This window comes from Trichosurus vulpecula, chromosome 4 (genome assembly GCF_011100635.1).
Source record: "Trichosurus vulpecula isolate mTriVul1 chromosome 4, mTriVul1.pri, whole genome shotgun sequence".
Classification (NCBI taxonomy): domain Eukaryota; kingdom Metazoa; phylum Chordata; class Mammalia; order Diprotodontia; family Phalangeridae; genus Trichosurus; species Trichosurus vulpecula.
Genome location: NC_050576.1, coordinates 431,025,948 through 431,269,740, shown reverse-complemented (window position 1 = coordinate 431,269,740; position 243,793 = coordinate 431,025,948). Strand labels below are relative to the sequence as shown.

Below are 243,793 nucleotides of genomic sequence, written 5' to 3'. Positions count from 1 at the left end.
TTGCGTGACCCCAGTTGGGGTTTTCTCAGCAGAGACACTGCAGTGGTTTGCCATTTCCTTCTCCAGCTCATTTTACAGATGAGGAAACTGGGGCAAACTGGGTTAAGTGGCTTGCCTAGGGTTACACAACTGGTAAGTGTCTAAAGCTGAATTTGAACTCAGGAAATTGAATCTTCCTGCCTCCAAGCCTGGCATTCCTAGCTACCCTTGTACCTATTACCTCCCTTTATTTGATTTGCTCTGACATCAACAGCAAAAGGAAAGACCTTGAATTATTCCTCTACAGAAAGGCTTATCACTTTCATACAAAGGAGCTAAAAACATGAAGGGCTAGTTTTGAACGAACACACATGATATAAGTAGTTACTAAGAGGCCACCTTCCTCCATCAATACCCTTGAAAACATCTTCTACTCCTACGTCTGTGTTCACCACCACACCTCGAACCCTTCCCCAATGTGACTTCTGTGGCCATGAATGAGGTCCTCTGGGAAGAATGGCCAAATAGCTCCTTGTGGCCAGATTCAACAGTTTCATCTCACCGCTCATCCTCGACGTCTCTCTGGCAATGGGCACTGCCGAGGCTTCCCTTCCTTTCCTCGACACTGAATTCTTCAGGTTCCCCTCTACCTCCTTCGGCTACTCAGGGTAGTCCTGAGGATCAGGCATTTGTAAAGTGCTCAGAGCAACAGCCACGCCTGTGGTTCTGGGTCTTCTCTAGTCACTGAGGGAACCCTGCTGTCTCATCCACTCCCTCACATGGTTTTAATGATTATACCTCTGAGCAATGTCTCCCGAGTCTCTCTCAAGTCCGGACTTCATTTTTGAAGCTCCCCCAGAGCTCAAATTCAACCCGTCCAACCCACTTGTTCTCCCCTTAATACCTGCCCCTTGTTCTGGCTCTGCTGGGTCCATGTGACTTGGGGATGCAACCTTGAAGCCCCAAGCGTGATCTTGGATTCTCCTCTTTACATTCCACAACTAGAGGGAAGGAGGCACTTCCTGCCAATGTCCGCTCTGCCAAACTTCCGGAATTGTTCCCACCTACATGACCCCAGTCATTATGTCTGTCCACAACACGTATCTGATAAATTGACTAAAAAGCTCTATCTGTATAAAGATATCAACAGCATCAACAGGGAAAAGCTTATCTATGCGCCCAACAATTGTGGCCTCTGGATGCACAAGAATTATTATAGCACCTCCTGTAATCAATGAATGTGACAATTTCTGTAATACTAAGAATTAAAAAGTACTCCAGGAAGAATGTGTGTGACATGATGCGAGACTGAGATGTTGCACACAACGCAGGGAAGCACGTGAAGGAAGACAGTGCCAGAAGCCAGCTGGATTCAGCTAGCACAGTGGCAATGTTGGCACGATGTCACTCACTTTCATACGCACACACCCTTCCTTTCTTTAAACACGTGCTGTTACGTGGTTGTAAGCTGGCCATGTGGCCAGATGGAGCCCCTCTTTCTGGCAACTTCATTTAACTGTTCTGGAGAAATGAACTGAGTTTGTCTGCTCTGTGAGGCCAAAATTCATCAACACCATCGAGCTCTACATGAAGGCAGAACCTGGACCTTTAAAAAAAATCTATCAGCCACAGCCCTAAATGGGTCTGAACACACATTGGTAGTAAGATGAGTTTAAGGCTTAGAAATTGTATTACAAAAACATTACCCCACGACCACCGGGGTTTATTTTTGTCTCTGTGTCCTCCGTGCCTCCCACTTCTGATCCTCACAACCACCTTGGGAGGGAGGCGCTGTTGTGATTCCCACTTTATTGATGAGAAAGCTGAGGCAGGATCCAAACTCAGGTCTTCCTGACTCGTGTCCAACACTATCCACTGTGACACCCAGACGCTGGGTTGTGCAACAAACCAAAATTAACGTTTTGAAGTTATTGTGCAGGTATGTCAAAATAGCCAGTTTTACCAAAAAGCCTTTATCTTCCTTGTAAGAGCTAGCAATTAGAATGACTCACAGAATAACTAAACCAGAATTATTTATTGATAAAATGCTCAAGGGATACAAAGCCACCATGTAAAACAAGAGTTCTCAACATTCACCTCCAGAGGCAGAGGCCGACTGTGTCTTAGTCAAAGGACACACTGAGATCTCATGGGATAACAAACCAAATTGCAGTCATATAAAAAGAATTTAATACGTTTTTCAGTTTAGTATTTTAAGTGATAGCTCCCCCTGAGCAGTATTTTTACTTAAATGTATATAGGACTTAGCTTATGTTTCTCATTTTGCATATATCATTTTTTTTAGTTTGTTCTAATATAGGTTATAAAAACTAGTGTAATTCAAATAACTGACCTTGAATATAAAACATGAAATGTCATGGAAAAGTTGATAAAAAATGTACATAATATAATTCTAGATTAAGTACTAAAAAAAATACTTTTCTTACATCTGTTAATACATTGCATGTGACCACTTAAACTCTACCAATCGTACTACAGATCAAATATCTAGAGTGAACACTGGCATGTTTGGAAGGATTATGCCACCATCAAAAGTTTGCAATAAATATTTCTTCACCTGTTCCTTGAGGCTTCCTGCCTTCGGCCAAACAGCAGCCTCTCTCTCACACTGCTTTGTACTGCTTTGTTTCATGCCTGCCCCCATGCCCACCCCCACCCCTACTGTGGATCCTCCTTGGGTGGGCCTCTCTGGGACCAGCCTCCCCTTTCAGCTTCAGACACTAAGAGGGAAGAGAAGGGAGGCCCTAGGCTGGCACATATGAGAGAGAGAGCAAAGGGGTGGTCTGAGCTTAGCCTTTAGGAACTGGAGGGAAACTGAAATGACTTGTAGACCAAGCACTGTTTGTAAACCAATGAAATGAAGGTGAAGAATCAGATGACACCATACACAACATACCGCCCCCCACAGCTGCCAGAGAACAAAGTGGGACACGGGGAAAAGGGAGGCTTGTTCTCTTTACCAGAGCGCAGATGCATGAGGACAAGGTTGGTGTCACAGCCAACACAAAACCTGTTTGTTCAGGTTGGTCTTCAAAATAGCTGTTATAAAATAATGAGAAAAATGGATCCAAAATAACTGGCACCTGCATCTAAGAGATTCCGGAATATTTTGTCTGAAGAGAAAAGGAGTGCTCCTTTCTTGCTAAGCCACTGAAGCAGAGTCCTGTGGACTCTGCCGTTCTCTGACAATCTCCCCTCATTCACGATGGAAATGCTGCTTTCAGTTTCTGTGGGACAGCATAAGCAATGATGTCACCCTATTTCAAAAAGGATGTGCTTTTTGGACCTTACTAGAAAAAATCGTGTTTATAAAATAGGTTTTTTTAAAATAACAGGGTTACTGTTTTCCCTTGTCATTAGAACCTTAGAAATTACTGCTTATAAAAGGTTATATTTTAACATGAATTATTTAAAGGTATGTGTTCCTCTTTGTTCTCCCAAGCCAGTAATGTGAGTAACCAGAATGTGTAAATAAATGCAGCCTGGTGGGCAGCAGCAAAACCGGGTTTCAGGTGTTACACCCAATAGCTTATATACCAAACAAGAACTCTTGACTCCCTCGTCTTCCCCCAGGGACTGTGGTGAGGGTCACCATTAGACCAGGCAGACAGAGGGCCCTGCTCTGGCACTTTCACTTGGGGATTTAAAGAAGACTTCGCTCCCATGTGTGACTCCACAGTGCTCTTCAATGACAGAGATGCCCAACCAGTCAAGCCAATGGAAGCTATACAAATCCAGAACAAATTCATAGTTTAGTTCTAGAAAACCAATTCCACCTAACAGTAGTTATGTAGGAAGCAACACGAAAACAGACATGTTATGGAAAAAGTATAAAATATCAATAAAATACATGTTACAAGGTACATATTACAAAAGGTACCACAACCGATCCTTAAGTAAAAATGGAGAGTAACAATTCACAGACCATGGGTAAAAATGATGAGTAACAGTTTGCAGGCTGCAGGTATTGCAGAAGAATTCCTTTCAGCGACTTCATGAAAAAACACATTGGAATGTTCTTTTTCATCTCTAAGTGAAATCTGTAAAAACAAAGAAAGTCATCTGAAATTAACCTTAGAAACACCAGCACAACATTCCTTTTTGCATGAGTAATTACCTAGGACAAGCACAGATTTGGCTCCTTACATGACTGTAAGGGACAAAAGAACGTACAACGGGTGGAGCTCTTGCTTTCATCTTTCTGCTCCCCTATGGAATCACAGTCTCACTTTCTTTTCCCCACCCCTCCTGCTGCCTCCACCCCAATGCCAGCCATAAAACCCAAGCAGGACATCCCTGCCTTGACTAACTCTCAGAGGCAAGAGTACCTCTCATGCTCAGGGCAGCAGAAGGGGGAACATTTAATTCTGGCATCTCTGATGGGAGGGCTCCTTCACTTGGTATTGCTTGGAATGTGTTCTCCTATAGCTTTATTTCTCCTCTGATTCCTGTCTGGCTATGACTGGGATCAATGGCCTTCTTTGCTATTTGCAATGTACAATCATTGCGGAGCTGGCATTTGGTGGGAAAGGGGCCAAGCCTTGGATAGAGAGCTTGGGGTCACCCCCAAATAATAACAAGAAAGCAATCGGAAGTTAGATTAAGGGAGCACATAGAAGTCTAGTCTGACACCGCCCCCTAGGTGAGCAGAGTGGCCCCCGATCCCAAACCCCTGCTCCCCTTGTGGCAGAAGAAAAGTCTCTCTTGGAGAAGAGGCTGTAGATGTCACACAAAGACAGGCTTCACTAATCATACGTGGAGCTTTTCCTACATGTCACTAAAGAAGGCCAAAGATTTCACTTAAAAACAGAGGACTTCAGTGAACTCAAAGATCATAAACAGGACTTCAGTGAACTCAAAGACTATGTCTGCGCACAGCTTCCTGAAGGCTTTTTTTGTACATAATATGACCTCTTTGGATCCTCACAACAATCTGGAGGTAGGTGCTGTTGCTAGGCCAGCACAAGAGCCACAAATTACCCAGGGTCCCGGCTAGTTAGTGTCTTCTAGTGCCCTGCGGCGCCCCCTAGCTGTGTACTTAAGCCAGTACCTAAATGCCCAGGAAGGACCTGTCATGGTGCCACACACAGAGGATAGTGGAGCCACACTGGAAGCCGGTAGTGTTACTGATGCCCCACTTCTTCCTCAGTAACACAATGATACCGTGTCAGGCAAGCCTCCCCACACGTCTGAAAACGGGCCTTCATCTCATGCCCCTTTCTGTGTGGAGATGTTCTCTGAGAAAGCTGCACTTCCCTCTGGAGTCGATTTCCACTCACAAGGACCTTACCAGTCAGCGTTTAACCCACACAAACCCTCAAGAATCATGCAGCGCTTTCCTGGGAAGCTATCTGCTAATGAAACCAATCGCCCTGATGTGCACATTTCCCATCTCCTGGCACTTACAATCCTAAGGTCTGGAAAACGATTCTAATTATCAAATGTTAAAATCAGCAGCCAAACTTTAAATGTCATACCATAACAACTAACATTAGCCAGATAAGTGACACCCACATTCATTAGGAAGAAGTCATGAAACCCTCCCCTATGGCCTGGCTATGAGGACCGTTAGTGGGGGTAGTCATGGGAGGGGCATCATCCCCATCCATCATCCTTCAATCTGATAAGTCGAAAAGGGCAACAAGAAGTAAGGAGACTGTGTGAGCTACGTGTTGTGTCACTGAATGTGGTGCCACGCTGAAGAAGCTTACTCTTAAGCCTGGTGTCCGTGCATGACGATATCCCCGTCTCCTCCCTGCATCTGCATTTGCATCTGTGCCTGCATTCTTGCAATCATCTCCTGCATACGACGAAGCTGCAACAAGAGGAGAATATGGACCTGCTGTCTTAGGATCCTCCCACTCCCATGCCTCTAAAAGGTGTTTCTTAGGAAATAGTTCTTTGAAAAATCTGTCTGAAATAGGTAATTTATGCCCTCATCAAGAAGCCAAGTTGAATGGGCAGAGTGGGGATCTTTCAGCAGGGCTGAGAGGGCAGGCCCCGGGCTCATCTGCCTGAGAGAGGGGGGCTTCACATCGGCAGCTGCTTTCTAAGCAGCAGCTCTGTTGGTGAGCAAAGTGGAATCCATGCTTTTACAGACTATCACACCTGAACAATTCAATAATAATTTCCCAAGGTCAGTATGTAACTCGTGGCTCATAATTTTACAAGGTACAAAGAGGCCTCCTCTGTGCTTTGAGCACCTCAAGTCCCACACAGGATGAAGATTCTGCGGAAGAGCATTGGCACCTAACTTGAACCCCACAAGCCACACAGCCATGGCTGGGCCTCTGGATGGATCCATGTCCTTGGTGAAACAAGACCCATCATCCAAGAGGAGACCAAGCTCAGGGGACTTGAGAAGCAGCACTGAGGAAGGCTGGGGGTCGGGGAACAGCCAATGCCCAGCACATGCATCTGCTTATTGGGAATGAGAACTCAAAGACTGACAAGATTTCAATGGCTTAAAACCTAGTTAAGATTGAGGGTAGGAGTCCTGCACATCAAGTGCCATCTGTGACCTTTTTAGAATGACCCCAGACACACACATACCAGGCCCACTCTGAGACGCCCTTTAAGGAAATTACAGTTGTGGGGGTTTTTCAGTTCTGCTTACTCACCTGATATATAGATTGAAATGGTCATAAAGTAAGACTATTTTATGCATCGGCAACTTGAATGGGATTTGAACTGATGACACCATTAGATTTCATTACTAATTCCCGAAGTTAACCATTTTTGATGTTAAAAAATTTAAAGTCTCAAAGAAAACCAATCCAAATAAAAAGTATCCTTTCAAATCTTCCCTCCAAGTTCAGATAAGACAATGCAATACAGAATTTAGAAATATAATTCCCGTTATGACAGTTTCCATTCATTTCACATAAAGCAAGGTACCGGGTGAGCCCTTGGCACTGTTGCAATGCCATTCTCTCAAATTTTTTTCTGTTTGTAATTTTGAAAGGAAAAATTATGTGGGAAATTTCACAGTTCACAATGTGGGCCATGCTGTCATTCTAAGATAAAGTATATTTGATAACAAAAAGCAAGAAAGATTTTGCGACAACTACACACAAAAACAATACAGAGGTATGCAGAATCCTATCATAACCATCTGTGGGAGATCGTGAGACACAGATACAGACACAAGACACACGGAAACAATGCTGCCTTACTTCTGCTTCCTTTTCCAGCAGGATCTGGTCTCTATTCACTTCCTCGTTTTCCACTTTCCTAAAACAAAAAGCAGTCAATTATTATCTGCTAACATGCAGAGGCTTCTATTTGCACCACTGATGACAGCTGGTTCATCTATCTACAAGCCCTGAGAACATCTCCTTTGGGACTCCTGAGTCTTTCTATTTTTAAAAAACAGGCTGCTTTTAGAAAAGTCTTTCCCCCCCAGATTCATGAATAAAAAGGGAAAGTAAATGATGGAAGATGGAAAAAGACAACAAGAAAAGGATGAATGGCAACTCTGACAGCATCTCCCCTGCCCTCATTCATCTCCGGAGGCCTTATTTCCAGAGCCAAATGGGTGACAGTCCACAAGCGCTTACACCAAGTGCCTGGATTCTGCTCACCATCACCTAATTACATTTCTCAGAAGGGCTGCAAGTGCCTGAGTGCCTTCCTCTTAAATAGCCCTGGCACCATTTTCCAAAACCACACCACAGGGGTAGGTCCAACTTAAAAAAGGAGCAGGATCTGAAATACCTAAGTGACCTAAGCAAAGGGAACAGAGGCGTACTGGCAGAAAGATACTAAGCATACACGTGAAATGGGCACGGTCAGGTATGTCAGAACTTCTTTTCAGAGCAGAACGAGGGTCCGACTTCTCTTTTAACGACCGGTCCTGCCATCCCTCCCAGGCAGTGGGTCATCTCCCTCTGCAGCTGCACTGGGCTGTGGCTGCGCTTTCTCCTGGAGGAGCAGCATGGCACTGCATGCCTAATGAGATGCCTTTGTAATGATAAAAATTTAACTTTACTTACATAATGCTGATCAAGCGCTTGAAAACGCAGTTTAATATACATTTTGGGGGACAGGATTTATGGCTGGAAACCACAGAGAATATAGCAGATTTATTACAAAACTGCTAAAGCAAAATCCTATTGCCTGTACCTAGAGATACATCTGATTTCAAGAACAATTGCTCTGGAGAACGCAAACATAACAGGCACTTCCTTCCCAAGAGCTATTCTTTTCAAGTTACTAACACTTTCCCTCCTTCCCTACTGTTGCTGACTTTCTTGTGGACTGAAAAACAAGGGTGAGTGGCTTAATGGCTTTAAACCTTAAGGACCAACAGTTTGAGTGGGTTTTGGCCAACTAAGTCATGCTGCAGTGGGGTGAGATGACGCAGAGATGAAGGACGCAGAGAAAGCACAGGATGTAGAGGAGAGAGAAGGGGAAAGGGAGACAGAGGGGAAGAAAGGATGGACTAAGGTAACCAGAGGATGACAACCTGCCGCCTCTCTTCAGTCTCTCAGAGCGGAAGTTCTCATAGTGAAGGTCCTGGGTCACCTCCTGGAGATCCTGCATGTGAGTACTGGAAAATAAAGGAGTTTGGTGTGAAGCTGGGGGGCAGGCCCATGGAGAAGAGCTTCTTCTAAGTGATGCACTTCATGCTGCTATGCTACTGGGAAAGATGAGAGAGCCCTCAGCTCTCAGATGTACAAGCAGCCCTGGGACTCTGTGGACATCCCATTTCCCATCTGTGGTGTCTGTTGCTCCTCCTTCTCCTACCTCCCATTGCCCACTGCCCCCAGGGGTGCAGCAATGACTCCCAAGAGAAGCCCCCACTCTGACGTGATCTTACTATACATTCCCCTTCCAAGTTCCTTGACAGCGGGAAAGGAATTCTATATAAAAACACCTTCTGTGAGAATATTCATTCTCATAGAAGCAGACAACAGGGACCCCTGAGTTCAACGAGCACATTTTAGAGCGAGGAGCAGAAACTGAGGTTCTCATAGATCCACAGATAGACAGGCTCCAGTCCAAGCTCCTGCAGGTAGCAGGTCAGAGTTGGGAGGGCTGGGAGCAGAAGAGCAGTAGGAGATGGCCAATGGGGACCAAGGTTTGTGTCCCAACTGCCCCATCACAGAATAACACCCCTCCCCCAATTCCCACGCATACCTCCTGGGAAGAAATGGAGCAGGATACTTATGCAATAATTCAATTATGATGTTGAAAAGGCCTTTCATTCTCTTAAAAACCCCATTAGGACATGACTGCTTTAGAGAGTAGTACAATGTCCTGCTAGGCAGTAGCAAAAGAACCTTGGAATGGCTTACATCAGCATTGTTCTCAGTTTTAGAAAGTCATTATGTTCTGGATTCTCCACTTCCACAACTCCCCAAGGATAGAGACGACCTCTAACCTTTTTGCCTTTGGCTTCAATCAACTGATTGGATCCTACTACTGAAAATGGAATACTAGCCTGTGAACAAACAAGAAAAATTACAAGGAAAAAAATCTTTACAACAAAAAAGGTTCACAACTCTAGAAAAAATCTAGGTACACAATATATTACTTAGACAAATTTCCCATAAATCAAATCCTGTTATACCAAATAACAAAACAATTTAAGGACAAAGATTTCTAAGCCATCGTTGACAGCTCGGCCTTACTTCCAAATATAGTTGAAACACAAAATCCTACTACCATGAAACAATTTGTGCAACCCCTGCCAGCTCCACATCCTCTGATGTAACTGCTGATCATTCTTAATCTGACACAGACAAACACCAGGATCTGTTACCTTCAGAAGTCTAGTCTGTTCCTTAAAATCTTCATCTTCATCTGACTCAGCATCAGGTAAATGATAAATCTTGATACCATGCTCTTCAATTTCATCCAGAACCTGTAGAATGAAGAGAGCATGGGCAATTAGGGGAAGGGGCATACACACCTTCGAATTTGATTGGTGCAGAAAAACTCCCCTACTAATCAATCAAGCCTTTTATCCAGCATGTTCTCTGAATCCTGCACTGTGCTAAGTGATAGGAGATGCAGGTATGTGGGTACAGATGGCAGGGCTGGAGTATTGTGGGTGCAAAACATGTTAGGCAGGCAACTGTGGCTGTGCCACCAAGATATTCTTAACAAGACCGTCAAGGGAGGTAGGAAGAAGGGCGGCCTGGGAAGGCTTTAATTGTTGACAGGAATTTTTCTCTGGCCCAGCAGCTAGAGATCACAGGTGAGACATGTGCTTCAGGAGATCACCATGGCAGCTGGGGGGAGAATGCAGGGCAGGTCCCTGACTGGGATGGAGCGGTGGTTGTTCCAAAGTAGTTCCTTATGGGCTGGGGCCACTGGCCCTGACACTTCCAAGAACAGTGAATCTGTCTGGGTTGAGCCTCTTCATCTCCACTAGCCACACCTCCAAACAGTGACCCATCTCTGGCCACCCCTGTGCCTGAGCAAGAGGGAAATGTCTTTCTTCCTAAGGCCAGCCCCTCTTTTACCCTCCATCACCCCCTGCCCTGGTTGTTCCAGGAGCTCGCAGTATCCATCATACCTGTCCTCCATTACCTCCTTCCCCATTGCCCCTAGATACCAATAATAGGTCTACCCCTAACTGTAAAAGCCCTTCATCTCCCACTGCCCTGAATCTCTTTTCTCTTTCGCTGCCCAGCTCCTAGAAGGAGCCTTTTCTTCTTCACCACCTTCATCCCCTACCTATGGGACATCTTTCCCTCTATGTTCCACCAGCTTCTTGAACTCCGCACATACAAAGAACTACCCTCTTGTCTTTCCAAACCCACTGATTTCTCATCCTTCCTTGGTCCTGATGAGGGCCCTTGGATCTTACCAGCTGTCCCAGTTTTCTATCTCAGAGGGTCACATATGGTCACTCCCCGCTGCCCCCCCCCCCACATGGTCAGCTGCCCAGTCTTGCAGATTCGACTTCCCCTCTCTATTCACTTATGTGGCTACAGCCTTAGCTTAGACTTTCATGATTTCTCACCAGAACAATTTTAAAAGCTTTCTAATACATTTTACTACTTCCAGTCTTATTTTTACAGTTATTCAAAAGAATTTCTCCAAGGCACAGGTCTGACCATGACTCTCCCCGCTCAAGAGCCTTCAGGAGCCCTTCCCTCTTGACTAGAGGATAAGTCAATTGACTAACAAGCATTTATTAAGCTCCTAGTACAATGCAAGCAAGCCACTTCCAGACCAGATAAAAGACGGAAGGTGGTTTCATGAATAGAAATAGGAAAAGAAACGGGGAATTTTGTGGGGCTGGAATCAAGAAATGAAGAGTGGGTAGACAACAAATGGTAGCAATGAATGTGTGCTACTTTTCCAAGAAGAACAGTGGAAAAGGTAACTAAAAAAAGCTAAGCATATAAGAGCCAGTTGAAGAAACTGGCCTGTTTGTCCCTTCCCTGGGCATCCCTGGAGTGCAATCCCTCATGCACCTGTCGAATCCTTGTCTTCCTCTGAGGCTCTAGCCAGGGGTCCACTCCTGCTTAAGGGGTGGTCTCTTCCAATTATATGGTGAACTCCTGGAGAACAAGGACTGCCTTAATCATGCTATCCCAGCCTAACAGTGTTTGGCACATGTGAAGTGCCTGGCTCTACATGTCTGTCATGGGGGAAAGGGAGAGAAGGTGGAACTTCATTTAGAAAAATCACTTTTTGACCACTCTGTCTCAGGGACTTGGGCCCAACAGGCCTGGCTCTGCCCTTTCTCCGCCCTTTCTGGACAATGGTTCCCTTCCAGGTTGTCTCCTGGCTTCTGTCCTCTCTTGGGGGAACGAGGCCAAGAGCCTCCAGTGATTCTTCTTTTTGACGTGGTCTGAGCCTTCTCACCAAACACACCACATCACAGGCTGGCAAGGCTGCAAGTCCATGGGGGAACTAGATATTCTTAGTGAAACTTCAGACCAGCCAGGGCTTATTGTACTGAATTTACAGTTAACTCAAGTACACATGAACTGTCGAGCTAAGTCTCATCTGTCACCTTGTATTTCCATAACTGATTTTGACTTTAAGACGAGAATTTAATTATCCCTATTAAATTTTACTTTGTTCTCAAAGAGGCAATACAGCGTAATGGATACAGTGCTGGCCCTCAGAACAGAGGCATGGGTTCAATCAATCAATAAACAGATTAAACGTTTACCAGGTGCTAGGCTGGAGATACAAAGAAAGGCAAAGACTGTCCCTGCCCTCGAGGAGCTGCCAATCAAATGCTTCAGACAAGAAGCAAACAAGTAAATGCAAATAAGCTCTACACAAGTAGGAGAGCTTGGAAAAGGCTTCCTGCAGAAGGTGGGATGTTAGTTGCAACTTAAAGGAAGCCAAGGAGGTCAGTGGTCAGAGCAGAGGGAGTGTGTTCCAGGCCTGGGAGGCAGCCAGAGCTGAGAGGGAGGGTTCTGTCTGTGGAGCAGCCACAAGGCCGGGGGCACTGGATGGATGTGTACGTGTACGTGTTATAAGACTAGGAAGGTGAGAGAGAGAGAGAGAGAGAGAGAGAGAGAGAGAGAGAGAGAGAGAGAGTGTGTGTGAGTGTGTGTGTGTGTGTGTGTGTGTGTTCAAATGGCACCAGACATAGTTAGAGATAGACATAGATCAGAGTGTCTGATCATGGACATGTCACTGTCTTTCAGAGTCTATTCCTTATCTATAAGATGAGCCAATCTCCACTACCTACCTAACAGGGTTTTGGTTAGGTCTGTAAAACATTTAAATGCATTATGAACAGGAGTTGTTATTGTTCTTAAATTTCTGCTAATTATTTCGGTCTTCTGAAATATTTTCTGGGTCTTGATTTTAACATCTAATCCAGATGTCAGACTCCTGTGCCAAGAGAACTGCCCAATCAGATTAAAATACAATTGGGAAATATTCAACCTAACAAATAAAATACAACCCAGATCATGTTAATCTGTGGCTTTCTAAGTCAACATGGTCCATTTCTCTTTTGAGTATAGCTATCTGTTCACAATGACAGCGTTCTTTTTCATACATTACCCCCCCCCCCCCCGCCCCAACACCTCTGGGAGGTGAGCACCATCTACTCCACTTTACAGAAAAGGCAAACAAGGCTAAGGAGATGAACTGATCTGCCCAGGCTTCCACGGTGAGTCTGTGTCTGAGGCAGGATCTGAACTCAGGTCGCCTTCAAACGTGAGGAAGATGCTACCTACATTTTCACGCAGCACACAGCAGAGCAAAGACAAAGTCACCCCCAAACCCTTGGGCTCCAGCCTCTAGAGGGGTCTCTGCTGGCACTGTGACACTGTGCCAGGGGCATTCCCCTCATGTCTCAGTCTGTGACACAATCAAAAGAAGGAAGGAATGTTGGTTTCACCTGGTGTAGGAAGGGAAGAGGAGGCCACCAGGATCCATCTAGCCATCCTGAGTGATCCCAAACCATCTCTTCAAATGATTCTAGAAATCTGCCAAGGGCGAAAGTCAAGCTCCTCCAACGCTTTCTCCATCATTTCATCAACCCTGCTCATGCCCCTCTGCCTCCCCGGTCCTGGGCTTCCCACATATCCCCAGGGCCTCGCTTCTCCTCTTTCCAGTCTGCACAGCATTCTGCTGAAGGAGAGGACAAGCCAAGGAGGAGCCCACGTGCTCTCTTTTCCTTAGGATTTCTTTAAGCACACACAACAGAGTCCTTAGCATTCTTCACAAGTCCCCATCTATTCTTTAGTTGTCTTGCCAATACTCTCATGGCCCATGTCAGTTTTTGGGCAGCCTGTTAAAAGTATGAAAGGCCTTTTTCTATACAGAGCTGGCGCCTCCACCCCGAAAGTCTGCTTGTAAAAACAACAAAGCATGTTTCTGGCTGGACCTCGGTTCACAGTGAAGAATAAAGCAGCTGAGTGAGCGCAGACTCACCCTCTTCTTCAGCCGTTCCCGCTCCTTCAGGGTCAGAGTATCAGCTTTGGCGATCACGGGCACAATATTCACTTTATTGTGTATAGCTTTCATAAACTCTACATCTAAAGGTTTAAGTCTGAAAAAAGCACAAGGGTCAGAAGAGTTATTTTAAAGAACCCAGGCCCAGTGTTTTTCAAATTTATTGTGACTGTCAGGATAGAAGACACTCAGAGGAACTCCTTCCAAACCTAAAGGATCAGCATTTGGGCCACCTGATCCAAGCAGCACACTTAACACAGAGACTTAAAGAGCAAGAGGTACCTACCCATGTCCAAAAGGTGAGATAAAGTAGAAGCAGCAATGCACACGGTTATCTATAATGTGCCGTCGGTTCAAGCCACTTTCATCATGCAGGTATCGTTCAAACTGCTCATCAATGTAGGAGATGATCGTCTTGAAGCTAAGAACAACACAAGACTTAACAAATTGTGCTCCCCAGAAAAGGGCCTGTCCTCCACAGAACTTCCCCCTCTCAAACAAGCTCTGGGGCTTACAACTCACAGTGCACCTGTGCTTCAGAAAATGTGTAAATGAAGGTAGATTTTCCTAGAAAACCTGTAAAAATCTATTTAATTCAATGTAGCAGTAACAACTGAGTTGACTGCTTTATACCTTCTTTCTCTTCACAGCATTTCAGTAGCTTCTAGGTTAAGATAGGCTTCTAGAATAAGGCTAGACCGAAAATGGTGCTGTTGTTGGGAGACTAGGGAATGATGCCTGGGGAGAAGGGAAGGCTCCAGGGAGCCCAGATTCTCGGGGAACCCCATCACAGCGACAAAGGGAAGGGCAGGCACTTGTCCATCAAGAGACTTTCTATACATACTGGGAATGCCTCAGCAAGAGGAAACGTCTCTGAGAGGGTCATGCTGGGGCCCCCCTTGGCTCCATGAACAGCTGCTGGGCACACATGTGGCCCTAGGCTTATTATATTCTCAGAAAAAATGGATGGTATCATGAGATCCTTTCAAACAAATGTCCCTGTTTATTTAATATTGCTTGAGCCTCAAAGAGTTAAAATCCTTTAGCTTCCTAAATATAATCACCTCGGCATTTTGTGGAGTTACCTAAAGTCAGGAATCGCTCATTAATGATAATGAATGAACAAAAGTAATTTAGATTTTTATTTTCAGTCACTGGGCATCAGGCTGTCCTGTGGATCCTGTGAATGAGCATGGCAGGGCACTTGGCACAGGCCCAGGGAGCCCCGTGCCACAGCAGGCAGTCACGTACCAGTCACGGCAGTTAATTGCATCCCCGTAGCCTGGTGTGTCGACAACAGTAAGGCGCAGCTTGACCCCTCTCTCCTCAATCTCCACCGTGGATGCCTCAATCTGTACTGTCCTTTCTATTTTCTCTAGAAAATAACCCATTTCAGAAGGAGGATTAAATGATGATAAGCGCTCCTATAAACACCATTATGAGTGCAGGTGGACTGGGCACAAGGTGGCAGGATGGGTGCTTCTTGAGTTAGTGAAGGGACCAGTAAAAACTAGGACTGATCTGCTGTCTGTACCAACAACGTGAGAGTGTCCCTCTCACAGCGCTGTCCAGCACAGACTGAGCCAGAAGGCTGCTTAGAGGGCTGCCTCGCCACGTGAAAGCCCAGAGAGGCCCAGAAGGGGGGGGTGGGGCGGGCCCCATGCTGAGCACACTACGAGTCCCCTCACTGATCCTCACAACTCTGGGAGATAAGTGCTCATACTGCCCTCATTTTACAGATGAAGAAACCAAGGTAGACGGAAGTTAAGTGACTCGCCCAGTGTCACACAGCTAGTCAGTGCTGGATTGGAGTCTCCAGTCTTTCTTATTCCAGGCTCAGGCTCTATCCACTGCACTACCAGCTGCCTACAAGGTGGTAAACAGGAGCCCCAGGGTCTGAGGACACATCCAAAAATCCTTTTAGGGTCATGAGGCTACAGTCTACAGGGTAAGAAAGACTAGGAAATAGTGTGAAAATATTAATGAGCTTCCTCTGGGAGCAGCCAAACAAGCTGGTAAGGCACCTGTTCTTGGTCTTCAAAGTCAGTCCGATGGCTCCGACCGTGACAAGGCAAGAAGGGCGCAGTCATGGAGTATTAATCAAGCATTAGGTTCCAGCATCACCAGTCACAAAGACTCACATCTAAGACAGTGGAGGAACGTTTTTACCTGCTGCCCCGGGAATGACTCTTTCTGGGTACAAGTCAGTCAAGAACAGGCTATTGATGAGAGTAGATTTTCCCAATCCTGATTCCCCTAGAAAACAAGCACAGAACACTCAGGATTTCACATAGGAGACACAAGCCACCTCTTAGTAAGTACATGAAATGCCAGTCTTTGCTTATTTCTAGAACAGACCATAAACTGACATCTTCGTCAGCTCTGATCTTCAGGAAGACTTTAATGAAGTCCAGTGTAATGATGCCATCAGGATTCAAATGGTACAACAATAGTTTGGCAGAGCTGCCTAAGGCAACGAGAGCTTAGCAGTATGTGTCAGAGGCAGGATGAGCTCAGGCCTCTATCCACTACGCCAACACTGTTAGGGGATAGAATACCTATGAGAAGAGACCGAGGAAAGAGCCTTGGAACTCACAAGAAGGAGCAAGTGTGTGCACATGGGAGGGCATGGTGCAGAGGAACCATGAACTGGAGGGAGACAGAGAAACAGTCGTCACCATGGGAGAAGAGCCGGGACAGAATGTGACTGAAGCTTTAGGAAGGACCATGAATGGGCAGGGAGACTGAAGAGGCCAAGGTGGGAGAACTTCATAAGGTGAAGAGTGAAGTCACTGGGGAAAATGGCACTTTAGGGATGTGGAAATGCAAGGCCAAGTATGGGAGTCATGGTGCAGAGCAAGAATTTTCTAGAGGTCAGCAGGAGATAGCAACAAGAACAGGACAGAAGCTGACAAATAGATGAGATCAGTTTCAAAGAGGGAAAAGCTGAGTGATGGAGACTGAGCAAAGATGGGGAAGTGGCTGTATAAGAAATATGCTCATGTCTCCTCCTGGCCAAGAAAAGGAGTGGGAAGCAGGAGAGGAGCACCTGAAGGGGTGTGGCACACTCAGGAGAAAGAAAGGGTAGAGAATCCTGACACGGTAATACTTATATCTGTCTTAATGCCAAATCCAGGAGTCAGCTCTATTTGATTATGGGGAGGCGCCAGGGAATCATTACGTCCTGAATGTCACCAAGACCACCACTGGGCTAGTGTGACCAGCCATGTTCCTCCTGTCTTCTCCTTCAATTCTCTAGGGCTGTGAATCACAGTTCAAAGGCCAGGACGTGAAGCCAATTCCTCAGTGTCTCACACGGGCACTGCCAGCCCTGTTCTTGAGGCCCAGAGCAGAGCTCTCTCACCTACTAGACCACCACCACCAACTTAGCCTGGACCTGTCTGGGGCATTCATGACTCCCTTCAGAGTCTTAGGGCGAGGATAAACTTGGACTTTTTATCCCTTCTTGATCTAATCCTGGGGGCAAATTTAAGTTTAAGCAAATTCCTATGAAGGAGCACTGGGCAACAGAAGAAAACAAGGCTGTAGAGAGACTGTCACAGAAGTGCAGGACGCCACCTTCCCGTCTCTGCATGGTTCTCTCTCGTTCCCGTCTGCACCCCTTTCTCTTTGGGTGCACAGAGGCACTGCCTCCTTGCCTGCAGCTGGCCCGGAGGGGTTCATGCTCCTATCAACCCTCCCAAGGACAGAATGCTGACTGAGCTCACTAACAAAGACATCTTCCGTTCCAAAGGTTCCCACTAGATCCCAGGTTTACCCTGGAGCCTGCAGGCCCCTACGTTCAGGACAAGCAGGGGAACTCATCTTATGACCACAACCTCTAGAGATAGGATGCAAAGCCTTCTTCACTAAGTACAGATTACTGCACAGAGAAGAGAAAGCAGTTCCCAGCTACTTCAGGGCTAGAGTTTAAGCTTAATTCTTTACAGGGTCATATTAGCAACAGGCCAATTCTACCCCAGATGATTTACTGATATGTATTTTTGCAATTTCACCCTTGAGTTGACTGAGAACACATGTAGATGTGAACAGTGACAGTTACACCTATGGTGTAGAGATAATTTGGTCTAGAGCCTCATATACTTTTTAACTTAGGACCTAAGGACCATTAAAATGCAGTGATAACCTACCTAATATCCTGTATAGTAAAGAATAAAGCAAAGTTCATTTATTCCACTTGTTCTTTCCTTGTCTTTCTGAATCTCTTGTTTCAGGTTCATCAGAGCTGTTCCTACTAGACCTTCAGCTGACAATCTGCCTGACTTAAAGAATCTCGGGGCCCTGGGTGGGTGAACATCCCTTGCAAAATGCACCTCAAGCTTTCTGTGCTTACTTTCTACCTTGGCTCCGACAGCTCTTTCTTTTTCCTGGCCATGGTCATCAGGCCAGCTGGTTTTGGTTTTGTCCGTGGATCGTGAATCTGTACCTATTTTCCTGGTGTCATGAACAAGATGTGACATCTGTCTGGCATTTGGGAGGGTCACAAAGCTCTCTGCTTGGTATATGCCTGCCAGGTTCGGCAGGAATTACTTATTATCCTAGGGGATTCAGGGAAATGTCCTATTTAGGGTCATAGAGCGGTGACCATCTGAGGCACCACAGTGGCAGCCAGATTTCCTATGGCTACTATTAACTTGATCTACTAAAAGCGAAAAAATCTGTGTGGTTTTGCCTCCTGCACCAGGGATGCTGAATCTGGATTGAGAGTATTAAAGACAAATGTAATAAAAATCACTTCCATTTAGGAAGCAATCCTTTTATCGTACTATGATTATTCATTATCAACATGCTCCAAAATTTCTCCCAAAAATATTAGATCATTACTTTGAATTCTTGGGGGTGGGGGGGAGCACAGAGAAAGAAAATTAGAATGAGATTCTAGGTCTGCAGTAATGTCAGCTCAACAACGGATGAGACAATAGGTCTACTGTCATGCTTCATTTTAGCACACACAAAACTCACTGTAATTTACTCTTGCTGAAGTCCAATTGACCATACTGCTTAAATTAAAATAGAATGCCCATTACACTATGATTAGTTTCCTCCTTCTTCCCTCTCTAAAAGATAAAACAAAATCAGGAGCTAACATTTCTTCCCTTTCGAGATATGATTTCCATTTTTGATACAACAATTCTAAAAGAGAGAGACTGACACGAGAGGCCACAAATTGATTTCTTACCAACCACCATCAGTGTGAACTCAAAACCTTTTTTCACAGATTTTCGGTGGACTTGATTGGGAAGATTTGCGAATCCCACGTAGCCAGGAGTTTCTGGATTTGGAAACTGAGCGGGCTGTTGCTGAAACAAAATCCAAAGTATTATTAGTAATGTTTCATTGTTTCTATTAATGAAAAAAAAAACTGCATTAAGTACAAAATTATCAAACATAATTAAATGTTTTCCCCTTTCCTTTTAAAACTGTTATCTTTAAAAAAAACTCCTTTATGTAAATAAACTATTTATCAAAGCCAGCACAAGGGAAAAGCTAGGAAAAACCTTCCTGTAGTGGAGGGTATATAAATAATGAGGGATACTTTTTAATATTATTTAATTAGTGTATATATGCTAACAAATAGTATATATAATGTATATATAGCATGTTACATTATAGCAATATAACATAATAGCATATATAATTAATATGCTCATTAAGCCATTTATATATAGATATACGTGTATGTATTTTGAGGAGTTGGCTTTTATAATTATGTCTTTAGTGAACAGAAACATAGAGGCATGATTTCAAATCTTGCTTTGGGGGTCAAATGTGTTCTCCTGCTTCATCTCAGTTGTTTAGGGCGTAGGGCGAGGGAATGCTAGACTGACTGTCAGAGAACCTCCTGGATGTGAGTCTCTGAACAGCACTGGGTTCAGTTTCCTCACTTTTAACAAGAGGGGATTGGCCTAGATTGTCGCCAGGGTCTTTCAAGATCTAAATCTAAGATCTTATCCAACCTTACAATAACTGAGTAACTTCTACAGGCATGACTCTCATTTCACAGATGAAACCTAAGCTAGGGAGATTATAGGACTCACTGATTACGTGGCTACTCTGTGTCCCAGGGAGGAATCAAACCTAGCTCTGTTCATTACAAATGACGAATGACACCCAGGCTCTGCTGGAGAAAACTCAAGTTATTAGGCAGCAGCTCCCTCCACTTTCAGAAAATCCCAGCTGTTCTCATTTTTTCCTTACATCGAATTAAAATCTGCCCCTATAATTCCCATCCTGTTTCTATTTCCCTCTTCAACATATCAGGCCCCCTTCCCAATGTGTGTCAACTCTGAAACGAGCTACCTGTGCCTTTATTTAAACCACTGATAAGAATCAACTTCAGAAGGGGATTTCTTGAGCTGGCCATGGCAGCTTTGGGTCAAAGTTCTCCCAATTGAACTTCCTCAGCTCCCAGGAATGAAGAAGCTCTTCAGAGTAAGCCTGAGCTACATGGCCATAATCCCTCCTATTTCTTTTCCGTAAGAAAGCTAGAGGGGAATGAACCATTGCTACAGGGCAGCCCCATAGGAGACCTGAAAGTGTGTGGTGTAGGAACGAGAAGGAGGAACAGAGATGGGTGCAGTTATATTTAGGGAGCCAGCTTCCTGAATGAAAGGAACTCCGCTGCTTGTAGAAGACTTTCTCCCAGTTGCTGCCTGGGCCTGTGAATGTCAGAGAGATGCCTGCTTCCTGCTTTCCATTTGTGCTATAAACACATAATTAACTAAGAAACTAAACTGAATATTCTCTTCAAAAACAAAAACACCAAGCCAAACCCAATGTTCCCATGATCAAAATTTACGTGGAGAAGAGGCTTGAAAAGATAAAACATGGCCAACTTATAGTTAGATGCGTAAAAAGTATAGTCTCTTGGTGAAATTATCTGGTCTTTTGGGTTGGCTGAAGACTCAGAACTCATTTCTTGTGAATTCACATTACAGACATAGCAGCCTATTTTAAATTAATTAAATTTGAAATTAAATTAAACCATACTGAGGTGCACAAAAGCCCCTGAATAAATGACTGTATAGCCTCTTAATGAATGCCAATATGCTAATTAAAATCATTCTCTTTCCATCATCCACCAGTCTCTAGGTCAAAGCTTTGTAAAGCAAGTAATAAAACTGCAACTTAATTAAAAAATTTCAATTTCAGATGCGCTTTTCCCACAATTAGTTTGAATGCATGAGGTTTTCTCATCTATTCCCAAGCTGCTTCACCTCTTTTGTTGTTTTATTTCTGTGCCTCTTCCTAACTTATGACATGCTCAGGGGCCACCACTGTCCTTTCAATCATGCTGGCTAGAAACCCCAGTGTCCTCCTTGCCAACCCCTCCCTCTCAACTCCCCAGCCAATACGTGGCTAAGCCTTGTTTCCACCTTCACAGCATCTCTTGGACAGCACTTCCTTTATCTCAGCTCCCAGCCACTACCCTCATTACCTCCCCTAGATTACTGCAATAGCCTGCTTCAAGGCTCTCCCTATTCCAACCCATTCTCTTACATTCAACTGCAAAAGATACTTTTCTAAAGAAAAGGTCTGTTTTCATGGAAAGCAAAATCAAACAAAAATTCATCAATATTTTCTCCTCTGCAGATTTCTGATGGTTCATGGCCTTTAAAAACCTCATGTATGCTATCAGCGCATTAACATGCTTGGCATCAAGAAAGAGCTCACATAGCAACAACTGGGAGCTAATCACTTTAATGCAGATGCCAATGAGAACAAGTAACACTGAGTTGTAAGGCAGCAAAAGAATTTATTTTAAAAATCAGTCTTCTCCTGAAATCATCATTTCTTTCAGATCAGGCCTAATTTTACTTTAGGCCATGAGCACATGGCTCTGGGCAAATCTGCAAGGCTAATCAAACATAATTAAGGAGGAACCAGTAAATTTGTCATGAAATTTAAAATAAATAATGAGAAATTCAAATTGCTTTATGATTTATCTATCAGCGGTGATCTGGCTGCACCAGTCCTACTGGAATGTATGGAAATAAAACCCACCAGAAACCAAAGGATAAGAATCAGCCATTAAAGTAACCCAATTAAGCAAAAAGATAAAGTAACATTTAAAACACGTACACAAATATGCACAATGGGAAAACTAGGAATTTATTTGAACATTGTTTTCCCTCTTAAACCATAATGTATGTGAAGATAATCTCTTACCTTCGACATCTTCAGTGAAGTTCAGGTACCTGTAATAAGAGTTTTAATTTATTACCATTTGGATTACAAGGAAGGGCTACTAAGGCACGACTTTCCACATAGACTCTGGACTGAATTACGGCAGTGTAGTACTGCAGAAACACCACAGGCTTTGCAGAGGGGACACTTAGCAGAACTCAGTGATCCAAGGAAACTCAACCAACTTCTCTGAGGCTGTTTTCTCAGGTTCAGAAGAAACGGACAATTTTCACTCACCCACCTCAGAGAACTACGAAAACTGGTCTGGAACTAAATAAGTGAAGTATCAAGTACTTCTTAGTCTTTCTTAAAATTTTTTATTATTTATATTTTTTAACATACCTTCAAAATTTTTTTTGAGTTCCAAATTTTCTCCCTCCACCTCCTCCCAGAAGGCAAGAAACATATCAATTATACATGTAAAATCATGCAAAACACTTCACGTTAGCCATGCTTCAAAAATAAATACTAAATAAATGAAAGTTGGAAAAAAAAATTTACACTTCAATCTGTGCTCAGATTCAACAGTTCTCTCTCTGGATAACATTTTTCATCATGAACTCTTTGGAACTGTCTTGGACCATTGTTTTGATTAGGGTAGCTAATTTTTTTTAATCACTGTATAACGCTGCTATTATTACACAGAATGTTCCCCCGGTTCTGCCTACTTCACTTTGCATCAGTTCATATATCAGTTCCCAGGTTTTTCTGAAATCATCCTGCTTGTCATTTTTTATAGCACAACAGGATTCCATCACAATCATACAACTTGTTTAGCCATTCCCCAAGTGATGGGCCTCCCTCAATTTCCAATTTTTTGCCACCATGAAAAGAGCTACTATATTTTTGTATATATGGGTCCTTTTTTTCTTTCTTTGTTCTCTTTGGGATACAGACCCAATGGTGGTATTGCTGGGTGAACGGGTATTCACGGTTTTATAGCCGTGGGAATAGTTCCATATTGTTCTCCAGAATGGTTGGATCAGTTCACAATTCCACTGACAGTGCGTTATTGTCTCCCTATTTTCTCCACATTTCCCTCCGGCGTTTGTCCTTTTCCTTCTCTGTCATGTTCACCAATCGATATGAACGTGAGCTAGTACCTCAGAGCTGTTTGCATTTCTCTAATTATAAGTGATTTGGAGCATTTTTTCATGTGACTATCGATAGCTTTGATTTCTTCTGCTGTCTGTTCATATCATTTGACAATCTTCCTTTGGGGAATGGCTCCTTTTTTATGAACTTGATTCGCTTCCTTTATCTTTGAGAAATGAGGTCTTTATCAGGGAAACTTGCTGGACAAATTTCTGTCTATGGTATGTTTCAGCAAAATGTAGTTTCTCTGAGTATCTCTTTTAATTAAGTCTATTTTTGCTTTTGCTGTGTCTGAGATTATGATTGCTACCCCTGCTGAAACAGAAGAGATCCTGCTCCAGCCCCTTATTTTAACTCTGTCTTTCTGTTTCAAGTGTATTTCTTATAAACAACATATTGTTGGATTCTGGTTTCTAATCCATTCTGGTATCCGCTTCTATTTTTTGGGTGAGTTCATTCCATTCACAGCTATGATTACTGTGTATTTCCTTTCATCCTATTTTTTCTATTTATCCTTCTCTTTCTTTATCCTAGCTTTCTTCAAAAGTCTGTTTTACTTCTGCCCACTGCTTCCCTAGAGCCATTCTTCCTTTCATTACCCCACCCCTTTGTCCCCCAACTCTCCTTCCCTGTAAGATAGAGTTCTATACCCAAGTGAGGGTGTGTGTGTCTGTTCTTCACTTCTTAGTCTTTCATCGAAACAAAGCATTGCTTCAATCAGTTTCTATTATCTGTCTAATCTAATGTCCTTGCTAGGAACACCCCAGCCAATCAGTCAACAATCCTTTTTTAGTACCCACCATGTGCCAGGCACAGTGCTAGATGCTGGGGTACAAAGTACAAATTATGAAAAAAATCTTCACTAACAAAGAACTTACACTGACATAACTAAATATATCCTGCATAAAAACTAAGTGAGGGGCAACTAGGTGGCGTAGTGAGTAGAGCGCTGGCCCTGGAGTCAGGAGGACCTGAGTTCAAATCCGGCCTCAGACACCAGACACGCTTCCTAGCTATGTGACCTCGGGCAAGTCACTTAACCCCAGTTGCCCTGCCAAAAACAAAACAAACAAATTAAGTGAATAAATGCAAACAGTTTGGGAGGAAGGGTTCTAGCAGCTTGGGGAATCAGGAAAAAGGATGTAGAAGATGGTGCCTTAAAGGATAGATGGGTTCTCTGAGGTAGGAGGGCCAAGAGGGAATACATGCCAGACCTGTAGGCTGCCCACAGACAGAGAAAAGCTACTGTAGATGGCGGGAAGGTCCAATGAGGCTGGAAAGGTAGGCTGGGGTCAGGTTAAAAGCTAAACACAGGAGTTTATATTAGATCCCAGAGGCAACATAAAGCCTCTGAAGCTAAGGAGGGAGATGTCATGGTCAGATCTAAGCATACAAAAAACTACCCTGATGGCCTTGTAGAAGATAATCAGCATGGTGAGAGACTTGATGCAGGGAGGCCAATTAAGAGGCTAGTGCAGTAATTTAGGTGAGAGCTAATGAGGGTGGGGGCTACAGTTGTAGCCACATGGGTGGAGAGAAACAGAAAGATTTGGCAACTGACTGGCTATGTGGGGCGAGGGAGACTGAAGAGGCCAGGATAATGCTGAGCCTGGGAGACAAGCATAGTGGGGCCTTCGAGAGGGAAAGAAGGGTGAGTTCAGTTTTGGAACTGTTGAGTTTGAGATGCCTACAGAATATCGAGTCTGAAATAGCCCTTAGGGAGCTGAGACTGAAGTCTAGGGAGGAGGACTACAGACCTTCAGATCAGGAGTTAACAGCCATGGGAGCCCATGAAGTTACTACAGGAAACATTGCCATGCCATATGGTATCCAGATTCCAGGAGGGAACAAGAAAAGGACAGGCAACATTGTCACAATCTTTATCCACTCTTAGGTTTGTGGATCCTGCTCTAGGCACAAAAGATTAGAAACGGAAAGAACTGAAACTATTAGTGAAAAACCACGGTTTTAGACAATGATGCCTGGAATTCTGAATCGATGAGTGAGTCAGGAGCAAACAGTCCAGCTTCCACAGAAGGATCTAGGCCATTTCTTACTGGACCTGATCACCTGAGGTCACAAGACCAAGAGGTGTGATAAATCTTAGCACCCAGGCACCCACCCTTTATTCCCTCCTTTACAGGGAGACTGCCTGGGGAACCCGTTTTTTCACAGTGCCACTTTGGTGTTGGTGCACAATCAAATAAATCTACCTACACCCCCCAATCGAGGTCTGTGTACAGTATCTGTCGACCTCCTCAGTAGGCAGCTTGGTGGCATGGAGGATCCAGAGATGGACATTTCTGGAGACAGGAAGACCTGAGATCAAATCTTACCTCAGCAGTTTACTAAGCTGTGTGCCCTGGGCAAGTCACTTCTCTTCTCCCTAGGCATCTTTTCCTTATCCATAAAAGGAAGATAAGAACAGCATCTCCCTAATAGGCTTGTAGTGAGCTTAAAGAGCTACATAACTGTGAGCTCTTGTGGGGAGTAGAAGCAATGACGAAAATGAGAAACCCTTTAATTAAAGCAGCTCAGTGCTGGACCAGTGAAACAGCAGATACCAGGAGTAACAGCAGTTATGATAAGCCATCTAACTGCCCCCAAACGCTTACAAAACCAAGCCTGAAAGAAGTACAGACAGCACCGGTCACGGGTCACAGCCAACGAAGTGGAGGGAAATGGAGGCCAAAGGCAGCGGGGTTCACTGGGTGGGAATAGAAACTGACTTGTCAAATCTCAGGCAGGAGGACGGACAATGACGGGCCCTGCCATCTCGTAAGGCAGAAAGAAGCAGCAGAGTTTGAGAAAGAGTTTCAGGAAAGCCCCCCAAGGGGCCAGTTAAGCAAAATCATCCCAAGTGCACTGAAGGACAAACATGGAAAGGGGATGACCAATGGAAGAAAAATGTTAAAGAGCAACAAAACAAAAACGATTTTCATCAAGGCCAGTGGAGTCACTTCACTTGGACCCTCATGTCACGGTCCTGGATGTGTTCATGGAAAAAAGAAGAGAATGAGAGAAAGAGAGGGAAAAGCAGATGGACTGGACCAAGCACATGGAGAGCTGCACTCCAGCAAGTGGAATTATGAGAGTGCAGGAGGTCAGTATACAAGGTATCTGAAGGATGGGAAGAATGAAGGAAGAAGTAGTTCTCAAATAATTCTTGTGGGTCAAATACTGTACTTAGTGCTGGGTGATAAAAACACAAAACTCCCCTCAAGGAGCTTCCATTTTAATGAAGGGGATACTACATGCAGGGGAATGGTGGCCAGAGCTACTGGAGAGTAGACTGACTCACCCCTTTCAGGAGCAATGACAAACATTGATTTGATTTGCAGGGGAAGGAGAGGGGACCAAAAGTCAGAGAAAAAAAATCCTGGACCTTATTAGTAATAAAAGAGGGTAACTAAGAAAACAATAGCTACCAACTTATATGCCTTCCCACCCACCTGGACAAGATCCTCATGAGTCATCTACACACGATTCAAGGGCCTCCTTGACGCAGGACTATGGAGGTCAGGCTTGGGTATGTGATATGCAACAATAGACCACGCCTTTATCACTTTGCAATAACACACAGCTTGTTATGACAAAAGAGCTCTCCAATCCACAAATCAAAATCATCAAGAGTCCTTGAAAGACACAGGGACAATAAGCCTACTCCTCCATGACAACAAAGGTTCTCACCAACGACATGGAGGAGGCGCAGAGCCCAGTCCAAACCGAAGGGGATTTCTGTGCATGTGATGAGCTCTGCCAGATGCTTCTGTCTGCAGATGACATTGTGTTAGCTGAATCAAGCCTTGGAAGAGGTCTATCAGCACTCAAGAGTCTAGCCTAACCACCCTCTGGGAAAAGGTAAGTGTAAGTAGATAAATAATGTTTATCATCCAGATTATGACATGCGTTTGGATGGACAAATTGAACTCAGAGGTAAAAGGGAGGAAAGCATGTTGGGAAACCTTTGGGAAACTGTCTATTTCCTTTGATGACTCCAATCTGTCTATGGAAACAAAGCCCCATCTTTTTAATGCCAACATTCTGCTGCTGGTGTTTGGCATGACATACAACAGTCTCCAAAGAATTAACAAATGCATTGTGGACAACAGAACAGTACCGAGGAGGTATGAAGAGTCTTCAAAATCTAACCGAGAGGCTTCGAAGGCCAGTAATGAAAGCTCTCATCATGGAACTACACGACCATCTGTCATGTGCTGAGATGACAGGCAGACAACCAGACGGCTCTGTCCAGTGGCTTGGCAATGAGGAGAAAGTGAGGAACGTCTCTAGCACCTTGGGGTGGATCCCCTGTGACAAATTCGTGGGAGGATATGGACAAGAGTGGCTCAAGATGGTCAGGCATGGAAGGGAGCAAATATTTCTACAGCTATCTTTATGCCAAGGAGTGTGCCAAGCACTTTTTACAAATATTATCTTATTGATCTTCAAAACAGTCCTGCGAGGTAGGTGCTGTTACCAACTCCATTTTACAGTTGAGAAAATGAAGGCAAATGGAGCTTGTGACTTGCCCAGGGCCACACAGCTAGTGTCTGAGATCAGCTTTGAACTATCTTCCTCCAGGCTTCCTTCCAGCCCCAATCCTCCAAACCAGGGGGCAAAGTGGAACTAGGAAGAAGCCACCAGTCAGCTCCTGGAAGAAACAACAGTATGAAAACTCGCAGTTACTACTATAAAGGAAAAGCAAGGCTGGAAGAGTATATTCCAGAAGGCCCAAGGATATGAGCGTACAGCCAAAAGTAACTTACCCAACAAAACTAAATATATTGATACTGAGGAAAAAATGGACCTTTAACAAAACAGAGAACTTCCAAGTATTCCAGAAGAAAAGTCCAGAGCTGTGGAAAAACTTTGAAGTTCAAACATAGGAGAGTAAAGAGAAACATAAAAAGTAAACATGAATGAACAATGATAAAGGACTAGAGGATAAACTGCTACAATCAAATACGGGGAGATGGTGCCATCCCTCCATTTCTCTATTATTAGTGTCCATAGAGGAAGCCCAATCAGAAAAGGCCTGGAAGTGGTTCTATATGTCATGGTCTTAAGAGACGAACGGGGGGAGGAAGAGGAATACACTGGGGGGGGGGGGGGGAGGATTGAGGAGGGGAAAGGAAGGTTAGGGAAAATTGTCTCACATAATCAGGAAGCACAAGTAGACATCCATACAAACAAGGAGGAAGGGGGCATGTGGTTAACCCTTGAACCTCACTCTTACCTGAACTGGTTAAAAGAAGGCAGAATACACAAAGAGCTGGGCACAGAAATACATTTTACTTAACAGTGAAATCGAAGGGAAAGGGGAGAAGTGAGTGGGGAGAATTAAGAGTGTAGATTACAGGAGGATTACTTCTGAGCAAAACAAATTTTAAGGATCGACAAAAACATTTATAGAGCTTTTTGAGGTGGCAAAGAATGGGAATCTGATGGGGTGCCCATGAACTGGGGAATGGCTGAACAAGTTGTGGTACTGCACTCTTTTCAGTGGGAAAGACCAACCAGGATTCTAGAAGACCAATGATGAAACATGTTATTCACCTCCTGAGAGAGGTGAAGGATTCAGAATGGAGAATGAGAAAAATATTTCTAAGATAGACACAGTCAATGTGGAAATTTGATTGACTACGTGTGTGTAATGTGTGTGTGTGTGTGTGTGTGTGTGTGTGTGTTTTAGGAGGATAGCTTGGGTTCAAACAAGAAGGTGGATCCCAGCTGATTAAAACAACTATGAATATTTGGGAATTCTGATCAACACAATGACCAACCAAATACAACTCCTAAAGACTCACGAAGAAACCTGTGGCAATGTCCAGACAGAGAGGTGATAAGACTTACAGCATGCATAGACTGAGACATCACCCCCTCTCCCCATGGCCAATGTGGAAATCTGTTTTGCTTGACTATACGTGCTTATAAAGGGAGTTTTGTTTTTCTTGTTTTCTCAATGGGAGAGGAGGGAAGGAAGCGTGAGGGAGAGAAGGCTGATCTTTGTTTGAAAATAAAATAAAATTTAATTTAAAAACAAAACCCACCACACATTATTTCCAGAAGGGGTCCACAGGCCTCACTAAATCTCCAAAGGGGTCCATGGCCCATTTCCAGAGGTTGTGGGTTTCCTCCAATGAAAGTCTTTAAGCAAAGACTGGAGAAAGACTTGTTAGATGCTATAGAGGATTGTTGGATTGGATGGCTTTAAGGTCCCTTTCAATCTTGATATCCCCTTCCTTTTTGTTAGATTCAACATTTTAATCCTTTTTCTTATGAAAGCAACGGTAAAAAGAAGCTTATAACTGAACTGCTTGGCCCTTTCTCTTGTCTCCTACCAGTTCAAAATGCTCAGATGTCCATCTTTTTTGCTCTGGGGTTGGCCTCAAAACACCCAAGCCTCAGTACAATTTTCTCTGTGGTCTTAGGAAGGAAATTTGGCTTTGACCACCATGGTGGCTCTTCTGAGCATGGAGGAGAGGAGGAATCCTTGCCTTTCCTGTACTCTGTGTCACTTTTTGGAGGCTGGTCCTTCCTGCGTTTCTTGCAGCACGTTGGGAGTATTTGGGGGACAGCTGCGCTGTCAGCACAGGGAGAGGGCCAAGCTGATTTATGATCTCCATTTTCCTGACAGTGTCTTGTGTATTTTGGTTCCTCTTCCTTGATCAGTCTGATGCACTCCACATTTCATTTGCATACACTCCCCTTTGATCAGACCCTAGGATGCTGGGATGGTCTCATTCATCTTTTGACCTCCAGTGGTCCAGAGCACATACAATCATAGTGCATTTGTTCCCTAAACAAAGCTCAAAGAAAGGCTGCCCCTTTCAAGTACCCAGGATTCAAAGGCATCTCTACCACACTGCCTCTTTTCCACTCCAATTTCTTGCAGATTTCCTAGTGCTCTGCTCTCATCCCGGCAGCTCACTGAGTAACACTTAACACTGCCAGCATTTGCTCTTTTCCATCATTGGGCTCCATCTCCGACCACCCAGCCATCTTCACACCCTCCCCATTCTAGGCATACCACTAGTGACTGTGACCTAATACATGTCCTCTCCTCCTCTTCTTGTCTGTGCTGCCTCTCCGAGCTGGCAGGAGCTTCAGAGGCATCTAATCCAACTGGCGCTGGGAGAAGCCTTTCTAAAGCCTTCCTCACACCTGGCGATCCTACCTTTGTACTGCTGCTCTGAGGGCCCAGTAGACCAGGTCTGGGAGTCCTTCTAATAAGTGACCTTTCCACAGGTATACTTAGCCTCATCTGATCCATGAAGACTGTTCTCCTGCCCTCTCGAGGTTTTCTCATTCCCAGCTCCTCCAACAGACCCTCCCATGGCCTGTTAACCATTCCTCTCAACATGCTCCTCTGGCTGTAGTCCAGTCTGTTGGTGACTTTCGGAGAACATGGTGCTGAAGGAGTAGAGTATCACAGATGTGGTCGGTGCAGGGCAGAGCAGAGGCACCACAGCTCTCACGGTACATCAAGGATTGAATCAGGGGTTCTTTGGCAGTCATATCACACTGTGGAACCAGAGGGAGCTTGCCACAAATGAGACCTCTCTGAACTTTTTCACAAGCACTCTTGTCTCACCATGCTCACTCTGGATTTCTGAAGTCTTTCTTCATGATCATGTGTACAGCTCTACATTTCCCCTTGCTGAATTTAATCTCTTTCATTCCAACCCTTTTTTGGATGCAGTCACCAGAGCCGTTTGTCAGGCTTTCTGTCACCTGCAGATTGGACTAGGATGCAATCTAAATGTACAAATTCTGCAAAGCACAAGGTCACAGACCCATCACGAGGTCCCTCCTCCCTCCAAGAGGCTATAGCTCTAATGATGACAATCCTCAAATCCACTCATTCAATCAGTTCTCCCTCACCTCAGACAGAGCATCACCAATCCCTGTTTTATTCACAAATAGGAGACACTTTGTAAAAGACTTCACTGGATCTAAATGTGTGTGTGCTGCCCTTGCAGAGCCTTATCTCAATGGGTCACACAAGCAGCCCTGTCACAGCTGATCTAGTCTCCATGAAGCTGCACTAGACACACCAGACACCAGCTCTGCCTGGCAAGCCCTCCCTCCCTTCAAGCTTTGGGGCCAGCTGAAAAGGATTCTTCTGTTAACTGTTCATAGCACTCTGCGTATCTCCCTTTCATTTATCACAGTCTCTATTTCATATAGTTATGCATGTATGAATTTCAATTACCTTATAGACTATAATCTCATTGGACTCAAGAGCTTGGCTTGATTTCACCTTTGCACACCAGTCTCTTCCATACAATAGAGCCCTTAATACATGTTTGCTGAACTCAAATCAGTAATTACAGGGCAGTCTGGAATGATTTAACACAAGGGCAAACAGCTTATCACAAGCCAAGAAGGACCTCTCTGTATTACAGAACAAAACCAAAATGGTCTTGGAAAGCCCCAAGTTCCCACCTCACAGGACTGGTGAGAGGACCAAATGGGCTAATCTATGTCAAGCACTTTGCTGTATAACAGCTGGCTACTTTTATTACTCCTAGTAGGGATAAGAAGCACCCTTCCCAGCTATTCTCTCCATTTTAGGGCCAGTATATTCATCCCCAGGAGAATGAAACTTGAAGCGACTGGGCATCTCTACAGCCTCAGCTGTTAAATCTGCCTTAAAAAGGTCTGTCAGTCATCCCTTACCCTAACTTCCGATCCCAATGAGGCCCAGTACACACAGAACAGCACAGGACTCAAAGGGTTAGTATTCTATGCCATATACTTGAATATTAAATATTGGCATTCAGTACTCTACACTTGTATAAAAAAACCCAAATCTTTGACACCTGGTAATAGTAGCTGTTTCTTCTGTTCTCCACGTGAGCTGTGACAAGGGAAAAAAACCCTACCAACAAGTCAGACAGATTTGTTTTTTATAGTCAGAAATAATCTAGAGCTAGTTTCAATTACAGAAACCCTGAAAATTCTTAAAATCCAAAAATAAAAAAGCCTTGAAGTCATTTAAGGCTCATCAGTCTATAAGGAGATAACGGGTCTGATAACTTTTAACATAGGGAACTTAAGACAAATTTTAGTAAAATAGAAAAACAAAGGATACGGTACATTTCTTGATCCAAAAACTTGGTGGCTGTGTTGCTGTTTTCACTCAGCATTCCTACTTTGAGGCTCACCCCATCCATTTTTATAACTTCATATCCTGGTTGTTCCTTCCCCACCCCCAAGTTCATTAGCTGGTTCCCAGTACTCTTCAAACCACTCTTTGGCCTTATACTTGGGGACTTCAATAGATGTGGTGGTGTTCCTTTGAACCTCTGATCTCCCATTTCATCGTGACTTCTGCTACAACCACAGACAGTTATAACCTTGACCTGACCATCACCTATAATTATTCTGCCTTCATGTATTCAAAACTCTGAACACAAATTCCGGTCCTTTCATCCCTCCCCACTCCTAAACGTTCCTACTTACTATGCAATGCTGCCCCCTTTCCACCTCCTTTGGTTAAGCCAGGCCATTATCCCTACCCTCTGGCCTCACTTTCTGCCCCCCCCCCCAACTTAATTCGCTGATTGACCAATCAGATATCCTCAGACCCCCTGCTTCTTTGCCCTTTAGGGAGACATGTTTTTGCCAAATCTGATCCCTACATTATTCCTGTGATCCACCTATTCTGAGACTACTCATTGGCTGATGCAATTGGGGACGGTCCTGAAACAAAGCAAAACGGGTCCACCACAAACTTACATGTGATCCAATCTCAACTGAGACTTCACTGTGGCTGGCCATCCTTGTCCTTCTTTGACTAAGTGTCAATCACAATGGGACAATCTGACTTTTTTCTCTTAGACCTTCTACCCCTACCTCTGTATCCCTCCCACCCACTGCCTGATTTCATGGTCTCCAATTTATCTTCCTCCATTAGCCTGTGAGCTCGGTAAGAGCAGGGACTGTTTTTCCTGTCCAGCAGTGCTTGCCACACGTTAGGAACTTTATAAACGTTCCCTGCTTCATTTGGGAGGCTTCCTCTCTAGTTCACCTGCTGCCTGGACTAATGGAACAGCTTCCTCATTGATCTTCCTACTTGTTTCTCCCTTCTCCAATAGGCAGAGCTGCCAACAATGTTGCTAAAACTCAGCTCTAACCATGGATAATCAGGAAGTCATGGACGGCTCCTTCCTGTCCCAAAGACCAAATATAAACTTCCCTGGTTTGGTGGCTCCAGGCTACCTATGAAGCTTATTACATGACTTCAAGCTGGCCTACCACTGGAGACCCCTAGGTACTTCTTTGGTCTCTGTGACTGTATAGGCCGCCTCATCAAATCCATAGCTTTCTTCAAAATTTAGGTCGAGGACCAACTCCTACAGAAGGGAATGCAATCTCACCATTCTGGTTACTAGTTCTCCCCAGGTGTTCTCATTAGCTCCCCTGAATTCAATTATGACCTGTATGCAGACGGCACACCAATGTTACATAGCCAGCACTAATCTCGGCTCATTTCTAGTCCAGCAATAGCACCTTTTAAGCCGACATTCCCGCCTGGATGTCTCCTAACCATGTCAAACCTCACTCCGCTTCCAAACTTGCCCATTTCTGCTGAGGACTCACTCTGGTCACCCAGAATCACCACCCTGGGGTCACGGGGTTATAGAGGCGGCACTGAAAGGGTCCTTACCAGGCCCACTGGGCTGACCTCGGCCTTTCACAAAGGAAGTGTCCAGGCACCCTACCCTGAGGGTTTGACAGGTGAGCCTGGCTCCAGTCTGGCCTTCCCTGCCACCTTTTAAGGATTTAGAGGCTCAGAGGCCTTCAAGGCCAGGGAGTCCAAGCCCCTCCTTTTCCAGTAAAGAAACCTAGAAATTACACGTGGGTTAGAGCAGACAACTACCTCTACAGATGCGGCAGCCCTGTCTTCTGAGGCTTTTAAGACCCTCCTGCTACGGAGACCCCAGAAAACTAGTTCTTGCCACCCAAATCCTTGGTTCTGTGAAATGGGTCAATACCAGCAAAGCCAGGTGGTGCAGTGGGCAGAGCTCAGCCGGAGTAAGACTCCTCTTCCCATGTTCAAATCCATTCTGGGATGCTTCTCGGATGTGCGATCCTGGACAAGTCACTTCACCCCGTTTGCCTTTGTTTTCTCATCTATAAACCGAGGTGGAGAAGGAAATGGCCAACCCCGGGAGCGTCTCTGCCAAGAAAGCCCGCACGGGGTCAGGGAGGGCTGGACGCCGACCAGCAGCAGTCCCGGAACAGAGACTCCTTTATAAGGACGGACGACAACGTAGAAGGATTCGGGGCGCCCCGAACTAGCACCTCTACATACCCTCGGGGCCCAGGAGGCGCACAAAGAGAAATCGAGGCCCAAGGGCGCGGAGCAGCTGGGGCATACACGACGCGCCTAATGACTTCTGGCTCGGCTTCCCTCGAAGCATCTGGTGCTGGGGGGGGGCGGGGGCATGTTCTCCTCCGAGACCTGGGAAGCCCCAAAGCCCACGCGGGAGCAGCCCGAGGGAGTCCCGCTTCCCACAGGCCCTCGCCCCTACTGCCCCTTCTCCTTTCGGCCCAGAGCGGGGCCGGGGGACGACCCCCGGGACCCCTGCCCATTCGCGGGGGGAATCATTCACCCAGTCCTCGCCGGACTAAAGAAGAGAGGGGAGCGGCCGGAAGTGGCTCCCTGCTCGCCCTTCCCCCACCCTCCCCCCCCCCCCCGGGTCCGAGGCCCCCTCCTGGTCTCCCGGACTACTGGGCAGGGGCAGGCCGCTCCAGCCTCGGGCCGCGGCCCCTCCGGGGAGGGACCAAGAGCCGGTACGGACGGGCCCTCGGGTCTCACTTACCGCGCTGGACCAAGTGAAGGAACGGCCGACTGAGCTTCACACAGGGATGCCGACACGGCGATCTGACCCAGCCCTGCTGTGGGCGCGACCGCGCAGCCGCACGCACGTCCCGCGTACGCACGCACGCACCCAATCTCCGCCCATCGACTCCTCCTTTCTCTCCCTCCAACCCGCCTCGCCCTGTCCCTAACCCCTCCTTGGGTGAGCTAGATGGCCCAGTACGCAGGCGCGGCCCACGAGGTTTGCCTCCGCCTCTCCTCTCCCTCCCCCTCCCCTTGCGTCCCGCCCCACTGCGCAGGCGCTGTGTCCTTCCCGAGGTGGCTGGCCATATAGAGGCTAGGGGGGTCTGGCGTAGCCTCTTCTCCTTTACCAAGATGGCGGCTCGCTCCTGTTTCGACACAGCCCCCACCGTATGAGCTGGATCTCCCTGCGCTGAATGAGCAGAGAAGGTAACGTGTGGGGAGCGGAGGAGAGAGGAAAGCGGAGCCTCCGCTCGGGGATCCTTCAGACTGCTTTCTGGAGGGGAAGGAGGAGAAGAACGGACAGCTGCAGCGGGGCGCCCCGGCTGACTGCTGCCTCCTCCAGGAACATGGCGGCAGCAGCGAGCCGGCTGAGCGCTGGGAAGGGGGCGGTGCGGTGCCGGGTGCCTAGTGGGGCAGCTCTAGCCCCGGCGCTGGCGCTCTCTATGGCCGGCGGCCGGCCGCCATTGGCCCGGACCAGTCACGTGGGGGCGGCGGGGCCCGCTCCGGCACCATAGAGTCGGGCTGGGCTGGTCCCAGGGGACGCGGGGTGCACTCCCGGGCTGGTGATAGAGGCCCGAGGCCTGGGGCCCGGCCCGGCCGGGCCTGGCCTATTCTGTTGTCCTGCTGTCCTGCGCTGCCTCTCGCGGCCCGGCCCTGCCCTTCCCGGAGGCCGTGGGTGCTCGACCTTTCCTTGGCGAAGGCCTCCGGGCTCCGAGCCCTCAGCCCCTCCTGGCCTCAGTTTCCCCATCTGTGCATTGAGAGATTGGAGCTCGGCCAGGGCCCCTCGGGCTCCAGATGGGAAGACGGAGGCCGGAGCCGGGAGGGGCTGGGCCAAGGTCACGGGCCCATGTGAATATGTGAGCCTAGCCAAAGCCTGCACTTGTACTCGGGAGAGTCCTGGGTTCGGATTCCGCCTGTGGCACCGCGGGTGGGTACGGCACCCCAGCTTCAGTGACCTCATCCGGAAAAGGGGGAGGTGGCTGTTTGGCCTCGGGCAGCCGTGGGCCAGGCCGCAGGTTCTCCCCGGGTGCTTAGGGAGGCCCGGTTATTTGGGGAGGGGGCACCCGCACCGAGCCCCGGAGCACGCACGAGGTGGGGATCGTGCAGCGCCCAGCTAGGTAGCCCTGGGGGCCGATGGAGCGGCAAGGGGCGGGGGGGGGGGGGGGCCGCCAGTCTTTCCGGAGCCCTCCTTCTCACCGCAGTCTCTCCTTCCGTCCCGGAGGAGGAGGCGCTGTTCCTACAGAGCCCGTATTACAGCCGGGGAAACTGAGGCAAGCGGGCTAAGGCGCTTAGCGGGGCTCTGGACCTGTGTGGGGGTGGGGGAGATTGGAGGGATGTAAGAGACATTTCCACCCTGTGGGGGAAGCCTCCTGCACACCTGCAGGCTTTCACGACTGAGCAAAGAGCTTCTCTGCCCAGCCCTTCATACAGCCAAGCTGGACGTTTAATGAATATTCCCGTGGTGATGAGCTGTCTGCGGACCTTCAAGTCAAGCTCCGGCATCTCCCCTCCCCCCTTCTGTTTCCTCATTTAAAATGTTCAGTTAAGGGAACATTTATTAGCCGTCCCTCCGAGTCTCCCCCTTGTGATGAAAGGAAAAGAACCACTGAGCCCCTTCCCGACCGGCCCCCTCCTGCACCAGGAGCCCCTCACCTTTCTGCTAGGAGGGGAGCTGCCTTGGCCGTGGCCGAGCTCCCTTCACGCAGCGTCAAGTCCCACAAAGTGTCTTCTAGGCTTCTGTGAGTGAGCTGACCTTGTCCCACCGGTGCTTGACTGAAGCTCTGACCTGCTCTGGTCTGGTTTGCTTCTCTTAGGCAGCTGGGCACCCCGCCTTGGTGCCGGCCTTGCTTAGCTCACTACAGGCCAGCACCCTCAGACCTACAGATAGCTGGAGCCGCTGTGCCTTGCTTAGCTATTTTTTATGGCTTGTAAGATTGTAATATGAATGTGCATCACATAGTCAACTGTTCTTTACTTTGTGGGTGCCCTGTTTCCAGTCTTTTGCCCTTATAAAAAGAGCTCCTATAGATATTTTGGTAAATATGGGTCTATTTCCTCTGTATTTGGTATCTTTCAGGTGCTGACCTAGTAGTGGTCAGTTAGCAAGCATTTATTAAGCTCTTCCTGGGTGCTAGTCACGGTGTTCAACACGTTAGTGCCTACTGTGTACCAGGCACTGTGCTATATGCTAGGAACACAGAAAAGGCTGAAGACAGCCCTTATCCTCAAGGAGCTTATGGTCTAAGCGGGGAGAAAACATGCAAACAAACACATGTGAAGAAATCTCTGTTCAGGATAGCTAGGAAATGATGAACTGACCAGGGTACTAGGGTTAGGGATCTGGAAAGGCTTCCTGTAAAAGGTGAGATCTTAGGTGGTGTTTAAAGAAAGCCAAGGGGGTCCGTAGGCAGAACAGCCAGGAGTCCAGTGTCACCGTGGGGAGTAAGATGTGAGAAGACTGGAAAGGTAGGAGAGGGGCCAGGTTATATATGCCAAACTGAGTGCTTTCCGTTTGTTCCTGGAGGTCATATGGAGCCACAGGAGTTTACTGAGTAGGTGGTGACTGCTGGACTGGAGTGGGAAGAGACTCCAGGTAGGCAGACCCCTCCCCCAGGTGGGAGGTGCTGAGGGTCTGCCCCGAGGGGGTGGCAGTGTGAGAGGAGAGAAGGGGGCATGTTTGGGAGATGCTACTGAGGTGAAGTCAGGCCTTGCAGCAACTGAGGTACAGGGGAAGGGGATGAGAGTGAGGAGTCCAGGATACCCTCTATGATCATAGGGAAGGGAGGGGGAAAGAGAATGAAGTCTGTTTTGGACATGTTGAGTTTAAGATGTCTACTGGACATCCAGTTTGAGATGTCTTAGAAGGCAACTGGAGATGCAGGTTTGGAGGTCAGGCAGGATAAGTAGGTTTGAGAGTTGGCATAGAGCTGAAACTTGAATCCAGGGGAGCTGATGAGATCACCAAATGAACTGGTACAGAGAGGAGAGAAGAGGGTCCAGGAACCCCAGGGATGCTCGTGGTTAGAGGGTATGATCTGGAGGAAGATTCAGCAGAGGAGGAGCAGTCTGAAAGGGCAGAGGAGAACCAGGAGACAGAGTGCCCTGAAAACCAAGAGAGAGCAGAGTATCAAGAAAAGTATCAAGGGAAGAAGGAGCCACAGCATCAGAAGCTGTGGAGAGGTCAGGGAGATGAGGACAGAGAAAGGGCCAGTGGGTTTGGCAACTAAAGATCACTGAGGTTGGGGAGAATGATGAGATTCTTGGAGGGCCCCTCACTCACCACTCAGAGCTAGGCATTCCTGGCACCTTCCAGGAAGGAGAGGTTTCAAGAAGGATGATGATGGAGAGTCCAGAAATGCAGGCGATGCCTGGGTCTAAGGACCTGGACATGGTAGCAGTGTGGGTGGCAGAGTGAGACCTTTGATTTTGAATGATGGAGGTCTTGGCTTGCCTGAGGCCAGGACCAGATAACTCCCTGAGACAAGTCTGGTCTCTGATTTTCATTGAAAAGTCCTTCTGCCCCTCATCTGGGGCATGTTAGGTTTAGTTTGCTCCTGAATTAGACTATTCTTTTCAGTGTATGCTTTGGAGTTTGGGCCTCTGGTTGTATCATGTAACATCAGCTTACATGAAGGCCAGTGCTCTTGCCATGCTCTGACCTTTCCTCTCCTTCAAACAGGAAGGAGGGCATTTTACTGAGTTCTTCCGTCCCCCTTGAGGCCACCCCCTTCCCTCTGTTGATGTTTGTATGTTGTTCTCTCATGAGAATGGGAGCTCCCCGAGGGCAGGGACTGACTGGCACAGGGCCTGGCACATAGTAGGGTCCTACTAATGCTGTTTGACTGACTGGGTCGGTTTGGTCACATCTGAGGTGAGCAGACTCTTGTGCCTCATGCTTCTGATCATTGAATAGTTATTCTCCTTTAGCCAGTCATTACTTTTCTCCCATAAAATACAGTGGAACCCCAGATTGGTGTATTATTGCACAGTAACAAATCCAGGAGCCCTGTAATGGGGCCTTTCAGACATTTTGTTCCAGAGGCATTTTCACATAAAAGATACAGCTTACAAAGTGCTGCTCCAGGCACAGTTTTCCCCGCTGCCCTTTGCAGAATGTTTGCTGCAGAATCCTGCAGGCAAATTTGCCATCTTGTAGCAAATTCAATCGGTGCGCCCAGTTTTTGAGATTTATTTTTTTTACAGGGTTTAACAAGATCTTACACATCAAAGCCCTATCTAGTTTCAGACAGGCTGCCAAGTCTGTGTGTCCTCTTTCTTCTCCATTCCCACCCCCACCCCCCCAAACTCCTCTCCTCTGGGTCACTCTATCTTTTGTCTCTTTTCTCCTCTATCACCTTCCACCCCTCCCTCCCCCTTTCTCTCCCCCTTCTCTTTCTCTCCCTCCCTCCCACTTCCCTCCTCTCTTTTGCTTTGTCTCTTTCCTGCTTTCTCCATCACTATTCCCCCCACCCCAATACCATGTGATTAGGCTTACTAGAAGGGGCTTCTCTAAGACTATGACCCTCTATGTGATCTGCCATCTTTGCTTCTTTCCACTCTGACTAAGCACTTGGGGTTAGTTCTAAGATGGCTCTCATGCGTGCTCTTCTGCTCAAAGGACCAAGGGGAGTGCCAGGCTCAAACCACCACCTCCTGGTCACCTCTGAGTGTCCCTGCTCTTGAGGCCTCTCGTCTCCTGGCCAGGACCAGGCTCACGTGGGCCTGGTTTTCCTTTCTTCTGGCCATCCTTCTTGTGAACTCTGCTGTTCCTGTTGATGAACAGGCCTCCCGATTCTTTGACTTCTGGGGGGGTCAGCTGGGTTCTGGTGTAGCCATGGAAGCAGCCTCGCTGTCTTTGGATCTCTCTGCTTGTCCTTCCAGGCTCTGGGGCTCTCAGGACCCTTTGTCTTCATCTCTTGCCTTGTCCTGCAGTGATTTTAAAAGTCAGTGTCAGCACAGGGCCCAGGGAGCCTTTTCCTTCATTTATTTTGGATGTTCTTCTTTTCTCTCATTGCTTTGCTCTCCACAGAAGCCTTTCAGACAGAACCAAAGGATGCCCACCCATCGAGAAGCTACCCTCCTCCTTCTGGACCTGGTCACTGGGTTTATCGGAGCTCAGAAGTGTTGCAGAAGCACTTTATCACTTGTTCTCCCGCTTCTGTTCATCTCAGTCTTCATATGTGGCTTGTACATGGCCTCCCAAGTGTCTATGACTAACTCATTTGTCCTTCTTTCTGATTGCCCCTCATTCTCCAGACCTAGCCAGGGAATGTCCATCTTCCTCATTCTGACTTCATGTGTGTCCATACCTAATTGTGCCTGTTCTGCTGCCAGTGACTAACCTGGGGTCTCAAACCACCCCTTCCTCCAGCACCTCTGGGTTCGGTTTTCATCTCTAGGCAGATGACTTCCAGAGCCAACCCTGTACCCTCTCCTGAGCTGCACATCTTGAACTGTGTATCTCATAAGCATTTCAAACTCAACCTGCCTGAAACAGAACTTCCCCTCCTGGACTTCCTATCGACCAGATCTGTGACCTCCACGTTGTCCTGGCCTCCTTGCTCACAGTCAGCCACATAGCCAATCTGTTGCTGAGTCTGGTCATTTCCACTTGTACCACATCTCCCCTAGCCCCCCACGTCCCCTGGCGCAGGCCTTCACCACCTCCTACCTGGACCATTACCATAGGTGCTGGGGGGCGGGGTCTGCAGGCCATCCCATACTCACCTGCTCAAGTCCAAGCCTGTCACCTCTGGGATCAATGTAATATCCTCTGCTTGGCTTTTAAAGCCTCTTTCTATCCAGCCACCTTCCCTTCCCCACACTCTCCATTCCAGCAAGAACTGATCTCTCTGTTCTTCCTCACACAGGACACACCATCCCCTGGTCTTGTACTTTTCACTGACTACTCCTTGCCCCTACCTTCTGGTGTCCCTGGCTTCCTTCCAGACGCTACTGAGGTCCCTTCCTCCTTGGAGCGCTTGTTCTAGACCCTTCCCTGCTAGAGCCTCCCCTTTGAGATGACCCCCTATTAGCCCCCTGTAGATCCTCTGGGTGTCATGTATGTGCCTGGGTGCACTGAGGAGCTATGCTCTCCAGAGGCTGGTCAGGATGGAGTCCAAGTCCTCTGGAGGGCAGACACTGCCTTGCTTGTCTCTGTGTGCAGCACGTGGTACATGGGGAGTGAGCCGACCATCCATCCGTGTGTGCTCATGGACTGGCTGTTTGTGACAGTCATGATAGCTCTCAAGAATTGTTGTCGCTTCTGTGATGTTACTGAGGCCTTGCTGCAAAGCACCCTGAGATGAGTGGGGTGAGGCCACTCTTCTGAGATCTGGGAATGCCAGCTCTTGTCTTCCCACAGGCTCCCCAAGGGCAGGGATCCTGCCTGCCTCCTGGACCAGAACTGCCCCCAGGGGCAGAGATCCTGTTGCTTAGCCTCGTGCTATGGATGTTCACCATCTCTTACTGCTGTGAGAAGATCAGCAAGGATCCTTTTGGTTTGAAGGCTGCTTTTATTTATTTAGTGAAGCTAAATAAATTTAGGTTTAATAAGTAACTTCTTTTGGTATTAATGATTACTATATTTTGTTTCCTTATCTGAAGGCAAGAGCACATTATAGAGAGATCTCATTGAAAAGATCTGCCTGCCTCTTAACGTCACAAGAGGACTGCTTGTGCTGGACTGTGTCTTCCATTCGAGGAACAGCTTAGCCAGGTTTAAAGAGGTTTATCCTGAGTCTTGGCCCCAGGTGGGGGATTAATACTTCTGACCACAGCCGATCATGAACTTGCCTGCCACGATATTGAGGGGGTTGTAGTCTTTGTTAGTGGAGGGCCTGCCCATGAGCTGGAGGGGATGGCGACGCAGAATAGCTTTAGTAACGAGGCCAAGATCCCTTGTCCATCTGGTGAGTGGCGGAGGCCAGGTTGGAAGCCAGGAACTCTGGCCCCAGTCCAGCCCTCTTTCCAGAGTGCTGTGCCTGGGCAGGGCCCTTAACAAATGCAATGCCAGCTAACTCACTAGATCAGAGGAATGCCCCACAGAGACAGGTCTTTTGGCTTTGGTTTTTGCGACTGGATCTTCCTATCTTATTAAGGCCGAAGGACAGCTGCTCAAGTGGGCCCATCCCAGTGCTCACGGGCCCAGAAGCTCTAGGCTGCTTTTCCCCTCTAGTGATCCTTGTGGAGGGGCTCACCATTCTGCTGCTGGCCCTAGTATGGACACCCAGGCCCCTTTAGCCCTGCTGCTGCTCAGAACTCCCAAACTCAAGCAAGCCACCTGCCTTGGTTTCCCCCAGTATTGGAGCCCCCTGGCCTTGAGATCTGAGCTTTTATAATGTCCTGACCTTTTTCCACAGTCTGGTAAAGTCTATGGGACTCCTCAAAAAGCATTTTTTTTAAAAAATTTAATTTTAATTTTATTTTTCTCAATTACATGGAAAGAAAAATTTTTAGTATTTTTTTTAAAATTTAGAGCTCCAAATTCTCTCCCTCCCTCTTAGTACCCCTCACTGAGGAGGCAGGGAGTTGAATATAAGTTATACATTTGCAGTCATGTAAAACACATTTTCATATTAGTCATGTTATAAAAGAAAACAGAGCCAAAAAAAGGAAAATATAAAGTAAAAAATAGTCTGTTTTGATCTGCATTCAGACTCCAGCGGTTCTTTCTCAGGAGGCAGAGAGCATTTTTCATCAAGACTCCTTTGGGATTGTCTTGGATCATTGTGTATCTGGGAGTGCCTAAGTCACTGACATCACATCATCCATCGTGCACTATTGCTGTTGAATGTGCACAGTGTCCTGGTTCTGCTCACTTCACTCCGCGTCATTTCATGGAGTTCTTCCCAGGTTTTTCTGCAGGTCATTTCTGATAGCCCAGTAATATTCCATCACAGTCATACGCCATGACTTGATTAGTCATTCCCCATCGATGGGCCTCCTCTGTTTCTAATTCTTAGCCATCGCAAAAAGAGCCGCTGTCAATATTTTTGTACATATAATTTGAACCATGTTTTTAAATACATAGGATTATAACAGGCAAATTATACTGAAATACAGTTATGTGATGTATACAAAGTTGAAGAGGTAGAACTGTGTAATTAAGCATTTTATTAATCATGCTAGCATATATTTAATAAAAGGCATCCTTGACAATGTCGAAGACCCTTCATGGAACCCACTCAATGCTTTTATGTCCTGGGAAGGTTAGACGTTCTTGAGGGTGGCAGTTGACTCTGATTGGTTAACAAGTAATGAGAGGAAATGAATATTAGGTGGACCTACTTTGATGAGGGGCTGGGGAACCTGACTTGGATCATGTCATTTACTTCCAAATCACCCCTAGCCTTGGGCAATGTAATCAAAGAATTTAGTACCCCAAACCAGAGTAGAGGCCAGTGGGCTGTCAACAAGATTGATGAGAAAATTAATCCAATCTCACTCAGCAGGTGCTGGTAGGGCCTAGTTCAGAATAAGGTTTCAGAGAGGGATAAATCCCGAGTCCCCCCAATATTGACAGTTATTTAATAATCATTTCTCCCTATTATCAAAATGTTAGAAAATAACACCAGCACCACCAAACCCCCAAGTGCCTAGGCAGGCAGACCGTCAGGTTTCACAGAGACATTTGATAGCACCTTTCCATCTTTGAGGAAAGTTGGTGTGATGGGGCTGCTATTTCTAGTGCTTTCCATAGGTTATCCCTGGTGATCCTCACAACAGCCCTGGCAGGTGGTGCTATCATTACCTCATTTTATGGAGGAGGAGACTGAGACACAGGATCACCTAACTAAGGAACGTCTGAGGCTGGATTTGAACTCATGTCTCTGATCCCAAGCCCAGCATTCCCTCTACCATGCCATGTAGTTAAGAGTTTGTTCTTAAGTGGATTCATAACTTGAATGACCTGACTGGCCAATGGCAGTTATTGGGTACATGTTGTGCTGGGAGATGGCAGAGGACAGAGGGAGACCAGTACCTGTCCTGGCCCTCTTTGGGTGGGGCCTCCACAGGTGGTGCGGTGACAGTGGAATGCTGGGCTCCATCCAAGACTGTTACATTGAATAACAGATAAGGACCTGTGCAGGGTGCTGGGGGAGGCACAGCAGCCCCATACTCACCTGGGCCTGGAGGGGCCTGCAGGCTCCCCCGGGGCAGCACCATTGGGATGGGTGCCATCTTGGAAAGAAGCCCAGAGTCTGGCCGAGCTGCCCTGGAGCATGTGGACTAGGTGGGCGGTGGGGCTCCGGAGGGGGCTGGCCTTGGCTGGGCATCAGCTCCCTCCTCTGCAAGATCTGGCCCTAGACGGCAGCCGTGATAACCAGGCATGAGTATGGCTGATGGGGTAGGGCATCAGAGAGGTGGATGGCAGCTCCCGTTGTGGGGGTCAGCACTGTGGCAGTTTGTTGTGTCAGAGCTGCCTGTGGGCACCGAGAGTGTACTGAAGGTTTACAGACGACCCTGAGAGCTGGGGTGGCTGTTATCTCCATTTTAGAGCTGAGGAAACCAAGGCAGGAAGTGCTAAAGTGGCTTCCCAGGATGAGGATTTGAATTAGAGTCTTTTAAAATAGTACTGTGTTTTTTCCAATGTGAAGACAACTTTTAACACTGATTTTTCTTGCTGAATCCAGGCCTAGCACTCTACTCTGTCCCCCTCTCCTAGGCCTGCATTCTTAACTCGATTTTCTCAGAAATTCTCCAAAAAAGGTTAAATTCTCTTAAAGAGGCTGGAGGCCATCTTCATTTACTATTCACTTCAAGCATTTGTTGAACGCCTGCTGTGTACAAGGTTCTTGCCTCAGGGTGAAGAGGGCTGTCATTGTCTCTTCCTGGCCTCATGACCACCCCTCCTTTTCTCCTTCTCAATCCCTATTCTCAGAAAGGACTGCTTTAAATGCCATTTCTTATGTGTCTTATTTAAGCCTGCCTTGGGTCTTCCCCACTACCTTTGGGATTACTTGTAATTCTTCCAAGAGTGCGGTGTGAGGTGCTTGTGCCCATTGAGTGTTGGCTTTGGCCGGGCCTTTATGGGATCACTGATGCCATGATGACACCCTGTTTCCTCTTTCTGTCCCAGGTGAGGCTCCCTCCTTGTCCATTGAAGATGTGCGTCATGTTGGTAACATTCAGCAAGTCTGCCCGCCTGCCTGCAGCTCATCTTCCAGCTTGGATGTTACTGGAGTTTTTTTTGTAAAAATGAATTCTTACCGTTACTTTTGTGCATAATGTACATATCCCACTCTGTCCCTCCCCATCTCTCTTCCCAGGGAGCTGCCTCTTATAATAAAGAATAAAAAATGAGGAAGAGAGGAAAAAAAAGTTATGGAAAACCAACCTATCCATAAAAGTCTGATGTTTTATGCAGTATTCCACACCCGTGGATCCCCACTTCTGCAAAGGAGAGGGTGGGGGTCAGGGGTGTCTTTGCCTTTCTGTTCTCCAATTATTCCTTATAATCGGCAGCATCCTGTTCTTTCTGTTCAGACTGTGCAGTCGTTGTGTATGGTGTCTTCTGGTTTTATTTATCCTGTCTATAGCTTGTTGTTTGCAGGTTGTCTCCCTGATTACACTGGAGCTATTTTTGTATCAGCAGTTAGCCCTGCTCCTGCCGCACAGTAGGCACTTTAAGAAATGTTTATTGACTGGCATCAGTTCCTGTAAGTCTGTGCTTTTCTGTGTTCGTCGTATTCATCTTTTCTTTTCGTGCAGTGATAATGCTCCATCCCATTCTTGGGCATCTTCTTTGTTCCATCTCACTATTTTGGTGGCTCTGGGGCTTTTGTTTTTGCCATTCCCCTCCTTGCTTTGTCTCCCTCATCCCCGAATCCAGGGTCAGAGGCATGGATGCTGAGTTCCCTGCATAATCCTGTGGCTTCCAGAAAGGCCTGCCTGTTTTCATCTTTCGCCATCTCGGCACCTCTGCTAGGTGGGCAGGGACTTCTGATTGATGAGCTGCTTCTTCTGGTTTTGATCTGCATTTCTCATAGCCAACAATTGGCCATTGTTCTTCTGAGCGTGGCCCTTGAACATCCTCTGGCCACTTCTAGGTCATTGGTCATTAGCATTAGACCCTAGAGTGATTGTTCACCTTGTGATAAATTTCCTCAGGAAACTGTGTGTTCTAGGCTTTGGGTCCATTGATTCACTGGCATGGATGTGGCGGTTAGAGAACACACGTTCCTTCATCAAGCATTCATAAAACACCTACTGTGTGTGAGGCACTGTGCTATGTGTGGCGTATACAAAGACAAAAAAATAGTCCTTGCCTTCAGAGAGCTTCCATTCTATTGGAAGGATCAGCATGTACCCAAGATGGAAGACTGTGCTGCCCCCTCTAGGGCATCTTGGCCGTGCCCCCAGTCACTAAAAATGTAGGGTGGTGAGTGTGCCTGTGGTAGTTCACCGTCCAAACAATGGAGCTCAGCACCGGTTAGCTAGAAGACTTGGTGCTCACTTCACGAATGAAAACAACTAAACCTGTTTTCTGAGCCACAGATGGGGACGCAGTGACACCTTCCTGAACATCATGAAATGGTCTTTCTTTCTCTGCGAGAGGGGCCTTCCAGTGAGGATTTAGGAGGTGTGGTGACCTGAAGGCAGCCCCAGTACCATGCAAATGGCAAACACCTAGGAGAAGGTGGTATGGGTAGAGGGTTTCCCAAGGACGGTCGGGGAAACGTCGATAAGCAGAAGTGGGAGGAAGAGCTTCCGGATGTGGAGGAAGATGGGAAGGGGCCAGACGGGCTCAGTACTTCCTTAGCTGAGCTAGAGCCTGGCGCATGGGGCTGAGGCGCAGTGTGGAGGAGCTCCGGACAGGTTGGCAAAGGCCTGCCATGCCCTGCTGAGGGAGCTGCTTCTTCTGCTGAGGTGCAGCTGGGTGGTGTGGTGGGTAGCGACCTAGGCTCAGAGTAAGGAAGACCTGAGTTCAGATCCTAGCTGGATGGCCCTGAGGAAGGAGGCTGAGGTGTAATCGAAGCAGCCCTTAGGGAGATCCGTGAGGCAGGGTTCCTGCTTAGTGCCTCCCTTGTAACACTGGCTAAGTGTATCTGCCTGTGACTTGGAGCAGAGGTCAGCCCCCAGGAAATGGAGCAGGAGGAGGGATCTGTTCTTTAGAGCTGGTGACCTGAAGGGGATTTCCTGATGGTAACAGTACTGATCAGAGCCAGAGCGGGTGGGGGAGGGGGCCGAGGTTCCAAGCCTCCCTTGGTCACATCCTGGCTCTGTGGTCCTCTGAGATGAAGGGCTTTGTGTCTGTCGGGGAGTTCCACAAGCTCAGAAATCCCTGCTGGCCCAACTCTCCCAGACTTAGAGGGAAGCACCGGCAGTATGATGTGGTCGTTGGCAAGAAGCTGGTCTTTTTCTTGGGGCAGGCAATTTGATTGTGTGGCATTTACATGGGACTGGGAACAAGAAGAGACTTTGAGGGTCTGACCCAGACCTTTCCTCACCCCTGGAAGGAAGAGGACAGTGAGGTTGAGTGGTTTGCTCCAGGTTTCCTTCTACTTCCAAATCCTCTCATTTTCTCTGGGGATGGGCTTAAGCCTTGGCTTCTGGAGCCTTGTCAGAAAGACATTGCCCTTGCCTGGCTGCTCCTTTGACTGTTCTAGCCTGCACCCTTCCTCTCGTCCTGGCAGGCACCAGTGTCCATAACGCTTCACAGAGAATCCCGCTGTCATGGCTGGTCACCTGGCAGTGGTTCTAGGGACTTGGGTCTCTTTCCTCTGCTTGGTCAGGGCACTGCTTGCCTTGCAGATTCCTGTCTGATCTCTTCAGTGGGCTGGAGTGATTGGCTGGGGAAGGTCCTTGTCCAAAGGATTTTCTTGCCTTGGGGAATCTGGTGATTTCCATCGTGAGGACAGGGCTGCCAGGTTCACCCACCTCTGCTGACTAATTTTAACTGGAGCAGGGAGAGCCCTTTGTGGAGTACTAAGTGGACCTGGGCTTCGCAGACTTCATTTTGCATGTGCCTGTCCCATTGGGTCAGTGTTCTGAGGACAGGGGCTTTCTTCAGGCTCCTCATGTTCACAGGAAAGCTGGTGAGGGATCCCATTCAGCTCAATTAGCAAAGACTTGGGGTAGCAAGAGGTGGAGGAGGAGGTAGGAGCAGGAGCCAGGGATGCATGCCCTTGGCTGCCCAGGTCTCTGAGGCTTGGCTTGTGTTTGGAATGGGACTTCAGCCTTAGGAAAAGCCTTGGGGATTTCTAGTAGAAAGGGACCCTGGCAGTACACTTTGCCAGGTGCCCGTACCACTTCCTCCTCTTCCTCCTCCCCCCTCCTTTTCCTTCTCTTCCTCCATCCTTTCTCCTTCTCCCCTTCTCTCCCCTTCTCCTCTTTCTCCCCCTTTCCCCTCCTCCTCCTCCCCTCTCCTTCTGGGCTTTATTGTCCCTCCCCAAGGGGAGGCGGTTGAAGCTTGTCTCTTTATCCCCTTTGTGCCTTTACATGGTAAGTACTTGCTACATGGTGCCTGAGGAAGGGCCTAGGACCAGCTGCCCTTCACTGCCCAGACTTTGCTCCCTGCCCTGCCCCCCCCCCCAACCAGTTCCCTTTGATGTATTTTCTTCCCCCATTTGAATTCGAGCTCCTGGGGGTGGGCAGGAGGGGGCAGGGGCCGAGCCTCCCTCGCACAGTAGGTGCTGAATAAACATTTGTGGACTTGAATGGTTGTTTACCCACGAGAAAGCTTGCCCTTCCTTCTCTGGCTGTGGGAGCAGGCTGGGCCTTCAGAGTCCTGAGCCCAGGCAGTGATATGCAAACCCATTTCAGGGACCAGAGGGTGAGTCCTTTGAAGTCCTAATGAAGTGGTAGAAAGCTCTAGTGAACGACTTCTGAAGATTCCCTCCTGGTGTCTGGTCTTTTCTCTGGGGAGCTCATGTCGGGAACCATGTGGGCTGTTCATTGGCAGTCATGCTGAGGGTTGGTGCAGACAGCCCTGTGGACCGCTGCCCACGGTTGAGATTCTGTGATTCTAATTCTGGTCAGAGCTCAGTGTCTGCCAGATTGGGGTCCGTGGGGCCCATTCTGCCCTTCTGCCTGCAGGACACTGTGGTGGTGTGGGAAGCTCCCAGGGCTTGGCGTCAGTTCTTCACTCCCTGCCCCTTGCCACCTGGATGTGACAGCAGCGAGTTCCTTTACTGCTTTGGGCTTCCGGGGCCCTCATTTGTGAAATGAGGAGGTTGGCACAATTAGAGGATTGCAAAGATTCCTCCAAATTCTATGATCCTCCGATTCTGTGACTTTCCTTTGTCAGACTCTGTGTCTCAGTTTTTGGACAGGATGGTCACCCTACGTGGGGTCTGGCCATGCTAGGTGTGCATGTGGTTGGAGTGGGCTGGGGAGTGGCTATAGAGTTGGTAGAGGGCTAGGGGTCCTCGTAGAGATGGTAGGAAGGGTCTAGGAAGGCCCCGCTTGGCTATCTCAGGCACACTGGTTTCCGTATCACTGGTGTGGAAGCTGACATTGTTGCAGGCACCTGTGGGTATGTTGGACTGGCCCATATCCTTTGCCAGCCCAGAATCAGACACTGCCTGCCTTCCATTGTGGGCCCTAATGCTGGGGAGGAGTCTGCTTGGTCCTTGACACTGTAGGACGGTCATTAGGATCTGAATGGGGAGGGCTAAGGTGCCAGGACATGATGAAACTTCCCCAAGCCTAGTTTGGGGAATGAAATGAGAGGCATTGTCTGTGTCCAGGGTTACTTAGGCCCTGGGGTTGATGTACCAGGGGGCCACTTCCTACTCTGCGGCTAGCCTTGCCCCCTGAGAACCTGGCACAGAATTAATCACATGACCTTTGAGGTCCTCTTCTTCTCTGTGATAGCAGCTGTTCCAGGCACAGGGGTCTGGGATGGACACCACCATCTGTTGTCAGAGGCTGCTTTAGATCTGGGGACTGAGGAAGAATTAGAATGGGGTAGACATTTGTGAAAGGCAGAACTACGTGGCCGCCCAAGCACTGGGAAGAGCTCCCAGGGCTGTTTGGCTGGGCCCACAGAGTGCAGGCTGGAATGCCAGCTAGTCTGGGCCTGGTGATGGGCCGCATCTACTTCTTGAGGGACCAGCGTAACCAACTAACCAGGTACAGGTGGACTTGCCTTGATGCTCCTCAGGTCTGGCCATGCCTCAGGAGTGGGAGGGCCTGAATGGAGCCTGGAGAAGAGAGGCAGCAATGTGGAGCGCCTTGCCTGGCCTCCCCACTTGGTCCTCCTGGTGCAGGCCTCCTCTCTCCACGCCTTTGTCCCTCCTGTGCCTCATGCCAGGGTTGCACACCTCTGCTTCACCCGTCTGTTGTAAAAGTACCTGTTTTCTTCAAAGGTTAGCTAAGGAGCCATGTTCTACAGAGTCCTTTTCTTCTACCTCCACCTTCCCCCATTACCTTCTATTACTTGGCTTTCAAGGTGTCCTAAAAGTCTTAGTGCAGCTCCAGGCCTTGGGGAGCAGCTCAAAAGTGCACTAAGACTTTTGGGACACCCTGTCGGGCCGGTTTTTGCTTAGATATTTCTGTGTTGTTTCTGGACGTTGATATCAGGAAGATGCTTGAAGGCAGAGACCATTTCCATTTTTGTCTTTGTGCTCCCATGGCCTGGGCTGTGGCCTACACCCATGTTACACGGCTGAGATCCCATTGGGAGAAGCTTGTAGGGGCCTTCACCTCCTGCTCTAGCCTGGGACGGTGGGAGGCCTAGAAGATTGAGGAGGAGGGGAATGACCTAGGCTTGTGATTAGGAGACCACAGAGGTAGGCAAGGAGAGAAGGGGGGAGACCCCAGTGTGGGGAATGGCAGCATGGGGGCAGGGAGGGGACAGTAGATGGAGAGCCAAGAGGACTTGGCGGTTGCTTCCTGGGTCATGGCAGATGGTAGTGGGCCACAGAGGAGAAGCCCATTGGACTGGGGGAGGAGCTGGCTGATGCTCCCTTCACAGCTGTTTACACCATCTCCCCAATCTGCACAAACCTGGGCAGGCAGTTGGTGACTCTATGCCTTATTTTCCCCAACTCTTGAGCCTCTCTCAGCTTTATCTAGGGCCAGGAGCAGGTGTAAAGATGGGCTTGGAGCTTTCTGTTCCCAAGCTCTTGGGTGAACAGGTTTGGGCAAACTGTGGAGTTGGGGTCCTGACTCCCCGGAGATGGAAGGCTGTCTCCGCAGGCCCGCTGGTAGCAACCTTCTCCTTAGCAACTACTTCTGGCCTATGGGAGGGCAGCATCGGCAGCCCCCGAGAGCCCTGCACGATGTCAGGAAGGTTGCTACAACATGTGGCCTTCAGGGAGCTGGGGAAGAGAGTCTTTGGCCCAGAAGGAGCCAAAGGCAGACAAAAGAGGAGCCCAGTCCTGAAGGAGACTGCCGGTGATAGGCCTTTCTCAATGCTGCAGTGGACCCCCTGCACCCTTGAAGTTCAAAGAGTCAGGCCCAATGTTTCTCTTTGGTATTTTGGTAGGAATGCTGAGAGCATTTGTGGGCCCCTGAGAGAGCCCAGAATCAGGGAGGATTTTATTTCATGGAAGACCTTAATTATCTCTCCCCACCCCCCAACAACAAAATAAGTTAGTGAATTGTGCTCATATTTAAATATGTGACTTTGTCTCCCTTTGACCCCATGTAACAACTAAACTCTGGCATGTGTTTTACAATTAGCATCTCATCTAAATGGCTTTTCTTCCCATAATGGACCTCACCTCACTGCTAATGTCTTTGGCTCACCTTCTAGCTCCTCTTGATGGGGAGCTTGTGTGGATGTCAAGCTTGGTGTGTTGTCCCCTGGAACTTTTCTTTTGGCCTGTCCCTCCCCGCCAGGGCTTGGCACAGGATCTGGCACATAGTAGGCCCTTGAAATGGTGACTTGACTCGGCCTTCTTTCTGGTGTTGCGGTGGGGCTCACTGGTACCTACTGATAGTTTTAGGTTTTTAAAAAACATTTTTTTCAAGGCAGTATAGGCAAGCTTCTTCCCTTTCTCCCCTCCCCCCATTATTTAGAAGTGCACATAAAGTGGCCTCTGCCTGGGGAGCTTCTGGTCGATTGTCCCATCCTCAGACATTTTCAGTACTGGGAGCTTTGTTCTTTTGGCCATGAAGTACATACATGGTTGTCCCACAGTATATTTCATAAAAAGATTGGGGCTGAGATGGGAGATCTCTCAGAAATAAAAATCACTGCAATTCTGTTTATTTCAGCTTTTAGCTTTTATAACTAAATGGAATGAAGATTAGTAAGGCACTGGAGGTCTGGCTTAGCTTTTTGGCAAATAGAAGGTGAAACTGAGAGTGTTTGAAGAACGAAGTGTGTTTCTTGCTTTTGAAATGGGTTTTTTTTAATTCTCTTAATTGCTCTTGGAAGGGGTAGCCCTAGAGACCAGAGTTCTTTGTTCCCAGAGCAGACAGCATTTGGCCAAGGCTGGCAGAGCTCTCCTCTCTGCTCCCACGAACACCTAGCCCAGGAGGTGAGTGAACCCCTTCTTATCCTTCATCCTTAGCCCATCCCTTGTCACTTAGGGTGTGTCGAGTGGGGAAGGTAGCAGCAAGTGCCTGGTTTCCAAAGAGAATCCCTGGGAGGCAGACCTTGCCAGTACCTGGGAGCTTGGTGGGGGACACCAGAGGAGCTCTGTGTGCTTTGGAGTCTGGGACCCTTCCACAAGCTGCTGGTGTTTCATTGACCCTTCTTCACTTGCCTCTGCTAGATAGTCACACTTTGGAATGGGTGTTTAAAGAGGTGTTCTGGTGGTTACAAAAAAAGATGCTTGCTAGTTCTGAGGCTTCTGCAGTAATGTTGCATCTGAGGATACTGTTTAATCAACCCACTGGGTGTTACTGTTACCTTCAGATTAGGAATCTTGGTCTGCTGTGAGAGAAGGCCTTGGAAGGCTGTTAGATCCCTAAGTCATAATTTCTGGGGGTTCTCCTCTTCCTATAACCTAAACCAGTGCCAGAAAGTTGGCATTGGAGTAGTTTGACATTTGGACCGTGACTGGTTTTACTACCTCGAGATGAAGCAGAAGTGCTCATTAATGAGGCGTCATAAATGTTCCATTCCATTCTAGTTAGTCCCAAACCAGTTTGACCATGGAGCACTTTGGGCTTGGAAGATACTGACAAAAGCTGGTTGGGAGGCAGGGGCATGGAGTCTGGATTATGGAATTCCCCTGAGACAAAGGGTGGGGAATTGGGACTATTGAGAGCAAAGAAGAAAGGAAACTTTTTTAGAGTCAAAAAGGGTCACTCCTCCTCAGCGTTTTGGATATAGAAAGAATATTTTCAGTTACCTTGAAAGTCTTGCTTCTTTTACAGATGGGGTCACAAATGTAGCACATGGCAGAGTGAGGGTATTTGAACCTGCAGCCTCTGACCCCAAGTCCCTGGCTCCTTCCCTGGCACACGGCTGCCTTTACAGTGTCAGCAGTGTCAGCATTTTTCATAGAACGCTTATTCACGTTGCTTGGAACCCTGAGTTTGGGGGGAAATAGCTTAGCAAGTGCCAGTGTAGGCAATTCTGTGATTGTATGCTCAGTCTTGCTCTCCTTCCCCACCGAGGTGGATGGCATTTGAAAGGTGGCATAGTGAGTAGAGCACTGGCCCTGGAGTCAGAAGGACCCGAGTTCAAATGTGGCCTCAGACACTTGACACACTTACTAGCTGTGTGACCTTGGGTAAGTCGCATAATGCCAATTGCCTTGCCTTCCCCCCTCAAAAAAAAAAAAAAAGAAAAAGCAAGTGATTTGGGTACTTCCCTATGTCCCCCCCTCCTCCATCCATTTGGCTTTTTCAAGCATAGATTGTTCTGTCTGACTTCTTGGACTGCAAGTCCATGTAATCCCAGGTCTACCTTGGCCAAGTGACTCAACCTCCAGGAGTCTCGGTCTTCTTGTTTGTCAAACAAGGGGCTTGTCCTGGATGACCCTGGAGTCTCCTTGTCCTTGATCACAGCATGGTTGGCAGTGCTTTGGTGTCCTTGAGTCTGTGATTTTACCGGTTAGGCCGTGGTAATCTTGTTTTATTCAACACGGCTTATCTGGAATGTGGAGAGGATTCATGTCCTAGCACCACAGGCTGGGCTCGGAGCTGCTAGGGGGTTGCTTTTGTGGTATGCAGTATGGACAGCAGTGTTTCTCTAGATGCCTGGGTCACCTGGGAGGCTTGGTCTTGTAATGAGCAGAGTCTTACCAGCGTGGGTGGAAGTAGCATGATTGCTAGCAGTCTGTTACTGTGACCTGCTCTCTCGGTGGAAGAACCCAGAAGGCTCCCTTCTGCAGAGTCTGCAGATTACAGTGAGGACCTCCATTTTCCTGGCAGAAGGACGTTTGGTTAGTGGGAGGCAGCTGTCGTGGATTGGGGTGCTACTTCCTTACCGTATGACCTGGGGCGAGTCATTGAACTTCCCTTCCTCTAACGTAATCTTCAGTTTCCTCACCTGTAAAATGGGGAATCGTGGAACCTCAAGTTTGGAACGGGCTTCAGAAATCACCAGTGCCATGCACAACTGGGCAGAAATGTCCTTATCAAACCCATCCAGCTGCTGCTTGCATATCTCCAGGAGACAGTTCTCCCAAGGCAACTCGCTCATTTTCCTTGTGGAAAGAAGCTTCCCCTCTCTTCAAGCCGGAATCTGCTTCTTCCATTGAAGGAGAGAATATTTGTAAAATGCTTAGCACAGTACTTGGCACGTAGTAGGCCACAGAAATGCTTATTCCTTTCCCTCCTTCTGCAACTTCCTTCTCCCCATCTGAGGTTCTGCCTTCTGGGGTGGAGGGAAATGAGTCTTATTTTGTCTCCGGCGTGGCAGGTCTCCTGTTTGCTTCTTCTCCAGGTTCATCTCTAAATACCGCCTACGTACTCCACGGGGTTCTTGTGGGGCTCGATGGAGGTTAGGCTTCAGAGCTTCAGTAACATGTATCCTCACCACTCTCATCTTGCTGGAAGTCTTCTGATTATTTAAATCGCAGTCTTGTGACTGAGGAAACCCAGTGGGCTTGAAGGATCTTAAAGTTGGCTGCCAACAGTAATTGGAGGGGTCTAAAAGGAGACAATGGAAAAGATAGGCAAAGGTGTTTCTCTTCAGCATTTTTAAATTTATTATTTATTTATGTTTAGCATTCTTTTCTTTTAAATTTTTGAGTTCCAAATTCTCTCCCTCCCTCCACCTACTTACAAGGCAAGCAATATGGTATCAATTGTATGTGCGAAATCATGCAAAACATTTCTAGATTAGTGAAGTGAAGACATTCTACAGTTTATGCCCAGAGTTCATTGGTTTTCTCTTTGGAGGTGGAAGGTGTGTTTGCATCGTGAATCATCTGGAATTGTCTTGGATCACTGCGTCACTCAGAGTGGCCAGGCCACGGCTGATCATCACTACGTCACTCAGAGTGGCTAGGCCACGGCTGATCATCACTACGTCACTCAGAGTGGCCAGGTCACGGCTGATCATCATTACATCATTGTGGTCACTGAGCACAGCGATCTCCCGGTTCTTCTCACTTCACTTTGCGTCAGTTCATAGAGGTTTGGCCAGGCTTTTCTGACACGATTCCCTTGTCATTTCTCATGGCACAGTAGTATTCCATCACAATCACATACCACAACTGGTTCTGCCATTTCTCAATTGATGGGCATTCCCTCACTTTCTAATTCTTTGCCACCGCAAAAAGAGGGGTGTGTGTGTATGTGCGTGTTTGCGTATGTATGTATACACATACATATTTTAGCACCTCTTCCTTTGATCTCTTTGGGATACAGACCTAGTCGGGGCATTGCTGGGTCAAAGGGTCCGCACAGTTTTACAGCCCTTTGGGCAAAGTTCCAAATTGTTCTCCAGGATGCCTGGGCCAGTTCCCTGCTCCACTAACAGTGCACTAACGCCTCTATTTTTCCACATCCCTTCCTTGGCTGCCTCTTTTATGTGACAGAACTTTCTCCGTTCTATTTCTCCCTTCTGCCACCTCCCAGGGCATCCCACTTTCTCACCCATCCTTTTTTTTTAAAGATTATTCCCACATAATCTATGCACATTCATACCCTCTTATCTATGTAAACTCCTTTTAATTGGCCTTTGTTGGTGTTGTTCAGTCGTGCCCAAATCTTCGGGGCCCCACTGGGGATTTTCTTGGCAAAGGTGCTGGAGAGATTTGCCATTTCCTTTTCCAGCTTGTTTTACAGATGAGGAAACTGAGGTAAATATGGTGAAATGATTTGCTCAGGGTCACACAGCCAGTAAGTATCAGGCCAGATTTTAACTTGGGAAGATGAGTCTTCCTGACTGGAGGCCCAGCACTCTATCTACTGCACCACCTCGCTGCCCTAATAATGATAAAAGTTCTTAGGAGTGAAGCTGCATCAACCATGTAAGCGCTGCTTCCTGCCGCCGTTGCCGGTTGCTGCCGCTGTCTCCTGCACCCCCTCGGTGCTGCGTTACTGCCCGCCCCCCCCCCCCCCCCCCCCCCCGCGTTAAATTGAGGGACTGGGGGGGAGTGGTGGTCTGACAGGCATGGGGGAGGGGAGGCGCAGACACATGAAATGGCCACAGATGACAAGACATCACCAACATTGGACTCTTCTAATGATTTGCCTCGATCTCCTACTAGTCCCTCTCATCTCATTTAAAAGATCAGCCTGTAGCTCTTTTGTAAATCTTTTTGAGTTAGTAAAGAGAGACTGGAAGGTGGACAGGGAGATCAGCACTTTCTGAGTGGAAATTGGGCTAGTCCTCAACACTCTTCAAGGACACAACCTGTGAGATCCCCTGTAGCCTATAAAAAGCAGCTTAATGAGGAGCTACATCGTCGATCTTCTACCGTATCAGACACCAGAAGGAAAGCAGAAGCTGTCGTAGGAGGCCATGATCCTAGAACAGCTGTCCAGCTTTGAAGTCTCAGCACAGTATTAAAGTGTCTCAAGGAAATCATGGAGGGGAAAAGCCAGGATAGTGACCTGAAGCAGTACTGGATGGCAGATAGCCAATGTAAAGAATGTTAAGACTGTAGTGAGAAGTTTACCACCTTTAGGCGTAGACACCATTGCCGGCTGTGTGGTCAGATCTTCTGTAGTTGATGTTGTAATGAGGAAATCCCTGGAAAATTTATGGGCTATACAGGGGATCTTCGAGCTTGCACTTATTGTCGAAAAATAGCTTTAAGTTATGCTCATTCCACAGATAGTAATTCCATTGGGGAGGATTTGAATACTGTCTCAGATTCTGCCTCCTCTGATCCCATTGAACCACGAACACCTGTTGGTAGTAGAAAAGCAAGCTGCAACATATTTCTAGAGGAGGATTTAGCTTGGCAAAGTTTGATTCATCCAGATTCCTCAAGTAACACTCTCTCAACAAGACTTGGATCTGTTCAAGAGGATGCTGGAAAATCTCCTGCTCAAAACAGATAATGTTGTGATAGATAACCAGTCTATGAAAATCTCCCTTAGAGACTCTAGGATCACAGGAAGGATTTTAGAGGCCATCAGAGCGAAAACCCTCATGTTAGAGATGAAGAAACTGAGGTATAGACCAGTTAAATGTCTTAGTCCAGTGGGATAGCTAGGTGGCGCAGTGGAAAAGAGGGCCTGGAGTCAGGAAGACCCATTGTCTTGAGTTTGAATTTGGCTTCAGACACTTACTAGCTGTGTGATCCTGGGCAAGTCAGTTAACCTTGTTTTGCCTCAGTTTTTTATCTGTAAAATGAGCTGGAGAAGGAAATGGCAAACCATTCCTGTAAGTTTGCTAAGAAAATCCCAATTGGAGTCACAAAGAGTTGGGTACTACTGAAACAACTGAACAAACCAGGTCCTATCCACTGCATCATGGCTCTACATAGACATTTTGGCCTTTCTTTCATAGTACTAATCTGCTTCTGCTTATGGAAATGCTTCTTTCCCAGGGAATATTAGAGCTATTAATAAACATCCCCAGTTAAGAGTGAAAAAAAAAAGTTCTTAGGAGTTACATGTATCATCTTCTCATATAGGAAACAGTTTTACTTTATTGTGACCCTTATGATTACTCTTTCATGTTTACCTTTTTCTGCTTCTCTCGAGTTTTGTGTTTAATTGTCAGACTTTTATTTAGCTTTGGTCTTTTCATCAGGAATGCTGAAATTGCTCCATTTTATTAAATATCCATTGTTACCCCCTGAAGGATTATACTCAGTTTTGCTGGGTGGATTATTCTTGGTTGTAATCCTAGCTTCTTTGCCTTCCAGAATACCATGTTTCAAGGCTTCTGTTCCTTTAACACACGTGTAAGCCACTAAATCTTGTGTGATCCTGACTGTGGTTCTATAGTGTTTTCATTCTTTCTTTCTGGCTGCTGGAAGGAGCTTCTCTCTGACTTGGGAGCTCTAGAACTTGACTATAATATTTCTGGGAGTTTTCATTTTGGGATTTCTTTCAGGAAGTGGTTGGTGGGTTCTTTTGATTTCTATTTTACCCGCTGGATCTGAGCTATCAGGGCAGTTTTCCTTGATAATTTCTTGAAATATGATGACTCGGCTCTTTCTTTGATCATGGCTTTCAGGTAGTCCAGTAATTTTTAAATGATCTCTCCTGGACCTATTTTCCAGGTCAGTTGTTTTTCCAATGAGATATTTCACATTTTCATCTATTTTCCCCATTCTTTTGACTTTGTTTTATTGTATCTCAATGTCTTCTGGAGTTGTTAGATTCCACTTGCCTGATTCTAATTTTTAAGGAATTATTTTCTTCAGTGAGCTTTTGTACCTCTTTCCATTTGACCTGTTCTGTTTTTTAAGATGTTGTTTTCTTCGGTTTTTTTTCCTGCTTGCCTCTTTTACCAGGCTGCTAATTCCCTTTTCATAATTTTCTTGCATCACTCTCATTTCTTTTCCCAATTTTTCCTCTGCCACTCTTAGCTCTTTCTTGAACTCTTACCAGAATTCTTGTTGGGCTTGGGTCCATTAGCATTTTTCTTTGAGGCTTTAGTTATTAATCTGTTTACACATTATTGTCTTCTAAATTGATGTCTTGCTCTTTCCTGCCACCTGAGTAGCTTTTTATGACCAAATTCTGTGTTTGTTGTTTGCTCATCTTTCCAGCCTATTCCTTCACTTTGAACAACTTTATGTTAAAGTTGGGCTCTGTCCCAAGCTTTAGGCTTTTTCATGCTGCTGTTTTCAGAGGTAATTCTGGGGGTTTGCAAATTTTTGGTGCTTCCAAAGTAGTGTGAGCCTGGGAGAGGTGTGGTCACTGCTCTCCTGGTCTGTGCTCTGGTCTTTACCCAGGAAGGCCCCTGGTCCCCTGCAGCCACAAGTGCTAGTGTTCCCTTTATCTTGGAACTGTGACCAGGGCCCCTTGTCCCTTGTAACCAACCCCCAGAACTTCATGTGGGTAATAGAGTTGCCATTCAGAACCAGCTGTGCTCAATGCCAGCAAAAGGTCCCCTGTAATTGCTTTCTGACCCATTGTCCAACCTCCTTCCTCACTCCTGAGGCTGTTGCTGTTGCCATGTGTGTGGGTTCCAGACAAGCCTCCATCGTAGTATCACAGACTTCTCCTGCTCATCTCCTAAGTTTTCTTAGACCAGAAAAATGTCTCACCCTGACCTTGTGTTGGCTCTGCTGTTCCAGTTTGATTTGAAGTTTCATTTTAAGGTTGCTGGGACAGGAATGTTGGGAGACTTCAGCTGGGTGGCTGCCCCAGTCTACCGTCTTCCAAAGATGTTTTTAACAAGTTCTTTCACCATTGTCCGCCCGAGTACTTGATGTCACAGTGCCCAATGTACTTTAGAGGGTGTTGAAAGGGCATGGAGGAAACAAAGATGACTGAACCAACTGGATTAGAGCCAGTGGACCCAGAAGAGATGAGATGGATGTTGGAGGCCACACCATCACAGAGGTGGTCAGGGGGCCAGCCCATCAATAAGATTTGTATGGTAAGGGGATCTATATCTGTCTGTGTGTGTGTGTGTATACACACATACACATATACACCCACTTCTCTCTATATTTATAAGAGGATCATCTATGCATAGTCAACATGTCCTTGGTAGGCTTTCTTTCCCAAGTGATATTGTGGAGCAGTCAGTCAGGAAACATTAATTAGGTGCCTCCTTTGTGCCAGGCACTGAGCTAAGAACTGGGGATACAAAAAAAAGGCAAGTGCCCAGTGTCCTGGGGAAGACCACATGCAAACAGTTACATCCCCAGGACAGAGTGCAGTCATCCAGAGAGGAAGGCACCAGTATTAAGGGGGATGGGGAAGGCTCCTTGTAGAAGGTGGGATGTGAGCTGGGACCTGCAGGAAGCCAGGAGGTGGAGATGAGGGAGAGCGCTCCAGGTCTAGGGCCCAGCCGGGGACAGTGCCTGTGCTGAGAGATGGAGCAGCCAGGAGACCAGTGTCACTGGGCTCAAGGTAGAATATATCTTTACTGTCACATAATTGACTTAACAATATAGAAAATGAACCATCCTGCCCCCATGTGTTGATTTAATTTGGGTTGTCTCCTCTCATCCTCATAAAAAAAAAAGTTAAAGGTTCCTTTAAAAATAGGCCAGAGAGCTTCATTTGGCCTATCATAATTTTGAGCCATGTTTCATAAAATGGGCATGTATGCTCCCCACCATGATGGAGGAGGGACTGCCTGCGGAGGCTGTGAGAGGTGTTCCAGTCAATCACTGGTGTTAGGAGATGTCATTGTGCTCATGGCATCAAGCCCTGGAGCACAGGCGAATTTGCTAGAAAAGATCCATAATCCCTCTAGTCCAGTGGCTTCTTTCTGTTAATTATTCCCAATTATTATTTTCCTATCCGTAATTTGTTTGAACATATTCATTTGTTTATTCTTAGATCGTGAGCCCCTTGAGGGCAGAGACTGGCTTTTGCCTTTCTTTGTATCCCTAGCATTTTGCACACTGTCTGGCACATAGTAGACACCTCATAAATGTTTGTTGACTGACTGGGTGGGTGAGGTATATGTGATGAAGGGAGTCCCTGTGAAAATATGTCACCCCCACAGTACAGCTTGGAATGCCTTCCTTTATACAACCCAGTAGTCATAGAGACTCATTTGGATTTGAATTTGGTTTGCATCCAATAAGGAACAATTTTTATCATCGTTTCTTTGATTGACAGGATCCTCCTGTCCCCGCTTCCCATCAGTGCTTGGAAGCATTTGTGGAGAGATACTGGAAAGGGTCCTTTTCATCCTCTGTTGAGCCACTGACGTTGGGCCCTGTCAGAGTTCAGAGGAGGAGGAGGGTGTTCAGCCCCAAGTTCTCTCTTTCACTGTCCAGTAAATGCTTGTCCAGGACATCATCTTGCTTCTTACCCTAGTTGGAAAGTATGGGAGAGCCTGGGTTCATCTTCCCTGTGACTTGTCATACTTGGTTTGGACGCCCATTCCCACCCCACGTCCTCCTCCCAGTCTCGTGCTAGCTTGGATCAAGCAGTGTGTGACAGAGAGAAGTCCCCGAGTCAGTTGAGAAGTCACAAGTAAGTGGAGCTGCTCTCTGAAGTTTGAAGTGATGGGGCCCGACCAGTCTGTGTGGCTGGATGGGGGGGAGCTCCAAGGAGTCAGACAGGGAAAGGCTCCATGACTTAGATGCCCGGGCTTATGCAGCTGCTATGTTGAAGAGACAGAATTGGAGCCCACGTCTTCCTTCCTCTCCAAGTAAAATGGTGCCTGCAGGTATGGGAGCTTCCTAAGGATCAAAGCAGTGAGAGAGACCATTGACAGGAGGATGGCGGAATCACTGAATTTCAGTGGGTGGGATCTGAGGGAGCCAGCCTTAAGCCCCTCATTTTTACAGATGAGAAAACTCCATTCCTTGTAGTTCTGAAATACATGGCTTTGAGGTTAAACAATTGCCCTGGGTCTTGTCTTGCTTGGCTATCCCCCATGGAATGCCCTCCTTCCTTGAATACCTTGACAAGCCTGCCCCCCCCTCCCGCCCTGGGCTTCCCTCGGTTGGTTAAAATTCCACCTTTTGGTTGCTTTTCCCTCCTTGTGTATCTTGGCATGTACCTGGTTATTTACATGTTGTTCCCCCCTTTAGAATATAAGCTTCTTGGGGGCAGGAACTATTGACAGCTTCCTTTGTATCTTAAATACTTAACCCCTGTAAATGCTTAATAAATGCTTGTTGGCTGCCTGTCTGCTTGATAGAGCTACAGATATGGAGATATGCAGGATTATCTGGACTTTGGGAGGGTTTTGTTTTCTGGTCTGTGGAAAAGCATAAAATCCTCATTTGGATGGGTGGCAGGCAGGAGCCTTGGGATTAGTCTTTCAAATTCTTAAGTATTTCCACCCAAGCTTTAGTAGCTTTGTATCCATAGCAAAGGTCTTTGCTTGTAAACATGAACTAAGGTAACTTTTGCTTATGGAAAATTATTCTGCGTTAGTTGGAGGACCCTCCCCCCGCCAAACACACACACACATTTCTGTCACATATAGGGGTGCCTTCCTTCATCACATGTGGAAATGGTTTGTAATAACTTTCCAAGATTGTAGTGGGTGGATTTTTAATTAGCGAACCCAGGTCCAGGAGGGGAGTGCTTGTGAGAAGTGCTTCTGGCCTCCTCTTCCCTTTCCATTCTGGTTCTTGGATTTGCCTCCCCTTGGGTGGAATCTTGGCATTGAAATGGAGACTTGCCTTGTATTTGGGGGCTATTCTCCCCAGCTGCTTCTCAGCTTCAGCTGCCAGTTTGCCTCTGCCTTGTCCTCATGTGTCCATACACACACACACACACATAAACATAGCTGTTATAGGTATAGCCAAGATTGATTGGTCCCATGTTATCTCAATATCATCAGTTTCTTTAAAATAATTATTGAAAGGGGGCTTGAAGGGTTTGGTTTGCACTTCCTTCCTTCAGATAATGCCAGTGCAGGGTATATTTCCTTTCTAGGGGGCTGTCCCCAAAGCCTCGGAAGGATTCTGTAGTCCCTTGGAAGCTCACCCCTTCAGTTCTGTTGACTGTGGCTTCGGGGCTCCTGGGTTCAGGGGATAATAGAAGAGCAGAAATGGGTGTGGTATTTCATCCCCAAAAGGGGGTAGGGGAGGACATGGGAGTGAATACTGCCCAGTGGCTGATCAGGTGACTCCTTCCTTTGCCACAGTGCTCTGGCATTTTCATTAATATTTGATTTGCCTTCTTTCTAAGGATAACGATTCGATCACTGACTGGAATTAAACTTCTCATTTATAAGTCTAAAATAGGTGGTTTTCATTTCTTTACAGAGCAAAGGGAGCTGCTGGTTTTTGCCAAGAACATGTTTGCCTTATTTTTAATTCCTTTTGTAAGACTGCTCTTTTAATATGGGTTCTGGGAACCGTAGGGTTTGGAGTTATTGAAGGCAAGGGAGAATTTGTCTTCCTAAATGCAGGCTTGGCTCAGCCTGCTATTGATGGCCTTTCCTGGAATTCCTGGGCCTAACAGGACCTGGTTCTCTAGGCCTGTGTTTGAATTGGACCAGGAATGATGTTTCTGCATATTCTGAGCACTTTAAAGGGGTGGGGAGCTTGTGGCCTGGGCCACTGTTTCCCTCTAGGTCAGTTTTGAGCCCTCAGATTCCCCACCCGTTGTATCATGTATCTTCTATGAAGGTCATTCTTGTGTGTTTCTGAATTTTCTCCAGGATTTTTTTTAAAGATTTATTTATTAATGAGTTACAAATTTCTTTCCCATCTCTCCCCTCCCCCCGCCCCAAGATGACATGCATTCTGATTAGCCCTTCCCCAAGTCTGCCCTTCCTTCTGTCCACGGCACCCTGCCCTCCTCGCCCCATCCCCTTCTCCCTTACTTTCTTGTAGGGCAAGATAGATTTCTATACCCCATTGCCTATATATCTTATTTCCCAGTTGCATGTGAAAACAATTTCTGACATTTGCTACGACTTTTCTTTCTGTTTCTTTGATAAAGCTCACATTTGGGTGCTTATACAGAACTCTCCTCCTCCTGGTTTTTTAGAATTTATTTTGAGTAGCAAACTTCTCCTGCTATATGCTCCTCAAGCAGATTCCAAACCCTCCTTGCTGCGCTCTGTGAGAGTCCTTTTCTGGTGGCTCATGGCTCTGGCCACTAAATGAAGGCCTCATGTCACTGCCACCCCTGATGCCAGCTCAGATCTGGGAGACTTTATCCCTAGGTTGTCTAAAGAGTGATAAGTTGTTGGGTTTTTCTTTTAACCTCAGCAGTTCCTGAAGACGGTCTACCAAGTAGTAAAAGAGTGATGTAATGCCAGAAAGCTCTAGGTTTGGATCTGGGCCTTAGTAGCTGGGTGACACTAGGCAGATTATTTAATCTCTGTGTGCTGTAGTTTCTTGATCTGTAAAATGGAGCTGACCATCCCTGTAGCACTGAGGCCCAGATATCAAAGTGCTTTCTAAGCTGTAAAGCTCTTTCTGTAGAAGCTGGCTGTGCTATCATTACTGTCTATGTCAGCATTCAAGCCAATGGGACCATTGAGACTTCAGGAAAGTGCCTTTGTGTGTACCTGTGTGCTGTGGGTGTCTGCATGTGGTAGCTGTACGGCTATAGCCATGAGTGTGCACATCTGTGTGTCTGCACGCTGGAAGCCACAAGCTATCCATACGCTAGCTCCCGTCTCTGTAGACTCTCACTCAGTGACCCCATCAGTCCCCGTGGGTTCAACCCTTGTCTCGGGATGGATGACTCCCATATCTGTCCATCTAGCTTCAGTCTTCCTCTTGAGCCAACTAGCAACCAGATCTCTCCCGTAATCACCAACGACTTATGTCAGGCAAAGTCTCCTCTCTTCCTGATGACCCCAATTTCTGCCGAGGGCATGGCCCTCGTCCTGGTCACATAGTTTTGCAGCCTCAGTCTTCTTTTCCTTCTGCCCCTTCCCCATTTCCAGTCAGTCTCCATGGCCTATGAATTTGCTCCCCAAACATTTCTAGCTGCTGTTCCCCTTGGGAGTGGAAGTGGGGTCCACTGTAAACCAAGAGCATTGCTCTGGAGTCAGATGTCATCTGGAACATTAACTAACTCCCCAGGCTGCTCCTCTGTAAGATGAGGCACCTTCCCTCTAAGTCGGCACCTTTTCTCTCCTCACCTCTCCCTTAGGCTGCTGCAGTGACCTCCTAATTGGTTCTCCCGTCTGTGGCTCTGATGTCTCCAGTCAGTCCTTCATATAACTGCAAAATCAGTGTTACTGTGTCTCTTCCCTGCTCAACAAACAAACAAAACCCAGCAGGGTGGGACATGGATTAGGATGAGGATGAGGGAGGTCAAAGACTGGGAGGCCACAGGGAAGCCATGAACACAGCACTGGGCAAGGTGAGCCTCACATATCTCCTTCCCTCCCCCTCTCTCTGATTACATTCTAACAAAGAGGAATGACTCATTACTGATGTGGAAGTATGATCAGACTGCCAGCTTGTTAAAAAGCCAAGATCAGAATTACTAGAAAGCTATAAGAAAGAATATAAATGGGAGAAAAATAGAGGGTACAACGAAAACAACTCCATCTTGCCTCCTGATAGAAAAGAGGGTATGGACAGAAGAAAGGTTGTAGGTGACTGATATTTCACACTGAAGTCTAAGTGACCTAGCCCAGCTGCCATAAGAGACCAAAGGCACCTAAGAAGCACCTCTGCCAGAAAACACTATTGACTTACCAAGCTAAGGGCCAAGCTGGCTTAGAAAATAATCTAATGTGTAAATTCTTACAAAGAAGGAGATGCTCAGTGGAGCAAGGCTGCCTCAAAAACAGAGATGGTGAAAAGGATTTAAAGAAAGTTTGGTGATAGACCCAACCAGAATCATCCCGAGGGCACTTAGAAGAGAAGAATGGAGGGACCTCAACAAAAAGGGCCAGCTGAGCCCCTACCCCGGTCATCCTGGATTTGCTTGTCAAGGATGAAGAAAAGACAGTCAAAAAGAACTGGCTGAGAGGAATGGTGTGATTAGAGCAGAGGGACCAAGAGAGACCCTTGGTGGAGGGGACCCGATTATGAGTCATTGTGGGATCTATTCACAAGGAGTACGAAGGAGAACCTCTCAGAGGTGTGGAAATCAGTATCAAAGAGAAGGGACTGAGACTCTTAACAACTAATCACTGCTATGCCTACTTTACCATTGCTGTATGATTTTTATGAGAATCATCTGTGCAGAGCAGGGACATCCTTGATGATCGTAGGATCATAAAGTTAGAATGGGAAGAATTTTGGAGGCCATTGAGGCCAATCCCCCATTTTACAGATGAGAATACAAAGGACTAGAGAACTTAGGTCACTTACCCAAGGTCACACAGCTGTCTGAAGCAGGATTTGAACCTAGCTCTTCTTACTTTCCACTACGCCTTGCTGCCTCTCAAAGCAAGTTGGAGTGTTGGGGAGCAGCCAGTCTTTAGCAAGCGATATTCCACAGTAGACACTTGTTTTTCATCTTACAACGGACAGAAAAATTTAGAGAATACAAGATTCCATTGCTTGGGTTTATTGTTTGGTTATAAGAATGTGTATGTTTTAGTAGGACAAAATGGTACCTCCTTCCTCTTAAAGTTGTTTCCTATCTATATATCAAAATTATTCAAGATTCCTTGAAAGATAGAACAGAGGGAACCTTGTTCACACTCTTGGTAATTAGTATCAGGGAAGTGTAAAATGGGTCTATAAATGTTTCCAGAGGTATTTGTGGAAGAGTTCTGTTGATAGAGCTTCTCTTTGGAGATCCCATTGTGTGCAAGTAATCCATAGCCATTTGACTATTTGGTTTGACCATCCACAAAGGAAAAACCAAGTGGATGAAAAATGTAGTTAGACATACATCCTCCAGAGCCTGTCTTTTTTGGATAAGAACAGTACCTGTGGATGAGCCGGGGTGGGGAACCTGCAGTTTCAAGGCCACATGTGGCCCTCTAGGTCCTTGAGTGTGGCCCTTTGACTGAATGCAAACTTTACAGAACAAATCGCCTTAATAAAAGGATTTGTTCTGTAAAACTTTGTCTAGCCACTGGACAAAGGAAAGTGGCCTGGACTAATAGCCTCAAACTTCCCCTGGAAATGTAGGTCTATCTTTTTAACATCAAAATTCTGAGAATGTTATGTGACTGTAAGCTGTGGTATCGTGGTCTCCTATGGCCCTGTTGACTTGCACAACGTTGGGGGGAGCAGACAGCAATAGAAAACAAGTAAGGAATACAGCTGGAGAACCAGGGTCAAGCGTGTTCTCAGAGAAATGTGCCCTTTAGATAGCAGATGGGCTTCTCGAGCGGCCTGAGCCTGGGGACCTCTGGTGCAGTGTGTGGGTAGGCACAGATGGGCTGCAATCTGCTTCCTGGAAGGGATGTCCATGGCAGTGGGCTCTGCCAGCTGGAGTGTATGTTTACATATGTGTGTACCTGTTCCCTTCTTTCCTCCCTCCCCACATGGAAGGTAAGCTCCTGGAGGGCAGGGACTCTTGGAGTTTCTTTCTTTACCTAAAGGTGTCTAAGTAGGGCCAGAGTACACAAGGTGCTGGGCCAGGAGTCAAAAGAACTGAATCTAAATCCTGCCGCAGGGACTTCCGGCTGAGTGACCCTGGGCAAGCCACTTAGCTTCTACTTGCCTTGGTTTCCTCAACTGCAAAAAGAGGGTAATCACAGCACCCACCTCCCAGGTTGTTGTGAAGATACGGTGAGACATTTGTGAAGCGCTTATTAGCAGTATCTGGCACACAGTAGATGCTTCATAAATGATTGTTTCCTTCCTTTCTGTCCACGATATCCGCTTATGCTGTAGTGAATGTCCTTTTGAATTCAAGCGAACAATTCATGAAGCGGTCTCTTAAGGCCTAGCAGGGTTTCATGCGCTGGGGCAAAGGGAGGCCCGTGCTGACTGGATGCATCCTTCAAGACTCTTAAACTTCCTGTCATTAATCATCTTGTGTTTGCTTTTTAGTTTGTTTACAATCAGATTATTCTGACATGTGTTACTGGTGGCTAACCGGGAGATGGGCCCATTGTCTTCGCATTGACCAGAGGTGGTCCGTGGTCTCTGGGGGAGTTTGAGTTCTCTCTCTTGTTGTCTAAGAAAGACCACCTAGATCTGAGCCATGTTCATGGCATTGGGAAAGGCCTAGCTAAAGAAGGCTGGCAAACTCATTTCCTGTCAGAGATGGGGAGAGTGAGGGTAGCGCCGGGCCTGGTTGCCAGGGGGACTCGAGAGTGACAGCTGTCCTGGGAGCATTCCAGAACAAGTGCTTCTTCATGTGGCATGCTGGGAGTTTGGCTCTGTGCCTGACATTCCTTCTCGTGGAACTGGTCCCTCCTAACTCCAGCTGATGTTGGGTGGCATGGGATGCCAAGGGAAGAGGGGTTACCGGGGTCCATCCTTCCTTACAGGAGGAAGAGGAGGAGAGATGGTTTGGGGTCTTCCTTGGCTCACCTGGTTGTGCCTGGCTTTTCCCGCATCCTTTTGTGTCATGGAATGCTGGACCTGTGGTGTGTTCACATGGACATGGAAACTGGGTCCTGGGTTTGGGGGCTCATCCCTATACACTTAAGGGAGTTGAGGCACAGTGACCATTGTGCCATCTCCTGGGTCAAACAGATGCCAGGCTTAGGGCCCATCAGGCTGGATGTTGTCCTTCATTTCTTTCTTGTCATTTCCCTCATTGAAAAAATAAAAAGTTTTATTGGTGGTCTTTTTTTTTATACCACTTCCATTTCTTGATATTCCCCCTTTCTCCTCAACCAGCAAGCCTTCCCTTATAACAAAGATTAAGAAACATAAAAGCAACACCTGAGTAAAACCAGCCAGCATTTTAGCAGTATTTGACAGCATATTCAATGTTCCATACCCCTTGATCACCACCCCTTGAAAGGATGTGCCAGTATCTTCATCCTGCCACTCTGGGGTCTGTTTGCCCCCAGTACTGCTTAGCTACAAACCAGTTTGGCCTTGACCTCCTAGATGGGAGTACCATCCATCTGTCCTTGTGTTGAGTCTAGTTAGGGGTCAGCGTGCAATGGGGCCTCTTCCTTGGGTGAGGGGGCATCTCTTGCTTTCTTGTCAGTTGTGTAAGTGTATAGATTTTTAATGAAGGTCTTAGCTCAAGAAGAAATGCACCGTGCTAAGCCTGTGAGCCCTCAAGTTGAATCATGGAGCCTACGTGATTAGAAGACAAAAGACACCCCAGAATGCTGAGGATTTACCCTGAACCTGAGGTATAAAGATGGCAGGATCTGTGAAGTGGAGGTGTCCCCTTCCCCTGCTGGTATCTGAGGAATCCAAAACCGGGTACAGGTCAACACAATAGATGTTTACCAAATGTCTGCACTGTGAAAGATCAAAAGATAGCCAGGCCCCGGATGCTCAAAGTGCTGATGATCTAGAAATAATAGAAATATCTTCCAACAGTGTTGGGAGAAAAGTGGTCCTGATCCTGTTTTTTTACATCCTCCTCCTCATCCATAGTATTCTTTCTCATACCCCTCTCAGAGAGCCATCCTATATGACAAAAGAGTATTTTTTAGAGAGGGGAAAAAAATCACTCATGGATATGTTGAAAACCGGTATCCTGTATAACCTCCTCAGAGGGGTGACATGGGGATGTCTTCTCTTCTTAAATTTGGGTCTTGCTTGGTCTTTGGTGTGGGGTTGTTCTGTCCATCTCCGTTGTCTCTCATTTTCTTGGCTCTCCTGGCTTTGTTTTGCATCAGTTCATGGACATCTTTCCAGACTTCTTTGAGTTCATCCTGTTCATCGTTTCCTCCATCACAGTCATATCATGTTATGTTCATGTACTATCATTCGTATGGCCATTTCCCCAATTGATGGGCATTGACTTTGTTTCCTGTTTTTTGCTGTCACAGAAAGCTCTGCTCTAAATATTTTGGAGCACAGAGGGACTTTGTTCTGATTGAGGACTCTCGTCTTAGTGTACGGGTGTATTCATTCCTAGCCCCAGAGAGACTGAGACCTGTCCAGGGTCATAGCTAGTGTCACCAGTGGGGTTTGAACCCAGATCTCTCTGAAGGCCAGTGATTGTTCTTTGTGAAGCAACATGCTGCCCTAGGGAAATATGACTCTATTAACTTCTGCAAAGTTCTCTTGGAACTCAGAGGAGGAGGAGGAGCAGGAATCGCAGAGAGCTTGTTGGTGGAGATGGTGTATCTGAGAAGAATAATTCAGGACAATTACAGGCATACCTCCAGACCATCGCAATAAAGCAAATATCACATTAAAGTGAGTCACATGAATTTTTGTGTTTCCCGGTGCATATAAAAGTTATGTTTACACTATAGTCTATTAAGTGTCCAATAGTATTATGTCTAAAATATGTATACATACCTTAGTTTAAAAATACTTTATTGCTAAAAAATGCTAATTATCATCTGAGGCTTCAGTGAGTCCTCATCTTTTTGCTGACTAAGGGTCTTCCCTCCATGCTGGTGGATGCTGATCAGGGTGGTGGTTGTTGAAGGCTAAGGTGGCTGTGGCAATTTCCTGCAATAAAATAACAATGAATTTTGTTGTATTGATTGACTCTACCTTTCACTTGAACGTTGTAGAGTTATTAATTGGCCCAATTTCAATCTTGTTATGTCTCAGAGAATAGGGAGGCCCGAGGAGAGGGAGCAAGATGGGGGACTGCTTGGAACATTTGGAACACCCACAACACACCAACGTTTCCGTTAAGCTCACTGTCCTATGGGCTTGGTTCATGGCACCCTGAAACAATTCCAGTAGTAACATCAGAGATCCCTGATAACAGATGTGATAATGAAAAAGTTTGAAATACTGTGAGAATGACCACAGTGTGACATGGAGGTGTGAAGTGAGCACGTGCTGGGGGAAAATGGTGCCTATAGACTTGTTGGATGCAGGGTTGCCACAAACCTTCAGTTTGAAAAAAACAAAACCAAACAGTATCTGCAAAGCACAACGAAATGAGTTCTGCTTGTACGTGTCTGAACCACCTGGTGTGCCTGTGATCTTACTTAATAATGTGATAGTTTTGAAAGTGAATAGATGACGATGAGGGAACTGTAGAAACAAAGGCCTGGCTGTTGGAAAGCACAGGATGGGTGCCTTCTACCTGGTGTTTACTAGAGTAGAAGGTTCCCAACCTCCTAGGTTCCGCCCCTTTAAAATGTTAATCATTTACTTGGAGTGTGGCTGAGACTGGTGTGTGATCAGAGGCCATTTTTCCAGACTCTGTATCAGTAAAAACTGTCTTTGAATTTCTAAACCCAGAGGTAAGGGTTGTCATTTGCATCTTTCCATAGGACATGCCACAACTCCTCACACATAGTAAGTAGGTGCTTATCCTTATTAGGGGGTTAGGTGGTATGGTTGCTAAGAGTTCTGGACTTGAATTCAGGAAGACTTGAATTTAAATTTCCCCTCAGACACTTGCTAGTTATGTGAACCCTGGACAAGTAACTTAAACTGCCTCAGTTTCCCTTCTATGAAACTGGAGTAATAATCGCACCCATCTCCCAGGGTTTCCTAAAACATTAAATGTGATAATGTGTGAAGTGCTATGTAAACCTAAAGTGCTGTATAAATGCTAGCTATTATCATTACTATTATTTGTTGATGGATTATAGGTGAGTTTGACAGCTTACTGCATTTGTTTCTGAGCAGTTCAAGATTACACAGACATAACTGAAAACAGGGAGTGTCTTCAAAGGGTCCTTACCTTTATTTACTCATTCCCACAGTGGGATCTCTATTACCTTCCTCTGCCAAACAAAGACATTTTATCGAAGCCTGTCTCAACCTTGTAGTACAGCTTGAATCTTGTTATCAATCTGGGTGGGAGAAGGGGACCCCAGGCTCCCCTGATTGGAGTAGAAGATCAAGAATTGGTTTCCTGTGCCAAAGGGATGAGCTCCTAGCTAGAAAGGATTTTAGGACCACCCAGGAGGCAGGGGATAGAAGGGGGAGTGAGGCCAATGTCCAGATAAAAGAATCAAATAGAAAGATGGAGAATAGCACTGATTCATTGACAAGGGTGAGTAAGGCTCTTCCTGTCACTGAAGGCCACTGTATGGGTTATCACCAGAGGGAACTTGGAATTGGCAGCAGTGGAGAAGGCATCCCTGGCTTGAGTAGGACTTAGGCTAGGTGAGCCCAAGCCCCTTCAGCTTCAGATGGATCCACATCTGTTAGTTAGCCACACTCATTGTCCTGCCGATGTTGACTTTGATCTGAAACTTGAGGCCGCTTGGGCTTTGCATAGGCTGAGGTGGTGTCCATCAGGACTGGACAGTGGTGCAGAGAATAAAGGCTGTTTTCACTCACTGAGAATGCAGTTGGTCTTCCTTTGGACTGGAAGAGCATGTGATAGACTGGCATTTCACTTTCTCATGCAGCAAGGAATGAGTCACCTGTGTTTAACTAGGCATGAGAGTTTGGGCAGTCACTTTACCATCTGTAAAATAACTGTATGAGAGGATCCTTGAAGTTTCTTTCAGTCCTGAAAAATCTGAGAATGACTTGTTGGTGTGTAAGATTGTTGAGAGAGATCACTCCCAAGATGCACAAGACAACAAGACAGGAGAGTTGGTGGCTTTTCCCATGATGCTTTCTCTTACGCTCATTTTAAACACTGCTTTTATCATCATTTAATTAGTGAGTTAATGATGATGATGCTGAATACAACCCTGGTTGGTTGTTTTGTCTGTCACCTCAAATTGAATCATAGCGACTTTGGGCTTGCCTTTCCCCATAAACTCCAGAAGTCTTTCACATAAACTGCTGTCTGAGCATACTTCCCCCATCCTGAACTTTGAGGTTAACTTTTTTTAACCCAACTATAGGACTAGGCATTTCTTTCCTCTTCTATTTCAGCTTTTATGATTCAGCCCCTACTTTGGCTGGCTAGGGCCAGTTTCATTGGCCCTGGAGTCGGCCATGAGAGTTGGCTCTTCCACCCTTGTATTATTGGCAAATTTAATAGATGTGCCCCCCCTGCCTTCATCCAAGCCATCAAAAAAATGGGCCCCTGAAAACCTCCCTTCATGCTGACCTTGATCACTTTTTGCAGTCTAGTCATTCTTCTCACTTGACATTTCATGCTCTTCCTGCCCCCTTGTCTGGGTGGGCCTCATGAAAGACACAGGATACCTGAACTTCTTCAAGCTCTTTCACAGTGTCTGAAGTATGTTCACAATTTTCCAACCTAGTGGCCCTGAACAAAAAGGAAAGTGAGTTAAATTGGGCGTGATCTGCCTGCCATTAGCCTCTGCCGAGTCTTAGTGAACATTCTTTCCTAAGTATTTACAAAGGATTCCTTTAATGCTCCAATTCGTGGAAGGATGTGGCTCTTGAGGCAAGATAATGAATTTGAGGAAATCAGGGATTCACTGAGGCAAGAATGGGGGCGGGGTGACAACTTGGGCAAAGTGTCCAAGAAAGGACTTGAAATGACCCAAGTAATAAGGCGTTCACTTTGACTGGAACACAGACATGAAGAAGAAGAATTTTTAATGAGGCTACAAAGGTGAGCTCTTCAGGAGCAGAGATCAGAGTTTGGTTTGGGTGGTTGGTTGGTTTCTGCCTTTTTTTTTTTGTAAGCCCAGGGTTTAACCCACTGCCTGGAACATTAAGTGCTAAATAAATGCTTATAGATTGGACTTGATCAGGTTGTGAGGGACAAAGTTTGTATTTCATGTTACAGACAATGACCCATGGCAGTTGGGTGGAAGATGGCATAGAGAGAGTAAAGACTAGAAGCTGGGCACCTAGCAGGAAGGCTATGATTGCAGGGAAGATGTAATGAGGCCTGAATGAGTCAATATGATAAGCATTTATTAAGTAAGTGCCTGCTATATACCAGACGCTGGAGATACAAAGAAGAAAAAGACAGTCCTTGCCCTCAGGGAACTTACAATCTAGTGGGACAAGCTGAAAAGGAGGCATGATGATGTCAGTGGAGTTGAAACCAAGCAGAGCAACTGGTACCTGGGCATTTGAGCCTTCTTTCTATAAAAGGAGGCCATGGGAGGAGGTTTTTGCTCCTTCCTCAGGCCCTCCAAGTAGAGGGGCAGGGGCAGCTGAGGGCACTGAGCAGGTGTGAGGACCAAAGGTGATGCCATGTCATGATGATGAGTTTCCTGGTGATGAACTTATCTTGGGGGAGGGGGTCAGGGGAGGGAGGTATCATAGTGATGGTGGAGTCAAAACCAAGCAGAGCAGTGGGTGGCAAATGAGAGGACAGAGAGGCGGTGAGCGAAGAGGAGGCCAATCTGCAAGCCATGATGACTGATTGGATTGAGGAGATGTGAGGGGCCAGAGACCAGAAGAATGAAGGCAGAAATAGAGGAGCTGGGAAGAGAGGGTGAATGGGGGGTGGGGGGAGGTGAAGAGGGATACTTAATGTGAGAAATGGGTAAAAGTTAGGGAAAGTTAGGGTTCCACAGAATGATTAATGAAGTGTCGGCTTGAACAAAGGAGGAATAAAAATTAACCAGGATGAGGGTCCCCAGCCAATGGGAATAGAGTTTGTGGTTCTGCAGAAACCACAGATCCAGGATGTTAGGAAAACTGGTCTAAACTAGCCAGATAATGGTCAGGGTTGAAGTGAAAACTGGGTCAAATGGCTACCACACATGCTAATTGAATATTGCCTTACACACCCACAGGGAGGAGTTTTCCTCCATTTTGAACATGGGATGTATGATGAATGAGTCATGTTTGTACATAATCAAGGAGAGAACATGCCAGGGGCATGTAGGGAAGATTGTGACCTAGAAGAGAGTGCACCAGTCCATTCTCTGAAGGGAGGTACTAAACCAACGGTGCATCAATCTGTGTCAGTCTGACAGAACAAAGTTGGTCTCATCCCTGTACTCTCCACTCCCTCTTCCTAAAGAAGGGTTGAGCCCGCTCCTGGCCAGGAACGTTTACCAATTCCTTTGAGTTCCTCAATAATAATAAGTTGCCCTTGAGACCTGAATTTCAGTGTCAGGTGTATTTCTAACACTTCATGTCCTCTTTTGTTTTCATTGGGTGCTGTTCTTTGGTATTTTGGAAAAAAAAATTGTTACATTCATGGATCATGTTGCTTTAGCCATAGCCTAATCAACGGCAGAGCAGCATTTTGGTGCCTTTGTAGACTTTTTCGTCTTTTCCGTGGCTTCCTTGGGTTAGAAATCTGGAGTGGTGCTCTGGGTCAAAAGCACTGGGCATGTAAGTCACTTTCATTCCTTCTCACTTTACACAATCTGAACCTACTTTTAAAGGAAGGGCATGGAGGTAGTCAGTGAAGGCAGAGGGACAGAAGATGGAGCCTTGAGTGAGGTGAGGCAAGGAGGGCTGGATGGCAGAGTGTACGAGGGGACAATGGTGAAGAAAGCTTGGAGGAAACAGGCAGGGCAAGATTGGCAAGTCCAAGCAGGAGTTTGTTACTATTTGATTCCGAGCTGTATGAAATAGGGAGCTGTTGGAGTTTATTGAGTGGAGTTAGACATGTTTAGGTCTGTCCTTGAGAAAAGTCTCTTGGGCATCACTTTGGTTGGTCTGGAGAAGATTAATAGTGGATGATAGACTTGTTCAGCCATTCCCCAGTTGATGGGAAGCCCACATTGTTCCCCGTTCTTTGCTTCCACTAAAGGTGGTGCTATAAATGCTTTTAGACATGAGTCCCTTCCCTTCTGTCTTTGACTTCATTAGGGTATAGGCCTAATAATACTATTGCTGGGTCAAAGGGTATGCAGTCTAATGAGTTTTGAAGTATGGATATAGTTTCATGTTGCTTTCAAGAATGTTTGGATTAATTAATAGGAGGCAGCTGGTAGAGTTCTGAAGCTGGAATCAGGAAGAGAAGACCTGAAATCATACTCTGCCTCAGGTATATTTCTGTTTGTCTTGGTAAGGGGACTCTCAAGGTATTTATCATCTGTGTGACCCTTGGCCAGGTTACCAAATCTGCCTGCCTTGTTTCTTCATCTGCAAAATGGGTGATAACAGCACCTCCTTCCTAAGGTTGTTCTGAAGGTAAAATGAGCTGTTAGTAAAGCATTTTGGAAACCTTAAAGTGCTACATAGATGCAAGTTATTATTAATTCCCAGTTCTTTTTGCCATCCATTAATGTTCTTCTCCCACAGTCCTGCTGACCATTTTTATTGTCCTTTTTGGTTATCTCTGTCCCTCCAAGTGTGAGGCAAAACCTGGAGAGGAGTTTTATTTAATTGGCATATGTTTTAATATTGGGAACATTTTTTCATATGTCTGTTTATAGGCTTGGATTTCTCCCTTTGAGAACCACCTCCTCCTGTGACCATTTACATTTGGGGGAATGGCTTTGGTTCGTTGTTTTTGGACCTTTATCAGAAATTTGCTGCAATGCCTTTTTCCACAGCTATTTTTCTTCAATTTTATATAACCCAAATGATCCCCTTTTATCCTATCCCATCTCTCTCCCTTGTTTTGTTAATAACTGCTCCCCTGACCCATAGTTGTGAAAAGTTATCTCCTTCCCCTCTTTACTTATGGTCTGATATCTTCTATCTGCCTCTATCCATTTGATGCTTATTGTGGTATCGAGTGTGGGGTGTGATTCTAAACCTGATTTTGTTCATCCTGCCTTCCAGCTTTCCCAGCAGACTTTGTCCAAGAGTGGAGGCCTTGGGGTGGTTGGAACACCGTGCACCTACATCTTCTGCACCTAATCTGGGCCTTTGATCACACTGTCTGGTTTACCCTGGTTATTTCTGCTTTGTGGCACAGGGCGTCTCTAGAGCTGTCATCCATTTTTAGATACTGCGCTAAGACTCTGGGGACCCCTGTGTTGTTTGAGATCTGGTACTTCTAGGGGCCCGCTTCAGTTGCCCTCTTCATTAGTTCTCTTGACCAGACTTTGTTCTGTCATTCCTTGTATAGTTTAGTACGCCACTGAATCTTCAGATCAAGTATATGATATTGTCACTGTTATTCTTGTAGTGTGCCTCAACTGTGGGAAATTATCTCTACTGTCATTTATTCTTCTAGTGTCTTGTAGTTGTATTCATGTCATCTCTGTTTGTCTTGGTAAGGGGACTCTCAGATATTTTGTACATGTTGGAGTTATTTTGAATTGAATTTTTTTCTGTCTTTTGCTTTTGGATTTTGTTGGGAACATTCTAAAAGATACTTCTTTGGATTTATTTTATAATGTTATTTTATTGAGGTTATTAAGTATTTGTTAATTTTAATTGTATAGCTGGGGTTCCTTAGGTAAAACATCGTATCATCTGCAAGAAGGAATAATTTTGTTACTTCTTCACTCATGTTTATTCCCTCAATGTTTTTTTCTTATCTTATTGCTTTATCTAACATTTCTGGGACAATACTGTATCAGACAGCAGTGGTGATGGTTGATCTTTCCTACCTCGCGATTTTATTGGAAAGGCCTTTGGTTTTTTTTTAAAGATAATGTTAGATATTGGTTTTAGAAACTGCTTACCATATTAAGAAAAGGTTCTGGGAGGAACTCACCAGTGGGAGGAGGGGGTTGAAGGTCCAGGAGCTTCCAGGGGAGGAGGTGGCCGTGGTGCAAGTCCAGGTGAGAGGTGCGAAGGGCCTTGGAGCGCCTGTCAGCTGGGTGTGTGCTGGGGGCGGGGCTGGGGTGGTGGTGGACAGCTGGTGCTGGGAGAACCGAGGGAGGAAACCACCTGATGCCAGATACTGTCTGGCACTTCTCTTGAAAACAATGTATCCCCCAGGGACTGGGGAGGTGTCTTGCCCGCTGCTGCTGTTGCTGCCTTTCAGTTGGCCTGGCATTAGTTGATAGAACGCAGCAATCTGCATGTTCTCTCCGGAGACGCAGGTTGCAGCCCCATCCTCGACATGCCTTAATTCTCCTCTCCCCGGGGGTGGGGGGGGGGGCTTCCTCCCAGCATGGCGGCTGCCCCCCACAGCCCGTCCTTTCCCTTGGTCATCCCTCGAGGCCTGTTGGGTATTGTGGGGCGGGGGGAGGAAGGCTCAAGTGGGGAAGCGCTGTGCCCGGCCCTGTAGACGCTTTTACATCACCGGACTCGAACCTTGGCCCCACGCACCCTGTGAAGGGAACGTGTTTGGGCTCCTCGCGGGGCTGATCTGGTGCACCTGGTGCCTGGTGGTTTGGGGATGGGGCAGGTGTTCAGCATCCTGGGAGGGCGGGGAGGGAGCCCTCGCACTACCGTGCACAACTGCCACGGCCTTGCTGCCTGGTTTAGGTCACGCCCTCCTTGGGCCTCGGTCTCTCCATCTGTAAAACGAGACCATCCAGCGGGGCTCTTAAAGCCCCTTTGGGCCGCCCCTGCCCCGCCCCAGCGGGGCTCTTTGGCAGCCCAGTTTTGGGCGTCTGGCTGGAATGTGAAGCCCGTGCGTTTCCATGAGCCGGTGTAGCCCCTTTGACCCCCGCGGGGCTCGGGGAGGGGGGCGCTTAATTAAAATGGAATTTCTTGTGAAGCCGCTAGATTAATTTATGTTACTAAGAACCAAGTGGGAAAGGGCCTGAGGACTAGAAAGGGAGAGGAGGAGCATGTATTAAGTACATGCTGTATGCACCGTGCTCTTCCCCACCACCCTGCGAGGTAGGTGCTTCATGTCACAGATAAGGAAACTGAGGCGTATTCGGGGTGCCCATTGGGGGGCGCTGTGGGGGCTCGCTCCGGGCTCGGAGCGCGCCTGCGCCTGCCCCTACGCCCTCAGCATGGGCTGGGCCTAGCTTCGGGGTTGGTACCGGTCTCCTTGAGATCGGACGCTGCCTCCGTCTGGCCGCCCGGCCGCCAGGGGGCGCGCGGTGCTTCTGGGGTCGCCGCCACGTGGCCGGTCACCGGGCCGCCTACTTAGGCGAAGTTGCCGGGCGGCGGAGACTGTCGGAAGGAGGCTCCGGGGCGGCCGGTGATTGGTTGGTGGGCCGAGCCGGGGGCGCGCGCAGTGCGGGGAGCGCGTCTCCGGGGGGCGCTGTGGGACGGCGCGCGCGCGGCCGCGGGAGGCCGGGCCGGGCTGGGCTGGGCCGCGGAGGCCGCGGGAGGCCGGGGCCGGGGCCGGGGCCGGGAGGCCGGGCCTCTGACGTGTCCGCCCGCCATTGGCGCCGCCGCCCGTATATACCGATGAGGAAGCGGAGCCGCCGCTTTCCCGAGCGCGTCCAGGCTCTTTCCCGGAGGCGGCGGCGGCAGAGCGCGCGGAGCTGCGGCCAAAGTAAGTACGGGCCTCGGCGCGGCGGGCGCTGCAGGCCCACGGCTCCCCGCGGGCCTCGGGCCTCGGCGGCCGCACAAAGTTTGGGGCTCGTCCCCCCGCCCTCTGGGCCGCGCTGCGCTGCCGACGTGGAGGCGGGGGGGAGGGGGGAGGGGGGGGGCACTACGTGTCACCAGTGCGCATGAGCGGGGCTGGGGCCGGGGGCTGGCTTGGGGGGGGCGCCGCGCTGCTGCCGCGTCATCGCTTCGCCCCCCCCCCCCCCGCCCGGACTGACCCAGTCGGGGGGAGGGGGACGGGGGGGTCCAGGGGCTGTGACCCAGAGGGTGGGGAAGGGGAGGGGGCGGGGGCCGCGGACGGCCCCTTCGGGGGCCTCCCGCAGAAAAGTTCCGGCGGGGCCCGCCCCTGCGGAGTGGCCCGGAGCTGGGGCCCCACGGGGGGCGTCCCCCCCCGGGGGGTCAGGGCAGGGCCCCCAAGGCCCGTGGGGCTCCCGTGGGCAGCGCGGGGTCACTGGCCCTTTAAGGACTCTCCCCGCCCCCAGCGCGGGGACGGCCGCTGGTGGAGCCAGTGCTGAGGTGGCATCTCGGAGAGGCCCCGTGGGCACGCGTGGGAGCGAGCACGGCGGGGGGGATGGGGTGGGGGCACCTGCCGGGGGAGAGGCGCGAGGTGGGGGGTGCCGGGAGCCCCCCGGGCCGGGTGACGGACTGCCGGGCCTGAGTCTCCGCTCCAGATCGGAGCCGCATCTGGCCTGAGCTGGCGGCCGGGCCCTGAGGGGAGGGGGGTGTCGGAGCCTGCCCCACCCCCCATCCCAGGGTCTCAGCTGAGCGGGCGCCGGCGGGCCTGAGGAGGCGCGTGGGTCCGGAGCCGGCCGGAAGAGCCCCCAGCTGGGACACCCAAAGAGAGCGAGCTGGCCACGGAGGAGAAAGTGAGGCCCGAGGGGCCCCGAGCCGCGTTCCGATGTGCCGAAATAACGCCCGAGAAAACCTGGGGAGAATCTGACGTGCTGCGGTTCAGTGCTCCGTGCCATCGAGGTGGCTCTGTGCTCCAAGCACGTTCCTCGGCACATAGCCCGCGTTTAATAAATGTTCATGACCTACCAGGGACCTGGCCCCGTAGCAACGCCCCTCTGCCATGTGGCACCAGGATGGGATCTTTGAAGATCTTACTCATTTTAATATTCTCTCCTTCCTCCCATCCTCGCTAGCACTGTGGGATCAGGTTTGTGTAGTGTTCATGTGTCTGTGTCTCACAGGAGAAACCGTGCTTAGGTGACCTGCATGTTTTGTTTGCTTTCTCCCCCCCCCCATCCAAGATTTATTTTCTGTGTGACCTTGGGGGGGTGCTCACCTTGATAGACCAGCTGCATACATCTTGGGGGTGGGCATGAGAATGGGCACTTTCAGTGCTATTGGAATGTTGTGCTGAGATTGCAGATTTTGGGGCTGCAGGTACCTTAAACATGCAGTCAGTTAAGGACTCGGCCATCAGAGTTTGCTTCCTTAGGGTTCCTACCCCACCCTTTAAAGATAAACCAGCAAGTCTTCAAATGCCCCAGGGACAGGGGAGCCCAGCTGTCCCTCACACTGTTGGGCCACATTCTGACCTGGTCCTGGTCTTGTGGGCAGGTTTTCTAGATGGCTGAGATGGCTTCTAGGATCCTGAAACTCCCAATTCACATTTGACATCTATGATAATAGATAAACCAAAGTCAGGTCTGCAGTCTTTTCTCGGGGAGAGCTTTTGCAGTTCCCAGAACAGCAGCCTTAGCCAGCTGGCCAGAACCAGGGAATAAAGGCCTCTGAGTGGCTGAAGTAAGTGCCCCTCTATTTTTGTCATCAGAAAGTTCCTTATGCCCTAATTCAGGACCTATTTATTCTTACTTTACAGATAGTTTGAACACACAGCGTGGTATAATGGAAAGAATTCTGGTTGTGAGTCAGGAGAGACCTGGGTTCAAATGTCATCTCTGAAATCTGATGTCTTTTCCAAGACTTAGTTGTTTGATTTGGGGGTTAGTACCTCATAGCCAAGTCAGCAAGCATTTGTTAATTGCCTGCTGTGTGCTTGACACTATGCATTATCACTAGAGATACAAAGAAAGGCAGAGAACGTTGTCTGCTCTGAACACGCAAACAGCCATGTATATACTCTTCAGCGAGAAGGTGCTAGTTTCAGGAAGGATCAAGGAAGGCTTCCTGTGGAAGCTGGGTTTGCATCAGAGACTAGAGGGAAACCTGAAAGTGGAGATGAGTTTTCAGGCATGGGGAGCAGCCAGTACAAATGGCCAGAAGCAGCACTTGATGTGGAGGGGCGAGGAGGCCAGTGCCACAGGATCACATCGTGTAGGGGAAAGGGGAAGGAGACCAGAAGAATGAAGTGGGGAAGCTTATGGAGGGCTGTAGATTTGGGATTCGATTTTGGAGGTAATGGGGAGCCATTGGGGTGTATTGAGTAGGGGAGCGTCCTGGTCAGATTTTGAGGGTATATGTAGAGCAGAGCTAGGACCATAACGGGCGATGCTCTTGATTGGGGTGGAAGGGCTCAGAAAACATGGTCACAGCACCTAGCGTTCATACAGTTTTTGCAGTTTGCGCTGCATTTGCTTTTTTATGCAGGTGTCTTTATCACCATTCACAGAGGGAAACCAAGGCTGAGAGGTTGTGCCTGCCCAGGGTCTGAAAGCTACTGTGCCTCCTGCTCGAGTCATTAAAACTCATTGAAGTAGTTGTTATTTAATATATAACATTAGCCATTGTGTTGCTATTTAATTTGAAACGTCTACTAAAATGTGATTTTAAGTTTGGAAAGGCCTTTGCCGACCTTAAACTGCTGTAGAATGTCAGTTACTTTGTTACACGTAGAGTATGGTCTAATACTAGGAATCAAAGCCAAGTTCTGAAACTGTTGGTGTGACCCTGGGCAAAAGCGACTCAGTTCAGCCAACAGTGAGCATCTAGTCTGTTACCGGGATACTAAGACAAAAAGCAGTCTCCACCCTCCAGGAGCTTACATTTTCCTGCAGAGAATGTGTTTGAAGTGTATTTGAGAAACCAATGCATGCCCTGCTTGGGGCCCAGCCTAGGCAAAGGTGTGGAGCAGGGAGATGGAATGTGCTGTCTGGGGACTAGCAGTCAGGCCAGTTGGGGTAGAATGTAGAATTCTTAGCAGTGTTCAATAGGCAGATTGTGAAGGGCTTTAGAAGCTAAACAGGAGTTTATTTGTACATGGTGTTCCAAAGTCTTAATGCAGTTTTAATCCATTAAAGCTATTTAAACTGCACAAAGACTTTTGGGACACTTTTATTCTAGGGCCAAGAGGAACCCACTGGAATGTATTGAGCAGGGCAGTGACAATGTCAGCCCTGTACTTTAGACAAGTAACTCGGAAGGGAGAGCCAGCATGCAGAGGGACCAGTTAAGAGGCAGAAGAGGAGGACTCTGACACTGTGGGCTGGAGTGGCATTCGAGGGCCAGGCGGTGCCCTCAGCTGCAATGAGGTCGTGGAGGGGGAGTGGCTCCAGGCTGTGGAGGGCTGGTGCTCTGCATTGGTGGGATGCTTGTACTCTTGTGGGTTGTTGTGAGGATGACACTTTGTTAACCCGGGGAGCTCGCTGTGTCCTTGGGAGACAGTAATCCTGTCAGCTGTCTTACTAAACTTTGGGGTCTCCAGGAGGCCATGTGGAAGGGGCAGAGCCGGACTGCTTCACACCCTCTCCCTGCTGTTAGCAAAGAGGGTTGTGTTTGCCCAAAGCAGGGTAGGTGGAGGTCATTTCATGCCAGGGCAGCCCCAGGAGAGCTGGGCCAGTCCTGAGGGCTCAGTGCAGCTGCTTCTTGGGCTCTCCCCGGGCACTGTTGGGAAAGAGTTTGAGGTCTTGTGTCACTCCTGAGGACAAGCTGGCCGAGGTCACAGAATCAGTGGGTTGGCAGTGTGTACTTAGGTGACAGCAGCTCCTGAAATGAAGTGGTCCATTAGGTTTGGGGTTGGTTGCCCCCAGTGTTGGCTCCCTGCTGGACCCAGGACATCCTCAGCCTGTTGGAATTACTGAGGCCTCAGGCCTGGGCTTTTCTTCTCCTTCTGGTCTCCCTTGGGTGGACTTTCTCAGGTGCCATAGCTATGTTTACATGGAGGGCTGCTGTGCTCTTGGAATGTGCCTTCTTGGACTCCTTGAGTGGCCTCTTCGTGGGGGAGATGTGAGGTGGGGAGGCATGTTCCACTTGAGATTTCCCTTGTGATGGACCATAGGATGCTTTGGGGTAGCTGAGGTTGGCCCTCCCTTGTGCCTTGGTTTGGCCTTGGTCAGGGAATAGGAAGATGTTCTGGAAAGTGGGTGTCTGAAGTTGCGCTGACAGTTCTGTGCACTGGCACGTGCGCCGCTGCCCCGCCCCTTCCCAAATGCTTCTTAGGAGGTCATGGGCCTTGTGGGTTTTAATCTTGCTGGTAACTTTTCTTCTTTTCCTCCTTTCCTCCAAGCTGGCAGGCTGACGGACAGGCAGCAACAGGACGGACTTTCTGGCTACTGACCATTTAGCTGGTGAGTGGATATGTCTTCTTGAAAGACCCTTTACTTAGTCTTGTCCTTCCTCTATAACATTGTTCCCGAAAACTTCGTGATGTCAGTTGGAGACATTTTTGGGAAACTCCATTCCTATCAAAACTCCAGCTGTTTGTCGTCATCTTCTGTGTTCATTTGCCATTGAAGTTGGTGTTAATTCTCAGTACTGCTTTTTTGGTGGGGGAGTTTGGATCAATTTTTATTTTCCTTCTTAGGTGTGGATTTAGTGTATTGTGGGCCTGCTGAGTTTGGAACTTAGCCATCTTGGGACTGTAGATTTTGTCCTTAGTAACTTGGAAAAACCTTTTAAAATGAGAGAATTGAATTTTCTTGGGTCCTCTTTCTGGCTCTTGCTGAGGGATGCAAGTATATAGCTATACTTGATTTCCTCTTTGGCCTTTGGAAGGGAAGGTTGGGCTGTCCAGGGGCTGGGGATTGGCTTCCTTGACTGGTTGGCTAACCTGTGCCCCTGTGGCATCCCAAGGATCTTTTCAGGCCATTTATTTTGAGGGGGTGCTGAGGAAGAGGGAGCTGTTTCTGCCTCTGTCTTCTTGTACAGACAGCTTGAGATCTACATGAACTAGAGGGAAAGGCCTCCAGGGCATTTCTTGGGGTGATTCTAAGGAGAAGGTGGAGCTGGGGATTCTTGGACATGATAGGGAAGGGAGTTTGGCAGCCTCTAGTCATACCTGACCCTCACCTCTCCCAAGTCAGTCCCTGCTTGGAATCTTTCAGGAAGGATCTGGAGAGGCCTTGGTGGCCATCCAGTCCAAGCTGTCCATGAGGAACTCCCTCTAGAACAAGGCCAACAAGCATTTATCAGCCCGTTCCTCATTGGGGCAGCTGTGGTTGTGACGAGTTTGTGCCTGGCTTCATTGGGCCTCTTTGTGATATCCAAGCCTTGCTCTCCTAGTTCTGCCCCCGGGGGCCTACCAGAACCAGACTCACCTTTCTTTCACTAATAGTGACACCACCCCATGCTCTTCTTCTCCCACCCTACTTCTTTTCTCCCAGTTCTTTCAGATGATCCTCATTTTCACATGGCCTCCAGGTCCTTCATTATCTGGCTTGTTCTTCTCTAAATGCTCTTAACCAATGCTCTTAAACTGTGAGGCACCCCCCCCCCCAAGCTAAACACTATCTCCGGATGAGGTCTGATTGGGAAAGAGCACAGCAGGACTGGCACCTCCTGTTCTTGGAAGCTGTGGAATTAGGGGCCAAGCAAGGGCAAAGTGGGCACTGAAGGCCATGCGCACCATTCTCCTCTGGACCACACTCAGTGTTAAGTGTTAAAAATATTGATAGACTAATGATGATCAGACAAATGTTTCAATATCTAAGGAACAAGGAAAGGACCATAGAAGAAACTTAACTTTGGTTATGTGTAGTTTTTTACAGTATATATTAAATTTAACAGGGTCCTAATAGGTATGATATTTTGTGTCCTTTTCTGTATTTTTTCCTATGAATTTAAGATGCTGTTGGATTATTTTTTTCTATCATAACAGTTAATTAATAAACATTTATTAAGCACTTACCATGTAAGCGCTAGGCATTAAGGTTACAAAGACAAAAGACAGTTCCTGTCCCCAGATCTCACAGTCTCTTGGGGGGGAGGGGGAACAACATACAAACAAATATAGACAAGATAAGGTATAGACAGGGTTAAGTAGGAAGTGATTAACAGAGGGAAGGCACTATATTTAAGAGGGATGGGGGAGACTTCTTGTAGAAGGTGGGATTTTAGTTGGCACTTAAAGGTTTAAGCTGGGGGGGTCAGTAGTGGGAGTGGAGCAGGGAGTGTTCTGGGCTTGGGGAACAGGCAGAGAAAATGCCTGGAGCTGAGAGATGGAGGCCAGTGACCCTGTGTGGTGGGGAGTAAGATGTGAGAAGACTGGAAAGGTAGGAGAGGGGCCAGGTTATGTATGCCAAACTGAGTGCTTTCCGTTTGTTCCTGGAGGTCATATGGAGCCACAGGAGTTTACTGAGTAGGTGGTGACTGCTGGACTGGAGTGGGAAGAGACTCTAGGCAGGCAGACCCCTCCCCCAGGTGGGAGGTGCTGAGGGTCTGCCCCGAGGGGGTGGCAGTGTGAGAGGAGAGAAGGGGGCGTGTTTGGGAGATGCTGCTGAGGTGAAGTCAGGCCTTGCAGCAACTGAGGTACAGGGGGAGGGGATGAGAGTGAGGAGTCCAGGATGCCCTCTATGGTCATAGGGAAGCGGGGGGGGGGGGGGGGGGGGGGGGGGGAGGCGAGTTGAGGGGGAAAGAGAATGAAGTCTGTTTTGGACATGTTGAGTTTAAGATGGCTACTGGACATCCAGTTTGAGATGTCTAAAAGGCAACTGGAGATGCAGGTTTGGAGGTCAGCAGAGAGGGTGGAGCAGGAGAGATAGGTTTGTGAATCATCATTAAATCCAGGGGAGCTGATGAAATCATCAAATGAAATAGTCTGGAGGTAGAAGAGAAGAGGCCCTAGAGTTAGCCAGAGTGAACTGGAAGAAGATCCAGTGGAGGAGGAGAGCCAGGAGAGAGCTTGAGGGGTGTCCTAAGCACCTCCAGGAGAGGAGAGGGCAAAGAGAAGGCATATGCAGGAAAGGCCAGCACATAATTTTACCCCCTTCCTGTCTTTATATTCTTAAGCAAAACTAATCAGACCAAACCATTGACTGTGTGTGACATTGCATTGTCCTTGGGCCCCTCCCTCCATTCTGTCACCTCTGCCACCTGGGGTGTCTCATTGGCTTCTTTGCTGCATTCTCCATCCCTCCTCATCCTGCCCCCTCTGGTGCCAAGCAGAGGACGAGATGCTCTCCTTTAGGTATTATTTCACATGCTCCTCCTTCCCCTAGGCTTTCTTTTCCAGAAGAAATGTGCCCAGTTCATATAGCTGATGCCATGAATGCAGGTTACTTCTCCCTCCTGGCTGCCCTTTTCTGGAGCTTCTCTCCAGCTTATCTTTGTCCCCCTTAAATGCTGGGGCCTGGAACTGAACACGGTCCTCTCCAGATGTGACCTGACTGCCACCTCCTTGTCCCTGGCAGCTGTGCCCCAGGCCACAGGATCGTGTGGCTGTCTCACTGTGCTTGGAGGCCCCTTGGATTCCTGGGTCCTTCTCTGGCCATGACTTCCACATTGTGGGCGTCTGACATCTCACATCCTTTGCCACCCCCATGCCCCTGATCATCAGAATCTCTTGGGATCTTGACTCTTCGATCCAGTGCTTTCATTATTCCGAATGCAAATTTGGTGAGGGGGCACCCATGCACTTACTCAGATCCTTGGGCAGCACATCTGAACAGCAGTGGAGTGCTGCCTTGCCTCCTGGGAGACCGCCTTCCACACTGACACGGAGCCATTAAGGACTGATGGCTACTCTGTGGGTCTGGCCTTTGAACCAGTTCCTAATGCCAGCTAATTGTGCTGGCACTTAGTGGGTTTTCTTCACAAGAGTAGATTGAAAGACTGTGAAAGGTTTTGTTAAATGGTTTTTTTTTTTTGGAGGGGAGAAGGGAAGGCAATTGGGGTTAAGTGACTTGCCCGAGGTCACGCAGCTAGTAAGCGTGTCAGGTGTCTGAGGTCGGATTTGAACTCAAGTCCTCCTGACTCCAGGGCCAGTGCTCTACTCACTGTGCCACCTAGCTGCCCCATGCTAAATGATTTTTAAAAAAAAAGTTTCCTAACTGAACAGCCGCCTTGTGGAGAATAGTAATTTCTTGCATTCCTAAAGCCCCTTAAAGTTTATTAGGCATTTTGCTCCTCTAGCTCCATTAAAGCTGTATTAATAATGAGCATGGTTAACATTGATCTTGTGCCTACCTGGGCACCGTGCTGAACTTTGCATTCATCTCGTTTGCTCCTCACAGCCTCCTCTGAGAGGTAGGTGTCATCATCATCATCTCCATTTTCTGGTTGAGAGACTTGCCCAGAGTCATGCAGCCTCTAAGGGTTTGAGGCTGGATTTGAATTCAGAAAGGTCCAGTGCCGGATGCACTGTTGATACTCATGAGTTGACAAGTATTACAAGTATAATCCACATTTTGCAGAGGGGAAAACGTATTCAGAAGTTGTGACCTGACTAGAGTTGGAATTTGATCCCACACCTGTTACTTCTGTGTCCTGTGTTCATTCCATTCCCTTTGGGTGACTCAGCAAGAGGGAGGCGGTAAAGGGACTGAGGATCAGAGAGTGACCTGAAGTTGGATTGGCATGGCGAGGTGGGCTCTTGGGGGTCTGCTGGGACAAGGCAAGCCTTCAGGGAGTGAAATAAGAACCCAGTCAGGGTTCCACAGTGAAAACCTGAGAATGAGTGACTCCAGTCGCCTTGCTCTGTGGGTCAGAGGTCTCCAGGCAGGGCTCCGTCTCAGACCTGATATCTTCACTTGGGTTAGTAGGCAGGCCCAGGTGAGAAGCTCTTGGACAGCTCCAGGGAAACGTGGAGACCTGCTGTCCTTGGGCCTCAAAAAGGTTCTTGTGGTTGGAGGAGGGTTGTGCTTCCATTAGAGAAGTAGGGCCTCAGGGCTTCTTTGTTAGAGGGAAAAAGAGAAATCTGCTTAGGAGAGGCATGTGATGATTGGCCCACCAGATGGGGAATAAACATAGGGAGACACTTTGCTGGGTGCACTATTTTCTGCAAGAAATTCTGTGATTCGTCTTGAAAGAACGGGAAAGATGCTCAGGGCTGACGCATGGGTTGTTAACTTCTTGGGTTACAATGAGTTTTTATGATGGGTTCCCCTCACTGCAGGGTACTGTGGCACCCTCCCCTTTTGTTTCCCTGCCTGGGGCTTAGGGAACATTGGCAGTACGTGACACTATAAAGGATGAGGAAGCTTACCTGGCTCATGATTGGCCCTGATGGCAGGCTTGGCCATGTCGATGAGATCACAGATCCATTGACCTATTGAGTTTAGTAGAGCTTTTGTTGAAAGTTCATCTAGGCCTGGACCACTCATCTTGGTCCTCTCCATTTCTGTTACTTCTGGAAGTTAAGCGGCCATGATGTGGGTTGTTTTGGCAGCCCTGGAATGATACCAACAGCAAATAGAGCCAGGGGCAAGCTGTTGTCTCGAGTTTGGAGACTCTGTGGACCTCGGTGTTGCTACTTAAATCTGAGAAGTTGAGTCTGCTCCATCCAGAGAACTTGACTTCTCCTTTCTTGCTTCTCCCCGCTCCTTCAGTGGCATACCCGGATTGTGTGTAGGTGGGACATCGACAATGAGCTCGGTTGCAGTTTTGACCCAGGAGAGCTTTGCAGAGCACCGCAGTGGGCTGACCCAGCAGCAGATTAAAGGTAGGGTGCCGTCACCCTGAGATCTCGGACATCTATTGCATCCATAGTTTTCTGGCCTTAAATGCCATCCATAAAGCCTTGTTGCATGTTCCATTGGGGTAGCGGGTAAGGACAGTGCCTTGGGTGCACGTATTCTGAGAGTAACTGTATATCAGGTTGGCGACTTGGCCTTGCAGAATCTGCGCTGCATTGAAATAGCCACAGGGCCTTCAAATACTAAGCTCATTATTACTGAGCTCCAGTTCTTAAAACATGTCCTGAGTTGGTTTTCCAGTATTTGTGCCAAATGTGTGTGGGTTTGGTCATATCTTCACTGTTTTACTTTACAAAGGAGACCTATTTTCTTTCTTTTTTTTCTCTTTTTTTTTTTTGGATGGGGGAAGGCAGGGCAACTGGTTTTATGTGACTTGCTCAAGGTCACACAGCTAGTAAGTGTGTCAAGTGTCTGAGGGCAGATTTGAACTCAGGTCCTCCTGACTCCAGGGCTGGTGCTCTATTCACTGTGCCACCTAGCAGCCCCAGGAGACCCATTTTCAAGATAAACATGTAATGGTTTGAGGTATGCTTTCTGTACTTGAAGCAGGCAAAACCAGCTTGCCCACGTAAGTATCCTTTGAGGTCAGGGACTAGAGCTTGATGTACTCAGGTTGGATTCAGTTGAGCTTAGCAGGCATATCAGTGTACCTCCAGCATCCCATAGGTGATGGGCTGTTATTAAGGGGAGAGAGATGGACCTGGGCATCAGGTCAAACAGGGTGATTTTAGCAGGCATTTCTTATAAATAGAGGTTTGTTGAACTTACTGTTTGGAGATATCTTGGGAAAAATCCAGACATCTTTTCAGTGTTTTCTTTTTCACCCCAAAGCCAAATTGTGAAAGAATGGGAACTTTGGGGTTTATTAGTGGTTATCACTCATTCTCTGCCTTTTTGTTTTGGGATTTAAGGTCTCATGTGCTGTTTTTCACTCTGTGTTTAGAACAATACTATAAGTCTTTGTCTTTTCTGCAGTTGCTGCTTTAAATTCGGAAGATGAAAGTGACCCTCCAACTTACAAAGATGCCTTCCCTCCACTTCCTGAGAAGTCTGCTTGTTTGGAAGCAGCTCAGGAGCCTGCTGGGGCTTGGGGCAACAAGATCCGACCCATTAAAGCCTCCATCATTACTCAGGTGGGAAACTCAAGAAGTATCTTGTGGAAATGGCTCTGACCCAAAGGAATGTACTTAGACATGGGACGGGCGTTTGAGCTGTAGAAAACATGGCGAGAGCTCCAAAGCCAGCTTAGGGAAGTCGCTGAAGAGAAGGTCCTCTAGATGGTTGTCAGAGAGTCAGTAGGGATCTGCCCTGTCTTCTGGCCCATTCTCTTGGAGCCCCAACAAGTGATCTGCAGTGATAGGGAGCTCACTACTTTAATTTAATTCTGGGGTGACATTAGTAAATGGCTTTTTTTCTTAAATTTAGTGGAAATATGCCTTCCTTCTCCCAAGGCTGAACTTGATTGATGCTGGGGTTATACAGATATTTTTTAGTGTAGTCAACCAAGGTCCAGAAGAGGCGCTCGAGCAACTTTCCTCAAATTGAGGCTGTGCCCACTTGCAGGTAACAGGTCCCTCAGGTTCAGCTGGGGACAGTGAGCTGTTGTCTGTTGGTCTTATACCTTTCCCTGTGCCATGGTCTGAGCAGGTGTTCCATGTGCCCCTGGAGGAGAGGAAGTACAAAGACATGAACCAGTTTGGGGAAGGGGAGCAAGCCAAGATTTGCCTCGAGATCATGCAGAGGACCGGTGCTCACCTGGAGTTATCCCTTGCCAAAGACCAAGGCCTCTCCATCATGGTCTCTGGAAAGCTGGAAGCGGTCATGAAGGCTCGGAAGGACATTGTTGCGAGGCTGCAGACACAGGTCAGTCTGAATTCTCTTTGGCCTGTCTGGGCCTGGGTGTGTACCAGTTCTGTGTATGCCGGGGACAGTAGGCAGCAGAAGACCAAAATGGCATTGGAATGCCAGCTCCCACAGGAGGGAGCTGGTTGTAAGCTCAGCTCCTCCTCTGGAAGAGAGGTGTGGGTGGGGGCTCTTTTTGGCTCTTAGCTGTTGATTTCATCTTTTGCTTGATGTTGTCTTTGCATTAACTAAATTCCAGTCAGTGGTTTACATCAGGGTTAATTCCTTTGGAAAGTGTGTAATGTTCCCTACCTGCAGCCCCACGCTTCCCTGTCATAAGCAAGAGGAGCATATGTCTCATGTCCTCAGGAGCCATAATGCACCATCCCTGTCTGTATTTTGGAAATGTCCTCTCTGTCGCTGACCTCAGTGACCGATGCCCAGCCCCAGGACAGTTGCTTCACAGGCTTGGAACAGTTTCCTAACTTGGCTCCCATAATTCCAAGTTGTTTTTCTGGGCAGTTTGACTTTTCACAGCTGCATCATGGAGGATTTAGTGTGACTGTCTTCTTGGATGAAATGAAGCCCCTTCAGCATGGGCTATCTTCATGGTTTGTCATTGTCACCAACTTGTTGCATGTGACATAAAAAGCTCCAAGTTCTTGTGCTTTGCATATTTCTTTATCAATTTGGAGCAGTCTTCATGTGGTTCATTGGAATGGTTTTTTGAGAACTGTTTATTCAGACATCAGTTCTCAAAGGAGAACTCGTAGGCTGCTTCCAAACAAGCAGACTTCTCAGCAACCATGTGAAGGATTGCTCCAAATCACTAATGAAGAGAGAAATGACATAGTTTGTTAGGAGGTCACTGACCAAGTCCCCAAAGCACAACACTGGCAGCAGACAAGCCATGGATGTTGTCTATGGATAGATGCCCACAGAGACGTGAGCTGCACCCCAGTGACCAGCATGGGGAGCGAGAGATGGAGAAGGGTGTAGAACTGATGGTCACTGGGCAGTGGGTGGCGCTCCTGTTGGTGCCAGTTCCTCTGAGTATCAGGAAGCTTGCGCAAGTAGTATGGGGCTCTCCCCCCCCCCCCATTTGACAGCTGAGCTTCTCTTCTCAAATAACCTGCACTGATTTTGTTTCTGGTAAGAGGTTTTTGAAAGTTCAATTCAACAGAATGCTTTCTCTTGTCTGTTGGATCATCTCTTCTTTGACTGTGAATTCTGTCTATCCAGAATTGTTGTCTTCTAGGATGGGGCCTTTCCCATTTGAGTTTCTCACCCTTCTGTAGCTTTATTGTGGTCTGTGGTCCTTTACACCCAGTGGCCAGTGTTGTCGAGGCAGGAGCCCTCCTGCTAGGAGAAAGTGTTTTTGTATTGGTCCAACCCCAGGGCACAGAGTGAAAACTGTGCCCTGGGCCAGTTCTGACTGATGTGGTGACTCTAAAGACATCCTTTTTCAGAAGTGGTGGCTTTTGTCATTCACGTTGAGCACTTATCTGTATTGTCTTGCAGCTGAGCTGCTTGTGTAGGGAAGGAGAGCATCCTGAGTTGTCCTTTATATCCTTTTTTTGGGGTGGTGGTGCTGCAGGCTTCAGCAACGGTGGCTATTCCCAAAGAACATCATCGCTTTGTCATTGGCAAGAATGGTGAGAAACTACAGGACCTAGAGCTCAAAACTGCAACCAAGATCCAGATTCCTCGTCCAGAGGATCCCAGCAACCAGATCAAGATCACTGGCACCAAGGAGGGCATCGAGAAAGCTCGGCATGAAGTCCTGCTGATCTCAGCTGAGCAGGTAAGGGAGAGGAGCCAGTAAGAGTGGTAGCTCTTTCCCTGAAATTTTGTGTGAAATGAGGTGATTTGCTAGCAGCATGTCCAGAGAGGTTGTGATCCCTCCTGCTACCGAGAGTGTGGTGTTGTTGGGAAATTTAATACTAACATTTTTCTTGTAATCTCAAATATTGAAACTGAAATGTTGATCCTTTTCCTCTTCTGCTTATCTTTCTGTTAGATTTCTCCAAAGCTGAGAGAGGAATGTTGAAGTCCCCTGTCACTGTCATTTACTCTCTGGCTTCTTGTAGCTCAGTGAATGTTTCCTTTATGAATTTGGATGCTCTGGTGTTTGGAGCATCAAAGTTTTATTTCTAATACTGGTTTGTTGTCAGTGGTTCCTTTCACCGTGAAGTAGTTTCCTTGTTTCTCCCTTTTTGTTTTTTGAATGTTTTCATTTTGTCAGATAGCATGGTGATGACTCCTGTTAAACGCACATCCTCAGAGTTTTATCTTGTGTACGTTTTTGTGTTTCTCATGAGCCACAGATTGTGGTGTTTTGTTTTCTTATCTAGTCTGTCAGTTTTTGTTTTTTTTGTTTCATTTTGTTGGATTGTTTAATCCATTCACATTTAAAGTGATGAGAGGCTAATATTTTCCTCCATTTGTCTGTAATCTTTTTTTTTTCAAGTTACAGTTTTTTTCTCTTTTCTACTATAAAATTTTGTCTCTTCAGTTACTTTGGCTTAAATCTTTTGTAAAGTGGCCATATTCCCACCAACTCTCTTCCTCTTATTGCTGATTCTTCCTGCCCTTTTGTTACCTCTTTCCCTTTAGAGTTTTGCTTATTGGTTCCTTTTCCTTTCCTGCTTTTATCTAGTTATTTAATTCTTCCCATCTTTTTTTCCCTCTCAGTTGATTCCCGTCTTCTGTCCTCTCCTTCAGTTAGTCCTGTTCTGTTTACCCTAGGCCCTCATCCTCTAGTTCATGACTTCTGTCATTTTCTGACATCTCTGTTTTCTCGGTATAGAATCAGAACTTCCAGGGCTTCCGTTCTGGGCTGCCCACTCTCGGCACATTCTGCCACACTGCTTTGTGGAGCTTGCCCTGCAGATTGCCCCTTTCTACTGTACCTCCCTCCCTGTACGATGCCAATTCCTTCAGGTGCCCTGTGCCAAGCCCGCTCTTCTCCCTCGCCCACCCCACTCTCATGTTCCTCATCTGTACCCTCCCTTTATTAGCTTCTTTCTCCACTTCAGAATCCCCTCCCTGGATCTTTTCCCTCCTGCTCCCCAAGTGCCTCTTGGCTCTCCAGGAGTTTCAGCTCCATTCTCCTCTCCCCGCCCCGCTCCATCCTAGAACCGGTGGTCTTGGATTTGGCGGTAGCTTGGTCGACATCCAGCACAAGGTCCCCATGTCTTTTCACAGAACATGTCTTTACCCATAGGAGTATTCCTGTGTAGCCCCCTCCCACCTCCACAGCAAGGCCTTCCTCTTCCCCTCCTCTCCAGCCCGTAAACCTTCTCTCCTTCTGACCCACTCATTGTAGGCACTTTGCTTTCTGAGACCACAGGGGTCACTGTCCCCTCATTACTACCCTTGGATTTGACCCAGGCACATGACACATGCCTCTCTTTCCTTCATGTGCCCTCCCATTTTGTAATGGAGTCTCACAAAAAACATCGATCGGCCTGTAGCCAAGGGGTTGCCAAGTTCTGTCTGCACTGCCCTGGTCCCATCTTGCCACTTTATTTCCACCTGATTGATGCCTTCCCTGCAAGAAGCCCCTTCCTGGTGTCCCTCTTCTGTCCCTCTGTTGCCACTGCATTCCTTCATCTCTCTGGCATTTCTTTTGTCCACAGTGTTAAAGAAGTGAATGACCTCTTTGGGACTACTTTTCTTTCTAAGAACATTTCAAATACCTCTTATTGAAATCCATCTATTTTTTCATTTATGGTTAAGCTCAGATTTGTAGGGTATCTCCTGGGGCTGCTCCCCGATGAGCTCCAGGGCTCTTCAGAACACCTCAATCCCTTCCCTTCTGTGGTTTTTGCTGGTGCAGAAGAATTTTGTGCTGTTTGAATTTCCTTTATATTGGAAGGCCTTTCTCTTGATGGCTTGCAGAATTCTGAACTGAATTGTTGAATTTAACCCCGTGTGAATTAGAGTTTGTTGCCTTTTTTTTTTCTGGAGGCAGTCTGAATTCTTTCCATTGGTATTTAATTTTCCACATTCAAAAGTTCTGCACAGTTTGCTTCTGTTACTTCCTGCATTATGTATGGGCCTGTCATGTTCCTCTGGAACCTTGGGTGGGACTTAGCTTGTCTCTGTGCATCCTCTCTTCAAGATCACTGTGTCTTGATTGGATGAAGAGCATGTTTTCTTTTAATAGTCTTGTTTTTTGCTCCTCTTTTTTTCTGGGTGATTCTGTCTATTTTGCCCGTTATTTTTGCTGCACAGGCCATAATGATCATTTCTGTTTCAAATCACTCAGGAACCACATGTCCCAGAGTGTCCTCTGTCTTGAGCATTGGGTCACTGCCCTTGTTTTGTAGTATTTTTTCATTTACCTGCATTCATTTGCTGGGTCTGGACCTTTGACTGTTAATGTTTTCCCTGTTGGTTTATCTGCTTATATTCTAGGTCCTTGAGTTTTCTTCTTCCTGGGATCTTTGGCCAATTTAATCTTTTTTTGCTCATTTTCTCCTCCTGCTTCCTTTCTGACTCCCCTTCTCAATCATGACCGTTTCCCTTGGGGCTGGATCTCAGAGCATCTCAGCCTTTTATACTGGGCAGTTCATGGCTTTTTGGGACCAGAACTGGCCAGAGCTGGATGTGATGCTCTTCCTTCAGGCTTGGTGGAGCGCTGCAGACTCTGGCATAGTGTGCTGTCATGCTGGTGTAACGGAGTTAGTCTGTGGCTTGGGTAACTGAAGTCTGGTGGCATGTGAGGTTGAGCTCTTTTTGAAGCCCAGACACGTGTCCTGCCCCTTTGCCTCTGTTCCTTCAACTCTCCTGCAGAGATCTTTTGCAGCACTGAATGATGCTGCAGTGGCCCTGGCAAGCTTCCAGAGTACAAGAAAGAGGGAGGAGGCCTGGGGCGGCCTCATTGCTAGAAATATGCTGCACCCTGGGTGACAAGGCTCACCATAGACATTGGTTCACAGCATTTGTTTTTGCTTCTTAATCTTCAGGGCATCATTTTTGTTCTTGACGGGGCATCGAGGTTGTGGGGATGGGAGAAAATGCTGTCCATGTACCATTGTGGTGGTCAGTGTCTAGGAGATCTAAGTGTTGGTGCTTTAGCACTGTTTGCAGCTGTGTGCGTGCTTGGGCACTTGTGAGTGTAGTGTGTGTACTTATGTGCACATGGGTGAGTGTGCTTGTGTGTGTGTGTGTGTGTGTGAGTGTGAGTGAACATGTATGCGTGTGAGTGTAAGAGCCACATGCACGGGCGTGCCTTGCCCATACCATGGTCTTCTCCCCAGGACAAGCGTGCAGTGGAGAGGCTTGACGTGGAGAAGGTCTTCCATCCATTCATCGCAGGGCCCTACAACAAGCTGGTGGGTGAGATTATGCAGGAGACGGGCACTCGCATCAACATTCCACCACCCAGTGTGAACCGCACTGAGATTGTCTTCACTGGAGAGAAGGAGCAGTTGGCGCAGGCCGTGGCCCGCATCAAGAAGATATATGAGGAGAAGGTGGGTCAAGGCCACACCGACTGGCCAGGGTGTGTGTGGGGGGGTGGTTCCCAAGCCCTCACTCTGCCCTCACCCTGAGTGCGTATTTGTGTCTGCTTTGCAAAGTTCTTGGCTCCTTGATGACATAAAGGGATGGGTGCATTTTAGGAAGTGAAGAACCTGTGTGGACTAGTTTCCGAGCAGTGGGATGACCTCTGCAAAGAGGGCAGGACATTGGGTCTGAGAATCTGGGCAGGGGAAGGGGCCTTTAGAGAACGCTTCCTGACATTGGAGCGAGAAGTTTCTCCTTCCTGCCGAGACCCTGGGGTCCAAGTCACCTAGAAAGGGGTCCCTGCAGCCCCAGAGAAACTTCAGAAACCACACCTTGACAGGCTTTACATGGGGTTAGATGGCCATTTATTTTGGTCGTTACTGTCTGTTTGAGACGAGCTCCCTAGCTCTTATTCCTTGTGTCTGGGGTCCAAGGCTCATTTCCCAACTTGGACCCCAGACTGGGAGCTCTCTTGGTCAGTGCCTCCCTCCTATCCCTTCTGCTCTTCTCCATGGATGCCATGTGGTCATGTCCCCTGACCCCCTGACCCCTGCCTGCCCTGCTTGTCCCCAGAAAAAGAAGACCACCACCATCGCAGTAGAGGTGAAGAAGTCTCAGCACAAGTACGTCATCGGGCCTAAGGGCAACTCCCTGCAGGAGATTCTGGAGAGAACGGGAGTGTCAGTCGAGATCCCCCCTACAGACAGCAGCTCAGAGACTGTGATCCTGCGTGGCGAGCCTGAGAAGTTAGGGCAGGCACTTACTGAAGTCTACGCCAAGGTGAGCCTGGGCCAGCACAGGCTTCTCCACTAGCCAGCCCCACAGAGGCTGGCAGTTGACACTTGACAGGCCTCTCTTTCCTTCTCCCCAGGCCAACAGTTTCACAGTCTCGTGTGTTTCTGCTCCATCTTGGCTTCACCGTTTCATCATAGGCAAGAAAGGGCAGAACCTGGCCAGAATCACTCAACAGATGCCTAAGGTAGGGATTCGTTTCTCCAGATGCTCCTGGGGGGGCCATGGGAGGGGCAAGTAGGCTCTCGGTGGGATCTAGCTCCTTTCAGCACATGAAGTTCCTGTGCCCTGGCTGTCCTGTGACAGGCAGTGCTGCATCTCACTGTGGAGTTTAGAGGTGCTGGACTTGGTGTGAAGGAAGGCTGGCAGACCACTTGGTAGGGCCGAGTCACAGACCTCATTAATACCTTTGAGAAGGCATTTCCTTGGACATAGTTCCCAGAGAGCCGGGTACACTAGAAGAACCATGTCATGGACCACGGGAGCTTTGTAGGGATTCAGGCCCAGGATTGGCTGGAGTGTCCTCTGCAGTCCTCACTCAAAGGGAGCTGCTTTGAGGATTTGGTTAGTTCTCTGTTACCTTTGTGGACAAGCGTCTAGGGAGAACAGCAGACCTGGAGCACTCAGACCGAGGCTGCCTTTCGGTGTGTTTTGAGCTGATTTTAGAAAATAGAGGTTTCTTTCTGGTCCTAGGGAGTCATAAGTCTGAGAATCCTTTTAATTTAGAATTTCCCAGGGGATGATATTTGTCTCTGTTTCTTGGCTGAGGCCCCTGCTTTATCACTGTTTCAGGGGTACCTTGGATTTCCTTCCCACCCTGTTTCTTGTGCTTGCTATTTGGCAGTTTTGTGCTGTGATCAAGCAGTTTTTAGGCAGTTTTTCCCACTCTAGTCTTCTCTTGGCAGGCTGGATCCCTACTGTGTGTCCCTGCTGTTCTGCACATCATCTGAGAGGATTGACTATCCTAAAGACACTGAGAAGTAGGCAGTGGCATTGGCTAAGAAAAGGGGCATCTGAGTGCCAGTCCCAGGTCTGCCCTTGTACTAGGGTTAACGTGGATGCTTTGCAGCTTCATACACGTGTATGAAGCACCTACTCTGTGCCAGGCACTGTGCTCAGTGCCAGGAAGACAAGTCAGAAAAGGACAGTGCCTACCCTCTAGGAGTTTGCGGTCTAATGGGGGCACCTATCCCTTCTTGCCATGGGGCTTACTGTCTTTATGTGGAAAAATTAGTGCCTTTACCTAGAGGAGGATCTCCCTGTTCCCTTTGTGCTGTGACACTCTGTAATTCATGGTTGTTTTCCCATGTGTCGTGGGAACGAATCTATGATTCAGTCTTAGTAGAAGTGAAGAGAACATTTGGGGCAGGTGCTCAGAAGAGTTTGCCCCCTGGCATACGCCCCTGTGGCACCTGGGCACCACAGCTCTTTGGAAGTTTGAGCTGATAACAGGATTGGATTTAGGTGGGTATTGCAGATTTGGCATTGGCTTTCCTCTCTTGGGGGGTTGCAGGTTCACATAGAATTTACTGAAGGAGAAGATAAGATCACACTGGAAGGACCCACTGAGGACGTGAATGTGGCTCAAGAACAGATCGAGGTCATGGTCAAGGATCTGGTAAGTCTGTGTAGAGTCTGAACTGCAGCGTCTGCGAGCAGAGGGCATCCTGATAATGAACAAGCAGAGAGGAGCCTTTCAGATTATTAACTTAACTGTCCCTGAAGCCCAGAGATTGAATAAAAATACAGCATCCAGCCCCAAGATCTTAGATAAAACTCTTTGCTTCGACAAGGTGGGAACAGATGCCTTCTTCAACAAGGAATCTCACTCCCCACCCCTGCAGTGCCTTCCCCAGGTTTGTCTCCGTGAAGCTGCTGCCTTTGGCTCTCACTTGTCCATTCTCTTTCCTTTTCTTCTTCCCTTCTTCCTCCTTTCCTGACTGGGCTGTGAACAGTCCGGGCTTTGCAGATGTTGCACCAGAGATATGGCTTCTCTCTCGTCATGCTCGTGTCATCACCAGGAATGGCTCTTTCAGCACCTACTTGAATAATTCTTTGTACAGCGTTTCCAGCTAGTGGTCGCCCAGCCTTTGCTTTAGACCCTCCAGAAGGGCTGACCCAGGATTCGTGAAGTCCTGCTTTTTGGATGGCTTTCCTTACTAGCAGCCAAAATTGTCCTGTTGGACACTTGAATCCAGTTCTGCCTGTGCCCTGCACAAGTCCAGTCCTTCAAAGGCACAAAGCCAGTTAGTCTTGCCCCTCCCCCAGTCATCTCTTCTCCACTCTGGATGGTGTGAAGTGGGAATGTTCCACCATTCTCCCATCTCCTTCTCAGGGCACCTCTCAGTATGTATTCTCCAGAACTAAACATGTGATCCCCATTGCTTTCTGGCCATTGCAGAGTACACCAGTGTTAATACCTCTCATCTGAACTGTTATTAGCTGTGCTTCCCTGTTTAAGGGGAGACTTGAGAAATTGAATTTTTGACTGGCTTGCCTTTCTCTTACTCCCTTCTATGAGAACAATACAGGATCTTAGACTTCGGTGCTTAGTTAAATCCCTTGATCTGTTCGTTTAGTAACCCTAAAGTCTAAAAAGGAAATGAGTCTTTGTCCTGTGGCTGATCAGATGCTCACTTTCTGTGCTGCTGCTTCCCTTTCTAAAGGCTCGTTACGCTTGCCTTTAATGCTGTGAACAGATTGTTCTGTAACTTTGCCCAAAAGTCACATGCACTGATCTGTAGTTGAGACTTTCTTCCCTTTCTTGAAAAAAAGCTACTGTGCTTGTTGGTTCTTTGAGAAGAATCTTTTATCATGACGCCACATGTGCTTCATATTGATTATTGTGTACAACTCTGTACATTGTGTATTTGGCTGAACTGCAGTTGTTGGGTGTCTGGATTTTTTTAAAAAATTTAATGTTTTTTCCCTAATTACATATAAAAGCAATTTTTAACAATTTTTAAAATTGTTGAGTTCCAAATTCTCTCCCTCTCTCTTTCTCCTCCCACCTTCATTAAGAAAGCAAGCAGTTTAGTATAGACTATACATATACAGTGATGCAGAACATTTTCATGTTAGTCATGTTGTGAAAGTAAAGAAAAAGTATACTTTATGCATTCAGACTCCATCAGTTCTTTCTCTGGAAATGGATAGCATTTTTCATCTTCAGAATTGTCTCGGATTATTATATTGCTGAGAATTGCTAAGTCATTCACAATAGATCATATCATACTGTTGTTACCGTATGCATGTTCTCCTGGTTTCTGCTCATTTTACTTTGAATCAATTCATGTAAGTCTTTCCAGGCTTTTCTGAGCATTCTGCTCATCATTTCTAGCACAATACTATTCTATCCCCATTTGTACACCACAGTTTGTTCAGCCATTCCCCAATTGATGGGCATTCCCTCAGTTTCCAATTCTTTGCCACCACTAAAAGAGCCACTGTAAAGATTTTTGTATATATAGGTCCTTTTTCTTTTTGTTTTTTTGTCTCTTTGGGATACAGAGCCAATAGCGTGTTGCTTGGTGAAAGGGTAAGCATGGTTTTATAGCCCGAACAGTGGTTGAATCAGGATACCACTTCACCAGCAGTATATTAGTGTCTCACTTTTGCTTTGTCCCTTCCACTGTTTATCATTTTCCTTTTCTGTCATGTTAGCCAGTCCGATAGATGTGTGGGGTGGTACCTCAGTCCCTAATCGGTGGCGATCGGGAGCATTTTTTCATATGATTATAGATAGCTTGATTGTCTTGTGGGGAAACTGCCTGTTCATATTTGACCATTTATTAATTGAGGGGTGGCTCTTTCTTATATAAATTTGTCTTTATTCTCTATATGTTTGAGCAATGAGGTCTTTATCAGAGAAATTTGCTGTAAAACTTTTCGCAATTACGATTGTTCTGTGTTGCCCATCTTCCTGTTTCCCCTTATATCACTCTCCTTTCACCCTTTCTAGCCTCAAAGGTGTTTTACTTCTGACTTTTACCTTCCCCAGTCCCCTTCCCCTTCTACTTCCCTGTAGGGTAAAATAGATTTCTCTTCCCAACTGAATGTGTATGTTATTCCCTGTGAGCCAGTTCCAAAGAGAGTAAGGTTTATACGCTCCCCCGTTCCCCCCTCTTCCCTCCACTGTCAAAGCTCTTTCACACCTCTTTTACATCAGATAATTTACCCCATTTTACCTCTCCCTTTCCAATTCTCCCAGTGAATTCCTCTTTCTCATTGCTTATTTATAATTTTTTTAGATAATCATCTTATATCCATGTAGTTTGTTAAAGTCAACATCTTTACCTCGTATTTAAACTCAGGTAGTGAAGGGAGTGAGGGATATGTCCTTAGAAAAGGTCTGAGGGACTGTAGCAGAGTAAGGGAGTTCTGGGGGATCTGATTTCAGCATGACTCAGAGAGCTCAGGATTGGGCAAGAAGATGGGGGCGGGGGTGTGGAGGGAGCCTGCCAGACCAGCATTTGCTGGGACCTGGATTTGAGTCCTGCTTTTGGTGTTCTTGGGGCCATGAGTTTTAATTTTGCATGCTTTCTCCCCACAGATTAACCGGATGGATTACGTCGAGATTAACATTGACCACAAGTTTCACAGACATCTGATTGGAAAGAATGGTGCCAACAGTGAGTTTGATGGACTGTTGTTTCTCTATCTCTTGGTTTTCTTTCAGATGCGGCAAGTACCCTGAAGCCTCCCTGAAGTGTGCAGGGCATCGAAATGGCTTCTCTTTTAGGAGTAACCTTAGAACAGTGTGAGCAGCCCAAACTTTGCTTTGGCTTTAGTGGGAAGGCAAGAAAATGGCAAGCCGTACCACCTGTGACATTCCTTTTTGTGGCTTCCGTGGTGGATGGCAGGGATCTGTTATTGAATGGGACTCACCTGACTTGCTAGTTCTGAAGGCCTGGGTGTTGCACCTATGGACAAGGGGAAAAGTCCCTTAAATTCTCCTGTCCTGATAGCCAGCTCATGCAGGCTGCAACCTCTTTTTTCTTGTCTGGGCTCCTGATTCTCTTGTAATTTTGGCTATAATTGAAGGAAATGTTGCTTCCCTGTGAAAAAGGCAATTGTTTTCTAGGTCGGGGGTCTTACCCCATTTTTGTGTCCTGGACCACTTGGCTAGTCAGTTGGGGGGTACTTATGGACTGCTTCTCAGTACAATAAAGTTCATAGGATTATAAAGGAAACCAATTATTTTCTCAATACGACTAGTAAAATATAAGTAAAACAAGTTCATGGACCCCAAGAAGCCCAGATCTAGAAGGAAGCTCTCCTCTCTCCCATTATCATGTTTTTTATGTGTGGTCAACCAGATGGCAAGGATGTATCCTGAACGCACAAGTGTGTGGTGTTAAATCCTGGAGCTGTTTATAATTGACAGTTGTGATCCTTCTTATTGACTGGCCATTCTACCAGGGCCCTTGTTGATCAGTACTTGGAATGGTCCAAGGGACAGCAAAGAGAGGGTTCTCCCAGAGAGAGAGATGTGCTGGACAATGAGCACTGTCACATTCTGGTCTTGGCTTTGTAGAAGCCACCTTCTCCCTGACCTGCTCCCCAACCCCAGGGTCACTGTGTTGACTGTCGTCCATTGCTGCTGGTTATTGCTACAGCAAGCAGCGGCTGGCACTGAAGGGGATGGCTCCTCAAGCTGTTCTGACTCAGGGTAGCTTATGCTTGTGGTTGGGCTACGTGAAGGCCTGAGTTGCTCTGATCAGTGAAAAAGACAACAAGAACGGCAAACCGCTGTGTTCTTGGGCAGTGCTGTAGAAGGAAGCTTGTTACCGGTGGAGGTGGTGGTGCTGCCTAATTATTGAAATGTCTTCCCCCAGCTCACGCATGTGTTTGTGAAATAGAATTGCTACCTTTTTGCAGCATGTATTTCAAGTGGGTATCATCGATTGGTGTTTGCACCGTACGTTTGTTTACTCCCAGGAAAGGAGAACAGGCACTTGACTGCATCTCTTTGGGCTTGGGCATGGTGGAATGCAGTTGCCTGGTGTTTTACCACAGAGATGGTGATAATTTCTTTTAGTGATGGGCTGGTTTGTTTGTTTGCCCTGCAGTAAATAGAATCAAAGATCAGTACAAGGTCTCTGTGAGAATCCCTCCTGATAATGAAAAAAGCAACTTGATCCGAATTGAGGGGGACCCTCAGGGCGTCCAACAGGCCAAGAAAGAGCTGCTGGAACTCGCATCCCGTATGGTGAGCCTGAAGACTTTTTGTGCCATCTTTCTTTGGACTCATTAACCCCACCTCTGGACGAGCTATGGTCCCTCCCTAAAGGAACCCAGTGTTTGCCATCTCTAGCCTTAAGAGATATACTTGGAATTAGGCACCCTATAAGCGTGCATCTCAAGGCGGCTGTGGGTAATAATTAAAGCTCCCCAATTTTGCACCTAAAGAAAAGCTCCACGTGAAGGAGGAGAACCTTCTGAGAGAAGAATGCTTCTTGCATCCTTCCTGGGGCTGCTCTGCCAGAGACATGAACTTTGGAATCTTTTGTAAAATCAATTAAAGATTATGCTGAAATTAACCTCTTGAAAAAGAGGTGGGGGCTAGAAGACCTGAACAAGGCCCACATATAGTGGGCTTGCATGCCCATGGCCTAGGAAAGGGAAGTCTCTGGGAAGGGAGAAGGGCATTGAAAAGAGAAGACTTTTTTCAAAGTTCAATCTGAAGGGTAGTGGCCTCCTGCCCAAGGGCCCTGGAGTCCTGACCAGACTCAGTCCTTTGAGCAGCACCTTAGGCGACTTAGGAGATTCCACTTAGCCAGTGCAGAGCCTGGTAAAATTCTAGACTGGCCTAGCTCTTGTGGCTTTCTGTTTTGTTGGAGCCTCCCAGGCTTAGGGGAGTAAACCTCTGATGAAGGCACCCCGACTTAGGGTTCTCACAGTGGTGAGACTTCACCTCTGGTGTTCTGCTGCTAGCCACCTTATCCTGGGTGGGGAGGGTGGACCTGCTGTCCCCTGGAGCCACAGGAGATTGGTCTCACAACTTTCTGAACATTGTTTCTCGACGAATACCTGGGGTGTGCTTTTTATTTGGTTCATGTGTGTGATTTAAAGAATCAGTGGTGGCTTGACTCTGAAGACCCTCCATCTGCTCATGTCCTTAAGTAATGTTTGTGTTTCTAGGAAAATGAACGTACCAAGGACTTAATCATTGAGCAGAGATTTCATCGAACAATCATTGGGCAGAAAGGTGAACGAATCCGTGAAATTCGTGATAAATTCCCAGAGGTGAGATTTCATGACGACCTCTAATGCAGTGAGTTCTTCCATTGGCTTTGAGAAACTGGGGGATCTGGAGGCCCTGCTGACTGGCCCCTAGACAGAGCGAAAGCCTTCTTTATGAATGGCCTGGGCATGCACCTGCTTTGTGGGCCCCATGGGCCTCCCCACCAAACTGACTGGTGATTATCTCTCCCAGGTCATCATTAATTTTCCAGACCCAGCCCAAAAAAGTGACATCGTACAACTCAGAGGCCCCAAGAACGAGGTGGAGAAATGCACCAAGTACATGCAGAAGATGGCGGCAGATCTGGTAGGTGCTCCAGGCCTGGCTGTGCTTCTTTCCTGTCTTACCTGGGGGTTTGGGGCTGGAGGTGCAGGGTTCTGAGAGTATCATGGGACATGCAGAACTAGACATGAGTATGTTTGATTTCCTCCTTTTTCTTAATCGTATGTGCACTTGGCTCAGTAGGGAAACCAACAACATTCCCACTGATGCCCCTTTGCTCCTATGGGAGTGATGTGATAATGCCCTCACTTCGGTTGCTGAGGTGATGTCTAGGTGTCAGTCAGTGGTGTTGTTGATAAGGAAGGAGTTGGAGGGTTTGGGATTGTGGTTTTTTCCCAGTTCCCACCAGTGGAATAGCCTTGTGCAGCCATCTGTTGGGCAGTGGGTTTTCCTTGTTCACTGCTCCATACATGAGGATAGATCCTTCTCCTCACCCATTTCCTTTTATTTTGTCCAGCTGTCAGATCTCCTTTTGTCTGCCTCCCATTCTGAGTAGAGTTAGAGGTGGAGAGAGAGTGCGCAGCTTTCTTGAGTAGGGGATCCGTCTGGTTGTGCTGGCAGGTTTGCTGCTCAGAGCTCTCTGAGGGGGGAAAGGAACATGTTTCCAGCAGAGCTCATGGCCCCAAGAAGGGGAACGGCCAACGACTATTGCCACGTGGCTCTTTCAGGACAGAACAGATTCTGATTCTGTCTGGGGCTTACATCCTTCTTGTGCTGCTGTGAAGGACTGGATTCTCAGGGGCCATCTGCCCCAGCATGAGGAGCTGCGCTTCTGGGAGACGGGCAGTCCTGGCCAACAGTCGTCAGTCTCCTTTCGTAGAATCCGAGGAGCACAAATCATCACAGATGCTTTAGGGAAAAGGCTTCCTCGCTCTTGTGGTCACTTACCATTTCGTCTTTTTTTTTTTAGGTTGAAAATAGCTATTCCATTTCTGTTCCAATCTTCAAGCAGTTCCACAAGAACATCATTGGGAAAGGTGGTGCCAACATCAAAAAGGTGACGCGGCGCCCCTGCCCTTGCTCTCTTTGTGCCAGGGCCCAGCCTTGGGGAGGGGGGTGAGGCCTGGTGAAATGCCCCCCCCCCCCCCCCCCCCCCCGCTTCTGTCAGCCTTTCATGCAGGGCTCCTCCTTTGTAGATACGTGAAGAAAGCAACACCAAGATTGATCTGCCAGCGGAAAACAGTAACTCGGAGACGATTGTCATCACAGGCAAGCGCGCCAATTGTGAGGCTGCTCGAAGCCGGATCCTTTCCATTCAGAAAGACCTGGTGAGGGTGGGGAGCGGGGCGGGGGGGGGGGGGAGCGTGGCGCTGCAGGCAGAGCTCTGCTCCTGCCCTTGGAGAGAGGGAGGGTCAGGGTTCCGGGGCCATAGGATGGAAAGGCCTTGGGAGCAATTTCGGGTTTCTGTGGGTCAGGCTGATTTTATAAACAGAATTTAATTGTCTTAATGTTCAGCTTGTTTTTAATTGGGGATGATTTTCTTGCCATAAACTTTCACTGGAGTTTTAAAATCAAGATGCTACAAAGATGTATAGAGTCTCTAAGTAGGAGGATTGATGTGAGCCAAGCCCCCTCAGCTCCCTGGCATGGCCCCAACATGAGTGTGATGGCAGGGTCTCTTAAAGAGATTTCTGCCACCATTTCTTAGCCTCTCTTTCCCTCCTGTTCTGAAGTAAACAGCCGTTCATTTCTCTCAAAGCAAATGAGCTCATCTTCCTTCTTGCATCTTCCAAGATTCTGGTCCCCTTGATCTCAGGCCCATGGGCCATGCCCAACAGTATAGCAGTTGAATATTTCAATAGAACCTAGATTGATTTCTCCTCCCAGCCCCCAGCACTTTCTTGTCTCACAAGATAACTAACTCCCTGCTTTATTTTGGCCTAGGCTAACATTACAGAAGTGGAGGTGTCCATTCCATCCAAGCTTCACAACTCCCTCATTGGCACCAAAGGCCGCTTAATCCGTTCCATCATGGAAGAGTGTGGGGGGGTGCACATTCACTTTCCCACCGAAGGCTCGGGCATCGACACCGTGGTCATCAGGGGCCCGGCCCCAGATGTGGAGAAAGCCAAAAGACAGTTGTTACACCTGGCGGAAGAGAAGGTGAGCAGGGAAGAGAAGGCATCACCGAGAAGTGAGGCTGGTTGCAGGGGAGGAGCAGGGTGGTGGGTGGAGGTCCACTCGTATTCCTTCTGTCAGACATGACCACCGTTCTCTGAATGTCTGCTTCTCTGTCTCTGGCAGGTCAGTGGTCGCCTCACCCTTTGGTGGTGATCTGAGATTAGGGTCCAGGAGTGCAAGTGGAAGAGGGAGAGGGGAGGGTTGGGCACATCTCATGGGGGCAGCAGGACAAGCTTCTCCCCTGGAGCGTTGAGCTCGTGGGGGCATTTTATGAGTTAAGACGCAGGCTTTTGATACAGCGCCTTTTTCAGGCTCCTGGTGTCCTGCATAAAATTCATATGCACTTGACCTGGTTCCCCCATCCCTTTGAGCTCCCAAGCCACCCTCCTGGTTTTTTGCACCTCAGGGTTCTGGTCCAGCGCCCCAGGACTGGCAGTAGTGGCAAGTCAGGGCTTCCTGAGTCTTTGCCTTTAGCCCTGACTATGGCATTACCTGGTTCTAAAGCATAGAAGAGGAAGAACTGGGGCCTGGCAGACGGTCAGTGCAGGACATGGAGAAAAGGGGAAGGTGGACAGAGGAGAAGCAGGACAGTTGAGGTCAGGGGGTGTGACCTGTGCCGGCCCTGCCACCACAGCTTCAGCGGTGCCTGCCTGTCTGCTCACACCCCTGCTGCCCCCTCAGAACTTGGCATTTCATTGCTAATGGTGTGCATGGGTTGGGGAAGTCGGGCTTTTTTCATTAGGAATTAGCAAGACAGATGAAAAACAGACCTGTTTTCCAGGTGAAGGCTGAAGCTGCCAGGCCTCATTGAACCGTGGGAGGTGGGTGGCCAAGCTGTAGCACTTGCTCCTCTAAACTCCCTCATCATCCATAGGGGGATGTGCACATCTAACAGGTTATGTGGGAATTGTGTTTGGCAGCAAACCAAGAGCTATACCGTGGATCTCCGTGCCAAACCAGAGTACCACAAGTTCCTGATTGGCAAAGGGGGTGGGAACATCCGCAAAGTACGAGACAACACGGGAGCCCGAATCATTTTCCCTACATCTGAAGACAAGGATCAGGAGCTGATAACGATCATTGGGACAGAGGAGGCTGTCAGAGAGGCTCAGAAGGAACTGGAGATTCTCATTAAAAATCTGGTAAGACTCTGGTTTCTCCTTTGGGTCCCTTTGCCCACGGGCTACAGTGACCATTTCCCAAGCATCCTGATTGATGGTCTGAAACATGTGGTTGTGCTGTAAGGGTTGTCACCATCCTGGCTTGCCCGTGGCTTTGTCTGCTGTGGTGGGCTTCTGGGAATTTGCTCTGTCTTTTTTCTTTCTTTGCTTATCTTCATGTCTCTGTGTTAGACACCTGTAACAGTAAGTAGCATTTATCCGACCCTTTAAAGCTGGCAGGCCACCTTACATACACTTTATCCGTCACATGACCTATAGACTTTGACTTGTTTGACATGGACTTGAAAGGAAATGGGATTTAGAAGCCATCTTCCATGAGGTTTTCCAGCCTGAAAATTCATTATCCAGCCTTCCTTTTCCTAACTTCCTCTTTTCTGTAGGATAACGTGGTAGAAGACTGCATGCTAGTGGACCCTAGGCATCACCGCCATTTTGTCATCCGAAGAGGCCAGGTCTTACGGGAGATTGCTGAGGAGTATGGTGGTGTGATGGTCAGCTTCCCTCGTTCTGGTAGCCAGAGCGATAAAGTCACACTCAAAGGAGCCAAAGACTGTGTGGAGGCAGCCAAGAAACGCATCCAGGAGATTATCGAAGACTTGGTGTGTACTCTGGGGGGGCGGGCCAGAGGCTTGTGTTCTAACTTATCAGGCTCACGTGCCTTAGTGAGGCTTTAGTCAGACGTTGTGGAGGACTCCCAGTTACGTGTCCCCATGGGCAGTGTTTCTGCTGGATCATGGAGGGAGGGTGCCTTCAAATTTCTGATCTTTTAACTCCTATATAGGCCTGGCTCTACTCTTCTTCTCTGGTACTCAGGGGGTGTTGAACTGAGGGCAGCGTTTCCTGTTCTTTCTTTATTGACTCGTTAGCTGTATACTTGAAAAACAAAGATTGACCTTAGGGGCCCAATATTGGTGATGGGACATTGGTTCGGTTGATGTCTCTGAGACGTAGGGGATGTGTTAAGCTCTACTTGAGCTGAGTCTTAAATGGGGCCTAGCACTCCCCCAGAGGCAAGAAACAGGGAGAGTACCCTAGAGACATGGTGTGGACATGAGACTGGAGATAGGGGGCTGTCTACTGGGAGCATAAGCCACTGCTGTGGCACATGGGTGTGTGCAGGAATTTGGAAATGGACACTGGAGCACTTTCGAAGCCCATCATAGGCATTTGATTGCACAGGTTATATGATGGTCTGTCCTGTGCTTTGGAGGGAGGGGGGGAGTCTATCAGGATGCCATTGTGGACCAGCAAGGCCATAGACCAGAGTGACCATGGTGTGAGTGAGCAATAGTGGACAAACATGGCAAATGTTGAGGAATTGGAAGCAACAAGGCTTTGGTGGGGAAGGAAGAGTGGGGAATGACAGAAATTATGAACCTGAGAGATTGAAAGAATGGGAGGGAGATTGTGAGGGAGGGATGAGTTGTGGGGAAAGACAAAGTTATGTTGAATTTAGGGTGTTCAAGGTACCATCTAGGTCAGTGATGTAGGCCTTCAGTGAGGGATTGATAGGGAGACTTGGGGTTCTTCTGTAGAGAGATGGGAGCTGATGAGATCCTGTAGAGAGAAGTGGGGAGGGGGCAGGGCAGGGCCCTGGGCCCTTTCTGTGCCTGGGCAGGGTACAGGAGGGTACTTCCACTGCAGGAGAGACGGAGAGGAGAGCATATGCAGAAGAGAGGAGTGCTCAGCAGCGGGTGGGGATCTGGGCCTGTTGGAGGGCATCGGGAAGTGAACAGCAGATAGAGAACGCAGGCAGGCTCAGGAGCAGAAGTAGAAGGTGTGTGAGGATCCGTTGTCCTTTGGGAGTGGAGCAGGCGGATGCTGGGGGATTCAGTGTGGGATTGGGAAGGGAAGGAGGCCCTTCCTTGATAAGAAGGATAAAACAGCCCACCCCGAGAGAAAGCAGGGAGGCCATGGCTCAACAGGGAAGGTCTGGAACATTTTTGTGGCAGGAGTCCCTGAGAAAGGCTTCATTTCTAAGCTGTGTTAGGGCTGGATTCCCAGTTTGTAAATAGAATGACATCCCCCTTGAAGAGAATGATCAAAGGAACAAATTCATGTTATCTCTTGGCTTATAAAGATACTCCAAATCACTAAAAGTCGTTTAACGTGGAGCAGCTCTGAAGTTCTCTCTCATACCCTGCAGATTGGTCCGCTGATGCACTATTGTGGAAGCTGTGGTTTGATTCAGTCATTCTGGAAAGCCATTTGGAACTGTGCCCCCAACATGACTCAGCAGGGCACACCTCCACTACTAGCCTTATACCCCCCCAAAGAGACCGAAGAAAGAGGAAAGGGACTTGTGTGTACAAAGTAGTTGGAACAGCTCCTTTTGTGATGGCAAAGACCTGGAAAGTGAGGGGCTGCCCATCTCTGGGGATGGCCAACCCAGTGATGGGAGAGCAGCGTAGTGGAACACTATTACAAGAAACAAGGAAGGGGGTGATTGAGAGAGCATAGTCAACGATTACAGAGCCTTTAAGAGCTTTTTGTTTTTTTCAGTTGGGGTGGGTGGATGGGAAGGAGAGAAAAGTAAATACCTATTAGTTGGACACAGTTAAAACGATTTGGAGGAGTTGCTGTGGGGAGTGCATAAGAGCTGATAGAGGGAGGGTGTAGTGGAGATTGGGTCACCCCACTTTGTAGTCTGGCTATTTGATTGGGTGTCTGTCTCCCTTCAGGGCTTTTAATGGTGGAGAAGGCCAGTGGTAGGCATCAGCCAGGCTTGGGATTGGAAAGGGATGAGCAGGACTGAGGAAAGTGCAGCGTTCACCTGGTGATCTCGAGGGCCCACGTTTGGAGGGGGACAGAGCTAGGCCAGTGGTCCAAGAAGGCTAGAGAGATGACAGGCTGCAGTGAGAACAGAGGACAGGTTCAGGATGGTGGTTGTGGTTGTCAGGATTTCAGAGTTGGGCCTTGTGGAGGTGGAACCCATGGGCGATGAGCCATCTCCATGTTTGTGGTGGAGCAGAGGTCATGCACAGGCCATAAAGAGTGAGCGTTTGAGGGCACATCAGCTTGTCTGTTGAAGTCCTCAAGTTTGAGACACAGGAATTTGAGGTGGGGACCAAGACTGACTACTTCGTAAGGAAGGAAGGAGAACCTGAGATCCTGGAGATAAGTCACCAAGAGTGACCTTCATGTGCAAGGGGAGGACCTGGGAAGAAGAAGCTGGTTTGCTCTCCCATAAGACCAGTGTGTCCGGAGGGATGAGAGGTAGTATATCCAATTCTGCAAAGAATCCAGTTTTGTCTGGGGAGAGCTAGCTTCCTGTGATTAGAAGGGACAGGAGAGGAAGAGGTCTGATATGAAGAGTAGTTGGCTAAAAGCAGTGCCCAGGGAAGGGTGAGGAGCATCAGATAGGGACGAAGGAGTGGGCAGTGGTAGTCTGATGTAGCCGGCTGCCCTGGTATCGTCCTAAATTTAGTACGTTGCAGAGATGATTGTAGAGGATTGACTTACAGATTATCTGCTTGGTTCTAGTCTTTAATAGTTGATCCTCTCTGCCTGTGGTGAGTGTTTGGAACTTGACAGGCAGGACAGAGCACTGTGATCCCCATCTCCCGGCAGTGCAGGAACACACACAGGTGGCCTTTTGAGTGTTGGGGCTTCGACCCAGGCATTTGTGAGATCCTTCACAGGACTTCATATGGTAGCCACCATGCCTTGCTTATTAAAGGAAAAAGTCAAGTGTGACCTTCCCGTACAGCATTTAACTACTTGTGCTTGATGTTTTCTGTCTGCCTGCCATGGCCATGAAGGAGGCCCAAGTGACAATGGAGTGTGCCATCCCCCAGAAGTACCATCGCTCCATCATGGGCCCCAAAGGTTCCCGAATCCAGCAGATCACTCGTGACTATGGTGTCCAGATTAAATTTCCTGACAGAGAGGAGAACCCAGGTGAGTGTGGGGGCTCTCGTGTGTAAGCCAGACTGGGGGAGGGTGGGGCAGGGCGACTTTTTCATCTTTGTGATGATTCTGCATATAATACTGTCTTAAATGTCTCCATGGTGCTTGATGGTTATAGAATGTTTTATGTACATGAGATTCCATGTGTTTGTTGTGAGAGTTCAGAACACCCCAGTGACAGCTGCAGTGGGGACATGGGACTAGGCTTTGGGGCAGCTGATCCTGTTTCTCTAGCACTCTGCGGTTCACAAAGTATCTTTACCACAACCAGTCTGATCCCTTGTTCGAGTGTCATGGTCCTTCTCTTCCACAACAAATAGGTGTTAGAGGTTGGATTCCCACTCTCTCAGCCCATTGCTTTTGGAGGAGTGGGCAGAGGTGGGCTTGGCCTGTGGCTATGCTGCTGTCTACATTCTGTAATTCTCCGGCCTCTTGAGAAGACTTTTTGCCTGGGTGATTCATTCAGTTTGTCTTCTTTTCTCCTGGGAAAGGTACTCTAAGGGGAGATGGTGTGAAAGGTAAGGAAGTAGATGTGACCCCAAAATGGGGAAGCAGTGCTGCCCATCCCAAGGGTTCTCCTCCTCTTGTTTTGGCGGGCTTGGCAGTCTGTGAGTGCCAGTGGAGTTGATTGGCCATCCTCTGACCTGTGTGTATGGGCTCTCATATAAGCTTAACTTGAGCACGAGGCACTTTTCTCACATTGCCTGGACTGAAATGATCCTAACACTTGGTCCACTTAGGCTGACTTTACCTCCAGAGTCTATCCCTCCTGTGACTGTTGCTTGGGAATTTGGGTGGACCAACCCAGAGTGTTTTTGTGTGTACAATTCTACAAGTGTGTGTCCTTGGTGAATGTTGCTGATTGGTAGCTGCCCAGGAGCAGAATAACACCACCTCTTCACAGATGGCAAAAATAGTGGGATGAAATGTCTGCTGTGATGTCCTTAGTCAACACCCCATGGCCATGGATCAAGACAGCCGAGGAACAAGGGGTGCTCCAGCTCTGGGATACAGGCTGCGTGCTTAGCATTCGGGCTCCGTTTGGCATTTAAGATTATGGCAATTTTCTGTTGCTTTGAAAGAGAGATGCTTATAGTTAATTAGTCATGGCAAGCTGGGATTCCATAAAACTAGAGGTCCTCTTTTGGGGATGGCCTTGCTGAATCACATTGAGTACTGAGGACCAGGGACAGTATGCCGACTCCCCAGCCTCCAGGTCAGAGCACCAAGAGTGCATCAAGGAAGTCAGTGTTCGTGGAGTTGGGTTTGCTTGTTGGTGATCCTACCTCTTGACTCTCCCTTCTTTTCTGTTCCCTCTCTTTCTCTCCACTTCTCCTGCCCCTTGGGCTCCTTTTGAGGCGTCTTCTCTGCCTCTTTCTTCACAGCCAGACCCTGATGCTTCACCCTTGCCATCCAGGGCCTGCTCCCACCACTCACACCTGACTCGCAGGTTTCTGTCTCTAGCCTTGCTCTCTTTTCAAAGCTCTAGGCCTCTGTCTCAGGCTGCCTCCCTCCACCTTGGGGCCACCTTAAACCAACTGTGGCCATAGCCAAGGGTTTTATTTGCTCTTCTCATCCCAGGGATGACTAGGATTCATCTAGTTTCACAGGTTTAAAGTGCTGGTTGTATCTTGGACTCTACCTTCTCTCGTCCCTCCTCTGACTCAAACCATGGCTCCTCATAATGGAACATCTCTCCTGTGTGGTCTTTCCCCTTCACACTTTATTCCCATTGTAACATTGGCCTCTTTGGAGGTGGGACTTTTTTCCTCTTCCTCCCACTCAGCATATGAATCTTTATGATAAAATGAAAATTCTCCTTCCTCTTCTGTTGCATCATTTCACTTGAGCATAACCAGCCTCTGTTCTCTGAGCTGTGTTTAGCTGAGTCTGGGTCTGAACTCCATGGCCTAGGTTCTTCCTAGTGACTCAGTTTACCCAGTCTCAGCTCATACTGTTTCTTGTCACGTGGGGAGCTAGACTTCCATAGTCCTTGGTCCCCCCCCCCCTGCCCCCTATGCCTAGTGCTTTGTGTCTTCCCTTACTCCTCTTTTGTCTGTTAAATTTCTGCCTCCCATGAAGCCTTCCTTGCTTGTGTCTTTATAATTGACTTAGATTTTGTTCTGTGTCTGTCTGTCTTTGTCCATCCCTTTTCCCCAAGAAGATGGCAAACTGCATGAAGACACATTAATCTGGCTAAGCTGGTTATCTCTTCCAGCACCAAGCCTAATGTTCTATGCACTGAGCATCAACTCAGCTGTAATAAAGCAGTCTTGAAACTCTCCTTAGTTGGGTGTTTTTTTAATAATAATTCATTCTTTTCATTTGGCTCAGTAGAATCATTTCTGTCCACTCCCAAGTCTACTGTTGAGGGGGTACCAGCATTTTCCCAGGGACTCGGGCTTGCAACCTTCAGTGTCCCCTTGATTCCTCACTCTCTGTGGGAAGATGCTGTTGGCAGTGAATGTGTCTCATAGTGTCAGAAACATTTTAATGTTCTTTTGCTTCAAATACCAGAGGATTTTCTGTCTGATTCTGGAAGTGAGAGGAGCTGCAGAAGCCGTGAAGAGTGTGACCCAGGGATGCCGAAGGAGCCTGTGTGCAGCACAGGGGCAGGGGAGTGTTCCTCTTCCCAGCTGCCACACCCTGGGCATGGCACTTTCCTGCCCAGATCAACAGAATAGGATATTAACCCCATTTTAGGAAAAAAAATCAAACAAGCTGTAAATGAACTCAAAGGGAGGGAAAAGTCCTTTCTTTCCCAAAGGAAAAAACCCTAGAACCAGGTAGGTCTTGAAGCAAATTCTTTTGTTGTCGCTGTCGTTCAGTCGTTTCAGTTGTGTCCAACTTTCCTGACCCCATTTAGGGTTTTCTAGGCAAAGATTACTGAAGTAGTTAGCCATTTTCTTATCTAGCTCAGTTTACAGATGAGGAAACTGAGGGAAATGGTTAAGTGACATGCCCAGGGTCACATAATTAGTAAGTGTCTGAGATCAGATTTGAGTTTGGGAAGATGAATCGTCCTGACTCCAGGGCTGGCACTTTATACACCATGTCACCGAGCTGCCCCTAAGCAAATTCTACCAGACGTTTAAAGGACAGGTTCAGTACCACATAAACTGTTTGAAAAAGTTGATAAAGTCTTAACCAAATTCCTTCAGATTCCTTATTATACCTCAGATTGTGTCACAACTCAGATACGACCTTGCAGCTCCAACTAGGGAGAGTTAAAAGAGAAACTTTTAAACAAATTTCCTTAATGAATATTGATGCAAAAATTTTAAATAAAATATCAAGGAGGACTATCAATATATCCAAAAGGTCATATGCTTCCACCAGGTTGGATTTTTACCAGGAATCAGGCTGTTCGGTATTAGAAAAATTTGAAGCATAATTATACTCATAACAAACCAACATAAATGATTATTTCAGTAGATGGAGAAAAAGCTTTGGACAAAATGCAACACTCATTCCTGTTTTTGAAAAAAAAACCAACACAAGAAAGCATAGGGATAAATGAAACTTTTCTTACTAAGTAGTAGATGTAAAACCAGGTGCAAGTGTTATCTATAATGGAGACCAGCTATAGAAACCTTAAGGAATCAGCTGAAAAACTAACTGAAAGAACTTTGGCATAATTGTAGGATGTAAAAATAAACCCACCTAAATCATCCACATCTTTTTATGTTACCAATGAAATTGCATTGAAAATAGCCACAGACAATATAAAATACTTGAGAGTCTCCTTGCCAAGATATGAGAGCTATGTGAACACAATTTCAAGTCCTGCTTCTGTTGCCCGGGTCAGGACACTTCACTGCTGCCTGCCTCAGTTTCTCCATCTGTAAAATGAAGATGATAACAGCACCTACTTCCTGGGGTGGTTGAGGGTCAGACGAGCTCCTTGCGAAGCGCTCTTTGTGGACCTTCAGGGCACTGTGTAAATGCACTTAATGAATCCTCTTTTCGACTGACCGATGGGGAGAGAGATACATACACTTCTTTTGGTATCCAGAGGCCCGACCATTGGCTTTCAGGTTCACTGTGTCGCTCCAGTAAGAACCTCTAAAGCATTATGTCAGAGCTGCCTGTGCTTGTCATGAGTGACGGTGACTTGTCTACTCTGTCTTAGCTCCCGCTGCTGAGCCAGCTGTTCAAGAAAATGGGGAAGAAATTGGGGAGGGGAAATACATCAAAGAGGCTGACCCTAGCTCCCCAAGAAAGTGTGACATCATCATAATTTCGGGTCGAAAAGAGAAGTGTGAGGCCGCTAAGGAAGCTCTTGAGGTTGGTTGATTTCTTCTTGGGAATTGGGACTCGGTCTTACCCAGGTGCTTTGGGCACAGGTCACCCCAGCCCAATGGTGGTTTATTTAGAAGAAAAACCAAAAATTTAGAAATTTAGAAAACCAAAAATTTTTCTCCTTCTAAAGCCTGTGTTTTGTGTTTGGGAGACACCTTGTTTAAGCTTTCCACTCCTCTTCCTTGGGGCTTGGTCAGTTGTATTGGGTTTTGGATATTTTTCTAATTCACATGAATTAAAATAAATCTTAACTGGAAGTTAGGTCCTCCTTTCCCCCACCCCCTTCCTTTTCCTCCTCCCTCTCTCCTTCCCTCTCTTTCTCCCCCCACCCCCCAGAAAAGATTGGCAGGGAGGCATGCAAAGCTTATTTCCAAGAAAGTGGCAGCTGCCCTTTGGTGGCATTTGGCCCCTTTTGGTTTGCCTGATGAGTGAAGCCTTGGGAAAGTTTTGGGAGTCTCTGCCCAGGTTCTGCTCCCGCTTGTGCAGCTCCTTTTCCTTTGTGGAAGAGAAAGAGCTTGGGCTGCGCCCTGGAGGTGGCCCAAGGGGAGGCCAGGCCCGTGGAATGTGCTTGTCCAGGGCCCCCGTTTGTACTGTTTCTCTGTCTTTACTGTTCTGTTAGGCGCTGGTTCCTGTCACCATCATGGTGGACGTGCCCTTTGATCTCCATCGCTACATAATTGGGCAGAAAGGAAGTGGGATCCGCAAGATGATGGATGAGTTTGAGGTTAGTGACATTCTCAGCTACTGCCCCAGGTCAGTCCCTTCCCTGTTTCTTGGAAGCCCCCCTTTTCTGGCACCCTGCTAATAGTTGGCCAGTGGAGCCCTCAACAGAGTTATGGGTACATTGGCCTGGACCCCTTTCCAGCAATATGGCAAGCTGGTCGTGTCCACTGGTGGCATGCTGCTGCTGTGAGCCTTAAACTGAGCCTGGGACCTTGGGTCTCCAAAGCATGCAGCTGGCTACCTGTGCTTAGTGACATTTTGTGGGATACAATGGATACCTGGTACCTTTCAGGACCCCCCTGGTTGCCTCTTGTACCCCCAGGTTCATATCCACTGATTTTGTTTAATCTCCCTTGGGTGGCCCCGAGCCAAGTCTGACAGTGACCCTGCTTGTGCTTGCCCACTTCGGGTGGGCTCAGTGCCTGCAGGTGCTCAGTCCCCTCTTGGGTCGTTTGGGGGCTGGCCTGTGGCAAGCCTTGGGAGTTTGGGGGCTGGCCTGCGTGTCTGCGGTTCAGTCTGGTGCTTGTCATTTAGGTGAATATCCAAGTCCCAGCACCTGAACTGCAGTCTGACGTTATTGCCATCACTGGCCTCGTTGCCAACCTGGACCGGGCCAAGGCTGGCCTCCTGGAGCGGGTGAGGGAGCTGCAAGCTGAGCAGGAGGACCGGGTACGTGTGGGGGGGAAGCTCCGGATATGCGCTCCCATAGCTGCGTCTTCCTTCTTAGACTGTCTCTGCTAGTGGGATGCTTCTCGAAGCAGAAGTTAAGCTTTAATAGCCGCCCTTCATTTGGGGAGGCAGCCTTTATGTTCGAGCCTTGAAGGATGATGAGATTGCTCTCATTCTGGCTCCAGTTAGTCCTGGTAGGATCAGAAACAGCAATTCTTAAACTTGTGCTTCTCCATGGATGGAAATTCATCTGTTTACGTTCCTTTTTTTATTTCCATTTCATATCTTAATTGGGAAGCTAATATTGGCTGAATTAAATTATCCTTAATATCCTTAATGGAGTCTGGGAGCTGGCAGGTCTTTAACATTGTCTTAAACAAATGTGGGTTCAGAGTGTGGCCCATTTAGGTAAAACCCTGAGTTTGACTTTGATTCCATGAAGGCTGAATGCCAGGTGGCACCCAGCAGTCCATGCCCTCTCCGAGCCATCTGGGTGATGTCTCCTGGCTCTCAGCTGGCATGCTGTTAGTATGGCATGACGCAAAGACTACTTCTTTGGCATAGCCCACAGGCTAATCAAGCCTCATGCAAGTAACACCTGTTTCTTGGGTTCCCTCTTGTGTGTGAGTGTGTGTGTGGGCAGGGTGGGGTTGTAGTAGGCAATAGGTAGAGACTGGCAGCTTGTTTAATGGTCCCTTAGGCTCCCCACACAGGACGTGGTTTGCTGTTCAGTCATGTATGTCATTCTAAGAAGTGAAGGATTGCTGTTAAACGTTAGTTGTATTTGCAGTACAAGGGAACTCCCGAGTCACACTCTGCCTCCCAGGCCCCATAAACCACTGAGACTTTGGTCTGTGACTCTTCTGGCGGAGAATTTCAGGTCACATGTCCATCGATTTTAAATATCTGGTGTGAGATGGGCTCCCATTAGGGTTGTGAGACCCTCACTCACCACTCTCCTCAGGCATTCACTTTTAAGATTTTGTAGAGGTCATCTATACTCTGATAGGTGAGGAAAGGACAGAGAGAAGCAGGCATCTTACAGAGCTGTGGTTGGGTCTGCATTTTCTACTCATCCTCACACTTGGTTGTCTCCATTATAGGCTTTGAGAAGCTTTAAGCTGAATGTCACTGTAGATCCCAAATATCACCCTAAAATTATTGGGAGAAAGGGGGCAGTGATCACCCAGATCCGTATGGAACACGAAGTAAACATCCAGTTTCCTGACAAGGATGATGAAAACCAGGTGAGCAGGAGCAGTCAGGGGCTAATGCCCAGCTCCAGGGTGTGTCTGTAAAGAGCACTGCAGACTGTCAAACGCCTTTGGCCATGGTACTGTTATGGGGGTTGGTCAGAGTAGATTACTGTCCTGCCAAAGAGAGGAGAGGGAGAAGGAGCACGCACCCTGGGAAGAAGGGTTTTCTCCGTGGAGACAGATGCTGCCTTCCCAGACTCCCCTGCTCAGTGGGGGTGGGGCATTGTTGCAGTTGGGATGTTTAGGGCCCTTTGGTTGATGGTTCCCCCGGGGCTTGTGAATCAGTCCCTTTCTGGGGATGGATAGTTAGAGCTCCTGCCTTGGGCAGTGGCCTTCTGTCTGGTCTTCCTGCCTCTGGTCTTTGCCCACTCCTGCCCTTTGGGCGTCAGATGGTTCTTTCTAAAGAAAGCCTCCCCTGCCCTGCCTGTCCCCTGCCTGTCTTTGTCTCTCACTCTCCTCTTTCTTCTCCCTGTACATACATATTCCACAAACTCGGAGTGCTGCTGTGCATTACCTTCAGGACTGTGTCCTTGCTGACGTGGCACCCTCCTCAGTGACGCTGGCCTTCTCTCATCCTGAAATTCTCCCTCCTCATCTGTCTCCTGCCTTCCTCCATATCTCAGTTACAGTCCCACCTTGTCCAGAAGCCTTTCCCCAGTACCTTCCGTTTGAGCTTACCTTCCATTTACTCTCTTACACAGTTTGCATGTTGTCTCCCCCAGGTAGGCTGTGGGGAGTGTTGACTCACTCTCTTCTCTTCCTGAGAGCTGCTGAGTTACCTCTGTGTGGTTCCCTTCTTGGGAAGTGTATAGAGGCACCTTGGGCAGCGGCCGCCCTGGCTGCCTGAGGTCAACCTGGCCACACTGAACATCAGGAGGGGCCTGCATGCCACTCCTCTGCCTTTCCCTGATGGGCTTCCCTGGTCCTCCTCCCCTTCCTATGCCCTGACGCTGGGGTCATTGTACTGCTCCAATAGCTGCTCGAGCCCATGCTGACCTCCCCGTCCTCCTCACTGGGTCTCTGGCCTCTCGCACTTGGCGTTGCCTGACCTGGTTCTCGTCCTCTGACTACCCACTTGCTCTTTGGTGGGGGCTTTTCCTCATGACGGTTGAGCCCACATGACTTTCTGATCATGGGTTCCTGAAATAAGGTTGGTCCTTCCTGGGGTTCCAGCTCTTGGCCTTGTGTGGACAGCTGCATTCTGGAACCGTTCACTTGTGTCCCCCTTCTCTGACCCTGAGCGGCTGCCCTCTGCCTAAGGGCTCTGTGTCTGCCAATTGTCTTCTGGCTGCTTTTTCTGCTTGACACCCCCCCAATTCTGCATACATGTCAGAACTGTTACTTCCATGCTCAGGGACTTGGGGTGCAGCCTCCCTGTCACCTATTTCTTGGAAGGCCTAGCTCCTGTATTGGCTTTCTCTGGCCCTCCGTAACCTTGATTCCCCAGGACTCCCTGAAGGATGTTGTCCGTACACTGGTCTCCTTGCTCATCCCACCACCTGCATCATTTGTCCCTGCTAATCCGAATTGTACCTGTTGTAGCAGGACCCCTCTGTCTACCCCAGTCACCCACGCTGTACTACTCCAAGAGCTGCTTGGACCCATGCTGACCTCCCTGGCATACGCTAACTGCTTCTTCCTGAGAATGTCCCTTTGGTAGCAGAATTGGTTCCTTTCTTTCCCTAATTAGAGTAAATCACTTGGGATGCTGGGCCTTCTTTTACTAAACCGATCTCCGTTTTGGGCAGCACATGGTGACATTTCTCTTCTCTAAGGAACTCCTAAGACAGCCCTTCTCATGTTGGTGGTTCTGTTCTCTTTCAAGGCGCAGGACCAAATTACTATCACAGGGTACGAAAAGAATACAGAGGCTGCTCGTGATGCCATCATGAAGATTGTTGGAGAACTGGAGCAGATGGTCTCAGAGGATGTCTCGCTGGACCATCGCGTCCACGCCCGCATTATTGGAGCCCGGGGCAAGGCCATCCGCAAAATCATGGATGAGTTCAAAGTGAGTTTAGTGTGGGCATAGGGTGGCTTTGATGGGCTCCCTGCTCATCACTTGTCCCTAAGTGCTTTGACACTCACTGTTTGTGGTTTGACTGTGACAGCGCTTGCTCGGCAGCCCTAAAATTGCAGGTGAACCCTTCCTGTCTTGCAGGCCTGAAGCTTCTGCCTAAAATTCCCCCTTCTCCTCGAGGGTCTGCTTGTGAGCCCTCCCCTCTCTCTGAGCCAGATCTTGGGGGCAAAGGGGAGGCTGGTTTGCCGGCAAATTGCATGCCCCCTTCACCCACAATGTTAGGCCATACCTCTTTGTGGTTGCCAGTGGACATCCTTGGTTGCGTATATTGTTTATGTTTAAAGTTCTAGTTACTGTGACCAGTGTTTCTGGGGCTAAGTGGGCCGAGGTGGAGGCATGACCCAGAAGAGAGGGCTACCTAGTTTGTACTGTGTACCCCAGCTTGGATTGCCTTTTCACTTGCTGAGGGGACTGGCTGCCTGGAATGGGAAACACTTGCTCCTCCTCTGAGAAGTCATTGACTTAACAGATGATTGATTTTTCATTGGAATAATTGTGGAAGCTTTCCTCAAGAGACCAAGGTCAGACCTGACACAGTGAGGTAGGTTCTTTGGGCTTAGCCACGACTGTCTTGCAGGTAGACATCCGTTTCCCGCAGAGCGGAGCCCCCGACCCTAACTGTGTGACTGTGACCGGACTTCCTGATAATGTGGAGGAAGCCATTGATCACATCCTCAACCTGGAGGAGGAATACGTGAGTGTCTGCAGGGGACAGTCTGACCAGAGAGTGAGGGTTTGGGACTGGGAATCTGGCGTGGCCTGGGCACCACTCCCATCTTGACAGCCTTTTCCATTTTTACTCAGGCAGGGCCCAACTTCTGTCAAAAACCAACTCACACACGAATTTAGGGTTAGCCCTGAACACTGACCATACCTGGCAGTGTGTCAGATTTTCTGTCCCAGGAGCCAGCTGCCTACTCTTGTGCGTTTCTCTCCATGGTTTTTCACTTAGTCCCTCTGACTTGTTCAGTCCCTGTGCCTCAGTTTCCATAACTGTAAACTGGGCATGAATAGTGCCTTATACTACTTTTCTCAAGGCACTTTGTGAGGATCCAGTGAGATGGAAGGGCTAAGTTTCAGCCATGAAGATTGTGATTGAGTGCCAAGGATCACACCTGCTCTGGATGATATTTTGAGTCTGTGTGTACCAGGGGTGGTCCCAATGCTGGTGGCTCTGACAGACTCGAAACACCAGCCAGACTCTGGCCCTTTTGAGGACACGGTCATAGTCGTGAGAAGATTTGTGTTGTGTTCCATCATAAGGGTGGGTGCCCATTTGCATGCTTGGTCTGTTAGCTAGAGGAGGCCTCGGACCTGGAAGGTGTGAGAGGAAGTTCCAGAGACCACATGGACAGACTTCTGTCCACGGGAACAGGAGTGGCCTGTTGTGGGTCCCAAATACATCTTTTGACCTGGAAATTCCTTTTGTGCTGGCCCGGCAGCTGGCTGATGTGGTGGACTCCGAGGCTCTGCAGGCGTACATGAAGCCCCCTGCCCATGAAGAGGCCAAGGCACCATCTAAGGGCTTTGTGGTGAGGGACGCCCCCTGGGCAGCAGGCAGCAGTGAGAAGGTAACTGCCTCCATGCTTCTCTTTCTGGCTACCCTGGGCAGCAGCCCTTAAGCCATGTGTGGCCTGGACTTGCTGAGTAGGGTTTTGGTCCCATTCGGAATGCACCCCTGTGAGGGGTTCTGGGGTCTTTGCTTGTGATCCCCTTTCTGTGTGGGGCTCGCTGCGGTGCCGAGGTTGGGGGGCGGGCATGGGCATCGCTGCACGGCCATCGTCTGGTTCCTCCTTTACTTGGCTTTGTCACTTCTGTGCTGCTGCTTCCTTTGGTTGGAGGTGGGTCATTTTCTTTTCTCTGGGGATAGTCAGTAGGTGACGTTTGGAAACCCTGCTGTGCGAGGGGTGGATGTGAACTCTCTGTGATTACGTTTGTCCCACTGTTTTCTCCATAGGCTCCTGACATGAGCAGCTCTGAAGATTTCCCAAGCTTTGGGGCTCAGGTAGCCCCTAAGACTCTCCCTTGGGGCCCCAAACGATAATGATCAGAACGGAGAAACCTCTCCAGCTGCCAACCTGAAACTACCCCACCACGAATACTGTGTCTTAATCTGACCCAGCGGCTGGATCCTATGTAAATTGTGTGTCCCCTGCCCGCCCCCACCCCACCCCCACCCACCCCAAAGAGGTCTCCTAGTGAAGCCTGGAGTGCTGGGTCCTGCGTGCTGGCCTCAAGGTTCATGACCTTACTTAGCGTCCAGTTTGCACTCAGGATCTGTTCCTTGACATCTCCACTCTGGGACAGGCTTTCCACTGTTTTAAACACTAAAAACACAAGTGAAATGCTTCATAATAAAGTAATTGAGACTTTCTAAGCTTCATGGTCCACTCAGCATGTCATTAAGCACTCTAACCTTCATTATGAGATCTCCTGTACTGTGGCGAGGAGTCTACTTCCTGTGTCATGACCTCAGGAAATAAATTTCCTTGACTTTATAAAAGCCAAAATGTTTGCCCTCTTCCTTTCCCCAGCCCTTCCACTTTTGGGTTTGTTTTTGGTGGTTGTTTTATCCTAGGCCTTCCTTTCATAGAGCGCAATCTGCTTTCTGCCACCTGCCCAAAAGGCCACTTAGCACAGGACTTGGGAGGAGAGAGAGAATCAGACTTGGACAGCCAGGAGGAGGTTTTTGCAGATCGAAAGAGACTAGCGATAATGGTGGAAGGGACCAGAGAGGCACCAGGGATAACCTGGCATGGTCCTTGCTGAGGGTATGCCTGCCTGGGGCTGGTCCGAGGCCACCCAGACTCCACAGACACACCACCCAAACGGCAGCCTCCTCCGGATGGAAAATCCACGTAAAACAAACCAAACCCAGAAAACCAGTTCATGGTCCCTTTCCTTTGTTCTTCCCTTCCAGAGTCAGCCCATGTTAATGACAGTATTATCGGGATAGACCTTGCTTTTTTAGGACACGGCATGGGGAGAGGTGAGGGGCGAGTTGGGACAGCCTGGACAAAGAACGCCTTGATTCTTTTTCTCTCTTCCCTCTTTGCCTCCTCTAATTCCCGCTCCCGCCCCCCAAAACAAAACCAACGCTATTTACAGTCGCCTTCTTTCTACCTCAGAAGCCGGTGTGGCAGTGGTCTCCTGCACCTGGTCTCTTGATTTAGACTCTTAAGTTTGTAATTCTTTTTGTTGGCTGTGGCATTCAAGATTGAGTGCTCTGCTCCCCACAGTAGGAGGTGAACAGTCCCTTCCCCCAGCCCCCTGAACAGTTGTGGCTTCTCTCTGGGAGGCCTCGTGGTGGTGGGTAGGCTTGGCAGCCTGTGAGAGGTGGCTTGTCCCATGGGCCTACACCTGGGGCCGTTCTCGGATCCTTGCCAGGTGGCTTGGTGCAGAGGGCATGGTGGGGCAGCACCGGCTCTTGGGACCTCTTCAGGTGCTAAGGCCATTAATGAACTCCCCCTGGACTGGAGAGGGTGAAGCAAAATGGGGACCACAAGGAATGGGTGCTGAGATCCCTTGCTCCAGAGAGGATCTTCCTTTCTTCAAGGGCTCATTGTGCAACTCTCTGGGTGTCTGGTGGCTAAGCCTGTACTCTGTACCCTGACCGCCAGGCTTTGGCAGAGGGAGTGGCTCTCCCCGAGCCCTCCTTGCCAAACCCTTCCCTTTAGTGGGTCTGTTCTTTCAGCGAGAGTCTCGTTTGTCATCTTTGTGTGGGGGAAGGGGCCTAGGAGGCCCTGTCCACCCCCTGCCTCTGACCTCCAGGAGGTGGCTCAGCTCGGAGCTGCAGCTCCTCTTCCCCAGGACCTTCCCAGCTTCTTGCTGAAGCATTTCTGAAGTGGCGGCAGAAGCTTGCTTAGTTATCTCCATCCTTAGATTCCTACCAGGCAGGAGTTTTGTGACTGCTTTGAGCCTCGAGTGGCTCTGGCAGAGTGCCTGTGGTTAGAAGTGGGCTTGAGCTGCTTAGTGGGAGGAGTGAGATAAGGGTCCCCAGCTGAAGGTGGAGCTTAGTGTAGGGGGCAGCCAGACTTGGATCCCGAAGAAAATGGGTGTCCCCGTGTCTCTAAGGTACTGGGGGGAAGGGGGGTTGTTGCCCCCGTTTTCCCCCTTCTCTTCCATCTCAAGTGTTTGGAACCTTTCTTGTTGACACCCTTCCCTCAGTCCTCTGCACCCGTCTCCCGTCCGTTGTCCACGACCATCACCCCCTCCTCTCCAAGTAAATGAAATACTCTTGCAAACCTTTTGCACATCTCCATTAACTGCTAAATGTCTTAGATGCAAGTTTGATTCCTAGCAGCATATTTGTAAGCCCCTTTCAAATTCTTGGGGTTCGCCCCCTCCCTTCCCCACCCTTTTAAAAATAAAGGTCATAAAATGATTGTACCTAGTACTTTGTCTCCTCACTGTCCCCATGTGCAGTAAACACATCCTGGGCAGGGGGGAGGGGGATTGTCTGTCCCATTTCTCGTTTTTAATGTCTTCCATATCCTATGTTTCCATGGCAACGATCCCTTGGCCTTAACTTTGGAATTTGGAGATTATATGCAAACGTGTAAAAAGGCTCATGAATATGGATGACACTGGAATTTTATAAATTCTAAAATAAAACCTGAAATCAGTTTTCAGTGTGCTAGAGATTTTTTTTTTAAGTTGTTTGGGGTGGGGGAAGGGAGGGAACGGTCTGGGACCGATTTTTTCATCCATTAGGAAATACATCGAAAGTTGCATGTAAATACTAAAGGTTCGTACTATGGCTGACTCAAGGGCTTGTAGAGAAGGAGTAGGTGGAGTTAGGAAGACCTGAATTAAACTTTGCCTCGGTTTCCTCATCTGTAAAGTAGGGATGTTCACAGCCCCTCCCTCCCAGGGCGGTTGTGAGGACCACATGGGATCATCATAAAGCACTCAGTCCAGTTCCTGGCACAGACAAGCACTGTGTTAACGTTAACCATACTATTTCATTCATTACCTTTTCAGGGGCGATTAACCAGGGTCTGTGAATGGGTTTTAATTAACTTTCTGTATAATCGATTTCTTTTGTAATCCTCTGTATTTTACTTTTTAAAAAAATATTCAGAGAAAGTGTTCATTAGCTTAGACTGCCTGTGAGGTCCATGACGAAGCAGCGAATAATGACCCCCTGTCAAAGTAAAAGCCTGTCTTTACCTTGGGAAAGATGTTTGGAAAGGCTGGTCTGAGTGCTTCCGTCTGGGCCTGGCGCCCCAGGGAGTTGGGAGGACATGACTTTATTTGGGGGTTGCTGGGGGCTGGACCTGTGGTTTCCTTTGTAGAGGGAGCCCCCTGAGGGTCCTTCCACTACATGTTATTGCTGACTTAGAACCATTATGTGTGAAGGCAAGACTTCAGGTCTGATTCTCTTGCCTTCCTGGCTCCAAGCTCACTTATTTTCAGTATGACTTGGTTCTAAGATGTAATGGCTAATTTGGGAACCAATAGGTGGTAAAGCCTTTCTTCCAAATAATTTTCCTCTAGAATCCCTTTGTCAGTGAGAAAAGTATCTGAAGTGTGGACCTAAGTGAGCTCAGTGTAGAAATGTTTTGGCTAGAGAAGACTGCATGTGGAGTCTGGAGAGAGCTGGGTTCAAATCCAGGCTGGCCATGTGGCCCTCAGGGCAAATCAGCCTCATTTTCCTTCTCTGTAAAATTTGATCAAGGCTATCTGTAAAGAAGGAATGAGGGAATGTGTAGAAGTGTCAGCATTTGGAGAAAGGTCGTCTTGAATCGGTGTTGCTGCACTGTTGGTTACAAGTGTATTTGAGGCAGGTGTGCTTCCTCTAACCTCCTGGGTCAGGTGCGCTGTTCCTGGCTGGTGGTCCCCAGGACTTCTCCAGGCCCCCTCACTCTTAGGGGCCACAGGAACCTGAGACCATTGGTCGGGGATCTTTAGTCATTTATATGAAATTTGTCTAAGTCTGCACAAAATATGTTTAAAAACAACCCCCTTACCTTGCTTTAGAAAACCCTAGTTTTGTTTTTCCCAAGAATTGATTTGAGAAAAAAAGAGTGTTGAATTTGATTGTCTACTTGAAAACACAAAGGCAGGAGCAGGGGCTTCAGATCATCTGTTCTGAGTCACAGTGATGAGCATCCGTTGTTAATGACACGGTTTGACCTGAAGGTCAGGGTCTGGTCTCTACGACCCACTTACTACTGGTATTTCCTAACAGTGGCCCACCTAGACTGCTGTCCAACAGAAACCAAGGGGCTGAGACTTGGGCCCAAGTAGTAGTGGCCTTAGTAGCTTATCTAAGACTTCTGGGCAACTGGAATTTGGATGAGGGGCTGGGGCTTCCATGTGCTGCACCTGTTGCTATTTCTTCCCATGATGAGCTCAGGATGCCTGAGTGGGAGGGGGTGGGAGGCTTTCCACGGTGTAGTGACTGTTTTCTGCATTTCAAGATGGAATTGTGGTACTGGTCCATTGGTTTAGAGCCCTGCAGGGTGTGATTGCTTGTGGCTTTGCCCCTCTTGGGGGGCCCTCTGCTACTCTGGATGACCATCAGGAGCTTTGGAGAGGAGAGGGGACTGGGCATGAGTAGAGCATGCACTTTGTGCATAGGGGCGTTGAATGCCTGACTTTGGGAGAAGGGGGAACTAGTGTGCAAACAGCTTTCACTCTGAGCCCTCCAGTGCTCTTGTCCCCATGGGGGTGGTGCCCGGGCACTGCAAGCAACGGCAGCCTCCAAGGTGTTGGAGCTCGCCACCCTGTGCCGCGCCTTCTTGCCTGGCCATGTCCTGACTGGTCACCTTGATCCTTGAAATCAAGTTAGAAACAATAGCCTGGACACCTTGTTTTGCTTCCACATCAAGCTCCTCTCCTCCTGAACACTTTGCCAGCGGCAAGGCTCATTGCGTTTTCTGCTTGTTGAATGGGGCTAGCTTTCCTGATCTTCCAATTCTAATTGAATTTCTTGGTCTTCGGCCTTGTTTGTCCCAAAGAAGATCTGTCTTGAGGAAGGGGTCAAAAGAGAAAGGAAAAAGCCTGCTTAGCCCATATTGACTTACTGAAATGAAACATTGCGTGTTCATTTTTCTGGTGGGATGGGGGGGAAGGGGAGGAGGCTTTTCAACATTTTTTTTTTGTCCTCAGCCACCTTTACTGGAAGAAGTGTGACCACAGTCAGCCACGTTTTGCTGCACCCAGCTTGGGTACACTTTGGCAAGTTTGATTGCTTGAATCCTATTGGGCAGCATTAGCATCTTCACCCAGGAAGGAGAGGAAATGCGAATGTCTGATCTGTGTAGTATGGGCCAGAGGGGAGGTGATCCTAGTTCAGTCCCCTTATCTTACAGGTAAAGGAAAAGGCTTATCTTTAAGGGATGTGTTGCTCGTGTTAGAGAAGAGATTTGACTCCACTGCTGGAGTCGGGAGCCTTTATGGCCCGATGAGGGAGGCGATTTATAGAAGTGCTTACAGCGTGAGCCTCAGGCTTCTCGTGTGTCTCCTGCCAGCTTGGAGAGGTTTGGACTAGTAAAGGTCAGAGCCTGAATTTGGGAGAAATTGAGGAAATGGTCATTGCCAGGCCCAGCTATTGGTGCAGATGTAGGCTCTAATTCTGGCTTCTGGGAAGAAAAGTAGAAAGGAAGGAGCAGGATCAGGGACTAGGAAAAAAGGGATAGATGAGGTAAGTAATGAAGGAATAATTAAGGGTTAAAGGAATAATTGGAGCGTTAAGCAAACTGATAGAGGGCAAATTGGCAAAACAGGTAGGTTGGGGGGCGGTGGGAGGGAAGGTTGTGTAAGCCAGCGTGCTAGGTAGGCAGGATTGTGTAGTGACTTGCGTCAACCCCTGTTAGTTGTATGTCTCCTACAGCTGAGTGACAGGTCCAGCCTGGAGGAGAAGGTTGAAGGGTAAGAATGTGGAGTCAAGAAATGGCCCCACATTCCAGGCAGTCAGAGATAGCTAAATGTTCCTGATAGGAACAGAGGTAGGACTTCAGAGAAAAGAGGGGACATAAGGCTGGGAAGAGGGGAAAGGGAAAGGAGGTTTACAAGAGGAGAAGGGGAAGGTGGTTCTTTCTGAAAAGGAAGGACTGCCCCAGGGACAAAATGGTGGCTCCTTGTCCCAAGAGTGATATTGTAGGCCCTGAGCAGCTCTCAGGTGAGAGGTCATCCAGTAAGGGACCGAGGAAGAAGTTAGGAGTAATTAATGCATGATTCCCTGAAGAGGGGTGCAAAGGCAGCTGTTGACAGACAGCAACAAGAGGGCCTGTTTTGTTCCTGGGGCATGTATTGAAGACTTCACAGAACCTCCCAATACTCATCAAAAGGGATGATAGCTTCCCACTTCTAGTGATTGGCACATGGACCCAAATGATACCACCAAGAACCTAAAGTCAGTGAAGTCTTGGACAAGAAACTGAAGACCATGGAGACAAAGGTTATGTTTTCAAATGAGATACTTATAAAGCATTCAACACAGTGTCTAGCGCATGGTAGGTGCTTAATAAATGCTTGTTCCTTCTCTCCCTTCACCCCTCTTTTTCCGAACTATCATCCACTGAAAAGATGCAGATGAACGGCTAGTTAAGAAGGTAAGATCAGACAGTGAGATTTGAATTTTTGGACCACAGCCTGAAATATGGGGGATGGCAGATTTCTGGCCAGGGATGGAGTTCACCTAACAAAGGTTGGTAGTGAGGCCTGCCCTTTGGAAACCCCATGCTAATCATAGGCTTCATCCCAGCCAGTCTCCGCTGAGGGTTTTACTATTTGCTGGTTATCTTGTAAATCTAATGAAAAGACCTTTAAGCTGAAGGGATCAGGAAAAGGAGGAAATCTGCATGTGCATATTCTCCAAGTTAGATACCACAAAGGACAGCTTTGGAAGTGAGGATAGCAGCTGAGATACCTAGATGTTCACAGGAGACAAAACCTAAGAGGGGATCCCATAAGACCCCTGGCCTCAGTTTTTTGAAAATGCCCAACGTTTAGGCAGCAAACTGGCGGTCCTAACTCAAAGAGGGACATTGGAGCTCATGGTTATCGAGAAGACTTGATGGGGTGAAACCCAGGACTGGAATGCAGTTTTGGATGGGTGTGACTTAGTAGGGATGTGGGACTTCAATTATCCAGACGTGCTATAGTAGCATTGGTGGGGGTGCAGTGGGATTCAGTCATCCAGACATCTGCTGGAGTGCACTCTCTCTACCAAAAACAGCAGTTAATAGCTTCTTGATTTTCCTTCATCATAATCTGAGTCTGATTTGTCCCTAATTGAGAAAGTGACTCCTGGCGAAAAAATGATGGGATGTTTCTTGGGGAGTGACCATTTCTTCTTAGAGTTTGTAAGAGATGAAATTCAGTTACACATGATCTAACCTGCACCCTGGATTTTAGATTTCAAAAGGCTCAAAGGAAAAGATGGGGAGCATCCCACGGACTAAAATTCTATAGGGGAATCGGCCCAGGAAAGGTGGGAGGTGCTCAAGAATTAAATTCTGAAGAGAAAGAAGCATAAGAGGGTTTTCTTAGTGCTATCAGAGAAAGAGGAGGTAGTTTGCTTGGGATGGGTTGGACCATAACAGTGAAGTGAAGGCAGAAAAGCTCAGTGATTTTCTCTTTTCTCTGCCAATGCAGAGAAGTGTTTGTCCCATTGGAGATTACAGGACAGACCTGGCTAGCAGCGAACTGAGAACCCAGATAAGAAAGGAGACAGTGAAGAGATCAGCATGGAGCCCTGATGGATTTAAGTCACCTAGCCTCCGTGAACACTATCTCAGGGCATTGAAATAATAGAGGCAAACATTTCTAGTGCTTTGAGGTTCACAAAGCCTCATGTGATCCTCATGAGAACCCTGGGAGGTAGACGCTATTAACTCCTCATTTTACAGGGGAAGCTGAGGCAGGCAGGTTTACCTGGGGTCACAAAACTAGTGAGTGTTTAAAGTTGGGTGTGAACTCGGGGCTTCCCAGTTCTATTCCACATTACACAGCTGCCTCTAATGGCTGAGACACTGTCAGTGGTGCTTGAAGAATTGTGGAAAACGTGAGAGCTGCCACAAGATTGGAAAAGGACAAATGTCCCAATTAAAAATAATTGAATTATTAGTTAAATAAAATAAAAAAAACCCAATTAAAAAGGATTGGGGGAAGAAAACAGAATTGAAAAGAAGTCCTTGGTGTCTTAGAACATTTTCCTTCCTCTCCTTTGCCAAGTTTTAATGTGTCGCTCGGTGGAAATGGTTGGGTAACAATGGTCAAGGTGCTGGTAGTCTAGATCCTAGCTCAGATACATAGAACAGTGATGGCATCATCCATTGAGACCTGGAAGGCACCTCAGAGGCCATCAAGACCAACTCTCACTTTAACAGGGGTGGGGGGTAGGGACTGAGGTTCAGAAAAGTGAGGGGTGTCACACAGCTAGTGAGCAGCCAAGGTAGGGTTTGAACCTGGGTCCTTTGACTCCAAAGCCCTGATGGACACTCACTAACTAGGACTTGGAGCAATCCCTGATTTTTCTTCCCTATCTGTGAAATGGGATTAAAACGGTCACCAGACTCATCCATCACCTGAGTGATGCCGGTGTGTGCTGATAAAAGCTGAGCCTTTGCCTGTCTCTCATTAAGGTTGGGGGCGGTTCACACTCTAAGTGACCCTTTCTATACTCAAAAGGAATAGGCTCCCCTCCGCCATGAAAAGCCACCCTGAAATGAACGTTGTTTTCATGTCAAGGATCAGGTGAGAGGATGTAAGGAAGGAAGCTTTGCAAAGCTTAGAGCATTGGGTCTGTGAGCTAGTCTTGCTGAAGAAGAGTGTGGCATCTGCTAGAGGGTGCCCTCGGGGTGGGGAAGGAGCTGGCCTGAGCAGGCCCCACTGCCCAACTGGCCTGTGCTCTTGCAGGTGAGAGTGGGGAGGAGGATCATAGATGGAGATACGGAAGGGACCTTGGTCCAACACATTCAAACAAGGGCTAAGATGAAGTGAAACCAACCCCAGGCTCACACAGTTAGAGATGCCTGAGCAGGATTCAAACTCAGGGCTTTTTGCCCTCTGGATGAAGGGTTTACTGCCACCTTCCTCCCTGGAGAGGAGAGGGTCATGGGGAAAGCACGGTGGTCTCTGCAGACCCCAGAGGAGTTAAAGACACTTCCTCCTCTCTGGGCGTCCACCACCAGGTTAGGCCAGAAGAGCCATAGGCCTAAGGGGTGCTCCCAGGGAAGGGCTTGGTCCCAGGAGTCACCTCGTGGTCAGCCAAGGCCTCCTTGGCCAGGTAGTATTCCTGCTTCACTTTGATTTCCACTGATTCTGGGATATCGGGCACGATGATGTTGATCAGCCAGGCCACGGAGAAGATGACGTGCTATTGGGCAAAGCACAGGTTGGCAGTGAGGAGGTCAGGCTGAGCAGGGTTGAAGGATGGGGGCAGAAACAAGGGCTCCTTCCCCCCAGGCTCTGCATGGCAGAGGCAGGGGGAAGGCCACACTCCAGGAACTCGGGGAGGCAGGGCTCAGTCAGGGCCCAGGGAGGTGCCAGGGCAGGAAAGACCCCCATAACCAAGGCTAATGGCAGACGACCGATGGTACCTCAAACATAATGATGAAGGCCAGACGGATTGCCAGAAGGTTCCAGAAGGTAAAAGAATGCTGACCGTCTTCTTCTCTGAACGCTTGATACCTAAAAACAAATGGCAGTGACAACTTAGGTTTATGTGGTCCTTGGAGGCTCATGAAACGCTTTCCATTTCTCATCTTGTTTGGTATAAAAAAAGCAAAGAAAATGGACCATGAAGACCAGGGAGCCAAACGTGGGCATCTTCCCCTGGTTCTGGCCAAGATTAGCTGCACCTGGAGCTGCTGTGCCACAAACTCCCTGTGGGTTCACAGTGAAAACTGTGTGTGCAGATTTCATTCTCATCCATGGTGGGGGGTAAAGGGGGCTTTCGTCAGCTTGGGGTTCTGGGTTTTTTCTTTTCTCCATGACAACCTTATGGAGGACTTTGGGTTATGTTAGTGCCTTCTTCCCTGCGTTCTCCTGACCATTTGGCTGTCTTCACCCCTGGTGATCCACACGCCCCATCTTGTATTTTTCAGTTTCCCCTCCTTTAGCTCCCTCTTCTACATCCTTTCCTGCCCCCTCCCCACTCCCATGCATTCTGGCTTTTCTTGATAAGAGCACCTATCTTCCAGAGTCCAAGAAGCCATTGGGGACCACCTTTGGTCAAAGGCAGAGATGTACTCAGCACACATAGCAACCTCCTCATTGGCAAACTGAGTCTAATTTCAAACTTTAATTAAAATAGGTTCCAATGCTCTAATAATTTGTAGTACAGTGGAAAATGGAACTGACTGTGGAGTGGCTTCAGATCCCACCTGTAATGCTACCTGTGTAGCCTAGAAGATGTCACTTAAACTTCTTTGGGTCTCAGCTTCTTTATCTGCAAGTCAAAGGGTTTGGACTAGGTAGTATCTGAATCCATTTTGAGAGCTAAGAACCTAATTTGGGCAGGACAGAATATTCCGGGTCTGCCTCCACCGAAGGGGGCTCCAGAAGGGCTTGAGGTTAGGCCAATCACTGTTTTCTAGAGGAGCTCCTGAGGTGTAAGAAAGCCTCCGGGCCGGATTTCATTTGATTTTGAATGACTCAGAGACTATGAGACTTAGCTGGTCCAGCCCATGGCCACACTCAGTCCCCACCACACCATGGGTGAGATGGCGTCATCCAGCTTTTGCTCCAAGATATCCACTGAGTGGGGACCCAACCACCCCCATCCTACTCTGATGTGGGGAGGGTTTCCAGAGACCCCCATTGCATCTCCCATTCGTTGCTCCTGGTTCTGTCCCTTGAAACAGAACGATTCCAGTATCACATACATGGCAGCTTTTCGTACGCTGCTCTTTGCAGGGTGTCTCCACACTAGAACGTGTGCTCCTTGAGAGCAGGGATCCTGCTTTAGCCTTTCTTTGTATCACCATCACCCAGCACAGCACCCGGCATGTAGGAGGTGCTTAATAAATACTTGCTGGCTTGATTTAATTTTGGAGAATAGAAGACAGCTATGGTATCATCCCTGAATTTTGTCTCCTGCAGACCAAATATCACCAATGCAGGGGATCGTACATCTAAATCTAAAAGAGAACTGGGAGCCATCTGATTTTTGATATTTTTGTTGGTGTTTTGTTGTTGTGTCCAACTCTTCATGACCCCATTTGGGGTTTTCTTGGCAGAGATACTGCAGTAATTTGACATTTATTTCTCCAGCTCATTTTACAGATGAGGAAACTGAGGCAAACAGGGTTAAGTGACTTGCCCAGGATCATACAGCTAGGAAGCGTCTGACTCGAGGTGTGAACTCAGGAAGATGAGTCATCCTGATTCCAGGCCTGGGCGTCCCTTATTTTATGGGTGAGGAATCTGAGGATTGGAATGGCTGAGTTTCCCAGGGTTATATCCTTTTCCATGACATATACCTAGTATGCGTCTGAGGCAAGATTTGAATTCAGGCCTTTCTGACTCAACCTGACTCTGTAACATCTGACCTCAACCAATCTTCACATGGGAGGGTATCCAGGCCCTTCACCTTTCAGGTGGTGTGCCTCTGGTTTCTCTTTATCTTTCTAAAATGTGGCTCCCCAAACTGAACTCAGCGTTCCAGCTGTGGCCAGATGGGCAGAATGCAGTGCAGTGATCACTGAGATGGTGTTATCCCATATTGACGGATGCTATGTCTGTCTCATCATGCTTTCCATCTGGTAACGAAATCTAGAGGAACCCAATCGACCCACAATTTATTATGTCTTCGCTATGTGCCAGCCACTGCAATAAGTGCTGCCCTCAAGGGGCTTACCTTCTAAGCAAGGAGACAACATATACAAATCAGGACATCCAAGAGAAAAATGGAGGAGGTAGAAGTCAGCTTTAGAGGGGAGCCTCCTTTCTAAGTCAAAGGGGTGACTTCTTGAATCATGTAAGAGGAAGGAGGAATAAGGTCACCTAGCTCATCTCAACAGTCTACCCTCTCCATCCCAAGGTCTCCCCTCCTTTCCATCTTACATCTCAGCTGCTTCTTGAAGACCAGCCAGGAGCTGGCACTACCCCAGGGAAGACGCTAAGCGTGCCTAAACCTGCCTCACCTGCACGTGTGGTTGTATTTGGAGACAAAAGCCTTGGGTGCCCATGCCAGGGTAAAATTGATGTAGCCACGGAGGTCGTAAGAATGGGTGTGCCGGTAATAGGTCCTTTGCAGGAAGTCAGACGTGAAGGCGATAAGGAGGGCCTGGAAGGAATGCGGCAGCATCTCAGCCATGGTCACTGAGACCCTTCCTACCTGCTCTCAAGCTTAGGGCAAAAGCAAAGAGAAACAGGTGGAACCGTTTCCATCCCCACACCTTCTCCTCCACAAGTTGGCCTCACCCGTGCTGGTGCTATCTCATTTCTGTTCTATGAGCTCTGCCATGGGCAGAAGTTGCAGATTGCTCTGCTCTCAGACTGCAGTAGGTCACAGGGATCCCTTTTCACTTTTTTCCCCTTGGGTTTTATTTACAATCCACCTCAGACTGTTCAAGGCAGCAGAACCCTGAGTGTCTTATCAAACTCAAGGGCTGGCACCCGTACAATGTGGGAGCTGGAAGATCTGGGTTCAAATCCCACTCCTGCTTCTTCCTTCCCTCAGGGATCTTGGATGATTCAATTTAAAAACCACTTATTTGGTGCCCACTCCTCTGCAGGCCCTGCTCCAGATGCTAGGGATACAGAGACAAAAAGACTTCAGGAAGAAGGCGGCATTTGCTTGAACTACGTTTTGAAAGAAGCCCAGGGGTAGTAAGAGGTGGAGATAAGATGTCTCATTGGCCAGCACAGCAGGATTGTAGACCCCACAGAGAGTGTTAAGATGTAGGGAGATGGAAGAGGCCGGAAGGCACCAGGTTGGGAGGAGCTTTAAATGCTTAGCCAAGGATTTTATGATTTTATTTGATCCTGGAGGTTTGGAATTTGGCTGCTGGACTTTATTGTGCCAGGGAGTAGCGTGGTAAGATTTAGAAAAAGTGCTGTGGCGGCAGAGTGGAGGCTGGAAGCACCCCAGCCCCAGACACAGTCATCTGTCAAAGGTAGACCAAGAGGGCAAGGAGAGACAGCTGGCAGATGCCAGTGAGCTGTAGCATACTCCTGCTATGTTCACAAGGTGGCTTAAGGGGCATCATTTTGGAAGAGGAGGGGGTGTGAGTCTTGAGGCACCAAGAGCCCCCTCCATGTGCCAAGAGCACAAGAGTATCTCCACTGATGAGGGGCTGTCTGATGGGGTGAGAGCTTCTCTTACTGGAGGACACAGACCCTCTCTTTTTATCTTTGGTTTCCCAGCCCTTAGCACAGGCAGGACAGTGCCTGGCATCTAGAAAGTGCTTAAGGAATGCTTTTTCATTCACATGGGCCCAATTCCCTGAAATCGTTGCTCGTAATTTAGTTCTGCAAAGAGCCATCAGAAGCACTGAGAGTGAGCCCAGGATCAGTACACGAGATAGAAGGGTCTTCCCTCTCAAACGTAGCCCAGAGGATCCTCAAAAATGTCCTGAGGCTACCGCCTTTTGTGAACCTATTGCCCAATGAGCAGCCCTTGGTTGCCCTAGGGTACAGAATTAATTGTCCAGAGGAGTCACCCTCCGTGAGAGTCTCCTGCCTTTCCTACCCTCCACTTCCTCTAGGGGATCCATTCCCTGGCCTCTGTCACAGCTCATCACAAGGGTGGATCTGGAGCCTCTTTCCCCTCATCTACTCTACCCACTTGGAGCCATTCCACTTAATCCTCGGGACCCCAAAGCTACTCACGTTACTTAACACAGCCAAACGGGTCAGAGCCTGCAGGAGACAAAACCAGATGCCAATGCCCTGGGCTTTTTCTGCCACCGGGCGCCGGTACTGGCAGACGAATTTGTGGGCATCAAGGCGGATCTCGAGCCAGTTATTGAGGAGGGCAAACAGTGGTGCGAGAGGGCAAGCAGCCACAAAGATGGTGATGAATCCAAACTGTATCACTGCATTGGCAAGGGAAGTCATCGGGGCAGAGAGGTCAGGCAACTCACTTGGGGCTACAGGGGTACTTCTTAGACCCTGGTCCTCTGACCCAAAGCCAGGCTGCCTTCCACCATACCCCCACCATCTATCCAGGCAAGCAAAAGTCTTCAGTGATAAGTATTTCCTGTCATAGTCACCCTCTTCTGATGTCTCACAGCTGGTGGACGTACCCTTGGGCTCTGGAAGGCCGTACCAGTGGGTACAATATGCCAGGCTCTAAAGTTACAGCAACAGCCCTGATGTTGGCTTGGGGGGGGTCATCTGTGGTCAAAGAGCCTCCCTAAGTTCCGGCTGAGGGCTCAGCACCAGGGTGGACTGCACTGGTGGGGAAGAGGGATGGGGACCATACTGACAAAGACAAGGCTTGCTTGGCACAGACCTGTTTTTACCAGGTTTTTGTCAGATTGACTATTTTTACTTCTGTCTACTTTGCCCAGCATTGGGGCTTTCCCTGAGTCAATCATTCAGTCAATAACATTGATTAAGCACCCATCAGGTGCTGTGAATTCAAAACCAGAAGTGAAATATTCTGTGCCCTCCAGAAGCTACTACTGTTCCATCCTGTCCCCTCTTTGGGTTCTCTCCCTGGTTCTGATCTGCTTTTTGAGTTTTTATTCCTGCTCTATCTCAATAAGATCTTGGGGGTGGGAATGGCCATGGAAGACAGTGCTGATTATAACAGGATTAATACACTCAATGCCCAAATAGCATTTTTTTTCTGGGTCTAAGAGTAATCCTGTGCCACAGGTATTTATCTGAACAAATCATGTTCAGGGTACCCAGTGCAGACTCTTCCCAGTACTTCCCCACCTTCCCCACCTCCCAACATACATATCCCATCCAAACCATCCCATCCCATCCCACACACTTAAGCTCATGAATCATGGGAGTTTTTTCTATTTCGGTTCTAAAATTCCCTTCCATCTTGCTGACTATTTGCTAGGTCTGATGTTAGTGACCTGAGGAGTGTTGTTATCCAGGAGAAATTTTACTTATGTTGTTCTTCTAATGGACCAAGATGGATGCCTAGATTCCCTCCTACTGGTCACCATGCCTCTTCTAGTTGTAACACAGGATTGTATTAGTCTTGGTGGCTACCAGGTGACCCTGTGGATGTTTAGCTTGCAGGTTGACTGCAAGATCTCCAGACTTTTTTCATAAACTGTTGTCTACCTGTGTCTCCCCAGTCCTGTACTTCTGAGGCTGAGCGGGAAATGGAAACAAGAAGCCAATTCCACCAGATTGGTTCATCAGATGAGTGTGAACTTTAAGCATCATGAGTGAAGAAAGTCCATCCTTGTTTATGCCCCTCCCTCCCTCATCTCTCCTTTTTTTTGTCCCAGCCCACCTGCCCTGCAAATAATGGCTTCTTACCCATTTCTAGGTATTCCTGAAACAGCCCTTCATATTCCAGAAGCTCATAGTTTGCCTCCCAAAGGATGTTTGAGGTCTTCTTCTCATTTTTCCTCTTTTGCTTGGCATGGTTTTTTCTATGTTTCCACACTTTCAGTTTCCTGGAAATCAAGAGAGGGGAAAGTCATGAAGTGGTAAGTAGCCCAGTTAAGTTCCTCTGAGCATGAGTATCAACCAAGGCTTTTCTATGAACTGAGAGCTAGGTGGTTGGTCTCCAAAGTTACAGAACGAATATTTCTGAACTTGCACATCCCCAAACAAGAGTCATCTTGGGAGGGTGGATAGGTATTTCAAAGACAGAATGAAGAAGTGGGGAGCAAGGCTAATTTCTGGGTTAGCAAGAAGGAAAGCTCTTATCAGACATGAAATATACTTAGTCTTTAGAAAAGGAGATTTGGAAGATGCCTAATTATAGGCATCAAGACCTGGGAATATGTTTGTCCAAGTTAGAGGAAAAGGGCACCCTGATCTCACCTTGAGCCAAACTAACATGCATGAGAACATCAGCCAACCCCTCCCAGAAAGTGCCACTGGCCTAGACCAAGACTTTCCAGGATGGAGAAGTCAGGGCCATGATGCCCTTGGAAGAGGTATTTCTGTAGGAAAACTGCGAGAGGATGCTCTTGGGGTGGTCACTGGGTAGCCTGGGATTGAGTGCTTACAACCAAGATGTTTTGAAGGTACCTGAAGACCCCCTTCTCCCATAATCAAAGGAACCTGATTTCTCCATATTTTCTTCTTCTTCCTTAAGATCTTATGAAATATCTCACTCCCCCTTCTGGGGTGACCGTCAGCCAGTCACAACCTCACTGTTGGTGTGTGTCCTTCTCTGTCAAATGAAAGGGCTGGGTTAGGTGGTCTTTGAGGTCTCTTCCAGTTCTAAACCCCTTTTGGGCCTCAGCTTCTACTTCTCTAAAGTGAAGTTGGATCAGGTGGTTTCTGGAGACCTTTCCAGGTCAACATCTATGATCTTATGATCAGATGGCCTTTTTGAATAGGAGTATCCAAAGGGCCAGCTTCACAATTTTAATCAATAATCAATTTATTAAATACCTACTACGTGCCAGACACTAGACTAAGTGCTAGGGATACAAAAGAAGGTAAAATACTGTCCTTGCTCTCAAGGATCTTACAATCTAATGAGGAAGACAAAGCAAGCTCTATACAGGATAAATAGGAAATAATCAATGGAAGGAAGGCACTGGAATTAAGAGGAGTTGGGGAAGGCTTCCTGTAGAAGGTTAGATTTTACTTGGGACTCAAAGGAAGCCAGAGAGGTCAGTAGTTAGAATAGAAGAGGGAGAGTATTCCAGACATGAGGGACAGCCAGAGGGGAAAAAAAAGGGAATGACATGATTTTTTTATGGTTTTGGGCAAAAATTTAAGTAGCACAGTGAAAAAAGCTATGGATTTGGAGTCAGTGGACCTGGTTTTGCAGAGTGAGCTGAGGGAAGTCCCTCCCCACTTCACTATCCTTATCAGACAGAAAGTGCAGGATTAAAGTTAGATGTGGGTCAGACTGGATGAGCTCTAAGTGGGCTGTCCTAAGATCATGGTGCAAAGACCCAGAGGGCAATGCAGGGTGCCGCATGTCCCTGAGATGACTTGAGAATGAGCAGAGGGAAAGACATGGATATCACAGGTGTAGACCCCCACAAAGGAGAGGAGTAGTAGAAGGGGGACATCCTGAGTTTTGTGCTGGAGGTGTGGAATACTAACCAACCCAGGGAAGGACTTTCTATGGGCCAGATGGATTCTTTGTGGAAGGTCTATGGAAGGTCAATGGGCAACAAAACCCCAAAACAGTACTGGGTGAAAATGCCTCCACAGATTATAATCTGCACAGAGGTTGGGACCATCCACAGGGAGGAAATTCTGTATCCCTTGAGAAGCAAGAGGAAATGTGATACAGGGAAAGAGCTCACACTTGGAGCTAGGAAAGACTGGTGTCTGATCCTAGATTGATGCTTCTTTAGTTGTGTGCCTCAGTCTCCCCATCTGTCAAGTGGGGAGAATGCCACCAGTAGTGCCCACCACGCTGGGATATTATGAGGATCAGATGTTGGGGTATGGAGAGCACTTTATAAACGAAATCTTCAGTACTCTGGACAAGTCCTGCTAGTGAAGTCCTGGTGACAGTTCTCAGATGAGATCCTAGCACTGGTGAGGCGAGAGTAGGATGTCCAGAATACTTGAGTGAAGGGACAACATGGGCCATCTTTTGCTTTCTAGGCTCAGATTGATAGAATATTGAAGATAATTTAGTCCAGCTCTTTCATTTTATAGACAAGGAAACCAAAATGGTGGATGATGAAATGACCCGACTAGGGTCACACAGCCAGCATGTGCTGGAGGGGAGATTTGAACACAAGTCTTCCTGACTCCAAGCCTGGTGCTCTGGTTATCACTCCAGGCCACTTCTGAGTGCTACTTACGGGAGGAGAATTTCCAACAGGTTGTTCAAGATCTGTTTCCCCACCATGATGACCAGCATTTCCTGGGCAAGCTCGACAAGACAGCCACCGTGAATGCACTGTGTGGGACAGAATCGACAGGTTAGCGTCGGGACAGAGACAAGCAGGAGGCTGCTTTGGCCCTCATCTGGGCTCTCCCTCCCTCCCTTGTTCCCCTGGAAGCCCTTTCTGTGAGCACCTTAGTCATGGCACACTGTCTGCAATGTGACACACCAGATCTCATTCTCCATTTTCACTGTCAAGGAACTTTGTAAAGTGAGACCAAAGGAACCCAAGTCAGCCGATATTGAGGAAAGCCCCTTCCCTCCAAACTCCTGATGCCTGGAAAACCAGGGCTGTTCCTGAGCGACGGCATAGAGCGTACTCTTAATCATCTCTGTTAATGCAGGGCTGAAGATGTGTGGGAATTGAAAAAAAATTTAAAAGGATAATCAAAGACTTACAGTTAGCTTTGCTATGTACTTAGCCAGAAATAGACACACTGACCTTTTTGCACTTCTACCCCCCAGCCCCTTTCTTGGCCAGGACTCAATGAAGAAGCAGAGATCATAGTCATTGACTTTACAAGTAGTCCTTGTTTTAAGTAATCTCACTGTGAAAAACTATGAACCAGGATGCAAATTAAGAATCTTCTTCTTCTTCTTCTTCTTCTTCTTCTTCTTCTTCTTCTTCTTCTTCTTCTTCTTCTTCTCCTCCTTCTTTTTCTTTTCATCCTTCTTCTTCTCCTCCTCCTTTTCCTTCTCCTTCTTCTTCTTCTTCTTCTTCTTCTTCTTCTTCTTCTTCTTCTTCTTCTTCTTCTCCTCCTTCTTTTTCTTTTCATCCTTCTTCTTCTCCTCCTCCTTCTCCTTCTCCTTCTCCTTCTCCTTCTCCTTCTTCTTCTTCTTCTCCTCCTCCTCCTCCTCCTCCTCCTCCTCCTCCTCCTCCTCCTTCTTCTTTCTTTTTCTTTTCATCCTTCTCCTTCTCCTCCTCCTCCTCCTCTTTGTCCTCCCTTTTCCTTCTCCTTTTCCTCCTCCTTTTCTTCTTCTTCTTTTCTTCTTCTTCCTCTTCTTCTTCTTCTTCCTTTAAACTGAAGGAATTCTCAGACCAGAATATCTCATGTGTCAGATGAGACACCTACTAATAAAGTTTTAAATTATAGCCCAGCTCTATTGAACTAAGCTCTATTGGACTATTGGATTAAGCATTTTTTAAAAGAAAGAAGGGAAGAGAGAAAGGAGGGATTTAAGGTATAGGAGTTGAATTCTGAGACAGAAATTCCTCCAATTTAGGGAAAGTGGTGTTAGACAATTTATAACGACAATATCTAATGCTTTATATGGTGTTTTCCACTTGCAAAATATGTGCACCCATGCTTCCTTTCATTTCACTCTCCCTACAAGCCTTTAGATAATCAAGGCAGATGTTGTTCGGCCCATTATACATATAGGAAAACAGAGGCCCTTGGGGAAGTGGTTTGCCTAAGGTCTCATAGCTAGTAGATAATAGGGCCAGGATTCAAACCCAGTTTTTAGGATTTCAAATCCATTGCTTGTCCCACTGCAGAGGGCCCTTCACTCAGGCAGCGTGAGGGAGGAGAGCCAAGAAGGTATTGCAAAGTACTGAGACCCCAGAAGACTGTGGACCATCTCACTTCTTCAGTAGCACTTTCCTTACCAAAAGTTCCGGGTTTGTTTCTGTTTTTTTACTTATCCCATTCGAGAGGAGCCTGGCCTGAATTTTAGAATCAAAATTGATGACTTGGCGATGACCAGAAGCTCAGAAGACACGATGACCCGTGCCATCTTAGAGGTTGTTACAGATAAGAAAAGCAACCCCGAGCATACAATGAGGTTCCTCTGGCTTTTAGGAGGAAGCATCGCAAAGCACTAAGAGCTAAGATGATAATAGCTAGCATGTATATAGCACCTATTGTGTGTTGGGCACTTCAGGAATATTATTTCATTTGGTCCTCACAGCAACCTTGGGAGGTAGGTGCTATTATCATACGCGTTTTACAGATGAAGAAACTGAGATAAGAAACAAACCAGAGAGTCTCCCAGGTCCCTCTTGGCTCCAAAGCTATGATCATATGCTTTGCCTCCACCCCTCCCCCCAATTTAATATTTGCTAGCGTATACTCACGTTTTCATTTCGAATTCCAAAGAAGGTACTGTAGTTTCCTGGGTAACCTAAAAATCTGAAGAACATCCATGGTTATTCAACGACCAAGAGGTCAGTCTCTGTTCTCTGAGCACCATAGCAGAGGGGAAGGCTCACCTTCAGCATGTACCTCCCCCCTCCCTCCTCTCCATCTTCTGCCTGTCCCCATCACTCACTCCCTGGAGGCCTGAGCTGCTCAGAGGAACCAGCCAGCCTTCTGCATCATGAAGGAAAGCAATGTTTCCAAGGCATTAATGACTGGGAACTGTGTTCCTCCTCCTCCCAGGAGTGTTGGCATCTAGCCAAGAAAAAGGGACTTCTTAGCTCACATAAACAGCTCTCTGTCTGTTGGAATGTCTGATGCTGTGGAAGGTGGATGGCAGAGAGATTTAGGAAAACCCAGGTTAGTGCTGTGTAGGCAGCTGCCTTCTTTGCCTATGCCTAAGACCGACTCTGTTCAGATACCCTTCCAGGGGCCATCTAAGGATCTCTGGGGGCTCCCTGTGAGCATCCTTTGAAGAACTGAAAACCAGTGAGAACAGCACTATTTATTCCACAGGGCCTCTTTAGGAGAGGGCATTGGCCCTCCAAATGGCAAACTTCTCTGGAGGTGGTTGCCGTGTGTCCATGTCCTCATTAATGGAGAAGCCTAAGGGGCCGATTGTTTCTACCCAGCTGCCCATCCCCCTTTCCTGACCTGGCTTCCTTCTGCTCAGGCTGCTTTTACTGAGAGATGGATGCACACAGAGCTCCACCTCTGAGGCTTCGCAGATATCTGCTAGGCAGGATTACTACTCACTGTCTCTTGAAGCTCCCCCAAGCCCCAAGGCGGTCTCATATTGGCAGGTCTAGGAGTCTCTAATTCAGGACTGGGTGCAGTTCTTATGATGTGTTACAGGTATGGACTTCATTTGTTGTGTGGATGTAATTTGGTCCAAATAAACTTGACTCAAATTTACCAGACGCTGACTGGTCATTGCACCCCTGGGTTCTTTCCAGTTCTGTTTCATTAGTAAAATTACCTACCTGGTCGTGTTGATCTTGTCTGCTAATGGGAGACCATCCTCACTCCTTCATACAGGCCAGTGAGGCAGAATCAATAGACTTGGATTCAGGAAGACCTGCCTAGGTTCACATTCCCCTTACTAACGAGTGTCTGGGACTCTGGGCTAGTCACTGAAATTCTGAGCCTCAGTTTCCTCAGCTGAAATAGGGTAGCACCCCACTGAATAGACCTCCAGTGGTGAATTTATAGGAGAATGTGGGCAGGAGTTGCCCAGGATGGGCAACCCAGTCATGGATGGGTTCCAATCTTTATCGCTGGTGGGAAAATGGGAATGAGTGAAATCACCAACTCACTGGAAGAGTGGAGTACCACAAGACTCCCAGGGATGCTGTGAAGTTCCAGTGGGATTCTAAGGCTAAAGGGGACCACCATGACTAGTCCAACCTCTTCATTTCAAAGGGGAGGAAACTAAGATACAGAGAGTGAAGTGACTTTCCCTAGGTCACACATAAAGGGCTCTGCAAATTCTAGATTGCTATGGAAATGTCCCATTCTTGCATTATTAAATAATGCCCCACCAACTGAGGGGCAGTTTGGCATACTGGATATAGAGTTGAATTTGCAGCAGGAGACCTGGGTTCAAGTCCCGCCTGTGGCACGTATCAGCAGTTGAGTGATACTTGGGCACACTTCCTCTCAGCCTCAATTTCTTTATCTTTAAAATGAAGGTATTGGAATATCAGGAAATGGCAGGGCTATAATCAGTTGAAATGGCATCACCATTTGCTTTGGCTGTGCCCTAGGGAGTATGGGATCTTCTCAACTGATTTGCAGCTAAAACCTTCCATAATGGCGTGCTTTCTCTGGGAGAGGAAGGACTGTCTGACCAAACTTTTTGTTTGTATTCCCAAGGTTTAGCACAGATCTTGGCCCTCAGGGAGTACTTAATAAATTCGTGCATTTTAAGGTCTCTTCCATTTGTAAATCTAATCTGGGAATTTAACAACATTCATTACTCACCTCCTAAAGACCAGGCCCTGTCCTTGGTGCTGAGGATTCACACAAAAATGAAAGTGCTTTCAAGGAACTTAGAATCTACTGGAGGAATCACTTGGGTCAATCCATTAACTATATTAATTGAATAATAATGGCTCCTGTTTATATAGTCCTTTATATTTACAAAGCACAGAGTCTCATTTGAACCTCAGAACAGGTGTATGAGAGAGAGACAGAGAGAGAGAGAGAGAAAGACAGAGAGACAGATCGTGTTATGTATTTTACAGAGAAGGAAACTGAGGCTGAAAGGAATTCTGTAGTAAGTTAGTGGTGGGACTCAAAGCCGGGTCTTTTGTCTTTGTATTCCCAATGCTCAGTAGGCTGCCTGGCACATAATAGGTGTTTAATTAATGTTCCAAGCCCAGTGCTGTATCCTCCTATTGTCGACAGCTTCCTGAGCATTTTACTACAGTCTGGAAGGAAAGAAGCCTGGTAATTAATTCCTAACTCATGTAAATTATCTACTATTCCAGTGGATCTGTGATCTCATCAATGTGAACTGTGGGATCATAGATATCCAGATGGAAGGGACCTTTCGGGCCATCCAGGCTAACTCCCTCGTAGTACAGATAAGACACCTGAGGGCCGGAAGGATGCTTTACAAGAAGAGTAAGCCTCAGAGGTGGAGTCTGAACTTGGGTCTTTTGATTCCACAGGAAGCTGCCCATCCTGGGGGCCTCTTCTCTGTCCTAGCCTATAAGCCCACCACACCAAGGGTACATCCGGTATGCGGGGGGCTTTGCTGGCTCTTAATTGTGTGAGGGCACCAGTGAAGAAGGCAGCTGGTCCTGGGTTCTCCCATGATCATCCCACTTGACTTAGGAATGACAAAAGCAGAATGAGACGTGTCTGAGCTGACCTCCCTTTGAAGAAGGCGATGTAGATCGGAAAGGAGTAGATGTTGACAAACTGGAAAATAAACATTTTCAAAACAAAAGCATCTTCAAACTTGGACTGGGTTTTGTGCATTTCTGAGGCAAAGGAAAACACAAACAGCATCAGTGAAATTTGGACTCTCCCACACACACTTTTTTTTGTTGCCCTTCCCCCCACCCAACCACTATTTATAGGACACTGAAGTTCGGAAACCAGCTGGTCCAACCTGCTTATTTTAGAGGTAGGGAAACTGAGACACAGAGATGGGGATACCATACAGCTAGGTTATAGTTAGAAGCAGGACCCTGGTTAAAAGGGCTGATGTTACCAACTTCTAGTAATGATATACTCAGTGATTTGGGTCATGAGCTAGCATGTCTGCCCCAGCCCTGAAAGAACTCGGTTTTCAGAGGTCAAACAGCAGAGGCCATATGGTATAGTGGATAGACCTTCATTAGGTCCAGAAGAACTGAGTTCAAGTCTTACCTCGGACCCACTTGAGCTGTGCCCCTTAGTCTCTCTGGCTTGGAGAAGCCTCTGCATGCCCCAGAGAATCTCTAAAATCCCTAAGGCACAGGGAATTTTCTGGTCTGCAGCAGCTGCGAGAGTCTCCATAGTGGGGATGCACAAGGGGATGCCATCGATGAAATCCCTGGTCCAATCTCCCCCTCCCCTGCCCCTGGCAAAGTGAGCAGGTTTTTTTTTTTTAACTGTTGATTTTAAAATTGCTTGAAAAAGACCCCGTAAGTACAGTTCTTCTGGCTCTGAAACACTGTCTATACTGGCAGTTTTGGGGCATTGGTTAATTTGGCTGAAACGGTTTTTTCTCCCTTTTCATTCTTTGTTGCAAAGATAGCTCTCTGGGAAGGGGAATGGGGAGGGTTGTACTTGGAAGTGAAAGGGATGTAAAAACAGAAGAGAGCCATCATTTTTAACGAGAAGAAGCTGTTAAACGTTCTCCTTAACCAAGACATCAAAAGCAGGTTCTTTTCTGCCCATCTCGGGGTGTGTCTGTACAAACGATCAGACTTATTAAGTGACTGCCGTATGTGCCAGGCATCGCGCTAGGCACCCGAGACACAAAGACAGAAGTGAAAACAGTCCCTTCCATCAAAGGGCTTGGACGCGGACAAATATACAGCAAATAGATAGAAAGTAAATACAATGTGGGGGTGGGGAGTGGGAGAGGAGGGGGAGGGAGAGGGAGAGGGGGAAGGAGAGGGGGAGGGGGAGGGGGAGAAGCACTAACAGCTAAGGACATCGGGAAGGAGACGGTGTCGGAGCCGACCTTTCAATCAACCAGTCAGGCACTTTGTAAGATGCAGCAATGAAGAGACAGACCCTTGAGCCTGGAGTCAGGAAGACCCGAGTTCAAATCCTGCCTCAGATACTAGCCGTGTGATCCTGGGCAAATCACTTAACCTCTATCTGCCTTGGTTTCTTCTCCATCTGTAAAATGGGGATCATAATAGTACCTCTCAGGGTTGTCGTGGGGATCGAGTGATACAAAGCACTTAGCCCCGGGCCTGGCACATAAATAAAGGGCGCTGAAAAGCGTGGTGTCCTCCCTTGGGTCTGGGAGACCTGAGAGCGAGTCTAGTCACGTGTGAGTGTGAGCTGTGGGGCCCTGGGCGGGTCCCGTGAGCATCATCCACCTCGGTTTGGTCATCTGTTAGACGGAGGCTGTGATGATCGCGCCGACCTCCAGGGCAAGAATATTGAGAAGGTGCTTGGCACAGCGCCCTGCGCGTAGTAGGTGCAATACAGAGCACAGCGCCCCGCGCGTAGTAGGTGCAATGTAGAGCACAGCGCCCCGCGCGTAGTAGGCGCAATACAGAGCACAGCGCCCCGCGCGTAGTAGGCGCAATACAGAGCACAGCGCAATACAGAGCACAGCGCCCCGCGCGTAGTAGGTGCAATACAGAGCACAGCGCCCCGCGCGTAGTAGGTGCAATGTAGAGCCCAGCGCCCCGCGCGTAGTAGGCGCAATGTAGAGCACAGCGCCCCGCGCGTAGTAGGCGCAATGTAGAGCCCAGCGCCCCGCGCGTAGTAGGCGCAATGTAGAGCCCAGCGCCCCGCGCGTAGTCGGCGCAATGTAGAGCACAGCGCCCCGCGCGTAGTAGGCGCAATACAGAGCACAGCGCCCCGCGCGTAGTAGGCGCAATGTAGAGCACAGCGCCCCGCGCGTAGTAGGCGCAATGTAGAGCACAGCGCCCCGCGCGTAGTAGGTGCAATGTAGAGCACAGCGCCCCGCGTGTAGTAGGTGCAATGTAGAGCACAGCGCCCTGCGCGAAGTCGGTGCACTACAGATGCTAATAGCTGCTGCTGCTACTGCTACTTCCAGAAATAGGAAGGAGACCGTCTTGTTGGGCCTCGTCCGTTCGGGTCTGAGCGCCGTGGTTTAAGAAGGAAGTTCGTGAGCCGGGGAGAGAACCTTGAGTATGTGATACATGAGAAAGGAAGGCAGGAAGGAAACAAGCATTTATTAAGCACTTACTGTGTGCCAGGCATTATGACAAGTGCTTTACAAATATGATCTCATTTGATCCTCATGACAATCCTGATAGACAGATGCTACTATTGTCCCCCTTTTACAGTTGGGTAAACTGAGGCAGGGAGCAGTCAGGTGGCTTGCCTAAGGTGACATAGCTGGTAGGTATCTGTGGCTCGATTCGAATTCGGGTCTCCTTGACTCAGGCCATTGCTCTGCCCACTGGGCCACCTGAGCTGCCTCAAAGGGGACATGAGAGCCACCCTGAAGGACTCTCTGGCGGCAGAAGGAGTGGCCTTTTTCCACCGTGTCTCAGAGCAGCGGTGGGGGGATGTTGCAGAGAGATAGATCTAGGCTTGATCCCAATGGCAGCTGGTCCTGAGTGGAAGGCGCTGCCTGCGGAGGGATGGCTTCCTCCTCCTGGGAGGTCTTCAGGAGGTCAGGTGACCCCTGAGATGGTGTGTGATGGCCGGCTGGCCTGGCTGGCTGCTGGAGCAGTTTCCTGGGATTCTGCCACAGGCTAGACCTCTGGAGACCAGGAGAGAACCCTCATGGCCCCTCAGAGTCTTCCCTGGTCTCTTCAGGCATTTGTGGCGCCATCCTTTCGCGATGTGTGTTTGTCCTTTTGAGCTAAATATGGCCCCAGAACCAAGTAGAGTGTCCTAGATGGGGGTGTGGCAGAGGACAGCAGGACCAAGAAGCAGCACGATTCTGGGGAAACAGCGCTGCACTTGGAATAGACGGTCACAGGACCCGAGCGTGAATTCTGCCTCAGCCTCTTACTAGGCGTGCCACCTTTGGCAAGACTTCCATTTCCTCTTCCGCTATGGCAGCTAGGGCACAGGACCTTGTGTCAGGAAAACGCAGGTCTCTGTCATAAGGGCAGACACTTCCAGAGCTTTGCACAGTGCCTGGCGCATAGGCAAGACATGTCATCTTTCTGAGCCTCAGTTTCCTTATCCATAAAATGGCCAGATGGTTTGTAAAGTCCATGATCCTGGGGTGGGGGTGGTGACATCCACGTTCTCTTCTTACCTTTCGTGTCATATTCCCCCTTTGGCAATTCGGGGGCACCTGTGGACCCTTGTCAGGATCATGTTTGTAAATCCACAAAATAATATACATATGAGGTTACAAAGGAAATCAACTATATTATGAGATACGGTTACTAAAACACCAGAAACTAACCAAATTCACAGATCCGACTAAGAATTCCTGCTTGAGCGCTTGCTATTACGGTGTGAGGCCATGACTATCACCTCTTTATTCCTGGGAGTCATGCCTGTCTTGATGCACCCCAAGATTTGCTGCTCTATCATGCTGTTGACTTGTGGTCCACCAAGACCCTCAGATCTTTTCCAGACAAATGCCTTTCCAATCAGATGTTGCCTAACTTGTCCTTGGGAAGTTGGTTTTTTAAAATAGAGTCAGGATTAATGGTATTCCATTTGGTTTACCCCCAGATTCTAGCCAATCAAGATCTTTCTGGATCCTCACGCTGTTACCCAGTGGGTCAGTGATCCTTTCCAGCTTTGCAGCCCTATTAATGAAGCACTTTGAGAGTAACTATCCCCATTGTACAGATGGGGAAACTAAGATTCAGTGAAATAACTGGAGAGGAAAGGGGGTGTGGAGCCAGGACGAAGGCCAGGGCTCCCGATACTGTACCTACCCTCCCTCCCTAGCAAGGGGCCTTGGCCTGCCCTGCCCCCTTCTCTCCTGGACCCACCATCCAGCAGCAGGCCAGAGATGCTTCCCTGAAAATAACAGCACAGTGCTCCCCCACCCCACCCCCCATCCCCATGGGACTCCTGCCCTTTCCACTCCTCAGAAGCTCCTCCTTACCCCAATTGGTCAAAGCATACGCAATCGGAATGTAGATTTTGTCGAGGAGTATGATGAAGCAAAGATTCAACAGGGAGCCTGTCGAAAAGGCGATCCGAGATGCCTGAAAGGAAGAAAGAGGCCGGCGAGTCACAGCCTGCACAAAGTGACTTCCCTCATTCACTCAGCCCCAGCTGCGCCAGGTGTCAGGGAGAATGCAACATTTAGGTAAGACCGGGTGTCTCTGCCCTCACAGAGCAGACGGGCTAGCAGGAAAAGACACAAATGTATATAACCATTAATACCAATCGATAGAATTAGGGACTCAGAGCTAGCAGGGACTTTAAAAGAACATAGAGTTCTCATTTTACAGGTGAGGAAATTGAGTCCCAGGGAGCAGAAGGAACTTGACCACGATCCCTCAGCTAGTAAATGGCAGAGCCAGATTCGAATCCATGTCTTCTGACTCATAGCCTTCTAACTGATCTCCTGTCTCTCTGTAGTTGCCAAGGTGATTCTCCTTACACATAGATCTGGCCAAAGTCTGGCTCAAACACTGTCTCCTACCTTTCCTAATCCTTGTACCCCAAATCACCTGGAATTTGTTTTCTGTGAACTTAACATGAGATAGCATAGCAGAGCTCCTGGGTGCCAAGCCAACCTCTGCCACGTGCTGGCTGCATGACCCTGGCTAAGTCTTTCCACCCCTCAAAGTCCAGCTGTAGAAAAGGGGCTGGTTGGGGCAACTGGGTGGTGCAGTGAGTAGAGCACCGGCCCTGGAGTCAGGAGGACCTGGGTTCAAATCTGGCCTCAGACACTTGACACATGTACTAGCTGTGTGACCTTGGGCAAGTCATTTAACCCCAATTGCCCTGCCTGCCCCCCTCAAAAAATTTTAAAAAGAAAGAAAAGGGGGGACTTCCAGGGGTGGAGCCAAGATGGCGGCTGAAAAGCAGGGACTTGCGTGAGCTCCCCACCACGTCCCTCCAAAAACCTATAAAAAATGGCTCTGAACCAATTCTAGAACTGCAGAACCCACAAAATAGCAGAGGGAATCAGAGATCTACCCCAGGACAGCCTGGATGGTCACTGGATGAGGTCTATTGCACGGAGCTGGGAGTGGAGGGGAGCCCAGCGTGGGCGGCGGCAGGACCAACCAGACCAAGAGCCGGGCAGGACAGGCCCTAGCACCCTGAATCAGTGAGCTGTGGTAGTTACCAGACTTCTCAACCCACAAACACCAAAGATGACAGAGAAGGCTAGTGGGAAAAGCTGCGGGGGACAGAGTTCGAGGTTCGGCCACCATCTCAGGTGCAGCGGGGGAGGTGCAGCTACAGAACTACAGCTGCAGTTACTTCCGGCCCCAGGCCCACGTGGTGGGAGGAATTAAGTGGCGGATCAGAGCAGGAGTGCAGAGCCTGCTGAAGATTTGAGCCAGGTCCGGGTTGGTGGTTCTTCAGGAAGGAGGAGTGCTGGTGTGGCAGAGCTGGCTGTATATAAATAGCTCTGAAATCAACAGCGCATCCCCTTAAGCTTGGAACAAAGTGCTCTTTACTCTACAAGCAGTCATACCCTGACAAAAAACTCAAGAGTCAAGTAAGTTGGCTGGGAACATGAACAGGCAGTGAAAATGCATCCAGATTCAGTCTCAGACTTTGGAATCTTTCTTTGGTGACAAAGAAGACCAAAACATACAGCAAGAAGAAGTCAACAAAGTCAAAGAGCCTACACCAAAAGCCTCCAAGAAAAACATAAACTGGTCTCAGGCCATGGAAGAGCTCAAAAAGGATTCGGAAAAGCAAGTTAGAGAAATAGAGGAAAAACTGGGAAGAGAAATGAGAATGATGTGAGAAAACCATGAAAAACAAGTCAATGACTTGCTAAAGGAGACCCAAAAAAATACTGAAAAAAAATATTGAAGAAAACAACTTTAAAAAATAGACTAACTCAAATGGCAAAAGAGCTCCAAAAAACCAATGAGGAGAAGAATGCCTTGAAAGGCAGAATTAGCCAAATGGAAAAGGAGGTCCAAAAGACCACTGAAGAAAATACTACCTTAAAAATGAGATTGGAGCAAGTGGAAGCTAGTGACTTTATGAGAAATTGAGATATTATAAAACAGAACCAAAGGAATGAAAAAGTGTAAGACAATGTGAAATATCTCATTGGAAAAACCACTGGCCTGGAAAATAGATCCAGGAGAGATAATTTAAAAATTATTGGACTACCTGAAAGCCATGATCAAAAAAAGAGCCTACATATCATCTTTCAAGAAATTATCAAGGAGAACTGCCCTGATATTCTAGAGCCAGAGGGTAAAATAGAAATTGAAAGAATCCACAGATCACCTCAAATAGATCCCAAAAAGAAAACTCCTAGGAACATTGTTGCCAAATTCCAGAGCTCCCAGGTCAAGGAGAAAATACTACAAGCAGCCAGAAAGAAACAATTTGAATATTGTGGAAAAACAATCAGGATAACACAGGATCTGGCAGCTTCCACATTAAGGGACTAAAGGGCTTGGAATACAATATTCCGGAGGTCAGTGGAGCTAGGATTAAAACCAAGGACCTACCCAGCAAAACTGAGTATCATGCTCCAAGGCAAAATATGGATTTTCAATAAAATAGAGGACTTCCCAGCTTTCTCAAGGAAAAGGCCAGAGCTGAATAGAAAATTTGACTTTCAAACACAAGAATCAAGAGAAGCATGAAAAGATAAAAAAGAAAGAGAAATCATAAGGGATTTACTAAAGTTGAACTGTTTTGTTTACATTCCTACATGGAAAGATGATCTATATGATTCATGAGACCTCAATATCATAGTAGCTGAAAGGAATATGCATATACATATACATATATATATGTGTGTGTGTGTATGTGTATGCATATATATATACATGTATGTATGTCTATGTATCTATATTTGTAGGTGTGTGTATATATGGGGGTATGTATGTATACACACACACACACACACAGAGGGCACAGGGTGAGTTGAATATGAAGGGATGATATCTAAAAAAATAAAATCAAATTAAGAGATAAGAGAGGAATGTATTGAGAGAAGGAGAAAGGGAGAGATAGAATGGGGTAAGTTGTCTCGCATAAAAGTGGCAAGAAAAAGTGGTTCTGTAGGAAGGGAAGAGGGGACAGGTGAGGGGGAATGAGTAAATCTTGCTCTCATCAGATTAGACCTGAGGAGGGAATACCATACACACTCAATTGGGAGTCTTACCCCACAGGAAAGAAGGAGGAAGAAGATAAAAAAGGGGGGACAATAGAAGGGAGGGCAGATGGGGGGAGGAGGTGATCAAAAACAGACACTTTCAAAAAGGGACAGAGTCAAGGGAGAAAATTCAATAAAGGGGGATAGGTTAGGAAGGAGCAAAGCATAGGTAATCTTTCACAACATGAGTATAGTGGAAGGGTTATACATAATGATACGCATGTGGCCTATGTTGAATTGCTTGCCTTCTTAGGGAGGGTGGGTGGGGAGGGAAGAGAGGAGAGAATTTGGAACTCAAAGTTTTAAAAACAGACGTTCAAAAACAACAACAAAGAAAAAAGTTTTTGCATGCAACTAGGAAATAAGATACACAGGAAATGGGGCATAGAAATTTATCTTGCCCTACGAGAGAAGAAGGGAAAGGGGGATGGGAGGGGAGTGGGGTGACAGATGGGAGGGCTGACTGGGGAATGGCACAACCAGAATATATGCCATCTTGGAGTGGGCGGGAGGGTAGAAATGGGGAGAAAATTTGTAATTCAAACTCTTGTGAAAATCAATGCTGAAAACTAAATATATTAAATAAATTAAATAAAAAAAAAGAAAAGGGGCTCATCCACATTGGTCTTTATACTGGTTGAGAGTTTCCTTACCCAGTGCTACCTACTCCAATGCATTCATAGGTCTAATTAAAAAACCAAAAGAACCCGAACTCTCTAATTGATAAATGTCCATAGAATTTAAATTCCTAGAAGGCAAAAATGATATCATTTCTTTGAACCTCTAGTCCCTAGCACAACACCTGGTACGAAGTCGGCACTTAATGCTTAGCAAATGCTGGTGATGAATTGTCCAGGGTCACACAAGGGCTCGTTAGTGGCAAAGTGGAAAGCAGAAGCCAGATCTCCTGGTGCCATGATGGCTCTCCAGAAACACCCCACTTCTCTGAATGGAGCCACATGGAATGCCGATTCTTGGCCTCCACACTGCTGAGGGGGGTCCCTGGTCCCAGATGCCAGGCAGAACTTCAGGAGCACAGCACTGTCTCATAATAACCAGGAGAGACTCACCCATTTCAGGAGGAAGATATTTGTGGATTTGGACACCAAGATGGTGACTGTTGTCCGGTACAGGATAATGGCTATCACGAGCAACGTTATGAAGACCACCTAGAGAAGGGATCAGGATGAAGCGAATGTCACTTGGACACACGTAGTGGGAGGGCCCTGCTTTGGGGATGCCAGGGAGCCCCAATCAGGGCTAGAAGAGTTCTGAGAGATCAGAGAGTTCTGAGAGTTCCACATGATGTCTTTAGAGGTGAAGAGACTGAATCCTCATGAAAAGTCAAGGTCTCCTGGGAAATCTAGGTCACAGGGTGTTCAGGTAGAGACAGATTAATGGTACTGACTTGCCCATGAAATAGTCCCACATAGGATTTGGTCCGGCAACGGACCCTGGAGATGGTCCATTCCAACCCCGTCATTTTAGAGATGAGAAAACTAAAGCCTGGTGAGGTCAGGTCCCTCTTCTAGCTAGTAAATGGGAGAGCCAGGACTCGGGTCTGGTGGCCAGGTTTCCCAGGCTGGATGAGAGGCAATGTGGTGCAGTGGGTAAGACTACTGGCCTTGGAGTCAGAAAGTCAGGAGTCCAGTTTCCTCATCCATAAAATGGCCAGAATCACAGCCACTCTATGCCCTGCCCCAGGGTTGTTAGGGAGCTAAAATGAAGTCATGGATATATGGGGCTTTGCCAACTTTTAAAGGCCAATACAAATACCAGTTGTTATTCTAGAGAATTCAGAGAGGGCAAGGAGACCATATCTACTGACTATCTCCTAGCACATAGTCTTTAAGAGCTCTTGTGGCCGTGTCTAGGGGGAACTGGGGTCCCTGCTCTGTTACCATGGCAACAATGATGGAGGATGACATGAAGAGGCGCTGCAAATAATTCTTTTTGGGAAAGTACGGCTCCTCTAGGTTGGTGATTGGGTTCCGCGTTACCAGAGGCGCCATGAGGGCGAACTGAGGCCGAGGCCGCTCCTGAAACAGAGTGGCAAAGCCCGACAATGGGCACGGTCAGCCCCGGGCATGGGGGAGGGGCGGCCGGCCAGTGCGGGGGAGACACGCTCTCTCACCTCGTAGTCCTTGTAGTCAGAGCAGTCCCAGCGGTAGGCCAGCATGGCACTCTTGCGTTTCCAGTACTCCAGAAATGTCACCGCCCACAGAGACATGAACACACTGAAGAAAATGGTCCCATTGTTGTCAAAGAGACGGCCGGTCTGTGTGGGGAACCAGAAGGGAGAGGTGAGCCGGGATGGAGAGCAGGCCTGGCTCACAGGGCTGACCCGGCCAGGCAGGAGCAAAAGAGGCCACCAACCCAGACGTGGTACAGGCTCTGGATTTGGATGCTGGGATCGACGAGGATGCAAAGAGCCAGAAAGCAGGAAGCCTGACAAACCCGCATTCGAAAGCATGTGCTTCCATTCCTTCTGCTTAAGCCTCCAAACCTTTGGCTAAGTGCCTAGTAGTGTTCAGTAAGTGAAAGGCAGTGTGGACCAGTGGATAGAGAGCTGGACTGGTTGTCAGAAAGATCTGGGTTCAGATGCTACTTCTGATACATATTGGCTATGAGACCCCTGGGCCAGTCCCCTAACTTCTTAGTTCACTAGGCAACTCTCAAAGCAGGGCTAGGTGGCATTGGTGAGGGGAGTTTCCATACTGGGAGGTCATTAGCCCAGTGGATTCCCAGGTCTGCTTCATTGTTAGCTAAATGTTCCCTATCAGATAGATAAGGAATGAGTGACTGGAGTTTTGGAAAGAAAGGTATCTGCATAAGCTCAGGGTTCTATGGAAGGGGGAGGGGGGATGGTGGGAGGGGCTGCTTCCCTAGGACCCTGTACCTACCCAAGAATCCTCAGTCCCCTGTCAGAGGCCCAGTCAGAAACTCTCCAAAGACAGAGCCAATCTGGAGGCCCCTTCTGACAATAGGGGGTGTCACCCTGCCAAAACAGAACTTGTGGTCTGCGCTTTCATGCTAGAGTGTGACCCCAGCCACCAGTCAGGCTGGGATTTGCCAGACACGGGCAAATGGGGTAGAAGGAGAGAGCAGGCTGGATTTTGAGTCAGAGGTTTCTGAGGCTTCCTCCCTGTATTACTCTGGACAAGCCCTGGTTTCCTCATCTGTAAAGCTTCCTGCCTGTGTGGTCCCTTCCATCTCTAGGGCCACAGTCCTCTGATGTAGGCATGAGGATTGAGGCCTGACCAACCTCAATTCAGAGGGGCTGACCATAGGGGAAGGATTGGGGGAGGGGGCCTTGGGGAAGGGTCTCCATTCATATGGGTGAGGGGCATGGTGCCCACTTGGAAGAAATGAAGAATCGGCGCTACTAGTCTTTTCCAAGGGGTGCCCTGAATCTTGCCTGGTCAGTATTGGAGGACACCCACTGCCTCCACTCGTACCCTTTCTTCCACCTCTGTTCCTCCAAGGTGAGGAGCTAATGTTGTGCCCCTCGATCCATTGCCAATCTGCCTCATTCACGGGGGCCCCACTGATCCCCACCTTGGTATTCTCCAGCCCCAGATGGGCCATTGTAACCCAAGTTTCTAGCCCAGCTTGGGGCATTTCGATTGAGACTCTCCCTGCATCTGTCATTCCCATTCCCCACCTCTGAGTATACAGGGCCATGCCCTTCAAGTCATTATGCCTGTCACACCCTCTTCCTGGCCCTGCTTGTGCCTTAGTCCAATAATGGGAGAAGGTAGCCTGAATTACTATGTGACCTTCCTTAAGAGGAAAAAGAGGAGAGAAGCTTGTTTTAGGATGGACCAGATTTTATCTGATTTGCATTTCTTAGCTGGAGCCAAGAGGGCTCTCTAGTCTTAGCCCAATGACTCACAGGAGTGTGACCTCAGGACATGTATAGGTTTCTAATGGCTGCAGTAATTAATGTAATCTGCTAGAATATTCAGGGCAAGGGTTTCAGCCCAGGTGCATCCTGGTGGGTGAATTATGGCTGATGGGGCTGGGAAGAAGCTAAGAGAATTGTGGTAAGGAAGCTCAGGACAGCTAGAAGACTGGCCTGTGGTCCCCAGAAAATGGGTGGTGGACACAAGCCAGCCTTGACTACTAAGGGTGATCATCATTCACACACAAGAGATGCTCAGCTGTAACCCATCTGACAGGGGACTTGGGAGATTCCTGCCTTTCCTCATAGGTCACTAGACAGCAGTCGCTGCACATCATCTGTGCAAAAGAACTGGTCACAGTGGGAATCCAAATCTATTGGAAGCCAGAACAAGGATGCTGGGAGGGCAGAGCAAGGAGACTGATGGGAGTCAGCGTGTCTGTAGCTTTGTCCAAAGGAGAGAGCCCACGTCTGGAGACACATGTCTAGTTACTACAATCAGCACAACAATCAGCTACTGGGCCACCTGTCCTCCACACAGCTGCCAAAATGAACTTCTAGAAGCACAGGACGGCTGTGAGCCCACCCAGGGGCTCTCCCACCCTCACATGTCTGACTCCAGTCCTCTATTCCAGTTGAAATGGACCTCAGGCTAGTCTCTGAACTCAGCCCACACTTTTTGCATCTGCCTTCAGGATCCAGGGAACTTAAAATAAGTTAACTTAAAATAGTTAAACTGCTCTGTTTTACAAATAAGGACGCCTGTAGAAGTCAAGTGATGACCTTGGGCAAGTCATATGACTTGAGAGAGTAGTTCCTGGTCCTTCTCAGTGTGGGCAGTTTTCCCCTCCCTCCTAAAATCACAGGTGTGGACCAAAAGAGGAACAGTTCCAGGCTCTTGTTGCCCAGGTGTATCTACCTTCACAATCTCACAGATGCTGGACAGCTTCCAGAATGGGCAGTCCCTGCAGATAGGACACATCTGGTGGTCCTTCTTAGTGTCACAGATGTCTTGCCTTGGGAGAGAAATGGGAGAAAAAAGAAGAATAGCAGAGAAAAAGAAAAGGCCTGATGGAAACCTAGCTGGACAAAGTCATATCCTGGAGCCTTGGGAAGGAGATCGATAATGTAGACATTTAGACATAACTTAAGGAAGGAAACAAGCATTCATTAAGTACCTACTATGTGCTTTATCTCATTTGATCCTCACAGAGGCCCTGGGAGGCAGGTGCTTAAGTAAAAGACATTGTCCAAAGTCCACTAGTTGGGTCCAAATTGTTTTGTATTGTTCCAAATAACGAGAAGGACCTATTTCTGGCTAATGAGTGAAAGACTGTTCTTCTCCCCTTATGGGGTAGGGGTGGGGGAGTAGGGGTTGGTGGAATGACAGTTGGGTGCCCCTCTCTGAATAACATCTTCTGCTGTTGATTGATTAAGTTTCTTACCCAGAACATCTGGGATTTCACAAAGAGTAGCCAGTAGGTGCAGAGGCCTTCCTGTCTGGGGGTGCGGGGACATGGGGAAGGGTCTTGACAAAACACTCTGGCTCCGTGTTGGAGCCAGGAGGTGTACGTGGATAGAAAGTCTGGTGATGAGATGAGGCAGGACCACACCAGTGATATTGCTCCCCCAGAGATAAACATAAGGGCAGGGGGCTGGTCCAGGGCACTGGGTTTGGGGTGTCAATGAACAAACGAAAAAAAGGATGCTTGACTCATTGTTAAGTTTAATTTATGTTATTAGCATTTTCTTTAGACAATCAACAAAATAAAGCCCTAATCAAAGCTGGTTCACAGAGATGCCCAAGGTATATATGGTCATGCTGAGAATTTAACAACTGCCTCCTCAGGAGGGTCAGACCTGGCCCCAGCATGCCTCCTGGTCTGGGCTCAAATTGGGGCTTTTCTACTCAGTATTTGTCACCTGGGTCCAGCTGCTTCCCTTCTGCCCCTGGACGGAAATCTTTCTCATGAGTATGTCTCCTCATAAAAAGAGATTCAATCTGTAAGGTCCCTCTGCTTTTGAGACTACAAATCCTATGACCCCCAGCTTCCTCGGGAGGATGGCCCAAGTCAGCCAATGAGGAGAGCCTGGGGGGAGGAGACCTCAGAACTGATAGCTCAGCAGCAAGAGTACCATTGACCCGTGCTTCTGGGTCACCTTGGCTAAGTGACTTCTACCTCTCTGGACCTGTTTCCTCCTCTGTTAAATGAAGTGGGGTTTGGATGAACTGACCTTGAGGTCCCTTCCATCTCTAGATCTGGGCTCCCAGGATACTGAGGAAATACAGATAGAAAGCTCCCCATCTCTTGGTTCGGTCCCCAAGAGGGATCTCTGTGTGTGCCCTGCCGAAGAGAGAGTGCTACTCACGTCGGGATATCTGTGTTCACGTTGAAATAGCCCACCAGGAAGACCACCGCCCCTACCACAGATGCCGGCAGGAGCCACGCCGTGTAAAAGCCTGAAATCAAGGAGTGGAGTGCACAGAGAGGTTCTCAGAGAGAGGCCCGGCAGATGGGCAGTGGCAGCCCCCCATGGTGGGGGCCTTCTTCCCTTCTCCAGCTTTCTCTTGTGGACAGTTACGTCCTCCACAGTCTGGCTCTGAACACTCTCCCCAGTGATTTCAAATTACTCCCCAACCTCACTCCATTTCTCCTGCTTCTGTGTACAGGCTGTCCCCAACACCTGGAATATTCCCACCTCTCCACCCAATCACCTCTGCCTCTTGGAATTCCCACCTCCCTTCCAGGCCCGACTCAGGAGCCACACCTCGCCCCTTTCCCCAGTCTCTTCAGCTGTTCTCACTCTCCCCTCAAAATATGTTTGTATTTTCTTTGTGCACATGTATTGTATTTACTTAATTGGGTAGACATTCTTGGCACTGTCAAGGAACCGCCATTTTACTGATGGAGACTTTCATTTTTGTCTTTGTATTCCTGGCTGGCACCAGGCATAGTGACTGGCTGAGAGAGAGAGACAGAGAGACAGAGACAGAGACAGAGAGACACACAGAGAGAGACAGAGAGCGACAGAGAGAGACAGAGAAACAGAGAGAGACAGAGACAGAGAGACAGAGACAGAGAGACAGAGACAGAGAGATAGAGAGAGACAAAGAGATACAGAGAGAGAGAGACAAAGAGAGAGAGACAGAGACAGAGTCAGAGAGACAGAGAAACAGAGAGAGACAGAGAGAGAGACAGAAAGAGAGAGACAGAGACAGAGTCAGAGAGACAGAGAGACAGGAATAGAGTGGATAGGCAGAGGTAATAGAGAGATGATAGCATAGAGCATCAAGTTTGGCGGCAGGAAGACCTGAGTTCAAATCTGGCCTCAGACACTTACTAGCTGTGTGACCCTGGGCAAGTCACAACTCCTGTTTGCCTCAGTTCCTCATCTATAAAATGAGGACAGACTGGAGAAGGAAATGGTCCACCGCTGCAGTGTCTCCACCAATTTGTCCATGGGGTCACTTAGGACTGGACATGACTGAATAATGCAGTGCTTCATAAACCGTCTCTCATCTGTGTGTTTTATGTATGTGTATGTGTGTGTGGGTCTCTGTCTATCTGTCTGTCTGCAATCTCTATCTCTTTATGTGCCAGCCCTGCAGTAAAGCCTGGGGCAGCTGCCACAAAGGGAACACATCTCATGACCAAAAGGGGAGTGTAGGTGTCATTGTATGATGAGAAAATCCAGGAGCCAAAGAGAAATGCAGCAAAGAGCTTTTGGGTAAAGATCAACAAAGGAAGAAAGAGAGGTAATTCCGTCATCAGAATATACTGTGAACCACTTGAGAAAGAGAAGATCAATCAGAAGTTAGGGGAACTGATGACAAGTGTGGCCCAGAGGCAGGATATGGGAGTGACAGAGGACCTCCATCATCCAGACTTCGGCAGGAAAACACTCTCTCCCAATACCAAAACTATCAATAATTTTTAGTGATAATTGCATCCTTCAAAAGATGAAGAGTTAGGGCTACCTCTCTCAAGCCCTAATCTAACATTCCCTCTAATCCTAATTCGTATCCCTAATTCTAACTCATATCTCTTAATTGATGTGAGTGCTAATTTTGTCTTCGAGAGGTAGAGAAACCAGAAAGGAGGGATTCTATACTGTACCTGCTTCTTGCCAGTAGGTAGAAACTGGATGCTAGGGGGTGGAAATGATAGAAATGCAGCACAGAAATCTTGTAGAGTTTGTGATAGAAGAGAGAAGGGCTGGGCAGAGTCCAACATGTGCCCTAGATTTTGGGACAGCAGATTTCAAAGGGTTCAAATAAAGGATGGGTAGGATCCCATAGACTAAAAATCTACTGGGGAAATCAGCTCAGAAGGGATAGGGCATCTTGAAAAATGAAATGCTGAAGATGCAGAGGGAAAGGATTCCAGGGAGAAGGAAAAATGAGGGTTATCTGAAGACGTCAATGTGGATGCACAGAGAACTCACCAAGCAACTTAGCTTTTGAAAATAATTAATGTTAATTAATTAAGCATGTGGAAATGTTTTGGATGACTTCATATGTATAACAGGCATTGTATTTGTTGCCTTTTCTGTGGTGGGGGAGTGGGAGGGAGAGAATTTGGAACTGAAAACATAAATTTTGAATTAAAAAAAGAAAAAGATTACACAAAAGATGGAAGCAAAGGTTGATAGAAGGCATGTCTAAGAGCATTGCAGAGTTCTATTAAAAAATGTCATGACTCCTAAAACTCAGAATGAGCTGAGGCTGGCAAGAAAAGCTAAGTACAACAAAAAATGTTTTTTAATCTGCATTAGATCAAAGAGGACAGTCAAGGTAGGGCTAGTGATGACCACTGCCAACAGAGAAAAACCCAAGTTGCTTTATTCTGACTTTGCCTCTATTTTCTGGGCCAAGAATGACCTTTGTACTGGAAATGAGAACTAGGGCTCCCAGCAAATTGATGCTTAAGCTGCGTCACCAGCACTAACGTCATTTTGCCTAAGTCCAAGTAAGGAGATGTTTAGAGGGCAATGAGCCTCCACTGATGAATCCTAGGCACTTGGCCCAGATCAGCACCATCCTCAGGTTCAGAAACAACTGGCAGATATAACAGTAGAGTGATTGGCAGTGATGTTGGAAAGAATAGGTGAGGAAGCAGAAGATTGGAGGAGAGCAGAATCGACAGACTGTGGGCCAGTGAACTTGACTTTAATTCCTCTGAAAGTTCTAGGGAAATAACAAGATGGCAGGGGGCATCTAGAAAGGGAAGCAGTGACTATGGAGAGCCAGCCTGGCCTAGAGAACATGTCATGCCGGACTAACCCCATTTCCTTTTTTTGCTATAGTTATTAAACCAATAGATTTTAGCAAAGTAACTGAGAAGCTGTCTCTTACTATTCTTGCAGAGAAGATAAATAAATAAGGATTAGCTCATACCATCCAGTGGATGGTATTACAATCCATGATAATGAATGATATTCCCACTTCTTCTGGTTGTAGTGTGGATCAGATAAGAATCATTGGAAAACAAAAGGTCAAGAATTTCAAAGTAATCAATTTTTAAAAGGGAAGGAAAGCAGTTTAGCAGTACCAGATTTCAAACTATATTGCAAAGTGGTAATCATGAAAATAATGTGCTACTGCCTAAGGAATAGAGTGGTGGATCAGTGGAATAGATTAAATACACAATACACAGTAGGAAATCACCATAATAATCTAGTATTTTTAAAACCCAAAGATCTAAGCTTTGGGGGCGAGAATTCACCATTTGACAAAAGTTGCTGACAAAAACAATTTGGAAGAAACTAGCCTTAGACCAACAGCTCACACTGTATGCCAAGATAACATCAAAATGGATAAATGATTTAGACATAAAGTGTGATATCATTAATAATTTAGGAAAGCATAGAAAAATGTACTGTTCGGGTCTATGGATAAGGGAAATTTTTGTCACCAAGCAAGAGATAGAGAGGATCATGGGAAGTAGAATGGATAATTTTGGTTACATGAAATTAAAAAGCTTTTGCACAAACAAAACCAATGCAGCCAAGAATATAAGTAAAACAACAAACTGAGAAAAATTTTTGTAGCAAGTTTCTATGATAAAGGTCTCATTTCTCAAATATAGAGGGGAACTGAGTCAAATTTATAAAAACAAAAACTATTCCCTAGTTGATAAATGGCCAAAGAATATGAACAGGTAGTTTTCAGAAGAAGAAATCAAAGTTATCCATAGTCACATGAAAAATGCTCTAAATCACTGATAAGATAAATGCAGATTAAGACAACTCTGAGATACTACCTCATACCTTTCAGATTGGCTAAGGTGACAGAAAAGGAAAGTGAGGAAAATAACAAATGCTGGAGGTAATATGGAAAAATTGGGACACTAATGCACTATTAGTGAAGTTGTAAACTAGTCCAACCATTCTGCAGAACAATTTGGAACTATGCCCAAAAGGCTATAAAACTATAAAAAAGGACTATATAACCCTTTAACCCAGTAATACCACCTCTAGATCTGTATCCCCAAAGAGATCAAAGAAGAGGGAAAAGGAAGTATAGGAACAAAAAATATTTATAGCAGCTCATTTTGTCATGGTGAAGAACTGGAAATGGAGGGGATGTCCTTCAATTGGGGAATGGATGAACAAGTTGTGATATATGAATGTAATGGGATACTATTGTTCCATAAGAAATGATGAACAGGTAAACTTCAGAAAAACTTGGAAAAATTTGCATGAACTGATGCTGAGTGAAGTGAGCAGAACCAGGAGAACGTTGTACACAGTAACAGCCACATTGTTTGATGATCAGTTTTGATAGACTTAGCTCTTCTCAGCAATGCAAGGCTCTAAGACAATCCCAAAAGACTCCTGATGGAAATGCTATCCACATCCAGAGAAAGAACTATGGAATCTGAATGCGGATCAAAGCACACTATATTCTTTCTTTTTTTGGGGTGGAGGGGTAGGTTCTTTCTCATGTTTTTTCCATTTCGTTCAGATTTTTCTTTCACAACATGACTGATGTGGAAAAATGTTTAATATGATTGTACATGTGTAGCCTATATCAGATTGCATACTGCCTTGGGGACAGTGGAGCAGAGGGAGAAGGAGAAAATTCAGAATTCAAAATCTTATTGAAGTGAATGTTGGAAACTAAAAACAAACAACAAAATTTAAAAAAAAGAAATGATGAGCAGGATAGTTGCAGTAGAACTAAAACTGGTGCAAAGTGAGGTGAGCAGAACCAGGAGAACATTGTGCAAAGTAGCAACAATATTGTTCAATTTGTACAATTGATTGATGTGAATGACTTAGCTGCTCTGATTAAGACAACTGATCCAGGACATCCAAAGGACCCATGATGAAAAATGCTATCCACCTCCAGAAAGAGAACTCATGAATTCTGAATGACTTAAATATTTTGTCTTTTATTTTTCTTGGGGGTTTTTTGTGTGTGCTTTCTTTTGCAATATGGCTAATAGGGAAATATTTTTCATGACTGCACATATATAATTAATATCATATTATTTGCCTTCATGGTGGGTGGGGAAGGGGAGGGAGGGAAAGAATTCAGAACTCAAAATATTCAAAAATGAATGTTTTTCAAAATGTAATTGGGAAATATTTAAATAAATAAATGTACAAAAAAAAGAAAGAAAAACCAATGGAGGAACCTTGAAGGTTACCTAGTCCAACCCTGTCATTTTGCCAATAGGGGAACTGAAGCCCAGAGAAGTTAGATGATTTGTCACAAGTCACACAGACAGTAAGTGTCAGAGGGAGGATTTGATCATACTCTGGATCTAGAACCAGTGCTATATCCACTTTAACATGCTGTGCAGAGGCTGGTGGGCTATCTTGGGTTTTCCTTTGGGGTAGGAGTTGTACTAGGTAGCCACTGACGTCCCTTCCAATTTAGAAACACTTTGGTTCTGTGGTTCTCTGACTCACCTCTCAAACCTAGGGTCCTAGGAAGGAGTGGTATGAAGATTTACGTCAGCATGGAGAGAGACAGAGCTGTGCAAGGGGTTGGACTCACCCAGCCAAGCAAAGTAGAGGGCTATCTTCTCTCCAAAGTACCTTCGGACATGATCCAGTGGCTGGTATTTCGTCCATTTGCGCCACCTGGCCCAGTAATGGTAGAGGATTTGACGCTGATTCATTTCCTCAGGGGCCAGTCCCCCTGGAGGGATTTGGAAGGGGCCCTGGAGAAGACAGAGAAACTTCTCAGTCTCAGGGAGTTCTGAAAGATCTGACATTGGCCTGAGACCAGCATAGCTCACTGTGATTGGAAAGATAGATATTACGACTTTGAAGAATGTTCTCTAAGGTTGAGCACTTGTCTTCCTACACAGCTAGGTGAAATTTCTCTAGCCAGTGAGTGATGTGAGACCGGGGAGGAAGATCAGAAGAAAAGGAAAGTGGGTGAGTGATCTTAAAAGATGCTAAATAAGGCAGAAAAAGGTTCAAGTTGTGCCCCAGGTGACTCCAGCAATGAACATTAATGTCTAGTGTGACGTGGGATGCCAGCCAGCCTAAGGTGGCTCTGATGAATTCCTAGCAACAGTGTTTCCAGGATCAATTCAACTCTGTGCAACTCCATTTATTAAGCTCTTACTACACGGGAGGCACCTTGGGAGGTAGAAAGATAAATAAGACGCTGTACCTCCCAGTAAGCCACCCACAGGGGAGGTCAGACACGTATACAGGTTACCACTCTTGATAAACAATATAGAATGTGACCGATGGCTGGGAGATACACTCGAAGAAATCCAGGGAGTTGTCTGTATTACTGACGGTTGGGAAATCTGGGAAATCAATCAATAAACGTTTATTAATTTCTTACTTTGTGTCAGTACTGTGCTGGGTGCTGGGGACATAGAAATAATTATAAGGAAATGAAACAACTCATGCCTTTGAGTTTATATTCTGTGGGGTGTAGGGAATGAGACGGCATGTAATTATATAAATATGGAGAGAATAAACACAAAATAATAGGCATGCATACATACAGCCTATATCAGATTGCATGCCGCCTTGGGGAGGGGGAGGAAATTTAAAACTCACAGTCTTATAGAAGTGATTGTTGAAAACTAAAAGTAAATAATTTAATTATTAAAAAAAAGAAAAGAAAAATAAAAAACCCTAAAAACCCTAGGGAGTTCACCAAGAATGCCTAGAATCCCTTTGGCTCCCAAAAGGCAATCTGAAGACTATGGAGGCTGATGAGAAAGAGAAAAAATGGGAGGCCGTGAATATCAGGTTCATTCTGACAATTGACTTTCGTTTCTTTTTAAATGAGCAAATATTCCCTGAAATTGGTTGAAGGGATTCAGGAACAAGAAGTAGAGTGTACTTTATTAGTCTTTAATGTTTTAAAGTTGAATTTGTATGTCAGCATCCTTCATTTTTAAGTTCTATTGGTACTTAAACTATGACTACTTCTAAATGCTTAGGTTCTGATCCTTGAACATAAAAATTGAATTACAGAATAAAAATTAACAAGTCAAAAATAAGTGTAAGTAAGTCAGGGAAGGAGGGCACTGATGAAATAGCAGGCAATGACTTTAGTAATATAGTTTTTTAAGGTGCTGGAGGAGGGGTTTTTGACAGTGGAGATGGAAGGGTGGATAGGGCATTCCAGGAGGTAACATGAGCCAATGGTCAGAGATGGGAAGGGCTAGAAAGACTTTTAGGGGTGGTGACTTACCCACTTTGGCAATAACATAGCATATGTGAATGGGCATAGTGGGAGAGAAGGCTGGACACAGGCAAACATCCTGATTTTCCAAAAAGGAAGAGGATCAAATCTACAAATGAGATGATTGTTTTCGTGGATTGCAAATTGGATGTGAGTCAACAATGTGACTGATGCACTCCTAGGCTGAATTAAGACATGGCACATTGTCCAGGACCAGGGAAGTGATCATCCTACTGCCCTCTGTCTTGGCAGCCTGCATCTGGAGTCTCGTGTTCAGTTGTGGGCACCACATTTGAGACAGGTCATCGATCAGCTGGAAAGCATCCAAGGGAGAGTGAGCAGGAAAACGGAAGTCTCAAGATCATACCACATACCAAGAGTTCCACTTCTCCACAGTATTTACAGGATCACCAAACTTGTTACATATATAGATTATCTCACAACAAGCCTGAGTTATGATCCAGATCTCTTGACTCCAAGTCTGAGCTCTCTTCACAATACTGCTATGGGGGAGGGGATCTTCAACTCACTTTCCAGTTCAGAAAGGCCAGAATAAAATCACAGAAAAGAAAAGAAAGAAGACTAGGATTGTAAAGACATAGTCAGACTTGTTGAACCTTTAATAAATTGTGAACAAATTTCTCTTTCAAATAAGAGCTAATCCCCAACTGATAAATGGCCAAAGGATATGAATTGGCAGTTTTCAGAGAAAGATATCCAAGCTATCAATAGCCATATGAAAAGCTGCTCTGAATCACTAATAATTAGAGAAATAAATATTCAAACAACTCTGAGGTACCATCTTGAACCTACCAGATTGGCTAAGACGACAAAAAAGAGAAAATAACAAATGTTGGAGTTCCTGTGGGAAAACAGGCGCGTTAATGCAAGTGTTACTGGTAAAGCTGTGAAACTAGTCCGATCATTCTGGAAAGCGATTTGGAACTGTGCCCAAAAAGCTTCTAAATTTGCAAACCCTTAGACCCAGTGATGTTGCTACTAGGTCTATAACACAAAGATGAAAGAAGGAGGAAAAGAAACCCTACGTGCAAAAAAGTTTATAGCAGCAATTTTTGATGTGGCAAAGAGTTGGAAGCTGAAGGGAAGTCCATCAATTAAGGAATGGCCGAACACGTGATGGCATATGAATATGATGGAATACTACTGTGCTATCAGAAATATTGAAGGTTCGTAAGAACCTGGGAAGACCTGTATGAGCTGATGTAAAGTGAAACGAACAGAATCAGGAGGACAATGTACACAGTAACAGCAGTATTGTAAAGAGAATCAACTTTGTCAACACAGTGACCCACTGTAATTCCAAAAGACTCATGATGAAATATGCTATCCTCCTTCAGATAGAGAACTGATGGGACTCAGGGTGTAGACAGAAGCGTATTTTTTTTCTGTTACTTTCCTCTTTTTGCTTTTTTCCCCACCCTACCTCTGCCCCCATCATGGCTAATGTGAAAATTTATTTCACATGGCCATACATATTGGTAATGGATTTTATTTTTCTTGCTTTCTCAGTGGATGGGGGAGGGAAAGGGAAGGAAGAGAATTTGGAAAGTAAAATAAAATTGAATATAAAACATTTCTCCTTGATTGAATTAGAAGGGGTATCTGGCAATTGGTTGGATTGAAGATTGGTCAGATTCCCAGGTAATCTTTAAAAGACAGTTTGAGAGCTGGTCAGTTTGAATGAACCTAGGCTTTGTGGAGTTTTTACTCCTGAGGACAACAGTGTAGGAGGGGATGGGGAATTTCCTTCTTTCTGGTTCCCATCAACCAAGGCATCTAGCAGCAAGGCTGCTTGATCAGCACGAGATATCCCAAGGGAGGGAATTAATTCATGAGAGTTTTAAACTCAGTTGTGAGAGAAGAGACACACATTTTTCTATCAGACACACTCTCTCCATACAGACAGGTGGTGACTTGAGAGAGGTAATCTTCAAGGATTGTGACCCCTGGGTGTAGAGAAGAAAGCTAGCTATGGATTCAAAGGAGAACTGGTCTTGGCAATTGCCTTGATCATGTGTTCTCCATATGTACATCCTGCTACAATTGTACTCAAAATTTGTATCCACTCTTTCTATGGATACTGTATGTATTTGAGGGGAAGGGAGCCCACGTTTATGGAGGTAGGGAATGTTTTGTAGCTAATGTTCTTACTATACCATTTTATATTGTCATTACATAGTAAGCTTTTTGATGGAAGGGACTGTCTTTCACCTCTTTTTGTATCCTCAGTGCTTAGCATAGTGCCTGGCACATAGTAGGTGCTTAATATATGTTTATTGATTGATTGATATTAGTAAAATATTTTTTCTTTGAATTAATTGTGTCTATGGACTGACTCCTAAGGGGAAGTTCACTGGTGGGGGCTCATAAGCTATAGTTTTAAGAATAGGTACTCACAGGTCACTCCTTGAGCCTCAAAGTAGAAGCTTCCCTCTGGTGAGCAGCCCAGAGAGCATGCTACAGTAGACACAGAGTGTATAGTAGTACACTCTCAAGTCAAAGAGCCTGTTCAAGTTGCCTAGAGTATAATAGAGGATAGGATTATGCATAGTAACTATGGTCAAAGGAGAAGGCTAGGCAAAGTGCTAAGAGAAATCAGAAGGGGGATGAGGTGGAGTGAGAAAACATTGTGACCTAAGGTATTAGGGAAGACTTAGGAGTCCAGATCTAGAGCTGGTGGAGACTTTCTCAGTCATTTCTTCCAACCCTCTCATTTTATAGATGAGGAAACTGAAGGCCAGAAGGGGTTAGGTGACTTGCCTAGGGTCACACAACTAGCTAGCAACTCTCAGAGATGGAATTCAAATCTGTGTCCTTCCTGACTGCAAAGCCAAAGCTCAGTTCACTCCCTCTGATGATGACACAGAGATCACTACCTGTACTCCATGCACAATGGTAGGCCCTGCTCTGTCATTTCTCCCTTCCTATCCCCCCCCTCCTATGGCTAGCCCCTATCTGTCAACTTCAGTGACTCATAAAGCTGACCTCTCTGTAGGGCTTTCAAATGTGCAAAGTGTTCCACTTGGATCATTTTATTGAAATCTTTCTGTGATCTTCACTTTAAAGATGCCTTCACTGTTCTTTTTTGCCTAGTTTTATTTATAAATATTTATTTATTTAGTGTTCTGGCGTTCGGGTTCACTCTTCTGTGGCATAAGGTACAAAATGTGACTTGCTCCAGGCCTCCCACCTTGAAGAATGGCCCTGGCAAGGAGCTAGAATTCCTGTGTAGAATAAGCTCTTCCTTTGGTCCCCAGTGATCTCTCTGGTCCGGGGGATTTCTACTCTTGTCCTGGGGCCTGGAATGGGAAAGGCTGCCCACTCCATGCCTCACTTCCCTCACTTGTAAAATGAAAGGGTGGCTCAAATCGTCTAGGCTCCTATGGCTATTCCCTAAGACTGTCTACAAGGTGACCAAGAGAGCAGGGGATTTGCTCAGGGTCCCAAAGTCAGTTAGTTGATAAGGATTCATTAAACATCTACTATGTGCCAGGCATTGTGCTATCTGCTGAGGATACCAAGAAGGGCACATCAATCAATGAATCAGTAAACATTTATTAAGCACCAACTGTGTGCCAGGCACTGTGCTGAGCTAACACACGAGTAGAAGAAGGACACACACAAGCACAATTTCTATGATGACAACCATCACTAGCATTTCTATATTACTGTGAGGTTTGCCAAGCACTTTACGTACAGTTCTCTCATTGATCCTCACAAAACCTCGTGAAGTAAGTTCTATTATCATTGCCATTTCACACATAAGGAAACTGAGGCGGATGGGTTAAGTGACCAGCATCATACAGTTAGTGAATGTCTGTGTCTGAATTTGAACTCAGGTCTTTCTGACTCTAGGTCCAGCTCTTCATGCACTGTGGCGCCCCCTAGCTGCCTATTCATCTTAATTACTTTATTTTTATAATGACTACCCAGTCGAAACCCCTGAGTTCTTAGCTTTTTCATAAGAAACACAATGGGAAGCTCTGAGTTATCTTTCTCTCCCCTTTCCCCTTCCTTTTTTTATCTTTGTATATCTGGAGCCTCGTGTAACGCCCCACTCCGGGCATTTAACAAATGTTTGTTCAGTTGAGATGAAATTGTTTGGCTGATCCCAGACACACACACAGACACACAGAGACACACAGACACACAGACACACAGAGACACACAGACACAGACACACAGACACACAGACACACACAGACACACACACACAGACACACACACACAGACACACACAGACACACACAGACACACAGACACACACAGACACACACAGACACACAGACACACAGACAGACACAGACAGACACACAGACACACAGACACACAGACACACACAGACACACAGACACACACAGACACAGACACACACAGACACAGACACACACAGACACACACAGACACACAGGACACACACACACAGACACACAGACACACACAGACACACACAGACAAACAGACACACACAGACACACAGACACACAGACACACACAGACACACAGACACACACAGATACACAGACACACAGACACACAGAGACACACAGACACAGACACACAGACACACAGACACAGACACACAGACACACACACAGACACACACAGACACACACAGACACACAGACACACACAGACACACAGACACACAGACACACACAGACAGACACACACAGACACACAGGCACACAGACACACACAGACACACAGACACACACACACAGACACACAGACACACACAGGCACACACAGACACACAGACACACAGACACACAGACACACACAGATACACAGACACACAGACACACAGACACACAGAGACACACAGACACAGACACACAGACACACAGACACAGACACACACACACACACACACACACAGAGTCAGCACGGACCCCAGCAGGGGTGTCATGCCTCCCTCCTGCCCCTTCATAGATAATCCTAGAGATACTCTCTGCATTGGACACATCTTCATGGACCCCAGGTAATGACGTTAGGAGTTGCCATTTCCCCCCCAGTGATTTGGCAGCCAATAACAACATTGTGAAGCAGCATTGTGCAGATCTGCTGTGTGGCATAACCACCTCTCTGCCCCCAGGGAGTTCTGGAAGACTCTCTTTGAGTCTTGAAATTGCTGACCTAGAACCCAGCCTCTGTTCCCTTCTAAACTCCACCTCTGCTCTGGCCACAATAGTCAATCCATTTGTGGCGTAGCTTCTGAAAAGGGCATGCAGATCAACTGTCCTGTGGCTCGTTGGCCCCACGATATGCCAAAGCACCACTCGCTCCCTGGCCACCTCCTCCCATAAGCGTTGTCTTCCCCTGTTAGAATGTAAGCGCCCTGAGAGCAGGCACGGTCAGCCAGTCAATTGAGCATTTATTAACCGCTGACTACGTGTAGTAAACATTTATTAAACGCTTACTTTGTGCCGGGCACTGTGCTTAGCGCTGGGGACACAAAGAAAGAAGGGCAAAAAACTCAGGCCCTGCCCTCGAGGAGCTGGTAGTCTAGAGGGGAAACAACACGTCAGTAGCTGGACAGGTACCAGATCGCAGACGAAGGACGTCGGAAAGGGGGCTGCATCCCTTTGGCCCTTGTCACTAGTTCATTCACTATCCCTAGGACTCCGAGGCCAGTGCTCCCCTTCCATGTGCCGTCGTCTTCCTCTATTAGAATGGAAGCTGCTTGTGGGCAGGGCCTGTCTCTTTTTTGTGCTCATATTCCCCAGTGCTTGAAATACAAGAAATTCTTACTGAATTCTTTCTCAGCCATCCATCCACCCACTGGTTAGTTCATTCATTCATTCATCTGTTCATTCACTGGCCGCCGCGCAGCCGGGTCTGGGAAGGGTGTGACTCACGTCATGTGGGGGGAACGCCGCATTGAAGACCTTCTCAGACAGCAGCTGCTCAATCCCAAACAGCCCTCTCCTTTCATGCCCGAAAGTCGTCTTCTCCAGGATCTCGTAGAGCTAGGGAGTGGAGGGTTGGGGAGGGGGGGCCGGTTGAAGGAAGGCACTGGGCAGCCTGCTGGGGTGGGTTGAAGGAGCACCCCAATTCCCTACTTGGACCCTATCCTCCTCCCCCATTTCTGGGCAGACACGCTGGATAGAAATACCTTCAAGAGGTGGCCCAGACCTTGCTGGGAATTAAAGCTGAAGGTGATATCTGCGGCTCCCGCAGATTGTAAAATACAGTCCCAACTAGGTGTGACCCTTTCGGTAGCTGGCGCAGGGAGGAGGAGCCTTCCGTTCACATATGGCGGAGACGGAATAGTAAACGCATGATTCCCTGAGCCAGACCAGTAACAGTGTCTGGCAGTGACACAGAACTCTGGAGGTTAAAAAGCACTTTCTGTCCCCTTTCTCCTTCAGTACTCCCCGCAGCCCCGAGGTGCGTTATGACTCGCATTAGGAAGAGAGCGCGGACTCGACCACTCGATCACACAACTGGAGAATCTCCGAGGAAGGATCTGAACCCAAGGCTCTCCTGACTTCAAGTCCGGTGCTTATTCCTCCTGCCAGCCTTCAGACCCCAAGCAAGGATTCCTAAGCTAGACCTAGAAGCCCAAGGCCCTTTTTGGTCTCAATCCCAGGGGACAAGAGACTGAGTCATTCACTTACAATCTGGTGCCTTTTGGTGCTGGCAAAGAAAGTCTTTGGATTGTCACTGCCCAGGAACCTGTAACCATCAGACAAATTGAATTCAGTGGACGGGCTTAGTGATTCAGGTGATGGCTGGGAAAACCCTGGAGATCTTGGGCTGCAGGAAGTCAGGCCATGTTTGCAGCCTGGGCTTGGACCTGGGGACCCTTTTTAGAAAGGACATTGATAAACTGGAGGAAGCGAAGAGGAGGGCAGCCAGGATGCTGATGGGCCTGCAGATAATGCCATCCCATGGGGGATGCCTTGCTGGGAGAGCTCTCTCCAAGCATCTGAAAGACGCCCTGCCCTGCTCGGTCTTGGAGAGAAGAACCAGGAGCAGCAGGTGAGAGTTACAGAGATGTCGAATGACATCGGGATAAAAGCCACCTAACAATGAGGGCTATCCCAGAGTGGTAGCCTCAGGAGCTAGGGGAGGTAGGGGAGACCTGGACTTTTTCAGGGGTGGATTGGGCTTTGTGGCCACTGAGGTCCTCCCCTCTCTGAACTTGGTGATCAAGTGACAGGAAGTATTTGGGACAGTGCTAGGAATGCCTGGAGGGGGAGTGAGGTTTCAGATGCTTTGTGCTTGGGACAGTCCATGGCCCCTGGAGTGGCAGAAGCCCCCACAACTTACCTGGATAACTTCTTCACCTTGAACAGGCCGGTGTAGTAGTCCTGAGGCATGTCAGGAACCTCCTCATACAGTGGGTCCCTTAGGCCTAGTTTTCTCATCAGTTTAGCAGACCAGTTAGAGGGCTGGCTGGGCAAGGCCTTCACAGAGACACAGAGAACCAACCATCACCCAACCCTCTTTAAGGATTTGTTTACCAGCAAACAGGGCTACAAGAAGGTTATGGATCCCAGATTTCATTCCTTCTTCCTACAGATCATCTCGTGCTCTGCACATTAGTCTTGGGGAGCTGTCTGGGGTCAAATAACTACCCAAGGTCACACAGCCGGCACCAGAGAGAGTCAGGGCTTGATTCCAAGGTCAGCTGTGTTTATACCTAAATAATATAGTTAATGTCTTTTTATTTCATAGGATCATATCTCTAGAACTGAAAGAGACCAGCTAACCCAACTCCCTCATATTACAGTGGAGGAAGTTGAAGCTCACTGATGTCCCTAATGGCACATAGGTAGTAAGAGATTTGAACCCAGGTTGTTCACTCTTGTGTCTTTGTTTGATGGGTTTGTCGTGGCCCAAGAATCCTCACCAGGTGGCTGGCTTTCTGGGAAGAGCCTCTCCGCTCTCAGAGAGGTTAGCCCAAATGTAGCCTCAGAAATTTTTGGTTTGATTGAGTCATAGAAGGTTGGAGCAGGAAAGGAACCATTCACGTGGTCCAGAATTTTTAACCTGGGGTCTGTGGATGGATCTTGGAAAAGAAAAAAATGACATCTTTATTTTCACAAACCTTTAACTGAAATTCAGCATTTCTGTCAGTTATGAATGGAAGAGACATTTCACAATTTGTCCATAGGCTTCAGAAGCCTTCCAGAGGGTCCGTGACACACAAAGAGGTAAGAGCCCCTGAGATAGTTCAATTCCCTTGTTTTACAGATGAGTAAATGAAAGCCCAGAAAAGAGAAATGACTCTCCCAAGATCACAGTGTCAGGAAGTAGTAGCAAAGTTGGATCTGACCCATGGAACCCTCATCCCAAACCCAATACTCTATGGCACCACGCTGAAAGCAGAGGCATGTTTCAGTCATCTTTGACACTTTTATGGTGCCTACACAGTACTTTGCATATATCAGACACTCAATAAATTGCTGGATGGTTGGAGGCTTACCTGTCAGCTTGTCTAGATAGATGTATAGAGGCATGGATGAATGGATGTTTGCCTAGATAGCCAGTTAGATAGATAGATAGATGGATAGATGGATGGATGGATGGATGGATGGATGGATGGATGGATAGCTGCCTGTTTCCCTGAACAGGTTGATGGATGGATAGACAGATGGCTGCCTACCTGCCTGCTTGCCTGGATAGATACATAGATAGATAGAAAGACAGATGAATGGATGGATGGATGGATGAAAGTTGGTGATGTGTATCTCCCCATTTTAACTTTACCACCTGCCCTGATAATCCATGCAGATTTTTTTCCTGACTCCCAATGACCGTGATAGAATAGTGGGCTTTCCATGAATGACAAAGGCTGTGCTTCTCTTTGGGAGATGGAGGATGGTCCTTCTCCCCTATTTGGAGATCTTTACCTGCAGGGGCATCTTCATCCTGAGAACCTCAGCATAGTAACAGAGAACAGTCCAGGGGGCGCTGAGCAAGGCATAGTGTATGGATCTCTTTCCACTCTTAACTATATGCTGGAAGAAGAATGACCAGAAAGCACATTAGCCCCTGAAAAAGAGCCCCTACACTGTGCATGGGGTGCTCGCTATAGGGATGGTCCTTGAAGAATTTTTAGGCATTTGGAGGGCCCACTTTACTCAATTTTGAGGGTAAAGAAAAGGCCCTCATCTCATCTGCCTGCTCAGAGACACTTTAACTTGATTTTCCGGGGGGACAAAGCCTTTCATTCTACAATAGATAGAAGGTTACCTGTTGGGAGAAGCAAGGTCCTCATACTAAAGTGTGAATGACTACTCAGAGCTCCTCTGTGAGGAGGAGGAGAGAAGAGGAGGCGCTGGGTAACTGAAGTGTTGGGGAGTCTGAGGACTATCATGGAAGGAGGCAGGGACACAGATTTCTGTCTAATGAATAATTTTGCCTCAGGTTGGCTCTACCAGAATTTAGAGACCCAGACTTTTGATCAATCAAAGAGAGTTGCTTCCAATATCTTGGATCTGAGATTTGAGTGGGTGAGTTTGTCAAAATGATTTCTTATTTGGGAATCTAGTGGAGGCTGGAGGACATTGTGGGTAGAGGCTCCAACTTAACTTTCTAGTTTTATAAATCATTCCCCCTAAAGACCTGGCTTTCTTGTTCTTGACTCTCAGTATGTTGTGTAATAGCATCCATGACCTCCCACATCCCTTCTCTGCACCTTTGCACAGGTTGTCCCCCATGCCAGGAAGGCCCTTCCTCATCACCTCTACCCCTTAGAATCCCCAGCTTCTTCTAAAGCTCAGCCCAGCAGCCACCTCCTACACGAGGCCTTTATTGCTTCTCTCAGCTGCCAGGCTCCTCCTTGCAAAATCTTGTGGTATTTACCTTGAATTTCTTTTGTACAAACTTACACATGTTGTTTCCCTTTTATAGAATGGAAATTAACTGAAGGCAGAGAGGCTTTTTTGTCTTTGTAGCCCGGTCTAGCACAGTTCCTGGCACATAGTAGGTGCTTAATAAATGCTTGTTGATTGACTGGCACATAGGTGCTTAATAAATGCTTACTGGCTGACTGTCTAGCATCGCTGAATCAGGGTCTTCTAATCTCTGCTTGGTTTACTGTGGAGGAAGGGTGGCAGGGAGGAAGCCAGGGGGCTTGGGTGACAGGCACTTAGTTCCCTAGCAATGGGGTGTTGTAAACGGGCCATTTACTGATTAAGGACAGCAGGCATCCTGATTTTATGAAGCTGTTTGTTGGGTTGATGTGACTGCTTTGGCCACTGGCCAAGGGAAACCTTAATCAGAGCTTGCCTCGGTGTGTGTATGTGTGTGTATGTGTGTGTGGGTGTATACGAGTGTGTATGTGCACATGCACACATGGGCACGCCCTAGTGCCCTCTAAGACTTTCGAGGGTGGTGATTTTTCCTGGATGTCTCTCCTCTTACTTGGCATGGCATCTTGTCCTGTCCAGGAATATTACTTTAGCAAGTATAGGAAGGCTGGATTGGGGAGTAGAGACACTGGAGGCAAGGTGACCCATTAGGAGCTGGCCCAATGGTCCTGAGAAGGGGAAGAGGGCATGGCCAGGGTAGAGCCCGGGTGGGCGCCCTTGGCTCGGTGCTCGTGAATGCTCCAGCCCATAAGTCTAGGTGAGGAGAGTAAGCAGGTGAGTGGGTGCAGGAGGTGGGAACCCAGCTGGGAGGGGCAGTACCAGGGCCACAGACCTGTTCCACCTGAAGTCCAGTAGCTCGGAGTTGCCTCAAGAAATTCAGCCTCCAGTTATGGTGCTCATCTTCTTTCTTCTTGGGCTTCTCATCTTTGGTCCTGACCTTATGGTCCTTTTTTGGAGGTCCTTCTTCCCACACCAGGATGTAGTCTGGGACAAAAAGATAAAAATGGGGATCCAGCCTTTGGGAGACTCTGCCCCCAACACAGATGCCCCCAGGCATACCCCCCTTTTCTGTTCTGGTCATCATGGGTCCCACCAAGGGGATATCAGACATAAGGGTTTCCTTTGGCTCTTTGCAAGGTTTCCTTCTCCCCCGCCAGAGATGGAGATAAATATCCCCTACCCCAGGGGGTGAGGGAAAATCACCAACATGGTGTGGCTCTGCCAGAATCCAGCTAAGTGCAGCAAAACCTGTAGTGAACAACAATGTACCTCCAGACACCCGGTCCTGCAAAGAAGCTGAAGCCAGCCTAGTAGAGGGGGCAGCCTGAGGACCACCCCCAGATGGAAGGTTCACAGAACAAGTGCTTTCTGAGGCATGGCTCAACCAGTAAAATTCCCAGGTCAGTTTCAGACACATGGCTCTTGGGCTCCGTCTGCCCGTCTTATACTGGTGATGAATAAATCTCTGACAGAGAAAATCATCCATCATTTTTTGAGGCCAAGTTCATGTATTTGCATGTGTCAAATTCATTGTATTCGATTCAGCTCCATTTTCTCATCTGTCAAGATCTTTCCTGAACTGACTTTGTCATCCAGGGTGCTCTCTTTCCCCAACTTGGGTCATCTTCAGATGTGATAAGCCTTTACAGAGGCAGAGGGGGATAAAGGATAGAGTGTGAAGCACAGCATATAATGTCAAGCTTTTGGGGATGCATTCATTAGTTTTATTAAAGATTTCCCCCCTCTTTTCCCCTCTTTTGGCATTCTGGGAAGGAGAGTTGGGAGGTACACAGTGATTATTTACTGACTGACTGACATTGGGAGATGTAGATGACAAAAAGAACATCTCAATAAAAAATATTTTTAGAAACAGAATGGAGGGAGAGATTTTGTCCAAAGAGGCTGAGCAGCCTTCAGCGCCAACAGGAGGCCAACCAGATTGGAAAGAACCAAGAAATGAACAAACCAGGAAATCCTTAGAATCTTATTAAATAAGGGACTGAGGGCTTTGACTGGTTGTCTTCTTCAACCTGGCAGAACGACCAGAGTTCTGCATTAGGCCCTGAAGACCTGGGTTCAGATCCTAATTCAAATACTAGCTTCCCTTAACCTCAGAGTGCAGCTTTCTTATCTTGTCTGTGAAATGCTGATAATACTAATTGCAGTCCTCAGCTCTCAAGGCTACTGTGAGATAGTCTATGGAAAACATGTTGCAAACCTTAAACCACCATCAAAATATTAGCTTTTCTTAGTACTGGCAACACATGAGCCTCTCCTTTTTTTAGACTTTTTCTTCCTTTGGTTAACCTGCACCTGTGACTTCATCTCTTTAGAAACTCCCTTGACCAACACAGATGGCAACTGCTCTGTTGCTCAGACAGGTGCATGGGACACTGAGAGTTTAAGGGATTTTCCCAGAGAGGCCAGAGGCAGGGCTTGAACAAAGTCCTCCCAACCCCAAGACTGGCCCTCCGGTGATTCAGATTTTGGGTAGAAGGGACCTCTGAGGCCATGTGGTCCGACCTCCTCATTTGATAGATAGGAAACAAGGCCCAGGGAGCTTAAGACCCAACATCACCTGGCTAGTGAGTGGCAGAGTCAGTGGGAGGATTTGAACCCAGACCCTCTGACTCTAAATTCAGCACTAAAATATGAAGGCATCTAGATTAGAAAAAAAAAGAAAAACGAAGCACAGAGGGCCACTAATTAAAGGGCTCTGGGGCAGGAGTGCTGCGGTATGATCATCCTGGAGGTAAGTGGCCCAGTTACCTGGAAAGGAGGGAAGTTAACCTGTCCGAAGCCCAACCCCCTCAGATGCTAAGGCAGGTCTCAGGTAGCCGGGAGGATTCTATTAGGGCTTGCATTTCCCTCCAGTGGCCAAAGGGGAAGCTACAGCAAATGTCAGAACTAGGCAGGTCCTCCCTGCCCTTGGCTTCCACAGGTTTCATCCTCAAGGAAGATGGAAGCATCTTCTTGGAACAGGTTTGTCAGCTATGGCAGAGATGTGTAGGTGCTTAGGTGTATATGAGGGCTCACAGTCAGAGACAGAATTTTCTTTAGAGAAAAGTTATATTAGGGAAAATGTAATTGTCCACCTGTCCATCCATCCATCCACCAACCTACCCATCCATCCGTCCGTCCATCCACCATCTATCTGTCCATCCACCCACTGACCCATCTACCCACCCACCCATCCATCTACCCACCCATCCATCTGTCCATCCACCCATCCATCCATCCATCCATCCATCCATCTATCCATCCATCCATCCATCTACCATCTATCTGTCCATCCATCCCCCCATCATAGATTCTCTGGGTAGGACATAAACTGAGCACGCTGACTTTCATTGTTCGTCTCCTTCCCTTTTTAAAAATCTCTTTTGGGGGTTTCCTTATCCTCGCCCCACCCTTCAGATATGGTTGCTGTCCAAAGCTCTCTCTTGGCCTCTTTACAGTCTCCTCCCCACCCATCCCCCATAGCTTCCTGCCTTATGCAGACACCCTCATCACTGTCACTAACAGTCACGTAGCACCAGACGCCATCATCGCCATCACTGGCAGTCACACAGCACCAGACGCTGTGCTAAGCTCTTCATAGTCATCATCTCCTTGCCATCTCACAATGACCCTGGGAGGTGGGCGTTCTTATTATCTCCACTTTGCAGATGAAGAAACTGAGTCAAACAGAAGTGACACAGCTAGTCAATGTCCGAGACTGCATTTGAACTTGGGTGTTCCTGACTCCAGGCCTGGCGCTCTGCCCACCTCCCAAATTTTCCCCAGAGGGTTGTTCACGTATTTCCAACTGTGCACTAGACCTCTGTGCCCAGATTCCTATCTGTACCTCAAGTTCAATGGATCCAGACCAGAGGGATCCAGACTACAGTGATTTCTAAAGTCCCTCCCAACTCTCAACTGATGATGCCATGAACATCGCCACAAAATCTGCCCGTCCTGGCGCAGTGTGCCTCGGGCCAGGCCAATGTGCCATCAAGCCCTCAGCCCTGTCTGTGATGGAGGGGGTGAGGTCTGAGTTGGGGGAGAGGGAAAAGTTCAGCCAGGTTGGGCATCTGTAGAGCATGGAGTTCAGGGCAGAGATGGGCAGGAAAAGAGGCAGGGAGTCTTTTCATGTCAAAAGTGCCAGGGAGATGACCATTTGTGTGACTCCATCTCATTCTCCAAGACTCCCCTGTGTTTATGGGGATTGCTTGCATTTCCTGCCCCCCCAACAGCATGAACATGCCCAGGTGCTACCACCCACTGAGCGCTTTGGTGAGTCATCGACCTCCACCGGGCTGGGGCAGACCTACCCCCAAACTCCTTCACTTTCACGGCCCCCAGTTATTCAGGCTCCTAACCTGGGGAGCACCTTCCAGTCTTCCTGCTCTCCCAAATCCTGCTGTGTTTATCTCCCAAACATCCGTCCGCTCTGTCACTTGCTCTGCTGATCCCATCCTAGACCAGGCTGTCATGTCTTCTCCCCTAGACTATTGTTAGAGCATCCTAACTTGCCTCCCTGCCTCCAGCCTTTGGTCCTTCTTTTACCACCCAAGTAAACACCTAACATTGTGCCCTGATTAAGCATGTCTTAACACTTTCGCTGACTCCCTATTTCCTGCGGAATAAAGTCTGAATTCCCAATTCTGGCATTAAAGGTCTTCTCCAACCTGCCTGTTCCTACCTTTCCAGTCTTCTCTGCCCCTCCCATCCTCTGCATTCGCAACAGCTTGGACAGGTCCCTACCTCCTCTTCTCCTCCCACCCTCTCTCAGCTGTGTGGCAGGAGTGTTAAGCGCATGAGGTGAAACCAAGGGGTGGAATCAAGAGGAAACAGGTGGAAGTTTCAGAACGTAGAATTAGGCTCAAGGTTACAAAAAGCTTTGTACTAGCTGGTGCTGTCCCACACTGGGATGGGTTGCCTGCAGAGGCGGCGGGCTCCTCCTTATGGGAGGGGGATCCGGTTATGTTTTGGTCCTTTCCAACGCTGGGACTCTCTGGCCCAGGTCCTGACTCCTCACTCCATCTCATCTTGTGCCATTTTTATGCATATTTTTCTCTAAATCCTTAATGGAGGATTGACCCGCCCAAGGTCCTGGAGGACAAAAAAAAGACCTTGGTTTTTCCCAAACGCCACCAGGCTCCGCTTCTCTTCCTGCCTGGTTCTGGGCCCAGCTCGCTGCGTTTGTGCAGGCAGATGGATCAGTTCCATGGGTCACCTCATAGCTCCACGTCAGAGTCTCAGAATTTTCCATCCATTTCCCCCGCGTCAGTTACTTTTGCATTGCTGTGAATTTCCCTTAGGAGATTTTTGTATTTTTCCAAGACTCAATAGAATTAATAAAATACCATCTATGAATAGAAGCACTGGATCAACCTTCCGTCATAAGGAATCTTTTTTTTTCCTGTATGGACTCCGTGCAAGACAAAAGATCATAGATTTAGAGCTAGAAGGAATCAACTAGTCTAACTCCCCCATTTTACAGATGGGTAAATTGAGGCCCAAAGAAGTCAAGTAGCTTGCCCAAGGTCCAGTGAGTAGCTGAGCCAGGATTTGAACTCAGCTACTCTGATTCCAACCCAGGGTTCTTTCTATGATCATTCAAAACTCCTTCGGCAACCACATTTCTTCCTGATTGACGCTTTACTAGATTTTGAACAAAGTTAGTTCCAGTTAGTCTGTAGTTGGGTAGACATCATTATGAACTATAGCTGGGAGGAAGCTTGTTGGAAAACTCAAGGCTGCTTCAAGTCAAATGCTGTCTTAAAATCAGTAAATAATAAGCACGGCAAGATTTTATATCCTCTCTATCCCTCTGTCACTCATGTGCCTGTAAACATGTTGTTCTCTAGAACAGAATCTCTGAAAGTCAGCCTGTGCCCCCTCAAATTTTCATCAAGGCTGCCACGAATATATATATATATATGTATATATGTATACATATATATATATGTATATGTATATGTACATAGACCATTTCCATAAAAGTTGGCCATTGTACCATGGCCAATGTTACCCACTATTCTGAACAATTCCCAAAGAGAAGTGACTACACAAAGACTTCTGAAAGTAAGAGAGGATTGTAAGGAGAACTTTGGGGTTTTTTTTATCGAGTTGTTAAACATTTTGTTAAACACATCAAAGACATGAGCAGCTCCCTGGGAAAGGTAGGAGCAGAGTTGAGGAGTATGGTGCATCAAAAAACCAGGTGCTTGAATTCCAGTGCAAACATTCTATGATTCTATCACTTTGAGTCAATGGTAAAAAGAAATAATAACTTTCCTGTGGAAGCCTGAAGTTGTAACAGCATTAGATTCACTGGGACTTTGGGACAATGTTTTCACTGCAAGTCTATTTTTCAGATTCGAGCTAAGACATTCAAAGGTTCATAGAAGGGGTGAGAGTTGGCAGGGGCATCAGGGATCAGAAAGCATCTAGTTATTTGTATGCCATCTCCTTCACTTGAATGTAGATCGTCAAGGGCAGATACTGTTTCTTGTCTCTCTTCATCCCCTGAATCTAGTTCAGTGCCTGGTATATAGTAGGCACATAATAAATGCTTATCTATTTATTTAAGGATATAGTGGAGTCCTTCTCTCTCCTATTATTCAGATCAGTGGAAGAAAAATCCCACAACTTTTTGAAGCATGGAGGATTTTGGAATTAGACAAACATGGCAGTTGGGACTAGATCTGAACAGACAATTTTGTGAAAACAAAGAAAAAAATCATGAAGCTTTAAGAAAGATACTTACAGAGAAAGACTCTCAACTCAATCCAGTTCTCCTGATGTCCCATTACCAGGAGGGATGGCAAGAGTTAGGGCTGACTAAAATGGTAGTTAAAGACAGACACGTAAAATGTATACAAATTTGTGGATGGCACATTGGGAACCAAATACTCTTGGGAACACAGCAATGCCACAGCTGATGTAAAATTAGGAAAAGGTCTTGATGGGGATTTGCTTAAAGAGGAAAGGTCTCCTCTTCTGATCTATACCACCTAAATAACCGTGAAACAAATTTTCCTCTAATCTTCAATTTAATTTAATATGTATTTATTGTGTGTCTACTAAATTGCCCAACACTGTACATTCAAGGCAGCAGTAGGCTGTGTGAATCCCCCTTTACTTCTGGCCACAGACTCCTGCTCCAGCCAACCTGGCTGACTGATCATCTCTTTAACAAGACTCACTTTGTCACATCTCTAGGCTTTGAGCTGGCCCTGCCCTGAGGACCCTGGTAGTGATTTTTGTTGTAGCAGAAAGTGTCTAAGAAACTTCCTGACTGTGGGAAGAGTTACTTTGATTCCAAGCTCTAATCTCTGGTATTACATGACTGCTGTTTTGAGGACTTGCTTGTTTTTCGACTTGTTGTCTCATCCTGGCCCCTGGCTTCTGTGTACTGTTTATTTTGCCTGTTTCTTCCATTTGGGATCTTTTTAATTTTTGTCCTCACCTTTATTTAGGTAGGCTTTGATTCTTGTTTGCCTGCCTGGATTTAGACTCATTTTTCCATTTTTAGCTCTCTAGCCCTTGAATTGTGGCCTGGCCTGGGACCTGCTTTTCCTTGGCCTCCATGTACCTCTTGGTTCGGAGCTCTTCCCTTTACCAATGGCAGACACTGATGCCAAGGTCCTTGCATTGGGTATAACAGCCCTGACTTTGAGGATCCACTTCACTTCATGGTTTAGTGTGGAGAGGAGGTGGAAAAGGAGGAAGAAACAAATCCCCTGCCCTTGGGGAGCTTACAACCTAGTTGGAAACACAACATGTACCCACTTGAAACAATGAGAACCTAACAAAGATCTGTGGGGAACATGCAGTGAGCACTCTGGAGCCTTCGAAAGAAGAAGCAGGGTCCAGGGATACAAGCACAGGCTCTGGGTTTTAATAGTGCCTACTCCCTGTGGGACCTTAACCTCTGAGGGCCTTCCAAGGTCCCTCCCTGCTCTAAACCTGTGATCCTTTGATACTAACTTCAGAGACAAGGGACGTTAATGGGTCATAAATCTCTGGAGGGACCCCAAAGGTGTCTGTCCTTCCTGACAGGCAACTCTCCCTTCATAATCCGGCTTGAGCTGACCTTTCCAAGCTTGTGATACAGTCCTACCCTTCAAATTAGCCGTGATCCTGCTAGCCTTCCTGGCTCACTGGCTGTTTCCCAAACTCCATACCTCTTGTCTCTGACACTTTGTACAGGCTGTGGCTGTGAGCCTGGAACACACTCTCTGCTCTTCTCTCCTTCTTAGGATCCTTAGGCTTCCTTAAGCCTCAGTTCAGGTACCACCTCCTATAGGAAGCCTTCCTTGATCTCCTTAATGGTCTCTTCCACCTTCAATTATCCTCTATAGATGGTAGTTGGCCTTTGTCATTCTAACTCCAGGAAAAATGCAAGTCACCCTCTCCCCTCTTCAGTCATTGGACAATTTATTTCAGTTGCCTTCTGGGGCTAAAGCCTTAGAGACTGAGAGAAGTTTCATCTTGGCAGAGAAGGGGATCTGAAATCTTTCCACTTATAATTTTTAAAAATACGATATTGTATTTTCGAAGCCTTCCTTTCACATGCCAGAAATCTGGGCTTCTGCATTTAGCATCTAGAAGTTACTTAGAAGTAAATTTCTCAGGCAATAGGGAGCCACTGAAGGGTGTTGAGGAGGGTAGCATCACAGCCAAACCTGAACTTTAGGAAAAATCACTTTGTCAGCTGAGTAGAAAATGGTTTGGACCTTGAGGCAGGGGGACCAACTAGGAGGCTCCTGCTACAGTCCAGATGAGAAGGAATGAAGACCTCAATTAGGGTTGTGGATGGCTAAAGAGAGAGAAGGAATAGAGGCAAGAAATGCTGTGAAAGTAGAGTCAATAAAACTTGGCAACAAATTGAAAATGTGAGGTGAGGGGCAGACGAGGAACCTGAGGTATGAACCTGGGTCTGAGGAAGGTGGGAATTTGCCACAGACCATCAAGCCAGAAGGAGGAAATGGATGAGGAGTTTGGATGTCAGAGCACAAACCTGACCCAAAAGCAGAGCAATGGGAAACTTGGATTCTCCAGGCAGCTTCTGGGTTGAACAAACAGTGAGTCTTGACTTGTTATAGCACTTATTCTATTCTTGGGGCACAGCCTTCTTAAGGGGACATCACTTGGGACTACCTGTCTCGGGAGCCTTGTAATCTTACTGCCATCCTAAGGGGCCATCACTTGGGTCCTCCTTAGGGTCTGACCCCTAGGAGGCTCTGTGATCCCCACAGATTAAGGCGGGGCTACCACTTGGTCTTCCTCTGGGAGTCCTGTGGTCTGTACAGCCTTTCCTAGGGATTATCACAGGGTTCTTCCTCAGGACTTTGGCCCTGCCTAGGAAGTCCAATGATCCCCAAAGCCACGTGTTCTTACAATTTGGGGAAGTCCAGTGATCCCCAAAACCACGTTTCTCACACTACTATTTTAAACCTCATTTTGATCAGTAAGAAGGGCCTGGTGGGGCAAACAAGAGCTTTGAGGAGAAATGAGCACTGTGATAGCAGGGGAGAAGAATGGGGTATTAACTGACTTGCACCCAGATTCTGGGAGGGGGAATTCCAGAGAATCTAAATTTGTGATTATGATTCTGAATTATAGAGAGGGAAGTTAAGGGCTGATGTTGGGGCTGCCCCAGGAGGGAAGGAGCTCCATTTTGCTGTGGGGGAGGGGGAGGGTTCGCCGACTGAGTCGCATCTTAGAGAGATGGATTTTAAAGTCCCTGTCAGCTATGAGATTCTACAATGCGATGTGCCTAGAACCCAGGTGTCCTGGCTCCCAGTCCAATGCTCATCTCATTACACAATCCTGCGGGTTTGGCTGAAACTCCAGAGAAGGACAGCTTGTCCCCTTGGAGCCGAGGTCCGGGAGAGGGGGAAGGGGAGTGTGTTTGGAGGTTGAAGCCCCCACCCGCAGCACTGCCAGTGGCTCTGAGGCTCTTCAGACTGCTCTTCAGAGAGTGAGGAAAGAAGGGCCTTTTCTTTCAGCCTTTTCCAGCCCTCCTCCCTCCCCTACCTCTGGCTTTTTCCTCAGGAGAAGATTCAGGGCTGTGGCTTTCAGGATCGGGCAGGCTTTGCATGACTGGGTGTGGTTTCGGGTTCCCAAGGGAAGATCCCCGGTTTCTCACTAAATTTCCCCTCCATTAATACCCTGGATCTTTTTTAATGGAGTCAGCTCAGTAGCACAGTATGTGGCATGGAGTCGAGAAGACCTGAATTCAAATCCTGCCTCAATCACTGACTAGCTACATGAGTGACCTGAGGAGTCACTTTACCTCCCTTTACCCCAGCCTCAGTCTCCTCATTGGAAAAATGGGGATGATAAAACCCCCACCTTCCAGGGGTACAGTGAGGATCAAAAAAGTCATATGACATATGCGAAGTCCTTCACAAATCTTAAAGGCATACATAAATGTTGGCCATTACCATTATTTTGTCTTGAGAGATAAGGCTTCAAATGTAAATACCCCAGACTGATTTTGGATCACATGACTGAGATCTGTCCCCTCTGCAGAGAACTGGAAGAGAAAGCAGAAGCTGGGCAGGGCCATCTGAAGTCAGAGATGAAGCAAGGTAAAGGCTCCATGGAAAGGTTATTTAATTGGTGCAGGGTAGTAGCAATTTAGATTTGAAGATCTTTCCACCCCATTAATAGGCCATGTGACCTGCTTATGTCACAGAAAGCCTCAGTTACGTGGTGGGAGGAGCTTCCTGACAGTTATGTCACAGGAAATGCAGAGAGAGAGAGAGAGAGAGAGAGAGCGCAAGAGTGTGCGAGGGCGAGCAGTTATGGCTGCTAATGGCTGCCCTTGTGATGGTTAGGGCTGAACAGGCTGACTTGGCTGTACTGTGAGTTTGTTTTGGGGAAGACCCCAGCAGGGCGTCAGAGAAGTTTTGGGATGGCGAGGCTCCAGGTTGTTATATTGTGTATTGAATGTTTTACTGCTGTGGTAGACTGGATAAATGGCTTGTGGGACCTGGTTCTCTGGTGCCTGAATAAATGGTTCACTTCTTCTACCTTCTGTGTGGAGGGTCTCGTATACTTTGCCATACAGAACCACAGAGGCATTCTGACGATTGTCAACTACACTGTTACTGTTGCCTTACTGTTACACACAGCAGAAAGATCATTGGATTCAGCGTGAGGCCCCGGGTTCAAACACCAGCTCTTTCACTCGAGAGCTGAGTGACCTTGGGTACATCACCACTTCTCTGAGTCTCAGTTTCTTCATCCGTGAAATGATGGGATAGGAGTAGGTGGTCTTTGAGGTCCTTTCCAGCTTTGAATCTAAGATCGTTGGACTAAATGGCCTGCAGGAAGGAAACCTTAGACATCTTCCCAGTCCACTTTCCTACTCATCGCAGAACCTCCTGTGTCCAATCCCCTCGCCAATCTGCAAACTCCTTCCAGGTCATAAGGCTGGATTGTCTTGACCAAATTCATCAATGATCATTTAAAAAATTAGTAAATGCTTTTTGAATGGGAAGCCCCGGGCTAAGATTCAGGGTTTAGAAAAGACACAGTGCCTGCTCTCATGGGGCTTACAGTCTGGAGAAGGGTTAGTTTCCATGATGGGCTGCCACATAGAGGCACTACCCTTTGGTATCTGGATCCCTGAGCTTACCTATTCTGTCTGGCTCTGTGCTGAAGTTTGGGACTCTCTTGTTTCTCAAGTGAGACTGACCGTGTCCCATCACCTAAAAAGAAATGATAAAGCAAGCAAAGAGTGAACAGAGAACATGCTGACCCTGCTCTTCTCAGACTGTTTCTGAACAGGAGGGGTGGGTAGGGACCATCAATGATGCTGTTCTGAGGGATGAGAGAGTCTGTCGTGGTTCAGTCATTGCAGTCATGTCTAACTCTTGGTGACCCTATTTGGGGTTTTCTCGGCAAAGAGACTGGAGTGGTTGGCCATTTCCTTCTCTAGCCCATTTCACAGATGAGACGATGCCGAGCTTCAGACATATTACTTTTCCTGGACACCGCTAACTCCATGAGATTGGGCCGGATGTGCCAATGTCCCCCAGAATTCCCCTTCCACTATGAATTCCTTCCCATAGTAATGCCTACTTATCTCAGTCATAGGAAGCCCAGTGACCTGTGGATTTTGAATGGAATGCTGTTGGATGACTGAGTCCCGTTTGTAGTCTCTGGAATGCCTATCTGAAGGAGGAGAGAGGGAACAAGAGGGAAAGAGACAGGAGAAGAGCCGGAGTGAGGAGAATCCTGAAAATTGTAAATAAAGCTTCCAGATTTGTACTCTGAAAGCAGGTTGTACTCTATTGTGGGAATGAAATAAGGAAGTGTCCTTTGCGTGAGAAGCTCTGGGTTGAGATACAAAGTTTAGAAAAGACACAGTGCCTGGCCTCATGGAGGTTACACTCTGCTAAAGGGATAGGACATGTAAAAATTTGAAAATATGAAGGTGCTATGAACAGGCAACATATTGTCATTGTTACTATTAATTTCTTTATCATCATTAATTGCCACTAGGTGGTATGGTGAATAGGACATTGGATGACTTGGACTCATGCAGACCTGAGTTCAAATCCTGCCTCAGAAACTTCCTAGCCTTACTTATTTTGTGACTTCCAGCAAGTCACAAAGTCACTGTTTCTCAGTCTCAGCCTCAATCAGCTGCAAAGTGAGCATAATTATAGTATGTCCCTCCAAGGGTTGTTGTGAGGATGAAATGAGATCCCCTCCCCCCATAGAGAGTTTTGTGAACAGTAGCTATTATCCCCTGCCCATTGGGAGCGGTCTTGGGGGAGGCAGGCGGAGTCCTGACATTGTCCAGACTAAGTCCTCAGGAGATCAGTGTCATGGGAGGAAACAGGCATTTGACAGGTGGCCAACGTCTCAAACAAATGACCCTTAGTGGTTGCAGCTGCCCCCAGGATGTAGGGGTTGGCCGGGAGGATGGATTCCCATGGAGACAACCCCCTTTTTGCACTGGCCTATGAAAGCAAGCCAACAGACCTGCTCAGGCTCGTCGGCTTTTTCTGCCTTTACCCTTTGGTCCTGCTTCTGGAGAGGTCCAAGTGGAGAAGGCCCAGGGAGAGGCAGTGTGGGGAGGCTATCTAGGAATGATGTGAATGAATAAATGGCTGCCTTGGAGCAGAAGTGAAAGAGAGTCGCTCAAGAGAGGAATTCTTGGCTACCATCAGCCTTTATTTTCTCTTCTGAGCAAGCCAGAGGGTAAGGACCTGGGGGTAGGTTTATTTGTCTGAAGAGACAGTATCAACCTGGGCAGTGGTAGGACATCCTAGTATAGCATATGGGAGTGCACACATCTGCCCCCTTAGCCCAAGAGGAGCATTCATGAACAAAGTCATCCCTACCTGCCTCCTGGGTTAGAGGGAGGAGATTTCCTCAGCCATGGGATCCTAGAGTATAGCCTTCTAGCCAGAGAAGGGAGTGTCCTTGGCAGCCTAGGGGATTACCTCTCAACTAATACCAAGTCGGTGGCTTGTGGGAGCCATAACTTCCAACTGGAGGGAGGATGCCTCTTGGATAAAATAAAACAAAGCCTCTTTCTCCCTTCCCCACTTTTTTCAAAGCTAGAAGAACAGGAAAGAAGAGGAGAAATGACATAGGGGAGCAAACAATTTGGAACTTTTTAGCCTCCACCCCCAATGAAAGGGTAGCCTGTCTAGCAGTTCCAAAGTACATTTCCCTTGGGCAGGGGTAGGCACAGGCCAAAGCACAGGGTGCAACGATTAACTGAGGACACTATGTAGGATCTCATAGGAGACAGGGGTTCTCTAGGATGGCCCCAAGTTCTGTTTTCTTCTGAGGGGAATCAACCACAGGGCGTGGCTGCGGCTGGAAGATCCTGGGACTCCAGGGGAAAAGTGGGAACCAACAAAGAGGAAAAAGAATTCTCTTTATTGCTTGGGGACTCTTATAAGCCCCTGGATAGGTTTTCTACATTTGTTTATGGGGCTTCTGTCAGTTCTTTGCATCTTCTGCTATGTCTGTAGAGGGAAGAAAAAACTGCCTTGTACTTGAAATGCCTTTGTCACATTTACATATTTTGTACATTTTAAGTGCTTGGTTGTAAGCTGGGGACCCTGTTACCTACATTTATGGAAACCTAGATGTGAGCCACATTCCAGGATTTCTCAGACTAAACTCTGGGTGGGAGAATAATGATCAATTGATCAGGAAAGATTCAGTTAAGTGCCTGCTATGTGCCAGGCACTGTGATGTTTGAGTTGGTCCCAGGATTGTTGAACTAGGTCCGTGTGAGCTCAGAGCTTAGGAGGCCCTGGCCCATGGGGGTACATGGATCAATTTTTTAAATGTCAAAAGTTGGCCTTTATGGTAGCTTATGGAAAATTGTGTTGTGATGGTAAGTATGAATCCCATAACTGTCTGTTTCTTAGGAGTGGGACCCTTGAGGGCTTGGGCTTATTTTGTTTTCCCTGGGCCCACTCAGTACATCTGTGTTCATGGTGCTGCTTATTGGAAGAGGTAAGGAGAGCCCAGGAGGCCCCATGCCGACCTGCCCTTTTCTGCTCTTTCCCAGACAATACCTACCTTTGAGATTTTAAGAGGGTCCTTCGTACTTCCGTAATGATCCCCCTTTTCATTCCTGTGGCTAATGTTAATCAAAACTGGACTGTCATTTTGGCCAGAATTTTCCTCAAGCATCTTTCCTCCTTTATGCCATCTGGAGATCACAGGAACTCTCCATCTGTAGTGGAGAAGAAACAGAGTGAGATGTGACTTTTTTGGCAGCTCTTGTGTGAGGGGCCTGAGGATTCCCAGGCTATCTAAGGGAGGGGTGAAGGAGGGAACTCTGATTACTGATAACAGGCTTTCCTCATAGTTACCCCGTGAGGGAGTCTAAGTTATCATCTTCATTATTATCTATTTATTAATAATGGAGGGAGTCCATTACTATCTACAATTTTTTTGACCCATGATTTTGTGGGTATAAAGGCAGAGTCCCCAAAGTCATCAGCCTCATTCTCTCCTCCAGAGTCATCAAAGTCCAGTGGCAAGACAAAAGTCAAGGAGACTGACTGGCATGGCCTAGGATGTAACCCATGACCTTGGCCTTTCTAGATTATGGTCTTTCCCAGGTCTCAGTTTGTCTGAGGCAACGCCCATTCAATGAGTAAGGGCTAGGTAAGAATTGAGAGAAAAGATGACATAATTTATCATCCCAAAAATTTCAGTCCAGGAGGGGAAGACCCTCAAAATTTCTGGCCAGAACAGAAAGCAATTGCTATTTATACTCATTCTAGGCCATCAAAACCTAACAATGAGCCGCTGAGGCTTGGGCTGGAGGCTGTCATTGGCCATGAGATGAAAGTCAAAGTGATTTGAGTTTAAAGGGTAGTCAAGTAGCTCCATTTGAAACACAATGGGCTTTTTAAAAGCCTGTTTTTTCAGAGCTATATTTCAAGAAATCATAAATGAAAACTGCACAGGACAAAAAGTAAATTGTCCCAGCTATTTGGGAAAAAAATAAGTAAAATTTTCTAAAAATCTAAGATCTTTTGGGGTTTGGGAGCTAGATTTTTTAAAAATTATTTTTAATTTATGTTTTTATATCCTTTTGAAAATATGTTTAAGGTACAGTATTAGCAAATGCCAAATCGCCACACAGCTGCACAAAGATACTTACTGAATTGAAATAAATTCTCTATAGGACAGGGGTTCTTAACCTTTATTTGTGTTATGGTAAAACCTTTGACAGCCTGGTGAAACCTACGGACTCCTCAGAATTGTGTTTTTAAATGTACAAGATGAAATCAATTATTCTGAAATGCAACTAGCAAAACATTTTTAAAAAACTCATTCATGGACCCTTTGGAATTTTTCCATAGATCTCATGAATCTGAGGTTTAGAAACCCTGCCATAAAAGAAAAGCAAATGCAGTGTGCATTCATTAAAAGACATTGGAATTGGAATCATATACCATATTGATACTTTGTAAGATATGTATCTTTATAATGTAAATGTAGTGCTGGACTGTCTGAACGGCAGTTGGAGGTGAGAGATTGTAGGTCAGCAGAGCGGCTGGGGCAGGAAAGGCAGATATGAGAACCATTTAGCATAGAGATGGTAATTAAATCAACGGAAGTTATTAAGATTGCCCAGTGAAGTAGTACAGACAGGACCCAGAAGAGAGCAAAGGGGAAAAGGAGAAGTTAGGTACAGAGGAGGAGAACCAGGAGAGGGGAGTGGTGCACTATTATCCCATTTGACCTATCAGAAAACCGAGACCCAGAGAAGTCAAGTCAAATAAGCTGGGAAGGAATTTAGACAGGAACCGGGGGCTTTTGCTCACTAGACACTCTCGCCTCCTTTAAGTGGTAAGAAGTTGATTTCAATGGCCAGTTCTCAAACTGCAGCTGGGTAAATGAGGGTAAAGGGGGAAAGCAGCAGCACCCACGTAGAGAAGTCAAAGGGGAGTGCCATTTATCTCCTGTCCTTGGCTTGCCCCTCATCAAGGACCTCAAAGGGCCTTGGAGCAGAATCTGTCTCAGGATCAACAATTCCATGAGCCCTAAGGCTTTAGCACCTCCTGGACAGAGCCAAAGTCTTATTATTTGAATTTCAAAACTTGGGTCTATTTGCACGGATTTGTCTATAAAACTAAATTCAGTGTCTTCCTCTGTGGCTATTTGCCTAGCAACGTCCGGGACATCCGTTCTCCTTTCCTATTTCAAATCCATCTGTTTGTGAAATTTTAGGTGGCCTAGTGGATACAACACTGGCCCTGAAGTCAGGAGGACCTGAGTTCAAATCTGACCTCAGACACTTACTAGCTGTGTGACCCTGGGCAAGTCACTTCATCCTGTTTGCCTCAGTTTCCTCATCTGTAAAATGAGCTGGAGAAGGAAATGGCAAACCGCTCCAGTGTCTTTGCCAGTGGAACACATGCAACAAACAGCCAACAAGAGGGACAAAGGTGAATTGCTAACTCAATAACTATCTGTCAATTACTTATAATGCGCAAGGCACATGGACAAAAATAGAAAAGGAGTCCCTGCCTTGCCCGTAAGGAGTGGGAGAATGCTGCAGAGGTGAGTGAAATCAGAGGTAGATACTGTAACTTCTCTGAGTTCATACTGTATCCTCTTTCCCTGGACAATAGAAACTCCTAGGGAGCAGGGACTACTTTTTTCATCCCCAGAACCTAGAACAGTCCATGACTGTTGTGGCAGTGGTTTGTTGAATTGAGTTGAGGGTAGGGCATGGCAGGGGCAAAGACAGAGATCTGGAAAAGCTACTCAGGTGGGGAGGTACAAGGAGGGCATACTAGGCAGGAGGACTGCTGGGAGCATGCCTGGAGGCTGGAGATGGTGATCCTCAGAAAGCTTCAAGGGGAAGCTGAATAGATCAGGTCTTCCAAAGGTGTCACCAGTGGTCTGGGTAGGGCTTAGACTCCCTAACCTCTGCCACCCCTTTCATTTCTGAGATTCTGTGATCCTAGGAGATTCCCTATCAGTGGCTGTGCTGCCAGCCCTGAGGAGCAGCAACTTCACAGTCTCTTCACAGCAAGAGAAGAAAGAGAAAAACTCGAAAAAGCCGACACCAAACTCCAAAAGCCTGGCAGTCTGGAGCCATGACACGTCAGAGCAGCTCTGTGATAATGGTAACAATTATGCTGATAATAATGATAATGATAGTATTAATATATAATTAATATTATGTAATATATTATATACAATTTATATTTTATAATTTAATATTATATAATATATGCAGTGTAATATATTGTATAATTATATATTATATAATAATATATTATATATTTTTATATAACATATATTATAAATATATATAATATTTATATATAAGATATATAAAAATATTCGCCACCATTTTGTGGTGGCAAAGAACTGGAACCAAGGGGGTTCCCATCAGTTGGCATATGCATGCCGTGGAATACTGCTGTGCTGTGAGAAACGTGGCAAGATCTGTCTGGACTGCTGCAGAGTGAAGCGAGCAGAACCATTTCTACAATAAGAGTGATACTCTAAAATGGCCAGTGCTGAGGTGTAAGGACGATGGTCGGCCAGGCTTCCCGAGGACCGGTGAGAAGGCCACCCTCGCCACGACAGAGGGATGATGGACCAGATTTTCGGCAGGGCTGATGCGGACATTTGTTTTGCTTGAGTGAGCTTACTTGATACGAGGGTATGCGTTTCTTTTTTTTTTCTTCTATGTGTGATAATTAAAAAAATAATGGTAGCTAACATTTATTGTAGCAGAATGCTCACCACATACGACCTCATTTAAGACTCAGCACATCCGTGTGTTAGTTGCTCTTGTTCTCCCCTTCTACAGATGAGGAAACTCTTCTTAGGTCACAAGACTTTTCCATGGACAGACAGAGCTTGAGGCAAGTTTGGAATTTAAGTCTCCCTGACTTCAAGTCCAACACTAACAATGGCCAATGACCAGGTTTGGAAACCTCGTTGGGTCTCGGTTTCCTCAAGTGTAAAATGAGGGAGTGAGCTCACCTCCAAACTTCCTTTCAGCTCTAACATTCTATCACTGCATGTTTCTTAGTGAGGACCCCACCTCAGTAAGAAATGGCTAAATTCGATCCCTGGGGCTCTGCTTTCCCTACTAAAGTTCTCCTCTGAAGCCTCTTGCAATATGGAGATGAAGCTGAGGCAAGTCCTGGCAAGTGACCACCTGTGCTGGTCATCGCTGAGGACAGAGAGGCTTGGGAGTGGGGGATGGGTTTCCTTCATCACAGTGACCCCTGAAGACTGTCTACTAAGGTGTAGAGGGACTTCGATCTGCACCAATGGAGGGCATCCCCACACCAGGGACATTACAAATCCTTGAAGAATTAAGGTCTAAGATATGCTTAGCACAGTTGAAAGGACTCATTCATTATGCAGACAAGAGGTCTTAACCTACTGAGAACTGCTTGTCTTTTAGTTTAGGCTCCAAATGTCAGTTTCTAGTACCCCTCTCTTCCCCTCCCCCAACTCCATCTGCTCTTCCGTTGGCAGATAAGAGAAAAAGACAAGAAAATGGACCAGAGAAGGCATGACCCCATTCAGGCCAGGGAATGATCCTGAAATCCACAGGAGCCTTGATTTAGGGCTGATCAGGACCTTAGAGGCCAACAATCCCAACCCTCCCCCCCCTTTATTTTCCAGAAGAGGGCCCAGGCCCAGTGAGGTGAAGCTCCAGGTCACCCAGGTGGTAAGGAGCAGAGCTGAGACTTGAACCCAGACCCTCTGCCTACCTATCCATGCCCCTTTCCTCTGTACCTTGCTGCCTTCCTTAGAAAACAGCCTTCCTAAAAAGTTACTGGAGTGTTCTCTCCTCTGCCACAAGCCTTTTCCTCCTTCTCCTCCTCCTCCTGCTGCTCCTCCTCCTCCTCCTCCTCATTCTCCTCCAGGCTGTCTTATCTCAGATTTATCCTGTTTCCTCGGGTTTGTTCAGCGTTATCCGCACTGTTTCCCTCATAAGACTGGAAGGTCCTTGAGGGCAGGGACTGTTTTTGCCTTTCTTTGTATCTGCAGATGCTCCTCCCTCCCCCAGTACAGTTCGTGGCACATAGCAGGTGCTTGATAAATGCTTATTGATATGTTTAAATCCTGCACCGATATGGTGAACCCCAGGGGCCACCAGGCTGCCTAAGGAAGGGGGAACCAGCCCAGGCATGAGATGGAGCAGGTCCAAGCTTCATGTGGGCCCAAGGCTCCTCCAGGAGGCCTATACTGACCCCCTGACCCCAGCTGCTAGTGTTCTTGTCCCCAGGTTATTTGGTATTTTTAGTAATAATATTAAGGATGATGATAGCTGTCATTTATATGGTATTTTATTATAGTTTGCAAAGTTCTTTACGAATATTATCTTATTTGATACTGTGGAAAATATTATACTATTTTATATCATTTCTAATTTCAACTAGACCCAGAGCCTGAATTAATGAGTAACTGGATGAAGATCCAGGACCTGGGCTTCTTTGTTCTCTCTAAAAGTTTGCTCAGGAAATACCCTTACTTCTGTCAACAAGGCCAGATTAGACTGACCTAAGGACATTATTCTAACCCCAAGAGAGATTACCTTGCTTAATATTCTACAGGTATATGCTATGTTATGGAATGTAATGAGACACAGAGATGCTGGGTTGTAGTTTCAACTGACTTTTGTCAACATCCTTTACAACTCTATTCAATTAAGGAAAATCCTCTTCTTGTATCATGGTTAAATATACATGGGGGTCATAAAAAATGAGGTAATGCAGGCTTGCTAGCTCTGCTAAAATAATGTATATAAGTTTTCTCATTGCTTTGTTCAGGCAGCCAGAGCCTATGCTCTGACTCCTTGTACATACAAGTAAGCTAGCCTAGCTATGCTTTAAGGGAAAATAATAAACAACATGGATTTTTCTATCACCTAGCTCTGTTGTTTCCTTCAACCAAATTTTCAGGTTTAACAGTTATGGTGCCGTGACTTTCGGATGGAAATGATGGAAACGGGACAATGCAGCCCAACCTTGCCAACGCTTTTGGGCGCCATAGGATTAATTTTTCCTGGAATTTTGGCCTTGACAAGGTGGGGGTAAGTTCTCTCTCTTCCCAGCTTCCAAAAAGAACTCCCACAAAATTGGTTGAAGTCTGAAAATTCCCTTTAAGCTAGCTCTGGGGGCAGGGATCAAATCTGTGGTAAAACATAGATCTGCGGTCAAATGCACATAGATCCCCTGGAAACACTGATTGATCTAGAAAATTAACTATGGATCAGTCAAAAACTAGAATTAAGTCCAACTGTTCCTCCACTCCCTCCCTTCCTTCCCTTGGAGGCCTGGATTCAGGGGAGAAAAACTGCACTTTGCTGTGCTTTTTCCCTCCCCCTCTGCCTCCCAGGAAAGGCTCTGATCCTGAGGGAGGTAACTCTGTTCTGCTACTGTTGCCTCCTCTCTGTCCTCTCTCCCCCCCTTTCCCCCTTCCCTTAAGGGCTCTGTATTTGCCTTCTGCCCTATTCCTGCTTCCTTCCCTTAAAGGCTCTGATTATGGGGAGGATAAATGCATTTTATCCTTACTCCTAGCCTTCCCTTACCTGCCCTAGTCCTCCTCTATCTCCCCTTTCCCCCTTCCTAAGGGATAGGATATGGAGAGTCAGAAAAATCAGGAACGCCAAGGCTTCCCCAAAGACCATAGGGGTGCTAATAGCTAACTCATGAAAGCTTCTAATTCTCTGTTGTTTAAACTCTGAGCTCAGTCTGTATTTGTTTGTTAATTGTCTGTTGATTGTCTGTGTGAGATCGTGTTCTCTATGTCTGTACTTTGGTAAAATCTGAAATGCAGGTAGCCAGAGAATTCTAAGGCTGCAGTTAGGGAAACAGAGACTCTGTTTTTTCTTTTTCAATGTTTGGTCTGGCCAACCAGACTTGAAGAAAAAAATAGAGCTGAAACATTTTAGCAGATTCTGGGATTTACTCATTAAAAAGTTTGGAAACTGATTAGTTGGAATTTTGGGAGAAAACTCCTGAGACTATAGATCACTCCAGGAACTCTCACTGGTGCTAAAACACTCTCCCAATGCTGATCACTTAGGTGAAGTTTACTTGAGTTACAATCATTGAGATCTTTCACCATTGTCTTGTCTCTGACCAAGCCAGAGCTGCAGTAAAAGTCAAAGCAGCTAAAACAAACTCCTCTCTTCCCAGATCAGATTAGGAGAAGAGAATGCAGGAGAACTGCAGGAAAAACTTAAATCACCCTTCCCCACCTGGCAAAAGGAGAAGGACAGAAATTCACAGACTGACAGTATCATGACAGTCCTGTGCCCCCTGGGTACCTTTGTAGCCCATCCTTTTTGGCAAAGCTTGGAATTGTCACCCAGGTCCTATGCATTCTGCCCACTCCATCCCTAGCAGCTGCAAACTGCCCTAGGCTCAGTAACTTCTGCAGTTGTGAGGGAAGGGCGAGGTAGATGGATTTGGACTTTCTCCTTCCCAGAATTGTCACCACTGGGATACTAGCTTCTGCTCTAGGTAACTTCATGTCTCTTTGTTCCAATTGCAAAACTGTATTTTAATCTCTGTTTGACCTGTTTCCTGATTTGAAAAGGGAAAATAATAATGATGGTTGTTATGGGATCAAAATGATAATGATTGTAAAATGTTTAACATAAAGTCTGGTATATGTTAGATACAACATTATTATTATTATCTCTCTCTGATTTAATGTAATTGTTAACTTTTGAAGTGGTTTTTAAAATACCAGAAGTAATAAGCTGAATAATTTCTATATGTGGAAATCTGGAAATGCAATAGATGTCATCTGAAAATTATTGTTTCTGTATTTCTAAACTTGCATTGTGTTCCCAAAATTCTCTTAGATTGTGGAATTTGAGAAGACCATTCTGTGGTAAGAAATGATATTATAGCAATTTTAAGCTGATTTTGATATATGTGAATTGGGTTTTCAAAGGGATGTGATAAAATTTGGAACTGTTATATGTGGTTATAACAAGTAAATAATTAATATTACTGATATTTAACCATAAGAACAGACTTTCTGTGTGAAAAAGTTTTCTATTATGAGAATATATCTGGTGATTTAAAGTTATAGTTTCAAATGATGAAATGAAAGATTCTCTGTGCATGGAGATTTAGAAATGTGTTCACCTAAATTGATAAATGGGTTGTATTGAGTTTTAAAATGCATAATTATGTTTAGGGCACTGTTACATTTCTAAATTGTGTAATTTGACAAACAGATGTATCAGCAATATTGAAAAATGTGGTAATCTTTTACAATGCTAAGAGTATTGGGCCTTAGAAATTAAAATGTTACCAGTAGTGAGTAAAATAATTCCTCTTATAATCTGGATGTTGTTAGATTAAGAATTGTAGTTAATTAAGAAATTGAGGTTATTAACTGAGACAAGAACTTTTGAAACCATCTAGTCATGAATTCTTATCAATCTTGTGTGGTTTTCTGTGTAGAGGAACTCTTATGGAAAAAGCTTTTAAAGTCCTGGTAAACCTTATTATTGTGATAAGATAAATTTAATTGGGTATGTAATTATAGAAACTAAGTGTCCTCCATATTACAACACGTTTCTGACTAAGGAACTTTGTAATATCCAGGAATTCTGTGCAATTTTTGAGAATGAGGACATTTGGCACCAACTTAGTTAATGAATTCCAGTGTTTAAGAGTTAATTTGCTGTAAGGAGAAAGAAGGTTTAGGGAGAAATGGGACTTAGCTAAGCCTCTCCTGTCTCAAGAAAATACTAGTTTCAGATGGTTTAAATAAGTTGAGAAAGAGTGTGAGAAAGTATTTTAGAAGACAGAAAAGTTATGTAGCTTGATTTGATAATTATTAGCTCAATGAAATTTGGGACAGTCCTATCTGAAGGATATTTATTTGCTATTTAAGATTTTATGGGACTACAATTTAATATTGTTTTAAGCTCTGATTACAGGGATAGGTCACATGAAGCCAGTAGTGGAATGGCAGGCATTACAGACTGAGAATTCTTAAAGGTGGATGTCTATGCCTGGAAAAAAGTCTTGAAGACGACCTTGGACACGACCTAGGTAGGATCTTCCTGACTCTATTTCCCAATTCTGCTATTTCCTTTCTGAAAAGGAAAATCCCCACCTGGTTACTCCTAAGCCCTGCTTCCAACACCTGGTGACTATATGATTGGCTAACAGATATGACTCGTGCCTGGAATCAAACAGAGCTAAGGAAGTTCTTTCCTTCTGTTAAGATATATGACATTGTCCCTCTTTTCTTTCATAGAAAATTTATATTATCAAGAAGTTTTGTAAGCACAATGCTAAATCTATTAGGTAATAGATGAATATTGGAATATCTCTGAGTTATTATAATAGGATGCAGGAATGAATAGCTTACAATTTTAACCTATGTTCATGACCAAATAAAGATTAGAAGGAGTATAGAGATAACATCCTCCAAAAGGAGGAAATGATCAGACAAAGTAATAAGGCAAAGATGTAATGTGATAAATGTCTAATTAAATAGGATATCAAATTTTGAGAGGAAAAGGCAATAGGACCAAATTGATTCCTCTAAGAATTATATACAGATGTGTATGATTGGCTCCAAAATTTATCAGTCATGGAAATTCAAGCTAATAAGTGTGTTTTGGTAATAAGATCTTAAACTAGGATTTTTGCACAAAATTTTGTAAGATAGTAGTGAAATTATATCTTCTTTATCAAGGTATCTGTCTGATAATTTTAAAAGGAAGATGAGTTCAATTTGTGGTTGGACCTTTATATTTTAAAGGATTCTTATACCAGGTATGAAATTTAGGTAAGGTTAGAAACAGTAGATGATATATGAACTGAAATACTCTGAAGTTTCAAAAAGGAGAACCAAATTTAAGTGATTGTACTAAGTTATATTAAGTAAGAATTGTCTGAGAATTTCTAGATCTGAACCAGAGAAGCAGAACTCTCTTTTACTATCTAGGGACCAGATAGTGCTGCTTTAAATGGACATTGGAAATATGTAACTGGGATTTAAAGTTATTTTGTATACAAATTGTGCAATTAATTGCTGGAATTAAATCAGAAACATTGTAAGTTTTGTTAAGAATGGTTTGTGGATTATTTTGTAAATGCCACCAAAGAGACATGGCATGACTAAAAGTTTATGATGCTATATGTACTGTGTTACTGGGATACAAGGAAGTTTATGATGTTCAACATTGTTAATAATGATTGCATTACTTTGTATGGTTCATGTTTAAGTTTTCTTGGTTATCTAATGTGTAAATGTAAAACATGTGACATGCAAATTTCCCCCTCTATTGTGAACCAAGTGGTTTGGTCTGTACTTAATGTAATTGTGCAGTGTTGTGAATTGTGAGAAAAATTTTATTGTAATTATTTAAACTCAGCCCTGTGTGGCTGGGATACTGAACCATTTATTACACTGTTTGAACTTAGCCCTGCGTGGCTGGGACCAATGTTGTGCTGTTTTCCTCTCAATTATCAAATCATATGTGTTCTGGGAGCTCCTGTCGGATCTGACTACTTCTACAGCTGCCAACTTGTGGATAGGGACTCCTTGATCCTTCTGTCACATCTGAGGATTGCCCGTGCTCCTGAGTGGACATCTGAGCCCATAGGACACCTTGCCCTCCGGTTTCAAAGAGCCTGAAGGGGACAGCATCGGACACAGGCAACCTTCCCAAGAGACTCTGGGCCAGAACCTGAATGAAGAACTGCTCTTTCCCTTTCTGAGTCCTTTGCATTCCCAAGACTGTTTACCTGTACTTTTGGTGTCTTTGGCTTATTGCCCCTTGCAACTTACTCCCTCTGCTTGTTTACAAGTAGTTTACAATTACTGTCCATCTCTGGGGATGTCCAACCACAGAAAGAAAAAAAAACCTGAATCCACCTAGATAAGGATTTTTACAACTTTACCCCTGAGGAAGATAGAGGTTTTTCCATACCTTAATTGGTCTTCAGGCGAAACTTCCAGTTTGCCTTTGACCAAAAGGAGGAAATGTGGAAAATATTATACTATTTTATATCATTTCTAATTTCAACCAGACCCAGAACCTGAATTAATGAGTAACTGGAAGAAGATCCAGGACCTGGGCTTCTTTGTTCTCTCTAAAAGTTTGCTCAGGAAATACCCTTACCTCTGTCAACAAGGCCAGATTAGACTGACCTAGGGACATTCTTACCCCTGTTAGCCATTAAAGGATGAGATCTTAACTCCAAGAGAGACCACCTTGCTTAATATTAACTGACCTTTGTCAACATTCTTTACAACCCTATTCCATTAAGGAAAATCCTCTTCTTGTATCATGGTTAAACATACATGGGGGTCATAAACATGAGGTAATACAGGCTTGCTGGGTCTGCTAGAATAACATATATAAATTTTCTCATTCCTTTGTTCAGGTAGCCAGAGCTTATGCTCTGACTCCTTGTACGTACAAGTAAGCTAGCCTAGCTATGCTTTAAGGGAAAATAATAAACAACATGGATTTTTCTATCACCTAGCTCTGTTGTTTCCTTCAACCAAATTTTCAGGTTTAACAGTTATGGTGCTGTGGCTTTTGGATGGAAATGATGGAAACAGGGCAATGCAGTCCAACCTTGCCAACGCTTTTGGGCGCCATAGGATTAATTTTTTCTGGATTTTGGGCCTTGACAAGGTGGGGGTAAGTTGTCTCTCTTCCCAGCTTCCAAAAAGGACTCCCACAAAATTGGTTGAAGTCTGAAAATTCCCTTTAAGCTAGCTCTGGGGGCAGGGATCAAATCTGTGGTAAAACACAGATCAGCAGGGAAATACACAAAGATCCCCTGGAAACACTGATTGATCTAGAAATTAGCTATGGATCAGTCAAAAACTAGAATTAGAAGTCCAACCATTCCTCCACTCCCTCCACCCTATTCCTCACCCCCTCCCTCCCTTCCTTCCCTTGGAGGCCCTGATCCTGGGGAGAAAAACTATTTTGCTGTTAAGCCCTCACCCTCTGCCTCCCAGGAAAGGCTCTGATTCGGAGGGAGGTAACTCTGTTCTGCTACCATTGCCTTCTCTCTTCCTTCCCTCCCTCTTTTTCCCCCTTCCCTTAAGGGCTCTGTTTTTGCCTTCTGCCCTATTCCTGCTTCCTTCCCTTAAAGGCTCTGATTATGGGGAGAATAAATGCATTTTATCCTTACTCCTAGCCTTCCCTTACCTGCCCTAGTCCTCCTCCATCTCCCCTTTTCCCCTTTCCTAAGGGATAGGATATGGAGAGTCAGAAAAATCAGGAACGCCAAGGCTTCCCCAAAGACCATAGGGGTGCTAATAGGTAACTCATGAAAGCTTCTAATTTTCTGTTGTTTGAACTTTGAGCTCAGTCTGTATTTGTTCTGTATTTGTTTTGTTAATTGTCTGTTAATTGTCTGTGTGAGAGCATGTGTTCTATGTCTATACCGTGTAAAATCTGAAATGCAGGTAGCCAGAGAATTCTAAGGCTGCAGTTAGGGAAACAGAGACTCTTTTTTCTTTTTCAAAGTCTGGTCTGGCCAACTGGACTTAAAGAAAAAAATAGAGCTGAAACATTTTAGCATATTCTGGGATTGATTATTTATTAAAAGTTTGGAAACTTGTTAGTTGGATTTTGGGACAGAACTCCTGAGACTGTAAAATCACTCCTGGAGCTCACTCTTGCTGAAACACCTCCTCCCAATGCTGATCCCTTATCATTCCCCACTGCTTCCCCAGAGTTAAGAGGGAATCTTTTCCTTTAGATTCAAGTGCAAGAAGTTTTTAAGGAGTGAACAAAAGGTGAAGTTTACTTGAGTTACAATCATTGAGATCTTTCACCATTGTTGTCCTGTCTCTGACTGAGCCAGGGCTGCAGTAAAAGAGCAGCTAAACAAACTCCTCTCTTCCCAGATTAGATTAGAAGAGAATGCAGGAGAACTGTAGGGAAAACTTAAATCACCCTTCCCCACCTGGCAAAAGGAGGAGAAGAACAGAAATTCACAGACTGATGGTATCCTGACAGTCCTGTGCCCCCTGGGTACCTTTGTAGCCCATCCTTTTTGGCAAAGCTTGGAAATGTCACCCAAGTCCCATGCATTCTGCCCACTCCATCCCTAGCAGCTGCAAACTGCCCTAGGCTCAGTAACTTCTGCAGTTGTGGGGAAAGGGCGAGGTAGATGGATTTGGACTTTCTGCCTCCCAGAATTGTCTATATTACTGGGATACCAGCTTCTGCTCTAGGTAACTTCACACTTCTTTGTTCCAATTGCAAAACTGTATTTTAATCTCTGTTTGACCTGTTTCCTGATTTGTAAAGGGAAAAATAATAATGATGGTTGTTAGGGGATCAAAATGATAATGATTGTAAAATGTTTAACATAAAGTCTGGTATATGTTAGATACAACATTATTATTATCTCTCTTTAAATTAATGTAATTATTAATTTGAAGTGGCTTTTAGATACCAAAAGTAATAAGCTGAATAACTTCTATATGTGGTAATCTGGAAATACAATTGATGTCATCTGAAAATTATTGTTTCTGTATTTCTAAAATTCTCTTAGATTGTGAAATTTGAGAAGACCATTGTGTGGTAAGAAATGATGTTATAGCGATTTTAATCTGATTTTGATATATGTGAATTGAGTTTTTAAAGGGATGTGATAAAATTTGGAACTGTTATATGTGGTTATAACAAGTTAATAATTAATAACACTGATATTTAACCATGAGAACAGACTTTCTATGCGAAAAAGTTTTCTATTATGAGACTATATCTGGTGATTTAAAGTTATAGTTTCAAATGATGAGATGAAAGATTCTCTGTGCATGGAGATTTAGAAATGTGTTCACCTAAATTGATAAATAGGTTGTTTCAAGTTTTAAAATGCATAATTATGTTTAGGGCATTGTTACTTTCTAAATTGTGTAACTTGACAAACAGATGTATCAGCAATATTGAAAAAAATGTGGTTTTGTAGGCAATAATCTTTTCTAAGTATTGGGCCTTAGAAATTAAAATGTTACCATTAGTGATTATGAATTCAGATTTGATTTGCTCATCCAACTAAGTTATAGTCTGTTTCAAGTTTTAAATACATGATAATTGCTTGTGGTACACTTATATTTCTAAATTTGTTATATTATGCAATTTGGTTAACATTGCATTACTTATGCTGTTAGAAAAACAATTTCTCCTATAATCTAGATGTTATTAGATTTAGAATTGTACTTAATTAAGAAATTGAGGTTGTTAATTGAAATAAGGACTTTTGAAACCATCTAGTCATGAATTCTTATCAATCTCGTATAAAGTTTCTGTGTAGAGGAATTGCTATGGAAAAAGTTTTTAAAGTCCTGGTAAACTTTGTTATTGTGTTAAGGTAAATTTAATCGGGTATGTAATTTATAGAAACTAAGTGTCCTCCCCATTACAACACTTTTTGACTAAGGAACTTTGTAATATCTAGGAATTCCGTGCAATATTTGAGAATGAGGACATTTGGCACTTAGTTAATGAATTCCAGTGTTTAAGGGTTAATTTGCTTTAAGGAAAGAGAAGGAGATATCTATCATTTTAAAACCTTCTAAATAATTCTCTTCATAAAAGTTTAGTGAGTATTCCTTTTAACAACAGAATAAATTTTAAACTGTTCTTAAGGAAAGGAAATAATTCTAGAAATGTTTTGGAAAATGTTTTTGTGATTCTGAGCAAGAGTTAGAGCTTATCAATGTGTATAAGACTTAATTCCTGAAGTGTCCCTTTCCTCCAGAATGAGTAAACAGGGGACAAATCCATCCATGAGGTTGGTCATTAACCTCTTTGCTTTGTTTAAGCTGGAATGGATTCCAGTACAGACAGTTATGTCAGTAAAAATCACTAATTTATGAGCTATCTTGTCTTATGGTTGAAACGTAAAGGAAGACGGAATAATGATTTTGAGAGATTGGAAAGGTAAATAAAGGTTTGATTGGAAATATAAAAAGCAGATAAGAAGGTTTGGGGACAAATAGGAGTTAGCTAAGCCTCTCCTGTCCCAAGAGAATACTAGTTTCAGATAGTTTAAGTAAGTTGAGAAAGAGTGTGAGAAAGTATTTTAGAAGACAGAAAAGAGATGTAGCTTGATTTGATAATTATTAGCTCAATGAAATTTGGGACAGTCCTATCTGAAGGATATTTATTTGCTATTTAAGATTTTATGGGACTACAATTTAATATTGTTTTAAGCTCTGACTACAGGTATAGGTCACATGAAGCCAGTAGTGGAATGGCAGGCATTACAGACTGAGAATTCTTAAAGGTGGATATCTATGCCTGGGGAAAAAGTCTTGAAGACAACCTTGGACACAACCTAGGTAGGATCTTCCTGACTCTATTTCCCAACTCTGCTATTTCCTTTCTGAAAAGGAAAATCCCCACCTGATTACTCCTAAGCCCTGCTTTCAGTGCCTAGTGACTATATGATTGGCTATCAGGTATGACTCATGCCTGGAATCAAACAGAGCTAAGGAAGTTCTTTCCTTCTGTTAAGATATATGACATAGTCCCTCTTTTGTTTCATAGCAAATTTATATTATAAGGAAGTTTTGTAAGCACAATGCTAAATTTTTATTGGAATACCTCTGAGTTATTATAATAGGATGCAGGAATGAATAGCTTACAATTTTAACCTATGTTCATGACCGAATAAAGATTAAAAGAATATAGAGATAACATCCTCCAAAAGGAAGAAATGATTAGACAAAGTAATAAGGCAAAGATGTAATGTGATAAATATCTAATAAAAAGAATGTCTAATTAAATAGGAAAGCAAATTTTGAGGAAAAGCCACAGGATCAGGTTGATTCACCTAAGAATTATATACAGATGTGTATGATTGGCTCCAAAATTCATCAATCATGGAAATTCAAGCTAAAATAAGTGTGTGTTGGTAATAAGATCTTAAATTAGGATTTTTGCACAAGAAAATTGTATAAGATATTGTTACAAGTGAAATTATATCTCATTTATTAAGGTATCTGTCTGATAATTTTAAAAGGAAGATGAGTTCAATTTATGGTTGGACCTTCATATTTTAAAGGATTATTATACCAGGTACGAAATTTAGGTAAGGATAGAACCAGCAGATGATATATAAACTAAAATACTCTGAAGTTTCAAAGAAGGAGAGCCAAATTTAAGTGATTGTACTAAGTTATATTAAGTAAGAATTGTCTGAGAATTTCTAGATCTGAACTGGAGAAGCAGAACTCTCTTTTACTATCTAGGGACCAGATAACTACAATCAGGCATCTGGGATTCAAAAAAGTGCTGCTTTAAATGGACATTGGAAATATGTAACTGGGATTTAAAGTTAATTTGTATACAAATTCTGCAATTAAGTGCTGGAATTAAATCAGAAACATTTTAAGCTTTGTTAAGAATGGCTTGTTGGTTATTTTGTAAATGCCATCAAAGAGACATGGCATGACTAAAGTTTATGATGTTATATGTACTGTGTTACTGGGATACAAGGAATTTAATGTTAGTCAACATTGTTAATAATGATTGCATTACTTTGTATGGTTCATGTTTAAGTTTTCTTGGTTATCTAATATGTAAATGTAAAACATGTGACATGTAAATTTCCCCCTCTCAGTACCAGTCTATTGTGAACCATCTAAGTGGTTTGGTCTGTATCTGACTCAATGTAATTGTGCAGTTTTGTGAATTATGAGAAGAACTTTATTGTAATTATTTAAACTCAGCCCTGTGTGGCTGGGATACTGAACCATTTATTGTATTTGTTTGAACTTAGCCCTGCGTGGCTGGGACCTATGTTGTGCTGTTTTTCTCTCAATTATCAAATCATATGTGTTCTGGGAGCTCCTGTTAAGTCCGACTACTTCTACAGCTGCCAACTTGTGGATATGGACTCCTTGATCCTTCTGTCACATCTGAGGATTGCCCCTGCTCCCAAGTGGACATCTGAGCCCATAGGAGACCTTGCCTTCCGGTTTCAAAGAGCCTGAAGGGGACAGCATCAGACGCAGGCAGCCTCTCCTGAGACTCTGGACCAGAACCTGAATGAAGAACTGCTCTTTCCCTTTCTGAGTCCTTTGCATTCCCAAGACTGTTTACCTGTACCTTTGGTGTCTTTAGCTTATTTTACTTAGTTGCTCTGTTTTTCCCATTATGCTCCCAACCCTGATGCCCCTTGCAACTTGCTCTCTCTGCTTGTTTACAATTAGTTTACAATTCCTGCCCATCTCTGGGATTGTCCAACCACAGAAAGAAAAAAAAATCTGAATCCACCTAGACAAGGATATTTAGAACTTCACCCCTGAGGAAGATAGAGGTTTTTCCATACCTTAATTGGTCTTCAGGCGAAACTTCCAGTTTGCCTTTGACCAAAAGGAGGAAATGTGGAACATTTTATACATTTTATATCATTTTTAATTTCAACCAGACCCAGAGCCTGAATTAATGAGTAACTGGAAGAAGATCCAGGACCTGGGCTTCTTTGTTCTCTCTAAAAGTTTGCTCAGGAAATACCCTTACCTCTGTCAACAAGACCAGATTAGACTGACCTAAGGACATTCTTACCCCTGTTAGCCATTAAAGGATGAGATCCTATCTCCAAGAGAGACTACCTTGCTTAATATTAACTGACCTTTGTCAACATTCTTTACAACCCTATTCCATTAAGGAAAATCCTCTTCTTGTATCATGGTTAAACATACATGGGGGTCATAAACATGAGGTAATACAGGCTTGCTGAGTCTGCTAAAATAACACATATAAGTTTTCTCATTCCTTTGTTCAGGTAGCCAGAGCTTATGCTCTGACTCCTTGTACGTACAAGTAAGCTAGCCTAGCTATGCTTTAAGGGAAAATAATAAACAACATGGATTTTTCTATCACCTAGCTCTGTTGTTTCCTTCAACCAAATTTTCAGGTTTAACATCACTCCAATCTCTTTGCCTCAGTTTCCTCACCTGACAAATGAGCTGGAGAAGGAAATGGCAAAACCACTCCAGAATCTCTGCCAAGAAAACTCCAAATGGGGTCAGGAAGAGTCGGACACGACTAAAAAATGACTCAACAACAATAAGAGCCAACATTTATATAGCACCTACTATGTGACAGGCACTGTGCCCTAAGCCTGCTCTGCCTTGGACCTCCCTGTTCCAGGCAAGCTCCAGAATCTCCTGTTTGAAACCTCGGGCTTTCCTCTTTTCCTTCCTGCCTGATCGCTGACCAAGGTCCTGTCAATCCCACACCCAGGACACGACTAGGGTTCCTCTCTCTTCCTATGCACTCCACGGACCTGCTCTCAGTATCTCCCACTTGGACCAATGCAGCAGTTACCCTCTCTAAGCCATCCTGCAGAACACCACCACAATCATTATTCTTCTGCATAGACCTGGTCACTCCTGTGCTCAAAATCCTTCCATGGCTCCTTCTTGCCTCTCCAGTAAAATTCAGATTGTTTTCGTCTGGTGCCACCCTATCTTTTAAGCCTCATCTCTTTCTCCTTCCACCCATTCTGTGCTCCAGCTTAACTGGACTATTTATGCTCTGAGCCCTGAACATGCCCAGCGTCTTCTCCTACCTCCATGCTTTGCTTAGGCTGTTTCCACTGCCTGAATCATCCTTCTTCACCTGCTGTATTTCCACCTATCATTTAAAACCCAAGTCAAATGCTTCCTTCTGCAGGAAGCCAGCCCTCCTCTACCCACTTCCCCGTACAGTGATCTCCCCCCACCACCCCCAAGGATTAACGAAGTACATTTCTCCAATGTGCTTATCGCATATCTGGCATCGGTGGATAGAACACAAGACTTGGTGTCAGGAAAGCCAAGGTTTAATTCCTGTCTTTAACAGGAGCTGTGTGAACCTTGACAAGTCATTGCATTGTTATGTGCCTCAGTTTCCTCATCTGTAAAATTGGTATTTTGGTAGTACTGGCCTCAAAGGGTAGTTGTGAGGCTCACATGAGATCATGTGCATTCCGTCCTTTGAAAACTTGTGCCTCTGAAATATCTGTTATCATTTTATAGGGAGCCAGCTTGGAACCAGGAAGACCTGGGTTCCGGTCCTTCCTCTGACACATACTGGCTGAACAGCCTTCGGCAAGTCTCTGACTTGAAGCTGCTGATCTGCATTGGTCGAGGGAATTTTCTACACTGATGAAATAAATCATAGGCTTCCCGCTTTTCAAAAGTGAGCTCCTCCAGAGCAGGGGGCAGCTTGTTTTTTCTCCTTGTATCCCCAGGGCTTTGCACATGGCAGTGAGAACTAATAGCTAGCATTTACTTGCACGGCACTTTCTGGTCTGTGACCCATTTCACAAACATTATCTCATTTAATCCTCACAACAGGAGTCAGGTGCTATCGTTACGATCTGCATTTTGCAGGTGAGGAAAGAAGGCAGGCAGTGGTTTAGGGGGCTTGCCCAAGGTCACCAGCTAGTGTCCAAGGCTGGATTTAAACTCCGATCTTCTGGACTCCAGACCCTGCACTCTAACCATTGGGACTTTGAGTTGCCTCTAGTCAGCACTTAGTGGTGTAATTGCTTTTTCATTTGTTGTCTATTGTGGGTATGTCTTTCTCCCTACTGATAACTAAAATCTCCCTGAGGATATTGGGAAGGGATAGGTGGGAGGAACCTCAAGGCCATTTCATCTTAGCTCATTCATTTTACAGATGGGGAAACTGAGGTCCCTCAGAGACAGGCAGAGGTTTGTTCAAGGCAGGCAGGATTTTGAACCCAGGTCCTCTGACTCCTCTGAGTCTAGACCATCCTTGTTACTGAATCCTGGGCTACTCGTCCCCAGTCTCAGCTATACTTTATATATTCCCACCTGATATGCAAGTGAGCAATGTTAAGCTGAATTGGACAGAATGAAGATAATTCATCTTCACCCAGAGCCTTCAAGAGCCCATGAGAGGGCAAGGAGCCATTCAATGAAGCCCCCCACCTCCCCTCTGTCTGGGATCCTCCTCCAAGCCAAGGCTCCCAGCCTTCCATCAGTGCCGAGGCTGCTCTCCTCCGAGACTGAGAAGCCTGGCTGGAGAAATCAAGGGCTGGGTCTTTATGGTCCATTCAGACAATTGTAGTCTGTCCCCCCACCCCCGCCCCCAGGTGCCCTTGCTAAGCAGGAAAGGAAAATAGGAACAGGATAAACCTTAGGTTTCTGGGCTTAACTGGGAGGGTCCAGGGCTCTGCTCCCCACTGCCAGCTTCCCTGCCTCCCCCAGGACTGCACCAGGCTGATCACTTTCGGACTCTCCAAGATCAGTCACTCTCCTGGAGGAGGACATGGGATGGGAGAGTGGGCTGCATGGACCAAGCTCCCAAGTTAGTGAATCACCTGCAGCGGGCTCAGCTTTTGTGTGTTCTAGGTTTCTGTCTGTGCAAATGAAAACCAGGTTTATACATCCCTCGATGCAAATCATAGCATCAATAGCTTGTATTCATTTCCTTAGATGAGCAGATAATTTGACTGCCAGATCCCATGTGGTCCAGTAGTTGGAAGGCAGGACCAGAGTCAGGAAGGGGTGGGGAGCAGCTGAGTTTCTCTTCCCAAGTTTGCTGAGGGAGCCTGGGAAATTCCTCTAAACCTCAGACATCATCAAGTCTGTAAGTTGGCTATGGAGTGCTATTTGTTTCTGTGAAAGGAATTGTCAACAGAGAGCCTTAGGGTAATTGTCAGCAGAGGAAATCCTGGGTATTTGAAGTCTTGAAGTCTTTGTTTACTGTGATAAATGAGAACAGGGTTTGCCAGGCCACGTTGCTCTCCTTAACGTCCTTTCTTATACCCTTTCTGCCTGCCCTCTAGCCCAGCTGGGCTGGATATTTGTTCCCAGACACATAGCCCTTCTGCTTCAATGGAACCTCTAGAGGGAGACATGCTGACTCCTGGGGCCAGCTCTGTGGCTCCAGCTGGGCGGAAGGGACTGAGACAAGGGGCCAAGAGACAAGCACCTGGAGCTGGGCCTCTGAGGTCTGCTAGTTGGTCTGGGAGCTGCCTGACCTGGTCCTGTAGCTGGGTGCTGATCTCAGCCTTCCTTAAGAGGATGCGTCCAGAACCAGGGAGACCATGGCGCCGTCCTACTATAACCTGACTGGACCATGTATGAAGTCTTGTGTTCAGTCCTGCCAACTGTGTTTCAGGAAGGACATTGATTACTGGCAGGGGAGGGTGACCAGATTGTGAGGGGACTTGGGACCATTCAAGTGGGAGAAGAGGAGACTGGGGTAGGAGGGTTGGCCATGAGAAGTGCCTTCAGGCATTGGAGGGCTGCTTTAGGAAAGAGGGAAGAGACCTGCTTTGCCCTGGTTCCAGAGGGTAGGACCAGGAGCAACAGGGGCAGATGCAGAGGGTCCAGTTTGGACTTGATGTCAGGAGAACCTCTGAGTGTCAGAAGCGTTCAAGGTGGGGACGGGCCACTCTATCAGAAAGGCAAATCTAAATTGCCATTAGGGCCCTTAGCAGGGGGTGGCTCTTGCTCACTGGAGGTCTTCAAGCAGAGCTTGTGGTAGAGATACTTTAACTCAAGGGATACTCGAGGATTCTTGGTCAGGTGTGCTTTAGATTAGAGGTCCTCAGAAGGCCTTTCCAACTTGGAAATCCTGGGAATCTATGAACTCTGTCTTCTGCTTTCTAGCTCTGTGACTTCAGGTCAATTACTTAAGCATTCTGGGCTTCGGTTTCCTCATTTGTGGAATGAGAGATTTGGACTAGATCCAAAGCTATAAGGTCCCTTCCAGCTCTGATCCTGTGACTTTCCTCTGCAGAGAACAAGGCTCTATGTAAAGAAATGCTGAGGGATCAATCTTCTGGAAACACTCCTGTCCATTTGGGAATGGGGACTCAAATGAAAAGAGTACAAAGGAGAGGAAAGAAAGAGGCAGGAGAAGAAGACAGAGAGGAAAACAAAGACAAAGACAGAGAGACAGAAAAATGGGAAGAGATGGATATGGAGGAAGAGAGGGAGAGAGATGGGGGGAGACAGAGAAAGATGAGAGAGAAAGAAAGAAGAGAGAGAGAGAGATTAGAAAAAAACCAGCCTAGTAGATGGTAACAGTTTATTTCTATGGCCAGTTTAAAACCCTTAAAGGATGGTAAATGTGGTGATGAAGAATAGAGTGGGTATAATATTAAATTCTTTTTCCTAAATGTTAAGGTTAAATATGTACCAGATATTTGTGATATTACAATTGACCCTTACAAGTTTATATCTAGTTGTAAGTTGCTTTTTCCCTGAGAGAAGATGTTTCTTTAGGTTTGCCCATTTGTTCATTAATTTGTTCATCCATTGATTCATCCCTTGATTCATCCATCTCCCACTCCGTCCACCCAGCAAACACCTGTGGAGCATGGCCTCAATGGGAGGCCTGGTTCCTGGTGCTCTGCAGGACATGAAGCCAACCTGTTTTTCCCTCAAGGGTCCCTCCCCTCCAAGAGCTTAGATAACTCCGACCCAAATGCCCCTGTGTGGGTGGCAGAGATAGCTTACGTACATGGACCTGAATCGTCTCCACTGATTGGTTCAGGGCCTCTGTTTCTGATTAAAGATGTTTGGCCTGGAGAGCTCTGGGTTCCTCAAGTGCACCTGCGTCCTGACTGATGCCTGCCCAGCACCTTGTTCCATCACAATCTGTGCTCTCAGCATCATAAAGGGGTCTACCAAACTTACCTGGCCAAGTAGGCACAAGCCAGGTTGGCCCTGGAGAATCAGGCTTCAACCTGCTTCTCCTAGAGGAATAAATCCATCTTCCAGAATGTATGAAGCACCTACTAAGTGCTGGGCAGTGGGGATGTGAGCACAGAAGTAAGACTGTCTCAGTGTTCAAGGAGTTTACATTCTACTGGAGAGATCCACAAGGGATGTTGTAACCACTGAAACATCTGTCCAATCCACAAGCACCAGTATCAGAAATATTGAGCTGGAGGGACTTCAGATGTCATTTAGCCAAACCCTCTCATTCTATGGATGAGCTGCTGAGTCCCTGGAGGAGAGGCGGCTTGTCCAAGGGCACAAGGTAGGAAATAAGCTGAGTTTTGAATCCAGGTCCTTTGATTTCAAATCCAGGCCCCCTTACACTGGGCACCCAATGCTTTCTCCCACTACCACAGGGATTCATGATTTGGGACCCACTCCCTTTGTTTGGGGGTAGATAAAATTTGGTAGCTAGATATTTCCAGCCGCCTGACCCACAGAGAGATGCCACCTGCTGGCGTTCGTTTAAATTGTGAACCTGGGTTAAAATCATTGTCTCCAGCTTTCTTCCCTTGCTTACCGTAGATGGTAAGCTGCTTGAGGGCAGGGACTTAACAACAGGACCATTTGCAAAAAGGAGAAGAGAATGGAATCCACAAAGATGCCAGTGAGTATGACTTTAATTCTTGGCAAAATTCTAGAGTGTGTAATTAAAGGGGTGGTTAGTGAACCTGTAGAAAGGGCAGTGATGTTAACAGAGTCAGCTGGGCCTCACTGAGAGTGAATCATGCCAGACTCAACCTATTTCCTTTTTTGGGGTGGGGTAGGAGGCAATGAATGGATTCCCTGTTTGCGTTTTACTCTTTGGTTCTAATAGATCTGACCTGGTTTTGTTTATGATTTCTTAAAGTATGCAGGCTTTTTAAAAATTATGATTTTTAGGTAGTCTGATGATTGACAGATAATTTTTCCTTGACCCATTTTTAGTGTTTTTAATAGTATATGCCTTTTATTTTCTTCTGCTTTTTCAATCTTTTTGTCCTTGGGTGATGGGGGGAGGAGACTGATGACTGGTGAGCTGGTGTTAGCATCCTTGGCTGGTACAATCCCCCATGGGGTAGAGGCTGGGGAGCCTGTTTTGAGAGAGGCTCCAAGCCATGGAATGGAAAATGCCCTGGGGACATTAGGACCATGCCTGCCTGTGGTCTTGGCTGGCTTTCCCATGTCTTCTGTGCCAGGCACTCCCACTTGCCACTGCCCCTAAATCCTCCCTAATTCCTTTTGTCGACGGAGTTGCTAAACTGATATAAGTTGTAGATGTAGCTTTAGTGAGAGCTCCCCCAGACGGTGCCAAAGCACTTGACAAAGATTGGAGAGAGGTTCAAGAGACCATGGGACAGGTAAGTAGCTCAGAAACAATTTAGTGCTGGACCCAAGTCAGTAATGGTTCCTCATCCATCAGGAAGTTGGTCTCCAGTTTCATCGGTGACTCAGATAAAGATGTAGATGAGGGATGGCACGATGCTGGAGGAGAGGCTAGAACATTGGGACACATCTACAAATCAGACTGAACGACCAAGACCCTCTGAGATCACCTCTGCTTTGTCCTGTGTACATCCTGTAAGTAGCTAGGTGTTTGTTGTTTATGCTGGCAGGGTGCTTTGGCCTCTCTTTGTAGCACTTAGCCCAGTACCTGGACACAAAGAACTCAGTAAATCTTTCCTCTCCTTCTCTGAACCTCCTAAAACAAGTTAACACAAAGAACCTGAAAATTTACCAACAAGTTTAAGAGAAGAAAAAAAAAACTTGTTTGGGAAACTGTTGCAAAGAAACCTGTGTTTGGGAAGCCTGGGAATTGAGTCCTAGCTGTGTGGCCCAGGGCAAGTCACCTTCTTCCCCACGGCCTTGTTTTCCTCTTCTGTAGAATTGGGGACACACCCTGCCTGCCCCAGAATTGTGGTGAGGATTAAATGAGATCCCACAGGTGAAGGGCTTGGTAACCTACAAAGTACCAGAGAAGTGGGCACTCTTGGGACGGTTGCTTGGATCTGAGTACATCTCTTCTGTCTGCGTCACGCCATCCTTGGGGGCTCATGTGCTATATCTGGGGGCTGGAGGGGCAAAGAGGCTGAGGACTAAAGCGAGTCAAGGAAATGAGCAGGGGATGACACTATCCTGAGCATTGGTGACAGAATGGAGGATGAACTGGAGCGGGTGGAGACTTGGGGCAGGCAGGCCCACGAGCTGGCCACAGCACCAGTGCAGGCAGTTGTGAGGTGATGAGGGTCTGTACCAAGGGGATGGCAGCATCAGAGAAGAGGGTGGAGCCGGGCACTGCAGAGGTGAGAGGCACAGGCCGTGGCTGGCATCATGTTGGATATGGGCTGGGGGAAGAGGTAGCAGAGGATGAAGCCTCAGTGGTGAGGCAGCATCATCACTGAGGGGAACTGACCTGGGTAACAACTCCAGCTGCACGAGCGTGGCTAAGTCACTTGTAAAATGGGGAATTGTGTGTGCCTCCCTCCTGAGGTTGTAAGGTTTAAGGCCATAACCCATGGGAAGGGCTTCATGAATCTTCCAGATGAATCCTCCAGACCTGTAGCAGGACTGGGACGTGTCTCCCGAGAGTGAATCACCGCTACATTCTTGTAGAAAAAAACATGCAGTCTACATGAGAACAGAAATTTCAGTTGAAAATCTCATAGGATCACATTAATTCATTCAACAAGCATTTATTGATCGCCTACTGTTTGCCAGACAAAAAAGAAAGAATCCCTGCCCTCAAGGAGCTCACATACTAGAGGAAGAAAACAAGATGTACACAGTTAATACAAAATACATAAATACAAAATAATATCGGTGGGGGAGAGGTGGGGCAGGGGCATCAGAGTGGGCCTCATGGAGGAGGCTGAGCCTTGAGGGAACCTGGGATTTAAGAGGTGGGGGTGAGGAAGGAGTGAGTGCATTCCAGACGTGGGGGATGGCCAGAATAGTGTAAAAAGAAGCCCAGACAGCCAGGCCAGAACCACAAGGTAAAAGGCTTCTGTGCCCGAGAGCGGACCTCGGGAATGGTCTAGTCCAGCCCTCGTTTGGCCGCTGGAGACAGCGAGGCCCGAAGGGGTGGTGTCTGGCCTAAGGTCCCCCAGAGAGGGGGCCACTGGAATGGGAGGCGGGTTTTGGGGTCCACTCCCCTTTAGACTGTCACCTGTCACAGTCTTAGGATCATGGAATAAGATGAAAAGGACTTTGGTGATGACTCAGTCTAATAAGCTCATTGTCTAGGGGAGAAAACAGGCTCTTACTCCTCAAAGGCCCAGGTAGAGGCCCAGCCATGATCATCACCAACCAAGTCTCAGGGGGATAGGGTGAGGAGAAAACATGCAGGCTGGGCAGGCGGCCCTCGGAGCGGTCTTTGGCCAGAATACTTTTGTTTTCCAGGAGGCATCATGCTACTGTTAGCATCAACGAGGCCAAGCAAGTATGGGGCTGCCCTGGAGGGCCGTGATCCAGGAGGGAGGCGGTCCCCTAATCAGACAATCCCCCAAACCATGCACTGGGCCCCATGCACTTTGGGTGGCTGCAATGCTCTGCTGGAATAATCGACAACTCTGAACTAGGAAACATCGTGTTGCAAGATTTAATAATAATAACATCTCAAAAACAATCGTAAGAGGGTGCATCGTACACGTCTATGTGATCATTCAGTGGTTTTTTATTGGCCATTAGGAGCTGTTGATCGATTGAAGACTCGGGAGTGGGAGGTGGATTAAAAAGCCCGTGGCCGGGGCGCTGCTGCTGGGAGGAGGGACAGCGAGGAGAGGCAGGACTCAGAACCGCACAAAGGTGGCATCGATCTGCCGGATGGTGGGCAGGGCCAGCATGATCTTACGCCGGTACTGGGGGTCCTTCTGCAGAGGGTTGCGCTCCAGGTAAACGGTCTCCAGGTACTTGGCTCCCTTCAACTCGTCCAAGTCACTCCAGCTGTCGATGAGATTGTCATTCATCTGTGAAGTGCACGGACAGCAGAAAGTCTGGTTAGAAGGCATATCCCTGAGGCCAGGCAGTGACCTGCAGGGGGTGAGCGGAAGCAAAGCAGGCCGTAGTCCGGCAGGGCAGAGCAGCCCTCGGGGCTCACGCTCCACACCACGGCTAGACAGTAGCCTCCTGCCCACGTGCCCACAACACTAAATGACAGCCGTTTCCACATCCAGCATCAGAGGAAGGGCAAAATCCAAAATAAATGCAAATACGGAGAATCCACCTATTTAATTATTAAAGATGTTTTCTTTGTCAATGGCCAATGGGCCAGGTGTTTTCTAAGCTTATGACACTTAGCCACAAAAAGAAAAGGCATCCCAGCTACCACCCAGATGAAGGCCCTGCTTGCCCTCCTGGTGCGAGCCCTGAGGGAAGCTGCAGGGGGCCATTCCTGTTGTCTAGAACCCACCCACTCAGCCTGGGGATCTCAGTTTTGAGGAAGGAGCCTTCGGGCAACGATTGCCTGTGCTCTTTCTGTGAGGCTTCTTTTGCCTAAAAGGTCCTAAATGAAAGTGGGGAGTGGGTGTCCTGCTTCCCACCCCAGGGAACTTCTGACTACCACAGGGAAGGCAGCGTGGCTACTGCCACTGTCTCCTGGCAGTCCCCAGAGAGAGGAGAGGGAAAGGAGAGAGATCAGGAAGCAGAAGCATCTCTGGCCCTCTGCTTGTCTACCTTTGACATCTCTGGAGTCGGGATGGAATTCTGTGCCATTACCTGGTGCTTACATTAAGGGCCTTGGGCTAGGGTGCTGGCAAGGGTCTGAAGGACTCACACAGCGTTTACATCTGGAATCATGATTCCTATATCAATCAATAAACAAAAAATTCACTCTTTAAAGTGGGCTTCACCATTCTCCACAGAGCCCCTAGTGAACGTGTGCTGAGAAGTGGTGACTGGGCCTCTCCCTCGGGAGGAGGCTGGTGTGTTACAGAGGGGCAGTGAGGTGGAAATCGAAGGGGATCTGCCAGCCTGGGACAGCAGACATCGAGAGGAAGAAGGCACAGGCCATGGCCGTGTCTTTCCTGCTAAGTCAGTCTTCGTCCCCATAGGGCGAAGTCCTAGGGACCTTCAATGTGCCCATCTTTACTAACCATGAGTGGGAAATGTGGGTGCCATGCTGCAGGGCAGACTGCTGCCAGGCAGGATGGGGCAGGGGAAGAACATTAAAAAGAGCGTGGTGTGTTACCCACCCATCCATGTCTGCAAAAGGCCCCCCAAAGCTGAGGAGGGCTTAGCAAACAAAGACGATCTAGAACCCTGGTCTGCAATTTAAGGAGTGGCTTTCTAAGCTCACAACCATCCCCACACATAAATGCTAAGTTCATATCAACTGGAGATAGGAGAGAGGGGGTTTGGGCCAACAATGAATTCAAACCGAATTCCCCCGCCAGCACTGACAATGGGTCCTAGGAACATCCCTCCATTCAAACCTTCAACAGGTGGCTATTTCTAGTTTGTGATCCATCTATGGATCCCCAAACATTCATGGACGCACTAAGGGGCAGGGGCTTGTGGGGGGAGCGGCTAGGCCCTTCTCCTGTGCCAGGCCAGGCAGCTGTGCCCACCTGGCCCTGAGGGGGCCCTCTCTGAAAACAAGCCTGCTGCTGTCCATTCCTTTCTGCACAGACATGGCCTGGGGCTGCTGTTCTTGAATGGCCTGGGGTCCTTCTGGCCTGTCTGGAGGGTCTGAGTCATGACTCTGCCTTCTCCTCTCCCACCCCTCAGCCTGTGTTGATCCCCTGGATTCTGACTGGTCTGCCTGGATGCCTTCCTTGGGGTGCCTCCCAAGACTCTGGCCTTCACTTCCCTAAGGAACAATGCCTCTGCTCCCTGATCTCTTGCCCAAGAGTCCTGGATGATCAGTGAGGCTTCTTATGGTCTACACAGCCTCCCTGGCATCCTGACCTGCTGCATCTTCTGGATGCCTGAGTCCCAGAACCAACAATAAGGAACCAAAATGTTTCAAGGGTGGAGGAAAGAAAAGGAAGGGCCAGCTCTCAGATCCCACAGAGCAGAAATCGGCTGGCTCAGCACTGTCCCGAGATGAGAAGCAGACATATCTTAGGGGACAGAGGTAGCTTCTTTCTGACCTCCCTCTGGGAAAGAGGATTCCCCCTCCCTGCACCATCAGTGAAGACAAGGAGCGTCTAATTCTTCTGAGATACTGGAGTAGCCCTCTTTCTATTTTTTTTTTTGGAGGGGGTAGGTAAAGCAATTGGTGTTAAGTGACTTGCCCAAGGTCACACAGCTAGTGTCAAGTGTCTGAGGCCAGATTTGAACTCAGGTCCTCCTGACTTCAGGGCCAGTGCTCTAAACACTGCGCCACCTGGCTGCCCCTGAAGTGGCACTCTGGAACACAGCTTGCTGGAAATCCCATTTTTAGCTAGCGCAGACACTCTGATTATAATGGGATCTGGCCTGCAGACTCCCTGCCTCCAGCAAGAGCTAACACAGATCTTTACTCAATACAAACAACAATTCTAGTGTGACCCCTACTTACCCAGAATTCCTGCAGCTCTGTTAGGTGGCTGATGTTTTCAATCTTTTTGATTCTGTTTGATGCAATGTCCAGCATTGTGAGTTTGTTCTGAAACGAGGAAGGAACATTTCAGTGCCTTGTGGCTTGGCTGCCTGAATGGGCCAAAGGAGGCCCTGGGCCTTGGGGGTGTGAGCTGGGGAAGCAGCAGCGTCATGGCGGGGAGAGGGGCTGGTGCTACCCTCAGAAGTTTTAACAAGTCGAGGGGAGGGAAACTGTGACCTATGTTAGCAGAGGGAGGACATGCAGACACAGTCACAGAGGTGTTAACTCTCTGCTGGGGAAACCTAGAAGGGAGGAAGCATCCTGAGCAGACAGCACAGGCTCCACCCCTCCAGAAAGTCAGGCTCTCACCAGCCTCCCCAAGGTGGCCAAGCTGTAGACTTTAACACCAAAGAACAGGCCCACAGAGGACAGAGGTTCTGTTTACTCACACACACACACACACACACACACACACACACACGCACGCACGCACGCACGCACGCACGCTCGCGCGCGCGAGTGTGCGCACACACACCCAGCAAACAGCGGTTTTATTGGACTTTGTTTGGCTCACTTCCCAGACTGTAGAATCAAAGCTATTTTAAGCTGGCCAGCAGCCACCAAAAATGTATGCACATACATACCATACACACACATACGTGTATACACACACACACATGCATACAGGTGTATATGTGTATATATACACGCATATATACACATACAGCTATATAATGCACACATGTGCATTATATATATATATATACATGTTCCTGCTATTTCTAGTGAAGGATTCCCTTCTGCTGTACCTAAAATTGCTTCCTCAAAGTTCTCCTGAGTTTGAGGTAAACTTAAGAAAATCCCCAGCCTGCCACCAGCCCTGCTTTGGGGCCAACCCCTGGGGACACCCGTGGTCACTGGTCAGTAGCGGTCCCCATCTGCGCTGCCCAACACTGTCCGATTCAAGTCTCACACCTGCCCCATCAAGATTAATGTTCCCAATTTACAGATGAAGAAGCCAAGTGAAAGCTCAGGGAAGCAGCAACTCTGCAGCGGTCAAAGACAGGGTCTGGACCCAGGTCTCTAGTGACCAAGGTCTAAGGCTCTTCCCACAATGCCACAAGTTAACTGCAGCTCACAGCATGAGACAGGAGCAGCATGTTTCTCCTTGGAATCCTGGTGTTCAGAGGACTCATGAGCTACAAGTGACTCCCACAATATGAAGAGCAAGCCCCGAGGGTGGGCAGAAACCTCATTTCCTGCCCCTGGCCACAGCTGTTCCTGTGCTGTCCCATTGGCTGGTGATCCTCCTCACAATGACAGCAGCAGTGGCCGGCCCTGATCTAGTTCTGGATGTCAGGTGTGTGGCCGCCCTGGGAGGCAGGTTCTCTTTTCAGCTAAGAGGGACTGAGTGACTTGGCCAGGGAAATCCAGTGTGATGTCGGAAGTGCCTCAAGAGCAGGGTGTTAGCTGGTCCTGGTGCTGTGACGAGATCATCTCTACTCTTCCTTCAAGTTCTGGTTCTGGGTCTTAGGGTCATTCTGGACAGAGCAGCTTCAGCAGAACACGAGCTTGGAAGCCACAGTGTTAGGGGTCAAGAAGAGAGGGAAAGGGGGTTGGAGAGGCACCTCGTAAAGATACCTTTTCGAGGAGATACCGGACGATCGTTAGCAGGGATGGAAGGCCCAAGGGAAGGTTTTGGGCAGGAGAGATGAGGGTGTGTTTATGGGCAGTAGGGAAGGGATAAGGGACAGAGTGGGGATGATGGGAAAGGGGTGGGGAAGGAGCGGGGATGGAAGGAGATCCCTGGAACAGTGGAGGGGAGGCCTTGGGGAGGAGTGAGGCCGCCTTATCACAAGAGATGGGGGACAAGGAGGAGAGGGGCAGATGGAGAGCTCATGGTGAGAGGTGAGGGGAGGGGGCAGAGTGGAATCACCTCACAGTGGGGAGGACCCAGTCGAGGCTGCGAGACATGGATTTGTTTTGGACACCAGGGTCAGGAGTTGGGCTTGCAGGAGCTGCTCGCCCTTCCCCGAGGGCTCGGGGGTGGCAGCAGGAGGGCTGGCACAGGCTGACCGAGGGGACCACAGCCAGGCAGCTGGGAAGAGGCCGAGCTCCGAGCCTGATGTGCTTTGATTTCTGTGGCTTCCCCACTTCTGGCTCTGAGTGCAAGCCAGCTTCTCATCCATAAGAAGGCACCGGTGATGTTGGCCCTGTCTCACACGCAGGGTTGTTGGGAGGAAAGCCCTTCGTGGACCTCACAGAAAATGGAGGAATTCCCACGCAGTCATCACCATTGGTGTCTCATGGACTCTGCACTGGACCGGGAGCTCTGGGTCAGTGGGAATCACTTCATTCTTTGTGTCTGTCTCTCCAGTACTGAGGGGGAGCCTGGCCTGCCAAGGGCACTACATAAATGTCTGTTGACAGGTTGGGATGGAAGGACACGGAGTTTTCTTTTGCCCTGGAGTCACATTCATTTTCAGGATCAAGTGCAATTCCTGTTGTTTCTCAGTGAGGAATCAGCTGAATTTCAGCGACTGGTTGGCTGACAGGATCCTTTCTCAAGGCCAGGTTCTCATGTTCAGCTTATGCCAGCAGCATCCCAGCGGGTCTCCGTTCCCCTTTTCCCTCTCCTATACAATACTATAAGACTAATATTAAGGTAATGCTTTGAGCAGGTTACTATGCTGCTCCAGAGCCCAGAATGGCTCCTTAGCGCCTGCTCCAAGGCACTGAGTGTGTATGGGGCTGCTCTAATGTGACCTTGCTAAGTCAGGCATTACCCTTCACAGAGCTCAGCACTTACATTGTTCTCTAGGCCCTCGATGACCTCTATGCCATTGTGGCTGAGGTAGAGCTCCCGAAGGTTCACCAGGCTCTGGAGGCCTTCGATTTTGGTCAGCCGGTTGCTCTGCAATTGGGAGAAGGAAAGATCCAGCCAAAAGTTAGTGCCCAGACCTCAAACTACAACCACATCCACATATGCATTTTAAATTTAATTTATTTTTTGGGCACATTTTAAATTCTGAACTGTTTCCCTCCCTCCAAACCCTGCACTAGAGAAGGTCACCAGCGGACACAGATAGCACTCTCTGCACACATGCGCGTGCGCGCACACACACACACAATCTATATGTGTAAAACCATACTATGCATACTTCTATTTATTGGGTCTTTCCCTAGAGGTGGATAGCTTCTTCTTTCACAGGCCCTTTATAGTCGATTTGAGTATTTATAGGACTCAGAATAACTTGGTTGTCCAGTTACTCTGAACAATGTTGCTTTTACCGTGGACAACATTCCCTTGGTTCTCCTCACACTTCACTTTTCATCATTTCATACGAGTCTCTGCTTGTTCTTCTGAAATCACCTCATCTTCAATGCTTACAGTCCCATAGCACTCCACCCCAATCACACAGCACACACTGTCCAGCAATTCCCCAATTCATGGGCACCCCCTCAATTTCCAGCTCTTGGCCACCACAAAGTGAGCTGCTATAAATATTTTAGCCTATATTGGTTCTTTTCCTTTCTCCTTGATCACCTCGGGAAACAGACCCAGTGGTGGCACTGCTGGGTCAAAGTGCATGCACAGTCTTGTAACTCTTTGGGCATAACTCCAGATTGCTCTCCAAAACAGGTGGATCACTTCACAATTCTACCAACAGTGTGTTAATGTCCCAGTTTTTCCACATCCCTTCCAACATCTGTCAGTTTCCCTTTCTATCATTTTAGCCAATCTGATAGATGTGAGACACTATCTCAAGGTTGTTTTAATGTGCATTTCTCTAATCAATAATGATTTAGAACATTTTTCATATGACTAAATATAGTTTTAATTTCTTCACTGAAAGACTGCTTGCTCATATCCTTGGCCATTTGTCAATTGGGGAATGACTCATATGCTTACAAATTTGACAAAGTTCTCTATATATTTGAGATTTGAGACCTTTATCTGAGAAACTGTCTATAAAATCCCCTCCCCCGCCAATTTTCTGCTTTCCTCCTAATCTTGGCTACATTGGTTTTATTTGTACAAAACCTTTCAAATTTTTAAAAAATATTTTATTAGTGATTTTATTTAATATTTTAGTTTTCAACATTGATTTCCACAAGATTTTGAGTTACAAATTTTCTTCCCATTTCTACCCTCCCCCCATTTCCAAGATGGCATATATTCTAATTGCCTCGTTCCCCAGTCAGCTCTCCCCTCTTTCACCCCACTCCTCCCCCACCTCTTTCCCCTTACTTTCTTGTAGGGCAGGATAGATTTCTATGCTCCATTCCCTATATAACTTTTTTCTCAGCTGCATGCAAAAAAACAACTTTATTTTTAAGCATCTGCTTTTAAAACTTTGAGTTCCAAATTCTCTCCCCTCTTCCCTTCCCACCCACCCTCCCTAGGAAGGCAAGCAATTCAACATAGATCACCCATATATCATTATGTAAAACACTCCCACAATGCTCATGTTGTGAAAGGCTAACTATATTTTCTTCCATCCTATCCTGTCCCCCTTTGTTCAATTTTCTCCCTTGACCCTGTCCCTTTTCAAAGGTGTTTGCTTTTGTTTACCTCCTCCCCCTATCTGCCCTCCCTTCTATCATCCCCCCCCTTTTTTATTCCCTTCCCCTTACTTTCCTGTGGAGTAAGATACCCAATTGAGTGTGTATGTTATTCCCTCCTCAAGTTAAATCCAATGAAAGTAAGATTCACTCATTCCCCCTCACCTGCCCCCACTTCTCTTCCAATAGAACTGCTTTTTCTTGCCACTTTTATGTGAGATAATTTACCCCATTCTATCTCTCCCTTTCTCTCTCTCTCTCTCAATATATTCCTCTCTTACCCCTTAAATTTATTTCATTGTTTTAGATATAATCCCTTCATAGTCAACTCATCCTGTGCTCTCTGTCTATATTCCCTTCAACTCCCCTAATACTGAGAAAGGTCTCCTGAATTACACACATCATCTTTCCAGGTAGGAATGTAAACATAACAGTTTAACTTTAGTAAGTTCCTTATAAATTCTCCTTCTTGTTTACCTTTTCATGCTCCTCTTGATTCCTGTATTTGAAAGTCAAATTTTCTATTCAGCTCTGGTCTTTTCATTGGGAAAGCTTGAAAGAACTCTATTTTATTGAAAATCCATATTTTGCTTTGGAGCATTATACTCAGTTTTGCTGGGTAGGTGATTCTTGGTTTTAATCCTAGCTCCTTTGATCTTTGGAATATCAATATTCCAAGCCCTTCGATCCCTTAATCTAGAAGCTACTAGATCTTCTGTTATCCTGATTGTGTTTCCACAATAGTCAAATTGCTTCTTTCTGGCTGCTTGCAGTATTTTCTCCTTGACCTGGAAACTCTGGAATTTGGCAATAATATTCCTAGGAGTTTTCTTTTTGGGATCTTTTTCAAGAGGTGACTGGTAGATTCTTTCAATTTCTATTTTACCCTCTGGTTCTACAATATCAGGGCAGTTTTCCTTGATAATTTCTTGAAAGATAATGTCTAGTCTCTTTTTTTGATCATGGCTTTCAGGTAGTCCAATAATTTTTAAATTATCTCTCCTGGATCTATTTTCCAGGTCAGTGGTTTTTCCAATGAGATATTTCACATTGTCTTCCATTTTTTCATTCCTTTGGTTCTGTTTTATAATATCTTGGTTTCTCATCAAGTCACTAGCTTCCACTTGCTCCAATCTAATTTTTAAGGTAGTATTTTCTTCAGTGATCTTTTGGACCTCCTTTTCCATTTGGCTAATTCTGCCTTTCAAAACATTCTTCTCCTCATTGGTTTTTTGGAGCTCTTTGGACATTTGGGTTAGTCTATTCTTTAAGGTGTTATTTTCTTCAGTATTTGACTTGTTTTTCATGGTTTTCTTGCATCACCTTCATTTCTCTTCCCAGTTTTTTCTCCACTTCTCTTACTTGCTTTTCCAAATCCTTTTGGAGCTCTTCTGTGGCCTGAGCCCAATTCATATTTTTCTTGGAGGCTTTTGATGTAGGCTCTTTGACTTTGTTGACTTCTTCTGGCTGTATGATTTGATCTTCTTTGTCACCAAAAAAGGAGTCTAGAGTTTGAGTTTGAGTCTGAGTTTGTTTTTGCTGCCGGTTCATGTTCCCAGACAACTATTTGACCCTTGAGCTTTCTGTCATGATACGACTGCTTGTAGAGTAGAGAGTATTTTGTCCCAAGCTTAGGGTCCAAGTACTGCTGTTTTCAGAGCTACTTCTACTCCACTGTCATCCCAGGCTCTGTCCCAGCATTGCTCCTCCTCCCCCAAGAACCACCAACCAGGACCGCAATACAGATCCAAGCAGGGCACAGCAAGAGAATCTGCCTTTGTGCCCACAAGGTGCTCCTTGTACTGCCACTCTGACCCGCTGTTAGATTCCTCCCACCTTGTGAGCCAGGAACTTGGGAAGTGCTGGCGCTCTGGAAGCAGCCTCAGGCGCTTCCTGCTCCTGCTACCACCACCACCACTACACTACTTCCTCCACCCCGGGAGCTGGAGGCCGGACCACTCTGAGCTCAATCCCGCAGTTTCCCCCTAACCTGCTCTTTGCCACAGCTCACTGTTTCATGGCTCCAAGGCCTGTTCTGGCTGGCTGACTCAGGGTCTGGTCTGTCCCGGAGCAGCCCACACTGGGCTGCCCTCTGCTCTCAGCACCATGTGATAGACCCTTCCCAGTGACCATCCAGGCTCTTCTGGGCTGGAGACCTGTTTCCCTCTGCTATTTCGTGGATTCTGCAGCTCTAGAATTTGTTCAGAGCCATTTTTTACAGGTGTTTGGAGGGATTTGGGGGGGAGCTTAAGCAAGTCCCTGCTTTCCAGCTGCCATCTTGGCTCTGTCCCCAACCTTTTAAATTTAATGTAATCGGAATGATCCATTTTACATCTCATAATACTATCCCTTGTTTTTTCATGAGTTTTCATGAGTCCATAAGTCTGAGAGGTAATTTGTTCCATTTCTTCCAATTTACTTAAATGGTATCTCCTTTTATATCTAGGTCATGTATCTGTTTTGACCATATCTTGGTAAATGGGGCAAGATATTGGTCTATACTGAATTTCTGGCAGACTGCTTTTCAGTTTTCTGAATAATTTTTTTTTGTGGGGAGAGGCAATTGGGGTTAAGTGACTTGCTCAGGGTCATACAGTTAGCATCTGAGGTCAAATTTAAACTCAGGTCCTCCTGACTCCAGGTCCAGTGCTCTAACCAATGCGCCACCTAGCTGCTCTTAATAATTTTACTGAATGGCAAATTCTTATCCCACAAGCTTAAATCTTTACATTTGTCAAAAGCAAGGTTACTACAATCATCTCAAACTATATTATAAAGCAGCAGTCATCAAAACCATCTGGTATTGGTTAAAAATAGAGGAGAAGATCCATGGGAGAATCAGAAACTAAGGAATTCAATTTCTGATAAACCAGAAAACATTAATTACTTAGGAATAAACTTCCTATTTGATAAAAACTGCTGGAAAAACTGGAAAGAACTCTGGCATTAGTTATTAAACCACTACCTTATACCACATTCCACAACACATTCTAAATGGATATGTGACCTTAATATTAAAGATTAGACTAAAAGATTAAAAGAGAAGCAGGTCATAAGCCTCTCAAGGCTCTGGGGAGGTGACTGAGAGATTCTCAACCAAAGAAGGGAAAGGAGCAATTATGGAAGGTAAAATAGATAGCTTTGATAAAACTGAAGTGTTTCTGTACAAACAAAATTGATGCACCTAGGATAAGAAAAAAAAACATTTGAATGGGAACAAATCTTTATATCATATATCATACTTCCCCAATATAGGTTTGTATTCAGAATATATAAAGAATTTTATATATATACACATACATATAGTATGTATGTGTATATCTAAAAACCATTCCCCAAATGCTCCAAATCACTAATAATAAGGGAAATACAAATCAAAACGATGCTGACATTTCACCTTATGCCCTGCAAATTATTAAAGATGACAAATGATGGGAATAGTCAATGCTGGAGAAGCTGTGGCAAGATAGACATCCTCTTGCTTTGTTGGTGGAACTATGAATCACCACAACCATTCTGGAAGGCAATTAAGAATTATGCAAATAAAATGATAAAAATATCTACCCTCTTTGACCTAAAGATACTAGGCTTATACCCCAAGGAGGCCACTGATAAGAGTCCTCTAAACCAAAATATTTATGGCAGCAAAGAACTGGAAACAAAGTTGATGCCCATCAGCTGGGGCATGGCTCCACCAGTGTGGCTCATGAATAGAATGGAATAATACTGCAACATAATTAATGACCAATGTGATGACTACAGAGGCAAGTATAGAGAGATCTCCATGAGCTGGCACAGGATGAAGTGAGCAGAATCACAACAACCATGACAATGTTCCCAAAGTCCAAAGTAAGTGCGGCACGATTGCAGAGAATAAGCCTGGCTCCAGGGGCACGGTCCAGTGCATATAACTTTAGACTCTTCTTTCCCTTTCTTTTTGTCTTGTAGAAGTATTATTTGTGACACTGAATGGTTCTTTGGAAGGGAGTGTTACAAGGGAAAAGCAGCGTTATGTATAAAAAACCCTGACATCAAGAAAAACTTACTAAAAAAACCAGTTATTTAAAATACATAAGGAATTTGTCATGAAAAAAAAAAACAACAAAAAACAGCTCAAGGTTGAAAGCTATTCCTAAAGGCAGTCCTAATCATAGGGAGGCAGCACTGCACTGAAACCCCCCAGCTAAAGAGCTGGGCACAATTCAGAACCCAACTGCAGCTTTACATAAGGTCTGGCAGTATAGATGGCACCTTCTCTTAACAGTGCTGGGATGGATGGACAGGATGCCTGGCTTGGTACTTTGCACACAGTGAATACCTAACATATCTTTTTAAAAAAAGAGAGGTAGGGGCATAGTTTTAGGATGAAGGTGATGGCTGCAAAGAGTAAATAACATGAATAGGCCCAAAAGTCAAACACATATAAGGAAGGAAACCCAACAATTCCAGCCGCCTGGGCCCCTGCCCTCCCCCGCCACGGCGGGCCCCTGCCCTACCTGCATGCTGAGCACTGTGAGGTTACTGAGGGCATCCAGATTCTGGAGCTTTGTGATCTTATTCTTCCCCAAGAACAAACTGTCGAGGTTGGTCAAGCTATCGATGTTCTCAATGGCCTGTGGAAAGGACACAAGTAGCTGTCTTTATGTTCCTCTGGCTCTAGGCTAAGCTATGGGACACCGGGCAAGGGATCACCTTTGTAAACCTCGGTTTCCTCACTTGAAAAATGAATGGATGATTTTGATTACATTAAATTGAAAAGGTTTTGCACAAACAAAGCCAATGCAACCAAGATTAGGAGGGAAACAGAAAGCTGGGGAACATTTTTTATAGCCAGTGTCTCTGATAAAGGCCTCATTTCTAAAATACACAGAGAATTGAGTTGAATTTAGAAGAATACAAGTCATTCCCCAATTGATAAATGGTCAAAGGATATGAACAGGCAGTTTTCAGAGGAAGACATTAAAGTTATCTATAATCATATGAAAAAAATGCTCTAAGTCAATATTGATTAGAGAAATGCAAATCAAAACAACTCTTGGGTACCACATCTCACCTGTCATATTGGCTAATATGACAAAACAGGAAAACGATAAATGTTGGAAACGATGTGGGAAAATTGGAACACTAATGCATTGCTGGTGGAGTTGTGAACTGACCCAAACATTCTGGAGAGCAATTTGGAACTATGCCCAAAAGTCTCTAAAACTGCATATCCTTTGACCCAGCAATACCATTTCTAGGGCTGTAACCCAAAGAGATCATAGAAGTGGAAATAGGACCCATATGTACAAAAATATTTATAGCAGCTCTTTTTGTGGTGGCCAAGAACTGGAAATTGAGGGGATACCTATCAAATGAGGGAATGGCTGAACAAGTTGTGGTATATGAATATAATGGAATATTATTGTGCTATAAGAAATGATAAGCAGATGAACTTCAGAAAAACCTGGACTTATATGAACTGATGCTGAGTGAAGGGAGCAGAACCAGGAGAACATTGTACACAGTAACAGCAACACTGAGCGATGCCTGACTTTGATAGACTTGGCTCTTCTCAGCAATGCAAGGTTCTAAAAGACTCATGATGGAAATCTCTCTCCACATCCAGAGAAAAAACTCTGGAGTCTGAATGCAGCGAAAAGCAGACTATTTGCTCTTTTTTGGTTTGGTTTTGTTTCTTCTTTCTTGTTTTTCCTCTGGTTCGTTCTAATACTTCTTTACAACATGACTAACGTGAAAATGTTTAATTTTTTATAAAGTTTAATTTAAATTTTAAAATTTAATATGAATGTATAAGTACAGCCTATATTAGATTGCAGGTTATTTTGGGGAGGGGGGAGGAGAAGGAAGGAGAGAAAATCTAAAACTCAAAATCTTATGGAAGTGAAAGTTGAAAACTAAAAATAATTAATCAAAACAATGTGAAAGGGCAAAGCAGGTGTTCTTCCCTTTATTTGTGGCATGGATCCCTTCAGTGATGTGGGGAAGCCTATGGCTCCCTTCTCAGAATAAAGGTTTTAAAACAGGGTTACGAAGGAAACTAATCATACTGAAAAATAAAGATATAATTTTTTTCTCATCTGAAGTCCTAGCCCCACTGAAACATCTATCCCCTCCCCCTAAGAGACTGTCGACCTCAGGTGAAGAACTCCTGATCTAATCCCTTTTACAGATGGGCAAATGAAGGCCAGGAGCATGGGGGTGACTTCTTCAGCATCACACAGGTATATGCATCCAAGCTAGGATTAGAACCCAGGCTCCTGGACTCCAAATTCAGTGCGCTTCTCTAGGTTGTCTTAAAACAAAAACAAAAACCAGAAAGTACTTCCTGAGGGCAAAGGATGAGCACAGGCTTAGAGAGCTGGAAGCTGAGTGAGGACCAGAGCTAGGCCCATAATGTTGGCTGACTGCCTGCCTGCCTGATGGACCAGACCCCATCACTCTTTCTCAGTGTGTCAGGAGAGAATCAATTATGAGTAAGCATCTCCAAGAAGAGGGTGTGTGAGAGAGGAGAATGAATAACGTACGAGCCCAGGCAGCTTCCTGTCCTGAGCCTCTGGCCCTCGTCACATCATCCCAGGCCTGCGGGGGGGCCCCCCATCCTCCATACAGCAGGAAAGCCAGGCATATGGGACAGCCAAGGCAAAGGCATGGAGGTGGTAGAGTGTAGAGGGAGTTTAGGAGCTCCATTGATGAGGGCAAAGAGGAGAGTGACACCCCAGACAGATCACAAGCAATTCACCCCTCACTACAGAAGACAGGTGGGGCCTTATTCTAGAGGGGTGGGTGTGTATGTGCATGTGTGCGTATGTGTGCATGTATATATGTATGTATGTGTGTGTGTGTGTGTGTGTGTGTGTGTGTGTATGATTAAAACTAAAATGGACTGAGGAATGAATTGAGAAAGCCACGTTCTTCAGGAACACAAACTCCTTCCCTGGATTTCTTGAGGTTTTCTTTGGCTTCTGCTCAGGAAACAGAAGCCAAACAGCCTCCCTGGGGGAATGGGCTCCCCCTCCCACTGATGTCCGGCCCTGCCCAAGCCTCCTGTGTTGCCACCCAATGGGCCCCTGGCCAGCTCGGCTGCTCCTGTCCGTCACTCCCCACTGGCATGAGATGCCACCCTCTGCAGATGCCCAGGCAGTACCTACCCGGATTCGATTAGATCCAAGTTCTAACATCTTTAATTGCTGGAGGTTACTTATGTTTTCAATTTTGTTGATTTTATTGTTGACCAGGAAAAGTTTCTTCAGCTGGGTGAGCTGATCTATCCCTTCAATATTTCTCAGAAGATTAAAAGAAATATCTAAAGTTCTGGTACCAAAAAAAGATGAAAAAAACGTTATTCTTTTTATTTTAACAGCAAAGGCGTCATCAATTTAGAGAAATAGGCCGGAAGCTGTGTGTGGGAAGGAGCTGGCTCCCTGAGACAGACATGGCTCATTCTTGCTGCCAACAGGAAGCCCTGGAACCCCGAGCTTCTGCCAGCTTTCCCCTGGTTTTCGCGTCATACCTAAATCCATCCTAGCAACCAGGCCTGACTCAGCCTTCTGAACAAAGGACTCACATTCATGCCGCCCATGCTCCTCCTCCAGGGCATCCTCGTGGCCTCCTGAAGGCAGTGCCAGGGACGTGCCGGCTTCTAGGGAGCGGCCTGCTTGGGCTGCAGCCCCTGACCAGCAGAGCTTGGCGGGCAGAGGTTGCTACCACAACTGGACGGTCAGCAAGGCCATTCAACTAGGGGTAGGGGCTCCACAACCTGGGCTGATGAAGAATCCCTCTAGCAAGTAAGGCTACTAAAAAGCAGCCCCTCAAAGGCCTGAAGCCATAAACCTCTGCAAACTCAAGTGCTCCAGCTGACAAGCCTGGCACCTGGGCAGCACCCCCTGGCCCTCCCTGCCTAGGGCAGTCCCTCCTCGCACTCACTCGAGGTCCTTCAGCGCCTCCAGATTCTCAATCTTTCTGATCTGGTTGTCGTAGAGATCCAGTTCTCGAAGACTCTGTAGCTCTTCCAAGTTCTCGATACACTTAATGAGGTTCTGCCGGAGGCAGAGGGTCTGGAGAGAGGGACAAAGGGAAAGGCAGGTGGTCAGGAAGAGTTACCTGGTGAGGAAAAGGGGCCCAGATGATGCCTGCCTCCAGGAGGTCTGTATTTCTCCCTCTCTCCTTTTGTTGAGAGTGGCACTTGGACTTTGCCCAGCAGCAAAGGAAGAAGTGGCATCTTTCACAGGACAGCCTTGCTCCCCTCGATAGACCCTGCCTGCACCAACTCTTCAGCACCAAGCACCTCCCATTCCTTCCCCATCCTCAGCTGTCCAAAGCACACCCAGGCTGCCTTCCCGGCTCTCTTCCTTTCACTCCCTGCTGCTGCCACTGCGCTCTCTAAAGAACAAACAGCCTTTCATCTTCCCCCTCTTCCTCTCACTCCTGAAGCTGTGGCCTTCTCGGCCAGCTGCCCCTGCTGGTTTGGGGGCACTTTCATTCAAGGCCCCTTACTGCCTGGGTCCTCAAGGCCACAACTGGTCCATTTCTCTTTTCCAACTCCCGCCCTCATCTCTGATGATCCCTCAAACAGTCCAGCTTCCTGGTTCCTCCATCTCCTCAGGTGCCACGATCTGCTTCTTCCCCCCAGCTAAGCCACACAGACACGGTCTCACCCATAAGTGTTCCATGTCTGTGTTTGTGACCGCTGATGCTCCAGTATCTGACCAAATCACTCCATTCTTCCCTCTGTCTGGACCCCTCCCACCTTCTTTGGCCTTCATGTTTTTCTACCTCTCAGCTCTTTCCCAGGCCACCAGCCTATCTTGAACCTTGGCTGGCTGGGTCATTTCAGCTGAAACTGCTCTCTCCAAAGTCACCAACGATCTCCTACAGCCTCCTCTCCATCATCATCCCTCTGGACGTCTCTCCAGTCTGACACTCTGACAACCCTCTTGGCTCCAAGCCTCCAGAACACTGCTTTCTGCTGGCTCTCTCCTTTCCCTGACTAACCCCAAGGCTCAATGATGGGCCTTCTCTTGTCTCTCAACCACCTCACTGGCTGATCTCATAAGCTGCCTCAGGTTCAGCGATCATGGCCATGAAGATGACTCTCAGAAATATTTAGTGAGTTTTCTCCGGGGTTCCCATCGAGCATCCTCTAGGATGACTCTAACTGGATGAGCCAAGGGCAGCTCACACTGGGAGTGATGACCTCGTTCCCTTCCCCCCACTTTCCTAACGGCTGAGGGCACCACCATCCATCCCAAACTCAGCCCCTGGTGTCACTCCTAACACCCCAGATCTCATGTGCTGCCAAGCTTGATTGTTTCCCCCACGATCACATCTCCATTCCCACAGCTACCAGCTTGGCGCAGGTCCACACCACCTCATGCTTAGCCTCCTGCCTCAAGACTCTCCCCTGTCCTCAGCCCCTTCAGGGATCTTCCTAAGCTGTTGGTCTGACTGGGTCACCCTCCCCACCCTCATTCAGCGAGGGCCATTGGCTCCCAGGATCAAACAGAAAGTCCTGTGCCTAGCACGGAGAGCCCTGCACATCTCAGCCTCCTTCTCTGCCATCGTTCTTCAGTCTGAGCCCCTTCAAGCACACCTAGATGCAGCCACACTAGCCTGCTCACTCTCCCTGCACAGGCCACCCCCTGCCTGCCTTGAAGGTTTTCCCTCCTTGGCTTCGAGACTCAGCAAAGGGTCCTTCTCCTGGTCCCTGCCCCATTGTTAGGGCCTTTCTTCTGAAACCCGCTCTCCTTACACGGTAGCTATCTTGGATGCACAGTTTCTCGTGTGCCGCCTTGCCCAGAAGAATAGGAGATCTTGAAGGCAGGGCCCAGATCTTTGCTTTGCACTGTATTCCCAGAATCTGCTGTGGAGCCTGGCACTGCCCATCTCTGGGGTCCTTTCTCCTCGTCCCCTTCCCACGTACCTGATCACTCCTCCTTCTGGTCCTCCATTGCTGGAATTTCCTCCACTTGGTTGCTGCCAAAGGGATCTCCCTGAGTCCCCCTGCCCCTTCCTTGGGTAAGCTCCAGAAGACCAAATAGAAAGTTTGGTGCCCCCTCCTACCTTTCTAGCCCTCCCATACCTCACTCCCCAACACATCCTCTTTGTCCAGTGGCACTGGCCTCATGGCCCTTCCACAAACAAGCCCCTCTATCAGTCTCTTGGCCCCAGGCCTTCCTCCCAGCTGTCTCCCTCCTGGCTTCCCTGTAGACACAGCTAAAGTCTGTCTTTCTCCAGGAAACCTTTCCCATTTCAAAGGAAGCCTCCTAGGGTACCCCCACCAAGATTGAGCGGCCCACAGCTTGTGTTCTGTCAAATAGGAAGAAGCCTCGGGGGGTGAAGTCAGAGGGACACTCAAGCATCTGTAGAATCTGAGGAAGGTTTTCATTCAGGGCAGGCTTGTTTCTGGCCTAAACTAGAAGGAATTTACAACACAGAGGTGGACAGACTGGGGTCTCTCAGACCCCAGGAGGTCTGAGCAGTTTTCTGCTTTAGATGAGAAAGGCGAGAGCCCTGGGCTGGGCACCCCAACCCTACACACCTTCCCCATCACCTCGACTGTGGTGTTTAGTGCTAAAAAAGAAGAGAAGGAGTGAGAACTTCTGGAAGCTGCTCAGCCTTGTCCAAACAGCTGGGAATGAGCAGTGGCCAGGAAGGAGAATGCAGTCAAGTCCTCTTGCTCCAAATGATTCAGAGTCACTCACCTTCACTTTCTTCAGGACTTCGAACCCTTCAATTTTCCCAATTCGATAATGATTTAGATCAATATCCTGAACATAGAAAAGAAATCGAGCTTAGCCTCGGAGAACTGCCTGGACATTCACTTTCCAGAACAGGCAACATGAGAAGGAGAGGGGTAATTGGGGAACAGAGCCATCGTTTCTTGAACAATTAGAGGGAAAATAAAATAGCATACATTTCATTTCAGCTGAATACTCCCCGCTCAGGTGGGCTTCAACAATTCCCATGTGCACACACACATATGTGTTTGCATGTGTATACACATAAATAATAGCTACGTAGACATAGACATCTGCATGTGTATGCATGTACATACGAAGAAATGCAGGCATGTCTATATGCATGCATGTATTGTGAGCAGAAAAATGTAGCAGACAGGAACCATGGACCAGTGCTTGCAGAGGAGAGGCTGTGTCTCTTAAACTACACTGTCTGCACCCCTCACTCAAGAGTGGGGCCGAGGGATTCCCAAGCTAGTCATGGTTTCTCAAAACCTGAAAACTTCCTAATTGGTCATTATGCAAGAGAAGATATCCCACAGCCTGGGCAGTCTTAAAGGTGCTCTGGACCACCTGCCCAGACTTCTTGGGAAGATAGTTGAATACACATGTACATCTCAACATTCCTTTGAGCCTTCTGATGTGTGCAATCGTGAGTCTCAGGTTTAGGTGGCACTACATTGTTTCTAGATTTCAAGCAGTTAAAAGTGGATTTCAATGACTGGCATAAAAACAATGAGAGAATTGCAGGTGAGTGGGCTACACCATCCAAGAAGCCTCAGCAGGCCCTCTGGGGCTCCCCAGCCCTGCAAGGTACCCATGCCACCCTGCCCCATCTGCTGCTGTCCTGTGGGGTAACATGGGCACCACTACCCCGCCCCAGCCCCACACGTCCACACCCCCACACGTCACCTCGGCGTCTTCATCCAAGTGCACGGTTTCCATATCCACGGGCGGCTCAGCTTCTTCTACACAAATGCCAGAACGTACAATCAAAGTCCTGTTGTGGGCGGGGATGCAGGAGGAGGCGAGGGCTGGGGGCAGCAACCCTGCCCTCCTTTTATTTGTATCTCCCCCCAGTGCCCAGCATTGTGCTCTGTATACAGGATGCTAACACATGGAACCTGCTTCTTCTGTTCTATTTTGTCTAGGGGACCGGTCTTTCATTTTTGGCATTAAATCCAGAACAAAAATAAACAATGGTGCAGTTGAACTGTCTGTTGTAGTAAAAGAAATGCCATTAATACAAGTGCCCCCTGGAGAAGAATTTGACTTTTTGCTGAGGACAGCGCTCATGGGGCAGGGCCCGCATCTCCACCCTGAGCTCCTTCTCCTCCCGTCTGCTGAGCATCTCCCAGGAGGAGAGGAAGGGCCTGTTATCCCGGGGCTCATTCCCTCAGCTCTTCCCTAATTCATGGAAGTGCAGAATTGGATGGCTTCCCTCCCGCCCATATTGCCTTCCTTTGGTTTATGGCGACAGCTCGGGCTCTGGGAGCGTAGACCATGCTGAGTCGTCAGATGTTCTGGGACGGGCCTTTTATTGCTTTGGAGAGCTGCCCACATCTACCCAGAACAAAACAAGGTGAGCCGCTCCAGAACACAAGAGACCTCAATGCCCCACTGGGTAGGCCCGCACAACCTGCTTCTGGCTCCTCCCTCGGGATTCCTCCTACCAGATCCTGAAAGCCCAGGCTTTCCCTCTTTGGACAGTGTGGCTGGAAAGCCACCGTCAGCTCTCATGAAGAATTTCTCTAATCTCAGCGATGGAGCCGCAGACACCGGGCGAACAAGTGGCCAGGCTGGGGGCTCAGAACACCGCCTGCCTCCTGCCAGGTCTGTGCCTGTACGGTCCGGTGGTGGCTGTGGCTGGCATCAACCGTCAAATTCATTCTAGTTAATTCCCTTTCCGTGTAATCCTTTCTCTTGCCACATGTTCAAGTCAGGGATGCACAGCTATGTACAAAGTCATGGAACCTCTGAGATGGCTGAGACCCAGAGGGCATCCAGGCTGCCCCTGACCCTCCGAGCACTCACTTAATCTTTACTTTGAGAATTCTGGAAGGCAGAGGCCCCACCCTGTCCCCACCTCACCTCTGGGAGGCCCATGGCCTCTTCCCCTTTGGGACGACCCTGCTGGAAGTTTTTGTTTGTACTGAGCCTAACGCTGTCTCTGTCCCTTCCCCCAGGGCTCCTAGGCCCATCCTCAGGGCAGACCCAGTCTCATGCCTCTTCCATAGGACACAGCTGAAGACAGTTTGCTCACTCCTCACCTCTCTGGGCTACCCTTCCCCCAAGGGATCTCCAAAGCATTCTGGTGGTCCCCCTTCGGACATTCTCTGAAGCGTGATGCCCAGAGTGAAGCCCAACCCCAGTGTTCCTCCTCTTAGTGGAGGGCTCAGACCCCAAAGGTCACTGGGAAGGGTCACAGTAATTGTCCTGCCCAATTCCAAGGGTCCCATCCACCTCCCCAAGAGATGGAACAAGCCGATGCTTGGGATATCTAGCGGGGGCACTGAGATGAGGCCTACTCAGCCTCCACTGCGTACAGAGCACTGAACTAAAGCCTGGGGAGATAGAACCCTCACCGAGGAGAGGCAAGGCACAGAGATTAAACTCACTGAGAGAAGTACAAAGTCAAGTGTTCTGTGGGGGCTGAGGAAGAGCAGGAAACAGCAGGCTTTGGGAGGATGTGGCATTTTCGAGGGCGTTACAAGATGACAGGAATTGGACAGTGAGGAGGAGGGTGAAGGAGGGCATCCTGGAGCCCAGGACCCAAGATCCAGGGGGTCTGAACTTCAGCAGAGAGGTCACAGGTAATTGTGGGGGCAAGGGGAGAAGGAATGGCTGGAAAAGGCCCTGAGAATGTTTCAGAAGGATGAGCAGATGAAGGCTGCAAGGCCACCTGAGGGCAAGCGGCATGGGCTGCTCCTCTTGGGGTCCTCGGCACAGCCTGCCTGGCTGGATGGGCGTTTCTCCTTGGGGAGGGCTGCCCAGGGGCCTCCTGCCTTGGAGAGTCAGGGACTTGGCTTGGAGTAAGAAATGTGATTCTTGCTGCAGGGGGAAGGATGACTTGGGAGGCAGTTGGCGGGGAGGGGTCAAAAAGAGACGAGACAGGTGGAGCCAAGATGGCGGCTGGAAAGCAGGGACTTGCGTGAGCTCCCCACCACGTCCCTCCAAAAACCTATAAAAAATGGCTCTGAACCAATTCTAGAACTGCAGAACCCACAAAATAGCAGAGGGAAGCAGGGATCCAGCCCAGGACAGCCTGGATGGTCGCTGGATGAGGTCTATGGTGCACGGAATGGAGGGGAGCAGAGCTCAGTGTGGGAGGCAGTAGGACCAACCAGACCAGGAGCCGGGCAGGACAGGCCCTAGCACCCAGAATCAGTGAGCTGTGGCAGTTACCAGACTTCTCAACGTACAAACACCAAAGACGACAGAGAAGGCTAGTGGGAAAAACTGCAGGGGACAGAGTTTGCAGTTCGGCCACCGCCCCCGGGGCAGTGGGGGAGGTGCAGCTACAGAACTACAGCTGCAGTTACTTATATAAATATATAATATATTTAATACTAAATATATTAAATAAATTTAAAAAAATTAAAAAAAACAAATAAAAAAAGCGACAAGACAGATGGGGGTGCGGGCATGAGGCAGGGTCCAAACAGAACCAGGATATGCCAAGGACTTGGCAAGTGACCATCCATGAGAAGTCAGGGATCAGAAGCAAGTACTACATTCAGAACACAGGAGCCTCTCTCAGTGACTCAAGCCCAAGAGATGATGAGCTGGACTTTGGATCCTCTGAAGGAGGCATGTGAGTAGAGAGAGCCTATAGGCAGCTCCAGAGGACAGAGGATCACTCCATATTTGGGAAAGGAGGCTGATCAATGGCCGAGACCCAAATGGGGGCAAGAAGCATGGCCAAAGACAGGAGAGCAGGTGAAGGACCTGGGGTAAACAGCCTGGGGAAGACAAGACGCACATGGGGCACGGGACAGCTGTCTTCCAACAGCTGATGGGACTCGGGCTGTAGGGGCCCAGGGAGGTCAGGTGGTTGAACTCCCTGATTTTCCAGATGAGCAAAGTGAGGCCTACAGGTTCTGTGCCTATCCCAAGGTCACAAGAGCTGGGGTGTGAACCCGTAGCCCCCACCTCCTGATCCTGCACTCCTTCCACTGACTGAGCACACTGGCAGAGCCCCAGAGATGTCAGACTTGCTGCTCAGAGGGCAGAATTCAAGGTGAGAGGTGGAAGTCTGCAAGAAGTCGCTGTAGGCTGGAATGGCTAAGGAAGGGCCTTGGGTGGGAGAGGGCATGGACCGGCCTTCCCGGGAACGCTTCAAGCAAAGGCTGGATGGCCAGGCCTGGTTGAGAAAAGAGTCTTCTTTGGGGAAGGGCTGGAGACCAGCCAGCCTATGGTGTTGAGACTTAGGGGGCCAGAAAACGTTAGAGCTAGGGAGGTGGCCTGGGACATCAGGGAGGGCCAATAGAGAGGAAGAAGGCCTGAGATGCCTGTTATGTGTTAAGAACTGGGCCACCAAAACAAAAATGAGACAGCCAGTGCCTCTCTAGAAGCTTCTAGTCTACCAGGAGAGACAACACTGACATAGAGAAACAAAATACACACAAGGGAATCTGAGAGGGCAGGCCCTGGCTGCTAGGAGCAACAGGATGGGTCTCATAGAGAAAGTGGTGCCTGAGCTAAGGGACCCTAAGAGGCAGAGGAGAGGAGAGAGGGCACTCCAGGCCTGGGAAACACCAAGGCAAAGGCACAGAGGCCAGACAGAGGCAGAAAATGTGTGAAGAAAAGGAACATATACTAAGGCTGGAAGGGCAGGTTAGGGCTGGTTTGTGAAGGCTGACCAGAGAAGCCTCTATTTGATCTTCAAGGTACTAAGAGGAGGGAACGCAGAAGGCCTGGAGGCTGAGGTCATAGGACAGACTTTCAAAATGTCACATTCTGGAGGGGGTCCCATGCTGAGAAGGGTGAGGGATGGACATGTGTGGGATTTCAGGGAGGGCAGGCTGTTAGAGCCTCGTGGGCACCTTGGGCCAGTCTATTTATCTTAGTGTGTTCTCAAGTTAAAAAACAACTACCCAGAAACCAGTATATAGAGAGAAAATGGTTAGATTACTTGCATGACAGATGATTCCTGCAAATGAGAGTAGATGCTGTTTCTGATCTCCATAAGGGCAGGCCTCTCTTTTACTCATCTCTACAACTCCTGCAATGCCTTGCACAGAATATGCCTTTAATGAGTATTAGGCATTCATGACGTTTTACAGCTAAGCAAGACCTCACATCATTATTAAACTTACACAAACTTTAACAAGACATAAACACGGGAATCAGGACTTGGCCCACAAGTGTGAGTCACCAGCAGCAAGGTGCTAAATAAATAGCTGGGGGCAATCATGGCCCAGGTTGGTCTAAACCACTGCCCTTGTCCACATAACGTCCCCAAAGGCTAATGATCCACGGCAGAGTAAATCTGACCAGAATGTTCTTAGTAATGGGCCTCTGCCTTACAATCGGGTTGCTATGGTCACCGGTGTACTTAAGAGGTAAGATGAAGAATCTGAATTTTTAAAAAAAATCAACTAAAGCACTCCCACTGGCTGCAAATGTCCTTTTCTTCCCCAATAACTTCACATTTTTTGTCACTAAAGGAAGGCAGAGGACAGCTCCAGCTTCCTCTGTTTCCCACAAAATCGAGATGACTTAGAAGTGCTTTCTCTGCACAGTGCTTTAACTTGGTTCCATTTAAAAAGGATTATCAGCCTTCAAAAATGGACTCTGTGAGAAACCCGATCACTTTTCTGGGAGGGGGCTGGTCATTACTATGGCCAAAAATCAGTGTCAGAGGGTGTCACAGAGTGGAATCTGGGTCTCCCTTCTTGAACAATCTTTCACATGACCCATTTCCCCATCTGCCACTTCCAATATTGAGGTTGGCCTTTACTGCAATGAGTCTATTCAATCTGAAACTAGATTGGTCCCTGAAGGACAACTAGTGTAGCAGCAAGCTAAGAGTCTCAAGCGGACCCAATGGGTGAGTAGTTCTGTCACCTACAGGGGAAGGGGAAACTCCAGGAGACCCTTGCGGACAGCTTCTGAAAGACCGTCGGTGAGCCGGCTGTTGAGCATGTGGGCCATCATCGACCACAGCCAACTGGGCATGGAACACGGCTCAGCCCAACATGGACCCTCCCACGTCCTCTTCCCCGACTTGAAGCCTTGGGCTCTTAACTGGAGGCACGTACCTTCTGGGTTGTCGAGGTTCTGATCATCTCTCAGACTTTGCTGACTGAGGTCTGAGACCAGGTCTGCTCCATGTTTCTTTCCTTCTTCATCACCTGACTCTTCAGACTCGACTCTTCTGTCGACTGAATAAAAACAATATATAAAATAACAAAACCAAAAGTCAGCTACGGAAACATTATTGCAGGACAAGCTACAGTAAGATCGATCTTAATTGAGAATGTTGTTAACTACTTGGTTCCTGGAAAGTCCCACTCTCCACATCCCACATGAAGTAAGAGCCACAATGAGCAGTAACCAGGAGGAGTCAGAGAGCTTTCAGTACTCATGGACACACATGTGCCCTCATCACCTTTTTTTGCCCACGATCACCTTTTGCTAGCCAGGCCAATGAGGAGGACTCACAGGGCTATGGAAATCTGAAGGAGGTCTGACGGCACCTCGGGCAGGTGAAGACAGTTCCTGACAGCTATAGCCCTGGCCTGTGGCACCAAAACTGGCTTATGACAGTCACCCGGGGGCTGTTTGGAGGCTTGAGATAGCATGGCAGTTTGGGACACAATTGCCCTTTAAGGTTGTGAGAAAAAAATCTCACACTCTCCTTTTGCAATTTTCCTCATGACTCCCCTCATTTGGAAATTTCAAAGCCGAATCAGACAGACTCCAAAGTGACAAAGCCTCCAAAACCCCACACGACCGTGACACGTCATCCTTCGAACAGACTGCCAGGGAAGGTTTTATTTATGAGGCAGAGCACCCTCTTCCTGCACCTGGCTCATCTGAGCAGCCGTTAACTGCTCGCCATGATAAGAGCAGACGTTCCTAGTGCTCTGAAGGTGGGATGGGCACTCCACGTAGTTTTCTCTTGTACAGAGGAGGACTCTGAAATGCCTGCAGTCACACAGGTCATCTCAAGAATCCAATCCATCGCCCAACTGTTTGGACCCTTGAGGAAAGTCTGTCCCACAGAACAGGGCCTTCCTGGCTACACACTTCCAGGGATTGTAGTGAAGCTCAGGCTACTCCTTTTCTGGGCCTATCCTGGCTCCCTTCTCCACCTGGTGGATCCCAACCTAGCGTTTAAAGCCCATTTCAAATGCCAGCGCCCCCAGCTGATCCCCAGCCCCACAGTTGTGGGAGGGACTGTAGTTTTACAATATTCAATGCCCAATTCATGGGAAGGCATCAAGCACCTACTATGTGCCAGGCACTGGAGATATAAAGACAAAAATGAATCAGTTCTACTGCTCTCAGGGAGCTTACTGTATTGCTGTGGAGAGATATTCTGTGCAGAGAATAGAATATATGCAAAATAAATACAGATTCACTGGGGAGATGGAGGCTTCTTATAGAAAGATGGTGGAGCCTGTGCTGAGCCTGAGGGGAAGGGGGAGGAAG

At 47.0% G+C, this 243,793-nt stretch overlaps 4 protein-coding genes and 1 pseudogene across 8 annotated transcripts in view; 2 read left to right on the top strand and 3 right to left on the bottom strand.

The window, feature by feature from the left end:
* Window positions 1–1,994: 1,994 nt before the first annotated feature.
* Window positions 1,995–35,630, bottom strand: SEPTIN2 (septin 2). Of its 2 annotated transcripts, XM_036753771.1 has the most exons (13): window positions 35,028–35,630; window positions 22,078–22,106; window positions 19,088–19,208; window positions 16,057–16,143; window positions 15,139–15,262; window positions 14,174–14,308; window positions 13,867–13,984; window positions 9,767–9,868; window positions 9,300–9,445; window positions 8,468–8,551; window positions 7,176–7,233; window positions 5,712–5,815; window positions 1,995–4,040 (listed from the first exon to the last, which is right to left on the bottom strand). In XM_036753771.1, the coding sequence occupies exons 2-12, from the start codon at window positions 22,084–22,086 to the stop codon at window positions 5,714–5,716; spliced, it is 1,086 nt and encodes a 361-aa protein (XP_036609666.1). In that variant the 5' UTR covers window positions 22,087–22,106; window positions 35,028–35,630; the 3' UTR covers window positions 1,995–4,040; window positions 5,712–5,713. The 2 variants fall into 2 exon arrangements, 1 of the variants encoding a protein (XP_036609666.1); XR_005010144.1 differs by having other exon boundaries at window positions 5,712–7,233; window positions 35,028–35,130.
* Window positions 35,305–125,741, top strand: LOC118845748 (high density lipoprotein binding protein). Of its 4 annotated transcripts, none has more exons than XM_036753768.1 (28): window positions 35,305–35,476; window positions 83,795–83,855; window positions 89,052–89,164; window positions 90,174–90,331; window positions 90,846–91,061; window positions 92,638–92,844; window positions 96,308–96,523; window positions 97,128–97,334; window positions 97,426–97,533; window positions 98,860–98,964; window positions 101,899–101,977; window positions 103,418–103,557; window positions 104,490–104,594; window positions 104,785–104,898; window positions 105,785–105,871; window positions 106,011–106,142; window positions 106,759–106,977; window positions 107,916–108,137; window positions 108,557–108,775; window positions 111,938–112,076; window positions 116,218–116,372; window positions 117,007–117,111; window positions 117,645–117,779; window positions 118,883–119,026; window positions 120,861–121,046; window positions 121,693–121,809; window positions 122,558–122,686; window positions 123,073–125,741. In XM_036753768.1, exons 3-28 carry the CDS (start codon window positions 89,089–89,091, stop codon window positions 123,157–123,159), a joined length of 3,807 nt encoding a protein of 1,268 aa, XP_036609663.1. In that variant the 5' UTR covers window positions 35,305–35,476; window positions 83,795–83,855; window positions 89,052–89,088; the 3' UTR covers window positions 123,160–125,741. The 4 variants fall into 4 exon arrangements, with proteins under 4 accessions (XP_036609663.1, XP_036609664.1, XP_036609662.1 ...); XM_036753769.1 differs by lacking the exon at window positions 35,305–35,476 and adding an exon at window positions 35,778–36,197; XM_036753767.1 differs by lacking the exon at window positions 35,305–35,476 and adding an exon at window positions 79,150–79,330.
* LOC118845751 lies at window positions 56,771–57,637 on the top strand (annotated as a pseudogene).
* Window positions 125,742–132,282: 6,541 nt separating the features above from the next.
* ANO7 (anoctamin 7) lies at window positions 132,283–178,496 on the bottom strand. Its single transcript, XM_036755831.1, has 21 exons — window positions 178,349–178,496; window positions 177,912–178,063; window positions 176,117–176,224; window positions 174,531–174,667; window positions 173,876–173,933; window positions 173,114–173,224; window positions 165,570–165,735; window positions 159,932–160,022; window positions 158,481–158,577; window positions 155,792–155,935; window positions 155,559–155,696; window positions 154,728–154,826; window positions 150,451–150,553; window positions 146,098–146,209; window positions 143,159–143,213; window positions 140,999–141,096; window positions 138,525–138,664; window positions 136,905–137,110; window positions 135,215–135,357; window positions 132,668–132,758; window positions 132,283–132,444 (listed from the first exon to the last, which is right to left on the bottom strand). Exons 1-21 carry the CDS (start codon window positions 178,494–178,496, stop codon window positions 132,283–132,285), a joined length of 2,559 nt encoding a protein of 852 aa, XP_036611726.1.
* A 39,388-nt stretch (window positions 178,497–217,884) lies between these two features.
* PPP1R7 (protein phosphatase 1 regulatory subunit 7) overlaps window positions 217,885–243,793 on the bottom strand; it is a 27,582-nt gene continuing 1,673 nt past the window's right edge. Inside the window, exons 2-10 of the mRNA XM_036756948.1 lie at window positions 242,398–242,520; window positions 237,047–237,102; window positions 236,099–236,164; window positions 233,322–233,452; window positions 232,547–232,709; window positions 229,892–230,008; window positions 223,639–223,743; window positions 220,809–220,895; window positions 217,885–218,274 (exon numbers count right to left, since the gene is read on the bottom strand). Of these exons, the coding sequence (XP_036612843.1) occupies window positions 218,098–218,274; window positions 220,809–220,895; window positions 223,639–223,743; window positions 229,892–230,008; window positions 232,547–232,709; window positions 233,322–233,452; window positions 236,099–236,164; window positions 237,047–237,102; window positions 242,398–242,520 (1,025 nt within the window). The 3' untranslated portion in view covers window positions 217,885–218,097. The remainder of the gene's footprint in view (window positions 218,275–220,808; window positions 220,896–223,638; window positions 223,744–229,891; window positions 230,009–232,546; window positions 232,710–233,321; window positions 233,453–236,098; window positions 236,165–237,046; window positions 237,103–242,397; window positions 242,521–243,793) is intronic.

Bases quoted from the DNA above. Each gene is read 5' to 3' on its own strand.
- SEPTIN2 (XM_036753771.1), bottom strand. The intron at 14,309-15,138 runs GTACGTGACTGC...TGTTGTTCTTAG, and splicing joins GCAATTAACTGCCGTGACTG to CTTCAAGACGATCATCTCCT. The intron at 13,985-14,173 runs GTAGGTACCTCT...TGCTTTTTTCAG, and splicing joins ATCTCACCTTTTGGACATGG to ACTTAAACCTTTAGATGTAG.
- LOC118845748 (XM_036753768.1), top strand. From the start codon at position 89,089: ATGAGCTCGGTTGCAGTTTTGACCCAGGAGAGCTTTGCAGAGCACCGC. The intron at 112,077-116,217 runs GTGAGTGTGGGG...ACTCTGTCTTAG, and splicing joins TGACAGAGAGGAGAACCCAG to CTCCCGCTGCTGAGCCAGCT. The intron at 121,047-121,692 runs GTGAGTTTAGTG...ACTGTCTTGCAG, and splicing joins AAATCATGGATGAGTTCAAA to GTAGACATCCGTTTCCCGCA.
- ANO7 (XM_036755831.1), bottom strand. From the start codon at position 178,496: ATGTGTCTGAAACTGACCTGGGAATTTTACTGGTTGAGCCATGCCTCA. The intron at 176,225-177,911 runs GTCTGTGGCCCT...TTCTTCTTCCAG, and splicing joins CTGGACTTCAGGTGGAACAG to CATATAGTTAAGAGTGGAAA. The intron at 132,445-132,667 runs GTACCATCGGTC...TTTGCCCAATAG, and splicing joins CCTTCATCATTATGTTTGAG to CACGTCATCTTCTCCGTGGC.